The sequence below is a fragment of the Nelumbo nucifera genome, chromosome 5 (assembly GCF_055504915.1).
Source record: "Nelumbo nucifera cultivar China Antique chromosome 5, China Antique-T2T, whole genome shotgun sequence".
NCBI lineage: Eukaryota > Viridiplantae > Streptophyta > Magnoliopsida > Proteales > Nelumbonaceae > Nelumbo > Nelumbo nucifera.
In genome coordinates this window covers 16,516,282-16,804,639 of record NC_142653.1, presented here as the reverse complement: position 1 = coordinate 16,804,639, position 288,358 = coordinate 16,516,282, and the positions used below count along the sequence as shown (strand labels likewise).

At 38.9% G+C, this 288,358-nt stretch overlaps 11 protein-coding genes, 1 long non-coding RNA gene and 1 pseudogene across 28 annotated transcripts; 8 read left to right on the top strand and 5 right to left on the bottom strand.

Moving 5' to 3' along the window:
* Window positions 1-10,968: 10,968 nt before the first annotated feature.
* LOC104595478 (transcription factor bHLH30-like) lies at window positions 10,969-15,125 on the top strand. 2 transcript variants are annotated; one of them, XM_010256203.3, is made up of 3 exons: window positions 10,969-11,335; window positions 14,010-14,250; window positions 14,335-15,125. In XM_010256203.3, the coding sequence occupies exons 2-3, from the start codon at window positions 14,029-14,031 to the stop codon at window positions 14,818-14,820; spliced, it is 708 nt and encodes a 235-aa protein (XP_010254505.1). In that variant the 5' UTR covers window positions 10,969-11,335; window positions 14,010-14,028; the 3' UTR covers window positions 14,821-15,125. The 2 variants fall into 2 exon arrangements, with proteins under 2 accessions (XP_010254505.1, XP_010254503.1); XM_010256201.3 differs by lacking the exon at window positions 10,969-11,335 and adding an exon at window positions 12,930-13,554.
* Window positions 15,126-27,008: 11,883 nt separating this feature from the next.
* LOC104595477 (beta carbonic anhydrase 5, chloroplastic-like) lies at window positions 27,009-30,803 on the top strand. Of its 2 annotated transcripts, none has more exons than XM_010256200.3 (10): window positions 27,009-27,154; window positions 27,277-27,401; window positions 27,494-27,561; window positions 28,191-28,352; window positions 28,437-28,485; window positions 28,685-28,798; window positions 28,955-29,005; window positions 29,272-29,354; window positions 29,470-29,575; window positions 30,328-30,803. In XM_010256200.3, the coding sequence occupies exons 1-10, from the start codon at window positions 27,091-27,093 to the stop codon at window positions 30,529-30,531; spliced, it is 1,026 nt and encodes a 341-aa protein (XP_010254502.1). In that variant the 5' UTR covers window positions 27,009-27,090; the 3' UTR covers window positions 30,532-30,803. The 2 variants fall into 2 exon arrangements, with proteins under 2 accessions (XP_010254502.1, XP_010254501.1); XM_010256199.3 differs by having other exon boundaries at window positions 27,491-27,561.
* Window positions 30,804-33,769: 2,966 nt separating this feature from the next.
* LOC104595476 (AP-4 complex subunit mu) lies at window positions 33,770-59,698 on the top strand. 3 transcript variants are annotated; one of them, XM_088887613.1, is made up of 14 exons: window positions 33,770-33,930; window positions 37,711-37,805; window positions 47,342-47,545; window positions 50,036-50,152; window positions 50,269-50,397; window positions 53,138-53,264; window positions 53,623-53,726; window positions 53,835-53,939; window positions 54,029-54,123; window positions 57,248-57,335; window positions 57,461-57,521; window positions 57,646-57,719; window positions 58,703-58,756; window positions 59,353-59,698. In XM_088887613.1, exons 1-14 carry the CDS (start codon window positions 33,873-33,875, stop codon window positions 59,500-59,502), a joined length of 1,461 nt encoding a protein of 486 aa, XP_088743739.1. In that variant the 5' UTR covers window positions 33,770-33,872; the 3' UTR covers window positions 59,503-59,698. The 3 variants fall into 3 exon arrangements, with proteins under 3 accessions (XP_088743739.1, XP_088743740.1, XP_010254500.1); XM_088887614.1 differs by lacking the exon at window positions 59,353-59,698 and adding an exon at window positions 58,891-58,992; XM_010256198.3 differs by lacking the exon at window positions 59,353-59,698 and having other exon boundaries at window positions 58,703-58,992.
* A 47,311-nt stretch (window positions 59,699-107,009) lies between these two features.
* LOC104595470 (uncharacterized) lies at window positions 107,010-108,761 on the bottom strand. Of its 4 annotated transcripts, none has more exons than XR_734882.3 (4): window positions 108,620-108,761; window positions 108,383-108,532; window positions 108,201-108,281; window positions 107,010-108,064 (listed from the first exon to the last, which is right to left on the bottom strand). It is a non-coding gene; the product is annotated as an uncharacterized LOC104595470 (long non-coding RNA). The 4 variants fall into 4 exon arrangements; XR_734881.3 differs by having other exon boundaries at window positions 108,387-108,532; XR_734883.3 differs by having other exon boundaries at window positions 108,201-108,275; window positions 108,387-108,532.
* A 229-nt stretch (window positions 108,762-108,990) lies between these two features.
* Window positions 108,991-155,389, top strand: LOC104595471 (protein FAR1-RELATED SEQUENCE 4-like). 8 transcript variants are annotated; one of them, XM_088887608.1, is made up of 7 exons: window positions 108,991-109,254; window positions 109,829-112,064; window positions 127,941-128,036; window positions 128,125-128,193; window positions 128,296-128,364; window positions 128,488-128,580; window positions 155,010-155,389. In XM_088887608.1, the coding sequence occupies exons 2-6, from the start codon at window positions 109,878-109,880 to the stop codon at window positions 128,563-128,565; spliced, it is 2,499 nt and encodes an 832-aa protein (XP_088743734.1). In that variant the 5' UTR covers window positions 108,991-109,254; window positions 109,829-109,877; the 3' UTR covers window positions 128,566-128,580; window positions 155,010-155,389. The 8 variants fall into 8 exon arrangements, with proteins under 8 accessions (XP_088743734.1, XP_088743736.1, XP_088743731.1 ...); XM_088887610.1 differs by having other exon boundaries at window positions 155,002-155,389; XM_088887605.1 differs by having other exon boundaries at window positions 128,479-128,580.
* Window positions 155,390-158,110: 2,721 nt separating this feature from the next.
* Window positions 158,111-164,748, bottom strand: LOC104603685 (ribosomal protein S5 domain protein). 2 transcript variants are annotated; one of them, XM_010267769.3, is made up of 6 exons: window positions 164,211-164,748; window positions 164,060-164,101; window positions 163,830-163,945; window positions 162,271-162,376; window positions 162,001-162,054; window positions 158,111-158,737 (listed from the first exon to the last, which is right to left on the bottom strand). In XM_010267769.3, the coding sequence occupies exons 1-6, from the start codon at window positions 164,436-164,438 to the stop codon at window positions 158,579-158,581; spliced, it is 705 nt and encodes a 234-aa protein (XP_010266071.1). In that variant the 5' UTR covers window positions 164,439-164,748; the 3' UTR covers window positions 158,111-158,578. The 2 variants fall into 2 exon arrangements, with proteins under 2 accessions (XP_010266071.1, XP_019054362.1); XM_019198817.2 differs by having other exon boundaries at window positions 158,336-158,731.
* A 6,469-nt stretch (window positions 164,749-171,217) lies between these two features.
* Window positions 171,218-173,265, top strand: LOC104603694 (AT-hook motif nuclear-localized protein 17-like). Its single transcript, XM_010267780.3, has one exon. The coding sequence runs from the start codon at window positions 172,125-172,127 to the stop codon at window positions 173,037-173,039; it is 915 nt and encodes a 304-aa protein (XP_010266082.1). The 5' UTR covers window positions 171,218-172,124; the 3' UTR covers window positions 173,040-173,265.
* Window positions 173,266-191,409: 18,144 nt separating this feature from the next.
* On the bottom strand, window positions 191,410-213,101 carry LOC104603701 (ubiquitin carboxyl-terminal hydrolase 17-like). Of its 2 annotated transcripts, none has more exons than XM_010267792.3 (11): window positions 212,288-213,101; window positions 205,206-206,505; window positions 205,023-205,108; window positions 201,221-201,306; window positions 200,946-201,108; window positions 200,736-200,856; window positions 195,647-195,804; window positions 194,689-194,773; window positions 194,392-194,604; window positions 192,397-192,458; window positions 191,410-192,314 (listed from the first exon to the last, which is right to left on the bottom strand). In XM_010267792.3, exons 1-11 carry the CDS (start codon window positions 212,569-212,571, stop codon window positions 191,531-191,533), a joined length of 3,342 nt encoding a protein of 1,113 aa, XP_010266094.1. In that variant the 5' UTR covers window positions 212,572-213,101; the 3' UTR covers window positions 191,410-191,530. The 2 variants fall into 2 exon arrangements, with proteins under 2 accessions (XP_010266094.1, XP_088743730.1); XM_088887604.1 differs by having other exon boundaries at window positions 212,217-212,916.
* Window positions 213,102-213,908: 807 nt separating this feature from the next.
* On the top strand, window positions 213,909-215,033 carry LOC104603707 (putative pectinesterase/pectinesterase inhibitor 41 pseudogene; annotated as a pseudogene).
* Window positions 215,034-234,180: 19,147 nt separating this feature from the next.
* LOC104603714 (Adenine nucleotide alpha hydrolases-like superfamily protein) lies at window positions 234,181-240,656 on the top strand. Its single transcript, XM_010267814.3, has 5 exons — window positions 234,181-234,613; window positions 234,697-234,800; window positions 234,919-235,037; window positions 238,836-238,927; window positions 240,263-240,656. Exons 1-4 carry the CDS (start codon window positions 234,196-234,198, stop codon window positions 238,912-238,914), a joined length of 720 nt encoding a protein of 239 aa, XP_010266116.1. The 5' UTR covers window positions 234,181-234,195; the 3' UTR covers window positions 238,915-238,927; window positions 240,263-240,656.
* Window positions 240,657-242,511: 1,855 nt separating this feature from the next.
* On the top strand, window positions 242,512-244,093 carry LOC104603725 (aspartyl protease AED3). Its single transcript, XM_010267824.3, has one exon. The coding sequence runs from the start codon at window positions 242,611-242,613 to the stop codon at window positions 243,940-243,942; it is 1,332 nt and encodes a 443-aa protein (XP_010266126.1). The 5' UTR covers window positions 242,512-242,610; the 3' UTR covers window positions 243,943-244,093.
* Window positions 244,094-250,410: 6,317 nt separating this feature from the next.
* Window positions 250,411-251,667, bottom strand: LOC104609205 (uncharacterized). The gene has a single exon (XM_010275463.1). The coding sequence runs from the start codon at window positions 251,665-251,667 to the stop codon at window positions 250,411-250,413; it is 1,257 nt and encodes a 418-aa protein (XP_010273765.1).
* Window positions 251,668-256,357: 4,690 nt separating this feature from the next.
* Window positions 256,358-258,263, bottom strand: LOC104609216 (GDSL esterase/lipase At2g30220-like). The gene is made up of 3 exons (XM_010275473.2): window positions 257,403-258,263; window positions 256,839-257,103; window positions 256,358-256,683 (listed from the first exon to the last, which is right to left on the bottom strand). The coding sequence occupies exons 1-3, from the start codon at window positions 258,015-258,017 to the stop codon at window positions 256,493-256,495; spliced, it is 1,071 nt and encodes a 356-aa protein (XP_010273775.2). The 5' UTR covers window positions 258,018-258,263; the 3' UTR covers window positions 256,358-256,492.
* Window positions 258,264-288,358: the final 30,095 nt, after the last annotated feature.

The window sequence follows — 288,358 nt, the reverse complement described above, 5'->3', positions numbered from 1 at the left end:
TGTTGATAAGCCTCTCAACTACAGCGAACTGTTGGGAAATGTTTGCTGGGTATTATGGTTATGTTTGGGAGTGCTTAAAAATAAGTGTTTATTTTGGCTATTAAACACTTAATGGCAAGGTTTAAAGTATCGGAAACGCAAAATGTATCAGAAATACAATTTATTTTTAAAAAGAAAAATAAAAGTTTTACGAAATGGGCTTGAAATGGTATTTGGGAAATGGGCTTGAAATAAGTGTTTATTTAAAAAATAAAAGTTTATTTTTATGTCCAAATTTTTAGCTTTTTTAAGTGTTTATACAATAATCACTTATTCAATTTTTTCTTCCAACATTATCCCTAGTTGAATTTTAAAATACCACTTATAAAATTATCCTTAGTTAAATTTTATAAAAGTACTTTTACGAAAACACTTTTTACAGTGCTTGTACGAAAGCACTTTTACAAAAGTGCTATCATAAAAGTACTTTCGTAAAAGTACTTTTATAAAAAGTACTTTCATAAAGATGTTTTTAAAAAAGTAATTTAATAAAAGTGCTTTCAAAGGATATATTTTGAAAATTTGAAAGAAAATGAAGGACAAAATAGCCACAAAATGCTTATTTGAGAAAAAGGCTACCAAACACCCAATATAAAATAGCTTTCAAAGGATATATTTTGAAATTTTGAAAGAAAATGAAGGACAAAATAACCACAAAATGATTATTTAAGTGCTTATTTGAGAAAAATGCTACCAAACAACCAATATAAAATAAGTACTTATTTTAAAAAATAAGCACTAATAAAAATTGGATGTCAAATGCAAATAAATACTTATTCGAATAAACACCTGTTTTTGAAGCATTTATTCAATAATCATTTATTTTTAACTTAAAACGCTTCCAAACATGGCCTAAAGCAAAGAATTAACTGTTATAGACATACTGTGTGAGCCTGTGAGGCATTGGTACATTAGCAGTAGCACCTTACGCTCGCACTGGTGTATGTATTAACTCCAACATTGCCACGTTGAACCTTTATCTTTCCTCCTTTTTTGTTTGCTTTCGGGATTGAGATTTTGGTTAGGTTGTTTAGTGGAAGTATTCTGAATAGCTTATGGTCGGTTTGGTTTATGGGAATAGGGGTCTGAAATTGGAATTTGACTGGTTTATTCTGATTTGGTACCATCTGAATCCTATTCCCCTTTCCTGTAGAATGATATTCTCCACTTAAGAGAATGGCTATTTTCTCTTATTTTCTTAAAATGAAAATCCATTCCAACCAATTCTCATTTGGGTTTCATTTCCCGTTTGAACTAAAGTAATTGGAATAAATCGTTCCAATGCCAGGTGTTCTTAGGCCTCAATAGGAGTCCTTGAATCCTGCTAAAGTTGGAACAGTTTCATTTAATGTGGCAGAGGCCAGAGGTAAATCGCCTTACGTGGCTAAAATAATCCAAGACTGGAATGAGGATGAATCGCATTGTAGAATTCTGATCCGATTTAGTCTGCATTTGGCATTCCTTATTTTAGGGATTTATATCATTTTAACAGCAAAAAGGAGACAAGTGCTAGGAATGCCAAATGCAGCCTAATCATACAATTCATCTACGTGGCTAAAATAATGTAGATGGAGTAGAGGGAATCGCCCTTTTTTTAGAATAAGAGGAATCGTCCTTTGACCCAGTTAGAAAACCTTCCTGCCATCTATCATGAATCACATGGTCCAATGTTTCTTAAATATTTGCCACCTGGTAAGTTAGAGAACCCGAAAGCACAACTAGCTGTGCTTTTGTCCCCAGACCCGAGCCCATCCCTACCAGCCTTATGGAGTTGGAGTCGGGAATGGAGGTGTCCTGTTGACATGAGAATGGCAGACAGGCCGTAGCCTCTCTACTGAACCATGACCTCAAAGTGACATTTGCTATTTTGTGACAGTGAGGAATTCCAACGCTGCCGTTGCTCTGTCTCTGTGTTTCTCTTCGATTTCTCCACCTTCCTGTTTCAAGTTTGAACTTTGAACTTCAACTTCTGAGTCTGTGACCTGCGACTGCAAAGCAGTTCTATCTCAATCCTGGCTGGGGCCCATTCTGAGGATCATAGTCTCCTGGGAGAGGGACAACAACGACATAAGAACCTGCTGTCAAAGGAGTCTGTCATTCATCCTTCCTTCCATATTTCTGGAGCACCCCTCAGAAGAGAAAAGAATGGATTTTTTACTTTTTCATTTCTCCTTTCTGGCTCCCTAAGAATGATCAGTAGCTTCTTCTTGAACCTGGCTGGACCCGACTCACTGAATATAATAGAATTATTTGAAACCCCTTTGATTCAAGAAGACTAAGGAACCCTTTAAATGTAGATCCTAGGGTCATTACCATTATTACATTCTTCATGGGGAGAGAACTGAGGAGAGAAAGGATGAAATCAAATCAAATAATAATAAAAGAAGGAGGTACACCCTACGATGGAAGTGGGTGGGGCCCATGAAAGATGCAACTCGATTCAACAAGTCTGGAGATAGCCAGGAATCAGAATGTGTCTCTGTCAAACTCAAAATGTGCAAATTGTAGTTGAATGAAAACGTCATCCTTGGCTCAGAAGTGGGAAGGTTTTTTGGTTCAGCATCGATTGTAGGCTGTAGCCATTGCTGTTAGGGAACCACCAGATGTTTGACATCACTGTCAACAAATGTGGACCCACCCAACATCCTCACATGGGTTCACAGGTTGCTCAGAGCTTGAAGCATCTAGCCTGTCGTCTGTCACCACATCAAGGCAATTTTGCTCTTTTACATATTCCCTCTTCGGATCTACTGACCAAACCCGGTTCATATGGAGTTGAACCGTATCCGGATGGTCCATCAGTGCTCCTTCTGCTCTCTGCTCTTTACATCATTAATATGGGGAAAGTTGAAGCCCTTTGTGTTGAGAAAGGTTGCAAAGTAGAAGATTTTGATGAAGGAGTGGGGAGTGGAGAGAAGGATTCATGGACAAATTCTGTGAAGAAGCATAAGTTTGTCTAGCTCTTGTTTTGCTTCGGCCATGATCGTGAATTACTTCTACTTTTGAGGAGAATGTGTCAGCACTTTAAGGAACATACACACACTGGTGCACTTTGCTGAGAAATGGGATTGACTTTGAATGTACGTCCCGTGGACTATGAGCCGCTTGAATTAATGTAGATGAAGTGTTTGTGAGTTTGTTTGAAATACCGGCCACATGGGCGGGGGCACCGAACTGCAAACAGAGAATGGATCATCATCGTCTCTTTTTGGCACACCAACATAGGCAGGCCATCGAGTGCGTAACGTAAGCAAGCATAGTATTTGGGGTCGGGATGGATGGCCGGAGTGGTGCAACCAAGTACGAGCAACCTGCGCAGACCCGCAGTGGGCTGTTCTAGTCCAGAAGATTCGGTGGGCTTCAGCTTTGATTGAGCTGGTCGCGTTGAAGAAGCCAGTATTCCAGCTTTTCCCTGTGAGGTCCACTTTGCAAAGCACGAGAAGCGGCTGGGTGACAGCCATCTCAAATGACTTGAAGCTAGAGCTGGCATTGATAAGATGATTATATTAATTTTTGAACAAATAAAAATAATTTTTATAAACATCTTTCATTATCAGTATAAAAACTCGTCATATGCAAAATATATACACACTTGCTAATTACTCAGTAAGTGAATAGTGTATAAGAAAGTTGCCTGTATCCTCGATTAGGGCTGTGGATGAATCAGTCAAGCCTTATATCCTCACAGACCTAAACCGGCCCAACCCACCCAAATAGGTAGTGTCATCATGTCAAACCCGATGGTCCCGATTACAGACCCTACAGAGTCTAATTCAAACTGGTTATGCACATGATGACACTACCCTTACGGGACCAGGCCATACCCATTGGCCGCACCATTTTTCAAACCCAACCTTCAATTATCATAACCAGTATTGTAGACATCATGTGCAAATTATTTTTAAGTCATTTTGTTCATATATAATGTACAATATCAAGTTCATTTTTAGTCTATGTTTTTACCTTTTAATCCAAATCTGATTGATAATTCGATTAATGAATCTAATAGAGAGAAAGAGAAAGAAATAAGAAGAATCAAATGGAAACAGCGTCAAACAAAGAGATATGCTTAAGAAGTTGATGCCCAAATACACACTGCATGATTGTGACGGAGAGATTGAGAATTTGAGATAGTGACGGCCAGTTAGTTAATTCTCCCATAACTAAACGTGTCATAACCTTGGGCACATACATGCCAAATGAGTTCAGATGCATGTACGTGGAACGTAGCATGGTCCATGTATCAATGTATTTGTTTGTTTGTTTGACATAATTAATGCACATGATATCTTTCATAATATTCATACACATGTGCCACATTATCACGGGGGTAGTTCTACAGCGGAAGAAACCCGTGCGGCGTCCTGGCCAAGGTAGGCCAGGACAAGCCTTTCTGTGCTTAGAGGCTAGGAGTTGCTCGATGGGATGGCTCCACCAACGTCAGTAGCACTGGATCATGACTTCAAGTCCAATGGCCGGGGCACTTTCCTGGCTCAGACCGGTCCATGGGAGGCGCCGCTTACATGCTAAAGGGGGACAACCATCATGGAAGGCGACCATGCGCCGATGAGGTGACTTGGCACCGATGTGAAGGGTCTCCTGTATGCCGATGATGACAAGCACCTGTGTGCCCTGATGATAGGCAACCGCTTGGGGCGGAGCACACCCGTGCGCTAAGGGCAACGGGATAGCTCAATCAGCTTGGGCAAGTGGCTGGTGAAGTGAAGGGACGTGCTTGAGCCAGGCCGCATGCCAAGCCTCCCTTGAGTAACGGTAGCGCAGTGCCGGTCCAACACTGTCCCCATGAGCAAGTGTGCGCCCATGAGGAACCCTGGTAGCCATGCTAGCCGTTAACCAGGGCCGCCCCACAAGGGGATGAAGGTCTAGGAGTGCCAAGGTTAGGCACCCAAGGAGGTCGACCACCCCTCCTCAAAGAGTACGTTAAGCTTCTGGTGGTCTGCCTGAAGATGACATCAGTTCTCCCAAAAATCTTACAGGCGAAAATGACGGGCATGTCCCTAACGTAAGCCTGCCAAGCGTAGGCAAGGCTAAGCCTGTGCTGAACCGTAACAACATGGCACATGCATGGATGGCGATAGAATCATGGAATCATTTTGTTTGCACACTTATAGCTAGCGCGTCTATAATATTTGGGAATGTAAGCTAATTTTAGCAGAGCAGGAGCACTGGAGCAGTGTGCAGAGAAGATTGCAGCAGGAGAAATACCAGCTACAGTAGCTGCAGGGAGCCAGCCGATGAGCATTATTGCTGACTGCCTAGTGGGTTGGAATGGAATACTCCATGGTGACTGCCTGACTGGTGAGCTCTTATTCCCTTTGGTTTATTATTAGCTTCTCTTCTCTGTTTCCTGAAAGATTATTCAAATCAGGGAAACTCCTTATCCCTACATGGCCGGTCCCACATTTTTTTTTTCTTTTTTACTTTCAACATTTGGAGGACGTAGCTGACCAATCCAGACCGTCTGTTCATCAGTTGGGGTTTTCTTATAATCAGATCCTGTACATCTGTTTATCTGAAATTATGAAAAATCTATGCTGCAGCCAAGCTATTTGTCTGACGCATTCCGTCGGGGGAAATTAGAATCCTTTTCCCACTCTTGGGTGGAATGGCATTCTTTCATTCCCTCCGAATGAAGTTCTATTCCAACTGAATCTAATTCTCATTTTGATTCTTTTCTGAACTAAATATATTATTGGAAAACCATAAGTTATCAGCCTTAGGGGTGTTTGTGATATGAATCGATTTTTGTGGTTTGACTCCCATAAAATTGAGAATGGGTTTTGATTTAAGCAAAAACGGTGGAAAAACTATCACTGTATGAGTGTGGATTGGTTCTGCCTCTCTCTTTTGTTTTTTTGTTTTTTTTTTTTTTGTGAATAGATCCCATACTCCCATATATTATATCAGCAAAATGACAATAAATGTCAGAAGAGAATGATAGTGGTGAGAAAGAGCCTGAAATCCAAATTCAAAAAATGGTTGTAATATTGATTTAAAAATTGGGGGAATATTCTGTTATAGGAATTGAATCAGTCTGCTGCTTCTTACAAACTGATCCAGAAATCGTATACATGTTAGATCACTGATTCTCAGTGAACCATCGTTGTAGTTCAGCCAGCAGTCCTAGAGCTTGGTTGTAACCTGTAAGTATCTATATATATATATATATATTAGAGAGACATGCCTTTAACATTAAATATTTATCATATTAAGCATAAATAAGTGTAAAACTATTAGAGTATGATCTAGAACTATTCATGCCGATAATATTATATATAATAAAACTGTTCAGATCGGGCTTCATGATTTATACAAGGATTGGAATTGGAATTGGTGTTAAACATTTTTCATTAATAAAGAAGCAAAGTTCGGTCTGGCCTATGAATAATTCTAATATAGCCGGTAACCACTTTTGGGTCAGATTTAACCAATTGGTTTATCAGATGATTGACCAAGCCAATATTTTTTATAAATGAATCGTTCAATTATGAAACCAACTTAGATTAGAAACATAAAGCAGTGATAGATGAACCAGTTCAATTTAAACTCTAAAATTAATGGTTTCTTTCTTTTTAAGCCAACTTTCAAGTTTGAAGGAATGTGTTACAATTCAACATTTCTCCGGGAATGAGAATGATTTCCAGACGCATATTGCCATCTGGCATCTGCCCATGTGAGTCCGGCCGAGTCTCGCCCTAAAATTGATAGACAACAAATCCAGCGCCTTGCCACCCTAACATAACAAGGCCAATCGACAAGATTTGTCTTGTTTTTTTGCTGCTGCGTTCAGGAAGCCAAAATGTGTTTTTTATACGTAGGCTGGACGTCTGGGAGAAAACCATTAAACCAGGTACTCTGGTAAGCATGTCTCCTCTGGACGGGTCAGCGTCAGCCTGATGAAATGACGTCACATGGAGAAGATCGAGGTGGGTGTCCAGGATTTGAGGACAATGATGTGGTACAGCCTTGTTAGGTAGGCCATCATACACCGTAGTGGCCGGAGAAGAGCCAGATGTGAATGAGGAGAAACATGCCTTTTGACACGAGTCTTGCGACGTTTGTCGGCTCTTCTGTTCATACCTCGGCACCAAAAAGCTATCGGCGCCGCCGTATTGCGCCGGAGAATGGACTTTCTTGGCGCCTCTCCACACTAATCCCACAGAGGAAGAAAACGATAAATCCTTTTCTTCATTTCTTCTTCCTTCTTATTTGCTCTAGCTACTAGCTAAGTGGATGAGCTGGTCTCCAGCAAGGCAGCAACCACGTGAAATCAGACCCACTACACAAATCTCTATACATATCTCTTGTGACTTGTGAGTAGTCCTACTGAACTGACCCTATCTACGACTTCTTTGTCCATCTTCTTGTCTCCATGTTTCTTCTAACGTGACGTCATATCTGCAACTTCTTTGTCCATCTGCTTGTCTCCATTTTTCTTTGTTTGTTTGGTAATTAAACCGATACAAGTGTATATGTTTATGTTCTTGGGAGAATGACCAATCAGCCCAGATCAGAATCTTATACCCCCAAAATGCATTCGGACCGTGAATTGATGTCAAATTCAGGGGCAGGATGTGATTTATATGGGGAGAGGGCTAGTAGTAGGGTGGGGCTGGAATTTAGAACTCTGCATCGTGTGTATCACTACTTCTCCGTATGTTTTTTGCTATTTGATGTGGGGTGGCCCAGTTCACGAGCGCCAGACCTAGCGACGCCATTCGCCACTGCAGGAATCGCCTTATATACCTCGTACAGAGTTTATCTTGGAGTATGCACGCGTATATGCAGAGCTCGTTGATCACGCGTTTAACTTCACCAACCTCCAAGCGGCTTAAGTAGAAATAGATCTAATCCCACTACAATACTTACATGTATTCACTTGAGGAATTAAGTGTCTACGAGCAACCTCCTCGGAGTCCTCGTCTGAACCTAATTCTCCTCCTCGTATCCTTGTACTAATTTGACCATCGGATTCTGTCTCAGGTTCTCACCCGAGCTCTCTAACATCCTTTGTCTTGTAGCACTTAGCTACCAAACCTCGACTTCTTCGGAGCTCGGCATATGAATAGCCTCAGCTTCCAATCTTTGGCCTCAGCACTTCATCTCCAAGCCCTCAAAGCCTTCGGCCCATCTTCAAAGCCCAAGAGAGAAATTACTTTGTTGCCCTCGACCAATCCGATTAGCAACAATTGGCACCGTCTGTGGGAAACGTCGCTAAGACAATCCCTTAAAATCTAAAAAACAAAAAGAAAAGAACAAACCTCCCCAACTTCTGACATCATGGTGCGGAGAACTAGGAATAATCACAACCTGGTCACCAATGAACAGTTTCAGGCTGTCCTCAATTGTTTGGACCGCCTTACCTCAATTGTTTGGACAGCCTTACTCAACATACGGAAGAAGCCCGCCCCTGAGCAGGAGGTCCCTCTCAAGGCAATCGCCCCATGGGGGTGTTAGAGGATTAGGGCCGACACGAGCATGTCGAGCCACCAGCCCCTAGCCAGGGCAACAATTTGTTGTCCAAGCCATCGGAGTCGGGCAACAACCGTCCCCCCAATTCACCATGGAGGAACATCTATCCTCCTATTCGAAAGGAAAATGTGCCCGCTCAATCTGAAGACAGTCACCAACCTTCGGAGCAACACCACCGCCGCCAGAGGGAGGTTCCCCAAAACGATGACGGGCATATCGGCCACCCTAGAGTTCACTCCCGAGGCGAGAGCCAACGCCATGCCACTCCCCCTCCCATCTCAGATCTCCGAGACGTTTTGAATGACCGCCGTGCCCCCAGAGGAGCACGCAACCCTGTTTCGGAGTACAAGAGAGTTCGAGCCGACACCCACCGAGTCCGTGAAGACAAAAGCAGGGCCCATGCCTATGTTGTCTTTGTAAGAGGGGTTATCTAGTGGAATGTCCGCGAAGGGGCCTAGAAAAATTTACTCTTCCAGTTAAGCACGGAAGAGGGGTTATCTATTGGCTTGGTCCTACGGGGTTGAAGGTAGTACATGTTGTCTTCGGAAGAGTGCTTCCTTGGCATAAACATCGCTCGATTAAACTTCAGCGTTAGTTCCACCCCCTGGAACCGAGCCACCACCAGCATTGCCACTATGGTCCTAACGGCGTTGGGCACCAGCTGACTAAGGGTGATCCCATACGCCCTCAACAGTTCAGGGATCAACGGATGAAGGGGGAACCGAAGACTGAACTGAAGAAAATGTTGGTAAACGTAAATCTCCCCTTCCTTAGGAGGAGTCCACGACTATTCGCCCACCTCAGGCACCCTTACACCATAGGATGAGGGAATGAAATTCTGCCTCACAAGAGCCTTGACCTGATCCCCATCTAGAGAGTTTTCAAATCCCGAAGGCAGGGTCTGGGGTCTCCTCCCCCTCAACTTGGGAGGACCCTTCGGCCTCCCTCGACATCACAGATGCAGCACTCTCGCAGGGATGGTCATTATCTTGACGGCTACCTTCGGCACCCTTGGAGGCTATCCTCTCCCAAAGCACCTCAACCTCTTGCCGAAGGGGGGCAAGGACAGAAGGACTTAAAGCCTTTGGCCCATCTTCAGAGTCTAGAAGAGAAATTACTTTATTACCCTCGGCCAATTCGAATAGCAACAGTATTCTTTTGTTTGGTAATCAAACCGATATATGTGAATATATTTAACGGGTCTCGTAGCAAAGTTTAGTGAATGCATTTAGAAGGCTGTGGAATTAATGATAAGATTTTATGTCAATAATAAAATATATGGAATTCACATTTTTCACAGTAACGTCAATAAATTTATTATTGGCGTAAAATTTCATCACTGATTCTACACCTGCTAAACAATCAAAACGTTCAATTAATCTGAATTCAATTATAAGAGCATCATTAATTCACAACCCGCTGAACAATCAAAGCATTCAACTAACCCGAATGCGAATTCGATTATAAGAGAGCCAAAAACCTAAATTGGGGGAAGGGAGGAATAAATATGAATGGGCCCATTGCGAAGCATTTCTGAACCATAAGAGAGTCCATGATTCCCCTAGGTCCCTCCTGGATAAGCATTATCCATCCGTGGAAAATATTAAAAATCCCCCACCAAAGTCTTTACCAGAGTAAGTTGAGGTATGACTTAACACTGGCACCACAACTTTCTTGGATAACTCTTGTCTGGATAAAGAGTTAGCCGGGTACCGAAAAAACGAACAAGGCAATAAAGAACTTACAACAAAATTATCGGTTACTGGATGAGTGGATGTTAGTATAATTGTAAAAAAAAACTGTAATCAACCCCTTTTTTGTACAAAATCTAATCATATCCTGCTGAAGGTTTGAAACTGAAGGATCAGTACTTTTAGCTTGAATTTTACCAGGGGTTTTCTGAGTTCGGATTTCCCTGCCCACAGAAATACTACCCACATAGCACTACAGCTGTACATTGGGAGCGTCTTCAGTATACAATTGTAGTGTTAATGTGTCATATGGGTAATCGGGAATAGATTCTTGTGGGCAGGAGATAAGGAGTTGTTTTTCCTACTTTTTCTTTCAAACCAAACACAACGACAAGGTAAGGTACCCATATGGGCGATTCTGAAATCTTCGATCTTCATTCTCTTTAATGAACATCAAGCTTTCGCCCAATTTCCTATTGAACCACCCTATGAGACAGTTTCCCAATTAGTAGAAAAACATACAAACTTAGAAAATGGGCTATGACCTGTGTTTTTTTTTCTAAGGAAAAACTGGAATTCATTTAAGAGAAAGTTAACGGTACGTTTGGTTGTCGCGACGGGGATGAAAAAATATGAATATTTGCATAAGATTCCTATTTTCTCTCGTTTATTTTGGTCGAAACAATAGGATGGGTTGAAAGCATACATTTGAAAAGTAGAGATGCGGGGTCTCACCAGATAGGTGCGACCTCGGTGAGAAACGAAAACAATGAGAAGTCGGTGAGAAAAAAATGTCTCCCTTCACATGTCCCTATGATCAAATCTCCAACCACTGTTTTCTTCACCTCTAACGAATCTAAGACTTCCGTTCATCAACTCCATCTCCGTTTCACATCTTTTGGTCATTTTGTATTTTTTCTCTGAAAACTCATTATCGGTTATCTTCCAAGTCGAGGTTCAGACCCTATCGATAGGGTGTTTAATCTCTGGTGAAGACATAGAATCTCCTCTGTTCTTTTTTTCTTCAAAAACCTCATTGTTTTCCTTCCTAGCTAAGCTTCAGAACCCCAAGCGCCAAAGAGTCCAATCACTGTTCATCATCTCCAACGAAGGTAAGACCTATCCATGCTCCGTTTCTCTCTGTAAACTATTTTTTATATATTTTTTTTCTCTAAAACTTCATTGCTTTTCTTCCCATTCGTGATTTCTTAGCCTTTCGACAACCAAATATTGGTAGATCTACTTAAACCTTTGTTCTCATCGTTGCAGGTCTAACAAGTTTGTAACTTTTTTTAATGATATATTGGTTAGATTTCTTAGGCATCCCTGATTTCTTGCCCATCACCATCGTTGCAGATATGCTAAAACCTCTATTGCATATTTGCTATCATTGAACCTCTGCTATTAAGGTAGAACCATTTATTATTGCAAATCTAAACCTTGCTAAACTTTTGTCATCATCATCGATCATGGTTGAAGGGGAATATAGGAGACAACCGTGGGTGTTCATGTTCCACTGTTGTTAAATGGTTGAAGAGGAATGAAATCAAACATCTTGCAAAAATTTCTTAACAATCAAACATCGGAAAACAAATTTTTTAGAATAATTGATCTCAGCAACCAAACATAGCATGCCAAAATGAAAAAATAAAATTTCTTTTCTCATTCCATTATTTCTCCGCAACCAAATGGACGACGATAAGGAACATTTATGGTTTCTCAAAAAAGATGACATGTGTTAGTAGCCAAAGATTCTTCTCCATGAAAAGACTCGTCTAGGTAAAATAAAAACAACTGGCCACATCAGAAAAGTTGAACGTTTTTTCTTATGACATGGCAGTTTGTTTTTGTTTTGAAAAAGAGAACCATTCATATGGATGTACACCCACAAAATAGTCCTTTTCTTGTACTCATTAGGTGAAATGCTCTGTACAAAATAACTACAGGTGTCGGAATTTTATCAGGTGGACGAATGACGTGGCAGATTCAGTCCGTACATCTGATAAACGACCTCAGCATCAATTCATCTATAGTATGCTTTGTCCACACCAACCCCATTGAAAACAACCGTTCTTTAATCAAAATTTGAATTCAAGTTCTTAATAATATTATTATTAAATTTAATATTTTATGTTTATAAGAATTATTAAAATTATGTAAGTTTAAAAAGTAATTATTTTTCGGAAAAGTATGAAATTTCACTGCAGAAACCTTCATTTTATACAACAATGAGCATCAATTCTGAATATTATATTTTACTTTTATTTTAAGCACAATAAATTGGATTTGGAATAAATCCAAATCATTCTAATAAGGCATCCTGTATTTTGGACTGGATTCAAACCCAACATTTTGGTAATCAGGATATAGCTGGATCCAATCCAAAATCACACTGATGATAGCCCTAGAGATGGGGGGCTTACAATTTGGATATTTAGAAGATTGGAGCTTGATCACCATTGGATGGATCGGAAGTTAAGAAAATCTATACACAGTTTTCCTTTCCCTACATTTTTTTTTCAAACCAAACACAGTCTAAAGAAATGAATAATAAGCATGTTCAGATAAACTCGGATGGGCTCCCCACAGGTGCCTCACAGCCATCGCCTCCATGAATTTTGAACATTTTCTATACTTATCATGGGGAGATATTTCCGATTCATCCCTATCTCCAGTCTCTAATGATCAAATGGCTTTAGGACCATTGATTTATGTATCGAGCTTTCAAAGACTAATTGAATTGAATTTTCTTCATAAGCAATATGTAGCTGAGTGACGTGCATATAGAGGGGGGAATAAGGGGATCAATATTATGAGGTCTTAGATTTATTGTCACATTGATTTCGAATGCTTCATTTTACTGTAATTCGATGACTCTTATAATCTTTTATTTTTTTATTCAATTGAGTATTCCGTCCATCATCGACACTTCTAATTAGTACTACTCTTAAGTACTTATTCTCACTTATCAAAAATTAGTACTTGTTCTCATTCCTCGGTAAAACTTTTTCGTTCCCGAGAAATTAACTCTGAGTGGACGAAGAAGAAATTCCTTTTAACCCACAGTAAAAAAAATGAGCTTTCAACCCCTCCCGCCCGCCAGTCCTCCGCTACTACTAGTACTAGTAGCGAGCGACTCCTCTCGTTCCCGAGGAGCAAACAAGAAGAAACGCCTATTGTTTTCGGGTTTTCAGTGAGCTCTGGTTCTTTTCTTCTCCTTCGTCTCAATAACAAGAAGCTTTTCGGATTTTGTAAGAGGAGATTTCGGTGAGTATTGGGATTTCGGATTTTCTGGATCGTTTCGCGTTCCTGGCGACCAAAATCAACGAAGGTCGGATATCTTTCTTGCACTGAAGTATTAATTAATACAATGCAAAGCATCTCCATTTGTTTCTCAGTGAGATATGGGTTGATACGGTTCTTATTTGCTTCCATAAAAGGGAAGATTCTTTTACTTTCTCTCTCTCTCAAAATTTGAGAGAAACATTTGCTACTTGTAGCTGGATGTTTAGTTAATTGAGGTTTTGAACTCAGAAGTCAGAAATATTATATATCTCTCACTTGATTTTCTTTTGCTATCTTGTTTTCTTGTTTCGTATATATATATATATAATATATATATTCACCAGGAAAGAGGTAGCTAGCTGAGCTTACGTACCTACTACGTACCTCCGATTCTTTATACACTTTAACCTTTTTTTTTTTCGTTTCTGGAACTGGTTTTTAGTTCTTTTTTGACTTCTAGGTTTGATTTTTTAGAACCTTTGTTTTTTTTGTTGTTTCTAGATAAAGTGGGAAGAAGAAGATGCTGCCTTTTCCAAGTTACTACGGGTTCGGGAATTGTTCGAGCAGGGATGGTTTTCCGAGCACGATGGAGATGATGGAGGGCGGAGGCTCGAGGTCATCAATGGCGGAGGCTAAAGTGATCGCTGCATGTAAGAGCCACAGTGAAGCAGAGAGGAGACGGAGGCAACGGATCAACGGCCACCTTGCCACCCTTCGGACTCTCCTTCCGAACACAACCAAAGTAAGTCTCGTAGAGAATTGAATTGAATTTGTGATCGTTGAATTCGATTACGAGGGTATTTACGTAATTTGGTGCGGCTGGCAGACGGACAAGGCATCGCTACTGGCCGAGGTGGTCCAGCATGTGAAGGAGCTAAAGAAGCTGGCTGCCGGTGTGGCATCGCATGATGGGGATGGATACAACAGCAATAGCAACAGAAGCAGAGAGTGGGCGTTCCCGGGTGAGACGGACGAGCTGACGTTAGGTTACTGCGACGCGGAATCGAAGATGATAAAGGCGTCTTTGTGCTGCGATGACCGGCCTGACCTGCTGTCGGACCTGACGAAAGCGCTGAGGTCAGCCCGGGGGAGGATAAGGAAGGCGGAGATGGCGACGGTGGGGGGCCGGACGAAAAGCGTGTTGGTGATACAAAGGCGTAACGAAGGAAGCAGTACTGGCGGAGATGAGGATTTGGAGATGCTGCGAAGGGCATTGAAGGCTGTTCTCGATAAGCCCATTTTGCCTGCGTCCGGCCGGATGCTGCCGGGAAACAAGCGGCCTCGTCTTTTCTCGCCAGCACATCGCCATTAGTCTTCTTTTACTTTATTTTATGCATACATGTAGAAATTGAGTTGTTGAGAATTATCAAATGGTTTTCTTCTTTCTTTTACTAAGAAAGCCTTAGAACTAGAATTTCTTTTTCTTTGATGGTGATTGGTTCATGGGTATAGTTTTCCTTTTTTTTTTTCTTCTGAGCATAGATAGGTACAGGTTTGGTTTGGGCCAAATGTGAGTATTTTGTAAGCATCAATGCGCCACATGGTTTGATATTTCAATTTTGGGCTTACATGTGTAACAGCACATTTGAGGGAATGGACCAAATGGCTTGTTTCATATATTTCTTCCCTCTGTCTTTCTTTACCTTTAATTGCCTTCATCTCCAAATAAATTAAAGATAAGTTCAATTTGATCTCATCTCTGCAACTTCATCTAACTTCATGGTTTGTTCTTCAAGTTTTCTTTTTTTTTTTTTTTCAAAAACTTGGAAAGAACATATTTAGAAAGTAAAGTTTCCCTTCTAAAGCAGGGAATAGGAAAATTCGTATTGATTTTTTTATCATCAACTGTATAAAACCAGATGAGGATTTATACTTCAAGAATTAGAATCGCAATGGTCCAATGATGGTCCATGTTGTTTGGTTGTAAGGAATTGGAATCTGATTCCCATTTTTTATAGAAATAGCAATGTCTTACTTGAGGGAATAGCTATTCCGCCCCATGAACAGTTGGACCAATCTAACAAAGCTTCTCTCTCCCCATCTCTGTGGGTGTCTTCCTCCAACAATTGAACTCTGCAAACTCCGGTAGGACAAGTCATCGCCAGTCATTGTGAAAAATGAAAATAATCTCATTTCGATTCTGATTTGAATTATTGACTGGATCAGACAAGTGAAGAAATAGAACATTCTAACTCCGATTGTGACCATGAACCAAACAGATTAACAGACCCTTTTAATGTCTTCTAATTTTTCATGCTATGAATTGAATAGTGGAACTCGGATAGGTTGGATCGGACTTATGGTCAATCCAGGCCCAAGCATTTTTTATAGTCTGAGTCGGCCAGCCCAAGCCCAAATTAGGTAAATCGTATTACAATAAGGGCGGGGTTCCGTTTGTTGGAGTTTCTTGGGCTTGGGCTTGAGTGGATGAGTAGGTTTTGAAGGTTTAACAATACATAATAGCATAGAACGGTAAGGGTATCAGTATTTTTAACACTGGTCATTTGATAAACAATGCTGACCAATAAAGAAATCTTCAGTATGACAAATTGGTTTGGTCCCCAAAATGGCCCTACACAGTACATTTTCTTCTCGATATTCCCTTATTAATGGGACAAATTAAAGCCCTAAAACCCTTACCACGTGGCCAAAATATACCCCTCTTTTTAAATAAGTTTAAATACCAGATTAGAATATTAAATCTTTTTAACGGGCAATATTACTTGTGGAAGATATCAATAAAGGTGGGTCATAGGCTAATGTGGATTGAAACTTGAAAGATTGCATAGGTAACTTATCCCAAGGATGCCCCACTTGGTCGATGGCTCAAAACAGCCATATCGTAGGATGCCCCGTTTGGTTCGCTGGAATAGGGGTTTGGAATCGGAATCGGATGGGTTATTCGGATTCCAATTGTTTGGTCGGGTAGAAATGGAATCGCATTCCCTGATTCCCATTTTTCCTATTTGAAAGAATGGTCATTCTCTTCTCGTTTTTTAGGAATGAAATCCCATTCCTGCTGATTCTAATTACCATTCCAATTTCGACTTTGAAAGATTTCAGGATCTGTTTGATTCACAGTCGGAATTAGAATTGGAATTGGAATCGAAATCGAAATGGTCCATTCCCATAGTCTGTTTGGTTCAGACAGGAATGTGAATAGAAATGGGAGTGAGCAGAAATGGGATTTTATTCCCATGGGAGAGACAAGGAATGGCCATTTCCTCAAATGGAAGAATGCCAATCTAACAGGAATAAAAATGAAATTCCGATTCTATCCAACCTAACAGTTAAAATTGAAATAGCCCATTCTAATTCCGATTCCAGACCCCTATTCCACGAATCAAACGGGGCTTCAATTCTGATTCCAATTCCAACTGTAAACCAAACAGATCATAATCAAATTATTCCTTACTATTTTTTTCAAATTTTCATGTCCATTAGCCAAAGTTCCCGTATATTGTACGTTGACTTCCTTGTGATCAATTTGGGCCCCTATGTCATCAGTTTTACAAAAGTGTATATATGTTTAAGTAAGGCCCATGGTATTGTCCGTCCACTTTTATTCCTAATTAATTTCATATATACACTCCTTTCGCGTACCATGGTGTATCAATATTTTAAACCCCATCCAGTGTTGGTATGAATATCTTATTTTCACTTGAAGGCCTCGTTCATTTACAGGTAAATATGAATGGGGAACTTGGTCAATGGGTAATTTTTTTCTATTAACCAACTTTTCTATGTTCTTTTTGCATTAAGTAATGAGTCCACATTAAATTTATCCTTACTTTCTTGGGTAAATTTTACCCATCTCCCAGGTGGATAAGTAGCTTTCCCACCTGGGAGAAATTTTTACAAAACCTGATGAGACCATTTTACCCATTTTAAGAGTTACTTTTGATGGATAGAAATGCCATTTTGTTATTTACCTGAGGATCCTAAAAATCAAAAGAAAATGGGTAAATGCAGTTAACATTTACCTAGGTAAGTGCTACCCAAGTAAACTGCACTATTACAAACGAACAGGACCGAAGTGTAACCATTGCAATCATGATGTGCAATATCAAAGTTATTTTTAATTTATTTTATCAATAATATGTAAGGCAATTTTTATGACACTAGAAGAGTATGATACCTGAAATCAATGTTCAAAGTATTGGAAACGCTATGCATATTGGAAAGGCAAATTTAAGAAACATATCGGGATACGCCTTGGATACGCATGGATATGGACTAAAAATTAAGATATGCATGGAAACACATGGAAATGCTATAAATACTCTAATAAATCATAAATAAACATCAATATCACTAAATATAAGACATAAATGAGCTATTTATGCATACAAATAACATATTTTAGTTGGTTTTATGAAAAAACATATTATAATAAATAAACGGGAAGTTGGGAATAGAAACATATCATCTAATTATGGACATAATAGATCAAGTAATTATTTTGCATGTTTTATTCTAATTTTCTAAAAACTAAATAATTATTTATTTTTATTCAAATAATTATTTTGCATGTTTTATTCTAAAAATTAAATCAAAATTAAGAAAAGTAAATATGTAACAAAAAATTGAATGGATTAATGGACATAATAGATGAAATAATTAATTTTCATATTTTATTCTAAAAATAAAAAAAAATATCAATGTTTTAAAACACAGAGGCATTCCACTACCTAGAGGCGTGAAGCATAGTTTAAAATGCAAGAGGCGTAAGATTCCTTAAGAGGATGAATGAGGAAGGAGAAAGGAGGGATTTTATTTTTTTTCTTTATCTTTAATAAAAACTTTTATATTAAGAAAAATAAAAATGCATAATAGTTGTTAAAAGTGGACGAAGCCCCCCAGCCGAAGGGGTAGAGGGCAAACCACTTTCTTTCCCCTTATCTTTTCTAACATTGGTTAAAAATGTAAAAGAAATTTGAAAATACATATCTAGTTTCACTCCTTTTTTCACAACCTTGAAAAACTTATTGAATCTTGCAAATTTATAGATGTTTTGGCAAATTTTTACAAGATTTGAGTCTTTAAAAGGTTAAAAAGCTTTTTGAATGGTTTGGGAAAGAAAGAGGGCTTCTGAAATGGGTTTAAAAACCCTCTTTCGAAAGGAGTTTTATTTGCGTTTCCACCACAATAAAATCATATTGTATCAGCCGATATAGTGTCGAAACGCACCGATACTCAACGACATAGGTACGATACGGGCACGATACGGCCTCGATACGACGAATAGATACGACACATTCAATTTGGTACCATGTATCGTGTCGAAAAGTTGCTGGAACGATATGTATCGGCCAATACAGGCCGATACGTGATGAAATTTTGAACCTTGCCTGAAATACTTTAACCAACAAACCAGCGTGAATTTTCAGGAATACTAGTTGATTGGTTACCAATTAGATAATACTAGTTGGTTGGTTGAGCTTTTTTGGTATAATTCCTTTTCAGTGTCAAGGTATAACTATATATATAATAATTTTTAGCATAACTTATTAATGATATTAAATATTTAAATCTAATCCATGACTTATTTAAAATTGATTTATAATATTAATTTGAATTTGAATATTATAATAGTTGCACATTAAGGGGATGTTTGGAAATATGGTCGTTTTTCAAAAAACGGTGCCACATTGGATCTGCATAGGTGTTTCAAAAAATGTCCATGTATCTCATTATTTGGTTCAGCTGATTATTAAAAACTGGGCATGCCTCGAAAATTGGGATCCCACCGATGCATAATTTGACATTTCATGCATCGGTGAATCGTTTTCCCCAACGGTTGATTGATGTGTATCCTATGTGGTGCTTACCTGTTAGCACATATATGAAAAACAGTGATAAAAATCACCTTCCCAAACAGCATAATGTTGCTCACTGCTTACATGGCAGAAGCGTTTTTTTTGTGAAAAATGGGTCTTGGAAGCATGAACGTTTTTTCATGAAAATCGGTCCCAAAAAGTGCCTAAATGTGATTTAGGACAGTGTGGTTTACACTGCTCTGTTCAATGGTGTCAATAGACCGATTTTGGGTTGAACCGTTGGACCCATCCAAATCAAAATCAATTAGACGGACCAACAAGACATATTGAATTGGACTTGATCCATCCATAATGGATTTATATTGGATTTGGTTGGATTAAACCAATATCCAGTCCATTGATATAAGATAAGAATACAGGTGTCGTTGGAGCAGGTATGGATTTTAACCAATCTAAATTAAAACCAATTTGAACATATTGGATGGTCCAAAATGGTCCCAAGTATTCATTGGATTGGATTGGACATGTCACATCTGTAATGGACTAATATTGGACCAGATTGGGTTGAACTTAAGGTTCAAAGTATCGATACATATCGACCTGTACCAGCCAATGCATATTGTGCTTGTGACTTCCCGATACACTCCTAAAGGGGTTGCATCGGGTCAGCCAGTGGTTCAGAGGGTAGTCGGGTCTTAAACCGACCCCTCTAAACTGGTTTCATAAAAAAAGTAGAACATATAAAAAAAGCACCGATATAGGCCAATACGCCTGCCATATCGGCCCATATCGGTATTTAGAACCTTGGTTGAATTAAATCCGGTCAAATTGACACCCCTAACTCCATTGACATCCCTAGTGGTTATCAATAAACTATTAAATAAGATCGCTTATACTGTTTCTCTCTTATTTTCTATCAGACCAAACAGGAAACACAGCCTTAATGTTTTCTTTAATATCCAATCGTTTCCAAGCTTTCTTTAGGGTAGATGAGGATGTTGTTTTCTGTTTATCCAAATTCAATTTCACCAGGCACTGGAGAAAGCTTAGATCCGGGCTTGGGTTCTATTGTTGGCTTATGAATTTTGCGGACCAGCCCAAACATGGCCCATGTGAAACACTAAGGGGGTGTTTGACAGTTTGACTAGTAGCATGGAGATTAGGCATGGCTCTAGATCAAATTGTCTAAGTTTCAGACCGTTAAGTGCCAACTTTAGCAAATAAAAAAACAGTGCAGTTAGATAGGGCTATGAATGAGCATGTGGTAGTTCAATCTCACTTTTCACGCTTTGTAAACCCAAGCCCAACTTGGGGTTTGAATGGATTTGATAGCAGGAAGAAGAAAGCACAACCAAGCGCCGGTGTGGTTAGAGATGTCAATGGACTGGTTTTAGATTGGACTCCGTCCAAACTAAAATTAATTTGGACGAATTGGACAGACTAGCAAGACATAATGAATTGGATCAGTCCAGATTTAAAGGACTAAAACAGTGTTTTCAAAACTAGACCAGACTAGAAGGTCAGGCCAAAAATCCGGAAACCGTTACCTGACTGATGCCATTTCACCCCAAAACCATCTGTTGGCAAAAAATCGTTGATTTGGTCAGCAAAGCACTGACCTGGGCGGTCAAATCGTTGAACCTTCGACTCAAACAACGGTTTTTGAACTTCTTTTGTTTTCTTTTTTAATTTTTTGTCAGAGTGAGCCGTCTGTTCAAACTAGACAACCTGAGAACCGGACCCCAAAATGGCTCCCTGTCTGGTCTGGTTTTAAAAAGCTTGATCCAAAGTATTTAACTTATTGGATTGAACCTGGTCCGTACATAATGAATTTATATTGGATTGGGTTGGATTGAGACAATATCTGGTCAATTGATAGAAGATACGAAAGGTGTCAATAGAACACGTTTGAGTTGAAACCAATCTAAACTAAAACAAATTTAAACATATTAGATGGTCCAGACATTGAAATTGATCGGTCCAAAATGGTCTAAAATATTCATTGGATTGGATTGGGTGCGACCACTTTTGGGCTTGTCATGGGTCTGAGATAAAATAAAAAGTATTTTTTCTTGTTGCCTTATTGAACATTTAATATAAGCACAATTGAGAAATATATTCTTTTTACTTGTTTTTGTCACAGAAAAAACATTATGTTCAATAAAAAAATTTTAATTTCCTAATTTTGTTAAATCTTACTTTGCAATAGATGTACTAAAACCCAATGTTTTTCAAAATCGAACTGGCCAGATGGTCGGACCGAAAAAATTAGGAACCGGTCATCCATTTAACCCCAAAGCCACTTTTGGCCAAAAATTGTTGATTTAGTCAATGAACCATTGATCCAGGCGATCAAGCCATTGAATCGTTCAACCTGACAACGGTTTTGGCCATTTTTTGTGTTTTTTAATTTTTTTTGTTTGAGTGGGCCATTATTTGGACCGAATGGTTGAAACATTCTACCCAAGAACAAGGTTCAAAATATCGATATGCCCGATGCGTCGGTAGGGGCATATCGGGCGTTTCAGTACTTGTTTTTTTACTTTTTTTTATTTTTCTTTTCAAAACTGGTTCAGGGGAGCCGGTCTAGGACCCCTCCATCCCCTGAACCAGTCAGACCCCCGATACACCCACTATAGGGGCGTATCAGAAGGGTCCTAGAACAATACGTATGTATGGGCCGTTACATAACGATACTTTGAACCTTGCCCAAGAATTGGACCTAAAAAGGTTACATGTCTGATTCGATTTTAAAGACCTTGCTAAAACCTACAAAAGAAAAAAAAAAGGAGAGGGGAAAAGAGATAAAAGAAAGAAAAGAAAAAATTGGATAAGATGGTACCCTCCCATATACAAAACTTTAAAAAGTAAATTTTGATGCTATTAGATGTTCAAATGGTCTTTGTTTGGAGGAATTATTATATATTGTTGGGTCGGATCGTTAAAATGTAAACACGATTAATTGAAATCACTTCTATTAATGGCGGAATGCCAGGTAACTCACAAGTAGACCTGTTCATAGGCCGGGTCGGGCCGGGCTTTGACTCTTTATTAACAGAAAAATGTTAGGCCCGAGCCTGAGCCCTGCCCGACCAACGGGCCTACAACTTGGGCCCAAGCCTGGCCCTGATAAAAAGCCCGAAGCCCGACTTAATAAAAGAAATTCGAATTTTTTCCTATTCAAATGGACATTTTCTATTTTAATTTAGATGTTTTTTCCCCTTTTTAAATGAACAATGGGCCTACAAGTGAATCAACAACATTCTCAAATCAAAAAATTTATTCAAATGGACATCTAGGGTTTTTACTTAGGTTTAACTATAGGTTGGGTCGGGTTTACTTTGGTTTAACTATAGGTCGGGCCGGGTTTACTTTGGTTTAACTATAGGTCGGGCCGGGCCGGGCTATTTTGGCAAAGCCCGAGACCGTTTCGAATTTTATGCGGGCCGGGCTTTTTGGCCCGAGGTTAAGCTCGCGGGCCAAAAAGCCTGTTCAAGCCCGTCTGGGGGTCAGGCCGGTTCGTCGGGCCACTCGGCCCATGAACAGGTTTACTCACAAGCTAGTGGTTAAAGGAATGTTTGGAGTGAAGGTGACTCAAAGCTTGTCTTATTCTCGACAGTCTGCTCGGAAAAGACACCACCCCATGTAGATGTTCTACATTTATTCAAATGTGCGAAAGGATCAACTAGGAGAAACAGTTTTACATCGGGTATTCTCATACATAGAGAGAAGGCAATCAAGCAGCTGACTAACCAGCTAATGAAGGTCATTCCAATCATCTTGAAAGGGAGGCAGACTTCCCCTTGGATTGCAGTATATTTATGTAATGGACTTGTAGGGTAGGACTGTCTTGCATTAGGGTTTTTCTTTTTGAGTGTATCAAAAAGAGAAAAAATCCAATGGATTTTTATTCAAACACAGGGCGTTTGGTATTGTTTTCGTAAGTCTTTTTATTTGATAAATGGTACTAGGTCATTGCCATGTGGGTGTTTGTCCCATCATGCTATTTCATATTCTTATTTATTATATAAATGTTTGTCTTGATTTGCGTGTTAATTAATCATTGGAGAAAATTCATTTTAACATTTTTCCCAATACAAAAGTATTTATTTATTGTTCCGCTTATATAGCACCTAGCTGTCAATAAATACCAAAAAAACATTTATCAACCACTTTTTCTCGGTTTTAAAGATAAATTAAGAAAAAATGTTTATTTTATAAATAGAAACCTTTCCAAACATATACTAAATCTCCCTTTCATTATTTTTCTTGATGGAGGTAATAGTTTAAAATTTTAAAATGGGCCATTTACTAAATCACCCTTATAGTTTCAAGGGAAATTTCCCGATTAGTACCCTGTACTTTGGGCCTAGTGTCATTTTGATTCTTGAACTTTAAAATGTGACAATTCAGTACCCGAACTTTCAAAACATGATAGTCCAGTACCTACTTTTAACTAGCTATTAATCAGCGGCAAGTGGCATTTTAAAAAGATATAAATGCCCTTCGAGTGTCATCTAATTTTCTTTATCAACCATCCAAACATTAACAAAAAAATTAACAGTCTCAAATCCTTGCCTCCTCTATTCAAGAAAGTTGAGGTCATCAGAATGCTCACTCAAACGTGACCCCAACCTTCTTGAATGGAGAAGGCAAAGATTTGGGACTATTAATTTTTTGTCAATGTTTAGATAATTGATAAAGAAAATTAAATAATACTTGAAGGGCATCTTTGCCTTTTTAATATGCCAATTAACAACTGATTAGCAGCTAGTTAACGACAAGTACTGGATTGTCATGTTTTAAAAGTTTGGGTACTGAATTGTCACATTTTAAAGTTTGGGGACCAAAGTGGCACTAGGCCTAAAATACATGGTACTAATCGAGAATTTTCCCTTTATTAAAACCGACCTATAGTTTGTGTTTTACTAAAACATCCCCTATAGTTTGTAATCAATTTACTTAATCGACCTTCCATTAGATGAAAGCGAAAAATAACAATTTTAACCTTAACATCCATTCAAATAAATATAATCTTAAGAAGCTAAAAACAATATGCCATTTTTGCCCCTAATAAAACATGAATAACCACTCTGTTTTCTCTATTTTTTTTTCAATTTTATTTTCTATACAAAAAAGTGTTAGCGGTACTTTTGGAATAAACAACCATGGATCATTGGATCCATACCCTTGGACATTTTCCACTTAGTTTAGGTGATCATGTTACTATATTAAGATGGAAAAACAAATAGTTCTTAATGAAAGGTCAATTAAGTAAATAGATTGCAAACTATAAGGGGTGTTTTAATAAAACACAAGCTATAGGCTAAATTTGTGAGACTATAGGGGTGTTCTAGTAAATGACCATTTTAAAATCCAACTTTTGCAGGAGTTTTATTGGAATGAATATTTATATTTAATGTAAATATAATTACATTAGTTATATGAAAATTTATGTTTACATAATTTATATTTATATGAAAGTATAAATGTTTACATTTTTAGGGGTAATTCGATAAATGCTCATTCGAACAACTTTTGTTGTGGGCGAAATTGGGATTTCAAATAATTTAAAGCATTACTTGATCATTTTCCGTCAGAAAAAAAAGTAATAAAAGGGAGGTCTAATGCTCATTCCAATAAATTTTGTCATGAACAAAGGTGGGATTTCAAAAAATTTAAAACATTACATCATTTTCTGTGATAAAAAATAATGGTAGTGAGATCTTTTGCTTATGTCTTTAAAAAGTGAAGGGAAGTTTCTCACCATTGCTGAAATGTCTCCTAAAAGTCTTTGATAATTGCAATAATCTTCCTTGAATTTTATGACATAGCTGTAAGTAGACTTCCTCTATTAAAATCCTCTAATAAGATGCATGAAAATGTTTGAAACCCCCATACAGTTACTATTGAGCAAAGTTTTCAAAACCGGACTGGAAAAACTGAAACCCTAAAGCCGCTTTTGGCCAAAAATCGTTGATTTGGTCAGTGAACTACTAACTTGGGCGATCAAACCATCAAACCATTGGACCCAGGAACAGTTTTGACTCTCTTTTGTGTTTTTACATTTTTTTTTTGTTTGAGTGGGTTGTCTATTTAGACATAATGGTTGGACTGTTCGACTTGGGAACCGAAGCCCATAACGGTTCCTTGTTTGGTCCGATTTTATAACTCTTGCTATTGAGGCTGATTTCTAAAGGAAAAGTTGAAAGTTGTAGTTTGGCCTTTGAGCAATTGATTTGAATGGAAAATTTGAAAATAAACCAATTTTGTAAATGAGATTGGAGAGGCTTAGGGAAGTGAATGATACGAAAAAAAATTGGAAAATAAACAATTTTGGTCAAAAGTAACTGCATGAGTATTTTTGGACATTTTCATGCTTCTTGTTAGAGGATTCTAACTAAGGGGTCTACATACGTTTGTTTTAAAAAGTTTAGAGGAGGTGATTGCAATTACCAAACTTTAGGGAGATTTCAGCAACGACAGAAAACTTCTGCCATTTATATCTTATTTTTTTAGGGTTTCCCTTCTTTATTTTCATTGACGCTTGCACAACCTTCAAATGCCTCTTTATCTTGAAGAGCAATCCGAATACTCCTACACTATACATCTCATACATGGTGGTTTTTGGTGAATTCTATGTGAACAAAGCTTGTACTTGTAGGAGATTTGGGTTATACTGTCATACTCTGTATTAGGAGTGAGAATGGGTCAGTTTGGTTCAATTCAGTGGCAAAATTTGAAACTTATCCTTTAGGGACCAGTTCTAGGTTTTTGGAACCTTAACCTATTTAATGAAAGTCTTTTTTAGGGTCATTTCTGATATTGTCGATTCCAAGGTCTACTCGTGGAACATGCTCTTTCTTTACTATCCCCTTCAAAAGAAGAAAAAATAAAACATGATTTTCAATAATAATAATAATTTATAATTTAAAACTTATATTGTATTTATTGATTAAATTGAGTAATTTAATATATAAATTATTATAATAAATTAATATAGTTCAAAATTTATCATTTTATTTTATTTATTATATACATTTAAATATTAATATAAAAACAACTAATCAAATCACTTAAATAACTTAATGATAAGCTAAGACTATAATTATTATAACCATGAACGCTTAGGTTTAAATCTTCAACATCCTTAAAGATATTCGGAGACTTATTTAAAGGCAAGTTTAATTCGAAAGTCAATTTATTGGGTTTGGTTCAAAGGGTAAACTCTGGAATCGACGACTTACGTAACAGTCGATTCCAAGAATTTATCACTAATCCTACTCTATAATATATTAGGTAGGATTAATTCAATACCGGTCCGAAGTCGGTTTCATTAAATTAAATTTCGAGTAGAACCTACCCATTTACTCACTGAATAACGAATATCTCCCCATGTCGGGAATAATCCGGATCTCCCACTCACAAACTCTTCCCACTCCGCAGATCCGAGTTGGGTAGGTGTGGGGACCAGATCCGGATTTAGCTTGTAGTGGGCTGTGGGCAGGCATTGTCAAGTTGTGTATATCATTTTTAATTGTCGAGTCCAGTACAAGGTGGAGGCGTGGAGGACTCTGAATCCGAAGCGACCTGTCGACTGTCGAGAAAGCCGCATCATGTAGGGGACCCATCTCTTTGCGCTTATCAGAAAAGGAGTGGTCCACGTGCATCCACGTGGTAACCCTTGTTAGTGAAAAGACTTGAGAATAAATGGGTTTAAGGATCCTCCGGCTCCGGAGAGTACGAATCGGTGTTCACAATATATCTCCTGGCAAGTTGGCCCAGTTTTAACTTTAAACCAGATGCGACGGCCATTAAACTACGTTTATTTGCTTCGGTTTCTCCGTCTTTCTTGGAGACAAAATGGTGACCCAACTTCCACCTATCTGTTCCTTCAAATTTACATGCATCCATTCATTCATTTAGCCATGACTGAAAAACCCTAACCACTTTCTGCTTTCCCAACTCGCATTCCCTCTTCCTCGTAGGATCTGCAATGGCAGCTCTTCGACCCTCCACTGCTCCTCAGCCTCAAGACTGCTCCGCTGTGACCTTTCTTCGACCCAGGAATTCTTTCCTGGGTCTTTCTAGAACTTCACTGGGGATTACCAGAGTAAGTTGTTCTTCACTTCCCCTTTTTACTTCCTTAATTCTCTCTAGTTTTTTTCCCTGAATTGTCTTCATTGATACCATTCCCTGCAGCAGATCTATGGTTCCCGAGAAAAGTTGGGGAAATTTGAGGAGGCCCATCTGAGATCCTTGGGTTCAAACAAGTAAGTTTATCTCTTCACCCTATTTTGCTGGAAAAGTTTCAAATTGATGGTCGTTTTGCTTTTCCTCGTCTTTAACTTTTGCCAACTTAGCTGGGATATTGTTTCTCGGTTGAGAATTCTACGGGATTTGCATGATATCTCGGATTATTATTTATGAATTTGAATTTGTGTTGTGATTTTAGAGAATGGGTCTGGAAAAAAATAGTTAGTTTCTATTTGAACTTTCGAACTATGGTTGGTCTGATTGCCTAAAATGGCAATTAATTAGTTAGCAATCTACTGAGAACCGGTATTAATTGTTTGCTCCAACATCGTTCTTTACATAATGGTTGTGACTGGGTATGCATGCAAATATCCGTGCTTATCTAATTGGCTCTCAGCACAAATCCGTTTAATCCATAATTGTCTGAGTTTCTAATGTTATTGTTTGATGATCTATTATAGGAAATCTGTACTTTTAGAATTACAGATTCAATGCAACCTTCGGCACTGACCCAAAAAGATAAGAATGTATTCGTTCTTGTTTGAATCACTTGTGCTCTGTTATTCTATTCCTTGGATTCGTTAAGTATAATCTATTAATCATTATAATTTGTGCTATTTCCATCTTTTGGCTTCTTCATTTGCAGGAGTGATCCAACTTTGAGAGTAGAGGCTTCCAGGGATTCTGCGGGATTGGCCCAAGAAATTACAAACAACAACAAACTAGGTGTAAATAAAATTGAGCAGGGGTTAGATCTGTTTGGGGAGATGAAAAATAGGTTTTTGAGTTTTAAAAGGCACAAATACCTGTAAGTAACGGTAGTCTCCAAACTAAAGTATTATAGCCTGAAGTTGGCCAATGTTTAAACTAACTTAGCCTGCATTTCAAACAGGGAGAACTCAGAACATTTTGAGAAGCTTTCAAAAGCTCAAGCACCAAAGGTGATACAACAAACTAGGCTTATATTTTGGTCTTTGTTCTTTTATCCAGTTTAAAATCTGGCTTCAACATTGTTGGATTGCCTCTTTTTCCCATTTCATGTTATTATTTTCTAAGCCAATTTAGAATGGGATGCTCAGCTTCTGCATTTTTTATCAATAAACTTGGGTCTCGTTCAATAACTAACTAGTTGAAAAACAGTTCATGGTGATTGCCTGTGCAGACTCTAGGGTATGCCCTTCTACCATCCTGGGATTTCAACCTGGAGATGCCTTTATGATACGGAATGTGGCAAATCTGGTACCTCCTGTTGAGGTATTATGGTGTCTTTCTTCTGCCTTTGTTATTCTAATGGTGAAAACCTTGATGCTATAAACTGGGAAGATATGGATGAAATAACCTTGTCCATTTTACTGATAAAAAAAACCTTGTTCATTTTGTAAATCTTAAATTTGAATCTTTCTTTTGCAGAGACCCTCAGAAACTAATGCTGCCCTTGAATTTGCCGTAAATACTCTTGAAGTAAGTTTCCTTGTGGCTTTGTGTATATTATATATGTATATAGTTACTCTACTTGACGATCAGTTATGGACAAAATTATGCTTCTTGAGGTTCTGAGTTGTTGGTTTTCTTCCTATATATTTATCAGCACCTCTTCAGTCTGTGGTTTTTGAAAAATTGTAGGTAGTGGGTACATGCTATTCACAAACACTACAAGATTAAGTGTGCATCTTTTTCTTTCTTTTTTTTTTTGTCACCAGATGATTAAAAATTAGTGTTTCCTACAGGTCGAAAATATATTTGTCATTGGCCACAGCTGTTGTGGAGGTATTCAAGCCCTTATGAGTATGCCAGATGAAATAGACAGAAGGTAAAGCCAGATAATTCCCTTTTTGTTAACATGAATGGCATGTCTTATCGTTTTTCCTTTGTGGAGCAGTGGAATTTATTATTGTTTCTTACACCAATTTATCTGTTTATTTCAGTAGCTTTATTAGAAACTGGGTTGTGGTTGGGAAGAAGGCGAGGTTAAGCACAAAAGCTGTTGCTGCCAACCTCAGCTTTGATCAGCAATGCAGACACTGTGAGAAGGTGTTCTTTTCTTTCTTGCCTCCTATCACATATTTTGATCACCAATCAGTTACCTTGTTTTTGCTAATACTTTATTGCAGATTTGTATCCAAATCAATTTGAAACTTAGGCTCAGTTTGGAAAGAGTACAAATACAAATATGTACAGTACAAATACATACAAAATACAGGGTTTTGCACTCTACATATTTGTATTTGTAGTCCTTCCTTTGGGAAGAGTACAAATACAAACATGTACAGTGGAAAACTTTGTATATCGTATTTCTAAACCTTGTATTTGTACTGTACATATTTATATTTGCACGTTTCCCAAACTGAGCTTTATTGAATTTTTGATTGGTGGATTGAAATGGCCATCATCATCATCATCACCCAAGCCCTTATCCCAACTATATGGGGTTGGCTACATAACCCTGTTCTTCCGTTCCATTCTGTTTAATGCCATATCTTGTTACTATTTCCACCCGTGTCGTTTTTGGTCTACCCCTAGCCCTTCTAGCCCCTTCAACTTGCAATGAAAAAAATGCATGAACAAATACACTATAATTGGTCACAAGTGTAAAAAACAATGGTAGAATTGTAAAGACAATGAAAAAAATGCTTGTGCATACACTATAATTGGTAATGAGTGTAATATGTGAATACATTAAGTTAATCGTCTTTATTGTTGGTAATAAGTGTAATATGTGAATGCATTAAGTTAATCGTCTTTGTTGTCTGCTGCTCGGATGAGTTAATTTCTGCATGTTACAGGAATCAATCAACCAATCAATACTGAACTTGCTAACTTACCCCTGGATTGAAGAAAGAGTGGGTAAAGGAGTACTCTCTATTCATGGTGGTTACTATGACTTCACCAAGTGTACATTTGAGAAATGGACACTCGATTACAAAAGAAGTAATGTAGATAAGGAAGGTAGAAGAGTCTCCATCAAAGACCAAGCATTTTGGTGCTGATAAAACATTTTCATCCATAGCTTCAACAACATCTACTTGGTTTCATTATCCAGAATTAGGTACAATACAATGGTTGCGACCCAGTGCTACCCTGTTGAATTAAGATTTGCATTTGGAATTGTAAGACAAAACCTAAAGTTAAATTAAGGGACTTATCTTGTAAATTTTCTTACCTAGTGCTTGTACTTCTTTTACTTTGTATTTGTGTGGTCTGTGGAGTGGTGTAATAAAAGCATCTATCTGTCTCATTAGTTTGAACAACTTTCTACAAAGTTACTGACTTTGGAATGTGCATCAAGGGAACAAATAAACCCAAGCACCTACTGGGATTTAAAAGGAAACTCAATACTTGATGGAAACTCTTGCATGTAGACAATTTAAACGTCATAACATCCGGAGCCCCTAGTTGCGTGCATTTACATTGGGCTGTTTGCACAATGCACTATCCCACCAATCCACCATATTGAATTTAAGCCTAGCCTCCCAGTATATAGAATTAGCTCGGTTTGGTCTGTTGTAGTGAAGTAATTCATCAGGGCGGTGTTTGATTTGGTACTCTGATGTTGCATTCTCATTTAAGCTTCCGAAGATGCCACATTTGTGTTGCCTGAACTGATTCTTCATTCACAATTAAACAAAAAATCCTTTTAACATCACCATTTGAGGCAAAAAGAAGAAATCACTTATTTTTGGATAGCTAAAAAGAAGAAACCACTGTGCCTTAGATTTTTTGCACGGGGGTGATGGAGAATCATCAAATCTCTTCGGGAGATGATACAGGATGCAGCGTTGGATGAAGCTAATGTGGCACCTGAAACGCCCAGTTAGTAGGTAGCAGGTAACCCTACCAAGCATGTGTTTCTGCATTAAACGTTACGGCAACATCTAAAGCATTGGGTTCACGCTTCAGGTTGAAAATTGAAATACATCGGTACCAAACACTATGTACCTTACATGCTCAACGAGGGGCTACTACTTCAACTTAAGTTTTGTTTGGTACCGTTGGTGTTTCAAACCCTAGCATTTTGGTCAAAGATACCATTTCATCTTGAAACATGCATACCATCATTTATACTTGAGATTTGTTTTGTGGGTAGGGGTGCAACTTGGGTGGGCCCAACCCGAGCCTGGACTGATTAAGTCTGCAATTTTACACTTTCGTTTCTCTTTTCTTTTTTTTTTTTTCAAGTTGGATCCAGGCTTAGGCCTTAAAAGAAAGCCTAAACTTTGAGGTTATAGGGTTAGAAATCATACCAATTTGCAATAATACCCTGTAGGGGGTATCATGATCCAATAGGTTGAAATAGCAAAGCCCAAACCTGACTTGGGTTGATGAATCAAAACCCTAATCTGACCCATTAGCATCCCTATACAAAAATGAAAGAATACTTCTTTTCTTGGAAAGTCTTGAACTAAGACATTGAATAACTGTAGATGAATTATAGAATGTTCAACTGCTTATTAAAACGTTGAACCTTTAATGGTTTCCTTTGAGAATATTTTCATTAGTATTGCAACAACAAGAGTTGAATTGAGCTGTCAAAGCATGGTATCAGACATATGAACAAGGTTTTTCAAGATTGTATCTCTAACAAATCTGTTCTTAATACTGGACCCTAACCATGACACACCACATAAGCATCATAGAGGCCCCAAATGTTCGAATTAGGAGACCAACCCAAAGGCCCACTCCCAATACATTGAAAATAACGTGGGTTTGCAGCCCTAAATTGGAGTTCACGTCTGCGTTCCACAATGCCCCACACCACATCCCCCCACCTTGTATTGTGAACATCTTCCGATAACAAGAATGGGAGATGATGAGACATCATCGGGAGATGTTCCCAATACAAGGTGGGGATGTGGTGTGGGGTGCAGATGTCAACTCCCTAAATTGGTGAAATGTATACAAATCAAGCTTGAATTTACATTGCTTGTCACTTTGCTAAAACCATGGCCTTAATTAAATTGATCCAGTTTCGTTCTTTTACACTGTACAATAAAGATGACCCGTGCTTTTTTTTTTTGTTTTCTTAGAGACTGTAGGTTCATAAATATTACATTTTTCCTCGAAGAATTTTTTGAGCTATTTTTTGGTAAGTGTTATTTTTCTCTCATGTTGATAAATTAGTTTATGATGGAGGGAGAAAGTTGGCCAAATTGTGTGAGACTAAATTGCCTAGAGGTGTAAAGTGAGCTGTGCCATGCTGACATGATATGATTTTGTGGGCTTCTCGTGCTTTAGTGGGCCATGCTTGCTTGGCCCAAAACCCTTCAACGGTCCAGCCCGGCCCGTGGCACGAGCCCAGGCAGGCTTACGCCAGGCTGCGGGCTGGACTATGATAGGCATTTTTTAAAAAAGTTGAAAAAATGAAAATTTTAAAATAAAATAACAAAATAGACAAAAAATTGAAAGAATCTTAAAATTTTATTTTACATGAACTTCGATGTATACAATTTTTTATATATGAAATAATAAAATGAAATTAAAATAGTTACAATACAATTATAATAAAATAATAAAATTGATATAATTGATATATATATATATATATATAGACACACACACACAGAGCCATCAAGCCATGCCATGTCAGGCTGCAGGCCCATGCCAACACGGCCCACTTGTTCATGCCATGGCAGGCATGGCAGTGGCACAACCCATTTTACAGCTCTAAAATTACCTCTGTCAATACACAAAATTTAAGGCTATGTTTGGTTTTAAGGAAAAAGTAGGGGAAGGTAGGGAAACCTTTACAAATCTTGTATAGGTTTCTCTACCTTTTCATTCCTTTCCCTACATTTTCCTTCAAACCAAACATAGCCTAAAGCTCTAAATTTTCTGACCAAAGAAGACGGGTCATTTACCCGGATAAATATATTTCAGACTAAACAGGGATCTAATTCGTAAGTCACTAAAAGTTGCCCTACTTCCCTAGTATGTTGGGCTGGATGCTGTCAATTCAGACATCACTGGCCGACCCATGTGAAAGTTGGGCCTGTAAGTTAAGACCAAGCCCAGGTTAGGAGCTAATTCTCATCTCTCATTGGAAGCCTGGATCTAAAAGCAGGCCAGGTCAAAGCCCATGGGCCTTAGCTGGTCTGGCTCATCTGCGATCATTCTAAAATGGTTCGAACACGAGGGATGTATTTGGCCGAAAAAATTTGCCACGTGGAAGACTGCCAGAATTTGGACTTCAGTGAGTAAACCAACTAGCAGACTTTCGCTTTCCAAGGAACCAAACACAGCCCAATGTAAAATCATAAAATGAACTCAGGAGTGCGAAGATGATCAGACCGGGATCTGAGATCAGTTTGCCATTGCATACCGGGATTTAGCCATGATTTCGCAGTTCTTTGTGCTATCACAGAGGGGCGATAACATCGTTTTCCGTGATTGTAAGTTCTCCTTCTCCTTCTCAACGAGCTTTACATTTGTTGATCCCCGTCGTCGGCGAATTTTGGGGGTTTAAGCCTCTTGCTTCTCGCATTCAATTTCGGATTCTTTTGTCATTTCTTCTCTGCAAATCTCTTCTTTCTTTCTTTTACTTTGGTCGTTGCCTTCCGTGCAAAATGAATTACCTTGTAAAATAATTCCTGAAACAATTAATTATACAATTAGAACTTGCGCGCCTAGGCCCTTGGATGAATACTAATTCTTCATGGAACAACAATCGAAACACATTGCGATTCAATCATTCGAAATCATTTTTTTTCCCGTAATAAACAAATTGTTGAGTCTAATGCTCCGAGTCGCCTCAATTCAAGTAAATTCTATATTTTGTTGATATGGCCAGCATTAACTTTAAATAAGTGCTATATTGACATGTAAATTCCTCCCAAAAGAGATGCATCTCCTTTTCCACGGGGACTCCGAATTAAGGAGATGATTGTCTCAACAGATTATAACCATTTTGTTCTAATATCCGAATCTTACCCCTTCCAATGCAAAATTCATGCACTTGTACAAAATCAGATTTCCTCTAATAATATTGCAGTAGGTGAACTCATGAGTTTAATAACCCAATAGCTTTGTTACTATGTAGCTAAAGCTTTTAGTAATATTCCTATGAGGTCAACAAGATTTATCTTAGTCCAATTGTGTTCGACTTACCTGTGTAACAAAACATTTTTTGTGCTCATATGACACGAGTACATCTTGAAGAACTCTTCTTTTTTCCCCCAGAATTATTTTTAATTAATTGAACGTTCTAAGAAAGTAAAAGTTATATCATTTACTTTAAGGGTGTTCTTTGAATACAGAATCCTAACAAAAAGAACATTATTACAACTTTATGAAAAATTGTGGGCACTCCTCATGGTGGAAAATATGTAATAATTTGCATAATGTGTCAGTGGTCATGCATCTCCAATTGTTGGTTATTGATAGATCTTCAACTGGATTTGGACTGTTTAGGATTTGGGAAAGGCGGGAAGCACTTTCATTCATTATCAGAGATTAGCTGTTGGTCCTCATCATCATCTTATCCTTATTGTACAGAAACTGAATAGGATTAAGCTGCCACATTCCATGGTTCCACCCCCAAAGATATATATAAAAAGTACTGAGTTTCATAAAGCTACTCCAGTAGATGCCTATTGGAAATTCCTATAGGGAGTTTTCCCTTCTCCATCTTCCTCATTTGGTTTGGTATTATAGGTAACTCATTGCAGGGAGCTACTAGGCTTTAGCTTTTTGTTCCTTTGGGCTTTGGTTCAGTGTTGTTGGAGGAATATGCTCAGGTCATTGTTGGAGGGATGGGAGGATCATGTGGTGGTGGTTTTGGAGGTTGAGATAATTATAAAGAGGTAAATCTTTGCCTTTTTGGTCAATCCAAGAAAAGAAAATTTTGATACTATTGAATTCATCAAATCAATTGTGTAAATTCTAATTGCAAATTTACAATAACTATTTATAGATTCAGCATAAGGGATTAGATCTTCCCCTACAGACATCAATTTCAATCTGAAAATTGACTAGAAACAACTCCTAACTGCATTAGCATTTAGCGATTCAGCACTAAGGTAAACCCATCCTTTTTTTTTGGTAAATGAGAGTATCAATATCAGAAATACAAGCAGCCTAGGAAGAGGCACGAGATGTTACCTCCCCCAAGGACTGAATCATAAACACTAAACATGCCCAAACCTTAGATACAAATTACAAAGTAGCCCAAAACAGATCACCCCTTGACACCCCTTGCTTGGCCAGAGAACCAACCATTACATTTCCTGATCTGCTAACCCACTGGAACCCAACAGTCGTGTTTCTTGTCATCCATTTAACTTTCTTTAACAGATCCCTGTAGCCCCAACAAACTGTGTCTGGGCTATTCAGCCAGCCCACTACTACCTTGGAATCTCCTTCTACTAACAAATTGTTCACTCCTAATTGACTAGCCATTTGTATACCTTGTACCGCTGCTAGTAGCTCTGCCCTTACAGAATCACCTTCACCCACTGGTCCTGAGAAAAGAGACAACATATTGCTGTCTTTATCTCTTAGAATCCCTCCAATTCCGGATGGCCCTGGGTTACCATGGCAGCTGCCATCAAAGTTCAATTTTACCACTCCATCCGGTGGGGGTTTCCATTCAACTTGTAATTTGTTCTTAGTGGAGACTGTAGAAGCCACTGCTTCCCAATTTCTCCTTAAAGTCATCAAAGGAGAAATCTGCCAACAATTGTGAAGATTTCAGCCATGAAATTGTTTTTGCCAATATACATTCCTTGACTTCAGCAAGACTCCTTTGATACTTAAATAATGCCTTGGACTCTTAAAATAATTCCAAATACCATCATTAATCCTATTAAAACTAATAAGCAATAAAAAGATAACTTAAAATCCTATCATAGATTTACACCTTAATCCCTATTGCTATAACAGCCACAACTTTCCCAAAACACATTTTCACAAAATCTTGGTCTTTGTGGATGAGTAATTGAGAAGCCTATTTAATGACTCTAAAATCAAGTCAAGTAGATAAGTTTTAACCCCAACAAGTTTGCACCTTTACATTCTAAAAAATTCCTAATAAGTCAGTTTGGATTAATTTGATTCATTATGATTATTGTACATATTGCTACAGTACCAATAAATTATGAACTTAACTCTTAAGAAACTTAAAGTAACCAAAAATAGAGAAATAAAAAGAATTATGAAGATGCCATGTCTAGAGGAGTTTAGAGAAACTTGATTTCTTCTTAGATACTTTATTTCCCCTTTGTCTGTTGCAAAAGGATGAGGGAGATATGGTAGGAACAAATTCCCTTGCATGTATGTAGCTGCTACCATCAGTAATTGGACTTTTCTTTTCCTTAAAAATCCTCTGGTTCCTTTATCTCAAAATGCATGAACAGGTTTGCACATGGAGCCATTGGCCAAAGAAGCCCTCTATTTTTAAGGTAATTCTTTGTAAGGACCATATCAAAAAATAGTGAAAAAAAACAGGAAAGCTTCAACCTTATGAGGGATATATGTACCCCACACAGATGCCCTAGCAACTGTGTGATATAATCAACTGACTCAGATGCCCTAGCAAGAGCCATATAAAAAGAATGGAACAAGAACAGATTGAGGGGCTCAATGATTTCCTTAGTCAATAATAGTCTTCTAAAGATATTATAGGACAAATATTTTCACCACTTGTTCGTATTTTAATATGTCTTGCATATAAAAATATGTGAGATTAAAAGGCAAAAATTTTCTTTATTTATTTTTGTTGCCACTCTAGCTCATAAGTTTCTCTACCGTAGGCAAAGTCTCAAAGTACTTTTCCTTTCAATTTTTTTTTTTTTTGATAATTATGTACTTTTCGTTTCAATTTGTTAACATTTTCTCTGCTAGTTTGTTTTTTGATCAGCAAAACAATTGATTCCATTAACTTAGATTAAAGATATTACAAATTAGTGCTGGTATAAATGAACTCAACCCCCCTTTACAAATTGATAAAAGCTCAATTACAAATCTGCCCAAAAAAGTTGTTTCCTGTACACCCCTTGCTTAGCCAAATAGTCAGCCATTTCCTCTTCTAAGTTGTTAGGTAACTCCTTTTATTTTTGTTTTCTTTCTTCATGTTTTAGATATAAATATAGTAATCTACTTAGAACTCGATGTCCAGTAGTTTTGGAATTGACCATTAAAAAGATATGCATAACATATATGCCTACATGATGCAGACCGTGGCGAAGTATCAAAAGGAAGTGCAGAGATATTTTTTCGTAAAGTAAAGTTCTGGAAGGAGGATGGAGAGGAGGAAGCACCACCTGTCTTTGTAGGTATTTTTGTTTTGATTGGTAACTGAAAATAAAATTTTGTTAAAGCTTTAAAGAAAGGAAGAAGGGATATAGAAGCAATATTAGACATTGTTATATATATATATATATGGTCGGCTAGGAGAGTCTTTTTGACTTCTCTCTTCTTCTTCTTCTCTCTTTCTCTTTTCTATATCTCTGAACCTGGTTCGACTGAGCTATCAAAACATGGTATTAGAGAAATAAACAGGAGAGAAGAAGACTACAACTTCAAGTTCTTGGTGCTACGACCAGTCCTTCTCCCCTTCTTTCTTTTTATTTTTTCTGGGCTGCGCAACCTGGATTAAGGATAAGAGAAGGCTGCGGCAATCTATAGAGGGCTGTGGTAACTTATTCTGGTGCCCCTAGGGTTATTGTGGTCTGGATTACAGGTGAGAGAGGAGTGCGGCAGTCCTAGTAGGTGGTTTCTGGACTGCTATCACCATGCGTGACAGCCTTAGTGGTTGTGTTTGTGGTGGCTTGAACCCTCTACTGAGTAGTTTCAAGAGGGACTTTTTTGTCAGATGGTGGTTGTGGTGTTATTAGAAGTGATTTTTTTTTTTTTTTATGCTAACAGAGGTGGCTGAATGTGTGTTTAGGTAGTACCGTGGTGGTTGGATGAGGAGGTGCTGCAAGGTAGTGAGTGAACTGGTGTAGCATTCAAAGAACAACAGTAGGTGTGTTTGGGCTGATACCTTTTTTTTGGGAAGGGCATAACCAGTTTCATGAATTGAAATCTTGATGGCGTCAATGGGAGATGTTAGTGGTGACCAGAAATCGAGTGTGATGATTTCCTTAGATTTTTTAAATGTGCAGATGACATCCATTAAACTCAACGGTGAAAACTATGTGCCATGGGCTAAGTCGGTGGAAGTGTTTCTTAAGGCTAAGAAGAAAGTAAAACATGCGAGGGAGGAGAAACCTACAATTGAATCTTTGAGTTTTAGTGATTGAGAGCAAGAAGATGCTCAAATCATGACGTGGTTGTGGAACAATATGGAACCCAAAATCAATGCTAACTTTATGTTCTTAGATACAACAGAGGAGATATGGGAGCATGCTAAGAAGCTCTATTCCGGCCAAGACAATACTACGAGAGTTTATTAGCCTTATCAGGAGTATTTTAGTTTGCAGCAGGGAAATCGGACCCTTGAAGATTATTATGCCAGTATGAGAAATTTTCGGAATGAACTTAATGTCTATCATCCTTTAACTCTAGATGTCAAAACTCAGCAATAACAAAGGGAGCAACTTGATGTTACCCGGTTCTTAATGGGGTTGAAATTAGAATATGAACCCTTCCCACTCTAGAGGAAGTGTTTACCCGTCTCTGTAGGATCTCTCTTGGACCCATAGAGGGCATCATGGCTTCTGATAGATTAGCATTTATTGGAGCACAAGGAAGAACTTATTGGAAATAGAGGAGGAGGTTGTGCAGTTCGATGGGGTTGTGGCAACCCCATGTTAGGTCATAGTCATGGTATTGGTGGAGGTCGTGATTCAGGGGGAGGCCGTGGTAGAGGAAGAGGAAGCACTACTAGGAAATGTACACATTGTGGAAAGGACAGACACCCAATTAATTTCTATTATGATCTACATGGGCCACCCTCCACATGGGCTAATCATGCCATTGTTGGTGGTAGTGAAGTCAGTGGTAATCAGTTGGTTGATCCAACACTTTCAACATCTACTTCTGGGAAGAAGATGATGAGTGTCCCAAGAGATGAGTATGAGAGGTTCCTTCAGGCTACTTCATAGCAAAATACTGCCTCCAATCACCATTGCCCATTTAGGTATGGCTTGCCTGACATCGAAACCTTCCCCCTGGATAATTGACTCTAGAGCCTCTAATCACATGATTGGGACTTCATGTGCATTTTCCTCTCTTTCTCAGACCTCCACATCACATAATGTTACCCTAGCCCCAATGGTTCTACTTCCCCCATTTGTGGTGTTGGTAATGTTGACCCTACATCTCTTTCCTTGTCTTCTGTTTTATATGTACCCAAGTTGAAATTCAATCTTATGTCTGTTAGTAAACTAACCAAGTTTCTCAATTGTTCTATCACTTTTTACCCTTCCTCTTGTGTTTTTCAGGATCTCAAGACGGGGAAGAAGATTGGTGGAGGGCATGAAGCTGGTGGATTGTATTATCTTGACGGTGGTAGATCTACGGTTGCACTTCATACTTCTTTGACTCCTCTCCAGTGACATTGCAGACTTGGTCATCCATCTCTTAAAGTTATCAAGCTACTTGTTCCGCCATTGAGTTGTTTGTCTTCTTTGTAGTGTGAGTCGTGTCAGTATGGGAAACACCATCGGATTTCCTTTAGTCCTGAGTTGATAGTCGTATGCTAAGTCCTTTTGCTTTAGTCCATTCAGATGTTTGGGGTCCGATTAAAATTGAGTCTTATAATGGTTACAAATATTTTGTAATTTTTGTTGATGATTGTTCAAGAATGACATGGATTTATTTAATGAAAGAAAGAAGTGAATTATTCTCCATTTTCCAAAAATTTCATGTTGAGATACGTACACAATTTGGTGTTCCAATTAAAATTCTTCGTTCAGACAATGGTAGAGTATTTCTTCACTTCAGTTTAGCAATATTTGGAGCAACATGGCATTATTCATCAGACCTCCTGTGCCATTCTTCTCAGGTCCTGATATGTCTTTCTCTCTCTCCCGTAGATGTCCCTCTTCCTCTACCTCTTCCAGTTGATGATCCCATTCCTATTGTTCCTACTGTGACCAAGTCTCCACCTCCTCCAGTCCAGAATCATATTGAACGACCACCAATCCGCCAAGTGTATACTCACCAACAAAGACCAAGTGTACATGGAGCAACCACTAGGGTTTGTTTCTCAAGGGGAGGATGGTAAGGTGTGTAAGCTCGAGAAGGCAATTTATGGGCTCAAACAGTCTCCTATGCTTGGTTTGGAAAATTTAGTAAGTAGTGAAAGAGTGCGGAATGAGGCAATGCCAAGTTGACCACTCAGTGTTCAACTATGATTCTGAAGCCGAGAAGATCTTGCTAGTGGTTTACATGGATGACATAATCATAACTGGCAGTGATAGACTTGGGATTGATAGATTGAAGGTCTTTCTATAAGATCACTTTCAGACAAAGGATCTTGGGAAGTTGAAGTATTTTTTGGGTATAGAAGTTGCTAGATTGAAGTAAGGTATAAATTTGTGGTAGAGGAAATATGTTTTTGACCTATTGGAAGAAACAAGACTATTAGGTGCTAAACCGGTTAAAACTCCCATGGAACTGAATGTGAAGTTGGGCAGTGATATAGGTGAATTATTTGATGATCCCGAAGGTATAGAAGGTGTTTCAACTTTAATAAAGTAAGAAAATGTGAAGAAAAAGATAGAAGAAAGAAAGAGAAGAAGATAGGAAGAGAAAGGGAAGGGAAGAGAAGAAAAGAGGGAAGACTAGAAAGGAGAAATCTGTTCACTTTTCCTTACTGTCGACCTAGGTTGTATTAACATTCTATTAAGGCTGAAATGACTACAATACCCTTAGGAAAATTACAACATATATAAGAGAGAAAGAATAACATGAAAAAGACAATACTACCCCTGTTAACTACTTCTAACAATTCTGACACTCCCCCTCAAGCTAGAGCATATATATCATAAAGTTCCAGCTTGTTACAAATATAGTCCATCATTGAGCAACCCACACTTTTAGTAAAAATATTAGCTACTTAGTCTTCAGATTTAACATAGGGAGTAACAATCTCTCCACTTGTCACCTTTTCTCTTGTAATCATTCATGGAGAGTGGGGGAGAGAGAGAGAGAGAGAGAGAGAGAGAAAGAGAAGAAAAGGGAGATACGATTGAGAGGGAAAAAGATCCTGCTGGCTGTCGTCAGTTTTCTATTTATATTAACTCAATAAAAAGAATAGAAATTACAAGTATGCCCCTGGCGGCACACCCTAGAACCAAACTAATAAGAAAAAAAAAGGACAAGTAACTAACTGACAGTATCTTAAGGAGTCGGCCTACTAACAGCAACTATAAAGTAACAATTAAATAAGCCTTACAACACTCCTCCTCAAGTTGGGTTGAATATGTCTATCATGCCCAGCTTGTCACATAACTCATTGTGCCGCAAGTATGGAAGCCCCTTTGTGAGGACATCAGCAAGTTGTTCCTTGGAGTTGACATAAGGGATGCAAATTTCCCTTTTTTCCAATTTTTCTCTTATGAAGTGTTTGTCCACCTCAGTGTGCTTGGTCCTCTCATGTAGGACAGGGTTGCTGGCGATGTTTATTGCAGCCTTGTTGTCACAGTAAAGAGACATAGGACTATGAACAACAACTCCAAGCTCCCCTAGAAGATTCTTTAGCCAAAGGACTTCAGCCACCCCATGTGCCATAGCTCTATATTCAGCTTCAGCGCTTGACCTTGCTACCACAGTTTGTTTCTTGCTTTTCTAGGTCACTAGATTTCCTCCCACAAATGTGCAATACCCACTTGTGGACTTTCTGTCATCCACAACTCCTGCCCAATCAGCATCTGTAAAGACTTCCACCTTTAGGTGATTGTGTTTACTGAATAGTAGACCTGTTCCGGGATATTTCTTCAAGTATCTAAGAACTCTCTTTGCTGCCTTCATGTGTGGTTTCTTAGGAGTGCATGAACTGGCTTAGGACCCCAACGGAATAGGCAATGCCTGGATGGGTCATGAACAAATAAATTAGCTTTCCCACTAACCTTTGGAACCGTTTCACATCTTTCAGAGGTTCACCAACACAGTCACCTAACTTGTGGTCAACATCCATGGGAGTATCTGCCGGCCTTGCACCTAATTTGCTTGTATCCTGTAATAGATCAAGGGTGTATTTTCTTTGAGAGATAAAGATACCTTTTTCTGAGCAGGCAACTTCAATCCCAAGGAAATACTTCAGGGGACCTAGATCTTTCACTTCAAATTTAGATGCAAGGAATTGTTTCAATTTTTGTATATCTGAGCTCCAACTTCCTGTAATGATGATATCATCCACATACACTATCAATACAACAGCCTGTTCCTGACATCTCTTCACAAAAAATGTATGATCAGATTGACATTGTTTGAAGCCCATCTATTGAACCGCCATGTGAAACTTACTGAACTAGGCTCTGGGAGACTATTTTAAGCCATAAAGAGACTTTTGCAGCTTGCACACCTTATCTTCACTTCCCTTGGCACAGAATCCAAGGGGTTGAACCATGTATACTTCCTCCTCTAAGTCACCATTCAGAAAAGCATTCTTTATGTCAAGTTGATGCAATTCCCAATCAAGATTAGCAGCTAAGGACAGGAGAACCCTAATTGAGTTCATCTTAGCTACTGGAGCAAAAGTCTCATCATAGTCAACCCCGTATACTTGTGTGTACCCTTTGGCTACTAATCTTGCTTTGTACCTTTCAACTGTTCCGTCAGCCTTGTGCTTAACCGTGAACACCCATTTACACCTCACGGGGTCTTTCCCCTTTAGAAGATCCACCAATTCCCAAGTTTGATTTTTGTGAAGAGCATTAATCTCCTCCTTCATGGCATCTGTCCATTCAGGGCATTTTAAGGCTTCTGCAACATTTCTGGGAACAGGGATGCAATCAATTGTAGATAGGAAGGCTCGGTATGAGGGGGAAATGTGATCATAGGAGACAAAATGGGTAATGGGGTGTTTGGTAGTGCATGACTTGACTCCCTTTCGTTGGGCAATAGGAATGTCAAGGTCATCCACAGTAGGAGTAGGGTTAGGGAGTGGACTTACCTCCTGGGAGTCTAATGGTGTCGGTTGCTCAGTGTTTGGCTACTCCATATCTCTATCACACCGCTGATCTCTATGACGTGTACGTTGGAAGACACAGAAGGGAGCAAGGTCCGGAATAGAAGGAAGAGATACCTGAACCTGCTTCTCCTCTTCCACACTACTACTCTCCCCCTGAGGAGAAGCAGGGAAGAATGGCTCAGACTCAAAGGACACATCCATAGACACAAAAACCTTACGACTAACAGGATCAAAACACCGATACCCTAAAGGAATTTACTTCTAGGATGTGAGGAAGAGAACAAGACACTGCTGAAATAAACTCTGAGATGGTTCAGTCATTAAACCAGCCTGGTAATCAGTTCAACACAACCAAGGCAGACACTACTATTAGTCCGGCTGCAGTTCATACAGTCTAACAATCCAACATCCAAACCAATATATATATAACCAAGGAATAAGCTCTACACACCATCGGCCAAAGAAGACAAAAACAAGAACACACCTGTCTAGCACTTGTACGAAGGTGCTAACCTGAAATCGACTTCGCAGCATCAAACAGAGAAGGAAGGGAGTCTCTATCAGCATCACCCTTCTTTGATTAGGGTTTCCTTGGTATTACGACCAAGGAAAAACCATAGGAAGTGCCGCCAGAAATCTGCTAGGGTTTCCACCAGTAACCTACTAGGGTTTCCCTGTCTTCCACGTGCAAGATTTTTAAAGAAGGAAACCTTGCTCAAAACAGGAGGGATCGTAGGTCTTTTACAGCCTAGAAAACCTGCTCTGATACCATGTAATCATTCATGAAGAGTGGGGGAGAGAGGGAGAGAGAGAGAGAGAGAGAGAGAGAGAGAAAGAGAAGAAAGGGAGATACGATTGAGAGGGAAAAAGATCTTGCTGGCTGCCGCCAGTTTTCTATTTATATTAACTTAATAAAAAGAATAGAAATTACAAGTATGCCTCTGGCGGCACACCCTAGAACCAAACTAATAAGAAAAAAAAAGGACAAGTAACTAACTGACAGTATCTTAAGAAGTCAGCCTACTAACAACAACTATATAATAATTAAATAAGCCTTACAACATCTCTCACGAAATGGCAATCAACTTCAATGTGTTTAGTCCTTTCATGAAACACTGGATTAGAGGCAATATGTATTGTAGCTTGGTTGTCACAAAACAATTTAATGGGTTGGCAAATTGTGATATTCATCTCCCGAAGAAGATGCTTCAACCAGACTAGCTCATAGGTAGCATGGGCCATTGCCTTGTATTCAGCTTTAGTGCTACTCCTAGCAACTATGTTCTGCTTTTTGCTCTTCCAAGTAGACCTGTTCATGGGCCGGGCTGGGCTTTTACTCTTTATTAACAGAAAAATGTTAGGGCCGAGCCCGAGCCCGGCCCGACCAACGGGCCTACAACTTGGGCCCGAGCCCGCCCCTGATAAAAAGCCCGAAGCCCGACCTAATAAAAGAAATTCGAATTTTTCCCTATTCAAATGAACATTATCTATTTTAATTCAGATGTTTTTTTCCCCTATTTAAATGAACAATGGGCCTACAAGTGAATCAACAACCTTGAATCAAAAAAATTATTCAAATGGACATCACATAGGGTTTTTACTTAGGTTTAACTATAGGTCTGGCCGGGTCGGGCTCGGGCCGGGCTATTTTGGCAAAGCCCGAGCCTGGCTCGAATTTTATGCGGGCTGGGCTTTTTGGCCCGAGGTTAAGCCCGTGGGCCAAAATGCCTGTTCAAGCCCGTCCGGGGGCCGGGCCAGCCCGTCGGGCCACCCGGCCCATGAACAGGTCTACTTCCAAGTAATGAAATTTCCGCACAAGAAAGTACAATAACCTGTAGTAGACTTCCTGTTCATCGGAGACCCTGCCCAATCTACATTTGAGTACCCTACTAGAGACATATCTCCCCCTTTCTTATACAAAAGCCCTCAACCAGGAGCACCCTTTAGATACATCTGAGTACCCTACTGAGGACTCCAACACTAAAGGAGATGTGAAGCCTAGTGATGGTAAGGTGGATCAACTTGCCTACTAGTCTCCGATACCTTGTAGGGTCTTCTAATGGCTCCCCCTGACAATCAGTCATCTTCACATTGAAATATAATTGGACTCGAAGAGAAAATCCCTTCGAGTCCAAACACACTGGATCCGGAGTGCAGCTTTTCACAGTAAAAATTTTCAAAAGATTGAAAGCTCCACCTTTTATAGTTTTATGTATGACTCATTACAAATAATCTGGAAAAAGAGACTACTCCCCTGAAAGGTACCCATCAAATTTCAGTTTTACTTCCTGCTTGCATATCCTATACATCTTTTGGATGTTAACAGTAAAGGGGAGAGGGGGTGCACTACTATATTCAGGTATTTGAAACAGAGTTTTTTGTTTTGTTAGAAACTCTTGTATCTTTTGAGGCCAAAGCCTAATAAGAAATCATCAAGTTCACCTCATTGATGATAGGAGGAACTCAGAAAAGAAAAAAATTATCTATCTCTCTGCCCAAATACTCCTCAGAGTCACATAAAAAAATGTAACAAACTTTATTATGTTACTTGGCATTAGCAAGCTCCTCCCTACTGGAATAAAAGATCTAATATATTGTTGAGTATATGTACTTAAATATCAACATGGTTGAGATTTCAGGATATGTTACAACCATCCTCCTTTGTCCATAATAGATGAAGAACTGGATGTTTTGTTTTTTCACCATCTCTTGGACAGTTGGACATATCAAGCAACTATGACACTATGAGGAGAAAGATACTTGTTTTCTCTTCCCTGAATGGCATCAAGAATTCATAAATATTTTTTTTTTTTTGAAAAAAAGGCTTCATAAGTTTTTTTTCAAAGATTTCATAAGTATTGTTTGTATTAAATGTCACCATTTCAGATGAATGCTTTGACTTTAAAGGGGTATTGTTATAGATGGAATAGTCTTGTATGGAGAAGATTTTGATGCACACAATGTATAAGGCTTTGAGAGCATGAGTTTGAAATGCCTGTCTTACTGTAAATAGTTGACAAAATTTAATGTAACTGATTATTGTATTTTTTTTTGAGAAATGTAAAGTTAATTTTATTGCTGAACAGAAACAATCCAATACAGTACAACAAGCACCTGGGCAAACAATTATTATATTTTCAGTTGTTTATAGTTTGCATTTGTTTGTGCTTCTGCATTTTATTTATTCTACGTTCTATCAGTTATTCCATTTCTCTTTAACACAAAAGTGTATCTATGGTTTATGAAACACAATGTTTGAGAATTGAATTATGCCCATGTATTCGGTCTTGCTGAGTTGGAGACCTTATATGATATCTTTGTTGGATTCTGAAAATCTACATCCATGTTACATAGATAAACTAAAAGCTCACTTTATAGTATAGAACTTATTTTTTATTAAGAAAATCAGGACTCTAGCTATTTTTTCCATTTGGCTATGTATTTGATATTTAGAGAGTAGTATTACATGGTGGCTCTCAGTTCTGTATATCACATTACTGTCTGATTATCTGTTACATTAACTCCTTATAATCATTTTCATTCATATTCTTGTTTGGTTCATTTATGATTTATCTATTATTTTGTGTCTTTTCAATTTCACTTATTTTCTGCGTCTGTGATCCTTTATCATCTTCTAGTTAGTAAATCATATAGCATCTTTTTATCTCTTCTTCCTATAAAATGTACTGATACCTTATTCACTTCCTTGTTTTTCTTGTTGATAGAATGTGGATTCTGTGAATTACTTTCATGTGAAGGTTGCTGGCCTATTATTTGTTGCAACCACAAGAGGTAATGTCTCTCCTTCTCTTGTTTTGGAGCTCTTACAAAGAATTGCACGTGTAATCAAAGACTACCTTGGGGTTCTCAATGAAGATTCCTTACGAAAGAATTTCGTCCTTGTGTACGAGTTACTTGATGAAGTAATTGTGAGTTTCTTTTCATTCTGTCCTTTTCTTTTATAAAGGGAGCCTTTTGACGAGTTAAGTCCTGCCACTTATCCCTCTAATTTGCTAATTCTTTCTCTTCAACTTAATTGGTATATTTAGGGTTTCAGACCAATAATGCTCAACCTTCAGTTCCCTGTTTCTTTATCTCTTAACTGTTGAGTCGTTTAGCATGCTAATTATATGTAGCTTTCTCAGTTTCTCTTGTGTAGCCTTGGTTCTTTTCTGCAAGAAAAATACAAGGATCAAGCTAGTCTGGTTGTTTTGATCCTGTTGTTAGAGGTTATACAGTCACTTATCTAACATGATCAATATCATGTGGCTTAGACAAGGATTAAGTGACTAACAACTGATTTTCAGACTGCTGACAGGGTTTTGATGGGTTCTATTTTTTCCTTTGAATCATTTTGATTTTTCGAGTTATAGTATTTTTAAGAATTGTTTTAGTATGTCTTTGTTTTAGAAGTTATTTATTAGAAATTTATGCTAAACTTGCAATAGGTCAAAAAGTCTAATATCTAGAAGGCTTTCACGAGTCATTCATGAATTCCAAAGTTAGTCCAATTTATAATTAGTACCTAATTATATGATTTCCTGGATGTTAAGGAAAGTTTCCTATATATGATGATAGCACTCTTTGTATTTCTTTTTTGGGTAGTTGACACATTTAATTACTAAGATTTGCACGGAGTTTTGTTTTGTTATTTTCTTTGGGTGTGACTGCTAAGGGCCCGCGAATAGGATCTCGTCACGGGTCAGTCCACGGGGAAAACCTCCTGTTTTCCCTTGTTCCTCCCTTTTCTTGAGGAACCTATCTTGGCGCCTTAATGGTGATTTGTTCAAGAGATCACCAACTCTCCTCTACTCTGTCTTGACTGAGAATTTCGATGCCTCTATTGAATATCATTAGCTCCTTTAAATAGGAGATTACAAGAAGATAAGAATCTCATTTTTAGGAGGACTTCCTACTGATCTATACTACTGAATTTAGATAAGAACACTGAACAGATAAGACTCCCTACTAGATAAGATAAGACTTCCTACTAGATAAGATAGAACTGTATCTAGCTAGATAAGACGAGTACACTGAATTAGATAAGATGAGAACACTGAATTAGATAAGATGAGAACACTGAGTTTATCGCCCATTACTGCTGCTGTCCATTAAACTCTGAATTAATCGCCCATTACTGCTGCTGTTAGCGGCTGTAAAAGCATCCACAACAGTGACTCAAGAACCTTTTTCTTTGGTGTGACTCCACTGAGGGCTTCTCACTGAGTTTGATGTGAATCCATACTTAACTCTGGAAGAGAGAAGCTATTTCTCCGTTGAAGCATCTATTTGTTCCTTTTTTTTCTATTATTCTATTTTTCTGCTATTTGTGGGAGTTTTGTTTTGAAAGGTGAAAATGAAATTTTTATTAAGATGGAAAGTAAAAGCTAAGGGAGAGATTCCTCTAATACAAAAGCATCGAGATTAACCACACAAACAGCACAATGAGACAACAGAGAGCAGGTCATAAGACAAAGTTTTCATCCCAAATGATTCTATCCCAGTGGCTGTAGAAGTGACTAAAGTTAAAGCTTCTGAAAAAGACTGTGGATGGTAGTCCAGATGATTCTATCCCAGTGGCTATTTGTGGGAGTTTGAAAATGGTTTTGTGCTATGCCTTCACATCTCCCCCTCCCTTTTTGACCATACAGGAGCCTTTTCTGCCTGATCCTTATTCTCAGCCATCATAACTAATCCTGGTATCCTTTCACTGAGAGAAGACTTTGTCTTATCTTTTCCATCTAGGGTTCCCTATTCATATAGGAAGGTATATGTGGCAGGTATATACTTGTGTTCAGTGGCAAGAAAAGGGTTGGGCACCCATACATCTCCCTTCATGTTTTTGTGCCTAAGGATGACAAGGCCGCTTCACATCCCCTCATCAATTGTGCCATCATTGGATGCCTCTTGCAGTTCTCTGTGGACCTGGACAGGGATGAGCTTTTCCAGGAAGCATCGGAGATCTGTTTAACCAGTGGAAATTGATGAATCTTCTTTTGCAGGGAAAAACCTATTGGAAGGCCATAACTGATGCGGTGATTGTGTTTATGGTTTACGCAGATCCCTTGGCTTTAACAAAAACATATTTTGGCAATATTATTTCTCCTTTTCTAGAGAATCATGTTTGCCACTTCTACACTTAATTTTATTATTTTCTTTGCCTCTCCTAAAAAATATCGCGAAATTTCAAAAGAATTGCTTCTCTTTTCAGTTCGTGGTTCATTTCTGATAAGTTAAATGTGTTTGGAAATTTAATATATCATATTATCATGAGAAATTTTGACAAATTGTATATTTTATTGTACAAGTATATGAGAACTACAATGTAGCTGAAATCATTTGTTGATGTTTCAATGATGGTCCTTTTGTTAATTTTATTGGATAAGTAGATATGACTTCAATTCCCTTTGGTTGTGCAGGATTTTGGATATGTACAAACAACATCTACTGAAGTCTTAAAGTCCTATGTATTTAATGAACCAATTATGGTTGATGCTGCACGTTTGCCATCCCTTGGCGCTGCTGCCATTTTTATGGTATTTTAGGTTATCCGATCAATTGTATTCTAAAATATATAGTACCACAAAAGACTTATTTTTAATGTAGATCTGAGCAAATTTTTGATTGTCTTCCAATCATTGAATGTCTGCAGCAAGGAACAAAAAAAATGCCAGGGACAGCTGTTACAAAATCTGTTGTAGCAAATGAACCTGGGGGTAGGAAGAGGGAGGAAATATTTGTAGACATAATTGAGAAAATAAGTGTCACCTTCAGTTCTAGTGTGAGTATTTTCACTTTCGTCTATGACACATTTCATGAGATTTCTTCTAGTGATGCTACATTTATGAATACTTCTAAGTTTCTTGATACGTTAAAAATATAATGGCTAAAGAGTGTATTATGGACATCCTAAAAATAATGTGGAGCAGAAATACCAACATGTTGGGCAGGTGGCATTTCCATTCAAACTGGGATTCTTTTAAATGCATTATGCAAGTTTTTGGTTCAGTGATGATCAATACTTAAAAGACACTGATCTCAATATGGAGCAAGCACCAAATGGAAATAATTCATGAAATTCGCTTCATTCTCATTGGAGTTTGTTTGATTCACATATGATAAGTTCTCTTCTGTTGACAAGTTGGGAAAAACTTTCCTTTATAGGATTCACTCATATCAGTCATACTGAAGCAATGACTAAACTATGAAGTAACCTAAGAAAACAGAGCCACAATTGCTATCTATTACATTCTTTTTTCTTTGGACTTGTGATTTTTTTTTTTTTTAATTTTTGTAGGAAGTCTGCATGCTTTATTTTCTGTGTCATTGAAATCTCTTAGAGTTTGCTTATTTGATTTTTGTTGTTTTAAGCAAACTCTAAAACAAACATGCTTATTTGTTTTTTTGTTGTTTTTTGTCAAACTGTACAAGGCTTGCTCTGAGAAATAAGCAAACTCTAAGAATTCGGATCTCTGGACACCCCCATTCTAATTGATTTCTTCCCACCTCTGCCCTTGCAAGTGAGTCTGCTAATTCATTGGTACACCTAGGTACCCAGTTGAACGAGTTATTCAAATTGGTGGCCATAGGTTGTGCCTAGGGGTGATCATTTTCAGCTTGGCCCAGGCCCAGACCCAGCCCAGCCTGTACATATTTACATATATATTATTTATACATATTTATATATGCTATTTCATGCTATATTTTATATTATATATAAATATTAAATGTGACTATTGACAAAAAATAATATTATACATGACAGTATGACACCTATATATATTTTATACTATATAATGTATAAAATTAATTTTATACATATTATATGACATATAATATAAATTATTGTATATTTATACATAAAATTCATAGGCCCAGAATCAGGCCCAGGCCCAGCCCATGATCACCCCTAATTGTGCCTATCTCACCATTGGTCTGAATACCTATGGAATTATGTCTTAGAACTCATCCAACAAATTACAGTTTGACAAAATCTCCTTCCACCTCCACTTCTTCCACCCCTTGCATAGCCAACAAATTTAGCCCCTGAAGTGAAGCCTGCAACTCATCTCTTAGAGAATTACTAAAACCAATCGGGCCAGAAAAACTGAGAAGTATCTGTCCATTTTGTTTCCTAATTACACCCCCAATGCCTGACTCTCCTGGATTTCCAAGGCAGCATCTATCAAAATTAAATTTGGTTTTGTCCACTGTTGGTGCAATCCATCCAACCAATGTTTCAGGTTTCCTAATTTGGAAGTCAGTTACAACTTTCCATCCTCTTAAAAGATCATTTATTGTAATTCCCCTGAAGTCTTCACATACCAACGACTAATGAGCAACTCTTATGACAGTGAGCTCAATCAGCTCCTCAGCCCTTCTTTTCCTAATAAAAATTCTAGCATTTTTTTCATTCCACAAACCCCATATGACAGCTTCATGTACACAATGTCATGATTTTTTTTTCTCTTGTCGTACATCTCACCCTATTTGTGCTGAAAAGTTCCCTTCTGTTGGTGCTACCCAAGTACATCCAACCAAAGAAAAGAGATGTTCCCATTACCTGGGAAGCATAGGTGCAATGCAAGAGGAGATGGTAGTGCTTTCCCCACTTCTCAAACAGAGGATGCACACATGAGATGCGAGACACCAGTTTGTCCGCTTCCTCTGTAGTCTATCAGAGGTGTTAATAACATGATTGGCTACTTCCCAGCAAAAAACCTTCACCTTAGGAAGGATAGGACCACCTCATAATTCTTTTACCGAGAAAGGGTTTGTGTCAACTGGTTAGTAGAATCATTGAAAAAAAAGAAGCACAAGCAAAAGTGCCATTGATATTTGGTTCCCACAGTCTCCCATTCACCCCCTCCCCCCAGGACACAGGTTCACCTCTTGAAGTGTATAAGCAAGAAGGTCATCTCACTTATTTCTTGTTCCCTCAAAGCAACTCTCAAACCCAAATTCCAAGCCAACCATGTCCCATCAAAGGACACCATTTCAGAAACAAGTTCATTTTTGGAATTAGAAGGTTTTTTCTGGGGAAGGCTTGAAGAAAAGTAGAGTTTCCCCACCAAATATCTTCCCAAAACTTCATGTTGGAGCCATAAATAACATCATGTCTTATATGTTGCATGAAGGTAGGGAGGATGGTCAAAAATTCATGAAATATGCTCCAACTATACTCTAGGAATTAAGAACTTTATCATTTTGAGACAACAAATTAATATAAAAATAGAACCTTTCTCATGCATACCTCTTTCTATCAGGATTCACCTTTTTTATGTGTTTCTGAGAAATTTTCTGTACATGATACGCATATTTGGTTGATAATGTGTTTTCTTGATAATCTTCCTTTTGATTCCACTTTTTAGAATATGTTTCGATACATCTTGTTCAATAGTTTTAGAATGGTTGTCAAGGTCATTTAGTTTTCTTGGTTAATTCATTTATGTAATTTTCTTTTGGTTCATCCTTTCTTTTGTGTAAACCATGGCTTATGTGGTCTAATATTTGTTAAACAGGGTTATATACTTACTTCTGAAATCGATGGAACTATCCAAATGAAGAGTTATCTTACTGGCAACCCAGAAATCCGTCTAGCTCTTAATGAAGACCTTAGCATAGGAAGAGGAGGGAGGTCCATATATGGTATTTCTCTGGGTTTACCATCTAATAGACTGCAGATATATGTCACTGATAGAATTTGAGAATTGTTTTTCCTTGATACTGATGCTTTTACATTAGTGCCAACATACTTGAATTAAGAAAAATTTTGAGCTTTAATACTCACATGTCATATTTCTTCTAAACTATAAAAAGGTCTAACAGTCTCTTTTTAGGTTTGCTGAGGGAGGAGTATGGTCCATCTTTTTCTTGTTCAAGCATATGTTTTACCATTGGCTATGACTTTGTCCTCTATCTGATGTTCATTTCTTCAATAAATGATTCTAGTGATAGTTTCATATTTTGCATAGAATTTTGTCATTAGTGCTGTTTCATGCAACAGATTATACTAGTTCTGCTGGAGGAGGATCAGTGATGCTAGATGATTGTAATTTCCATGAATCTGTACATCTTGATAGTTTTGACATAGACCGAACTTTGAATTTGGTGAGTAGAATTAAGATACTGTATCTGTAGGTCTGAAATTTGTGTTTTAGATGAAGTGACACTTCCATTTCTGACTCTGATAACTTGTTATATCCTTTTATTTTATAGGTACCTCCTGATGGTGAATTCACTGTGATGAATTACCGTATGACCCAGGAATTTAGGCCCCCTTTTCGAATCAATGCTTTGATTGAAGAAGCAGGTCCCCTTAAGGTGAATATAATCTTTTTTCTTAACAATGTTCTTAATTTGGCTATGTATATCTTCTAATCTGGATCAAGTTTCAACACTTCATCATTTAGGCTGAGGTGATTCTTAAGATACGTGCTGACTTCTCCTCAACTATTACTGCAAACACAGTTTTTGTACAGATGCCAGTGCCAGCATACACTACTAGGTATCCATTTTTTTCTCTTGCTTGCTTATGGTTGAATTTCTTATGGTTATGGTTGTGTATAGCTAGGTTGACTGCAAAGATCAAAGTTTCACCAATTAGGCATATTATGACTCCTTTTATATATTGATGAGTGTGTACAGCTCATTTTATATCCTTATCAATGTATTTTTGAACTAAAAATTATAGCTCTAAATCCCTGCCTTTATGTTTATATCTTGTCAGCTGAGGGTGGTTATTCAAAAATCTTGTCTTTTGTTTTGAGAATCAGGTATAAGTTGTCATTAAATCATTTAATGATTTATTTTGTAATTTAATAATTCATAATTAGCATGTAACCATACACTTACACATTCATATTGTAAAATATGTAAATGGTTATTTATTTGTTTTTCAACTAAGTGATACCTTGTTGTCACCTAGGCATTAACTTGCCTTTCTAGGTCAAAAGACTCAAAAACACATAGGTGTTGCCTAGCTGCCATAATTACACTGGTCGAGACCAAGGTTTTAGACTTTGGTTTTGGTGTAAATTTTTATCTGTGTGAGTGTGGAATTAATTCATCAAAGTCCACAGAAGCTTACAGAAATTTGTAAATTATGAAAACTATGTAAACACTGTTAAATTGTTGGAAATCTATGATAAACATTTAGAAAAGAGAGAATAAATATCTAGGAACATGTAGGACTCATCCTACAACCAAACAACTTTTTTTTTGACAAGTAACTATGAAAATTTTATTAAATATATAGACAGGAACTATACAATCAGTACAATTATCTTTTGTAGATGGCAGCAATTGGTAAAACCAAACTATTTAACCTAGGAAACATAGAATATATAAAGTGATCTATGTGATTGAACATGTATGATATTATTAACAGCAAAATGATACCTAAATAAACCAGTTCATAGCAATGATCATAAGGTAATTCATCTTATATATTAAATAAAACAAGAAACGTTTGTTTATGCTCATCTGAGATTTTCAAATATTTTTATTTTAACCTGTTGTTTTCTTAAGTTTCATATAGAACCTGCCCCTTTTCTATTATTTTGGATGCAAAGACATTTCTTTCTAAATTATGTTTTTTGTCTTTGTTTTTTACAGTTTCAGTTCACATGCTTTCACTTTTCAATTGAAATCATGTATTTTGATGTGGTATACTATTTTCACTAAACGACCAAAAACTTACTGAAATTTGACCAAAATTTGTGGAAAATACTTCGACTAAATAAACTTCTTTGGAAGTTTAAAACCATTCCTCAGGCTAGTTTTTAAACCAAGTTTGACAATACAGTTTACTATGTTTCTTCATTATTTGGATCTTTTTGAGTAAGGGATACTAAGTTGCATAAATTTTTTATCTTTTTAACATTAGTAACCAACTTGCAAGTTTACAGGGTTTGTTACTTGATGAAATTGTAAATTCTTGGGCTGGCAAGTGAGAGGACATGGGTTTGGGTCTGAGGGTGGCCACTTTTTGCATAAAAAGCCAAAGGTTAGGACCATACCCAGTCTACCCCTACCAGGACCCCAGATGGCTGGGACCAACATTGGGTAATAATCTTTTTTAATCAACTTGAAAGTTTATCATGCAGACAGGCATGTATGTAAAACAGTTCTTAAAGCTTAAAGCTTAGTTTATGGAAATGGAAGAACATTAGAAACAAGAACTGATTTTTTTTAAATTTCTTGTTAATGAAATGTTAATTTTAATGAGCATAAAACCCTGGGAATAAAATCAAACTACAAAGATTAGCAAAATACTTAGGTGTGCCCTCATTGCTGCCTAGCTGAGTTCCATATTTAAATACCTAATGGAGTGCACATATGGCAACCCTGCTAGGGCACCTTGTTGCCTAGCTATCCTAGTTTACCTTGGTTAGAGGTTACGGTTATATTTGGGTTCAAGGGGATAGTGTAGAGAGATTCATGGGGACATGGCTGAAGGCATGTAGCACTTGGCTCATTTCATTGAAAGACCTACCTATTATTTGGCACACCCAGGTTGTACATCTTGTTGATATTGGTTTCTAGTTCTGCATGTAGTTGATAACCTTGCTAGGCAAGGTGTTTACCAATCATAGTCTGTGCTGGGATATTCTTTGTTAATTTGATCTTTCTGTTACATTTTCCTCCTTTGTCATTGGTTAAAGATAAACAAATAAAATAGAAGCCTTCTATAATAGGAAAGTTTTTTCCTTGGATGATGAAAATGCTTGTGCAATGTAACCGTGTACTTACCAGTGATGTCATTAACCATTGTCTTTTTAATGACTTGGGAGCTTTGTAAATTTGGTGGTCCCTTGCTGGTACTCCCACCACCTGCTCCACTTTGGTCAAGAAGTGCTTTGTGCGTGAAGTCCTGACTCCTTGTTTCATCCTATTGTCTTTGTATTGTTGGTCCTTCAAATATTCATTTGTTTTCTTATTTTGGTAGATTATAAGAGATTTATAATAAAACTGTATAAAGATGTAAATCATAATGATTGCAAGAAGTAAACAAAAGATGTTTTTAAAAAATACTATAAAACCCCAAATCCCTCTCGTATACATAAAGATGAAGGACTTTGCTTAATGATTGACCATCTCATCCCATTTTCTTCTAATATCAACCTGGCTGTAATGTTCTTGAACTCTTTCAATACCAAATCTAACATCAAAATGCATGAAAATATATACTTTCAGATTTAGTGGCTAGGTCTTTACTGCAATTTAAATGTCCTATTCTTCTTCCATAAACCCCACAAAACATCAAAGGAGGTGTTAGACCATTATACTTGTCCTTTGACATTTGTGTTCTTGGCCACTGCTCAACTATCAAATAGGGGAAAAAGTGGTAGCTGCCATTCCATTTTGAATACAAAAAGGAAGTCCTAGGTATCCTGTGCAATTCGCCATTCCACAATCAATAGATCCAAACATGCAATCATACTGGTTTCATCAGAATAAAGTGCAGAGCATCAACTTACATCTTTTGAATTTGACAAAGGTTGACAGAAGTGATTATTTATTTAAGAGAAAGAAATGCACGAGGTTTTCTGGTTTTGCAAGAAAAATATGTTGAGTTTTGTTTATCTTACTAAACTAATTTGATTCTTTTGTATTAAAAAAATCTGCAGGGTTAGTTTCGAGTTGGAACCTGGAGCAGTTGGAAATACAACTGACTTTAAGGAAGCAAACAAGAGGCTTGAATGGGGCTTAAAAAAGGCAAGTGTGTGTGTGGCCGTTATTTCTTTTCAACAAGTGGTTAGATTATTGAAGGGGATCAATATGAGTTGTAACAAGCTTTGATCTTTCTACTGTTTTAAATATTAAATTCAATATTTTTCCAGATTGTTGGTGGATCAGAGCATACTCTACGTGCAAAGCTCACATTTTCACAGGAATCACATGGTATGACTCGTTTCTGACAACTCCATGTTATTAGTCACAGACTTCGTTTAATAGATACGTTCATAATGTTAATTTGACCTTTTTTTCTTGCAAATTATTGGTCGGCATTTGTTTCTCAACATAGCAAATATCACAAGGGAAGCTGGACCAGTAAGCATGACCTTCACCATACCAATGTACAATGCTTCCAGGCTTCAGGTGAAGTAGTCTCTTGGCTATCGGACTCTAGAATATGCATCTTCACATATGACAACAGTTTTCAGAATGGCCATGTGGCAGTGAAATCCTTTTATTGTGTTTGTCTGATTGGATCTTGCCATAGTCTATTGATGTCATTCATGGTGGCACCATAGGGGCCTGAGCATATGAGAATGAATTTTATGGAGGATGACACTTTTTATTTCAAAAGAAAGAAACAGAGAGTTTTTCTTGGCAAATGTTGTTCATGTGATTTGAACTCCTCTGTATGGGGGCTGTGGGATCATGCAGCCCGGGCCACTATAACTAACCAGCATCTTGTACAACATAGATTCGGGATTTGCCATTAAATGTATTTTAACTTTTTATCTAGTAATTTCAGAATCTTTTACTTGCATGATGTGACTACGAAAATCTGTTTCATAAACACCTTAGCATGTCTATGTGCTTCACACATTGGACGCCATTTCCAGCAAAAGTGGACATCCACGTCTCCAAATGTTTTGCTTTCATATAGATATTTTGAGGTGCTTTTACTATTTACAACTTTATGGAACAGAATATCTGTTTGTCAAAGCATGACCCTAGTTGTAGGGTATGATATAAATACTGGTTCAAATCCTAAGATTAGAGGATCTAGACTTTAATGCTGTTGGAATTATATGCCCATGCACACACCCTTCACTAGTTTTTTTGGATATGTATTTTTTTCGGTGCTATTTGTATGGATGTAATTATAGATTTTTTTATTTCTGGCATTCCTTTGGCAAAATTCATCCATATTGCTGTCCATGATGAGGCAATGGCTTTGCTTTCGCTTGGGGCATGTAGAAGTATTTGTTATTGAAATCATTTGATCCCAATTGATTACCAGAAGAAAGTGTTTCAATTGTGCTGAAGTACCTTATGAATATTTTTTTTTGTACTTATTTTTTCTCTGCACGTGTATTGAAATGCTCACTTTTGTTTCTAAATTTGTGCAGGTAAGATACCTGCAGATAGCAAAGAAATCCAAGACCTACAACCCATATCGATGGGTAAGATATGTGACACAGGCAAATTCATATGTTGCTCGTATATGATTTGTTGATTTTTTTGTTTTTTTTTGTTTTTTGGTGTTTTCCCCCTTCCCTTTTCTGTTGTCTTCTGGCCATTTCTCCCTTCCGCATAGGGCCATTAATTTACATCAGAGTTGGAAAAGTTGACAAAGAGCTGTTCTCTCGGCTACAATTTGAAAGTACATGTACATTAAGCTCAGTTTGTTTTTGGTTAAGCTTTATGGCCCAACTAAAGGCTCCTACTTACTACGTGACACTGCTAACTCTTCCACTTAGATGCATGGTGGCTAGCTGCAGAACCTGCGTTAATATGTGATTCATCTGCTTTCTTAGTTTGGTGCACTACTTCACATTGAGATAACTTGACTTGATTACTAGCCCTTGAGTTGTCATGTGCCGAGTATCCTACAAATACATTTGTAACATTTTCTTGGTGCAAATATAATCCTCTCTTTTTGTTTTTAAAGTCCAAAGGCAAATTCATTCATCATTAAAGATCGCCAAATCAAATTATATTTCCTGAGAGAAATGTCCATAGAAAGTCACTGACCATGTCGTGGCCTTATTATGCTGAGCTGTCACGAGTGACTCCTTCGCCACGCCATCAAGCACCTACCATGAGCCATCAGAGTGCCAACCGTGTGCCTTCAAGGTGTCAGCATGTGTGTCTAGGGTGGGCTACTCATGTATTTTGTAAGGGGGGACCGCCAAGGGCGTTATTGTAAATACATAGTATGATTTTTCATCCTTTTTATGTTTTCTGTTGTTACTCCCCCAAAAGCTTAACGTACTCTTTGAGGGGAGGTAGGTAGTCGAGTGAGTTCATAAGCGTGTAAAGGTTAAGCACGAGATTCCCTCGACACTGTACTGTGTGCTTGTGTTTATCACTTATTAATGCAATACAAGTTACCTTTTGTCTAATCTATGTGCGTTCTTGTTGCCTTTTGTGTGTTGTTGCTTGCATTCGTAGGCTTTCTCGACCCCATCGAGCGCCGCACAGAGCCTCGTCGATTAACCCCGTGACAGTTGGTATCAGAGTAGGTTGCTCCTCAACGCTCGTGACCCTTGCACAGCAACACTAGTGGTGGCACAATGAAGCACAATAAGGAACTCACCGACGAGATTGGGCATGGCCTTGCCCATGCGAGAGAGACCGATGAGGCTCTAGGCGATGAAGTCTCAGTAGAGAAGGCCCCGAGGGGTCGCACATCCAAGACAAGCAAGCTTGACAAGTCAGTTGACACGCTTGCTGCCTTCGACACACGCATCCTTCGCTGTGAAGTGGCTGTTGGGGAGATGCGTGACCGAGTAGAGGAAATCCACCTGAATGTGGAAACAATTGAGAGCTCCGTGGTGGAGCTAGAAGCCCGCTTAAATGGCATTATGAACGAGGTCCAAGACGTCCTGAATAGAACCCTTAAGGAAGTGCTTGGAACAAAATCCCGACAAGAAGGGAGCTCATCTCGATCCGACATCTAAGACTAGGTGGATGAGATGAGAGCTGAATGGATGGCCATGAAAGTAGCCATGGCCTCTCCTTTTGACCTCCAGACTCAAATGGACGAATTAAGAGGAGACATGACACTCTTCAAGAGATTAGTAGCCAGCGCTCCAAGCCCCTCCACAACACTGGCCCCTACTCGTGTGAAGATTCGGGAGCCCACACCTTATGCCGGCTCCCGAGATGCGAAAGAACTTGACAACTTTTTGTGGCAAATGGAACAATATTTCCATGCCGCTGGCATTGATGAGGACCTAATGCAAATTCGTACGGTTATCATGTATTTGACTGATATTGCTATGCTATGGTGGCACAGGCGATGCCAAGACATTGAACGGGGTACGTGCACCATTAAGACATGGGCTGATTTCAAGCAAGAACTAAAGCGGCAATTTCACCCAGAAAACGTGGAGTACCTGGCGCGAAAGAAGTTGAAAGCACTCAAGCATGTGGACTCACTCTATGATTATGTTAAAGAGTTTTCAGCCCTTACCTTGGAGATCATGGACATGTCCGACAAGGATCTACTGTTCAACTTCATGGATGGACTGAAGCCATGGGCCGAACTAGAACTCCAACGCCACAACATACAGGACCTCGCCTCGGCAATGGCAGTGGCGGAGCAACTCAATGAGACCAGCTTGTCAGATGAAGAAGCCCCTAAGCCAGAAAGTCCGCATTCCCCTAATTTGAGTGGGGGAGCAAGTCGCCCACGCCCTTCGTACGACAACTCCAGCTTCAACAAGCCAGCAAGACAAGACTATGGGAAGAAGCCACAAGGAGAGCAAGGCCCTCAGCACCATTACAAGCCCAGAACCGCTGGGTCCCCAATTTCTTGCTTCCTTTGTGGGGGAAATCACTTGGTTCGCAACTGCCCAACCAAGAAGAAGATCAATGCCCTTGTTGCCAAGCTCAATGATGATGAGCAAAGTGATGAGGAAAAGTCTGTGCAGGCGCCAAGAGTGGGCGCCCTTCAACTCTTCAACGCCATGGTGAACAAAGAGGCCAATCATGGAAGGCCAAAGAAAGCCCAAAGGGGGCTGAAGTATGTAGACATCATCATCGGCGGGAAGCCGACTCAAGCCCTTGTTGATACAGGGGCCTCCCACAACTTCATTTCAGTTGTCGAGGCCAAGTGACTCAATTTGAACACTGTGAAAGAGACAGGGTGGCTCAAGGCCGTGAACTCCGGGGCAAAGGCGATTGAAGGCATGGCTCGTGGGGTTGACCTCCAAGTTGGGCCGTAGACAGGCAAGATTAATCTTTCAGTGGTACCCCTGGATGACTTCCGAGTTATCTTGGGAATGGACTTCATGAGACAAGCCGAAGCAGCACTCTTGCCTCATATCAACTCTCTGTGCATCTTGGACGAACGCTCCCCTTGCATGGTACCAGTTGTTGCTTCTACTAGGGTTCATGGGAAGCAAGTTTCTGCACTACAACTTTTTCATGGAGAAGCCTTGGTCAACGCCAACATGAAGGAAGCAGAGAAGTTCCCCACTCCACTAGCTAAAGAAGCCGCCCCTCAAGCCAACAACTACAGCAGCAGCAGGCCATCCAGCCGTCTACACCTCTCCAGCAACAGAGTTCGTGCGCGTCGACAACCATCAAGCAAAGTAGAAGACCCAAGGCCGTGTCCAAGTTTAACATCACCTACTACCACAACCACAGGGGAAAGCGAGTGCCACCCAAGCCGCCTAGGAACCACTTTCGCACCATCCCTCAGACTGAATCACGTAGTAGCCTTGTGAGTCACCCTTGGGGAAAAATTCATGGGAACCAACACCCCAGCAATCCAAAACATCAGTTTGACCCTTACCTAGCCCAAACCTACCCAATAACCAAGATGAATCAGCCATTAACATACCTTGAGGCTGCTAGGAAAGGACTTAGCCATAGGAAACCCCAACATAATAGGCCAACCCAACCATGCTACCAAACTATACACCTCGGCCTTGGACGACAATCGGTTCGGGAGCAGTAGAAGAACCTTCCTTCCGCAACAGTGACTCTAAGGGACCAGCCGAAGCCGATCTCTGAGGACGTAGATCGAATTGAGTGGGGGAGAATGTCACGAGTGACTCCTTCGCCGTGCCATCAAGCACCTACCATGAGCCATCAGAGTGCCAATCGCGTGCCTTCAAGGTGTCAGCATGTGTGTCTAGGGTGGGCTACTCATGTATTTTGTAAGGGGGGACCGCCAAGGGCGTTATTGTAAATACATAGTATGATTTTTCATCCTCTTAATGTTTCCTGTTGTCACTCCCCCAAAAGCTTAATGTACTCTTTGAGGGGAGGTAGGTAGTCGAGTGAATTCATAAGTGTGTAAAGGTTAAGCACGAGATCCCCTCGACACTGTACTGTGTGCTTGTGCTTACCACTTATTAATGCAATACAAATTACCTTTTGTCTAATCTGTGTGCGTTCTTGTTGCCTTTTGTGTATTGTTGCTTGCATTCGTAGGCTTTTTCGACCTCATCGAGCGCCGCACGGGGCTTCATCGATTAACCCCGTGACATAGCGTCATGTGACCATGGCCATGACCTATCATGCCCCTTTGGCACAGTTGACCAATGACCATGACCCTATACATTGTTATTGTTGTAGTTATGGCTTAATGGTGATTGAGATTAGTTCTACTTGAGAGTCATTTGTCATGCCCTAATCAGAGGCTATGCAATATTGTTTTGGGTTTTGATTGATTATCAGTCATTCTCTCATTTTAACTTTCTCTAGGGCTTCATCATATCAGCATTTTTTTTTTCTCTGATGGCACCTCATTCTGTCATTCCTGCATTCACGTCTACTATACTACCTCAACAATTTACTGCAATTCCTCCACGCATGTAATTACGAAGCAACTAGGCATGGTTGACAAAGAAATAGGTAGTGAATTGGTGCTGTAATTTGTGCAGGCTTTGTTAAAATTTTGAAGGGGCACGGCCCTATTTGATCAAAGATTTCTTGTGACTGGTTGCAAGCAACCCTGGTCCCTCAGTGAAATGTGAACATGAAGCTAGTGTTTTAAACCAAACACGAGTTGGTGTGATGTCTCACTGGCGTGTTTGCATTTCATTGGGGGGTCTCCAGATTGTCCTGTGACCATGGTAGTAGGAAATGTGATCTCATCTTATTTTGCAGAGGAAGTTGCAATGAATTCCATCTTTCTAAGTTGTAATGGCATTTCTACAATGTACTGCTACCGAGTTCAAATCTGGGCTACTCAATTCCATACATATAAGTCTCACACACCAGGCTAACATGGTGTATCATCATTGATTCAGTATTATCCAGTTCCAGTAGAAGATTCAAACACATTTCTGCCTCTCAAGGGGTAGGGGGCGAACAAAATAGTACCGCCGTGGTAGAAGCTCAAGCTACACATTGCTGCCTTTTTTTCTTTCTCTACCAGTTAAGATTAGGCAGATTGTGATCGCCATGATATTTATTATCTCGTTGATTAATCCATCAAAAAATTATTAATTAGTTGTAATTTTTAATTAAACTACAAATTCACCTATCATCAGAAATTAAGGTTCTCGCAATAGCTTGTGTATTAATGAGAGCAACAATCCTTGGGGCCTAAGGTAGGGGGATTCAAGACAGATAAGTGCAATTATCTATGCCTTAAGATTAATCTGTTTCTCACGAAGAAGAATCATGGGAAGGAAAGAGAAAATAAGGCAAATGTCAGTGAAGGTGAAGAAAACCTTACGGCCAAGTACGGTACACTATGAGTATTCAAACGATCACCACTGTTAATTTGTTACCAATGGTGGGTCTAGAATGCTGAATGCATGCCTTTAATTACATAAAGCAATATATAAATTTTAAATAAATATCATATGACGGTCACATACATTTTAATCAATTTATAAATGATTTAAGTGCCAATAATTAAACAATAGATATGACATTAAATAGAATATAGAATGACCAAACAGGATTTAAGTTAGTTTAATTTGGACAATGACGACGACGATATCAATCTGATGGCCACATTCAATCTTCCATGGTCACATCAAGAGGCACTAAAGGGGAATATCATTTTGGACCAATCCACATATATACAAATTTCTTTTTTTTTTTTTTTTCAATTTTGGTAGGCAATCCCCCACACCCATTTATATCCCACCTTATATTCTACCTCCCTATCTATGCTTATTAATATATTCCCCCCAATTCATATTTATTAACTTTTGGCCACCCAACAAAAAAATCCTGACTCTGCCCCTTGGATAATAATTATACATTTATACTAAAGGAAGGACTAGCATTGAGTACAAAAATAGGAGTCCAGATCTGCTCCTCACAATGCACACCTCACAGCATGTCCTGGCAACACATTGGAAACATCTTTTGTCCTTGAATTTATTTTTCATGGAAAGATATTCCCATTATAGGGTGGGATGTGACTGTGAGATTGTGTGAGATGCGCAATGTGAGGAGCAGATCCTAATTCCAAAAATCCGTAACCCCAAAATAACATACCTGATCGTACATAAAAATTTACAGGCTTACTTATGTTAATTGATCAAGCAGTCTGGACTTTCGAGTTTCGATATTCATCGAGAATGATAGACCTAATTAAGCCGACCCAAGTTTAATGAACTGTCTCTAAGTTTGGTTCTTTGATTATTAAGGTTTCGTATAAGTACACATGTTAAGACTTTAGACATGAGATGAGATATCCACTTCACAGAAAGAAGTCTCCTTTTCTTAACAACCATACATGCCAATCTCCAGTTTTCAAATAACAAGTACTACCAGCCAAGACTTGAACGTCTGATATCTGTGCGCTAGTGATAGCTAGAGAGGTTCAACCAACAACCCAAATCTTCCCCACCAACCTTACCAAGGTCAATTTTGATCATTCCTAGACGCCACCTCCCTTCCCGTACTTCTGTACTCCTCTATCTATAAAAAGCCAATAACCTCATTCCTGCAACCCACCTCAAAGCCTTAAATCACCAATTGCAGTAGCAATCTTAAGGTGTCTCAAGCTCTTGTTCTGCAGCCATGGCTAATCACCAATACCCACAACTTCTCTTACCGCTGTTACTGATAACTTTGTCATTGAGGAGCAATGAAGTAGCTTTTGCAGCTCGTCAACTTCTTGAGGAGACACCATCGCCGGCGGTGCCAGAACTTCCGAAGCCTGAATTGCCACCTCTACCCACTATCCCCACCATCCCTAAACCTGAATTTCCACCTTTACCAAAGCCTGAGTTGCCCACTCTGCCAAAGCCTGAACTGCCGCCTGTGCCTGAGGTTCCTAGTCTGCCTAAGCCTGAACTTCCACCACTGCCCAAGGCGGAGTTGCCACCTCTTCCACATTTTCCGACGTTGCCAAAACTGCCTGAACTGCCCAAGGACATACCCATCCCTTCCCTCTCCCCACCCTATTCAACATCTAACCCTTAATTGCACTCGTTCCTTCATCCATCCTACATCGTGATCATGTTTCTTCGTGCAGATAGGATGGTTGGCATTACGCATTCATCTATATATCTAGCTAGTACTATGTTAGCGGCGATACTGTGTTGGGATCAAACTGGTTGCATTCTTAGTGGGTGGGATCTTTGTCCTCTCAATACAGCTACTATATATATATATATATATATATATATATATATATATATATATATGCTATTGCTGTAATAGTTGTTGGTCTGACAGTGTGAGATTGGCTGTATTGGAGTGCATTAACTTGTATTTTCATATATAGCTTTTAGAAAGAAAGAACATATATATATATTTTATAACAGTATGACGGGTTTTTTCCTTTGGCTTTTGCTTCCACATATATAAATGCTTAACCATTGCTTGGAATGAGGTGACGAATCATGGAATGCTTATTTCATGAGAACACAAAATAACTAAAATTGGCCGGCCGTCTCATAGTTAATGTGATGAGAAACTCTTCTCAACACTTGGAAGGAATCAGAATATTATAGGACAAACTATGTTGTTCAATGCATGGTTGGATAGGGCAAAACTTTTTATCAATTTTTTTTCTAGAGAAAATGGTTGGATCAATCAAAACGATTTCTATTAATCAAAGGGATCATATAAAATGATCAAAAGGAATGATACAGTTACGGCTTCAAACTAATGGGAACAGACAATGAGACAAATAAAGAGATATATAACAATGAAATACTAGGGTTAAAGTAGTCTAAGATTATTGTAAGTTACTTAATTCATTATCGTTAACTTAAGTGGGCTTTCCAGATTCAAATATGAGTTATTTAATTCAGCTATATCCATTTTCACCCCTTTTACGAAAACTACTTTGGTTTTTGCCCTTTCATCAAAATAAACGCAGCCTAAACGAGAGAAAAAAAAGCAGCCTTAATGAAATCTTTTCATCCCTTGCATTTAATTTTCAACACAAAATCCATAAATTCAGTCTTCAATCGAATCTTTCCCTTTTTTTTCCTTTTTTTGAATGGTGAGGGTTTTGGAAGAATGCAATAAAATGGTGGCGACATCAAACATCCAATATCCACTTTGAATATTTTTAGAGCCCATTTGGTTTGCAGGAATAGGGGCTAACTTTTTGGTTGAGTGGAATCGAAATTCCATTTTCATTCCTACTGGAATGACATTCCTCCATTAGAAGGATTGGCCATTCGAATGAAATCCCATTCTAACTATTCAATTTCCATTCAGATTTCTGTCTGAACCGAACAGACTATGAGAATAGTTCATTCGAATTCAGATTTGAGATTTCTATCTGACCCTTGACCAATTAAAATCTTGCATTTTGAATGTTTTCAAGTACATGATCCTTCTTTTTATCAGTTTTGACTTTGAACCGTAAGCAAAGGTACATATTCTTAGAAAAAGACCCAATTATTCCAATTATTCAAGACTCAATTCTTGAATTGAGACTTTTATTTGTGCAGTTCAAATCTAAGTTTCCTCTTTCTACCAAAAAAAAAAAAAAATCGAAGTTTTAACACCATTATGCATTATGCATTTTAACACCATTAATTAAAGAGATTAGTAAATGAGAATGTGTTTTGTATGTGATAATTTTAGATGATAATAATAAAAATATATTTCCAAAACCTTCAATAATTTTTATATTTTTGTGTTTAAAAATAATTCTTATTTATCATTCTTGTTAATTCTTATATTTTTAGGTCGGTTTTAAACATGGGTTTTATATTAATTGTTAAAAGCATCGGATATAGATGACATACTTTATTTGAAGCAAAGAAAATAACTATAGAATTTATTAATTAAAAAATTAGTTCAAATATAGGATTTAATGCTTTAAATATAAGACTTAAAGAGAGGGAATTGAAAGAGGTAAAGATTAGTTCAAATTACATTTTTTCCCTCACAATTAGAGAGGGACCAAATTAAAAGATAAGGGCGTTTTAGCAAAGGAAAGCATTCAATGAAAGATGATTGGAGTTAATATCTTAAATAAAAGACTTAACGAGGGGAATTAAATAATATGAAAAGTAGTAGTTGAAATTATATTTTTTACCCTCACAGTTAGACAGAGACCAAGTTCAGAAAGAGGGATATTTGAGTTAAACAAAAGTTCCAAACTCTCATTCATATTTTTGATAGTAGTATAGATTAAATCTTTGTACAATATCTAACAATTGAATACTTTCATTGGGAAAATCCAATTGCTAAATCAGTCAAGGTTAGGCCATCCATCTTGATTAGGGGTGGCAACGAGCTGAGCTTTTCACGAGTTACTCAAGCTCGACTCAGCTCGGTTTCAACTGAGCTTCGAGCTGAGCTCGAGCCCAATTCATTGGCTTGATTATGAAACGAGCCGAGCTTGAGCCTACTAGAGCTCGGCTCGTGAGGCTCGCGAGCCGACTCGAATATATATATATATATAATAATAAAATTATAGAAAATGATATATATAATAAAAATATTATAATTCTTAATTTTTAAATATCAAATAAAAAATATTTTTATATATAAATTTTTATTTTTATAAAACATTTTTTCTCAAAAATCGAGCTTGAGTTGAGCCAAGCCGAGCCGAGCTCGAGCTTGTGAATTTTTTACTCGAGTCGAACTTGAGCCATGTAGAATAGTCTCGAGCCGAGCTCGAGCTTATGAATTTTTGACTCGAGCCGAGTACTATTCGGCGCAGCTCGGCCTGAATCCACCCCTAATCTTGATATATGATATATGGACCCATATATTCCATCTTAAAATTCCTCACAACCATTAAGCAAACAAGGTTGAGGTTGGTGACTAGACCTACTCATGGGTTGGGCTGGGCTTTGTATATGTATTAGTAGAATACATTCAGGCTTGAGCTCGAGCCCGAGCCCGAGCCCGAGCCTGGCCAAAAATTTGAAACAGATTTTTTTTTTCTTTTTTTATTCAATAAAAAAGTGTTTTATTTATATTAAAAACCTTCAAAACTCAAAAATAATAAACATCTCACTATTACTTGGAAAAAAAGAGAAGAAGAACAAAGAAAAAAATATTGTATATATATATACTATTAAATAAAATATATTTTTATTATTTAATATATTGTATCAAGTTGGGCTTGGGCTTTTTTGAGAAAGCCCGAGCTCGGCCCGAGCTTGAGACCGCGGGCCTAAAATTATGAACAAGCTTGACTTAATAACAGGTTGGGCCAGGCCAGCCCGTCAGGCTACCCGACCCATGAATAGGTCTATTGTGACAAAACCACTCTAATAGCTCTTTAGGACAAGTACAACACTGCCGCTTGGTAGATTGTAGTATGAACTAATCAATTAAACCATATCATCAATACTTCAATTTCTCTTAGCTTTGACAAGTGTTTGGTTTTGTGGGCGTTTATTGAAAAAACGGTGCCACATCAGCACCACATAAGTGTTGGCGTTTATTGCAGATGAAGCAAAATGAAACAATTGTTTGGTTTCACTATTTATCAAATAAATGGTAAAAAACTGAAATGCTTTGATTTTTGTGTATGCGGCATTTGGAGAAACGTCAAATTCTTGTTTCCTCCAACGCCCCGGCCTTTCTTGAAACGAAATGCTGATGTGACACACTTTAATGGGTATTAATCTTAGGTGGAGAGTAAAAAATGTTTAAAGTAAAGCTCAACCAAACAACAAAAATAAGAAATGTTTAAAGTAAAAAACGTTTAAAGTCAAAAGTATACATAAATATTTAAAGTGAAAAAGTATACATAAACGGCCAATCCATAAACGCCCGGGAAGCAAACACATAAAATAAATTATATCTGATATATACAGATTTTAGAGCAAAAAAAAAGAGAGAGATGTGTACTTGTTATACATTTGCAAAATTTTGATCTACTAACCAAAAAAATAAAAGAAGTGGCATTGAGATTTGATAGGTCGAGGGGATGAGCTACCAAGTAGCAAAGCACAACCCTCTCCAACAACCCCACATCGACCTCTTCGTTCCTTCCCTCAGCCCAGTACTCTTTTCTCCCTCTCTCTCTATAAAAGCCAAATGGCGCTGGCTCATGCATGCAATCCAAAGCTCAAAGCTTCAATCAAACTTGCTTTTGTCTAACTCTCTTAAGCAGCTTTTATCTTCATCGAATAGCCATGGCTTATCTCCGGTGCCCATCCTTTGTTCTACCTCTGTTGCTCGTCACATTGTCATTGCTGAGCAGCCATGTCCTTGCAGATCGCCGACTTCTTGACACAACTTTGCCTACAATTCCTACTGCAGCAGGACTTCCCAAGCCGGAATTCCCACCTCTTCCCACCATCCCAACAGCTTTCCCTAAACCTCAACTGCCTCCACTGCCCCAAGTTCCAACCTTCCCAAAGCCTGAGTTGCCCCAAATCCCAACCTTGCCAAAGCCTGAATTGCCGCCGGTGCCGGAGGTCCCCGGTCTGCCAAAGCCCACATTGCCCACCATCCCTTCCTTTCCAAAAGTCATCCCCATCCCTTCCCTCTCTCCACCTCACTCAACCACTAGCCCATGATTTTCCTCCTTGCTGATCCAACATCAAGCATTGCTAGCTTCTATATATACCAGTGGAGTTGTGGACGGATGTGTGAGACTTGGTACTTTGCAGTATTCCAGTTGTAATTTTTATGTATTTTCCAATTGTAATCTTGCTTCTTGAAATATTTAAACCCCCTTCTGTCAATTTTATTTTAATTAAGAGTTTTTGGTTTTGTAAATTGTTCTACTTCGGCTTTTATTGGCGATTTTAATTTCGGCGGCCTGGTACAACCACAAATGACAGAAAAATTAAATAATTTAAGTTAATTTAATTTAAAGAAAAATTTCCAATAGGTAGAAATTTTAAAATGTGACAATCTAATATTTGAACTTTCATTTTATTTCATTTTATGATGATTTAATATCGGATTTAATTAAAAAGATCTAATTATCCATCAGCTATTTTGAGCAGGGCATGAATTTCAGAACGAAATTACGAAAAATAACCCAACCCAGCTATAATTTCTCTTCTAATAGAAACCACTACCTGATATTCCGAAAACCAGCTCGTCACGGCGGTGATGTCAAGCGAATGCCTCATTGAAAAAGGTTAAATCAGAGAATCTAGTGCCATTGCGGAAGAAGACGACTCTTGTTGCCGTTGCTGGAATATTGTTGCGTTCCTATTTTACTCCATTGTTGCTGGAGAAGACTTGTTGTTGACGACGGAAGAGACAACCAGGGTATGTTTTTTGCTATTGTTTTCTATCATCTTCTTTCTCCAGCCGACGTAGGCCGAAGTTGGAACTCGGAGCGCCGTGAAGAACATCGACTACGATATTTCTCCCCTTCTCTCTGCTGCTACTCGCTCCCTCAATATCTTTTTTATCACCAACAAGACTAGCTTTTGAATTGAAGGCACTGATGAGCTCAACCAAATTTGCCCTAAGAGAATCCCAGTTGAAAGGAAATATTTGCGTTTGCCGGAGGTTGCCGAAGTTGATTGCAGCGAGAAGTTTCGGACCATCTTCGCAAGGCCGGTTACGACTGTGCCATATGCAAGTCCAAGTGGAGGAGCTCTCCAGACATCCCATCAGGTATGCAAGATTCCTACTTCCGTCTCAGAAATTATGGAGCTTGATGATTTTAAGCAGAGTTTGATCAATTGAAGAACTGTGGTTCACTCTATTTTCACCTGGTTGTTGGAGAGCACACCTACCTGGATGTGCTGGAGAAAAGTCCTAAGAAGGGGGAGGTGAGAGTGGTGATTGAATTGAATTTCCGGGCTGAGTTCGAGGTGCCAAGAGCAAAGGATGAATACAACCGGCTTCCCGAAGTTTTCGTTGGAAAGGCTGAAAGGCTAAGAACCCTAATCAAGATCTTGTGTTTTGCTGCTAAGGAATGCATGAAAGAAAACAAGATGCACATGGCCCCTTGGAGGAAGCACAAGTACATGCAAGCCAAGTGGTTCGGGGCATGCGAACGAACCATGCCGGCTCCATTGTTTCCAGTGGGATCTTCTGACCGGACGGCAAAGCCAAGAGCGTCGATGCTAACGTTCGACTTGCTAGAGAAATTGCCAAACCTACATTGTACAGCGGTTGAAGTTGTGTGATTCAGAGATCAAAACTCAGTTTTGTTTCCTTTCTTACTTGTATCACTTTGAAGCTCACAGTATATTCTCCTCTGTAAATTTCAGAGAGAATAAAATATATATATATATATATATATATATATATATATATATATATATATATATATAGAAGGATAAATGAATTAATCACAGAAACAAGTTTTGTTTGTTTGCAGCCTTTTTTTCTTTGTTGTAATACTTGAGTTTTGTTGTGTGAGATTGGTGTTATAATCAAATACAGATGATTTCGGAGGAGAGAGACCTGAAACATTTAATGGTGGTTTTGATCTTGTAGCATATTCTTCTGGTTAAACGTTGTGAATTTATTAGTTGCAGCAGTGAGGCTGCGGGAATTTTCAGAACTTGGCCATTTTATTAATTTGTGTTAAAATTTTAAGATGATTATAGATGAAGATGCGAAGCAGTCGGCGGAAGATCAAGGGTTGCCTTCGATTTGGTAGTTTGTCGACTAAGTTTTCAGATAAGTTTAGAGTTAGTAATGGAGCTGCGGAGCGACCGACAGGGGATCGTTCTGCTCCCCCTCCTCTGTTCAGTGACGGGAATTCACTTGCTCCGGGATCTTCTGGTGCTGGCATCGGAGGCATTGGCGGAGGTGGAGGAATTAAGGGAGTTCGACCGCCGGTGCTCCCTCCACCGCAGACAGTGTTGCTGAAGGTTGAGGATAGTTGGTGAAGGTTGAGGAAGGGGAATAGGGTAAAAACTATAAAAAAAAGAAAGGAAAAGGGTAAAATAATCTGAATATTATCATTAAGGTTTTTTCGGTATTATGAAATTATTTAAACTACACCTGATTTTACATGATAGTCTTGACTGACGTGAATTACGCCGAGTATTAAATTGTCCCAAAAATAAAAATTCAAGTATTAGATTGTGGCAATTTAAAATTCAGGTACTAAATTGATATTCGACTATACCTTATCTATCGGGAATTTTAGATGTAATATTTCTGTTGGGCCATTGTAATAAATATTATGATCCAAAATAGTGATGTTGCTCACCTTTTCAAATTTGGAGGCCCAGCTCCGTGAAAGTTCATCCAAAATTATTAAATTAATGATTTGGACATAGCTTGTGTCAATGGGCTGTACTTATGATGGGCCCAAACTGGGAATACTACTTCCGGAGTCTGGAGGAGCCAGCCCGAAACACTGGATTACGGGTTACAACCATTTGAACTTTGTAGATAGATTTTTTTCTTTTGAAAGATGAAGTGATGATCACGGAAACGTTCAAATCATATGGTTAAAATAATCTGATAACGTCGATTTAGGTACATAGTTAATGCTTTAGGCTCAGTTTGGATGGAGTATAAATATAAATTTGTAGAGTGCAAAATCTTATATTTTGTATGTATTAGTATTGTATATATTTGCATTTACAGTCTTTCCAAACTGAGCCTTAGGGGCTGTTTAGTTTTGTTGTCATTTATCTAATAAATATTTTGTATGACATTTTTCTTGAAAAATGGGAGACATTTATTAGCATTTTTGAACAGCTAGGTGCCATTAGGTGTCACATGTGCCAAATAGTGAAAAGAACATCTTACCATGGAGAACTTCATTCGTCCAAGAGATGATTCTCACATAATCCAAGAAAAATGTTTTCATGATAAACAATTTAGTTAAACAAAATTTCAGGCTCCATCAGCAGAAGAACACCTATTTAAGATCGATTATCTGATAAACGACAATAATACCAAACATCATATAGTGGGTGTAATGCTTAGATCACGGGACATAAGAAAAGATGGAGCGTAGGCCCATCTATAAATCCCATCTAAGACGTTGTTCTATTCTTGTAGTTTTTAGAGAACCTTAGAAATCATGTGTCGTCTCTAAAGTCTGAACTGATGATTTCCTTTATGCAATGCGGGGATGTCAACAGTACGCAATGTTGCAACTTGCAATGAAAAGTGCCCACGAAGCCCTAAAGATCGACTCCAAAGCCTACGCAGCTGTGGAACACCCATGGATAACAGTCCTGCCACTTTTGGGTGGGCCCAATCGACTCCAAATTCCTGTCTTTCAGTCGGATCTTTTCCAGTTTGGTTTGATCAGGGTTTCGAAACCAAGCAATAAAAATGGTGTGGGCTGTGGGGGCATCCGACATTCAATATCACTGATTTATCATTTAGATAGTGAGGGCAATTTCATGAAAAGTATGTATGCATTTCGAAATGTTTTCAAGCATCTATTATAGGTTCAATTTTTATCATTTTTGAACCATTGTTTTCAAAATCGGACCGGACTGGAAAATCGGGCTGATCGGTTCTGTTTTTTTCCAAAACCATTTTTTCTTCTAAAACCATTGATTTTGGTCAGTAAACCGCTGAATCGGCCGATGAACCGTTCAAACCGTTTTCCAATTTTTTAATTTTTTTGTCAAAATGGGTTAACCGTTCGAACCAGTATCCAAACCCCTAACCGGTTCAATCACTGGTTCGTTTTTAAAAACCATGTTTTGAACAGTCAAAAAACAAGAAGGGATACATACAGACACTTGTGTCTTTGGCGTCCAAAGAAACCTCTCAAGTCTCAAATGGTTTTAATGAATTGAAGACTTCAACTATGGTGCACGCACTGATATTGTTTGTACCTAAAATTTAAGGGTCCGTTTGGTTTGTAGTTAGAATTGGAATTGGAATCAGAATCGATATCCTCCGGAATTGGAATCGGAATAGTTCATTCCCATAATTTGTTTAGTTCAAACAGGAATGGGAATGGCAGTATGAATGGGATTTCATTCCCAAGGGAGGGGCAGGGAATGGCATTCCCTCAAATGGGAGAATGCCATTCTAGTAGAAATGGGAATGGGATTCCGATTCCGCCCAACCAAATAGTTGGAATTGGAATAGCCCATTTCGATTCCAATTCCAGACCCCTATTCTCACGAATCAAATGGGGCTTTAGTTTTCATTGATTCACTTGATGAAGGGTGATTTGGCCCGACCTAGTAAAAAGGGGACATGTGGACATGACCTGACCAAGAGGTGACAGCTTAGCCCGACATGCCTAGTTTGCAACAGTCAAGCTCGGACATCCAACTACTTCGACATTAAGTCACCTTGGGACAAAGCTACCTCGGTCCCAAGGCACTTCGGCATTAAGTCTAGTTCGGAACTAAAAAGTATCAGCTTGGGGATACCGACCCAAACCACTACGTGGCAACCCCAAAAATCTCTCCAATAGACCCCAAACACCGCATAACGACAAGCCTTATCTCCTCCCCGCCCGGTTCGGGAGGAATTGATAAGCCTTATTAGTTGGTAACATTATCCTCTAATTAAAGCGGAAACGGATCCCATCGTGACGAAGATCCCAGAACCAAACCGCAAAAACCCGCGAATACTCAGCTATATAAAGGCTCCAACCTCGAGGGCACAAGGTACGTGTGATTTTTCTGCTCTCTAGCTCTCTAGCTCTCTAGCTCTCTACATTCTCAAAGCTATTTCAGCTCGCAAACAACTTACTAACTTAAGCATCGGAGCGACTTTGCCGGGCTAGCCACCCCGAGTTCTCGTCTCATTTTACAGATTTACCTATCTCGTTGTCCGACTGAAAGCCAGATCATCCTCCAGCAGGAAATAGTCAGATCGCGCAACATCACTTTTCACAAAATAAGATGTAATTAGGACCAAATTTCAATTATTAATCTCCATCTTTTACTGCAGAAGTTGCATCATAGATTTTGCCAAAATTGAAACATTTCAAGTATTAAAGAGATTGAACATCCAACAATTGAATACACTAAGTTAATCAAGATTAGGTCATCCATCTTGACTATATGAACCATGAATTAACATCTCCATCCCACAAGAGGGCCGCCCCACAACGTCCCACAGAATATCCCGCTGTATATTGAGAACATCTTTTAATCATAATATCAGAACCGGTAATGTTATCATCGGGAGATATCCCCAATACACAGCAAGGATGTTCTGTAGAACGTTGTGGGGCGGAGATGTGTAATCATGAACTATGGGTAATTGGCTATGTGAACCCTTTGCATTCGCTGTTTATAGCTCGTTAGAACAACACTGCCACGTGGTAGATTGTAGTTTGAGCTAATCAAACTACATCACTGCTTGAACTTCTCTTAGCTTTAATAATTAAATAAAATTGTATCTTTTTTGTTGGGTAAATAAATTAAATTATATCTGATATATATGCAGATTGATCTAGAGCTATAAAAAAATAATGTGCTTAATACATTTGAAAATTTTGGATCTAAAACCAACCAAAGAAAAAATAAAATAAAGAAGTGGTATTGAGATTTGATAGGTCGAGAGGATGAACTACCAAGTAGCAAACAAACCCTCTCCAACAACCCCACTACTATCTTCCCTCAGCCCCCAAGTCTATCCCTTCTCTCCATATAAAAGCCCAATGGGGATGGCTCATGCATGCAATAATCCAAGCTCAAAAGCCTCAATCAGACTTGCTTTTCCACATTACAGAAAGTTGTCTCTCGCTCTCTCAATTGCAGCTCTTGTCATGGCTTATCTCCGCTGCCCATCCTTTCTTCTACCCCTGTTGCTCATCATATTGTCATTGCTGAGTAGCGATGTCCTCGCAGCTCGCCAGCTTCTTGAGGCAACGTTGCCTACAATTAATCCTGCAGTAGGACTTCCAAAGCCTGAATTCCCACCTCTTCCCACCATTCCAGCTTTCCCTAAGCCTCAACTGCCGTCACTGCCCCAACTCCCAACCTTTCCAAAGCCTGAGTTCCCTCAAATCCCAACCTTGCCAAAGCCTGAATTGCCGCCGGTGCCGGAGGTTCCCGGACTGCCAAAGCCCACATTGCCCACCATCCCTTCCCTTCCAAAGGGCATCCCCTTTCCTTCCCTCTCTCCACCTCACTCAACCACCAGCCCTTGATGATTTTCCTCTCTTTCTGGGCTTTTATTGCTGTGCTATAGAAAATAAGTTTTTTTTTTTTTTTCTTTTTATGTTTCCAGTTGTGGATGTGTGAGATTTGGTACTTTATAATTGTTTGTAATTTTCATATATTTTCCATTTGTAATGTTGCTTCTGGATTCTATCAATTTTATTTGAATTAATCTTTTTTTTTTTTTGGTTTTGTTATGCCCAAGAAAGTATTTATTTCAGAAACACAGTTACCGGCCTGAATCCGTATGCAAACTTGTGTGGATGGAACTTGCTCGTATTTTCAATTTTTGAGGCCCATATAAATATCTCTGCCACTCTGTTAACAGATTGTTTGACTTGTGCCAATGGGCTGTACTTATGGGCCCTAAATGGATCTGCTAATAATTTAGTAATGCCTTTGGAGGAGCGATACCAACGGACTGATCCCATTAACCCACTTAGAAGCTAATAGTTATAAGCTGGTTGGGATTTGATTTAACTGCGTATAATCGAATGGTGGATAAAATTTTCTTTAGGCTATGTTTGGTTTGAAGGAAAAGGTAAGGAAAGAAAGGGAAGTCAGGGAAACCAATATAAGGGTTGTAAAGGTTTCCCTACCTTTTTCTTCCTTTCCCTATATTTTCCTTCAAACCAAACATAGCCTAAAAGATGAAACGATGATCACGATAATGTTCAATTCAGATGGTCTGATGCTTGAAACACGAGACACACCGAACATATAGAAGCCCCATCCATCTCCAACCCAAGGCGTTCATTCTCTTCTAGGATGAATTCGACTTTCTTGTTAGAAACCTTCACACAGCACAAGTATTCTCTTCCTAACTGATATGATTTTCTCTTGTCTGGTGATGTTAATTGGAAGAGTACAAATAGAGTGCAAATGCAAAGTTGGTTTAGTTCTACATTGACAAACTTATTTTATTGTCAAACAGTTTTTAGTTGTAACGAACACAAATATGAATCCCGAGATTGAAATATACTTTTTAACATTGATCAACTCTTTTTTTTAAATATTTAACACAACACACTATTAACTTTTTAAGGTAGGTGGAAATAGGTAGCGGGACTCGAATCCACATCTCTGTTGGGACTATTTAACTAATATATCAATTGAGACACCACGAAGTTTGACATTGATCAACTATGAGTGCAAAGTTTTACATCCTTTTTTCAATTAGACTTTGCTCTCATTTTGGATGTAAAGTTGCTTTGAAATTTGTGAAAATTGTCACTTTCAATACATAAATGCATTCTTATGAAGCACCAGTAAAAACTGAACCAAAGTGCATATATACTCTAAACCCGCATTTGCACTCAGTTTAGAAGGAGTACAGATACAAATATGTAGAGCGCAAAACCTTGTTTTTTTTTGTATTATTTTGTATGTATTTACACTGTACATATTTGCATTTGTACTCTTTTTAAATTGAGCCTCAATTTGATAGAAATATAAATATAAATATATACTATGCAAATACATACAAAATAATACAAAATACAAGATTTTGCACTCAACAAATTTGTATTTATACTCCTTCCAAACTGAGCTGTGATTTTACAAAATGAGAGGGTTCACAAAGCCTTAAGACCCTAGATCCATCTATTGGTCCTCTATTCTTAAAAATCGACTCCAAAGCCTAAGTAGTCGTGAATCATAAATCCTTTGGTAAGAGTGCAAGTGTTGAATTGAACCAAATTGATACTCTGCAATTTTGCCTGCATTTGTTAAGAATGCATTCTTGTAACAAAATGATAATAAATTTGCATTTTTTCACGTATTTTTTGCATTTTAAATTAGATCAAAATAGAATTAAACTTTTGCACTTATGGTTGATCAATGTAAAAAAAGGTATATTCCGGTCTTGAATTCTATATTCATATACCCATCACAACCAAACATAATACAAAATTTATTAATACAAAACTGAAGCAAATTTGCATTCTCAAATTTTTATCAAATTGTGTTTACATTGATGCATGCCTTTTGCCAATCGCAGCCTATGAAAAATAATCCTAATATAGACAACCTGAGTCTTGAGTCTCTAGTCTAACACATGAAGCGTGGTTAAGTGGGTAACAAGAATGTTGCCCAATTGGGCCCAATATGCACATAAGACATTGGATTGGGCTAAGCCTACCTCGTGAGACCTTTCTACACTAAGACGGACTGTGGATGATTTTGGGGGATATCTAAACTTCGTATGTTTGTATCTTTTTGGGCTAGTTCTTTATTTGGATTTTGAGAGGGGAGAAAATTGGTTAATGAGATTTTAGTTGCCATCAACCAATATACCCCATATGGAATCAGTAATGTTAAATTTACATTATAGAATCAATAATGTTAAATTTATATTTATTAATATTTAAATAATTATTAAAAATTTAAGAAAAAATTATTTAAAAAAATAGCTTTTCAATAATTATTAGAATATGGATGTTTTTCTTTTGTTATGATACGTAGAGGGTTAATGATTAATTGAGATTGATAGAATGTAGGCAGAAGTGGTTGTGGATAACCATTTTTGCATTTTCTGTATTTTTTAAGAATGGATTGAAAATGGTGGCAGTGGGTTGTGGGTTTTAGCAGCAACTTCTCATAAAATGCCACGTGTCTAGCTTTCCAGAAAAATGAGAAGGCCATGTGTTTGAATGGTGGGGGGCTGTAGAGTGGGTTGTGAGATTTATTAGGAATTTCTCAGGAATTGCCACGTGTCTAGCTTTCTAGAAAATGAGAAGGCCACTTGTTTGAATAGTGATAGTGGGCCGTGGGCTTTAATAACAAATTCTCAAAAAATATCCTGTGTCTAAATTTGAAAAAGCCACGTGTCTGAATGGTGGGGGGTGACAAGAGTCTATGGAAAATTTATTTTCCATGGGTATCACTTGCCTATCCATCTCCCAAGTGGGTAAATAACTTTCCCACTTGAGGGGAAAAGTTGCTTACATTTGGATGGGACAAAATTGTCCCTTTTAATAATGGCTTTTTATAGCTAAAATGGTCATTTTCTTGTTTATCTGAGAAACAAAAGAACATAGGTAAATGCACTTATTCGGGTAAGTAACTTCTTGAGGTAAATGAATATGCCCTCATTATAGAAGTACAATGAGTGCCTAGCAACATTTTGATGTGTCATATAATAAAGTTGTATAAGATATATAAGGATATTAGAGAAAGAAAGTGATGTAACCGTTTTTGGTCACGTACTAATTTTTGTGTTGTATCAATTTTTTTTGGCTAAGTACCTCGTTATTTGACCTGGTGGTGAAGTGCCTTGGTGATGAGCTACTTGGTGGCGAACTCCCTGGTGGAGAACTGCCTGGTGGAGAGCTACATGGTGACGAACTCCCTGGTGGAGAACTACCTGGTGGAGAGCTGCCTGGTGACAAGCTCCCTGTGAGGTGGTGAGCTGCTTGGTGACGAGCTCCCTGTGACGAACTGCCTGGTGGAGAGCTGCCTGGTGACGAGGTCCCTGTGAGGTGGCGAGCTGCCTGGTGACGAGCTCCCTGGTGACGAACTGCCTGGTGGAGAGTTGCCTGATGACGAGCTCCCTGTGAGGTGGCGAGCTGCCTAGTGGCGAGCTACTTGGTGACGAGCTCCCTGGTGACGAACTGCCTGGTGGCGAGCTCCCTACTAGGCGGAAGTGACTCAGAAAGTGGTGGAGTTCCCTGGTGCAGCGCAACCCGACTGCCCTCTGCATGAGGTGATCTTCTTTCCTTGGTAGGCAGTGGGAGCTGAGGGACCTGCGAGAACTCCATCTTTTCCTCCTCTTTGTAGGCGGCGGGAGCTGAGGGACCTACGAGAACTGAATCAGAAGACCCGAGGGTATTTTCCCAGCACGGACTCTCCGACGCTTAAGTTAGCACTCTGATTGTAGAGAGCTTGAAGATGATATGAGAGAGCTAGAGAGCAGGGATTACCTCCATTTTTTTTCCATTCTCCCCCCTCCCCTTTGGGGGGTGAGGTCTTTATATACTGGAGTCCTCGCGGGTTAGGTGGGTGAAAAGCCCTCAAACGGTAAGACTCGTCACATCCCGTCAAAACCGGGATACGGTGGTGAACTCCTCGAGGTTGTCAGGCTGGCGCTTGTGTCAGGCGGCCAGGTTGGTGCCTGGGCCAGGTTGTCAGGTCGGCGGGTCGGTGTCTAGGCCAGGTTGTCAGGTCGGCGCCTGTGTCAGTCGGCGGGTCGGTGTCTAGGCCAGGTTGTCAGGCATGAGATCTTCCTGCGATACGCCAAACTACTCTTCTGTACCGAGCTACCCTACAAGTGGCGAGTTGCCCAGGGGAGCTATGCCGAGCTGCTTGTGGCGAGCTCTGCCGAGCTACCTAGCTCCTTGGCGAGCTCTTTGGTGAGCTACTGAGCTCCTTGGCGAGCTCCTTGGTGAGCTACCGAGCTTGGGCGGCTAGGTCGGCCAAGTCGGACCATGTGCCAGGCTGATCCAGGTCGACCAGGTCGCGCCAAGCCGCGCAGGCCGTGCCAGGCCGCGCAAGGCTGCTCCAGGCCGGCCAGACTGGTGCCCGGGTGGGGCACCAACTTGTTAAGTTGTTGCTTGGGTGTTTGCCTAGTTGTCACGAGGTGCCACGTGTCGCAATTTCACTGGAGGGCCGAATCTGCCCTCATTAGAAAGAATATGTGCTTGATATACATTTGCAAAATTTTGATCTTCCAACCAAAAAAATAAAATAAAGTAAGGAGACTTGGGATCGAATCCTGCTTGCACCTGGGTTGAGGGAAGGGCTACCCCGTTGTGTAACCCTTCAGAAGATATATAAAATAAAATAAAAAAGTAGTATTGGTATTTTTTTTTAAATAAAATAAAAAGTGATATTGAAATTTTTTTAAATAAAATAAAAAAGTGGTATTGAGATTTTTTTTTGGCGTAATGAGATTTGAGTATAGGTCGAGAGGATGAGCTACCAAGTAGCAAAGCAAATAATTAGCAACCTCTCTCCAACAACCCCACTACTGTCATCACATTGACGCTTCGTCCCTTCCCGTCCCCTCTCTCTGTAAAAGCCAACTAAGGCTGGCTCATGCATAAAGCCTCAATCAGATCTACTTGTTTTTCCACATTCTCATATAGCTCTAACATATATCAACCATGGCTTATCTCCGATGCTCATCCATTCCTCTAATTCTGTTGTTCATCGCATTGTCATTGCTAAGCAGCGATGTGCTTGCAGCTCGCCAGCTTCTCGAGACAACGTTGCCTACAATTAATCCTGTAGTAGGACTTCCCAAACCTCATTTCCCACTGATGTAACCGTTTTTGGTCACGTACCATTTTTTGTGATGTATAAATTTTTTGGCTAAGTACCTCGTTGTTTGACCCGGTGGTGACGTGCCTTGGTGATGAGCTACTTGGTGGCGAACTCCCTAGGGGAGAACTGCTTGATGACGAACTGCTTGGTGGCGAACTACCCAGTGACGAGCTCCCTGGTGGAGAGCTACTTGGTGACGAACTGTCGGGTGGTGAACTGCCTGGTGGTGCTCCCTGGTGGCGAACTGCCTGGGGGCGAACTGCCTGGTAGCGAACTCCCTGGTGGCAAACTACCTGGGGGCGAACTGCCTGGTGGCGAAATCCCTGGTGGCGAACTGCCTGGGGGTGAATTGCCTAGTGGCAAACTGCCTGATGGCGAACTGCCTAGTGGTGCTCCCTGGTGGCGAACTGCCTGGTGGCGAACTCCCTGGTGGCAAACTGCCTGGGGGCGAACTGCCTGGGGGAAAACTGCCTGGGGGCGAACTGCCTGGTGGCGAACTGCCTGGTGGCGAGCTGCCTGGTGGCGAACTGCTTGGTGGTGAACTCCCTGGTGGCGAACTGCCTGATGACGAACTCGTCACTTGACTTGCTCCTAGGCGGTCTGCAACTCGGAGGATGGTGGAGCTCCCTGGTGCAGCGCAACCCGACTACCCTCCGCGTGAGGTGATTTTCTCTCCTTTGTAGACGGCGGGAGCTGAGGGACTTGCGAGAACTGAATCAAAGGACCCGGGGGTATTTTCCCGGCGGGGACTCTCCGATGCCTAAGTTAGCATTCTGATTACAGAGGGCTTGGAGAGAAATGAGAGAGCTAGAGAGCGGGGGTTACCATCCTTTTTCCTCCCCTTTGGCTTTGGGGGTCGGAGTCCTTATATAGTGGTGCCCTCGCGGGTTAGGTGGGTGAAAAGCCATCAAACGGTAAGACGTCATATCCCGTCAAAACTGGGGTACGGTGATGAACTCCTCGAGGTTGTTAGGCTGGCGCTTGTGCCAGGCGGCCAGGTCGGTGCCTGGGCCAGGTTGTCAGGTCGGCGGGTCGGTGTCCGGGCCAGGTTGCCAGGCCGGCGCCTGTGTCTATCGGCGGGTCGGTGTCCGGGCCAGGTTTCTAGGTCGGCGCCTGTGTCCGGGCCAGGTTGTCAGGTCGGTGCCTGTGTCAGTCGGCGGGTCGGTGTCCGGGCCAGGTTGCCAGGCCGGCGCCTGTGTCCGGGCCAGGTTGTCAGGTCGGCGCCTGTGTCCGGGACAGATTGCCAGGTCGGCGCTTGTGTCTGGGCCAGGTTGCCAGGTCGGCGTCTGTGGCAGGCTGATCCGGCCAGGTCGCGCACAGGCCGCTCGTAGGCCGTGTGCAGGTCACGCCAAGCCAACCAGACCGGTGCCTGGGGGGGGACACCAACTTGGTAAGTTGTTGCCTGGGTGCTTGCCTAGTTGTCACGAGGTGCCACGTGTCGTAATTTCACTGGAGGGCCAAATCTGCCATCATCACCCACCTCTTATTCCCACCATCCCAGCTGCTTTCCCTAAAGCTCAACTGCCGCCACTGCCCCACGTTCCAACCTTCCCAAAGCCTGAGCTGCCGCCATTCCCTCAAATCCCAACCTTACCAAATCCTGAATTGCCCCAAGTGCCGGAGGCCCCCGGACTCCCAAAGCCCACATTGCCCACCATCCCTTCCCTTCCGAAGGGCATCCCCATCTCTTCACTCTCTCCACCTCACTCATCCACCAGCCCTTGATTTTCCTTGCTGATCAACCATCCTGCATTTCTTTGGATATCATCCCATCAAGCAATGCTTCTCAACCTAGTGGACCGTCCCACTGCATTCTCCTTCTTCAATTTTATTGGCGTGGTATAGAAAATAAGTTTTTTGATTTTTTAATTTTTCAGCTGTGGATGTGTGAGATTTGGTACTTTGCAATTCCTTTGTAATTTTCATATATTTTTCAATTGTAATGTTGCTTCTGCTTGATTTCAAGCCCCTTCTATCTATTTCATTTTACTTAAAGCTTGTCTGGTTTTCCAATTGTTCTATTGCTGTATTTTTAAAAGTCGACTCCAAAGCCTACGTAGTTTTGAACCATAACTCCTTTAGTATATAAGAGCGCAAGTGTTGAATCAAAGCAAACTTATACTCCATTTTTGTAGGTGTTTGTTATGAATACAATTTTGTAGCAATATAATAATAAATTTGCATTTTTTTTCATGTTTTTGAATTTAAAATTGGAGCGAGATGGAAGCAATTTTATGCACGTATAGTTGGTGAATATAATTCCGATATTGAAATTTGTATTTATACATCCATCACAACCAAACATGATACAAAATTTATTAATACAAAACTGAATCAAATTTGCATTCTCAGTTTTTTATCAAATTATGTTTATCGCATTCTATGAAAAATATCTTAGTATAAAGCCTGAGTCTTGAATCTCTAACTTAACTGGGTAACAGCCTAACAGGAACGTTGCCCAATTGGGCCCAATATGCACATTAGACATTGGATAGGGCTAAGCCTATCTCGTGAGACCTTGCTAGTTGCTACAATCGAGACAGATTGTGGATGACTTTGGGGGATGTCTACAGTTCGTCTGTTGTAGCTTTTTGCAAGGTTTTTAAAATCAAATCGGACAATGAACCGTTTAGGGGTCTGGTTGTTGGGTTGAATGGTTTGAACGTTCAAACTGAATAGATGGCCCGTTCTAACAAAAAATAAAAAAAAATTTAAAAACTTAAAAATAAAAAATAGCCAAAAATCATTCAATGGTTCGAACGCAAATCAATGATTTACTGACTAAATCAATAATTTTAATTTTACCAAAATACGGTTCTGGGGTAAAATGAAACCAGTCACTTAACCGGGTTTTTCCAGTCCAACCATCCAATCCAGTCCGATTTTAAAAACATTGACCTTTTGAGTTACAATGAGTATGCCGTTATTATATAGGTACAATCAAGATTCAAAGCATTGCCATGATACACTTGTTATAGAAGATATTGTTTTAAGTATCTAAAGACATGAGCACGTGACATGCATGGGTGGAATGGCATAAAGCCGTTGAGGATCTATGCTTAGTCATGACTACTAATAAAAATTATAGTGGCGGTCATAAATGTCCCCTAGATTTTGTTATACCTATGGATTTTGCCCAAAAAATTAGAAAAACCTGAAAATATACAAAATAATTTTATTATATATGATTTCCATTGAAGGAAAGAACTATAAAACAGATCTGTCAATGATCTATTCGACTCATTGACCTAAGAATATTTTATGTTATAGATGAATTTTTTTTTTCTCAAGACTTAGTTTGGAATGAGTATAAATACATATATGTATATTGCAAAACCTTGTATTTGTATATGTACAAATACAAGGCTCAGTTTGGAAAGAGTACAATATATAAATATGTACAGTATAAATACATACAAAATATAAAGTTTGCACTCTACATATTTGCATTTGTATTCCTTCCAAACTATGTTTCAGGCTGTGGAACAATCTTGATGCCCCATGCCATGGCCCACAAGTTATGGCTGGCATGGGGAGTTATGATTGGTCCCACAGCGGGAAAAACAACTATTAAGGAGTTCAGATCTGTGCCCCACAACACATCACATCCTGGTCTTGTATTGGGAACATCTTTTGATGACAAGTATAGGAGATGATGAGACATCATTGAAAGATGTTCTTAATACAAGGTTGAGATGTGCTGTGAGGCATTGTGGGGTGCAGATGTGAACTCATCTGTTGCGGATCCCATCATAGCTAGAAGCCCCTTCTCTTTGAGATGCCCTTTATTTTCCTCTTCTACCAATCCCATTTTCATTTTCATCTACCATGGCAGTAAGGTTCAAAATATCGATATGCCCGATACGCCGGTAGGGGCGTATTGAATGTTTCAATACTCGTTTCTTTACTTTTTTTTTATTTTTTTTCAAAACTAGTTCAGGGGAGCCGGTCTAGGACCCCTCCATCCCTTGATCCGGGCAGACCCCCGATACACCCATTGTAGGGGCGTATTGGAAGGGTCCCAGAATGATACGTATCAGCCGATAGGGCCGATACATAACGATACTTTGAACCTTACATGGCAACATAGATTTGGTCATTTTCATAAACATCAATGACGATACAGGTTTCAGACTGGTTTTGATTCGTTGTTTTTTGAGCTTACAAACAGTAGTGATTGCAAAGAAAACCCTAAAAATTTCTGTCTATTGGAGAAGACAAGAAGGAAAGAAGAGTGTACCGATCGGAATATAAAGAGGCTAAAAGGGATATCCATTGGATATCCATGACCCTATCCACCCAAACCATTAAGCCTCTCCCTTGTCGGCTTACCCAACGTCCCAACCCACCAGATCCGAGACTAAATGGATACAACCCAACCCATCAGTTAATGGTCGAGTTGAAAAATTGCTACCTCTATTTATCAATGATCCATCAAACTCATTGATGAAGCAACAATTTAATGTCTTATAATAAATTTTTAGTATATTGAAAGCTCAAAAATGTTTAATGTATTATTAATAAAATTATTGTATGATATCTACATGTTCTAAACTCATCTTCCAGTGTCACTGATTGTAATATATCTCTTCATATAAATTATTAAGATGTACATTTTCTATATATTTATATCTTATTCATAATTATTATAACTTTAGATTTAGTATTATTGATACATATTTGTTGAGTTTTCTGTTTTTCTGATATATCAAATTATATCCACATCTTTCCACTATATGTATGCATATCCAAAGTGTATTCCATATGAATATGTGATAGGATATTAATTTTGAACCTTTGGTACAATGAATTAGTGAGACCCACCAACTTTCAAGGTACATAGAATTTCAATTTGAATCCATCCAGTTAGAGATGATCAGAAGTTGATTTATTTATAATTAGAACAAAATCTATGTCCACCCTTTGTCTAATCGAATATGATTAAATCTAATAATTAATACTTGTGGATGACGATGACCAGTTTTGTCCGTTGAACCGCAGGCTCTGGATAGTATTCGCCAATAAAGTTGGTTTGAATTTTGTTTGCTTATTAGAGATGAGTTTAACGCTCATAGTCATATATAGAAAGTTATTTTCAGTTCATCTATACACTATGAAAATCGTATCTTTGTTCAACCAACAACCAAAATCTTCCCCAACAACCTTAGCAAGGTCAATTTGATCATTCCCAGACGCCACGTCCCTCACCGTACTCCTGCACCCTTCTCTCTATAAAAGCCAAGCAATAACCTCCATTAATTCCTGCAACCCACTTCAAAGCATCAAAGCCCCGATTGCAGTAGCAGTATTCTACTTATATACGGTGTCTCAGGCTGTTTTCCGGCCGGCCATGGCTAATCACCAATATCAACAGTTTCTCTTACTGCTGTTACTGATAACTTTGTCATCGATGAGCAATGATGTAGCTTTTGCAGCTCGTCAACTTGTTGAGGAGACACCCTCGCCGGCGGTGCCAGAACTTCCAAAGCCTGAATTCCCACCTATACCCACTATCCCCACCAATATCCCTAAACCTGAATTCCCACCTTTCCCAACTTTCCCAAAGCCTGAATTGCCGCCTGTGCCTGAGCTTCCTAGTCTGCCTAAGCCTGAACTTCCACCACTTCCCAAGGCCGAGTTGCCACCTCTTCCACATTTTCCGACGTTGCCAAAACTACCTGAACTGCCCAAGGACATACCCATCCCTTCCCTCTCCCCACCCTCCTATTCAACCACTAGCCCTTAATTGACTGCAGGTTCCTTCATCCGTCCTACATTGTGATCTTCGTGCAGGAAGGATGGTCGGCATTAGACACTCATCTATGATCTATCTAACTAGTACTTTATTGGCGTCGATACACTGTGTTGAGATCAGACTGGTTGCATTCTTAGTGTGGATGGGGTCTTTGTCTTCTCAATACAAACTACGTACTATCTAGGTCTATCTATTGTTATAATAGTTGTTTGTCTCACATATGATACTGGCTGTATTGGAATGCATTATCTTGTATTTTCATATATAGCTTTTAGAAAGAAAGAAAGAAAGAATATATAATTTATATCAGTAAGATGGGCTTTTCTTTTTTCCATAAATCGCTTGGGACTTGGGAGCCTTAATTAACTGTTTCTTAATTAATTATATTACGAAGGATTAATTGGAATTTATTTGGTTAACTGTTGCTTGGCATGAGGTGATGAATCACGAGAACAGAGCAAATTAGAACTAAAACTGGCCGGCCGGCCGGTCGTCTCATAGTTAATGTGATGACAAACTCTCTCGACAGTTGAATTTAAGGAATCAAAATATTCAATTGGTGAGGCAACGCTTTTAGTTTCTTTCTTTACCCTTAATTACGCTCTGCTTTTGCCACGGTAAAATTAATAATGGGCTTTTCATCAAAATAACATGATTTTTTTTTTTGCCCATTCATCAAAATAAACGCAGCTTAACGATAGAATTAGAAGCTTTTGCATCCTTTATACTTTCAAAACAATATTCTTAAATTTGTGTCTTCAGTCAGATCTTTTGATTGGTCAGGGTATTGAAGCAATTAATGCAATAAAATGGTGAAGATGACATCTAGACATCCAATATCCAATATCGATCTTGAATATTTTAATTTTAGTTAATTAAAGTTTGCATAGGAAATATTTTCAAGTGGAGGATCAAATTTTTTTAAGCTGTTTTGGACCGTTAGGTAAAGGTATAGATTCTTGGAAAAAAGAACCTATTTATTTAAGCCTTTAAGGGTTAGCTGCTGGTTAGGGGCGTAAGCATGGTTCTCAAAGATTTACCGTGGATATGACAAGGCTACGCCTCTTTTTATTTCTGAAAAATTTTGTACTTTTGAATGAGGTGGCTTTAAGTTTTAACATCCATCATCAATCTGACTGTCTCCTCTCCTCTTTAGTCTTTAATAACAGGAGTGAAAGTCAGCTTGAAGTTGATGGCTGGGGGCTGCATAACAAATAGTTGGGAACATGGTCTTCAAAACCGGTTCGGACCGGACGGTCAAATGAGAAAATTTGGAAATCGGTTCCATTTTACCCCAAAATTGCTTTCTGGTCAAAATTTATTGATTTGGTCAGTAACCTGCTGATTCAGGCGGTCAAACCGTTGGCTCAGACAACAGATTTTAGCCATTTTTTATTTTTTTAAAGTCAAAATAAGTTGTTTGTTCGAACCGGGCAATCAGACTGTTCGACCCGAAAACCGGTCTTCAGAACGGTTCCCTGTCTGATCCAGTTTTAAAAACCTTGATAACACCCCATGTCAAACATGCATATATGAAATGATCTATTGAGTGGTTATGGGACATAGACCAATGTTTTTGAACCATTGTTGACCTTGACAATTTGGACCTTTTGCACCGGAAACCCTCCAAGCAACCGGTTCTGTTTTATGCCAAACTCAGTCCCTGGCCAAAAAACTGTTGAATTGGTCAACGAACAGTTGGTCTGGATGGTTTGACCGCTGAATCGTTCAACCTGGACAACGATTCACAGTTTATTACTTATGAAAAAACAAGAATGAAAAGAGTTCAGAACTTCAACCTCTCAGATCTGAGATCTAATAAAGAGAGATTTGAGAGATCTCGGGTTTAGATATTTGGGAGAGCAATCTAGACGAGAGATCTGAGAAAAATCTTAGATCTACTTTCATCGCCGCCATTGCTGCTATAGTTTGTTGCTGCAGTTGCCACTATAGTTTGTTGTCGCCATCGCCGCTATAGGTCGCTGTCATTGTCGTTGTCACTACAAGTGACCTCCTCCTCTCTCAATCTTCTTTCTCTTCTAAACTCTCTGAGCCGATAGCTTCTCAAATCTCACCCTCATTCTCATGATATTTATATTCATCGTACCCTACTATTCCAATCTAATGGGTAAGATTGCATATTACCTGTTAAAATGTTTAAACCATTTGACCCGGACAGCCAAACCACTGACCTAAAAATCAATGGCCAAAACGATTCCATTTCGAGATCGGTTTTTAAAACCTTCACATAAAAATTATGTGGGGCATTACATATATACAACGTCTAACACAGCCATCAAGTTTAGCTAATCGGGATTCAAAATGAAGCTAGCATCTCATCTAATATATTTGTCTTAATTAAATTGAGTCTTTCATTTGTGCAGTTCAGGTCAAATAGATTTTTGATCACAAGTTTTGTCAAATTAATCAACTGGGGTACCCCTATACTCTTACTAGTATAGATGCACACACAACCAGATAATGCTCCTCTTGAATTGAAACATTTTAACTATTAAAGAGATGGAACGTTTGTACATCCAACAATGGAGTACTTTGATAAAGAAAAACCAATATTACCAGGTTAATCGAGATTAGGTCATAAAGAAAAGCCAATATTGCCAGGTTAATCGAGATTAGGTCATCCAGATCTTGAAATATAAACAAAGAAGTGGTATTGAGATTTGACTGGTCGAGAGGATGAGCAACCAATTAGCAACTCTCTCCAACAACCCCAATACTGTCACATTGACCTCTCCTAGCTAGACGCTTCGTCCCTTCCCCCAACCCACTACTCTTTCTCTTCTCTCTCTATAAAAGCCTAATAGGGAGGGTTCATTCATGCATTCCAAGCTCAAAGCTTCAATCAGATCTACTTGTCTTTCCACATTACAGAAATTAAGCTGTCTCACTCTATAGTTCTCGTCCTCAACAATATATCAACCATGGCTTATCTCCGCTGCCCATCCTTTCTTCTACCTCTGTTGCTCACCGCATCGTCATTGCTGATGAGCAGCGATGTGCTTGAAGCTCGCCAGCTTCTCGAGACAACTTTGCCTACAATTAATCCTGCAGCAGGACTTCCCAAACCTGAATTCCCACCTCTTCCCACCATCCCAGCTGCTTTCCTTAAAGCTCAACTGCCGCCACTGCCCCAAGTTCCAACCTTCCCAAAGCCTGAGCTTCCGCCATTCTCTCAAATCCCAACCTTACCAAAGCCTGAATTTCCGCCGGTGCCGGAGGTCACCGGACTGCCAAAGCCCACATTGCCCACCATCCCTTCCCTCTCTCCACCTCACTCAACCACCAGCCCTTGATTTTCCTTGCTGATCGAACATCAAGCAATGCTTCTATTCCAGTGAACCGGACCACTGCATTCTCCTCCTCCTTGAATTTTATTGGCGTGCTATAGGAAATAAGTTTTTTTTTTTTTTTTATTCAGTTGTAGATGTGTGAGATTTGGTACTTTGCAGTATCCCTTGTAATGCTCATATATTTTCCAATTGTAATGTTGCTTCTGCTTGATTTTAAGCCCCTTCTATCAATTTTATTTTTAATTAAAATTTTCTGGTTTTGCTCTGCTTTAATTTTTACTTGCGACCTGCTACAATTAGATTTACCCAATTAAATAATTTAAGCTAATTCAATGCTGTTATGTCTTTGTTGGAATATTCCAATCAGAGGGTCTAATATGGCCCAAGAAAAAACAAAAAAAGTTACATTAGAACAACGTTAAGTTGAATGTATATGCAAACTTGTGTCGATACTCGATAGCTCTCTTGCTCGTATCTTCAATTTTGGAGGCCCATATAAATATTTCGGTGAAAATTGTTCTAAAATAATAATAATAATAATAATTATTATTATTAAAAATAAAAAGATCCATTAGTAGAAGAAATAAGAAAATAAAAAACTTGGGACATTACATTTAGAATAATAAGAAAAATCTCACTTGATTTATTCAAAAAAAAAAAAGAAATTGATTAGTCTTTTCTGTATTGAACTCTCTTAAAACACTAAGAAAAATTAATAGAATTTGATTTGTCTTATTGTTTTTTCTTTTTTATTTTTATTTGGCTTATAATTATTGAAGTATTTTTTTCTATATGTTTTAAATTATAAAAAAAATATATTCTTTTGCATTAAATCACCAAATAATCATTAATATTTGAGTATTGAGGTTTACGCCTCATTATGACAAAGGCTTAAGCCTCACATCAAAGTTGAGAGGCTTAAGCCTTGAGGCAAAATTTGTGTGCCTTGCCTCAAGGCTTATGCCTTTTAAAACAATGGCTGAAACTCCCTTGAAGTTTGGTAATTGCAATCACCTCCCCTGAACTTTTTGGCAAAGTTGCAAATAGGCCCCCTTTGACAGAATCCTCTAAAAAGAGACATGAAAATGTCCAAAATTTTCATGACCAAAATGTTTATTTTCTAAATTTTCTATTCATATGAATCACTAGACCAAATCCTTCCAATCTCTTTTCTGAAATTGATTTATTTTTCAAATTTGCCCTTCATATCAATTGCTCAAAGGTAAAGTTGCAACTTTAAATTCTCTATTTTTTGTTGTTTATAAAGTTTATATTGTTTTTTTTTCTATAGAAACCAGCCTAAATAGTAATTTTATTTTATTGGTATTTTGGACATTTTTGTACCTCTTGATAGAAGATTCTAATAGAAGGGATTTACTTGCAACTATATCAGAAAGTTCAAAGGAGACAATTACAAAGGGCCACAAAGGGCCAAAGGCTTAAGAGGCCCTAGAGTGCTTGTCCATTGGTCCAGTTTCTAATATGGTATGGGCCATTGATCTATTGGATTTAACCCAATTGAAAACCCAGTCTGATCTAGTTCCAAAAATTCAATAAATTTGACCGACATGAACTGAAAATTTAAAATTCGCCATACTAGACCAGACCAAACCAAATTGCCAATCTCAGTTTGGTTCAATCCTATAATGAACGCTTGTACCTAGAACCAACCCAATTATTAATCAGGATAATTGGGTCTGATCCAAGTAGACTTAGATAATAACATCACAGCTTTATTTTTTATAATAACAGTAAATATTAAACTGTTTATGTGTTATGAGTTTAACCAAAATTATATTATACACTCACTATATATCCTTTTAGACAGAAATTATATATATATATATATATATATATATATATATATAATTACATGGTTTTTAAAATCGAATTAGACAGATGGTTGGACCGAAAAAATCAGGAATTGGTCAGGTAATCGATTCTGTTTTATCTCAGAATCGTTATTTCGCTAAAAACCATTGATTTGGTCAGCAAAGCACTGATCCCGGTGAATGAATGGTTCAAAACGTTTGAACCATCCAACAGTTTTGGTTATTTTTTAATTTTTTAATTTTTTTATCAGAATAAGCCATCCATTCAATTCAAACAGTCAGATCATTCAACTCGGGAACCAAACCCCTGACAGGTTCGTTGTCCGATTCGATTTTAAAAACCTTGATTAATTATAAAACCGTTTTTAACTTTGGAGCAGCTAAGCATATGCACTTACATCCACAAAAGTTTAATAAAGTTGGTTTGAATTTCTTGTATTTGTTAGTCATTGATAATTGAAGGCTCATAGTCATACAAGATCATTCATATCTTAAGTTCATTTTGTTCAACCAACAACCCAAATCTTCCCCACCAACCTTAGGAAGGTCAATTTTGATCATTCCTACACGCTACATCCCTTCCCGTACTCCTGAACTCCTCTATCTATAAAAGCCAATCAATAACCTCCATCGATCCAAAGCATCAAAGCTCCAATTGCACGCAGTAGCAATCTACTTCTACTCGGGCGCCTCTTGTTCTCTGCACTCCGGCCATGGCTAATCACCAATTCCCAGAGCTTTTCTTGCCGCTGTTACTGATAACTTTGTCATTGATGAGCAATGAAGTAGCTTTTGCAGCTCGTCAACTTCTTGAGGAGACACCCTCGCCGGCAGTTCCAGAGCTTCCAAAGCCTGAATTGCCACCTCTACCCACTATCCCCACAATCCCTAAACCTGAATTTCCACCTTTACCCAAGCCTGAGTTGCCCACTCTGCCAAAGCCTGAATTGCCGCCTGTGCCTGAGGTTCCTAGTCTTCCAAAGCCTGAACTTCCACCACTGCCCAAGGCCGAGTTGCCACCTCTTCCACATTTTCCGACGTTACCAAAACTACCTCAACTGCCCAAGGACATACCCATCCCTTCCCTCTCCCCACCCTCCTATTCAACCACTAGCCCTTGATCAGTTCCTTCATCCATCCGTGCTGAGAAGCCTACATTGTGATCATGTTTCTTCGTGCAGCTGGTAGGATATATGGTCGGCATTAGGCTGGCATTCAACTATCGGACTAGTACTCATTCGCCATTGACACTGTGTTGGGATGCGATATTTCTATCTATCTAATGGTTTACATATGAGATTAGCTGTGTTAGAGTTCATGAATTTGTATTTTCATATATTTCCTATATTACTAAAGATTAATTGGAATTTTATTTGATTATCTGTTGCTTGGTATGAGGTGATGAATCATGGAATGTTCTAAGTTTCATGATCTAGAATGGTTGGTCGGCCGTCGCATACTCTTCTCAACTGTTACAAAGAATATGAAGATTCGCCACATATATAGGTCGGGTTTAGCAAAACTTTCTACCTGATTTTCTTAGTGAAAGTTGGATCAATTAAAACGATTTGGGGTATTAAATAGGATCATGTCTAAAACGAAAATGAACGATACGTTAATAGATATAAATTGATGGAAACAACCAAACAAATTTACAACAATTCAATATTAGGGTTGAAGTAGTGTAAAGTTAATTTATATTATTTTGTTGACGTGGCAGTTATTTTTGTTTTAAAAAATAAAACCATGTTGAGCACCCCTTCATTGGTTGAGTTTATTTCTTAACCTCTAACTTGGGCTTGTTTCACTGTGAAATGGGATTTTTAAATTAAAAGATTTGATATTAATTAGGGAAAATCTATGATACTGCAAAGATATGGTACTGGAAGAGTTTTGATCGATCACAATCTATCCATGAATTTTGATAAATTCCACCTGATTAATTAAACATATTTATGATACCGGTCATTGGTCACAAATTTTTTGGATATCATGTCTTTCCGGTATTAATTCAGCTATATTTTCACCCCTTTTTTACGGAAACAATACTTGGTTTTTGGCCCATTATTTGAAATGATTAAAATGAGAGAGGAAACTTATCCCTTGCATTTTCAACACAAAATCCATAAATTCCAGTGATCTTCAATCGCATCTTTACCACTTTTGATTGGTTAGGGTTTTATAACAATGCAAAAAAATAGTGAAGACTTCAAATTAACATCCAATGCCAATAATCGTCGAAGAGGGGGCACAGAGTAGAATAGTAGATGAATTTGATGGTTGTGTCCCTATTTGGGAGGGCTTTCACACATTAGCTTCTGGCGTTACTAGGTAAGCTCCACATGGAAAGCTGTGAACTGAAACTATGATAGCTATGTTTCAGGCTGTGGGACGAATCAATATGCCCCATGCCATGGCCCACAAGTTATGGCTGGTGTGGGGTGTTATGATTGGTCCCACAGCAGGAAAAACAGCTATTAAGGAGTTGATTAGATCTGCACCCCACAAGTGGGTGCCTCACAATGCCCTACAGTACATCCCAATCTTGTATTGGGAACATCTCTCGATGATAAGTACAGGAGATAATGTAAGATGCTCCTAATACAAGGTTGGGATGTCCTGTGGGGTACAGATGTGAACTCGCTATTAAGTTAAGACATCCACTCTCTTTAAAGTTATATTTGGTAAAAAGTCCAGAAAGCTAAAAAATGCTTACATTGAGTCCAGAATTTGACCTTCCAGTAAGGCTAGTTCTGATAACTTCTTCAAAATCTCTCAATCAAGTCCAAATCACCTACTAATAAAATATGTTCTAACCCTCTACCAATATGATCTCACACCACACATCTCACCATGAGACTGAGGCCAACATAAATCAACACATTTCAATTGTATTAGGTGTTATCTAGCCAATAATAATGCTACATCAGCCATGTATGTGAAGCCAATGATTGAATGGTTCTTGGGGATAAATACTATTTATGCAGGCGGATCTGCAGCTCGCACTGCTATGTATAGGCCGCTATATAATCAATCATGAGTGAGCACGGCAGCGTTCCTTATGCATGGGACAGATATGGGCTCCACTTTATGGCTGACGTGGGGCATTATTATTGGTTGCACAGCCCTAAAAACAGTCATCAAGTTCAGTTAATCAAGAATGAATGAAGTTAACATCTTATCTAGTATATTTGTCTTAAATTGAGCCTTTTGGATCAAATAGATTTTTTATCAAGTTATCTAAAATTAATGAACTGGTACCCCATAACATTTTAATTATATTAATTAAAAGATAAAATCTTTGTACATCCATACTTCAATAACAATTGAGTATTTTAATTGAGAAAGGCCAATATTAGACCTGGCAATTGGGTTGGGTGGGTCGGGTTCGGGTCGAGTTGAATTTCGGGTTGGGTTGTCAAATGCTAGACCCTAACCCTAAATGTTCGGGTTAGGGTTGACCCATGGGTCAATTCAGGTCATCCCAAAAAATAATTGAAATTTTAAAAAGTAAAGAAAAAATACATGAAAAATGTCAAAATTAAAAGAATTAACCTTAAAATTTCAAATATAAAATAAAAAAACTTAAAACATTTAACAATTTACAGAGTAAACAATAAAAAGTAAAGACTAAAAAGAAAAAATTAAAGAATAAAAACTTCTAACAATGCATAAATAATCCCAATTAAACTTGACAATCGGGTCAACGGGTTGACCCATGATCCAACCTAACCCAATCCAGTTTTTTTCAGTTTGGGTCGGATCATTTTCACATTCGGGTAGCTAAGTATGAGACCCTAACCCTATTTTTTTGGGTTGGGTTGGGTCGGGTTCACAAGTTAGGTCAACTTTTTGCCAGGTCTAGCCAATATTGCTAAGTTTATCAAGATTAGGTCATCCATCTTGATAATATATATGAACTATGGGTAATTGGGTGTATGGACCCTTGCTGGTTTCTGTCTTAAAGTTTCTCATGGGGCATTAACCAAACAAGGCTGAAGTTGGTTAATAGAGACCACCTCGTTAGAATAACACTACCACTTGTGGTTTGTGGTAGATAGATTGTAGATTGTAATTTGAACTAATCAAACCATACAGCTTGTCTTAGCTTTGATAAATAAAATTGTATCTCACATATAGATTTTAGAGCAAAAAATATTGTGTTTCATTTGCAAAATTTTGATCAACCAACCAAAACATAAAATAAAATAAGGAAGTGGTATTGATGATTGATAGGTCGAGAGGATGAGCTACCAAGTAGCAAAGCAACTCTCCAACAACAACCCCACTACTATCACTTTGGCCTTCCCTCAGCCCAGTACTCTTTTCTCCCTCTCTCTCTATAAAAGCCAAATGGCGCTGGCTCATGCATGCAATCCAAAGCTCAAAGCTTCAATCAAACTTGCTTTTGTCTAACTCTCTTAAGCAGCTTTTATCTTCATCGAATGGCCATGGCTTATCTCCGGTGCCCATCCTTTGTTCTACCTCTGTTGCTCGTCACATTGTCATTGCTGAGCAGCCATGTCCTTGCAGATCGCCGACTTCTTGACACAACTTTGCCTACAATTCCTATTGCAGCAGGACTTCCCAAGCCGGAATTCCCACCTCTTCCCACCATCCCAACAGCTTTCCCTAAACCTCAACTGCCTCCACTGCCCCAAGTTCCAACCTTCCCAAAGCCTGAGCTGCCCCAAATCCCAACCTTGCCAAAGCCTGAATTGCCGCCGGTGCCGGAGGTCCCCGGTCTGCCAAAGTCCACATTGCCCACCATCCCTTCCTTTCCAAAGGACATCCCCATCCCTTCCCTCTCTCCACCTCACTCAGCCACTAGCCCATGATTTTCCTCCTTGCTGATCCAACATCAAGCAATGTTAGCTTCTATACCAGTGGACCGGGCCACTGCATTTGCCTTCTTGAATTTAATTTTTCAGTTGTGGATGTGTGAGATTTGGTACTTTGCAGTACTCCCTTGTAATCTTCATATGTTTTCCAATTGTAATGTTGCTTCTGCTTGATTTCAAAGCCCCTTCTATCAATTTTATTTTAATTAAAATTTTCTGGCTCTGTTCTACTTTAGTTTTTTTTTTTTCGACCTCCAACAATTAGATTTATCCCAATTAAACAATTTAAACTAATCTAGTGACATTATGTCTCTGTTGGGCTATTCCAATCAGAGGGTCTAATATGGCCCAAGGAAAAAGTTACATCAAAACAACAATAACTTGAATGCATATACAAATTAACTTGTGTCATTGTGTTATCTTGCTCATAATTTCAATTTTGAAGGACCATATAAATATCTATGTGAAACTTGTTCCAAAATAAATTGTTTGACTTAGCTTTTGTCAGTGGGCTATACTTATGGCCCCAAATGAACCTGAAATAAAATCAAGGCTCCGTTTGATGTGCAGGAATAGGGGTTTGGAATTGGAATCGGAATGAATTATTCCAGTTCCAACTGTTTGATTGGGCAGAATAAGAATTCCATTTCCATTCTTACTAGAATGGCATTCTCCCATTTGTGGGAATGGCCATTCCCTGCCCCTCCCTTGGAAATGAAATATCATTTTTACTGATTTCAATTCTCATTCCCATTCCTGTCTGAACCAAACAGATTATGAGAATAGATCGTTTTAATTCTGATTTCGACTGTAAACCAAACGGACCCTAATATTATGTTTGAAGGAGGTACACCAATGTACTGATTTACCTAAAAGGTTAGCTGTGCCAGAATTAGACCTGTTCATGGGCCGGGCGGGGCTGGCCCGAGCCCGGCCCGACCATCAGGCCTACAACTTGGGCCCAAGCCGGCCCTCATAAAAAGCCCGAAGCCCGGGCCTGGGCCCGAGCCCGAAATTTAGCCCATACTGTTACTACTGCTGAAGCGGCCGAATATATATATATATATATATAGAGAGAGAGAGAGAGAGAGAGATTGTAAAGAAAAGAATAAAAAATGTATATATTAAATTATAAATATATATTTTAATAAATATTATATTATTTATATATTTTATATAACATATAAAATATATATTATATATTTTATAAAATATATAATACTAAGTCGGACCGGGCCGAGCTCGAGCCGGGCTTTTTTGACAAATCCCGAATTTGGCACGAAACACAGTCGAATTTACTGTGTTAGGCCCGATGTCAGGTCCGCGGGCCTAATTACATGACCAAGCCCGACCGGGGTGCAGGCCGGGCCACTGGACTACCCGGCCCATGCACCAGAACCAACCCGCAACAGTGGATTACGATTTTTATTTTTTTTAAGCCAATGGATTGCGATTTTACTGCATTTAGTCGATTGGTGGATACATTTTTCTTTAAAAGATGATCACGATAATGTTCAAATGAGATGGTTAAACAAATAATCTGACAAGGTTGATTTGACATAGCTAATGCTTTAGTAAGACCCATCAACTGGTGTGTCTGATGCTTGAAACACGGGACACAGGAAATCATATGAGGCCTATGCCCATCAAGAAGTCCCATTCCCACAGGCCTAAGATGTTCTGGGATAAATCTGACATTCTTGTTAGAAATGGGTACATAGTAGGTATATAGGGATGGAAATGGGTATCCATATGTCCAAATCAATTCGAATCCAAATTCAATCTAATTAGAGATTATTGGAATTAGATCCGTATATTAATCCACCCCTGTCCACTCCAATACGATTCAATCTGATAATATTTAAATAGATGTTCTTTATCTACAAAAATTTATATTGTATTCATTAACTAAAGTTGGTTTGAATTTTTTGTATTCATTAGTCATGAGTTGAAGGCCCATCCGCTCATAGTTGTACATTCATTTGAATGCAAATATTAACAAATCAAATTTGGATAAAATATTAATCAGACTCAATTTGAACAATGATATTACATTAAATATAACAAAATGATGAAATAGGATTCTTATAGTAGACTCCATGTAATTGGGATAAGACTTGAATGATAATGATGATAACTAATAAATCAAATTTGGATATAGGTACAGGTGTTGGGTGTACTGATTGAATTCAATTCCATCTGTTTTCATGCAGCCTTTAAGAAACAGCATTTTATTGGTTGTAGTTCTCCCTTACAATATTTACAACTAACCATGAATAGTGTTGAGTTTCCTTGAACTCATAAACAAGGTTGAAAATAATGGATCTTATTGTTGAGTTTTGTTGAACCTATAAATAAGGTTGAAAATAATTAATGGCTCTTTTGCCATACTGCAAAAAAGGTTCTGTGAGGAGCAGATTCGGACTCGCAAACATCTCCATGTATCTCAAAGCATGGCTGAAATGTCTTGTGGGTAGGCGTGAGTAGAGTTCTTGTGAGTTAGAGATTCAGTGTTTTAAAATCCAACTCAAAGCGGTTCAACCACTCTTCATTCTAGGTCAATGGGTGAGCAGTTCAACATATTGGTCAATCTCTGAAATCATCATTATAAAAATTTTCAAAAATTAAGATTCACAAAAAAATTAAAAATTCATTAAACAGGTCAGATGGGTCAATAATTCAATTACTTAATATAGTCAATGTTCAAAATATTGATACATTGCAACATATCAGAAAGGATGGATTGATACTTTGAACCGGACTTTTTATTTTCTTTTTAGTTTTTTTTTTTCAAATTTCACATGGGTTATTTTTATGTTATTTAATCATTAAAAAATAATTTCTAAAAATACCTTGAAATATGCATACGAATCAACACTAGTGGGCTCATACCAAAAAAAGAGTAGTGGGCTACAAGTTAAACCAAGCCAGGATGATGACCAAAATAACTGATCCGTCCAATCGGGTCAACAACGGGTTGAGAACACAGATTTTATCTGACATGGATCATCAGTGAATCACACGTTTGTTTGTATTTTCTTGCAAGTGACGCTTAATATTAAGAGTACTTGTAGGATTAAGATTAAAGGCCAACTACCTTGTATTATATACATTATCATGGATTGATTAAATGTATGTATTGCACCCAAAGAAAGAAAGAAAGAAAGAAGAATCAAGTGTAAGAATATCCCTAGAGATGAAAGTGATTGTTACTTATAAATGTTATAAAATGCCAGATTTCTATAATGTTATCAGTTACTAGATGGGGCTATATTAGCTAAATGAAAAGCCAACTTTTTCTAATTTTAAAAGTTTTCTAATAAAACATGGATTAGATGATCAGCAATTAATTCCCATCTAGATTATCATGGTGAGATCCATATATCTACAATAACTGTAATTAATTAGCAAGAGTAGCTTCAACTGTGTTTGGTATTATTGTTGTTTTTACCTGAAATGTTCTGAGCTAATCAATACAAATTCGAGAAAATATATGTTCTCAGTTGTTAGATCACATATGAGAGTCATTTCAACTAGCAAAATGTATGTGCAGGATTGATCATTGATGTTTATAATTGAATTGTCAAATTTATGTTGAAACAGCAATTTGTATTGATCATCCTAAAATATTTCAAATAGATAATCTAAGTATCTAACAAATTTGTAGCTATCAACTCAAAACATTTTAAGATACGCAGAAACAACAATGATATCAAACACAACCTTTGTTAAATCAATTAATGTTGTTGTTATTGGTAGTGGTGGTGGTTATTAAGCATGAAGGAAGAGTTATAGGAGATAATGATACAAAAGTATGGAACTGCAATAATAATAATATTAAAGTAAAACTCAAAGTTCTTTCATTTGTTTGTACTCTTATGTACTTTTAACAGATTAAGACAAAGATTAATTTTTGAGAGAATAACTGTTCAGTCCATCTTAGAATTCTTAACCCTACCGTACAGATGCGATAAATCTGACCATGGATTGATGCTAAATCCACAGACATGATGCGATTTATGGGGGGACTGCTATGACTATGGGGAACTGTAATTTTAAAATTCTGCAGAATACTTTTTTATTTTTTCAGGTTTTAACATTTGAGGTAAGTACAATTGATCAAAACAAGGATTTGACAATGAAATCTAGACTTGGAAGAAATTAAATTGATTATCTAACAAGCAACTCTGCCCAACAACTATAATTTAATTTGGGTAAACGATACTAGTAGAATCCACAGACCCAAGGTTTAGGCTCACAACTCAAAATCTACCGATGAATAGGACTTTTGTTATAGTACGGATCAGAGTCATCCAGCTTCATGATCATGGCATTACAGTCAACAACCACATTAAGTTCTGTAAGCAATATCTGTTCAGCTAACACCATGACATTTTTGGAAGCATGGAAGAAAAATCATCGATCATTGGATGGTGAACTAACATCAGAAATCACCAACCTCTCCAAAGACCAATCGCTCACTACTCATACAAACCTTTAAACAAACACGCAAAGGACAACTCATAAGCTTTATATTATTATAATTACTCTCTAAAGAAGCCTAGCTCCCTCCCACATTTCGCCCTATAAAAGCCAAGAACTGGTGCAAGAGCTTCACAACCCCTAGTGACTTGAGTAATCACCGGAAGTGCTTTCAACTTCAAGACCTTGCTATCAACTAATCATGGCGTCTCCCTCTGGCTCCCAAAGCCTTCAGTTCGTTCTGCTGTTCATCAGTTTGTCACTCATGGCCGGGGATGTAGTCCTCGCGGCTCGCCATCTTCTAGAGGCTACTGTCCCAACACTGCCTAAGCCTGAACTACCACCACCTTTGCCTAAGCCCGAATTGCCCCATCCTCCTACTTTGCCCAAACCTGAAGTGCCTACCTTGCCAAAGCCTGAATTGCCACCACTGCCCCATGTGCCGGCCTTGCCCAAACCAGAGGTGCCAACTTTGCCCAAGCCCGAGTTGCCACCTGTGCCCCATGTCCCGACCTTGCCCAAGCCGGAGTTGCCACCTGTACCCCATGTTCCAACCTTGCCCAAGCCTGAGTTGCCACCTGTACCACATGTTCCCACTTTGCCCAAACCAGAAGTGCCAACTCTGCCTAAGCCTGAGTTGCCACCTGTACCACATGTTCCCACTTTGCCCAAACCAGAAGTGCCAGCTCTGCCTAAGCCTGAGTTGCCACCTGTACCACATGTTCCCATTTTGCCCAAACCAGAAGTGCCAGCTCTGCCTAAGCCTGAGTCGCCACCTGTACCACATGTTCCCACTTTGCCCAAACCAGAAGTGCCAACTCTGCCTAAGCCCGAGTTGCCACCTGTTCCACATGTCCCGACCTTGCCAAAACCCGAAATCCCAACTTTGCCTAAGCCCGAGGTGCCAAAACTGCCAGAATTGCCCAAGCCCACATTGCCCACCATTCCTACCCCTCCTCACCCGTGAGTCCGTGACCCGTCCCTCCCCACCCCCATCCCACCTTTGGCCCTTAAAGTTTGCATGTTAGCTAGCATTCATTGTAGTCATGATCCTTAGAATATGGTAATAAGGAGGCATTCCTTCTCTGTGACTTTGCCTCCTGTACGTGTATGCCATTGCTGACTTTCTGTAGCTGCTTTTATGAAATCTCTTGTCTAAGTTTGGAGTGATTCTGTTTGGGACGTTCTGTCTTCTTTGTTAATAGAAGTTGATGTACTTCTGGGTTCTGGCCTTTGCTTGGCTACAAGTCCAGTGTTGTATTACAATTTGAGCTCATATTTGGTTTGTATTGATCAGTGTAACTTCGTTTTCATAGATAAAGAGTTATGTTTTTACAAAATATCATTTGTGCACCGTTTTAAATTTATTATGCCGAAGTATGTGAAGTGTTTATTTATTTTTGAAGCCGGTGAAGTGTATGGTTGTCATTATTTAAGCCCCGTTTGGGACTGTTTATTGGATAAATAAGTGCTTATAGGATTTATTTATCCAATAAATACTCTCAAACGGGGGCTTAAATAAGTGCTTATAAGGTGCCAACTGAGGGGTGGCTCAGCATGTATGTTTACTGGTTCGTTCTAGCGAAGATGGGGATTCGGATCCTGCTGCTTTCATCAAATACTAAGGCTTAGTTTGGAAAGAGTACAAATACAAATAAGTACAGTGCAAATATATAGAAAATAATACAAAATATAAGGTTTTGCACTACATATTTGCGTTTGTATTCCTTCCAAATTAAGCCTAAAGAAAAAATGCTTATAGGATAAGTGTATGTTTATCCTAATAAGCACTTATGAGTGTGTGATAAAAAAACACTTTTTTTAACAGGGATAGTATAGGTATTTTGAAAATTACATGGTGGGTCAAGACAGGCCATAAATGAAATAAACACTTTTTCAAAAAGTGTTTGAAAAAAGTCAAAATTTTGAACGTATTCAAAACGGGCATGTTTTCTATAAAAGCACTTATTTGGATTTATTTCCTTAATGCATGCAAGTGCTTATTGGTGTGGTCCTGGCCTAAAATAAGTACTTTTTCCAACAAGTGCCTAAAAATAAGTACTCCCAAATGGGGAATAAGTTCACAGCCCCAGTTTTGGTCAATTTTTAACTGTTACATTGCACAAAAAATTACTGACACGGTTAAAGATTCATCAATGCAAATGGTTGAATCATCAACCAATTTGACCCATTCATGGACAGTGGAATTTCTGACCCATTGACCTGAAGTAAAAAGTGGTTCAGCCCCAAGGCCAGGTTTTAAAATACTGGATTGAGCCGTTGAACCAAGGTTTAAAATTTCGTCATGTATCAGCCCATATTTGCCGATATGTATTGTATCGGGGCCTTCCTGATACTCCCCTACAGGGGGGTGTTTCGGATTGGCGAGTGGTTCATGAGGTAGACTGACATTAAACCAGCCCCTTGGAATCAGATTCAAAAAAAAAAAAAACAAAAAAGTACCGATATGCCCTACCGGCATATCGCCCTGTATCAATATTTTAAACCTTGAATTGAAATGAAATGACTTATTGCTTTGTCTTTTAGTGAATAAAATTTGAAGTGCATATTAATCAACCCAACTTCAGTTATGGTCATTAAAGATTTCAAAACCTACTTAACAACTTATTCACTAGAAGACATAATTTAAAATTATTCAGTTCAGCTACTTCAGCTGTTATCAAGGCTGTTTTTTTCTTTTCTTTTCTTTTTTTTTTAGGTAAACAGCCCCTAGGTTATTTGAGTAAAATTATTCCATGTTCTCTATAAACACTGACGAAAAAACGTAATCCGACAAAATGCATACCAAGGAAAACAATGTCGTAAGAAAAGTAAGAAACAACTTTTAACACTAGAAAGAACACATTCAGGGCCCATTTGATATTGGAAGGGCTGAAGCTTTGGTCGACAGTAAATTAGAACTTTCTGTTTTTCTTTTCTTTCACACACACAAAAAAAAAGAAAATGCTTATAAGCCGTCAGGGTGGGGCCCACCTTGTATAGTCAAGAGCTGCCATGGGAAAGCATTCCCAAAAGGTTGATTGAGCTGCTTTGGAGAGCCCTACTTCTGGCTGAAAACAGCTATTTTGGGCTTTATTTCCGGAGTTTTCACCAAACACGGCTGGCAAGGTGGGGATCACCTCATTCACCGCTTGGGAGTTTTGTGAGGGTAAAGGGTAATTTCGTTTTGTAAACATGTTTTGGGGTGCCATCACCACTCAAACCATGGGCCATGGGTTAACGTTACGTTACCTTTCTTCCACTCTTACGATTGAATGCATGTGCATTTTCATTAATCTATTTCCGGATTCATCTTGAATTGAAATCTGCTCCTCACACCGACCTCACAACCACATCCCACCATGTATTGAGAATATCTCTCCATAAAAATTAAATACAAGTACAAGATCTGTTCCTCAGCACTTTTCACATCGACCTCACAACCACATCCCACCATGTATTGGGAATATCTCCCCATGAATATTAAATACAGGTACAGAAGATGTTCCCGATGACCAACACATGCTATGAGGTCGGTGTGAGGAGCCGACCCGGACTTGTTGATCTTGTGAAGATTTTATTAAGTTCTGTCCTTTCTCACATAGCATATTTGGTACTCACTACTCATTAAAATTCAAAACTATGATCTCTCTCTCTCTCATATCCACAACTTCTTTGAACCTAAAATCCTATATGGAGATGCACTGCTCCATATGTGTTGGGAGGGGGAATTAAGTGCGAAAAAAGGGTGCTTCTTCCTAGGCTTCATATGCTAAAGCGCCAAGAGCTACAAAGTCTGGTGGTACTGCCTCATTCCATCCTATATCAGTCACCCAGTACTAAATGTCCCAATCCAACAGCTTGAGCCTGATCAAGAGTATTCAAGACTCTGGTAAAACAATTTCAGACGACCCACAAGGGAAGATGTTTCTTGTATCTCATGCCGTGCTAAAGGAAATAAAACCTCCAACAATTCAAATTATAAATTTAACAATTACATACTCGAAAAACAAGCAGCAGTATCTATAGCTGCATTCATGCATTCTTCCAACTAGTTTGATCATCTCCAATGTGGTACTAAGTGAGACTTTGGGTAATATCATCATCAATAAAAAAAAAGTGCAGCCAAGTGTAATCAAGTTGACTTCCTGAGACATCCAACTCAATTACACAATCTGAGGCTTTGGAAAAAATTACTAGCTTCTAGTGAACCTCCATTTGCTTCTCTGAAGCTTCAGACAAGTTTGGAGAAGCAACAATAGTTATATGTTCCCAGACCCTAGCATTTTCAAAAATTCTTCTTGGAATACATTTTTCAGCAAACAAATTTCACTAGTTCAAGTTCATTCTGACTACCTTTCTCGAGCCATTGAAGTCTACCTTGTTGAGCTGATGAAGTGAACAAACTAAAAGCATTTTGCTCAGCATTCTTGATCCTTGGATTCATGCAGCCAATGGTGATATGGACTGGTTATAACTAGGAACTTCATGGAGTGCTTAACCATGTAAAGTTAGTGCCTCAGAAAAACCAAAAAAGTACCCAAGTGTCAAGAACTTTGATTACATCATATATTTTTAGCTCATTATATATTACTAGAAGATGGTCTTTGTTACCACCTGCAGTCAGCTTCAGATATTATAAATTTAAGCAAATGACCAAATAGATTCTGCACTAGGGAGAGAATCTGTGTGGAAAATGGTAGCATCAAAGGTCTCCCAAAAAAAGTATAGAAGCCAAATATAAGAAATACCAGAAAACTTTCTCAACAAATGGCTGCCAAGAGAATAGATGAAACGGAAAGACATTTTTTGCATTACAAAGCCCTCAAAGAAACTTACAGGCACAAAACATATTTGTTCTCGTGTCTTTTTTTTTTTTTTTTGATAAGTAATAGAAGGCTTATTAAATAATCAATAAGCAGAAAAGTATACAATGAAGGCTTCCCAAGGAGAGGCGTGAGATGCAACCTCAATTACATAATCGAAATTACAATTCAGCTCAATATAGTTTGTTGTTGTTGTTGTTGTGCCTTCTCAAATCATGATAACAAGTTTGCAAGCCAATGTATGCATCAACCAGAGACAGAGAGGACATAATCTTTAATGAATGGTCTAAATGAATATTTGGGAAGAAAGTTTCATACAACACCAATATAAATTGGTATTACCACCTCAAGCTCTTTAGGCTAGGAGAAGAAACATCAAAGAACTCAAACAACTTCTCATGAACAACTTTAAATGCTTTGGACGGTAGGAAAAGAATTGATGGGTCAATAACTCATCCGAAAACAGAAGATGCATCGAGATTCATTATCTTGAGACTATGAAGACAAATTCAACTTGGGAGGATAAGAATAAAGAAAACTAACTTGTGTTCTAAAACCGTTAGAGATCAGCAAGCAAAAGTGAAAAGCAGTTTTTGTCACATCCTTGTGTCCTACCAAGTATGCTCCAAGGGGCAGCATCTCAAGTCTCAATATGGAAAAGCTAGTCAATTTGCATTTTCAAGCTAGAATTTTATGATTATCTCTTTGTGGATACAATCTGTCTGCAACGTCGTGGCTGTTGCACATCAAACTGTAGCATGTAGATCCTTGTTCGGTCATGCTTTTGAACCAGAACTTCTTGACTCAACAGGATCAAGTTCTGTGGCTGCCTAGCCATTTTCTCAAGTATATAAACTCCAAATTACTATCTCTTCGAACGGTAACAACGGGATTAGACAATGCCTAATCAAGGAGAATGCCTCCTTTAGCCACCGACAATCATCTTCTATTTTGTCGTGATTTTAACTATAGTCCCAGTAGCTTCATCCATGTTCTCAGAAGCTGGCACCATCATCGTCTCTGGTCACAGTGTGTGATCGACTGATTAGTGGTGGGACATGGGGATACATCTTCACACTTATTGGGGTATGCAGATGAAACTTTTTCAAAGAAAATAATTAAAATGTAAATATAACATTAATTAAACAACTCCTACCTGCAAATGTTGCTTGTTGCTATATTAAGAAAATTGGAACTTGGGAGAGCTACCAGAGGCATCAAGATGATCTCTCTGTAACTTCAAATTTAAACCCAAATAATAGAATAAACGCAAATACAGTAAACTAAAATGGCAATACTAATAATACTAGAAAGAAAAACAGAAAAAGAAAGACATACCCACCAGCTTCCAGAGCTTCTAGAGCTTTGGTTGACCACGCACACTGCTTTTGTGACATTTCAAATTGATAACCAAGATGGGTCTGAATTCTGAAAATTAATCACGTCTAGGCTCAACCGGTCAAGTGCCCTTCAGACGTCGAAGTGGGTCTGCGAGAGAGGATTCATGAAGAGCGAGAAAGAGAAAAGGGATAAAGAGAAAAAAGAAAAATAAAAGAAATGTTAAACTGGCTGTACCTGTTGCCCACTTTATTTATTTGTTTATTTAATGTCACTCACATGTTTCAGCGAAGATGAACTCTCTGAGTCTCAGCCATTAACTACCCTCACACACCGGCCACCGGAAGGAGCCCAGAGAGAGAGAGAGAGAGGGTCGAGACCACCGTCGACGGCCTTAAAATGCAACAACCATTTAAAAGAGTTTATGAGAAATGCTAGCCATACGGTTTGTCTACGGTAACCCTAATCACAAAACAACAAAGCTGGTTTGGGCTGTTTAAGCTTTGTCTTTTGGCGTCTTATTTAAGGCTACCGTACCATACGGGAACCGTATGGCTAGCAGTGCTCGGAGCTGTTAGATTAAAGACAGCTGAAAAAGGAAACAAATTAGCGCCTTTTTTTTTTCTTTCATTACCTGCCTCGTTTCCCCTGCTCAACGTCTTCTTCCTTCATTCTTTCCCTCTGTGCTTTACTCAAATTGAATAGCTGTGGACGTTAGCTCAAGTTATTGAGTTGAAATAAATGATCTGTTTCTGGTGATTCGCTGGCCTGGATCTAAAACTTTTCTGTAATCTTGCCCTTTCTTCTTACGATTTGGCTAGCGGACTCGGGATAAATCTTAATTCATTTTCTGGTTGTTGATCTTCGTGATAGTAAGTTTCCATTTTTCCTACTTGTTCTTTATCCCTACTTCTATTCCCATTTAAAATTTGTATGTATTAAGTTCATCGTTTATGTCCTTAAGAGTTGGTGTTGAGAGGTTGATTATGACTCAGTAAAATCAGTTACTTGTTCTTTAGAGCTTAAAACTTAGATATATTTGGCGTCTTGATTGATTAATTTCTTCTTAGATCTAGTTGTGCTATAGATATCGTTATGCACCTCTTTTTGATGTTGAAAGGTCTTTGTATTAGATGTTGTAATAGGGAAAAGTTGAAGCTTTATTCTGGTTTTTCTTCTTTAATTGTTAAGAATTTGAGTATAACTTTTTGCATAAGAGTGTGTGCGTGTGTGTTGCCTACTTTGTTTAAACTTGAGATTATGTAGGTTGCTTATTTAATTTCAGTTTGGTAATTCAAAAACCCCTCTCCGTGGGCGTTGACTTGGGTTTGCTTCAAATTGCTAGTTTCTTAATAAGTTCTAATTTTTTTACATTGAAATGCATTTCGTTTTTAACCGTTGGCATAACTTATATTTTTAATTTCACATTCTTTTCCATGAAAAAAGTAAGTTGCAGGTAAACAGACAAAAGAAGGGGAAATTTGAGATTCTCATAATGGAAGTAGATCCTGATGCAGATGTTGACGAACATGGAACTGAAGACATTGGGCAGTATGTGGGAGAAAGCATGACAAATGATGGGGAGGTTCACACAACTGAAACTGTTGGGCAAAATCTGGGCGAAGTCACGACAAATGATGAAGAAGTTCATGCAAGTAAAGATGGGCAGAATGTGGGTGAAAGTATGATAAATGATGGAGAAGTTCATGCATTTGAAGATGTTGGGCAGGATGTGGGTGAAAGTATGACAAATGATGAAAAGGTTCATGGTGAAGATGAAAGGAGTGCAGATGTTCCAAAAGGGATTATGCACTTCAAGCCATCTAAAGGAATGGAATTTGAATCACTTGAGGAAGCATATTCCTTTTATAGAGAATATGCTAGGATTGCAGGATTTAACACCATAAAGAAAAACAGCTCACGTTCAAAATCAAGTGGGGAATTCACCCATGCCACTTTTGCATGCTCTAGACAAGGGATAAAGCGAAACTCAGCTGGTGTCAGTAAACCACGCCCTTGTTATAAGATAGGTTGTGAGGCATGCATGCATGTAACCAAGAGGAAACATGGAAAATGGGTAATAAATAAATTCAACGATGAGCATAACCATGAGCTTTTGCTAACCCAATTGCGTTTTTTTGAAAACTTCAGGAGTATAAGTCCAATTAACAAGAGCAATGTAGAAAAGGACATGAGAAGTAGTTTTGATAAGGAAGGACATCTGGCTATAGACACAGAGGATACACAAGCTATGCTCAATTACTTCATTCATATGCAAAATGAGAATCCAAACTTCTTCTATGCAATTGATTTGAATGATGAACAGCATCTAAGAAATGCATTCTGGGTTGATGCTAAAGGTCGACAAGATTATGTTCATTTTGGTGATGTAGTATCATTTGATACAACATATCTCACCAATGGATATAAAATACCATTTGTACCTATTATTGGAGTAAATCATCATTTCCAGTGCACGGTGCTTGGATGTGCTTTGCTCGCAGATATGACTACACAAACATTTGTTTGGTTAATGCAGACATGGCTTAGGGCAATGGGTGGAATAGCTCCAAAAACAATAGTTACTGACCAAAATGAAGCTATAAAAGCAGCTATTGCACAGGTTTTTTCTAATGTCCGTCATCGATTTTGTTTGTGGCATATTTTAAACAAGATACCTGAGAAGCTTGGTCATGCAACTAAAAAGCATGGAAACTTTATGGTGGAATTTGACAAATGCATTTATAGGTCATGGACAGAGGAAGAATTTGAAGACCAATGGTCCAAAATGGTCCACATTTTTGAACTTAGTGGAGATGAATGGCTTAAATCATTATATGAAGACCGAAAACAATGGGTGCCAACTTTCATGAGAGATAATTTTTTTGCTGGGATTTCCACTACTCAGCGATCTGAAAGCATAATCTCTTATTTCGACAAGTTCATGTACAAGGAAACAAGCTTGATAGAGTTCGTTGAACAATGCAGAGTTGCCCTCCGTGATAGATATGAGAAAGAATCCAAAGCAGAATCTGATTCATGGCATGGGACACCAGCATTGAAGTCTTATTCACCTTATGAGAAACAAATGTCAACAATCTACACTCATGAAATATTCAAGAAATTTCAAGTTGAAGTTTTGGGAATAGTTTCATGCCAAGTAAGAAAAGACAAAGAAGATGGGACTACTACAGTGTTTAGGGTTGAAGATTTTGGAGTGCAGCAGGACTTCATTGTGGCATGGGATGAGACAAAATCAGAGATTTCATGCTTATGCCATTGTTTTGAATATAATGGCTTTCTTTGCAGACATATGATGGTTGTTCTCCACACTTCAGCTGTTTCTGAAATCCCATCCCACTATATATTGAAGCGATGGACAAAGGATGCAAAAAATTGGCAAGTTATGAATCAAAGATCAGGGGAGGTGCAATATACAGAGCAACGGTACAATGACATATGCCAACGGGCTCTCAAATTGGGTGAATATGGATCAATATCTCTAGAGAGCTACAATCTTATAGTTCTTAGAGTTGAAGAACTTCTGAGGCAATGTGAAAACATGCATAACTCTGTTAATGCTGCAGCACCCACTATGCCTGTAGTGGAAAAGCAAGGAAAGAGGAGAAATACAAATAACAAAAAGCCAGCTGCAACAAAGCAACCCCCCAAAAAAAGAAAGGTTAGTTGAATTTTAATTATAGAAAGTTGACACAATCTGGCTTTTATGTTTTTCAATCCATGCATATAATCTAGTTATTTATAGTTGTTTTTGTAATCTAGTTTTTTTTATGAGTAACAGTTCTGAATTTTATTAATATGGTAATGAAAAAGGTGTTACAGGATGCTTTCGTGCATCAATAGCTAGTTCCTCAGAGGTGGTAACCTCGGTTAATCATCTTGTATAGGATCCTTGGTAAACCATTTATAACTCTCCCCTAGTCCCCGTGTAAACCTTTTACAACCCTTCATACTCCTTCCAGCACAGCCCAAAATTTTGTGCTAGTATATGTATAAATATATATCGAGAAAGAAGGTAAAGTATTGTACTACTGAAAAAGCAATCCAAGTTCTGCACAACAACGAGCTGTGCAGTGCCCAATTCAGATCTGCACAACTTTGACTCTGTGTATTCTGTGTGCATAGATATAAAAAGAGAGCCAGATTAAAAAAAAAAGAACTATTTGGCCTATTCCTGAAAATACAATGCTAGTATATACCCTACCTTATCCGGTTATCCCTTAATACCCCCCTACACCAGATTGGCCTGGATTAACCATGGTTGTATGCATCAAAATTCATCTTGGTGGTTTGTCCCATTGTGCCGCTGTAATAGTTTTCATGGTTGAAGATTCAGCCACCATTCTCCAAATGTCAAGGAGGGGGAATTAAGGTCTCCCCTTGGGAGCCAACTCTAAAACTGTTAGTTTTTGGACTTCAGTGGTTGAGAAAATAGAGAAAAGATTGGCGATGTGGAAAAGCAATTCTATCTCACTTGGGGGAAGGATAACATTGGTTAAATCCACCTTAGCTAATCTTCATGTTTATTACTTCTTTGTGTTTAAGATGCCTCAAACAGTTGCTAGAGAGGCATTTCCTATAGGAATCTAGGGAAGGAAAGGAGTATCATTAGGCTAGATGGAAGTCAGTGAGTGAAATGAAGGTGGATGGGACACTGAGGATAGGTAATATTACTAAGAAGAATTTAGCTCTTCTTAGGAAATGGTTTTGGAGGGTTTATAGGGGAGTTTGAAAAGCTTTGGCATAAAGTCGTGGTGAGCATCCGTGGACTCTTAGAGCTACCCTTCTCCCTGGAAGCCAATCCACGGTAGTGTTCCCTTGTTTCTTAATCACATCAGGTATGACCTTCCCTCTGGAAACAAGATCAAATTCCTGGAAGATCTCTGGCTTGAGGAGTCCCCATTAAAAGATGTGTTTCCCTCTCTTTCTCTCTCTCTATGCCATCTCTAATCTTAAAAATAAACCAATCTCTAAGTTCTACCTTGTTCATCCCTTGGTTTTGATTAGAATTTAGGTTTTAGGAGAAATCTGAGAGAGTTTCAACTAGTCCCTTTTTCTAGTTTTCTTGAATTTGTTGGATAAACAAACTTAGGTTCCTAATTTTCAGGGCAGGTTTTCTTGTGGTTCCTTTTTTAATATGTTGGTTAGGGTCAGTCTGCCCTATAGGTCCTTTCCTATGAAGGAAGTCTGGTGTGCACTTATTCCCCCAAAAGTTAGTGCTTTTTGTTGGGAAATTTTCCATGGAAGTATCAACACCTATGACATGTTAAAAAAAAAGGGAGACCTAGCTGGCCTTTATCTCCTAACTAGTTTATCATGTGCAAATTGAATTTTGAGACTACATACCACCTATTAATATTCTCTCCATTGGCTTGTTGTATTTGGAATTGGTTTTTTGCACTTTTTGGTTGTAGATGGGATCATTTTGTTAGCTTGGATAGATTGTTTGACTCCTCTGTGGTCAGATGCTCAAAGAAAAGGGGTAGAATGATGTGGAAGTGTATAAGAGCTGCAATTGTATGGATGTTGTGGAAAGAAAGAAATGCAAGAATATTTGAAGAAAAAGAAAAGAGTAGGGAGGTTTTGATTGAAGCCATCACACTAAGAGTCCCTCATTGGGTGAAGATTTTGGAACTGTTTTCTCTCTCTCTCTCTCTCTTTCTCTCTTGTTCTTGCTCTCTCTTTCTCTCTCTCTCTCTCTCTCTTTGATAACATGGGAATGAGAGGACAAATTGCACAATACAGGGGGTAACTCTTCCCCACGAATCTTAAAGACAAATAAACTAAAACAAGTTATTATCAAGAAACAAATTGGCCGCTCTGCATGAATGCCCAAACCTTGCTAACCAGTCCACGGCCCAATTTGCTTCTTTGAACATGTGCTCATAACAAATAGTTAAGCTATAACTTCAACAAGCCTCATAACATTCACTAAGAATAGGTTTGATATTCTCATATTCAATAGAGGTTCTTCCCAGTCTTTTTTTTGAGAAAAGTTAACAATTTTATTGATGAAAGGAGAGGTACACAAGAGTGTGTACAAATACAAAAGAGGGGCTAGACCCCTGAGAATTACACAGGAGGACAGGAATCACAGTACAGAGTCTCTAGAATAACTCCTAATTTTGCTAGACCATCTGCCATTACATTTAGTTCCCTTGGGATCCAGGTTAGAGAAACATTCAAAGGAGCCAGGAGGAAGGTCCCTTGCCTCTGATAGGAAGTGACTAAGTCTCCAAGGTCCAGTTTCCTGTTGTTCCAACCATCTTATAGTATTGGCTGAGTCACCTTCAATTGAGAAGCTTTGGATACCCAGTTTGCTGACTAGGCGAATCCCTGTTAGAGCTGCTAACACTTCTGCTTTTGTTGAGTCAGCTATCCCAATCGGACCACTATAAACCCAGCATGTGTGGCCATTCTCATCTCTTAGAATTCCTCCAATGCCAGCAGCTCTGGGGTTACCATAAGCACTTCCATCAAAGCTGAGAGTCCAGATTCCTTCCCTTCTAACTAAAGGAGCTCTGGTAGAGAGTGGGGTAGGAGGGGAAGAAACCGGGAATTTATATATGTTTCTGCTGAGATCATTGATACTAACTCCTGTGAACTCCTCTGAACTAGAGGCCCACAAGTTGCAGTAGTGGTTGATCAGTTCACCTTTAGATTTGGACATATTTTCAAACAGCCGGTTGTTTCTTTCCTCCCAAATTCCCCAAAGAACAGTGTGCAGTATTATCAGCCAATAGGTCTTACCTCTCTTGCTCAGACCTATTCCTTGCCACTGAGAAATCAGATCCTGCAGATGCTTAGGAGCCACCCAACTGAAGCCGACTAACTGAAGAAAGAAGTTCCAGATGCTGCTAGCTACCTGGCAGTGTATGAAGAGGTGGTCTGTTGTCTCTCCTTCACATAAGCATAGGGTACAGGCGTGAGGGGAGATGTAAAGTCTTCCAAGATTTTTCTTCTGCAGTAACTCACAGGTGTTCACTCGCTGCAGACAAGCCTCCCAAAGAAAGAAACTCACTCTTGAGGGTATAACCTTGCACCAGATCTTCTTGTGAGGGAAATCACTGTCTCGAGTATCTGCAACCAGAGCTTCGAAGAAAGACTTGAACGAGAACTCACCTCCAGGGTGGGGTTTCCAGACTCGGGAATCTTGGGAATTTGGGGAGATGCAGGCTTCACTAAGAGAAAGGAGTTCAGTTAGCTCACTGATCTCCAGATCCCTTAAGGGTCTTTTGAGGTTCAGGTTTAGGTTTCTTTCATTGCTGGATATGGGAAGGCACTGGGAGATGGTTGCACCCTTATTTATAGTAAGGTTGTAGAGCCTGGGATACAGATCTGCTAATGTGGAGTTGCTCCACCACAAATCTGTCCAGAATTTTGTTCTATTACTGTTACCCACCTTGTATCTAATGAAAGAAAGAAAGAGGTTGTGAATAGCAGAAATACCTTTCCAGGGATTAGAGAGAGCTGATCGGTTTGATCGGAGATTGCAGTCCCAACCATTTGCATTTAATCCATACTTGCTGGTGATGATAGTTGCTCAGAGAGAATTTGATTCCATGGGGAATCTCCACAGCCATTTTCCGAGAAGGGCATTGTTTTTCTCTTTTAAATGCCTGATTCCTAATCCTCCAGCCTCTTTTGGTTTACAGACCTAATTCCAATTAACTAGATGCCCTTTCTTGACACCTCCACCTTCCCAAAGGAAATCTCTTTGGATTTTCTCGACCTGTGATTTGATTCTTGCAGGGATCTGAAATACTGATAGGAAATAGACAGGCATGTTCGCAAGGGAGGCCTTAATAAGAGTGATTCTACCCCCTTTTGGTAGGTAGTAGTTTTTCCAAGTAGCTAACTTCTTTTCACACTTTTCCACCACAGGTTCCCAAAAGCTTGAATTTTTTGGGTTACCTCCTAGTGGCATGCCCAAATAAGAAAGGGGGAGATTTTCCACTCGACAATTCACCTTGAAACTTTCCATCAGGTACCCTTCAATTTGGTTTATTGCTGCTAGGCTGCTCTTAGAGTAATTTACCTTCAGCCCTGATACTAGTTCAAAACACTGGAGCACTCTTTTCACATTTGAGATGTTCTCCAAATTGGCTTCTAGGAATAAGATGACATCATCGGCAAAGAGGAGGTGGGAAACATTTATGGCATCTCTTCCGACCTCAAAACCTTTGATCAAATTGAGGTTTTTAGCTTTCTCCATAAGCTGGCTGGAAACATCCATTACCATTGTAAAGAGGAACGGGGAGAGGGGACATCTCTGCCGTAGACCCCTGCTGGCCTTAAAATAACCTTTAGGCTCTCCATTGATCATGATTGAGAACCAGGTATAACTAATACTGCCTTTCATCCACTGCAGCCATTTTGAACCAAAACCCTTCAAGTTTAGAATCTGGAGCAGGCAATCCCAATCAACCTTATCATAAGCTTTTTCAAGGTCTAGTTTCACTAGAAGGCCCTTCCTTCCACTCTTCCTTCTCTCTTCTACGACTTCATTTGCAATTAGGATGCTATCTACAATCTGTCTTCCTTTCACAAAAGCAAACTGGGTTTGAAAAAACAACCCTTTTAGGACTTCTCTGAGTCATTTTTCCAACACCTTTGCCATTATTTTGTACACACTCCCTACTAAACTTATTGGCCTGTAGTCTTTTACTTTCAAGATACCATTTTTCTTTGGAATGAGGCATATGAAAGTGGAGTTAATTCCTTTATTGACCACCCCCGTGGAGTGGAATTCTTTAAAGACCTCCAGAAGGTCCTCTCTTACTACTTCCCAACAGATCTGAAAGAAGAAGATCGGGAACCCAATGGGCCCAGGTGCTCTATCTCCATCCATATCAAAGACTGCTTCTCTAATTTCTTGCTCTTCAAATTCCCTTTCAAGCCAAATTCTCTTGTCTTCTATTAGAGTCGGCCCTTCCCAGTTTCTTAAGTTAAAGCACCTAGCCCTTTCCTTGGAGTAAAGAGATTTTAAGTGGTTTAGAAAAGTCTCAGTGATCTCCTCTACATCTTCCACTTCCCTCTGCTCCACCTTAATTTTTGAGATGAGATTCTTTCTACGCCTACCCGATGCATAGCTGTGGAAGAATTTTGTGTTGTTGTCTCCTTCCTGTAACCATCTGACCCTTGACCCTTGCCTCCAAAAAATTTCTTCTTTTCGGATTACCTTTTCCCACGAACTCCTTAGAGCATCTCTCCTGCTTCTTCCTTCTCCATCCAGGTCTCCTGATTGCTCTTTTTTGTCTAACTCTTCCAGCTCCGTGAGGATGGCATTTTTTTCTTCTGTGAATGATTTGAATTCTTCTTTCACTGAGTACTTTAGTTTTCTTTTCAAGAATTTCAGCTTTTGCAGCAATCTGTACCCTTCCCAGCCTTCGGCTTTACATTCCTTCCACCATAAAGCTACATTTTTTAGGAAATCTTTGTGATGAGTCCACATCTTCTCCAATCTGAATGGGTGTTTTCCTTTCAAAGCCAGATCTGTTCTCAACACTAGAGGCCAGTGGTTTGAGGTACAGCGAGGTCTGATTTCTTGGAGGAGATTTGGAAATTTCTTTGCCCAGTCCGAGGAAACCAGAAACCTATCTAGTCTGCAGCTTATTGGATTCTCTTGAAGGTTTGACCAAGTGAACTGTCCATTGTGGAGAGGAAGGTCATAGAGGTTGTACCTCGATATAAAACTGGAGAATCCTCTCATGATTCTAGTTGTAGTTTTCTTGAGGGAACCTTGTTATGTTAAAATCACCTCCTAGAACCCAAGGGATTCCGTCAAACTCGTGGAGAGCATCCAATTCCTCCCAAAAACTTTACCTGTCTGAAGGTGCATTAGGCCCATACACTCCTGTCAGAATCCAACTAAATCCATCAGACTTATTGGTGAAAATGACAGAGATTGAGTACTCTCCTCTGTCTATTTCAGTACCGGAAACCCCTCTTCACTCCATGCTAGGATAATTCCCCCTGAGGCACCTAAAGCTAGAAGAAAGACCCATTTCTTGCCACGGATTCCCCAAATGCTCTCAGAAGCTTCATCCACTTCTTTTTTTTTTTTGTTTCTTGAAGGATGACTATATCTGGTTTTTCTCTTCTCAGGGTTTCCTTTGCCAGACTTCTTTTTAGTTGGCCTCCCAACCCTCTGACATTCCAGCTTAATAATTTCATTGAGCTCCTATCGCTGATTTTCCCTTAACTGCCCTAGGCCTTGTTATTTTTTGATCTAACATTCTCTATTGAAGTCTGCTTAACTCCCTTTTTGAGGTCCTTTTGCCGATGGTCACAAATTCAGCCTTCTGATATGCTTCTTCCCCCTTTTTTGAGTCCTGTCCCTTTTCTTTGCTTATCCCCAATTTCCTGGCCATTTCGGTAACTTCTCTTCCCGGATTGTTGTCCCGTCTGTGTCTATCAGAACTGCACTGCCTTTCCTCTGACTTTTTGTGGGTTCTTGGGTTAATGCACGGTTGGGAGAGGTCTCCGTTCAAACCTGAAACACAAAGGGAAGAAGTAAAATGAGAACCCAGATTTGGAGAAGGCAAAGAATGAAAGATAGGCGAGGTATGGGAGGGAGAAAAAGAAACTCTGGTTCGAAGGCTAGATTCTCATCTTCCATCTCTCTCTAGGCTTGCTGGTTCACAATTTGTTCCATATTCAGGGTGAACGAGGAGTGTCTGTTCGAGGATATCCACGCTGCCCCATGTTTCCTTTCCAGAAAACAGAGCTTTGGCCCTTGAGAACGCCACCTCCCTGGGGTCTGGTTCAGTCTCTGTTTCGTAGGGACTTGCCTCTTCTTCAGATTCGGATTCGTCTGCCTCGAGTGGAGAGGATGAGCTTGGCTCTTCTTCTGGAGTTGGAGGCCTAAAAACCTCCATGTTATGTTTTCCTGAACTTGGGGGAGTTTCAGGCATCAGCTCGGTGAGAGAAGATGGGGTCTCAGGTGGGCTTGGACCTGGAAGAACTTCTTTTGATCTTAACAGGTGGGCTTTGGGGGAGGTTCGGCCCAGCACTTGCTTCTGATATGGGTCCATTAAATGAAGCTTGTTTGGGGGCTGGCCCAGATTCTGGTTCAAAATTGAATTTTGAAAATTCAAGTCGAGAGGGGGTTGGCCCACCTTGCTTTTTTGGCTCCTTTTTTTATAGAGCCTAGAAGAAGCTTTCTTAGGTAACTCTTTGGGTTTCTCCAAAAGGGCTTTTTCTGCTGGTTTCCTTCCTTCTAGCTTACGAAAGAGCCCCGGAAAGGTTTTTGTTCCTGCAGAGTCTTCAGCTCCTATTTTGGGAAGGGGGAGGTGAGTTGACTCGGCGGGTTGGGAAGGAGACTCGGTTGTCTTCTCCACTTCGACTGAGAGGTAGAACCAGACTCCGCGCTCTAACAGAGGAATGGAGCGGGGAATCACATGAACTCCGTGGCTTCTAACCTTTATATGCGCAAAACTCAAGGCTGAAAGATCTTTAGTTTTCCTGTCGATTTCCTCTAAGCCGCCGCACAAGCTTCTGATTAGGATGAAGAGCTCCTCAGTCCAGAGGTGGTAGGCCAGCCCGTGGATTTTTAGCCAGCCGTTAAAGACTAAGGAGTCTGGAGAGGCGCTGCTGATAGGAACCCACAGTTCCAGAGCTATCGGTTTTCCATACAACTGAAGTTTCTTTAGCTAACCTACTTTAGTACTAGCTCCTCAGATGGAGCAAAGCCCACCGCTCTATCAGCATCGATGGGGTGGAGATTTACTATCAGCATTGTCTTCTTCACTTCCCAGTCTTTTAATCCATTGATAACTATCCTAGAATCTCCTTTGATGATAATCCTATGATTATGAAATTTCCTTGCTACTTGTTGCACTTCTAACATTGTTCAAGCCTCTGCCATGTTGATGGAGCAGACTCTTATATCCCTACTGAACACAAAACAAGTCTTACCTTGATAGTCTGTAGAAACCACACCAATCGCACATCGACCGTCCCTTCTTCTCAAGGCATTGAAGTTAATTTTGGAACTGCTCTCTGAGTTTAAACTTGATGATATCCACAAATATTGGGAGGTAGTGGTGTCATTCTCTTCGAAAAAGGCAAAAATAGCAAAGGAGTGGCCTCCCCATTAGAGGGTAACTAAACTTTGATAGTAGTAGTATAGGTGACCCCGGGCCATTTCGTACTAGAGGAGTAATAAGGGATGAAAATGGAAGGATCTTGGCAATGTACTCAGGTCCAATGGGGAAAGGGGACTCAGTAAGGGCTGAAATGATGGCAGCAACCCTAGGGGTACAGAAGGCTAAGGAATTGGGAGCTGAAAGGTTGATTGTTGAAGGCGATTCCAAAGTGGTTATTAGTTGGTTGTAGTATGGGTGACCCTGGGCCATTTGGTACTAGAGGAGTAATAAGGGATGAAAATGGAAGGGTCCTGGCAATGTACTCAGGTCCAATGGGGAAAGGGGACTCAGTAAGGGCTGAAATGATGGCAGCAACCCTAGGGGTACAGAAGGCTAAGGAATTGGGAGCTGAAAGGTTGATTGTTGAAGGTGATTCCAAAGTGGTTATTAGTTGGTTGTTAAAGGAGGCAGATGTTGCTTGGTGCTTTAGGAATGATATAAGGTGATTCAAATGATTCTCAAAGGATATGCTGATTGAAATTAAATGGGTTCAAAGATCAGCTAATGGCTTGGCTGATTGCCTGCTAAGCAAGGAGTTAATGGATAGCAACTTTTTTGGGCTTTGATGTAAAATGTATGGGTGGGTGGGAAAGTTCAGGCTGTAACTATTTCTCGTTGTTTGTACTCACCTCTTTTTGTACCTAATTAAATTACTAAATGAAAATTTTCATTGTGTTGCTGATAAAAAAAATAAAAAATAAAAATCTTAAAATATCATCATCTGTGAGAGATCTACACTCCTACATGATGTAGCCCAACATGCCACCTTGATTGATTTGTTTTCAATGATCTCCTCTACACCCCTAGCCATATCTTTGAATATTCTTGCATTTATTTCCTCTCGAATAAACTACAATATTGTAGCTCTCATGCATCTCCACAAAATATTACCTCTTTTCTTCTAAGGAGAGAAAAAAGAGGGTCTGAACAAACTTTTAGATCAGTTGGAGTCCAGCTGCACCCAGAAAGAGGAGAAAAGAATTCCCAAATAACATATAAAAAGTTGAAGGAGATTATTAGGTGGAAAGTATTTTCACCATTTGTTTTGCACAAGAGGCACACATGGGGGGAAATACACCAAGGTCTCCTCTGCTGAAGATTCTCACAAGTGTTAATTTTATTATGGTAAAATAGGGCACACAAAAGCAAGATTAGTGTCTCTAGCAAGGATATAAAAACAAGGCACAAGAAAAGAGTCTTGATAAAGTAAGATTCTAAATCCTACACACAAGAAAAGAGTCTTGTAAATTGGTCTTTCCTTCTTGAAGTTATGGAGAAGTTTGGGTTGGGAGAAAGGTGGAGAAAGTGGATTAAGAGATGTGTGGGCTCAGTGCATTATTCAATTTTGATTAACGGGTCTCCTTGAGATTTCTTCCCAACTAAAAGAGGATTGTGATAGGAGGACCCTTTATCCCCTTTCCATTTCACCTTGATTACAGAGGTTCTAAGCAGAATGGTTAGTAAGGCTGATTTGGATAATTCAATAAGGAGCTGGATGGTGGGAAGGGATGAGGTTGTGGTTACCCACTTGCAATTTGCAAATGACTTAATACTTTTTTGTGATGACTATAGCCCCGAGGCCCTTAGGAACTTGAAACTTCTTGTTAGCTCCTTTGAGAAATTATCCAATTTAAAGGTCAATTTGGGGAAAAGTTGTCTTATGGGCCTGGATTTACAAGAGGAAATCCTTAGAATAGCAGAGTTCTTGGGCTGTAAAGTAAAAAACTGACCCCTAGAGTACTTAGGGCTCCCCCTAGGTGGAAATCCATGATCTGAGAGTTTTTGGAAGCCTGTGGTAAAGAGATTTACTGAAAAATTGGCACTTTGGAAGAGGAATTACATTTCTTTGGGAGGAAGGATAACCTTGATCAAAGCCACCTTGGATAACCTTCCCATTTACTTCTTATCCACTTTTCATAGTCCTGCCAAAATTGCTGGGCAATTGGAAAAATTATTGAGGGATTTTCTCTAGGAACCTGGAGTCGATAAGAGAGACCATTTGGTGAACTGGGAACAAGTTAGTAGGCCTAAAGAGAAGGGTGGGCTTGGGCTAGGAATTTTTTTTTTATCAATAACTGTGAAATGTATTAATTAATATTAAGAAAATTACAAAGCAAGGGGGCTAAACAATCTTAGCTCCCTAGAACAATCAAAGAGCACCAAATACAATTACAATTAAGGCCCAAAATAAAGAGTTTCTGTTCACCCCTTGCCTACCTAAACCATCTGCCAGTGATTTTGCACTTCTCTTTACCCATTTGTACTAAATTTCAATATCCTTAGTCAGCCACTTAAATTTTCTTTTTTCATTGCTGTAATTCCATATCCTTGAGTTATCCTCTTTTAACCAGTTCGCCACAACTTCAGAGTCTCCTTCAATGATCAGCTCACTAATTGGCAGCTCCTTGACTCTTCGTACCCCTTCAAGAGCTGCAAGTATCTCAGCCCTCAAAGAATCTCCTTCCCCAATTGGTCCTGAAAACATAGCTAATAGATTCCCATGTTCATCTCTTATTGCTCCCCTATTCCAGATGGTCCTGGATTACCCATACTGCTGCCATCAAAATTCAGTTTAATAAAGCCGTTAGGTGGACTCCACCATGAATTTGATGCCTTCTTAGCTGAAGCTAATTCTGCAGTTTCCTTCCAGTTTTTTAACATCTCATCTACTGAGAAATCTGCAAACAATGCCAAAGTTTTCAGCCAATGTATCACCCTAATATGGATTACCTCCAAAATTACTTCCAAGCTTCTCTCCTTTTTTGAGAAAATCCGTGAGTTCCTCTCCTCCCAAACAGCCCAACAAACTGCAGCCCTCGTACATCTCCATATAATCTTGTCCCTTTTTGTTGGCCCACTCGGCATGTAACTGAATAAGCTTTGCACATTCAAAGGGGGGGTCCATCTGCACCCAAACAAAGAAGTACACCACTCCCAAATGACTTTAGTAAATCGATAGGAAATCAGTAAATGGTATTCAGACTCACCATCAACTTTACAGAGAGCACACCAACGAGGACACAAATAACTGTTGGGTCTTTTTCTTTGATGTAAATCACTTGTATTAACTCTTTCCAGAAAGGCTTCCCAAAAGAAACTCCCAACCTTAGGGGGTATAGGAAGACATTGCACCTCTTTAACAAGGAATGACAGACCCAAAGAAGGAGGTTGTGTTAGAGCTTTGAAGAAAGAAGCACATGTGAAAGAACTAGAGGGGGTAAGAGTCCAAATTCTACTGTCTGCCTTTGTTGGCTCTAAAAAGACCCCTTTAAGAATGGATAACAAGGATAAGATACAATCAAGCTCTGTGTCCCTGATTTCCTTTCTAAAGCCCAAGTTCTAGCTGAACCCAGAAGTTGAGTTAGAAGGAACAAGGAGGAAACTGGTTCATTTTTAAAAGTGGAAAGAGTAAAAAGACTTAGGAATTGGTCTTTTAAGGGAGAATCCCCAATCTAGATATGTTCCCAAAAATTGATGAGATTACCTGAGTGCAAGTCATACCTAATCCATGGAGAGAACAATGGCAAAATTGTAGCTTTCCATGGTGCTGCTCTTGTAGTCCTTGCCAGAATCCCAGAATCCCATCCATTGTTTGCTTCCCCATGAATACTGCCTACTATCTTCACCCACAACTTATCCTTCTCCAAAGAAAATCTCCATAGCCATTTCCCTAATAGTGCCAAACCTCCCTCCCTTATGCTCCTACAAACCGTTTCCCACCTAACCCTATGGTCCTTCTCCTCCCTTGGCTCCCAAAGAAAATCTCTCATTTGTTTTTCTAACCTGTTAGCCACCTTCGCTGGAATCTTAAAGATTGATAAAAAGTAGACAGGAAGGTTTGCTAATGTAGATCTAATTAAAGTGATTCTCCCACCAAGAGACAAGTAATTCTTCTTCCAAGTTGCAAGTCTCTTTTCAAACCTCTCCACAACCGGAACCCAAAACTCATCTTTCTGAGGGTTGTCTCCCAATGGCAAACTGAGGTAATTTAAAGGTCAATTAGAAATTGCGCACTCCAAAATGTCTGCACACTTCGATGTCTCCTCCTCCCCCATATTGACCCCCACTAGACAGCTCTTCTCAAAATTCACCTTAAGGTTTGACATTTGCTCAAAGAGTTGTATAGTGAGCTTCGGGTTTCTTATCCTATTAAGGTCCCCTCCTTCACAAAAGAGTACTTTGTCATTTGCAAATTGCAAATGTGTGAGTCTGCTCTAGAAATTAATCTCCAACCTCTTATTAAGTCCCTAGAGTCTGCTCTAGAAATTAATCTCCCCAAAACTTCTGCAACCATCGTGAATAAGAAAGGGGAAAGAGGATCTCCTTGTCTTATTCCTCTCAAAGCTGGAAAGAAATCTACCACTGTCCCATTTATCAATATGGAGTAATGGCATTTCCTAATACATCCCATCACCCACTTACACCACCTGTCTCTGAACCCAAAATTGACCATCACCTCCAGCAGGAAAGACCAATCCACCATGTCATAAGCCTTTTCCAAATCCAATTTGCATACCACCCCTTTTTTCTTGGGTCTCTCGAACTCCTCCAAACTCTCATTTTCTATAAGTATTTGATCTGTTATCTGCCTCCCTTTCACAAAAGCTCCTTGGTTGTCTGCTAGGAAAGTGGTTATGGAGATTTCCCTTAGAAAGTGGTTATGGAGATTTCCCTTAGAAAGAGATAGGCTATGGCACAAGGTCACTGCTAGCATACATGGTCTTTTAGACAATGGCTGGGGCGCAAAGGTGGCCCCCTCCTTAAATTCAACCTCTCCTTGGAAAGCTATTTATGAGGTCTATCTGTTTTTCCTTAACCCTTATTTGATATGATGTGGGAAATGGACTAAGAGTCTTGTTCTGGGAGGACCTTTGGATAGGTAAACTTCCATTAAAGGTCTAATTTCCTTTGCTTTATGCACTTTCAAATTACAAATCTGAACCCATATCTAAATTTGTGAGTTTCTCTGCCTCGGGTTTAAATTGGGTCTTTGGGTTCAGAAGGAGTCTTAGGGAATGTGAGTCTCTCATCTCTCTTTTGGCCAGACTCTGTTTTTTTGGATCAAAATGTAGAGGATACCAAGGTGTGGTCAATCTCCCCAAATGGCTTTTTTACTTGTGCTTCTTTCTGTAACTTCTTAATTCAGCCATCTACCTATGGGGTAAATTTCCTGGTGAAAGAAATTTGGAGTAAGTCAACCCCTCCTAAGATTCAGGCCTTTTGTTGGGAAGTCTTCCTTGGAAAGATCAACGCCTGTGATGTGCTGCAGAAAAGAAGGCCAAATAGGTGCCTTTCCTCTCACTTGTGCATCCTATGGAAACACAATGGTGAAACCGTTTCCCATGTCTTTCTATTCTGCCCTTTTGTGCTTTGTATTTGGGAGTATCTTTGTTCTCTTTTTGGCTGCAGATGGACTCCTCCATAGGAGGTGGTGGGCCTCTTTGATCCTAGCTTCATGGGGCAACCAAAGCAAAGAGGAAGATTGTTATGGAAAACAGCTAGGGCCGCCATGTTATGGACTATTTGGGAAGAAAGAAATGGAATGATCTTCAATGAAAAAGCAGATCAGAGGTGGAAATCTTAGAAAGAGTAAAGTTAAAAGCTGCTTATTGGGTCAAAACTTTGGAAGACTTCCAAGTATTCTCATTGAATGACATTTTGAGAACTTGGAAGGAAGTGGCTTTATCAGCCCAAAGAAAGGAAAAATCTTTATGGAGTGGAGACCCCCAACAACCAACTTTGTGAAGCTTAATTTTGATGGAAGTTTCCTTGGTAACCAGGATGTTGTTAGGAGGTGTCTTCAGAGACTCGGGAGGAAAGGTGTTAGCTATGCATTCAGGGCCTCTAGAAAATGGTGATGCACTGACAGCTGAACTATTTGGACTTCTACATGGACTAAAATTTGCCAAGCATTTTGGGTTCCTTAATTTGGAAGTGGAAGGGGACTCTCAAGTGGTCATCTTTTGGACAAGATGTAGCACCCAAATTCCTTGGATCTATAGGCATACATAGGGAGATTGAAAGATGTTAATTTCAAATGGGTGAGAAGAACAACAAATGGGATGGTGGATACTCTAGCTACTAAACAAGGGGCCATGAGACATCAAATGTTTTGGGCAAAGCTGTAAAAGTCTATTTTGGGGGAAGAACCTTCTCACCCTGTTGTAACTTTCTTATTTGGCTCTAATAAAATATTATCTTATTGATAAAAAAAAAGAATCCAAATCCTACAGTTCTCCTTTGGTGGGTCAAGAAAAAAAACCTCCAAGAAGCCAGTTTTTGTTTGGAAACAGCCTCTCTGTGTATCTGCAGGGGCAAGGCTGCATACATCTGTCCCTCCCCAGATCCTGCATTGGCGGGAGCCTTGTACACTGGACTGGACTGCCCAAGAAGCCAGTTTGTGTAATCTAGTTTAAATAATGTTTTGTTACTACCACTTTTTTTGAAGAGAAAATAAAAAGAATAGTACAATCTGAATAGGTGTCAAGGTGACACCCTAGAAAATTACTCTACACAGGATTGATCAATAATACAACTTGAAGCTTCAAAACATCCCAAAAAACTGTTCCCTACGGCTACTCAAATGACCTGAGCAAAAACTAGTCCCCCTGACACCCTTAGCTTTAAGAACAAGCCATTCTTTACTGTTCACACCCCAGAATCTTCCTTCATTGTTAGTACCACTTAAAAGGTGTCTTCTTAGACAGACAGACACACACACACACATGGTCGGGTGAAAAATTTATTAGTAAGACCAGGAAATCAAAGCCAGCATCTTAGAGAGACCCAAATATCAAGATAAGCCCCCACTTCACAGGGGCAGAAGCAAAAAAAAAAAAAAAAAGACATACAATAGCACCTCCCATGGTGGTAAAAATGTATCCTAGAGGAAAGTGCAAAGCAGGTTTCCTAACATCCTCCTTGGCTAGCTCGTGAGCAACCAAGTCAGTTTCTTTCAATTGGAGATACAGTTAAATAGGTAATAGATATAGGAACAGTATAACTCCTCTTCTGAACAAACAATGCACACACAATAGCAAGATAAGCCCCCACTTCACAGGGGCAGAAGCAAAAAAAAAAAAAAGACATACAATAGCACCTCCCATGGTGGTAAAAAAGTATCCTAGAGGAAAGTGCAAAGCAGGTTTCCTAACATCCTCCTTGGCTAGCTCGTGAGCAACCAAATCAGTTTCTTTCAATTGGAGATACAGTTAAATAGGTAATAGATATAGGAACAGTATAACTCCTCTTCTGAACAAACAATGCACACACAATAGAAGAAGGAAAAAAATAAACAGCTTAGGAATATTTTGATTATAAGGACAAACACATCTAATAATAGTATACTTCAAGCAAGATGTTTCCTAACTTGAAGTATGCACTTGCAGGAGCAATCTATTCTAAGCCTTGATGGTTACCATAATGGCACTGAGCAGAACATGCAAGGCTACTATGATGGCACTCAACAAAGAATGCAGGAGCTGGTACAACATGCTATGATATCACTAATTTAGAAAGAATTGAGATCATATCTACTTAAAGTGAAAGAATTGGTGTTCTTACTTGTTGTAGGGACAAATAAGTTCAGTGCCTTTAAGCCTTGATAGTTACTATGATGATCAAGGGAGCATGCAAGCAACAGTATGGCTAATTATTCTACTCAATTACAGTATGATAGCATGCAAGAAACATTATGTTTTCCATTATTTTATTCTTTTTTGTGCCTTTTTTTTCTTATTACAGGGAGAAATAAACTCAAGGGGGCTAATTTGTGATGATTCTTTTGCCACTGAACAAAATACAGAGACACTAGTAAGGCATATCATATGACTATTTGGTTCAAATCACTTGTAAGAAAATATTGATATAATATCAAAAACAATATCTGAAAGAAACTGGAGCATAACTTACAAAAGGTTTTCATAGCTTTTGCAGGCAGGCTCCAGGTTAGGATCAAGGCCATTAGATGACATGATGTCAGCACATTTGCATGAAAAGGATCTCTTTCTTTAACAGCACTCTGTCAAGGTGATTTCATGTCTCTTAAATTCTTAATGCTTTTAGTGGAGGAAAGAGCAAGATATCCTACTTGTTGACTAATATGAAAGATCAAAAACAACATTCTGTCAAGGAAAAAAAATCATAATAAACATATTCTGTTGTATCTATATTTTGATCAAGTTATTTATTTATTTTTTGATAATTGAAATAATTTTATTAATCAGCAATAGACAATAGTACAAAGTCCCCAAGGAAAGGCACGAGTTGCAACCTCTCCGGGCTAGTTAAGTACAGATTTCCAAATTAATAACTACTTACAAAGAAGCACAAAAAAGATCTTCCCTAGAAACCCCTTGTTTGGCTAAAGCATCAGCCAAAGAATTAGTAGACCTACTAACCCATTTTACCTCAACTCTCATATTGTTGGTTAACCACTTTACTTTTTTGATGAGATCTTTGTAGCCCCAAATGGTGGTATCCAAGTTTAGGAGCCACCTTGTTACCACCTGAGAGTCCCCTTCAACTAGGAGATGCTCCACCCCAAGCTGGTTGGCGATCTGAATTCCTTGTACTGCAGCAAGGATTTCTGCCCTTATGGAATCCCCCACTCCCACCGGTCCTGAGAATAGGGAAATTATGTTGCTGTCCTTATTTCTCAGGATACCCCCTATACCTGAAGGCCTGGGGTTGCCTTGGCTGCTTCCATCAAAGTTCAGCTTGATGACACCTTCCAAAGGCAGAACCCATTCTGACAGAATTCTATTCTTCTTTGTTGAAGTGTTAGCTATTACTAGCCAATTCCTCTACAAGTCATCAAAGATATCCACAGTTTTAGGCCAATGGATTGCTCTTGTTAGGATACAATCCTTCATTTCATCTAACCCTCTTTCCTTCTCTAAGAAAATTCTTGCATTCATTTCCTCCCAAAGAGTCCACAGAGTGGCTGCCCTAACACATTTTCACATGACCTTACCTCTTCTAGTGTGCCAAACAAAGATAGATGGGTTGAATAACAAGCTTAAATCAGAAGGCATAGACCACCTACCTCCAAATAAACAAAGACTCCACCTCCATATAGCTGTAGCAAAGGAACAGGAGATCAGCAAATGGAAACAGTCCTCATTCTCAGCCTTACACAAGGAACACCAATTTGGGGAAAGACAAAGAGAGGGTCTCTTTTTCTGTAAGTTTTCCAAAGTATTGATTTTCCCATAGAAGACTTCCTAGCAGAATACAACAATTTTTGGGGGAATAGGTCGCGTCCAGACTTCTTTGATAGGGAATCCTTGGGAAATGGGGTTAGAACTGAGGGATTTTAGAAAATAAGAGCAAGTAAAAGTACATTTTGGAAGAGGAGTCCAAACCCTTTGATTAGAAGAAGTGGGGTCCAAGTAAACGGATTCTAGTTGTTATGATTCGGCCTGCCTTAGAACTCTATCTGTCTGAGATCGGTTAGGTAGAAAGAGGTAGAAAGGTGGAAGAAAGAGAGAAAGAGAGAAGGGGAAATTCTGGTTCGAATTGGAAGTCTCAACATAACCTTCTCCCAGTCGGCCAGACAAAACTTATATTATTAAAACTGATTGAAAAGACACATGTGCCCTTATTTAAGTTAGGAGCACTGGCTCCAACACAACATTACAGATCATTAACATTAATCTAGGTATAAAGACAGAATTACCCCTACGCTAACACTACCCCTCAAGCTGGTGAGTATACTTGTTACATATGTAGTCCACTCTTCTCCGACTCAAGCCTTTTGTAAATAAGTCAGCCCACTGATTTCCTGTATTAACATGTGTAGTGTCTAGTTCTCCATTCAACACCTTCTCCCTCACAAAGTGGCAGTCAACTTCAATGTGCTTGGTTCTTTCATGAAACACCGGATTAGAGGAAATATGAACTATAGCCTGATTATCACAATAGAGCTCCATTGGAGTGTTGATGTTGTACCCTACTTCCTGTAGAAGGTTCCTTAGCCACACTAATTCACAAGCGGTGTGCGCCATAGCCCTATATTCTGCTTCTGCACTGCTTCTTGCCACAACCGTCTGCTTCTTACTTTTCCATGTCATCAGACATAGAACCGGCCCAGTCAGCATCAGAATACCCTTCTATTTCAAGTTTTCCGCCACTCTTGTATATTAGAGCGCAACCCGGAGTCCCTTTTAGATACTTCACAATTCTCAGAACTACATTCCAATGAGGAATCAGAGGTTTTTGCATGAACTGGCTTACCACACTAACCGCAAATGAGATGTCTGGTCTAGTAATGGTTAGGTAGTTCAGTTTGCCCACAAGTCGTTAGTATCTGCCACCCCTTTTAGATACTTCACAATTCTCAGAACTGCATTCCAATGAGGAATCAGAGGTTTTGCATGAACTGGCTTACCACACTAACCGCAAATGAGATGTCTGGTGTAGTAATGGTTAGGTAGTTCAGTTTGCCCACAAGTTGTCGGTATCTGCCAGGGTCTTCAAACACTTCACCCATATCACTGCTTAGCTTGGTTTTGTGTCCATGGGTGTTTCAACTGGTTTGGCACCCAACAAACCTGTTTCTTCCGGCAAATCAAGCACATATTTTCTCTGGCACAGATTAATACCATACTTGGATCTTGCTACCTCTATCCCCAAGAAGTATTTCAGCTTACCAAGATCCTTTGTCTGAAAATGATCCTGCATATAAGTCTTCAGCCTGTCAATACCCATGTTATCATTTCCAGTAATAACAATATCATCTACATACACCACCAACAGTATTTTTCCTCCCGGAGAGTCATGACTAGATACAGAATGGTCAACTTTGCATTGTTTCATACCAAACTTCTTTACCACCTCACTGAACCTACCAAACCATGCTCGAGGAGACTATTTAAGCCCATATATAGCCTTCCTTAGTCTGCACACCTTACCATCCTCCCCCTGAGCAACAAACCCTGGAGGTTGCTCCATGTAGACCTCCTCGAGTAAGTCACCATGCAAAAAGGCATTCTTGATATCAAGCTGATATAGTGGCCACTCATACATGGCTGCAAGAGAGATCAGAACACGAATTGACCCTATCTTAGCAACCGGTGAGAAGGTCTCTGTGTAGTCAATACCATAGGTTTGGGAGTACCCTTTTGCAACCAATCGCGCTTTCAGGCGTTCAACACTACCATCAGGTAGATACTTAACCGTATAAACCCATTTACAACCGACAGCTTGCGTCCCAGGAGGAAGAGCAGTGAGGTCCCAAGTATGATTATGATGAAGCGGAAAGGTGAGTAAGTGAAACATTATTAGAAATAGGATGAAGGGTGCAAGTGCGTTTACCTTTCTGCAAAGCAATGGGGAGGTCAAGCACAGATGCTGAGTGCAGGTCTGGTGCCGGATCCGTCAACGGAGATGTAACCGGAGGAGTAGTAGTTGGTACGCGTGGGTGATGTGTATACACATGACGGATAGGTGGGTGTTCAACAGGTGGTGGCACCAGAGGCAAGGGTTTGGTCACGGCTGGAACCAAGGGAAGAGGGTCGACAACGGGAAATGGAAGAGGAAGAAGCATCACCAGACCCCAAAAAGAACGGAGTAGACTCAAAGAAGGTGACATCAGCACACACAAAGGACCGTCAAGAACTAGGATGGTAACACCTATACCCTTTCTGGGTCCGAGAATAGCCAAGGAAGATGCACTTAAGAGAACGGGCATTGAACTTGTCATTCCTGGGACCCAGATTATGGATGAAGTAGACACACCCAAATACCCTCGGCGTAAGAGGAAACGGAGACAAAGCGGGAAACAAGACCTGAAACGGAGAATGACCATCAAGGATGAACGTGGGCATCCGATTAATCAGAAAGCACGAGGTAAGCACTACATCACTCCAAAAGGGTTTGGGAACATGCATGTGATGCATGAGGGATCTTGTTGTTTCCAGGAGATGGCAATTCTTTCTCTCAGCCACCCCATTTTGTTGTGGGGTGTAGGTACATGAGGTCTGATGTATAATGCCGTGTTGGTCCAGGTATTCCTGAAATGATGAGGACAAATATTCGCGGCCATTATCAGAACGAAAAGCTTTGATGTGGGTACCAAATTGGTTACGAATCTCAGCATAAAATTTCTGAAAAATGGTAAACAATTCACTTCTTTCTTTCATTAGATAGAGCCACGTCATCCTTGAAAAATCATCTACAAAAATGATAAAATATCTGTATCCATTATATGACATCACTTTGTAAGGACCCCAAACATCTGAATGAATTAAAGAAAAAGGACTCGACACACGGTTATCAACCCTAGAACTAAAGGGAACACGATGGTGTTTCCCAAACTGACACGACTCACAATCCAAAACAGAAAGCTGACTCAAGGATGAAACCAAAGACTTCAAGACTTTTAGCGACGAATGACCAAATCGGCAATGCCACTGGAGAGGAGAAAGGGATGACTGGAGAGTTGTTGAAGTTCTACCACCACCACCATCAAGATAATATAGTCCACCAGCTTCATGCCCTCCACCAATCTTCATCCCCGTCTTGAGATCCTGAAAAACACACATAGAAGGATAAAAGGTAATGGAGCAGTTAAGTGATTTGGTCAGCTTACTGACAGACATAAGATTAAAAGGCAATTTAGGAACATACAAAACTGAGGAGAGGGATACAGGATCTAGGTCAACATTACCAATACCACAAATTGAGGATGTGGAACCATTAGCAAGGGTGACAGATTGTGATGTTGAGCAATGAGATAAGGAAGAAAACACACCTGGAGTTCCAGTTATGTGATCGGAGGCTCCAGAGTCAATGATCCAGGGATTGGGTGTGGATGCCAGACAAGCCATACCTGAATGAGCAAAAGTCGCCGTGTTCTGCTGTGATTGGATAAACATCTCATATTCATCACGGGGAACACTCACCATCTCCTTCACGGGACCATCTGTGGGTGTAGGAGGTATCTGATCAGATGAATGATTCTCCTGTCTAAAGCTGGAGCTTGAGTCACCGGTCGCGGCATGATTGGCCTAGGTTGAGGGTGGACCATGTAGATCATAACAATAGTTAATGGTATGTCCATCCATACCACAATGAGTGCACTTCCTCGGGCCTGAGCCACGTCCTCTACCACGGGCTCCCCCTGAATCTCTGCCCCAATACGACCGCCACCACGATTATAAGTAGGCCCACCATTGCTACTTCTGCCATACACAGAACCACTACCACCACCACGACTAGACTGAGCTCCCCTAGCTCCACCTCGAGTACCACAGCCTCTCGATACAGCAAAGGCAAATCTATCTGAGATATTAGAGTTCTCAGTAGATCCGATAGAAATCCTCTGGAGTTGAGCAAATACCTCTTCTAAGGAGGGAAGAGCTGATCCTCCTAATATCTGAGCCCGTACTGGTTCATATTCAGACTTCAGTCCCACCAAAAATCTAGTCACATCAAGTTGTTCTCTCTGTTGCTGCTGAATCTTGACATCAGAAGTGAGAGGGCGATAGACATTCAACTCATTACGTATGTTTCTCATGTTGGCATAGTACTCCTCAAGACTTTGATTGCCCTGTTGTAGGTTAAAGTACTCTTAATACAGCTGATACACTCTGGTTGTATTGTCTTGACCCGAATACAATTTCTTCGCATGGTACCACACATCTTTGGCAGTGTCAAGAAACATGAAGTTTACACTAATATTGGGTTCCATACTATTCCACAACCATGTGATGATCTGAGCATCTTCATGCTCCCAGTCTTCATACTCGTGAGAGTCAGTGGAGGGTTTCTCCTCTCTTATGTGTTTTACCCTCTTCTTTGCCTTCAAAAAGACTTTGACGGATTTAGCCCAAGGCACATTATTCTCTCCATTTAGTTTAATGGAGGTCATCTGAACATTCAGGTAGTCTGTAGGCACCATCACACTAGGTTTACAATCACTGTTATCTCCCATTATGTTATCACCGATTCTGCACACTTGCTGAATTCTATTACCACTGAATTCTGCACACTGCACACAACTAGATCACACCTGTCACACTGGCTTCAGCACTTGTTGTTGTTGAAAAGTGTGCTCTTTACACCACAAACCCTACTCCTATGACTACCTGAAATCTCACCACTATATGATTATAACTCTTCCTTCGAAATACACAAAAACCAGCATAAACCCTAGCACATTACTGTCTGAAACCCTAGCATATGGTCTAAAACACACTTCCTATTTGATCCATAACAAATATCATGCACTGAGATCTCTTACCTTATCACTGAAGTAACAACCACAGGAGCAGGAAATCAGTCCACACACGGCAGCCACTGCACCACACAGATCGGCCCTCTATTCTTCATTGATTAGGGGAGGGCAATCTTAGAAACCACAGCAACCGACCACACACGACCTGACTAGAGGCATAAAAACCTCCAAGGGAAGAGGGCAATCACTCCTTTTCAGCCCTTTCCCTTATCTCCAGTCGAATGCAGAAAAAAAGGAGAAACCCTAGATAGGGTGCGCAGAGAATAGAAATCTAGGTAGACAGAAATCTAGGCAGATTCAATCAGCTCTGATACCATTTTATGATTCGGCCTGCCTTAGAATTCTATCTGTCTGAGATCGGTTAGGTAGAAAGAGGTAGAAAGGTGGAAGAAAGAGAGAAAGAGAGAAGGAGAAATTCTGGTTCGAACTGGAAGTCTCAACATAACCTTCTCCCAATCGGCCAAACAAAACTTATATTATTAAAATTGATTGAAAAGACATATGTGCCCTTATTTAAGTTAGGAGCACTGGTTCCAACACAACATTACAGATTAGCAACATTAATCTAGGTATAAAGACAGAAATACCCCTACGCTAACACTAGTAAATGAATTAGCTCAATAACACAACTCGGCTCACCATCCCTTAACCCTCTATGAAACCCAAAGTCCTAGTTTAAAGATAAGGGGTTTAACGGGCTCGGGAGAAAAGTTGCAATTGGCTCATGTTTGTGAAGGGAAAGGGAATAGAGCGAGGGGAAACAATCTTTGAGGGGTTGAGTACCCACCCAAATATCCTCCCATGACAGAATAACATTACCAGAACAAGCATCATACCTGATGAATCTGAGGAAGCAAGGGAGAATACCATGTAGAGCCTTCCAAGGTGTAGTAAGGGTAGCTCGGCGAGATATCTCGGAATCCCAACCATTTCCTACACAACCATGAATGCTTGCCACCACCTCATGCCATAACCTCTCTCACTCTCTCGGGGTCATCTCCATAGTCACTTCCTTAGAAGGGCTACATTCTTCAGCACTATGTTCCCTATCCCTAAACCCCCTTCTTCTTTTTGTTTGTTAACTATCTCCTATCTGATCAAGTGGTCCTTTTTCACCTCTCTTGGTTCCCATAGAAAGTCCTTCATTCTCATCTCCAGTTTCTTAGCCTCCCTTGGAGGAATCCTGAACACTGAAAGGAAGTAAGTTGGAAGGTTGGCAAGTGTAGCATTAATTAAGTCAGCCTACCCCCTATTGAAATGTAATTTTTTTTCCAAGCCGCCAAGCACTTATCAAATTTCTCCACAATAGGGGCCCAGAAACTACTTTCTTTAGGGTTGGCTCCTAAGGGTAGCCTTAAGTATGTCAAAGGCCAAGAAGAAATATTGCAACCTAAGCATTCTGCAATGGATTCAATCTCCCTATTCTCCAAGTTCACTCCAGCCACACAACTTTTATCAAAATTTACCTTCAAGTTGGAGACCCTCTCAAAAGTACTTATTAAAATCTTAAGGTTCTCCACTTTGCTCAACTCATTCCCTTCACAGAAAATAACAATATTTGGCCCTCCTCATCTGCTTTGGAGATCATCCTACTAAAGACATCGACAACAAGTGTAAAGAGGAAAGGGGAGAGTGGATCCCCTTGTCTTAAGCCTCTATTGGCTGGAAAAAAGTCCTTAACCACCCCATTCACCAACATTGAATAACGACAAGAGTTTAAGCATCCTCTTATCCAATTACACCATTTATCCCCAAATCCACGTCTTTTTGACATCTCCAGCAGGAAACTCCAATCCACTAAGTCATAGGCTTTCTCCAAGTCCAGTTTGCAAACAAATCCTTTCCTGCCCGATCTCCTTTTCTCTTCCACACTCTCGTTTGCAATAAGGATCTGATCTGTAATTTGTCTATCATGTATCCAGTTTGCAAACAAATCCTTTCCTGCCCGATCTCCTTATCTCTTCCACACTTTTGTTTGTAATAAGGATCTGATCTATAATTTGTCTATCATGTATAAAGGCTCCTTGTGCTTGGCTAACGAGAGAGGGGAGAATTGCTTTGATCCTCCTAGAGAGCACTTTTGCCATAATTTTATAGATGCTTGTCACCAGGCTAATTGGCCGAAAATCTTTGGGGTGTCTGGCATCATTCTTTTTGGGAATTAAGGCTATAAATGTGGCATTGATTCTAGGACTCACAAAATGTTTATCCTCAAATTCTCTATATACTCCAATTAAGTCTTCTTTGACTATGTCCCAACAGTCCTGATAAAATGCCATTGTGAATCCGTCAGGACCCAGTGCCTTTGCCCTATCCATTAGAAAAAACAGCTTGTTTAATTTCCTCTTCCTCAATCATTCTTTCCAACCATCCCTTATCTGTTTGGTTCAAAGTTGACCAATTCTCCTCCCCTACTATTAACTGATTCTCTAAGGGTCTTTGAGAGATGGATTTGAAGTGATCCACAATCCTACTAGCAATCTCCTCTTGAGAGGTTATCTCCACACCATCAACCTCAAGCTTTAGTATCAAAATTTTCCTCCTCCCATTAGCCAAAGCATGAAAGAATTTGGTATTCCCATCCCCTTCCTTGATCCACTTATGTTTGGATTTTTGTCTCCAAGAGATCTCCTCCCTCAACAAAGTCTCCTCTAACTCCTTTTTCAGTTTCCTCCTCATTTCTCTATCTTGCTCATCCATCATCCCTTGGGATTCTTTTGCATCTAACTCCTCAATCTGAACCAATAATCTAGCTTTTACCTCCTTCACTCTTCCAAATTGATCCTTATTCCATTCTTTTATTTTGCCTGTCAACCTTTTTATTTTTTTGTGGAATCTAACCCCATCCCATTTCACTTCTTTCATCTCTTCACTCCACCATTCCTTAACCGTAGGCAAGAAGTTCGGGTGTGTCAGCCACATATTTTCAAACTTGAATGGTCTAAGTCCATTACCAAGAGGTTCTTGTCCTACTTCTATAGGGTAGTGATCAGAGGTTATCTTAGGTAGGGCCTTAGCCACCAAACCTCTCCAGTGGCTCTCCCAACCCTCATTAAATAGGAATCTATCAAGCTTTGAGCAGGTTGGGTTTTCTTGGAAGTTGGACCAAGTGTAGGTAGCCTGTAGTAAAGGAAGCTCCCATAACTCATAGGAATTTATGAAGTCATTGAACTTCCTCATACTAGTTGTAATGGCCTGCCTAGGATTATTTGACTCTTATTGCATTAAACCCCCCCCCCCCCCAACACCAAGGACCTTCCTACAAACCTTGAATTCCATGAAACTCCTCCCATAACTCATTTCTCTCTCTGTGATTATTTGGACCATACACATTTGTTAGCACCCAAATAAATCCATCTTCCACCATTCTGAATTTTAGGGATACAGTGAAATTTCCTATTAGCTCCTCTACTGGATATACGAAGTCCTCTCTCCACAAAGTTACTATTTCCCCCGAGGCTCCCCACGACGGAGCTGAGCACCATCTTACCCCTCTTATTTTCCAAATCTCCTTGACCCACCTTCTATCCAGTTCAGCTAATTTTGTCTCCTGCAACATCACAACATCAGGTCTTTCTCTCCTAAGTAGCTCCTTAATCGATCTCCTTTTTCTGGCACTACCCAAACCCCTTACATTCCAGCTTATTATCTTCATTACCTTTCAAGAATTTAGCCCTCCAATATAGTGTTCCTTCATTTAGAACCCTTTTTCTTTCCCCTCTGCCACTGAACTCAATATCCCCTTCAATGTCCATTATTAGTCTCTCTACTTCAGACTTTTTTTTCTTTTTCCTACCCTTATTTCCCACTGACTTCCTATTCTGCCCTTTATTTCCTAATTCCTGCCCCAATCTATTGGTTCTTGCATCTGATTCAGGGTTTTTTGGAGCCACCTCTATCATTTCCTCCTTTTGTTTATATTCCTCCAGCAGGGCACAAATCTGCTCCCAAATCCATTCTAACTCCTCTTGTTTCCTTTCTAACAACCCAACTCCCTTCTCTGATTGGACTCCATCATTATCAATCGCCACTTCCCTTCTACCAGTTGGTTGGTCTGGTTGGGATTCCAGGACATCTGTTACAAGCAGAGAACCCAAGTTAGTATCTAAAACCAAATGGACAGGCTTACCTGGAATTAGCATAGATGGTTCAATGTGGACCGGCTGTTGGGTATCAATTCTTGGAGTCAGGACTAGGCCCTTCCCCTTTTCCGGACTCGGCCGTGGAAGCAGACTAGGTACAACCAATACTTCCTCACCCTCTACAGTCATAGAAACTTCACTTCTCTTTCCCTCTGCGTGAATCCTTAGGTAAGGCTCCAAGTCTGATTCCTGTCTCTCTGGCCTAATGTCCTGACTAGGCTGCACATATGGAATGGACTCGTTTATTGGACGGGATGCACTCTGCCTTACCTCTTTAAGTGTTCCCAACTCCACCTGTCTTTTGTATAGCATACCCAGTTTGGGAAAGATCTGTTCGCCGCTGCTAAGGTTCACTCTTCTTTGTGTTTTGATATTACCAGAATCTTGCGAATCTGTCTCCTCCTCTAGGAATAACAGTTCAGTGTTTAGGCTACCCTCTTCCAGTATATCTCTTGGTTTTTGGAGGTCGATACTTCCCAAGCTAATGGTTTCTTCCAAATCGGAATCGGAATCAGAAAGTTCTTCATCGTCTGTCAATCTTTCCGAATCAGAGTCGAAAACCTCACTGCTCTTCACACTCCTGGGGTTACAGCATTCCTGTTCCTTATGCGGCATCTTCTTCGAGGGTCTCCACTGTAACAAGCTGGAGACCTTCGCTGAACTGTTCGAACGAGAGAAAGGGCTTGAGGAAGACGATGGTATATGGATTTTACTGTCTACCTGAGGAGCCAACCTTGTCACGTGCTCCTTTAAGTTGTCACGCACCCCCCTCACTCTTGGGTCTTTTAAGCATAGCCCACTTTACTTTTCGGGCCTACTGGGCCCAGAATTACAATTTAGAGATGGGCCTGCTGGTTGGACCCCCGTGCATATTCCTGAGGCTACCAATACCCCTGCCCGACCCGATGAATCACCTCCCTCCTCCTGTATTGCACTCGGACCATTCCACTGGAGTAAATTGCTTAGGTCCACAAGCAATTGCCTGAGCAAAAGAAACTTTGGTTTTCCCACCGTTGCCTTGTGTAACACGTCTAACACTTCTAATGGTTTCCTGATCTGAGTCTTTTGGCCTGCCTAAAGGCTGTGCTTCCATTCTTGTGAAAACTCCTTGTTTCTTTTTTACAGCCACTTTCAGACTGCCACGTAGCTGCAGCTCCTCCACCACTTCGTCTTCCTCCTGCCTTGCTTCTCTCCACAGGGTAGCTTCAATGGAGGATGTTAGTGGTGTTAGTGAAGGGGTATTTCAGTCTTTGTACTTGTTGAGAATGCTGATGTGTACTGTTATGTTAGTTCGAGTGCCTCTTACTTAAAGAAGGGCACTCAAGTCTTTTTCAATAAGTCAATAATATAATAATAGGTCTGGCCGAATCAAGGGATTAACTTTTTTCCCTAATTCGAACCAGCCTTTCTCTCTTTTCTCTCTTCTCTCTTTTCTTCTTTCCTCTCCTACTTCTTGCTGTCTACTTTACTCTACAGTCAACGAACAAGACAGAATTCTATGGCAGGTCAAACTTCAACATGGTATCAGAGCTAGGTTCACCAAATCAGACTTGCTAGAATTCTGCCTTCTGCGCATTCGAATTAGGGTTTCACTTGGGGTTCTCAGTTGTGAGTTGGAGACTGGGAAAAGGGCTGAAAAGGAGTGATCGCCCTCTTCCCTAGGAGGTCTCTATGCCTCCGATTGTGTCGTTGGTGATTGGTTGCTGTGGTTTCTAAGCCCTAGTTAGGGCTGGTACGTGTGGTGCAGTGGTGTCTCAGCCCTTCGTATGGTTGGCCTTCAGGCGATGAGGTAAAGTTTTTTTTTTTATATATTTTTTTTTTTTGTTATGGAATACATGAGAGGTGTAGTACAGTTCGCATGATGGGTTCTCAGATTGCAGTATGCTAGGGTTTATGCTAGGGTTTATTCTGGTTTGTGTGTGATTCGAATGGCAATAGTGTCTACTTAATGGTGAAGCTTCCTATAGTTGTGGATTAATGTTGGTGGTGTTACAAGTGTGGTTTTCAGCTTTTGATATCGCTGAAATCAGTGTGTAGACCTCGGTGAGTAGGGGTTGTGGTGTTGTAGTTTTCAACATTTAATACTGCTGAAATCAGTGTACAGACTTCGGTGAGTAGGGTTTGTGGTGTTGCAGTTCTCAGCTGTTGAAATCAGTGTGCAGATTTCGATGAAGTGTCTGTGTGTAGTGTGCAGTGTGTAGTGCTCCTAATTCAGTGCTCAGAATTAAGGGAGTTCGGCAATGGCAGATAACAGTGATAGTAAACCTAGTGTCATGATATCTACTGACTACCTGAATGTCCAAATGACCTCCATTAAACTGAATGGAGAGAATTATGTCCCTTGGGCCAAGTCTGTAGAGGTTTTTCTGAAGGCGAAGAAGAAAGTGAAGCATATAAGAGAGGAGAAACCCCCCGCTAATTCTCAAGAGTATGAAGACTGGGAACAGGAAGATGCACAGATCATTACATGGTTGTGGAACAGTATGGAACCCAAAATCAGTGTGAACTTCATGTTTCTTGACACAGCCAAAGAGGTGTGGGATCATGCCAAGAAACTGTATTCAGGTCAGGATAATACCACTAGGGTATATCAACTGTATCAGGAATACTTCAATCTGCAACAGGGAAATCAGAGCCTTGAGGAGTACTATGCCAATGTGAGGAATATCCGTAATGAGTTAAATGTCTATCATCCTCTCACTTCAGATGTCAAAGTTCAACAGCAACAGCGAGAGCAGCTTGATGTAACACGGTTTCTGGTGGGGCTGAAGTCTGAGTATGAACCAGTACGAGCCCAGATACTAGGGGGATCTGCTCTTCCATCTTTAGAGGAGGTGTTTGCTCGTCTTCGGAGGGCTTCCATTGGATCTATGGACTCTAATGTCTCCGATAAATCAGCATTTGCAGTGTCAAGAGGCCGAGGTGGCAGAAGTGGGACTCGAGGAACCCAGCCTGGCAGGAGTGGTAGTGGTGGATCTACACATATCCGTGGTGGTGGTCGTACTGGAGGCAGAGATTCAGGGGGAGCTCGTGGTAGAGGACGTGGCTCGGGTCCACGGAAGTGTACTCACTGTGGTTTGGATGGACATACCATTAACTACTGCTATGACTTACATGGTCCTCCCTCGACGTGGGCCAACCATGCCATGACTAGTGACACCAGTTTCAGCCCTACACAGGAGAAACGGTCAGCTGACCCGATGCCTTCTACTCCCTCAGATGGTCCAGGCAAGGAGATGGTGAGTGTTCCTCGTGATGAGTATGAGAGGTTTGTTCAATCCAAGTCGCAGCAGAACACAGCTTCCTTTGCACACTCAGGTATGGCTTGTTTGGCATCCACACCCAACCCCTGGATTATTGACTCTGGAGCCTCCGATCACATGACGGGAACTCCAGGTGTGTTTTCATCTCTCACTCATTGCTCAACATCACAATCTGTTACCCTTGCTAATGGCTCCACGTCATCTATCTGTGGTGTTGGTAATGTTGACCTAGACCCTGTATCCCTATCCTCTGTTTTATATGTACCTAAGCTTCCATTTAATCTTATGTCTGTTAGTAAGCTGACCAAGTCACTTAAGTGCTCCATCACTTTTTACCCTTCTATGTGTGTTTTTCAGGATCTCAAGACGGGGATGAAGATTGGTGGAGGGCATGAAGCCGGTGGACTGTATTATCTTGATGGTGGTGGACGAACGTCAACGGCTCTTCAGTCATCCATTTCTCCTCTCCAGTGGCACTGTAGATTTGGTCATCCTTCGCTGAAAGTGTTGCAGTCCTTAGTCCCTTCATTGAGTCAACTTTCTGTTTTAGATTGTGAGTCTTGTCAATTTGGGAAACACCATCGTGTTCCCTTTCGTTCTAGGGTCGATAACCGTGTGTCGAGTCTTTTTTCTTTAATTCATTCAGATGTTTGGGGTCCTTATAAAGTGATGTCATATAATGGATACCGATATTTTGTTATTTTTGTTGATGACTGTTCAAGAATGACGTGGCTCTATTTAATGAAAGAAAGAAGTGAATTATTTTCCATCTTCCAGAAATTTTATGCTGAGATCCGCAATCAATTTGGTGTTCACATCAAAATTTTCCGTTCTGATAATGGTCGTGAATACTTGTCTTCATCTTTTCGAGAATACTTGGACCAACATGGCATTATACACCAAACTTCATGTACCTATACTCCGCAACAAAATGGGGTTGCTGAGAGAAAGAACCGCCATCTTGTAGAAACGGCACGCTCCCTCATGCACCACATGAATGTTCCCAAAACTTTTTGGAGCGATGCAATGCTCACCTCTTGTTTCTTAATTAATCGGATGCCCACGTCTATCATTGATGGTCGTTCTCCTTTTAGTGTCTTATTCCCCAACATGTCTCCGTTTCCGCTTTCTCCTCGGGTATTTGGGTGTGTCTGCTTCGTTCATAATCTGAGTCCCGGGACTGACAAGTTAGATGCACGTTCCATGAAGTGTATCTTCCTTGGTTATTCCCGAACTCAGAAAGGGTACAAGTGTTATCATCCTAGTTCTCGTCGTTCCTTGGTATGTGCTGATGTTACATTCTTTGAGTCTACTCCGTTCTTCGTGGGGTCCGGTGCTGCTGCTTCCCCCACATCACCACCTCCTCTTCCTCTTCCTGTGGCTGATCCACCTCCTTTGGTTCCAGTCATGCCTACGTCCTTGCCTCCGGTGCCACCATTGGTTGACCGTCCACCCATCCGTCACGTGTATACACATCGCCCACGTGTACCGGCTGCAGCTCCTCCAGCTTCATCACCGTCGACAGATCCAGCTCCAGCTTCGACACCAGCCTCCGACCTAGATCTTCCTATTGCCTTACGGAAAGGTAAGCGTACTTGCACCCTTCACCCTATTTCCAATTTTGTTTCACTTACCCACCTCTCCGCTTCCCATCGCCAGTTCATATCTTTGTTATCCTCCGTGGTTGTTCCTAAGGATGTCCAGGAAGCCCTTACCTCTCCAGAGTGGTGCCGTGCTATGGAAGAAGAGCTCTCTGCTTTGCATCATAATCACACTTGGGATCTCACCGCTCTTCCTCCTGGGAAGCAGGCTGTCGGTTGTAAGTGGGTGTATAGTGTTAAGTACTTGCCAGATGGTCGTGTTGAGCGCCTGAAGGCGCGGCTGGTTGCCAAAGGGTACTCCCAAACCTATGGCATTGACTACACGGAGACGTTCTCCCCGGTTGCTAAGATAGGGTCAGTTCGTGTCGTCATCTCTCTTGCAGCTATGTCTGGTTGGCCTCTCCATCAGCTCGATATCAAAAATGCCTTTTTGCATGGGGATTTGCTCGAGGAGGTCTACATGGAGCAACCACCTGGGTTTGTTGCTCAGGGGGAGGATGGTAAGGTATGTAGACTTAAGAAGGCTATTTATGGACTTAAACAGTCCCCTCGAGCATGGTTTGGTAGGTTCAGTGAGGTGGTCAAGAAGTTTGGTCTGAAACAGTGCCAAGTTGATCACTCTGTCTTCAGTCTTGACTCTTCGGCAGGTAAAATAATATTGGTGGTGTATGTGGATGATATCGTTGTGACTGGGAATGATAAAATGGGCATTGACAGATTGAAGGCATTCCTACAGGAACACTTTCAGACAAAGGACCTTGGCAAGTTGAAATACTTTTTGGGCATAGAGGTAGCAAGATCTAAGCATGGCATTAATTTGTGCCAGAGGAAATATGTGCTTGATTTACTGGAAGAAACAGGATTGTTGGGTACTAAACCGGCTGAGACACCTATGGAAACAAATACGAGGCTGAGCAGTGATATAGGTGAAGTGTTTGAAGAGCCTGGCAGATACCGACGACTTGTAGGCAAACTAAACTATCTAACCATTACTCGGCCAGATATTTCATTTGCGGTTAGTGTGGTGAGTCAGTTCATGCAGAAACCTTTGGTCCCACATTGGAATGCAGTGCTAAGGATTGTGAGGTATCTGAAAGGAGCTCCTGGTCGTGGTTTGCTGTACAGAAGTGGTGGAAAACTGGTAGTAGAAGGATACACCGGTGCTGATTGGGCAGGTTCTATGTCTGATAGACGATCTACCACAGGCTATTGCACCTTTCTGGGGGGTAACCTGGTAACATGGAAAAGTAAGAAGCAAACAGTTGTGGCAAGAAGCAGTGCAGAAGCGGAATATAGGGCCATGGCACATACTGCTTGTGAACTAGTGTGGCTGAGGAACCTTCTACAGGAGATAGGATATGACATCAGTACTCCAATGAAGCTCTACTGTGACAATCAGGCAGCGGTTCATATCTCTTCCAATCCAGTGTTTCATGAAAGAACCAAGCACATCGAAGTTGACTGTCATTTTGTGAGAGAGAAGGTGCTGAATGGGGTGATAGAAACTGCATATGTTAGTACGGGAAACCAGTGGGCAGACTTGTTTACAAAAGGCTTGAGTCGGGGGAGAGTGGACTACATATGTAACAAGCTGGGATTATATGATATATACTCACCAGCTTGAGGGGGAGTGTTAGTGGTGTTAGTGAAGGGGTATTTCAGTCTTTGTACTTGTTGAGAATGCTGATGTGTACTGTTATGTTAGTTCGAGTGCCTCTTACTTAAAGAAGGGCACTCAAGTCTTTTTCAATAAGTCAATAATATAATAATAGGTCTGGCCGAATCAAGGGATTAACTTTTTTCCCTAATTCGAACCAGCCTTTCTCTCTTTTCTCTCTTCTCTCTTTTCTTCTTTCCTCTCCTACTTCTTGCTGTCTACTTTACTCTACAGTCAACGAACAAGACAGAATTCTATGGCAGGTCAAACTTCAACAGAGGACAGTAACCACACTGGGAAGAACAAACCCTCCACAGCTACATTCACCTTCCTCGGTATATCTTCTGGTTTTACACCACCTAGTAGAATGGCTGCACTTCGCAGGTCTCCCCAAAAAACACCATCAAGGCGAGCTCCACACAAGAAAGCAATTGAGTTTGCTGTTTTTTGATTCCAGAGATGGAATGGCAACCCAAGCACTCGAACAATTACATTATCTTCCACTGAGAACACTTTTGAATTTGATGAAAACGACCATTTAAAAACCAAGAAGGTTCCCGGATCATCTTGGATACTTAGGGCTCTAACATTTACCTTGTTTTCAAGAGGGTCCAACACTGCCTTAGCAGGATCGAACGGGGTCACAATAAAGGTGCTTCTTAGCTCCATCTTGCTCTTCAACATTTCTGCAACTTTCCACCAGTCTGTCACCACCCCTCCAGCTTCAACCACTAGCATTCTATCCCATTTTCCTTTTGTCCCCTCTGCTACCAATGAAGGGTCCCTCCTACTATTTGCCATGGCCACAAACTTTTTGTTTGTATCCTCTTTTTTACACAAAAACTGGCTTCTGGTCTCTGGTCGTTGTCCCCTTTCATCAACTTTCATATTCTCTTTATTCTCCATTCTCCTTCTATTTAGAAAATTTGTTAGTGTCCCAGCAATCCTTTTCCACCCTTGATCATTCTTCCCTTGAGGAAGGCAAATCATTTGTTTCCTTCCTTTAGAGAAATATTCAGTTAAAGAAATAAATGCACCTTTTGCATTCCTCTTGTTCTCCAGCACATACCTCCTACCCAATCCTGAGAAATTTTCTTTCCGATATTTCTGCTTCCCTTTAGCAGCTGCATCAGAGACAAACTCTTTCATCCACTCAATCATTTCTGAGCCTTCCACAAGGATCGTGGCTCTCTTCTGTTCTCTTACTTTCAAACCCATTCTTCCTTTGATCCGTATCTCTTCGAAGAGAAACTCTTTGGCCTCTATCCTCAGAGCTGACCTCCATTTTACTTTCTCCACGAAACCTCCCTCCACTTTCTCCACGAAGCCTCCCATCCAATTTAGCAATCCTATTTCAAGTTATTTATTGGGATACTTCTATTATATAAATCATTCTGTATCTGGAATTTATTTTCCTGGTTCCACCAAAACCAAGATTTTTGAAAGGTGGATTTGACTATATGACCTATGATTGAGTTAATAGTGTTTTTTTTTGTGGTAATGCAAATAGAGATACAACCAAAGTTGCAATGAGAACAATTGGAATAATCGTTAATTATGTTCAGTTAGTTGAATAATCCACAAGTTGAATATTCATGCAAAGCGTGTAGCCTTGCATATGAGAACCAAAGTTGCAACCATACTTTTCTTTTAGCTCAAATACTTTTGAGGTTTTTTATGAAGAGTTACATATCATGCAAAACTATTTGAATAAATGAGATTTACATGGCTTTTGTAAATTCAGGATATCGATGCATGTTTCCTTTCTCCTTGTACGTTAAGAAACTTAGGATAAAGTCTTCCCCCCCACAAAGCGTGTAGCCTTCCTCCTTTTTGGGTAAACAATCAGTATTTAATTAATAAAGTCAGAAATAATAGAAAAAGTACAAATTGGTTAAAAACAGAAAGTCTAGTACACAAAGAGAGCTAGCCCACTTCTACCCTCCCCAAACATACAATCTTCTCAAGAAAGATGAACTAACCTGGGTAGCACATACTCTCAATACAAAAACTTCCTATTGACTCTTTCTGGCAAGAGCATCATTAAGTGCTAATCTAGAGACCCATTTGAAGCTTGATTTTAAGCTAGCAGTCATTGCACTAGCCCCCTTGATGTGATGTCTTAAATGTCATGGACCTAGAGCTCCATTTCTAAACCAGTTGATAATTGTTTGCAAGTCCTCCTTCCACTTTAAGTTGCAATATCCCAATTGCAGAATAAAAAGTAGCTTTGTTTGAGTAACATACCTGAGTACACTACCAGCTTCTTCCCACTATTTGTTCTAATGGACTCACAATTATCAGTTGATAATTGTTTGCCAATGCAAAGCTAGGCCACAGGGGGGCACCTTATCGCCTAGGCAATGAGATTTTTATAATAGAAAAAAATACAAATCTGGGGTAATTTTCTAGGTCTCATAGTAATCAGTAGTAATCTTTAACTAATAATTACCACAGAGTCTGGGGAGGGACAGATGTACACAGCCTTACCCCTGCATATACAGAGAGGCTGTTTAGAACCAGGTCACAATGGAGCAACCCAACCGTTGCTCCAAGGCCCACCACCCTCTTAAAGTATGCAATTAGTTTGATAGAGGTCAAAGTTCAATTTTAAAGACTTATGGACCAATGAGCAATTATGTAACTTCATATGACTAAAGTTGTGAAAATTAGCATATGTAAATGGAATATATTAGGCTTTATTCTGTTCAACTAGTTAAAGTGGGAACCAACATCAATTCCACCCAAAAGAAGACACAACAAATAGGTATGCAAATTTTTTTTAGGATAAATCACAGACAGCCACCCTGTACTTGGGAGGGGGCAACACTTAGCCCCCCCAAACTTTGTTATGTAACAAAAACCTCCCTGAATTTTTAGATTTAACACTTCCCCCCTGACCTGCTAACACTTAACAAGGTTGATGGTCAATATAAAATTACTAGTATGTCTGTTCGTGATTCCAGGGATGATAGCCATGATAGACAAATATCAAAATGGTGGAAATAACCATTCTAAAGCACATATTGTTCTCAATGCGTTGTTGAACTAATCATTCTCAAGGTGTTTTTAATTATGAACTTTGCTCGAAGAAAGTTGAGAGAAACATGTGAGAGTTAAGATTTTAGAAAAGATAAGTTAAATGGTCAAAATGGTCTCCTGAAACAAGGGTAGTTTGTGGTTTTAAAAATGCTTAACAGAATACTCTATGAAATTAATTGACAGTATGCTAACAGTGGGGGAAAAGTGCTGAAATCCAAAAGTTCAGGGCAGGGGGATCTTTGTTGCAAAACAAAGTTCGGGGGCTAAGTGTCGTTACCCCTAACAGGGTGGTTGTACATAATTTAGCCTTTATTTTATTTTATTTTATTTCTCTCTCGATGTTTCAAGGTTGAAGCATATTTGAGGCATATACATCTATGCTTAATATACATTTTAAGTTTCAACCCATGAAGCTAACTCAAGAGAATTGGAGCACTTCGGCTATGCATTGCTCTGAGGTGTGCCTTAAAGCTCTAAAAATACTGGTCAAACATAGCTTACCTGCATGATTGGTAATCAAATGTTTATCCAATGTACAGTGTGTCCACAATTTTAGTATTGATTGACCATTTACTTTTAGCCCAGTCCCTGGCTCCCTGCATCTCAATATTTTGAGGTCAAACAGATCCTAAAAACTACTCATGCTTTACACCCTCGCCCAAACCCATTTAACATACCATGGATCTATGGGTATGAACCTTTAGGCCTATGGTCCAAACATCATTATTCACCCATTTACCCTACATGGATTTCCCAAATCATTACTGTCTTCTAACGATATCACCTACAAAGAGATAAGAAAAGAACCCTGATTTACTCCTTGAAACTGGCATTCTGATTTTTAATATTTTACTTGTTCCCATGGATGGATGAAGATGACATTAACTGGATCAATGTCTAGCATCTTTGTGGATCTAAACAACCATATTTTTGAGATAAATGGAGAACATAGATGTCCAAGGTGCTCTTCTATTTTGAGGACCAGTCTTACCTGCATGAATGGTTAATCTATAAATGGTAAACCGCAAAGATATAATTTGAAATTATTAGAAGTCTATGCAATTTACCATTCTTATCCTCTCTGATAGTATGGGAGAAGAGTAAGAATCATACCTAAAAGTTAAATCTGAAGCATATAACATCAAGTTCGTTTTGGAGGCATACTCCACTCTAGCATGTAAGCATCCATTTCTAAGGTTATTGTTCATTGGCTTGCTTGAGTTATTCTAAAGAATTGCAGGTTCAGTATGGTTCCATGCCTAACTAGATAAAAAGCAATTGATTAAAAAATAGATAAAAGAAGTGCAAGTACACCTAATCTGGTAGCAACAGAAGATATTTTTATTCTCAGAATCAGTGACTGTAAAAGGTACAGTTCACTCATTTGTGCATTGTTATTGCAGCAAGGATTCTAAGCCAATGCCATGGACAACCCAAGTGTTGAGGCAGATGTTACCATCCCACTTATGGATTATCCATAGTCGGGAGTTTTCGTTCATCTATTTATGATGATCAATTGTGAGTTTGTATTATTATCTGATTTATGCTTCATGGGCATAACTGGAGGTTGGCTGGCACAATGTAACTTAAAAAGGTTGGTGCAGGGAAACCTGCACTCTGGTTTAAAAAGTTGAGATGGATGGATCTATATTTTTGAACCAAAAAGATACACCTTGTTAACATGTATAGCAACAATTTTTGGCATAGTTATTAGTAAACTCAAGGTTGTGTCAAACACCTTTTAATGAAGGAACCAAAATCCTGAGTTTCCAGCCTTGTAGTCATGTTCATCAAGCTCACCAGTCCCCCCCCCCCCCCACCAACTCGGCTGAATGCTTCAAGCTAAAGTGTGACATTGGTGCTCCCTTGGGTTCCGGCACCATTGAATTTGGGTATTTCTTGTCACAAAATGCAGAAGGTATCCACACTTCTGTAACTAGGTTTAATCAAAGAGTTCAAATATCAAGGAAGCAGGAACTTAGTTGAAGCTATAAACATAAATAAGGCCATAAACTTACAGTCACTTATTTTCCCATCGTAATGGATATCAAGGCACTCAGCAGATCATGGAAGTCCAAGTTCACTCTCTTTAGGCAAGCAAACCAAGATGCCCATGTGATAAAAAGCCTTAGGTCTCAATTTCATATCCCATAGATCTGTTTCCCCTTCATGGATATGATAGCTTCCAGAAGATGTGATGTGTTTCTCATTTCAGCTCCTAATGCCACTTCAATCTTGTCAGACTGATTGTAGTGTCAAATCTTGACCAGGTGTAAAATTTGTACCAGGTTCAGATTTACCTTTGTTTATTTGTAATTATGATCTGTATTCCTTTTTTTTTTTTTGATCAATAACACTTTCATTAATTCATCAGTAGAAAATTTACAAGTGGAAGACAAACACACTTATCTTCCAAGAGTCACAAAGAACTTCAAGAAAGGAAAGAAGAAAATACAAAGATACAAGGACACTAACATTACAACTTAGCCCAAAACAAGGAATCTCTTTCTGCCCCTTGTTTTGCTAAACCGTCAACTAGGGAATTAGCTGATCTCTTAATCCAACATGTCTTAATTTCCATCTCCCGCACCAGCCATTTGAATTTCCTCTTCTCATTGTTATACTTCCAAAAATCATTTTGTTCTTTGGTCAGCCACCCTATCACCACCTTTGAATCCCCTTCAATTATAAGTTTCTTGATGTTCAATTCCTTAGCTTTCTGGGCTCCTTCCATAACTACACATATCTCAGCTCTAAGGGAGTCACCCACTCCAATTGGGCCTGAGAATATAGCAGAGATGACCCCATTTTCATCTCTAAAAACACCCCCGATCCCTGATTGTCCCGGGTTTCCCCTACTGCATCCATCAAAGTTTAATTTCAAGAATCCACTAGGTGGGGGGGGTCCAAGCCACACTCATTACTGACTTGGTCTGCGTGCAACTTGCAATTTCACCCCACTTCCTCAACATGTCATCCACAGTGTAATCTGTGAATATTTCCAGAGATTTCAGCCACTGTACCGCCCTAAACTGTATGATAGCCCTCAAATCTGCTGTCCCTCTCTGAGTTTCTGAGAATATCCTGGAGTTCCTTTCTTCCCACAGTGTCCAACATACTTCAGCCCTTAGTCCTCTCCACATTGTCCTTCCCCTTTTTAATCGCCACCTAAAGAAGGAGGGGGCGAAAAGGCCCTGCATGTTTGATGGGGGATTCCAGCTGCATCCAAATAAGGAGAAAGCCCAATCCCACAATGACCTCGCGAAGTGGCACGACACCATTAGGTGAAAACCAGTCTCCCCATCTGCTTTACACAGAACACACCACTGAGGTGACAAGCAAGCATCGGGTCTCTTCTTTTGGAGTAGATCACCAGTGTTGATTCTTTCCAGATAGGCTTCCCAAAAAAAACTGCCAACCCTAGGAGGTATAGCTCTGCACCAAACCTCACCAACAGGAAAAGGGGACAGGGTAGGACTGGTGGACTGACTTAAGACTTTGAAGAACGAAGCACAAGAGAAAATGCCATTGGGGTTAGGTGTCCAAATTCTAGAATCCACCTTAGTGGGGTCTAAGACAACGTTATCAAGAAGTGCAAGAAGGCTCGAAATACAGTCGAAGTCTGAATCCCTCAAATCCCTTCTTAGACCCAAGTTCCACCCAATCCCAGAAGTGGAAGAGGACAGGGTGGTGAAAGACGAGATCGGCTCATTTTTCAAATCAGAAAGAGCGTACAAAGACGGAAACTGATCCTTTAGAGGGGCGCTCCCCACCCAGGTTTGTTCCCAAAATTTTATGGAGTTACCGGAATTCAAGTCATACCTGATATTAGGAATGAAAACTGGAAGCAGGTCATGAATGGCTTTCCAAGGAGAGTTGCTTGTGATCCTAGCTCTGATTCCAGCGTCCCATCCGTTGTGCTCCAGCCCATGAATACTTGCCACTATTCTAGCCCATAGCTTCTCCTTCTCCATAGGAAACCTCCATAGCCACTTCCCCAGTAGAGTCATATTCCTTCTCCTAATACTCCCAAGCCCCAAGCCACCACACGACTTACTCCTACACACTATTTCCCAGCTAACTCTATGATCCATCTTCTCTTCTCCCGGCTCCCACAGGAAATCTCTCATTAACTTCTCTAATCTGTTAGCAATCTTCACTGGGATTTTAAACACCGACATGAAGAAGATGGGTAAGTTAGCAAGTGTGGCCTTAATTAATGTAATTCTCCCGCCAAGAGAGAGGTAATTCTTTTTCCATGATACCAATCTTTTTTCAAACCTTTCCATCACTAGGTTCCAGAAGCTCTCTCTCTTGGGATTATCACCTAATGGTAATCCTAAATAGTTCAGAGGCCACCCCGTGACTTCACACCCCAGCACTTCAGCACTCTCCCTGATCTCTCCCTCCTCCAAATTCACCCCCACTACACAGCTTTTCCCAAGGTTAACCTTCAAATTGGACAGTTGCCCAAACAGTTGTATCACTGATTTTAAATTCCTGATAAACCTCACATTACCACTTTCACAAAACAAAATTGTGTCATCAGCAAACTGTAAATGTGTGAGGGGGGTTTCCATCCTCCCAACCCTCCAGCCTCTAATGAGCCCCCTAGAATCGGCTTTGTGAATCAATTTCCCCAAAACCTCCGCAATTAAAATGAACAAGAAAGGAGAAAGGGGGTCTCCTTGTCTTATACCCCTATTGGCTGGAAAGAAATCTACCACTGTCCCGTTCACTAGCACTGGATAATGACAATTCCGGACACAGCCCATGATCCACTTACACCATCTAGCCCCAAACCCGAATTTGGTTAAAACTTTCCTCAAGAACTCCCAGTCCACCAAGTCATAAGCCTTTTCCAAGTCCAGCTTACAGACCACTCCCTTCTTCTTATCCCTCTTAAAGTTCTCCACACTCTCATTAGCAGTTAAAATCTGGTCTGTAATTTGTCTTCCACTCACAAAAGCTCCTTGATAGTGTTCAATGATATCCGGCATTACCTTCTTCAGCCTCAAAGACAACACTTTTGCAATGATCTTGTACAAGCTATTCACCAAGCTTATTGGCCTAAAATCCTTCGGGTGGGATGCATCTTTCTTTTTGGGAATTAAGGCTATAAATGTAGAGTTCACACCCGGATTGACAATTCCTCTCCTGAAAAACTCCTCAAACACCCGCAAGAGATCATCTTTCAAAATATTCCAACAATCCTGATAAAAAGCCATTGTAAACCCATCCGGCCCTGGAGCTTTTGTTCTATCCATAGAAAACACAGCCTCATTGATCTCTTCTATATTAAAGCTTCTTTCCATCCTTCTCCTATTCTCCACCCCTACATCTGGCCAATCCAAACCTTTTACCCACACCCTTCTACTCACAGGCCTTCTTAGAATAGATTTGAAATGCTCCACACAGGCCCTGGCAATCTCCTCTTGCTGTACTAACTCAACTCCATCTACTACCAATTTGGAGATGAAGTTCTTCCTTCTCCTGTCATCTGCTAGAGAGTGGAAATACCTAGTGTTTCTATCTCCCTCTTGTAGCCATTTACACCGAGATTTTTGCCTCCAGCTAATTTCCTCCTTGTGCAGGCAATCCTCTAACTGTCTTTTCAATTCTCTCCTGAGGTCATCGTCTTCCTCTCCAAATTCTCCCCTTTCCTCTTTAAAGTCAAGGCTTTCAATCTTCTTCATCAAGTCTCCCTTTCTTTCTTCTGTCCTCCCGAACTCCATCAAGTTCCACTCCTTAATTCTTGCTTTCAAGAATTGTAGTTTCTTATGGAATTTTATCCCCTCCCACTCCACCGACGGGTTACACTCATGCCACCATTCCCTCACTTTGTTAGTAAACTCTGGATGCAGTAACCACATATTTTCAAATCTAAAGGGGGTAGGACCTCCACACCTTCTTTCCTCCTTGCATAACACTATGGACCGGTGATCCGAGGTCACCCTTGGGAGAGCTCTAGCATCGAAGGTTCCCCAATGTTCTTCCCAATCCAAAGAGAACAGGAATCTATCCAACTTAGAGCAAATGGGTCTAGATTGGAGATTTGACCATGTAAATGCCTTATGCGCTAGGGGTTATGATCTGTATTCCTACCTGATGCAAAATTTGTACTTTCTCTCATGCATTCACTAGCAGTGCAAATTTTACATCCCAAAAACTGATACAAAATTTGTACCACCTTCCTCCTACCTCAATCAATTCATTTTCATGATCTTTCTTATATGAACTGGGAACTACATCTTGCATCCTACTTCTAGACAGAACCCTCTGTATTTCACTTCTCACAAACAAATAACAAATCTGAAGCAAAAGTAAACCAGAATTTACACCCAGCCCTATTGTACTCCCATGCATTTATGCCAGTGCAAATGAAATTTGTACTGTAACCAAGCACACCCTTAGCATGGCTTCCTCATATAAGCATGGATTGATCATCCCAAATTTCAGCATCTAACTTGCATCTTGCTGGCGTTACAATGAAACTGATTTGAAGTGCAACAGAGGCAACGAGAACAAAACCAAGAAGTGCAGTTGGACCTCTCTAGCTCTGCTCTAAGGAACCAGGTTGGAGGGTTGAGCTGCTTTCACTGAGCCACACTGAAGAAGCTTCACTAGAAAGCCAATTTTTTGGTTAAATGACAACGTATTTGGGCTTTCTGGCTTTTCACTAAACATATAGGCTGTCTGTTTGGGGCCCACCTCGCAAAGCCAGAATCCACTGCATGAGAGCCTTCCCAAATGGGCGTTAATAAGCAGAAGAGCAGCTTAAGCAAGATCCAAGAGCAGAATGGAAACTTTTTTTTTTCATGTAATACACTAATACTGTATATTCATCACAACAGCTACGGTTTCAGAAGTTAGATAAACATGCTAATTTGCTATGGCGTTATTTGGGTCACTTGGGCTGTGTTTGGTTGCAGTAAATTTATTTGCATTAATACAAATGCACGGGAGTGCAAATGTAAAAAATGCAAATTTGTTTAATTTTGTTTTGTATTTTACTTTATTCTGCTTCATGTCTTAATTTACTTCATTTATACTGCAATCAAACAAAATAAGTTAAAATTTGAAACAAAAATAGGTCAGGATTTATACTCAAATCATTTGCACTACCATCATTTTGCATCAGGGCAAATTTATTTGCATTGCAACCAAACACAGCCTTATAAACTAATAAGGTCTGGTGCTTAGAGAGCGGTTCGGATAAACCTTTGGACTTGGGCCAAGGTTTTGTATCCAGGATAGTTATTAATAAATGAATAAATACATATATAAATACAACATGTTATGTTATATATAACATTACATATCAGTGAAGTTGGTTTGAAATTTTGATGTTGTGTTTTCACTAAAGAGTCATTAGCTAAAGTTTCATAAAATTTATTTTCAATTTATGTTGTTCGTGATATATAATATCAATGTCATTTTTAGTTTTTCTGTTCAAAGTATTTTTAATTCATTTTATTAATAATATATAACATTTTGATCATGTTTGATTTAATTTATTGATGCTATTTAATATTTGATTGCTATCCAACTTTGAATTACAGATGCAAGCCGAGCTAGGTTAGGTCGGTTCAGGTCAATCTTAGCAACCCAAGGTTTTGAACCCCTAACCCTAACCCAATCCAACCTTCAACCCTAATACTAACCCAACCCAACCCAGTTGGTTTGGGGTGGTTAAAATCTCCTAATATCTCTCAAATTGTTGTATACTTTGACAAACAAACCTAAACTCAATTTTTATGGCCATATTTTTTATTAGTATTTCCTTGTTTGATAAATTTATTGGTTCTTTTAGCACAAATTAAATATGAAAAAGGGAGGATTTCAAATTATTAATTTATTATGAATTATGATAGATCTCCTATCGAAAATCTAAAATCCTGAAATTGGCAATAATAAAAAATAAAATCATGGAATGAAAATCACTAATAACAACTTGTCATTAGAGTTGGGATTTGAGAATTGAGACAAATGGAGTATGATAGTATGTAGTGAGACTTTGGTACATGTGTCCAATGGCAAATAGAGTTGGGTTTAGGTTGGGCTGGGTTGCCCAAGGGATCAACCCTAATCACGTTAGGAAAAGACATCCGTAACCCCAAGTCTCTAACCTAATTCTCAATCTAACCCAATTTGGGTTAGGTTAGGGTTGGGTTCGGGCTAATCCAGTCCAAGTTGCAGCCCTAATTCTTTTTCTAGATTGCAGCCCTAAATCAGGCAATTAAGATTCGATTCGAATACAAAAGAACTAAATTTTGGATCTACTTATTATCCGATTCAATTCGAACCCGATAAATAGTCGTTAGACAGTTTCTTGGACTCATAAGTCTTTTTTAAACCTCCCCTGAGGTTTCTGATAAACATAATAAAAAACCTGCAGTTACCTCCCTTTTATTATTTTCCCGGATGGAAAAGGTTGGCCTAATGTTTTAGTTTTTCAAAAATATCCATTTTACTCTTATATCTATCAATCCGGAAGAAAATTTAATAATATACCTCGAAAAGAACTTTTAACTCTTAATTGGAAAAATCCATTGAAAAGAGTAAAGTAATTTTACTCTATAAAATCATTATGTCTAGGGAAGTTTAGAAGGGAAAATCTAGCTTTTTGAATTATATTGATAGATGTGAAAATAAGTTGTAAGGGCAATTTGGTAACTTTCAAGCCTCCATTACTGGAGGCATTGATTAGGGATGCAAATGGATCGGATCATGATGATTCAATCTTATTTGGTTGAATTCAAATCACCCCCTATCTGATCTGAGAAGATCCGATCCAATATATTATTTAAATTGTATTTTTATAAAATTGCTATATTATTTATTTTTTTATAAAAAACATGTATATGTATGATGAAATTAATTAAAAGATACTTGTATTTTTGTTTTTTTTTTATTTAAATTGATATACTTTATTTATTTTTTAATAATTTATTGATTTTTAAATAAAACAAATCAGATCAGATCTGAATATCCGACTTCCCAATTTGATTCAAATTCAGATCCATATCTATCAGATCCGATTGGATCTTTGAATCGGATCAGATCTACAAAATAATAGTATCAGATCATATTCGAATATACCTTGATTCAAATCCGATCCGATCCATGAGATCAGGTAACAAAAGCCAGTGTCACAGGTAATCGTAGTTGGATTGCTTGGTCGACAAAAATTCGGTTGCACCAACCTGATGGGTGGTAGTACAGGTGTTAATCAGGTAATTACTGATTGAATGGCTTGATCTAATTGGACGAACGAACAGACTAGCCAACTGCTCAACTCAACGTAGATCAGCAGCTCAATCCCAACTCAACAGATTAACCTAAAATTCTAATTAATATTGATTTCCCTTCGTTTAATAACTAAAAAGTGCACGTTGGATTATTCGAAAGTTTGGATGGTTCGATTTTGTAAGTGAAACAGGCTGAATCTAATCTTGGTGGGTGTAAAATTCGAGATGAGATCAACAAAAAGATACGTTTCAGAAATTCTAATTGTATCGCCAAAGAACATGGAATATCAAAATCAAACCATCAAGTGCTTAAACATAAAAACTAGAAACTCTAGAAGAGAATGGGTGCTAATGCATCAAGAGTTTAGAATATCATATTGGTTCCCTAATATGTGTTTTATATGGAGTAGCATACATCCAAGAAGTGGCTCACGAACTGAATGATCCATAATTGTTACAGAACACTTATCATTATCGGACAAACTTGCAAATAATCGGTTAAATACATACATATCAACGAGTGTATGTACAATATTCACCATAAGTACCAAGTTTTGGGTGAATATTTAGCTGTAACAGAGGCCAAGCTTCAAAGTTCAATCCTCAACTTGTAATTGATTGAAGCCTCATCATACAACCCAGCAAGCAAAGAAACCAACAAGGCAACAACAAAATTAGTCCCATTAGGTTAGGTAGTACGAGAGATCTGGGAAAAAGAGAACAGAACCAACCCTAACATGATTCCTTCTTTTTAAAAACTGTTTAACCACTTCCACAACCCAATAAAGGGAAGACTATAAACCACTGAAGATGAACAAATTTAAATATGCTTTAGTGTTTGAAAAATTCGATTTGTCTACTGCAATTGGATTTGACTGCATTTTCCAAGTTCTCGAGCTTGTCATAATCAACTCTGAAAGTTACAACCGTGATACCTTCTTTACCAGTGTCATAGTCCTGACTGATATCCTCAACTTGAAAAGACTGTAGCTGTTGGCAACCGTGCAATATTTCAGAATACACATTAAATGGATCCGATAAAATCCCAAGATAATATTGTCAGAAATTGCTAAGTCATTAAAGTAGATATAACTTGCACAAACGATTAAAAGAGAAGTAGCAAAGGTAAAAAAAAAAAAAAATCAGATTCTGAAAATAGTAGTAAGTGGAAAATTGATGTTAAAGTTGGCTAGGTAAAATTTCTAGAGATTTGAAAAGTAAAATGTATGAATCTAAATTGAAACCATGAATTCCCTTGAACTCGTAGTATTTGAAGGCATAAAACGAGAGATGTACATCAATGCAGCAAGAAAAAAAGATCATGGAATAATTGTTTTCAAATTCATCAAAAGTCTGATTGAAAGTTGGGTATGCGAAGTTGGCCCATTCAGTTTTTCAAGCAACCTAAATCACTCAGATCAGAATCCATTAATTGAATTAATCAAAAGCTGAAGTGGCACTATACAAAGGGAGTTTAAATTCAGATAGCCATAAAATGATTATTTTTCTTTCTTTTCTTTTCTTTTTTTTTGAGGGGGGAGGGGGTTGTTCACTGTGATAAGCCTTTGTATAGTTAGTTAGCATCTTAGACTGCCTTGGTAATTTACTTTATATTGACAGACTTCATCATGATATTCTTCAGAAGATGTCTCTTCTAACCAACTTCTCTACACAAAGCAAAGAATAATCTGTCTCTATAAAATAGCAGGGACTTTGTATCTTTATTTCATTCCCCTTTCACAAGTGTAGAGAGACTGGGCCGAATGGGCCCTAATATTTGTTTTATGTTTAAGTAGTGTTCTATCTGTTTTATGAGTTCACGGGCCTTTTCTTAATGGGCCTGTTAATCTCTTTTTAATTTCTTTTAAGTTCTTGCTTTGCTGGCCGCCCACTTAAAGGGCAGACTTGTAATTAGCATAATTTATTAAGATTAATAAAAGATTAGTGAAGGGAGAGAGAAATCCATCGAACTCTCTTCTCCTTTCTCTTCTTCTCCATCTTCTTCTATTCTACTGTAACCTTCTTTTCTCTCTCACTTTTCTTATTTTTTATCAATTTTATATCAGATTTGAAGGACAGATTCACATCAACTGTCTTTCTTACAGGGATCAGAGTAAAGGGCTCTACCTCATCATTTTCTTATTTTACAATTAATATTCATGTACTCTCTTGCCTCTGTACTTCTGTCGCATTAAACATCCCTTTTGTTTATTTCTTTTTCTTTTTTTCTGATCTTTGATCTATATTACGCACATATACTCTTTGTATCTTTCTCTTCATCGACAAATAGGGCTCCACCTATCTTTCCATACATGGTTTTGTTCTACTTCTAAGGGTTGATTCTTCATGTTAGACCATTGTCAATGTTTCCTAGTTGCTACTTCAACCAAGGAATAAGCTAACTCATAGAAAGCTAGGGAAACAACATAAAATTAACCAGGTTTGGTGACACCAGGGTGGGTGCCTAGTAGCCTTGACAAGTTCAACCTAAAACAGGGAAAGGATAAGAAGAAACAATAAAAACTTAGCAATACATAAAGTGGGGGCTGGGGCATGAGAGAGACTGGCAACAACAGATGCTGCATACTTATTATTTTCCAATAAAGATGAGAAGAACAGAGGAATTGAAGAATATCAGCCCAACTCATATTCCTTCCAGTGAAGCTTCCCAGCAACAATGACTTCTCCATTTATTTGTGTGTTTTTGTTGATTAAAGAATGATGTTTTTCCCAATTCTTACTAGCCAACAGGGGGATGGATATAAGAGTATTAGTTTATGCTTTACAATGTAAAAAGGAGATTTAGTGTTTTAGTCTTCTGGTTTTTTCTCGTGGATGTCTCTATTAGGAGATCTTATCTCGTAATTTACCTTATTAGAATCCCTATTTCACCCCTACTAATTGTTGTACCATAGAAGATGAGCTGTTTTCCTTTCATAGAACTATTAATTATTGTATCATATTAAAATTTACCTATTAGAGATTTCTAATCAAATCCCAAGTCATTCCTAATCTATTGCAATTATGCTTCCTATGCAATGTGCAGTTTTTCATCACATTCTGTCATACAAAGAAAAAAAAAAAAAAAACTATACTAACAATGATCTTTTTATATTTCAAATATTGACATATTAGCCATAAGAAATGGAATTTTGCTACATTTATTTATTCTAATCTATATACGTGGATGTTCAAGAAAGGATATTGTAACTTGTATAAGTCTCCAAATCCAATTTTTTAGTTTGCCAAATCAAACTCCCATATATGCATGTGGCTCCAACTGCCATGTTCATACTTACAACCATAACTTGAAGAAACATAGAAATGGCACCTTCAGGTGATTGAACAAAAAGAGTTTGCTAAACATGATTTGGCCATGTGAAACGGAGACCAACTAGTGCTCTAGAGAGCAAATTGGTCAAGTTAAAGGATCTAAAAGGAAAAGGAAAAATGGAAACGAGAATGGTTCAAGTAGTTGGAAAAGATGTTGAAGTCAATCATTTAACAGAATATATGGTCTAAATAGAGCAGAATAAAGAAATATAATGTGGTATGTAAAGACTTCCAACCAAAATTGGATTTTAGGTTTCAAACCAAGATGGGACTATAAGTTCTATTATGCAAGTTAAATGAATAATTGTCTCAAAATTACTAGTTTTACATTATCTAAAAGAAACCCATTGAAAGGTGAATCTTGGAATTAAAATTGAATAAAGTAATAGCATCTTCAGAGAAATAGAATGAAATAAATGATACTAGTAGTAGTTATTGAAAATAAAATATGGCAGGAATAACTAGATTTTTGTCTTCCAGGTACATTATATTTATCATAGCATGGCCTTTTTCTATGATAGCATCATGGCAATATCAAACATGGGTTTAAAGGTAAGTAGGGGATAACAACAACATCATCTAAGCCTCATCCCAACCATATGGAGTTGGCTACATGAATCCTATTTAACCATTCTATTCTGTTTAATAGGGGATAGCAACATGACAATGCTAAATTCCCAGGAAAAAAAATTCTTAATAAGAGCAAGGTAAGTTCTGGCTAATAAGCTAAACAACATCCATGAATGCTACGTGTGCCTTCAAAGTACACTCAATCTTTGAATACCAAAAGGCAAATAATATCCAAGCATTTGCATGTTGTTTTTTCATCAATAATTTGCATTTTATGATACAATGAATTTTCATATTAAACCCAAAGTAACATGAAAGTTGAAACCTTTATAAATTGAAATAGCCCTCACCTGATGGTATACAACCCCCAACAGTTCAAAAGGCACCTCTAGACCAATTAAAACCTGCAAAAGTAATTTTGCTCATAAAACATCCAAAAACAAATTTATACACAAATTGACAAGGCATCCTCTATAAAAGTATGTACTGTTCTTTCTTTTAAATGTAAAGATGAAAAAAAGCTTTTCTACCAGTTAAATGAAATAAGTAATTTTGCAACAAGAAATAAAGATAAGGAAAACAAATCTAGAAATTAATAGCTCAAGCATACAGTTCATTACTTTAGGTTTCACTAGACATGTTGCAGCATTTTTTAAGCATTCTGCGGTGACACCTCCATAAGCCCTGACCAATCCTCCAGTTCCTAACTTGATACCTCCAAAATGCCTGAAAATGAGACAAAGAAATTGGAATTTTCAGGATAACTAATATCCACTGAATATAAGGATAAATGGCAATTTTCTTTATCTTTAATTTCTTAGAAAGGCATGGCAACAGCTACACTAATCAGGAAGTGGCCCAACCCCAGAAATCCTCAGAAATAATACATCCTAGTCCTCTACACAAATCTTAATCAACTTGGTTAACCCTCCTCACTTCCAGACGTCAGTTGGCAATTATGCCACCAAATGGTCTTTTCCTTGATACTTGTGAGTGGCTCTAACCTGAAACTCTGCATCACAAGTTTTGTCTTCCATGTGTATGCAAAAATTGAGTCTATTATCCATGGAGGTGTTATGTTGGTTATATATTGAATTTAATAAGTGATAGGAATAGTAGAAATTATGCATATATTAGAATAAAAGGTTTCTCTTATTTTCTATATGAAGTGTATGTTGTATGGTGCCTGGGAAATGATTTGTTTAGGGCATCTGGAATTTGTTATTTCTTCTCTTTAATTTAGCTAAAGTTTTGAGTCACATATTCAGGATGATTTTAAAATGAAGACAAATTACATAGAGATATGTTGGTTTGAAAATAATTCATTTAGGTCCTCTGGGCTCTGGCAGTAGAAAAAATCAGGGACAATAATATGTAAATATCAATGGTTTGAGCAAGCACTAATTGAGCACACCAGGCAGTTAGCATTCGTTTTAGAATGTTGTAATTTCATCTATGCATCACGTGTAAAGAACAAACTAGCACATAATATAGCTAAGTTGACCAGACACTATAAATATACAAGGAAGGTCTGGTTAAAACCACATGCATCCAAGATCAATTGCCATTGTGATGTGGTGCTCTTTGTTTTGGTTTATTTTCTACTAATTAATATCCTTTTGCTCAAAAAAAAAAAAGTTATTTCTTAGCTGCACTTTTGGTGTTTATTTAATCAGAATGATTTTAGAATAAAAAGAATTTAAATAGAGATATGTTGGTTTGGAAAATATTCATTCAGGTCATCTGGAAATTGATTTTCTTCTTCTCCTTAATTTAGATGCAATTTTGATGTTTATTTATTCAGAACGGGTTTAGGATGAAGACAAATTAAATAGAGTTAATTGTTAATAAAGATAGAAGTAAGAAAAGGGGGAAATTAACATTAACTTGGAGGCAATTTATTTATATTAGCTGTCAATTTAGTTTAAGTTTTGCATTCATCTATTTCTCTCTTTAGTAACTTCTGTCTGTGTACATGCGCATGTACGCGTATTGGCTTTCTAGAGATTGTTCCTCCTCAAAATTTATTGAAGTGATAGAAATTTCTCTATTTTCCAGGTACATTTTTTTATCATATTGCTACGGTAAAACAGTGTCAATCTGCCTCAAAATCAATGGCATATCACCACACTGTGTCAGAAGAGCATGCCAAAAGAAAATTTTCAAAAATATAATTCACCTGATGACAACTACCATCACCCTATCAATCCCTGAGGAAACAATTGCAGAATATATCGGTTTACCAGCCGTACCCGATGGTTCACCGTCATCATTACACCGATATTGATCTCCAAGCTATAAAACAAACAGATGCGTTTTTATGTTAAAGCGGGTTTATGAGCGGGGGGATGAAAAGTCTTACCCACTACTGTGGGATCAAAAAGCAAACGCATGGTGTGCGGCATGTACCTTATAAGCCCAACAATTGTGAGTCGCTCGGGGATCTCGGACCTATTGAATTAAGGCAGTAAACTGAGACTCTTGATCAAATACCCAAGTAATAAAACCCTAAAAAAAATTGCAGAGAAAGGAAGAATAACGAGTAAGTGTGAGGAAAGACCTCAGCGAGAAAAGAATGGGCGGATTGCTCGTCGGAGATGGGGCCTGCGATGGCAATAAATTTGCTCTTTTTTATCTCCCGTTCTAAGGTGAACCTCTCCCGGATAGCTGTGTAAGAATCTGGGGCTTTGCTGGTGCTGACCATTGCCTTCTTCCCTCCCGCAATTACAAAGAGTGAAGCAGGGATTCGAGGGTTCAGTTTCAGGTAGGACGTTAGGCTGGTGGTCATTTGGTTGAGAGTGCGTGGGGCGGTTCTTCGATCGAATTGGTAACTGACACAACTGAGGGCCCGCCTTCGAGATGGCTGAGGTTGTCAATGCATCACGACTGGATGTTGAATGGGAATTGGGGTTGGAGGTGCACCCTCAAGTGCAGCTCCCTCGGGGCTGGGCCGTGCCTGTGTTGCCAGCTTCTTCGGCCTTCAGCAATGGCTGATGCTTCACCGATGGATGACCGACACCAGCTGCTCAGCCAGTCAGCCCTCACAACTCAACTCATCAAAAGCTTAGATTGGATTTGGGTGGCTAAAGGAAACTCCAGACTCCAAACCATTCTAATTTCAATGGGTCTGCTTAGCAGTATGCAAGCTCAATGGATCGAATCTTGTCTTGGGCTCTCATGGACTGTGTTTGGGTTGGGCTTAGAGCCTCAGGGGAAACCTCAGCCCATATAAATCCCAATTGAGAAGATGGGCCTACTGGAGCCTTAAAATGACTCCTCTTGGTAAAATACTACACTTGCAAGCCTATTATCAAATCAGCGGGATTCTCTGTCTGAATAATAGACATAAAATCCTTACAAGCTAAAACACACTAATAACTCTTCCTCCTCTGATTTAGGCCCTGTTTGATTTCGATAAGTACTTTTTTTATAAGTATTTAATAAAAGTGTCAGGACTACACATTAAGTGAAAAATAAGCACTTGTGGATATTTGGTAAAAAAGTATCGAAAAGTACTTATTTGATAAAGAAATACTTATTAAAAAAGTAACTCATTTTAAGCACTTGCTAAATAAGTGGACATTCAAAAATTTTGGGACGACTAGGTCCTTGTTTAATTTTTTAAATGACCAGAATACCCCTATAGCTCCTTAAACCCTCTTCTTCCTCATTCAAGTAGGGTCGAGCATACCAGCGGTGGCAATTGTTTTAGGAGTGACCGACGACCACCAAACGAGCTAGAAACTTGCCGGCGACCAGGTTGGTTTCACATTTGGACCGATGTTGCACATGTTTTCATGAATATTTTTGGTTTTAAACAATTGAAACCCTCTTCGTATTGTTCATTACCATATTTGGTTTTTTGGAGGGATTTCACGCATTCTCACTATACAATCACCGACGACACTCAGGTCAGTCATCCTCCTCCTTCATCTTTGTTTTATAATTATTTTTAGTGCAATATTTTGCTTAAAACCGACTTTTTATTTTCAGAGATAAAAACGGCAATGTTGTGATTTTTTTTATGTGTATGTGGTTGTGTTAATTATTATATGTTGATTATTTTTCTCAAAACCAAATTTCTTTTTTTATTATTTTCCAAAGATAAAAATGACAATGTTGTGATCTATTGAAGTGTATGTGGTTTGTTAGTTATTTTATGTTGGTTATCTTGCAATATTTTGCTCAAACCTGATTTTTTTTTTGAATTTTTGAGATAAAAATGATATTGTTGTGATTCTTTGGTTGTGTTAATTATTTTATGTTGATTAATATGCATAATCTGAATAATGGTTGATGGAATTTTGTGTTTCATTATATTGTATTAATATTTTATGGAGTTTTGTGTTTATTGATTATATTGTATTAATATTTGTTAAATTCACATTGCATTTTTTGTTGTTTGTTAAATAAATGGTGATGCTTTTATTGGGAATAAACCGATTTTTGGTGATGTATGTGATTGTGATGCTTGTATTAATAATTTTCATTGCTATTTTGGTGATGTTTTTTATTTATTATTTTTTTGAATAAACCAAATTTTCATGTATCGCTCATTTTGTCCTATTTTATTTTATTTTCAATTCTCATTGATATTTTGGTGATGTTTTTTATATTCTTTTGAATAAACCAAATTTTCATGTATTGCTCATTTTATCCTATTTTATTTTACTTTTAATTCCCATTGCTATTTTGGTGATGTTTTTTATATATATTTTTTGAATAAACCAAATTTTCATGTATTGCTCATTTTATCCTACTTTATTTTATTTCCAAATCTCATTGATATTATGGTGATTTTTTTTGAATAAATCAAACCAACATGTATTACTCATTTTATCATATTTTATTTTTTTGAAAACTACTCATTGAAAGTGTTTTCTATAAGTATTTTGTGAAAAGTGCTCCTTAAAAGTGCTTTCTAAAAGTATTTTGTGAAATATGTTTCTTGAAAGTAATTTCTATAAGTATTTTTGTGAAAATTGCTACTTGAAAGTGCTTTCTGGAAGTATTTTGTAAAAAGTACGTCTTAAAAGTACTTTTTGGAAGTATTTTATGAAATTTGTGCCTTAAAAGTGCTTTCTGAAAGTATTTTGTGAAAACTGATCTATGAAAGTACTTTCTAGAAGTATTTTGTGAAGAATGCACCTTAAAAGTACTTCTTGGAAATACTATTCCATATTTTGTTAAATTATTATTATTATTATTATTTATGCTATTTTTATTATTATTTATCAATAATGTTTATTATTTGTTATTATTATTATTGATTGGGTCCACATGACACTCCACTTGTGGGCCCACGTGTGCTCTCAGGTGTCATAGTGTGGCGATTTTTCATTGAAATGTGTAGTATAACATGTGAAAAGCATTGTTTATATGTATAAGTGAAGTAAGGGCTAAAATTGTCATTTATGTCAATATAAGCACTTGTGGTAAAAGTGGCTCACCAAACAACCCCACCCTAATTAGTGCTTAAAAAACAAAATAAGTGATTTGGCAAGTGTATCACCAAACAACCTTAAGTGGTTGTTAAAATAAGTACTTACAATAAGCACTTGTGAAAGAAGTACTTATTTTAACAACCACTTATTCACCAAACACAGTCTTAATAAATATAGTAGTAATGGATTATATACTAATATCCTCTCATAATTCTTAATTTCTTCTATAAACTTTCTGTTATGATTGTAGATCAAACTCTCTGGTGGAGTTTGGCTTCGGTCAGTGTAAGCCCGTGTTCATACCATTCTAACAGCCTCTTACAATCTTGTATTAGGAATATCTCATGAAATAAAATACACAAGTACAAAAATATTCCTAATGCAAGGCTGTAAAAGTTGTTCAAATGGGCATTGCACTGATCAAAGCTGAACTTTCTCTGGTAGTGTTTGGTTCCATTGCCATTTTCTGAGAAAATGGTCCCATGCATGTTGAAACCCCATCATTGATCATGTCTTGCAACGTTTAGAGAAAGAAAATAAATATTAAAAAAGGTATTTCCCAAAGTGGCCCAGTTTTTGAAAATTGATGTATTTTTTTATGATTCCATTTTTTGTCATATTGTAAAAAAACAACCAACCAAATGGTAGAATTGACTATGGGGATGTTTGATTCTATTGGCGTCTATTGAAAAAACGCCACCACATCAGCGCCACATAGGCGTTGGCGTTTATTGTAAATGAAGCAAAATGAAACAATTGTTTGATTTCACGGTTTATCAAATAAATGGTAGAAAACTGAAATGCTTTGATTTTTATGCACAGGACATTTGGGAAAATGTTAAGTTCTTGTTTCCCCTAATACTCCAAATGCTGATGTTACACACTTTTATGGGTATTAATCTGAAATAAAGAGTAAAATACATTTAAAGTAAACTACAATCAAATAACAAAAACAGAAAATATTTAAAAGAAACAAATATAAATAAACATGAGAAAACGGGATGGAACTAAACAGTAAAGACCACCACTATGTAAACGAGGTAGGTGCCCTTATCTTAATGTTGGCCTTTTCCCATCCAAAATCAAATGCAGGTTGAATAACTGGTCATGATCATCTAATCACACTTGTTATGCTAGATCAATTAATTAAGTGGACCCATCATGGATAAATCCAATCTTCTGCATTCCTGCAGCCATTATCTCATCCCATATGCAGTAAAAGACATTTTCTAGGGTACCTCTAGGGTCGACGTAGACCGTACTCTCATCTGCACCTCCATACTCCATACTCTGCAATACAGGCGTCACGAGCTTGTGTAAAATTATTGATGACGACGAGTCCTTAGTCCTTGCTACTACAGATTTCCATTTGCATTCATGTAAATGAATAGGAGTGTAAATTTTGCTTTAATTTTGATCTTGTCTTATTTGCTTTTAAGTAAAATATAATGACCTCCAAAGTGGTGCAAATTGTGTATCGACTTTTGAGATGCAAAATTTGTACTATCAATAAATATAAAATGAAAATATTTCAAATAGGAAGCAAATCACAGTTACAAACACAAGAAGCCTTAGGATTCAACGCTTATTGCTCATAGCTCTTATAAACTTTTTTTTTTCTGAAATTTATCAACACTGATATTTAGTATTTCATTTCAGAAAGTTGGAGGTAAACTACCAACTACAAAACAATATATAATAAAAGAGTGTGAGAGATGATGACAGGTCACTAATAGCCAGTAATAGGTGGTTTCTAATATTTGTCTTTGCTAATTAAACTATTTGGTTTTTTAGATTAGCCATTGAAATGATGGCCAAGAAATTTTCACAAAGGTGGGAATTGGGAAAGGGGGTTTTCAGTTTGCCACGTGTGAAGAGCCGTGTGTTGCCACTTGGCCTGTTCAATATATAGCTGACGTCTTAACTGCCGCATGCAGATGAAAGAAATGTTTCCAACTGTCGTATTCACGCCTCTCCATTCTCCAATGCTTAACTCTTATAACTTAGAACCTTCTCTCTTATATATCACTAAAAAGCAAAATGTCGTAGTAACATGATTGAGAAGAATGAAGTGTTAAACCAGTTCCAGTAGAGTAGAGGCTGCATATATGTGGTATGTTTAGCTATAGAAATTCTCTGAAATAGTAATTTTCTGTTGAGAGATATAAAACTATTGGAGAAAGAAAAGGGTCCGTTTGGCTTCTGGTAGGTTGGGTCTTTCTTGTCAAATAGGCTTCACAAATATAGGAACAAAAAGAAGAGTTTGAAACCAAGAACAGCGTCAGCTGCAGTTGGGCATCTGCTTGGCCTAATAAGCCCAGAGAACAACCCAATATGGGCAGCTGCTTACTGCTTATGTCGGCACCTTTAGAACAAATCACTGTTTGTTCTGGTTTTCTTTTTTCAGTTTTGAGTATCGACCGTCTCAACTTACACACTGTCGGCAAGGTAGATTGGCCGACATGCTAGCTCTTCATGGCCGGTGATAGGTCAGAAATTCCGGTTTGAATGCTTAATGACCATGATCAAGAGCAAAGCAACAAATCAACTGCGACGAACTACAAAGGTTAGGTCCGTACGTGATGCAATGTGCAGCTTGTTATATTAACACTTTCGACAGGCCAAGTGGCAAGATTATTGCATGAGAAACCAAGTGGACGGTATGACTCAAATGAGGCTCAATGAGGCTGATTTTGTCCCCTCTCTCTCTCTCTATATATATATATGTCGTTGGGATCAGACCGGATAGTCGGTTTAGACTCAAAATCGGATTTTTGCAAAAAAAAATGTTGATATAAACCGTGTTTTATTTTTTTTGTTAGAACAGGCTATCCATTCGATTTAAACGATTAGACCATTCGACCCAAAAATCAGATTCCTAACTGATTCATTGTCCGGGTTGATTTTAAAAACCTTGGTTGAAATTAAATAGATTAATATAATTCGAGCTTAAATTAGGGCCCGTAATTGATTATAGGTGTTTAAATCATTTTTTAATTTATTACTTTCACTTAAGTCTAAGTCTGGAAAAAGGTTTGGTTAAAATTGGAGCTAGGAATTAATGTCAACGGATCAGGTTCTATAGGGCCAAGCCTGGAGGAGGGGTATTGAATCCGATCCGACAGTCCCCCTGGTATGATACACCTATATTCAGCAAGCCAATGTGTGCAAATATCTGAATGGAGCCACCTCAACCCAACAACCGATATACGGGTTTACCACTTAATCCGACCCAGGCGAAAACATCTACTGGGTTGGGCTTTAAAGGCCAACCAAAGTCCAAGTTGCAACTCTAGCAGCTGCATCGAGGATAGAACAAGAGATGCACATTAATATCAATTTCGGAAAAGTAAAATGCACCCACACAAACTCATGAACATTCAAGGAAGGAAACGAACAGTGCTACGCAGAATGCATCACACGAAGTTTGATGTGACAAATCAAACGGAATGGTGCATGGAAACGAGTTCACATCTTCTATGGCTGTAAATAGTTTCTCTTACGAGTTACGCCTTATAGCTTTCAGAGTATATAAGTCTCAGTAGAACTTGCACCCTTCAAGTTTCAACCTTACAAGAAATCGAAGAGTCGTCTGAGTTAGCTAGAATTTGGTTTATAGATGCAACTCTAGCCTCACAACAGTTCGAGGAGATGGCAACTTCAAATTTCCTTACTTGATTTGAATATTGCATTGAATATGTTCGATGTTGTTTTTAAGTGGAATTCATAACAAAAATAAAACTTACTTCATTCCTTGGATTGAGACAAACTACCCAAGTTATTGATTTTTGAGAGAACTTGAGTTCATTAATTGGGTAGTGTTGATGTATATCCGTTGAAGGTTTTGAAACACAGAGAGGCGTCAATTGGGTAGAGAGAGAGAGAGAGATGAGAGTCAATTTGATATTATCAGCTCAGCTCTTTCTAAGGTACACGCAAAGCAAGATACCATGATTGACTACTTCTCCCCAGGCCCACTGTCAAATTCTTATTGTTGATCAAAACCGTCCAATCAAGACAGCTTGGATAAATTAATTGACAATTCTCTTGTATTTTTGGACAGAATTAATACATTGAATTAGACACATAATTAAAGCTAGCTGAGAGAGAGAAAGCCTGAGACATTCACAACTTCTCTGAGTTGTCGATAAGAGCATGCATCAACAAGCAACAAAATATAGAGAAAGAAAGAGATGTGTGAGTGATGAACCACCAACGACATCAATGGTGAAACGTTGTCTCATGCTTATGCAAACCCTATATTTTAGAATGAAGACGGTGGTAGATAGCCATCTTTTCTTGTAAGCAACATCTATTATTCATCCACTCTCTGTGAAAAAAAGCAGGGACACAGGTTGAAAATCAAACTCCCATCTACCCATGCCATGAGTCTGCTTTCCCTTCGTCAAAGGATGTGGGCTGCGAGCTTTGATTTTTATCTTTTTCTGCTAATTAATCGACAGGAGGAAGAAAAGGTGGAAACATCGAAGTCTGAACTATGAAATGGGTCATTGTCAATGGGCTTAGTTGGGCTACGCTTACACAGAGTTTATCAGCTGAGAGTCCCCTCCATTGTTCGGCTTCCCGCTGTGTAAGCTCTAAGCTCGATGGAAAGAAATTAAAGGCGGTGAGCGAAGGCTGAGTTGAGTGGCTCTGGGCCTCTGGCTTGGCTAGGCTAAAGTTAAAAAATTAGACAGAGAGAGAGAGAGAGAGTGGAAATTTCTCCATCCTTCTGTCTTATATGTGGACCCCGCACCACCTCCAACCAGCGGCGCCGTTACTCTTTACTTGGTTTCCAAGCTCAACCACTACCCCCATCTCTCTCTCTCACTCTTTTTTTATCTCTCTCCGTAGATGAGTAGATCCTCTCTTATGTACCTGGGTTATTTACATCGTCAACCATAAACAAATCAAAATTCTATCTTGAGTCTTGACTGCTCTCTCTGTCACTCCTTTGTTCGTTTTTAATTCTAGATATTAGTAGTATTATTATAAAGAATTAATATATATATATATAATAATTTGAAGAGATGAAAGGTGAACATGAAGAAGGAAAGAGTAGAAGCGGTGGAAGCAATATGTTCGCAAAGCTACACCACCCACAGCACCAACAGCAGAAGCTGCAGCAGCTGCACCACGTTGTGAGTCGGGAAGGCCAGACTTCCGAAGAAGAGGAGAGCCGAAGCAGCGGTGGAGGAGGCGGTGGACCTGGTTGCGGTAGCGCTGATGGATCTATTGCCAAGAAGATGAAGAAAGCTGATGGCAACGGCGCTGGAGATGGTGCTACTATTGAAGTAGTCAGGCGCCCCAGAGGCCGCCCGCCTGGTTCCAAGAACAAGCCCAAGCCACCCGTCATCATCACTCGTGACGCCGAGTGCGCAATGCGCCCCCAAGTTCTCGAGGTCCCCGGAGGTCTCGATGTCGTGGATGCCATATCTCGCTTCGTTCGTCGACGAAATATTGGTGTCTGTGTTCTTACCGGGTCCGGCACCGTGGCTAACGTTATCCTCCGTCAACCTTCCACCAACCCGGGTGCTACCGTCACCTTTCATGGCCGGTTTGACATACTCTCCATCTCAGCTACCTTCCTACCTCCGTCAGCCACGTCTCTTCCGTCTTCTGTGAATGGGTTTGCGATTTCGCTTGCTGGGCCGCAGGGTCAGATCCTCGGAGGCTCCGTCGTAGGTCCTCTTCTCGCCGCAGGTACCGTCTTTGTTGTTGCTGCGACATTTAGCAACCCGTCTTATCACCGTTTGCCCATCGAAGACGAAATACCCAATTCGGTTACCGGTAACGCCGGCCACTCTCCACCTGCTCCCGGCGGTGGAGAGGGAAGCCACCCTCCTTCGGCGGAGTCATGTGGTATGTCCATCTACAGCTGCCACCTACCTTCGGATGTCATCTGGGCGCCTACCGCCAGACAACCCGCACCGCCACCGTTCTGACCTCTGAGTTTGGATTGCTTTTCCTTTTTCTTCTCTTTTTCCCGGTTAGCTTGTGAATTAAGAATTCATTTTCTGTACTTTCTTTTAATCACTCTTTTTAATCTTAATATTATTCTCTTTTTTTAGTTTTAGAATTTGAAGAACAGAAGCGAGATGAAAGATGGAGAAAGAAACAGTGTAATTTTTAGCAAAATTTAGTCAAATTTTTCATGCTTGTGAGAAGAAAGTTCATCTCTTTTCTTTCAACGCGGTCCAACGTAAAAAATCAATTCTTCTCTCTGTGTTCTGTGATTTTCTCTCTGGGGACATGTGAAATGGGGGATTGCTTTGAACTTTGAGACTGATGAGTGAAAACCACATCAGCTGTTTCTGCAGCAATTGCTGCTGCACTACCGGCGTAGGTAATGGCGTTTCAGATTTCCTTTCTTAGCTTCTTTTGGTTTCGGATAAAAAAGTGAGTGTGTGAACATGGGTTCGATTGTATTTGCCGGTTCTTCCAGCGCATCAGTGAATCGAGAGAGAGAAGAGAGAGAAAGTGAGATATAGCTGGTCACGCGAGGTCTACTTTTATTAATGGAAGACTAGACTCTAGAGAGAAGTTGCGATAACGTCGGTGTTTGGATGGTTTTGCTTTATCAGATAATTCAGATACAACTTTCTTCTTTCTTTTCCTCTTTTGCAGTTTTTGGATCAGCAGTGTACATTGAATTGAAAGCAATCTCTCTCTCTCCCTCTCTGGGAGGGAAGTACTTGTTGTCGAACTCATTCTGTCATTTCATAAGTTGGTTTCTCTCCTCTGATAAAAGAAAGGAAAGGGAAGTAAAGAAGAGCATTCTCCAACGCTCTTTGCTGTAATTATGCATCAATGCAAATGCAGTAAAAGCCCTAAGCTTTAATCCTTTTGTCCAATGGCTATTTGAGTTCATTCATGCAAAGAGATGCAGCTTCTGTGTGAGCTTCAGCCTTCAGCTCAGCGTTTGCAATGGCCAACTCATCACCTGAAAGGCAACCCATTGGACGGCTCACAACTCTCATCAAGTAGTGCTACTGCTACTATGGTATTGGTATGTATGAGACTTAGAGATGGCAATCAAGAATCATCCTTCCTTTACTCCATCTTTTAAATTTAATCTAGTGTATGGATTTTCATCGTTTGATAGATTTAGATGGAAAGGGGTTGGACCCCACTGGCTTTACCAAAATGGGTTAAAAGAGAAAGCAACCTTTGAAAGCCAAACAGGACAACCCTTGTTTAGGAACTAAAATCAAAGCACCAGATTCAGCTCGAATCAGGTTTTTTCTTTTTTTTACAAAATCTGGAATATGAATGCCTTGTCTATGAAGACTTGCCATGTTTTGGGCTTTGGAGGAGCTTCTTTAGAACACACCTGCATGGCCTCAGAAAGTAAAGTAATCAACTAACAATTTAGACTCTAGATTCATTTTCCTTGGATTTGATCATGGACCCGAATCAGCAAAAACCAAATTATTTGATAGACCGTGTCATGTCATGTATACCAACCATTGGGGGAAGATTCATTTTCGCTGATGTGCTGCTTAATGATGCCAAACTATTAATAAACGGTTTAACAAGTTTTTTTTTAAGACAAATTAAATACAAATATATATTTAATAAACAGAAGCTATACCAAATACATACTTAAACTCCATTACTGTGGCTGATTGTTGTCTGGTTTGGTCCCATCATTTAATCAAATCATATTTCATTTTACCAATGTGGTTTTTTGGGTTGACCCACTTATTCTGGATGGCCTGAAGATGAGCATGACTGTTGCTCCCTGTACAGAAATTTGAATTGTATTAGAGTTGCACTTGTTTTGGAAATGAAATTATCCTCCTAATCAATAGGATAAGCAAGGATTAAAACAAAAGCTGTTTTTCTCACAAAATGGGCATAATTTTTTTTTCCAATTCCTTCTAATATGTTTTGATGTACTACTTTGTTTCATTCATGGTTGGTTTCATATTTCATATGGTTTTGGAAAACAAAATGACAATTTTGCTTCAGGGAATCAGGGGACATAGGTTATAAGTTTGGGACCTACAAATTTCACTGTTCTTCTTTATCAAATTCTATTTGGTAAATGCTACAGATTCTAGTGTTCCACCAACTATCTATACTACAGTTGTGTGATATTAGAGAACATTTTGACCAGTAAAATATTCATAAGGAAAAATATTTATTTATAAAATATTGTTTTTTATAAATTTCTAATGTTCCAGTATAATTAGGAAAGAAAATTGAGAATGGGATTATGGGCTGGACTACTTATATTTTGGGCTTACACCGAAGAAAGAGAGATTAAATATTCATGAAATCAAAAGCTTCATTGGATTATTTGGATAAGGGTGATTTAATGTAAGGAGACTACCATACATGAATACATTTGATATTATGTTTGTCTGTTGGTTATGAGCAACCAAGCACTAAAAAAACTAGTTTTCATTGGATTATTTTTAACCAACAAGGGACAAGATGTCAAGAACCTAGTTTTCATTGTAAAATAGACAAAAATAAAATAAAATAAAATTCAAATATTTCATGCTAAAATTTCTTTATCCATTTTATGTGAAAAAAAAATGGCTATACCTCAATTAACAACCTGGGCTGTCACCCTTTGAACCTAATTCAGTGTTTGGTTGCAAAACCATGACAGTGCAAATAATTTGAGTGTAAATTCTGACCTATTTCTGTTTCAAAATTTAGCTTATTTTGTTTGATTTTAATACAAATAAAATAAATTAAGACATGAAGCAGAATATAGTAAAACCCAAAACAAAATGCATTTGTATTAATACAAATAAAATTGCACTACAAATCTGCAACCAAACGCAGCCTAAAAGACTCTATGACATAGGGAACCTCCCAAACCGATTGCATTTGAAAGCAATGCTAGCGCCATGCACGTCAACAACCAAAAGGAAAATTCGCAGATATAAACCACCATAATCCAGTAATTAATATTTTATAAAATACACGTGAGTTATCATGTGGGAATGGGACTGAGTATGTGTAGAAAAGAAGAAAAAAAAAATGAAAAGGAGAAACGAAATGATTCTGGCCTTCTGGGCGTGCTTGGTGGTTTTGTGAATGCATGGATTAATTGACAATCTACTTTTTGGTAGAGTTGGGCATCAATGGCTAAAGAGGTGCGCCTTGTCAAAATTATGGGCGCCCATACCCCTAGCCAAGTGATCAAAATATTAAAATAATATTGGGACTCCATTAATATTTCCTTGAGGTTATTTGACAAGATAAGCCAACAACCTCAAGTTCTGAATATCTTTGGTTGGTCCAGGGAATAGGAGAGGACCCCAGCAGGATTTTCTCGATTTTAATTCTTAGTTTTTTTTTTAATAGTAAAGACACTTTTTTTTTGTAAAACTATCTGAAAAAAATGCAAGAAAATTAAATTCAAGTTGTGATTGAAAATAGATGAATGGAAAAATAATAATATGTCTAAAAAATGAGCGTTACATAAATGTGTATAACGAGATGGATGAGCGAAAAAACTAGAAAGGATGAAACACCTATAAGAAATGTGTATAAAACCTTTGATAACATCTATAAGAAAGTGATCTATTGCAAGTTTGAGCATGGACAGACCAGAAATGACACGAGCTCAAATAGTAAGATATGATTTAAGCGCTAATAATTTGATAATGAAAATAACTTTAAATAGAATAAAATGTCAAAAATGGATTCATATAACCGATCCGTATAATTGGTATAGTCAGGATAAGGCTTGGATGATGATGATGATTGAAGTTAGATGAATAGGGTTGATCACTAACTGCTGCATTTTTAATATTTTATGTGCTTTTTCTTGTCAAGAAAATGGCTTTAACAAAAATAAATTTCTTCTTTGTTTTATCTTCTTTCTCTCTCTCTTTTTTTTTTATTGGTTTCTCATTATTGTCAACAGAGAGGTGGAAGTGAAAAGTCATGGTTAATGGACGCAATGACAATGGTAGCACACAGAGGAACAGGAAACCCAAAGCGGATACTGGAGAGACAAATCTCAGTACTAGTTTTTCTCACCTACCTTCTACCCACTAGATTCCTGCTCACAAATTTCTCTTTCCATCTCATATTAAGCAGTGGAACTTGGAAGAATAAGGCTTCTCACACGGTAATAATATGTGGGACAGACTACAGAGTTAGGGTCAGCCTGGCTGAATCCAGATTTTTTCATCGCGGAGCACGCCTCACACCAACTTTACAATGTTTGGAACTGTACATTTAAACATCTTTATACTTATAAGTTATCATTTATAGAGAAATAGTCCCAATGCACGGCTGCAATATGTTATAAGATGCCTTTTGTGAGGAGCAAATCCGAATTCTAACCGGCAGGTCAGATGGGCTCCTGACCTGCCTCCGCCCCATATAGCTCGCATGGCCCACCAGAGTTGTGTTACACCAATCTAATCCTCACCTAAATCTGATGTGGCATCCACCACCATATTGATTGACTGGTTAGACAATTTTTTTTCACCCTTTCTTCTTAGGTGGTGCCTGGAAGCTTCTTTACATGTGTTGAGAGTTGAGACCGATTGATGTAGATCCACTTTATTGTTAGAGGGTGGGGAATGCAACTGGCCAACTGCAAGCAAAGGCTCCAAGTCCTCTGCTGGCCCTCCATGGCCTATCTCAGGTTTCCAATTCTCTGCATCTATATCGCAAAGGTCAAGTCATTGATACGAATATAATAATATATATGTATATATGTATATATGTACGAATGACGGTGTACACCTGTGAATAAACCAAAATATTGCTTAATCATAAAAGCAACATCAGCACAACTACCTCCTTATCACATGGAACTTTTGTTTTAAGCAGAAGTGAAGATGACAATTCTTGACCTGAGCGGGAGGTTGCATCTGCACTTTCGGGTATTACTTGACTTATCCCAACCAGATTGCTGACCCAGTCAGGTTCAGATTGTTCAGGGCCTTCAGGGTGGTACAAATTCATCCAAAGCTGATGATTTTATTACTACCAGCCAGAACCCACTTAATTAATGGAGATGGAGAAGCGTGTGGGTCTCCCGTTTTTCTTTTGGCTCTGGTCGGCCTACATAGAACGAATCCGAATTTCATCCTTGCAAAAATGTCCTCACAGCACTTCACAACGGTGCATTAGGAACATTTTCCTACGAATAAAAACATACAAATACGGAGATGTTTCCAAATGCAGGGCTGTAAATGTTAGGAGGACGATGTAAAGACTAAATCCAATCTCATATACATCTAATACGAGTTTTTATCCCCTACCCCACACACACAAAAACAATAATTTACAGATGCGGGTCTCAAGAAAATTCCACATTTTCCCCCTTCTGATTATCTCCAATTGGATCATTAATTTAGGCTCCATTTGGAAAGGGTGCAAGTACAAGGATTAGAAATATAATTATGAACCAGCCGATACAAGGTTTTGTATTGAATATATTTGTATTTATACTCTTCCCAAACAGAACCTTAAGAATTATTCCTTCCCCTTTCCTCATAAAGTTGGGGGCATTTGACAACAAAACCAACCATGTTGTTGAACATCCCTTTGAGTGCTCATAATTTAACAATGGATATGGTAATGGAGTCAAGATGGACTACAAACAAAATTCTGCACAGTGGACTATGGGACCTCTCAGGAGTGAAACGGAGTCCGTACATGTAAAGTGTGGCCACACGCACATGGAACACGAGCATGTTCATTTTTTATCGGTCCCATGCGTAGCCTAATGCACATAACTTTATGCATAGCTCATCCCATTCCGTAGAATGGAAAAGAACATAATGGTGAAACAAGATTCATGTAGCCAACTCCATGTAGATGAGACAAGGCTTTAGATGATGGCAACTTTCCTCTTAAAATGCAGCATCGATGAGCTACGTTCTTCCCCCTCTCAATTTATCTCAGCTGAGGTCTCATTACCCTTTCCAATACCCCTTAAAACACAAGCTAACACATCCACCCTTTCATTCTTAATTCTTATAAATGCAATTTCGTTTAAATTTCTTCTAGTTTAGGCAGTAGCTATATATATATATATATATATATATATATATATATATACATATGAACTATTTCTCTAGTTTGTCTCTATCAAAAGAAAAGAAAAACAGAAAAAAAAAAAAGAAAAACTGGTTCAGTTTGCTTTATTAATTTTATATCTGATATTTTCTGTTACTTTTATTCGTTTTATTTATACCTCCTATTACCTAATTTTGATTTAACTCGATTCCAATTATCTTTCTTTCTTTCTTTTTTTTTTAATTCAATTTCAGCCAAGTGGGCAAGATCAATTTCTGCTACGGAAGTTGCCATTTAAGCCACTTCATGTTGATCACCTTATATGTGTTTGATTCCGTTTACGTTTATTGAGTAAACGCTGCTATATAGGCGCCCCATCAGTAAAGGCCTCATTAGTTACATCCGTACATATCAATTTCTATGCATCTCTCCCGTTTCAGGAAGCTTCATTTTAGAATTTCCTGAAACGGATAGACATTTATTGACACTATGCTGATGTGATTCCTAATGGCACTGATATCATGAACCCCTCATTAATTACTTTTCTCGATTTTACAACCACACAAATATAAAACGTTTACTCAATAAATATAAATGGAACCAAACACCCTCTTGTCGTTCTTGTAACTAGAGCTCGAGTTATGAAAGACCTGATCATAATATCTCAAGGCCATGCACCCAAAGACAGAAAAACAGTGGAGTTCTATAAATGTTCCATCTTCCATGTCTGTAAGAGTCAAACTGGGTTGATGTCATTGAATGCCAAATAGAAGCGGGCACCTGCTATGCTATGTGGTGTGTAAATAAAGGATAAACATACAAGTTAATATTATATAATAAAAATTCGAGATAAGTATCTACTTCGTATACATATCGTAGTGATGCACTCTTCATTTGCTAAAAACTTCAAGATATGGGAAAGTGGAATTGATAACAAAAGTTATGGTATTTGAATTGAAATTTGTTGTGTTTACTTAGAGTCTGGTATAGAGACTCCACATCTTTTAGATGGTTGATTACAGAAGTTATGTATCTAATGCCGTATAGAATTTGATGAATTCAGATTTCCTACCCACGTAACACCATAAGTGTACATTGGGAATATCTCTCCATAAATGATAACATGCAAGTAAGAAAGATGTTATCAATGCACAGCTGTAATGCGGGCGTGGATGTGGATAAGATTTTTGGGTACTGGGTAGGAGATCCCAACTCATAGATTTTGATGAATCGCCCATTTAGTTTGGCATTCCATTTAAAGTTTAAACCCACATTTGCCCTACACGAAATTAGAGATGGATTTGTGGTTGCTACTTGCTAATGGTAAGAAGGAAATGAGGGCATTTCTTGCAATCCTATATGGATTTGTAACTGGGAATGGATCCATTGTGAAGCTAGTGCTCTAAAACCTGAATAAATACCACATGCATCATGGAATCATTTCATTTATGAGTGGTGTATGATAACAGGCTTGGCTTGGTTGTCTGTTCAGAGGAATAGTGATGAAGATTAAAGACTTACAACCTCCATGTCCGAATAAGAAAATTGATTTCTATCTTCAAATGTGCCTGATCTATCAAACAATTAGTGGATCTTGAAACCTAGCAATGTACTTTGACTTCTGTTGATGAACGAATCGGCCTAAGGGTATTTTCTTTAAAAAAAAAAAAAACAGAAAAGAAATTGATTTCTATGCTCCAAAGCAATAGTTATCCACCATGGTTTTCAAAATCAGATTGGACCGGACGGTCGGACCGGAAAAACTAGGAATCGGTTAGTGACTGGTTCCGTTTTTTCCCAAAACCGAATTCTTGCTAAAAACCATTGATTTTGGTTAGTAAATTGTTTTAATGGTTTTGACCGTTCTTTTTTTTTTTTTGTCAGAACAGGCCGATCATTCAATTCGAATGGTCGGACCGTTCGACCAAGGAACCAGACCCCTGACTTGTTCTCCGGATCAGTTTTAAAAACCTTATTATCCACCACCATTGATACCTACAAATTTTACTGTTTTTAAGGAGTATTCACACACTTGTATGTGTGTCAATTTTGTCTTTGGAAGATCAGGGAGGAAAAGGATGATTTGAATTAAATAGTTACAGGCTGAAGCTTTGATTGAGCTGATTTTACTGAATGTGCCCATTTGGCAGCGCTGAAGCTTTGATTGAGTTGATTTCACTGAGTGTGCCCATTTGGGAGGGCTTCTATGCAGCAGCTTCTGGCTTTGCAAGGTGGACTCTACATGGAAAGTATAAAAGCTATATTTGGTGAAAACTCGGAAAGCTTAAATACACTTCTGTCCAGTCAAGAAATTGATTTTTCTGTCGAGCTGGTTTTAGTAGCATCTTTAAAGCAGCTCAATCATAACTAAAACCCTCTAAAAGGGATTCAAAGAAAAGAAACTAATAAAACAAGCTTCACCAAAAAGCCAATTTTTTGGCTGAATGACAAATTGACAACTATTTGTGCTTTCTGGGTTTTTATCAAACATAGCTTATAGAATGCTTTACTCTTGGTCATCACTAAATTAAACCTCAAAATTACAATCTTTCAAGGCAGCAAACTGAACAGCATACTATTAATGGCCATTTGGAGGGCTGAGCTGAAGGTTCAACTGAGTTGCTTCAGCTGCTTATAGACTGACCGTACACGGCCCACTCGCAAAGTTAAAAGCTGGCAGCCGCCGAGCTTCAGCCCTCTCAAAATGGGCACTAAGTGTTTGTGAAAATAATAAAATGAACAAAACAACTAGAATGCCGTTGGATTGGCCTTCCAGGTGCTCTCCTTACGGCTCCAACTTCCAAGTTAATGCTCTGGCAGAAAAAGCTAGAGGGCCCTAGGACTGCTCTACGTTGCAAGCATCCAAAATCTATCATCAGTGGCGCTAACAGTAACCTATTACTTCTAGGTGAACTATTGACAGACCTGCTTGCACATGTCAAAAGCATTCAAATAATTTATTTTGGGCCAACCAAAACTAACAGCAACAGGGGACCAAGGATTTATCAATTGAAAGGAAAATGCTAACAAGCAGGCTTGTCAATATACTTAATTAGAGAGAGATCATCAATTCACCTCCTTTTAGAACGACAATTTGCTGATTCTTCCGCCTAAAATGCGCAAAATGATATAGGTTGGGTCCTACATGCTCACATAATGCAGGCCAAGGAGCAAAGAGCCAAAGACCTGCATCTATCCTCTTGACCCAATTTTGCAACGCCCTCCAAGCCAACCCATATAAGCTTGCCACAGTTTAAACCAACCCCGTTGACCCAACTTTCTTCTTCTTCTTCTTCTTCTTCTTCTTCTTCACATGACATGTCCTCATGTTTCTTCTGAGCTGAGTAGGACAAATTATCATACAGTTATCTATAAATGTCCCTACAGAAGCATTGGGAAGCCGAGTTTGGTTGAAGCCTTGCGTCGAGCAAGTAGAAGACTCATTTCCCTATACAGTCCAGGTGGTGAAATACTGAAACTCCCCCATTAGATCTGCTCCAGCCTACAGCCTAGAACTCTTGGGTCTTTAGAGAGAGAAGAGACAAGGCGCGTCGCATACCCACGCAAGCAATAAGCAATAGTAGCTGCTGGCATCTTTGGAAAAGGAAGGAGCGAGAGAAAGGATAGAAGAGTAGGTAGATCACATGGGTTAATACAAGTTAGACCCCAACCAAAGTAATTGGTAGAGCATATCAACTGGATAATTACAAAGCAAAAGGGGAAAAAAAAAAAAGTTGGAATAGGCATGGGTTGTACACTTTTGTTTTGGAATGTGAATTGTGGACCTCTCTTTTGTCTCGTTGATAGGCATGGGTTGCCTTAGGCTTGCTATTGCTAGGCCACATTAAAGAAGTGGTTCACCAATGATAAGATATAGGACATGGACACACATTGGTTGGATGCCATGACTACATAAGACTATCAGTATCATGCAACTTATGATGGTAACAATGTAACATGTATGTATGTATATATATGGCCATATTATTTCTAGTACCCATTTCATTTCTTCTTTCCCCTTCAATTATATTGCACAAATTGAAGCTTTACATGGCTCAACAAAGTCCAATATAGTGGTGGGGTATGTGATTTAATTTGAAGTTTGAGAGAGAAGACTGATGAGGACTGAAAGAGGCTTTTGAGTTGTAATGAAAATTACTTGTACCCCACATGAGGCAGTAGTCATAATAGGATTTGAGGGTGGAATAGGACCAAATCAACCCAATAACCAAGCATTAATTTGGACTGATGAGTGACGAGACACTCAAACCTTGAACCCTAAAACAAACCGGTTAGACTAGTTGGTGGTGGTGTTGGCCTTGTTTTATATTTTTCTTTTCCATGAACAGGAGGCAGGAGGTGTATCATAAGAATTCGGATTTCATCCTTACAAAATTGTTTCATACTATTCTCATGACCTGACTTTTTACAGTCATACATTGGGAACATCTCTATACTTCTATGTTTTTATTCATGGGGAGATACTCTTAATGTAGGCATAAATGGGCTTAACATCTATGTACAACCCTTAACAACCAATGCTGACTCAATGCCAAATACGTCCATATAAGCAAAATAGATAGGCCATAATTGGTCATATAATTGCCAGTGGAGAAAATGACAGAACAGCAAGTGTTTGGGTTTACAAAAGCATCCTTATCATCATGCAATTCCAATTCCTCTTCTGTGTACTGTTTGTGTATGTATTAACTAATGGGAGGGCGTATGTAGGTGTTGTGATCATTCCAAGCATTTCCTGTTTATGCGCGGCAGCGTGGCTTCCATTTCCTCTTTTTCCACATGAGCACTAAACACAGCCGGGAAGAAACTAGGGCTGAGAGGCGAAGATGGGCATCTAGCCGGTAGCTGCATACATCGACGAGGGTCCGGTCCAAGTCCTAACTGCATGCGTGGAGCCAAAATGTATTGGGCTTTGAGATTATCCATCAAAAACCTAGACTGACAAGTGTGAGAATGTGGGTTCAAGCCTGAAATGGTCAATTTGGCTCCGGTATGCTTCTCCCCTGATTTCAAATAACTGGGACCAACATTAAATAATGGCCTTTTATCATCAATCAATCAATCAAATGTTAAGCTGCACTTGATAGCTTTATTGGGGGCTTTTTCAACCAATAATAATGCCCCACACCACACCAGCCATCAAGTGTATATGCTCCACAACCACTCAATCCACACCTGATGATTGATATAGGGCATTATTATTGATAAAGCAACCCTCAACACAGCCATCAGTACAGTCTCATCCCACCTCAATGTTTTAACAAAGAAAGGCTGAACTGAAGGTGAAAATTAGTAGGAAGATGAAGAAGAGAAAGAAATATATATATATATTGAAAGCAAGTTGGAAGGATCAAAAACCAACAAATATTCAACAACCCACTCAGTTACCAGTAAGGTAAGGAGACAGAGAAATGCTGTTCATTCTTGTCTTTGACTCCCTTATCTCTCCATCAAGTAAAATGGTTCAAACCACCGTAATTTCGCTCTAAATTGGATGAATCACCAATCAGGCAGATATGGCTGCAAATAGATAGAATTGAATTCAGATGGGTATAATTCAGAGAAATCCGAATTGGATTTCCAACAGATACATAAAACATGGATTCAAATTCCATTTATTCTTTAAGTATCCAAGTTTAAGATTCTATTGATTATTATTTGATTTAAAACTTAATAAATTTATATAAATCTATACAATTATTATTTGATTTAACTTAGATTATGGCTAAGTTGATATTGAAAATTTGGAATTGAACTTAAACGAATCATGTTCAAATTTGAATCAGATTAAAGTCCAATTCAACCACTCATTTATTTGCTAGGATAGGGGTAAATGAATCCTGAATTGACCCAACCTTGCCGCCCTAGATTTGAACAAGCAAACCCAACCCAAACCGAAACATTTAGGCTGCATTTGGAAATGGTGTAAATAAGTGTGAATGCAAATATGTAGTGTAAAACTGCTCTTATAAATTACAAAGTTGGGTTAATTTTGCATTGACAAATTTACCTTCTTACCAAACAAATTTTTAGCTGCAATGGATGCAAATACAAATTCCAATAAAGTATATTTTTTTTATCAAAAGCCCACTTGAATGTTCATTGATGTACTTTTACATCTTATTATCAATGTAAATATGCATTGGTCTGTCATTTGTCAATGCATAAATATAATATTATCAAAAACAGGCAAAAGTGAACCAAAATGCAAATTTACCCTAAACCGAAATTTACACTCCATTTGCATCGTTTCCAAACGCAGCCTTAATGTGTTGATCAAAATTTGAAATGAACTTACTTAGGTCCATTTTGAGAGGGCTGAGATTAAGATTTAGCTAAGCCGGTTCAGTTGTTTTGAAGTGCCAACATAAGGTATTCAATAAGTCGGCCAGCAATGAAAACAAATTGCGTACACCAAAGGAATTACATAAAGGAGAGGAAAGAAGAGAATTACCAAAAGAGAGAGGAGGAGGAGGGATGGAAGGTGGGTCATGGGGCCATGAGAGGTGTGAATGAAGCTGACCATGTCAATAATTGGAAAAATTGAATACAGAAGAAAAGAGACAGAAGGGAACAGCATGGGAAGGACCGGACCGTCATAACTTTTTGGTTCAAGTGCATGCACCGGGGCGAGACGCGTTATTAAAGAGAGAAACGACCAAAGTCTGAAAACTGCGTTAGCCGTAAAGGAGTGGTGGGGGAGAGTGGGAGCAGAGACGAACACAGCCAAATATCGATTTGATGAGTTGTGTTCACTCGGATTCGACTCTTTGGAATGTGTCTCTTCTTTGCACAACACCTGGACAAAAGCCGGTGCGCCCCACCGCACCTTTCTTTCTTAGGCTTAGCTTCCTCCTCTTCTTTAATTTCTTTAATTTGTTCCTTAGCCTTGAGAATTGAGAGTGTAGCATGGTACGACTCTACGCGCTGTTCCCTCTCACCTAACACTAAAAGGAGAGGATCTATCTAAAAAGTAAGTAACCCCTCCACTCTTGATGCATTGTGCCTTGTGCGTATATTAAGCATGTGAACTCTTCTTTCTTCTTTTAGCTGCGCTTGTTTGAGGTGTAAATAGAGAAGTAGAATAAATTTTACGCTCTGATTCGATTTTGTTAGTGAGTGTAAAACTCCATCTCATAACTTGATGGAAATTTGTATTTACACTTGTACACCGTGATGACTACTAAACAATAATAGTGTAAAGCTCAAAAAATCAACGGTTCCCTTTTACATCATTCAGCTAATCAATGGTGTAAATATGCCTCAAACAAATATAACCTTACTATCCTTTCGGATTTGGATTGGACAAAATTTTCATGTAGTCCAAGTTTGTTAAGTGGGTCTTACCTAATTGCTTAATTAATTATATTTGTTAGGGTTTAAGTGTCTAAGACCGAATTTAGGAGTGCTTATTTGAAAAATAAGTGTTTATTCTAATAAGCGCTCATGAGGTGTATATGGAATTGAGGGTTTATTTGCTAGGATCCATTTGCTTTGCAGTCAAAATTGAAATTGAAATCTTTTGAAATAGGAATCAGAATGGTTTATTCCCATAGTCTGTTTGGTTCAGATAGAAATGTGAATAAAAATTGGATTCAGCAAGAATGAGATTTCATTCCCAAGGGAGGGGTAGGGAATGTTCATTCCCTCAAATGGGGTTTTATTTCAAACAGGGGTAGTATATGTATTTTCAAACTGATGTGGTAGGCCAAAATAGACCATAAAGGAAATAAGTACTTATTAAATAAGCACTTAAAAATAAGCTCAAATTTTAGACTTCTCAAATAAGTGCTTATTCTAAGTAGTAAGCACTTATTCGAACTTATTTCCTAAACACAAATAAGTACTTATTGGTGTAGTCCCAACCCAAAATAAGTATTTATTTGAATAAGCACTCCCAAACTTAGCTTAAGATCTAGCTGAGATAAGCTCTTTTTAAGTATTCATTTTGATTACTGGATGATTAATCATGGGGTGTTCTATGATGTGAATTTTTTTTTCACTTGTTTATAAATTGCCACATCAGCAAAATAAAGAAGCATGTTCTCTTTGTTTTTGTTTGGAAAAGTGAAAGTAAGATGGTTTTGTTTTCAAAAACAAGTTATATTTTTAAGACCATCAAATTTATGTTTTCTAAAACAAAAACAAATATTCACTCTTTAAATATTTGAAAACAAAAAATCCATACACAACCAAGAAAATGTTTTTATTTTTTGTTTTGAAAACAATTTATTTTCATACCAAATGGTTTTGATTTGATTTTGGAACTGGCAACAAGGAAAACAATTTAGATTGGTGAACACCAGCTACATATAATGAAAAATGTGTACTTAATGTTTATGTTTGTGTAGTCATTGGATATTGGAAGTTAGTTAATTTGCTCATTTAATTTAATCTCTAGGATGTAAGAAATCAGCTAAAACCATGTAGACCATTGAGAAGGATGGATGAAAAAAAGGAGAGGGCATATTTAATGAAATTAAGGGTTTGATTTGTACTACTAAGTTATTTGATTCTTACTAATGAAGAGTCATTTAATAATAGTATGTGTAAAGGCTAGTGAAGGCACCCTTGTGGCAAAATCAAAAGCTTTAAATAATGGGAAAACATGTAGGCTGATATATTTACTCCCATAATCCCATGTTGAAACTACTTTGAAAAAAAAATCGAGAAAATTTAGGTGGCAATTGTTTTGTTTTGAAAAAAAAATATGCATATCGACAATAAACACCTTATTAAGAGTTAAATAACCTTTTAGCAATTTACAATTTTTAAAAATATAATTTATACAATTGGTTAAAAAAGCTCATAATTTATATTATAGATGTGTCCAAATATTTTGAATAAAATTTATTTATTTTTTATATTTTAATTATTTTTATAATTTTTATTTAATTATGATATCATGGATTAACCCATTTGATTTAAATGATTGAACCACTAACCTGTTACCTAGATAGGAAAAATAGTTGTATTCATATTCATATCCAAGTTCCATTGAGTGATGGGGTTGTTTATGATACCATGGTTTACAAAACCGGACACCTGATCAGTTTCGTTTTCTCCAAAAACTGGATTTCCCCCCAATACTGTTGATTTTGGTCAACAAACTGCTAAATCGGGCAATTAATCGTTCGAACGATTTTGATCGTTTTTTGTTTTTATTTTATTTTTCTGTCAGAATGGGCCGAGCGTTCAGTTCGAACAGTCGGACCGTTCGACCCGGTAACCAAACCCCTGACTGGTTCGGTTTTAAAAACCATGTATGATACAGCTGTTCTATTAAATACAATATAACCCTACTGTGCTACTTATTGAACACGAAGAAGAAGAAAAATACAGAAAAAAAAAAAAAAAAAAAAAAACAGGGCAATGGCTCATGAACCTATCTCTGTTGTTACACTGTAAGGCTATGTTGGATTTGACAGAAAATAAGAGAGAAAAAGAGAGTTAGGAGAAAGTGTTTATTTCTATGATATCCTATCAAACCAAACTTTTAGCCAAAGAGAAGAAATATTAGTGCTCATCAATCAATCAAACAAACAAAGGTAGAGAAAATAATGTGACCTCCTGCTAATGTTGAGAGGTGAGGCAACTTTGACACCAATTGATGTGGGCCCCTCTGGGACCAATTAAATTGCCACGTAGGACAATCTCAGGGTCGTTTGGGGAAGCCCACGTAGGACAAATGGACAACCTCAGTTCTCAGGTCGTTCCTTTAAAAATTGTATTCTTTCAGGCAATTGTACTCAGTGGGGGTGTACAAATTGGGGATCCCGACGCAAAACATCTTAGATGGAACATTGGGACTACAGAGATATCATACATAGATCATTGTGCAAAGCAATTGCATAATGGTCACGGCTCTGATTGCTGTACAAATTCCTATTAATGTAGTGTTTCACACTTTTGCTGGCCTCACGGCTCACGTGCGTGTACAAGTAATAAGTAATAATAAAGCGGGGGAAAGACGATTGTGCCCTTTTTTGTACAAGTACTAATAATAACACAGAGGAAGGTCAAAAAGTGGTGGAATGACGATTGTGCCCTTTTATCCTAACACTCCAATTAGGTTAACATCACTGTTGGTCGGACGGCTGATGCCCATCGAAGCTCACTGACTATTAAAAAAAAAAAAAAAAAAACCGTTGGCTTTAGAATAACTTTGTTTCAGTGCCCAGTCCCCCATATATTTTGTAAATAATGTTGGTGAAATAGATGAAGTGCAGCAGCAGCATCAAACACCATGATTGGGCTGGACCGGGCTGGCTGCAGCCTGCAGAAAATGATAAAGGGCTCAAATCTCAATGACGCAAATTGGGCCCACCTGTTTCCTTGCACTAACAACTTGATGTGGTCCCGGTCAAATCTTGGATGGGGTACATGACTTTTGGTGGGTAGGCGGTAGGCCAATCGTTCATCAGATGAGATTATTGGCGTTCTGATTTTCTATGCTTTGTCGCATCCGATAGAGTAGTCGTGATTGCTAAAGTAATTATGATGAACGGTACATAAACATCCTGGACGATCAGCTTCATCAATACCGTTGACTTTTGATTTAAGCAACCCGCGAGAGAGAGAGAGAGAGAGGTGAAGGTGGTGGAGGCGGGCGTGATGAGGACGGATTTCTCGTTATATAGAGATTTAGAGATGAGAGATGTAGATGTGTAGAGATAGATGTAGAGAGAAGTAGGTGGTTGCTTGTCGGCGACAGGAAGATGGGCCCACGAAACAAATGATGTTGGGTGAACAATCCAGGTCCAGGTCCAGATCCAGGTCCAGGTCCATCTGGTGGAGTGCGCTTGCAATTTGCATGTGGTTGACGTCGTAGGCATCATAATAGTTGAACACGTGGTTGCTGATTGATTGAAGTCTTGATTGGAGTTTGACTGTCATATGGGGGGCCTACCCCACCCATACCGTCATATCGGGCCTACTCAACTCAACGCGTGTGTGTGAGTTGGTTCTTATACGGGTCTTAAATTAAATAAGAAGAAAAAAGATTAAAGAAAGAGGATGGGGTATCGTTAATATTTTGTAAACGAGTAAAAATTGTATGATTCATCATCTCTTGAGTGGGAAGTTGGTGCCGTAGCATAAGTCTTGCCACGTGGAATCTCTTGTCTTTTCTGATCCCTGATTTCAATCTTTTTTACTTTCTGACAGCTGCTGAATGCTGATCAGTGATGAGCCGACCGACGGGTCAAAATTGACCTGCTCGTTTCAAATTTCAAAATGCCGAGCATACAGATTCTTTCACTTCACTTGTATGACTTTACAATTACGAATCCATCTTAAACAGTTTAACACCACTCATCCTGATTCTGTGGGGGGGACAAGGGACAACTGAAATTCCATTCTTGTGGTGCAGGGTACATTTATAAGCTCTTCACGAAAATATAAATTTGTATTTGTAGATGCTTGGCATAGTGATTGATAGAGCTAAAGCCGGAATGCATCTGGACTTCTGGCCCTGATCATTGTGACTGTGATGTGTGGAGTGTCTGGTCACAGGCACAAGTCTATCCTATCCTGATTAGATTCCACCCTCTTGTGGATTGATTGTCTGCAGATCCATTTCAATTGAGGGGTGGCAATTGAATTGGCAAAGAGCACAACCAAATCATTTGCAGAAATTTGGTGGAGCGCTCAAGTCAATTTCATAAAGAATCAAATTTACGGTAAAGTCACTTTCATCTTTCTTATGCTTTCTTCAGAGAACTTCTCTGTTGCGGATTGCACAAGGCTAAATGAAAATGCTACCTACACAGGTTTTGTGAGAAAAAGCTGCTATGGTGAACCTGGTGTGATTCATTTACACAACCAATATTGTTATCATCCAAATAAAATTAAGACTTAAAATCCAGAAGCGAGAAAGTTGACCAAGAAATATTCATATTCGTTGGCCAGAGACAATGACCAAGACAAATTCCAAGCCCAGCCCAGTAACTCTAGCTTTCCGTTTCTTTGTTTTCTGCACTTTCAACAACCATAACGTCACCCACGGGATGACCTAGAGATCAAGGAGTGTTCCTTCTGAAATGACTCAAAAATACTGCAAGCATTGTTGATTTGTTGGAACTTGGAAAAGTAGAAGGGTACACTGAAGACGTGCTATCAACCTTTCATCTATAATTTTCTATACAATACAAATCTAAGAAATTCAGTACCTGAAAATGGGGCCATTAGATCCATTATCTAATATGAAGAGTAAAAATGAAATGAAGGCGCTCTTTATTGTCCCGCGGGAGGGGGGGAGGGTCATTAGTCAATAATTAGATTCAGAGATAATGTAATGTAGTCAGATATATTTGATGAGCAAAACGACTGCTGATTTCTTTCCATTAAACCAGCAAAATGTATACATTACATACAGCTTAAAACTCTTATTTTCCCCTCAACTCAAACCTTAATAAAATGTTTGAGTTGTTCTTTCCCTAGTGGATCTTCTTAATGATATACCATATTTTGAACCGAAGGGGTTAGCCAACCCAAATCGCTTCCGGTCAGTCTCCCTACAACTACAACTATCAAGATTATTGCTACTATTACTACGGGTTGTTGACTTTCTACAGGGTTTAGTTGTAATAGAATTCTGCAGGGGAGGATTCTCCGCTGTGCTGCTTTCTTCAGATTGCCTTATACGTGCTTCATCTGCATCTAGCACTGAACCTGTGTTACAAGTTCTATATTCACTTGTCTCGGGGGAATTCAATGAATGCCTCTTTGAGACCGATAGTGGTGAAAATCTTGAGCAGAGAGGGGAGGAAGAACCATCGGAATCCGACGAAACTCTCAAAGGACTGCTCCATTCGCGACATGCATCTCCAAAAAAGTAATCAGAGAAATCCTCTGTACTAGTAGAGTCTCTGGTGCTCTCAGTGCTGCAGGAAGCTTCATCTGAACAGCTGAAAAGGGACGAGTTATCACTGGATAAATGGTGAAACCTCCCATCATCTGAATCAAAAGATTCATAGTTCACAGAACCATTTAAGGTTATCCGATAGGGATAGTCTTCAGGCTTCCAATGTGCCCCAGACGGGCTGCCATTTGGAGCCACGTTGGGCCTGGAATTGCACGTAGCACTCCTTCCACCATGGTTGGAAGAAATAGCTTCCGAAAATCTGCTTCTCCTGATTTTGCCATCATGGGACATTGAGTTCCTTACCCAACTTGGGGCCCGTGGTGAGCACCTGGACATTAGACAATTAAACATGTTTACATCACAGGAATCAGAAGCAAACCAGCATATGGAGCGAGAATCTGTCTTGTTACCTTGCATAAAGGAGCATATATGCCCCTTTCGATAATACCTTCTCAAGCTCAACAGGTTCTACCTAACATCCATGACCCACCACCATTGTCAAAAACAATACATTCAAAACTATTACAGTTTTAAGAACAATGCATATTAATCACAGGAAAAGTGCTTCTTAGAATTTAGAGTATGGACTATGGACATTGTCACATACTGGTATCCCAGTTGGACCATAGTCACTTGCAACATATCTGATTTTCAAACTAGTTCCGTTCAAACCACTTTTGCAGAACTGTTTACAATAATTTGGCCAGCCAATGGAAAGAACAGAGCCTAATAATAGGGATTCCAACTTATTGAGACATCTAAAAAATATACCTAATAATATGTTAGCGATTTTAAACAAACCTAATAACTTAATATTTACACAATAATTGTACATTTTTATCAGAAAGAAAGATATTGAATAAGAAATGAATCTATAACAATAAATGTTGTATTTTGGGAACTGAATTTTTTTTACTGAGTTTAACTAAAACCTACAAAAGAATGCCTTCTATTACCTGCATATACTTATCCCTACTTGCAAATCGTCTACCATGTAACACATATCTACAATACTTATAAATCATACACGTAAAAAACATCTCCCAAGAACTCTATGCATAAGCCATTAGCAAACCAATGAACATCCTACCCCTAGAAAACACAGTTCATTCAAGGATTTATAAAATTCTAACCAACAACATAGCCTATGAATCATTTATCAAAAAAAAAAAAAAAACATAGCCTATGAATCAGGTAATTATGAGTCGGATATTGCACACAGAAGAATGAAGGAGCCAGCATCCAACATGTCCCACCTTTCAGCCTAAAGGTAGATGGTTCAAAGTATATTGAACACAGTAGAAATGAGAGAACCAGCATAAGACCAGGTCCCATCCCTCAGACCTAAAAGCAGATAATCAATCTTTTTTTTTTTTTGTGGGGGGGTAAAGAGAAAACCCATTAAAAGGAGTAAAGGAGCAAACAAACAAGAAACCAACCACCTGAAGATTCAGAAGGACTCCAAATCCATGACCTCCCTCAACCAACTATGACAAACCTCTAGATGCCAAAGAATGAGCTATTTCTAGATGCACTACAAGGAATCTGAATTGCAAATCAGCTAAATATGGAAAATTAATAATTGAAGGAGATTCTAAGGTGGTGATAGGGAAGGGTGGCTGCAAGACCCAGACTGTCATATGGTGCTAAAGGGATAAAATCAATAAATTTAAATGGTATACAAGAAGCACGAATATAAGAGTACAGTGGGTCAGGAGATTAGCATATACTATGGCTGATTGGTTAGCCAAACAAGGGACAAATGGGGATATGTTACACTGGGCTCAGTTGTAATCGGCTTCCTTGTTTAGTTTGTTTTTACCATTGTTATGGAAGAGGTTGCAAATCACACCTCTCCAAGAGTTGCTTGTACTGATTTTATTCTTCTGACATATTTAATGCATTAATCATTTGTCAAAAATAAAGTATGAGCTACCATATAGCCAGACCTATGGATATGTCTAAAGCAGATAATCAATCACTACCAATATTTGAACCATCTGGTCTCTATGCTTTCTCCTAGAGGGTTCAGCACATTTTCTTCTAAAGAAAGTCAATACACCAGATGGTCAGAACTGTCCAACAGGATTTATTTTCATGCAAGGATGATCTCCATATTGGATGCATCCTCTATATTTATTAACACCTTGAAGACTACATGCAAATTGGTTTTTAAGGTCCATTAAACTGGTGCATGACATTTCACAGTAGATGATCCGAGACCACAAGGGGAATGCAGAACCCAAAATGAAGCATGTCTTATAGTTTCTTTTCTTTTATTAGTGGATCAGCAATAACAATCAAGGAGAGCATCATTAATTTGTCAGAAAATGGGAATCCACACAAGCTGCTTAAATGCAAAACATGTTGTGAGGATATAGATTAATGGTAAATAGGGAACATACTGTGCTGTCATCAATCTTGTACCACTTTTCCTGAAAATTCTTAATGTAGCACACATAATGACCAGAGAATGCAGCATTCATAACATCCAAGTGAACCACCACTGCATAAAGTGTGTATACAGGAGATTTGTCGTTTGTTGTACTCATATATGGAGCCAGATCAAGGACCCTTGGGAACCGTACCACCTTATTGAGCTTCCCAAATTTACCAGACTGTAAAGCAGAGATTGAAGCAAGTGTTAAGAAGCCAAAAATAACAACCAGAACAGAGAACCATTTTGCACTTTTAAGGATTACCTGAAAACGTTTCAAGGCAATTGTAAGGACATTAGGAGCTTCCGACACTGTCAATTTCTTTTTAGCCTTCTCATACGATTTGCATCTGATTAGAGAAAAAGAGCATTTAAAAAGTAGTCTCAAAAGAGCAGCTACTAACCGCAAAACTGCAATAAGTACAGCTGTATTGACTAGGTCATTATATAAATATATAGACAATTGCAGCAGCTTGCTAAAATTCCTAAAGATGGACAGATGAAAATCAAGCATCACCTTGTAAACTCTGACTTCAATGGTTGTACCACATTAATTTGATTTCTTTTTAATAAGAAAACAGTAAATTGAGATTTTTCAAGAGAATTTAGGTACCAGGGTAGAAAGATATAGCACTGTGCTGACTACTCTCATTTTCCTCAATAAATTGTTCTATTCCCTTCTGACTCCATTTCTTGCTAAAATCAACCAAGCACATAAAGTGCTTCTTGCCCTAAAATCAACCAGTTTATGGACCACTTGGTAGTTTCCTTTAACTTGTAATCCTATCCAGATAGTTGCTAAGGTAAGTTTTAAACCTTGCAGTAGAGCTAACAGCCCCACTTTGAGTGAATTAACACATTATTTTATGGCTATTCCAGATTGCAATAACAATAAATTTGGCTACAATTTGTAGCTTAAGCAGTTGATATATATCATCGTAGTCATGTTACAATTCCCAAAGAGAAGCAGGGATATAACAAATGCAGTACTGGTAACAGCTTCACTTTGAGTGAATTACCACATTAGTTTATGGCTGTACCAGATGGTAATAGAAATTGGCTACAATTTATAGCTTAAGCAGTTGTTACATGTCTTTTCAGTCATGCTAGACTTCCCAAAGGGGAGCAAGGATATAACAAACTAAGACTACAACCTTACTGAAAACAAATAATGCCAAATTTTTCAGTCAAGAGAATTAAAGCAAAATAGCAAATAAACCTACCTCTCACATTGGTATTTGTTTTCTCCATCCAAGATCTCAGTAGCTGTAAATTTTTTAAGTGCCTCTTCCAGGGTTCCAATGTCACCATCTATCTCAACAGTGAGATCCATCATGCGTTCATTACGTTCAGATTTTCCTTGACACTTCATGCACTTTATCTGCATATCCCAATCTTGACTGGTGAACTTATACAATGTTTTGCCCACAGACACAAAAGAAGTACCAGGACTACCCCTCTCCCTCCTAGAGAGAGAGAGAGAGAGAGAGAGAATCATGGACATTCATCATTTGTTAGTTGAATGGTTGCATGCCATTAAATAATTCAAGGGCATTAACTGGCAGCATTCCCTTTGTGAGGGATTCATCTTATCCTTTCTATAATTTCCAACACCTCATTAATATATGATGAATGTTGCTTGAGCAATGCTAGCAATACAAGTTTTTCTTTCTTGTGTAGGATATTAGTGTGTACATACATCACACATCGAAAACATAGTGTCAATCTAATTGAGCCGCAGTTGCAGGTACCATGCATGACTAACACAATGCTCCAAATGTATTATGCATGATGCATGTTGAGTGGGCCGACGTGTGTTTAGTTTATTTCCTTTTAAATTAAGATGTTGTTGGGCCTTGGGCCCATTAGTCTTTATTTCTTAAAGAGTTGTAATTACTTAGGTTGAGTTGCCGCCCTACTTAGGGCATCTTTGTAATATCTCATACTTAAGTTAATTATAAATAGAATGAGGGGCTGGCGGCTAGGGTGATGATAATCTATCCTAGTCGACCTTCTTCTCTTTTCTCCCCTTTCCTTGTCTCTTGCTGAAATCCCCAACTTTCTACTCTTCCTTTCACAAGAAGCTTGGCCGAAATCAGCACATAAGGTTTTCTACTTGGTATCAGAGCAGGTTGAAGGTTCTTGAAGAGATTTGTTCCTACAGCCCTAAATCGGCCGACTGCATGGAGATTTAAGAGGCTGATCGAAGCTTTCAGGTAAGCCCAGTTTTTGGATTTTCTTGGTGGATCTGTATGCCCTATAGCTGGTCTAGGGTTTCTCATCAGAATCAGGAAAAACTGAAGAAAGGGGAAGAGTCCTGATTTTGTTGGACTCTTCAATTTTGACCTAGGTAGTGGCGCCCTATTTTTTAGGGTTCCTCTGGGTTTTTTGTAAGGGGCAATTCAAGTTCCATGTGGTTTGGAGGCCTCTAGAGAGGGCGGTTGCTTCTTCTCTCTCTTCTCCCCATCCCACCAAAAAGGAATCCTTCATGGGAAGAAAGTCCAAGACACCAAAGGAGTGTCGTTGGTTCCAGAAGGTATTCTGTTTATTCTTGTTGCATTTTTTAACTGTTTTCTGTACCTCTTTGAGACACATGGAGGGACACAGAGTTGAATATAAGCCCGGGAATGAAATGGGACCAGTGGGAGGAGGTGCTGGAGACCCCTTCGGAGCCGGAAACATTACTACAGTTAGGTTGGATGGTACAAATTACTTGGAATGGTCCCAATCTGCAAAGATGGCCATTAGGGCTCGTGGAAAATTGGGGTATATTACTGGTGAAGAGGTAAAACCCGAAACTAGCAACTCCCGGTGGGTGCAAGAAAATTATATGGTAATGACATGGTTGTGTAATTCTATGTTGCCACATATAAGTAAAAACTTTTTATGGGCAAACACTGCTAAGGAGATATGGGATGGGGTGGCAGAGACCTATTCACAGAAGGAGAATGTTGCTAGGGCTTATCAACTAAGAAATCAGATTATTGCTATTAGGCAGGGAGATAGATCTGTTGCAGCTTATTTTTCAGTCCTTAAGACCCCATGGCAGGAGATTGATCATCTAGAGACCTTTGCTTGGGAAACCACCAAAGATGCAGCTACCTATCAAAGACACTTAGAGAAGTATAGGGTGTTCGAATTCCTTGCTGGCCTTAACCATGAGTATGACATTGCACGACAACATCTTCTTTCCAGGGACAGTATCACTATCTCCCAAGCATATGCATTCGTGTCAGGGGAGGAGTGCAAGAGGGATGTAATGATGAAGAATCTCATGACTGATCAGTCTGTTATGGTAAGTGCTGTGAAAACTAAACAGAATGGCAATGAGAACAAGAAGGAAGACAAAAGAGACTTAGTTTGTGACTACTGTAAGAAACCGAAGCATACAAGAGATACTTTCTGGAAGCTTCACCCACATCTTGTGCCAACCAGATTGAAGAATAAGAAAGGAAATGCACATATGGCAGTTACTGGTGACACTCCGGCCCCTCCTACTACAGCTGCCTTGGAGTCTGTTGCAGCTACTGCAGTAAGGGTCGAGCTTGAGAGGTTTGGGTTACTTCTGAATCAGAGGGATACAGCTAGTTCCAATTCAGCCACAACCGAACAACAAGGTACAGGTAACACAGGTGGAACTCACTCTACCTCCCTTGCCCACACAGGTGTGTCTGCTTTGCACATATTCTTGGTCCTTACTGTTCGAAGCTTGATCCCAAGGCAAAGAAATGTGTCTTCCTTGGATATGCAGAGAATCAGAAAGGGTACCGCTGCTACGATCCAGTCTCTGGAAACCGGTTTGTTACTATGGACATCACTTTTTTCGAATTTACATACTTCTTCTCAAGGAATCCTTCTCAGGGGGAGTGTTTTGGGGAAGTAATTCAGCAATCTATCCCTCTCCCAGTTCCAGTTCCTGTGCCTACTACTGTGCTTGACAACCATTCGATGTCACCTACCTTGCCCCCCCCTTTGCGTTCCGTCTCACAGTATTACTCACGGCAGAGACTTCATAAGGAGGTTGATTCCACTACAGCAGAACTCACACCACTTCTTGTCGATCCCTTGGAGACTCCAGATTCGGCTGACACAGATCCAGGTATTCCTCTTAATCCCTCTACTATTTCAGTTCCCATTGGTCCCACTAACACTGTTACAGATAACCTTGATCTCCCTATTGCTCTTAGAAAAGGGAAGAGGAAGTGCACTGCTCATTGCATATCACAATACTTATCCTACAGTGGACTTTCTCCTTCCTACCGTGCTTTTCTCTCTTCTCTTGATTCTGTGTCTATACCCAAGGGTGTTAGTGAGGCTCTCTCCAAACCTGAGTGGAAGGCAGCTATGCAAGAAGAGATGGAGGCTTTGATTAAGAATCAGACATGGGAGATTGTGGACCTACCAGAAAGCAAGGAGACAGTTGGATGCATATGGGTTTACACAGTAAAGTATAAGGCAGATGGAAACATAGAGAGGTACAAGGCAAGACTTGTTGCAAAAGGATACACACAGACCTATGGCATTGATTATCTAGAGACTTTTGCACCAGTTGCAAAGATGACCTCTGTTCGGATACTCCTTTCTCTTGCTGCCTCATACTCTTGGCCCTTGTTTCAACTGGATGTGAAGAATGCTTTCCTAAATGGGGATCTGCAAGAAGAGGTGTATATGGATCTTCCAGCTGGTTTTTATGATAATGCTAAAGAAGGAAAGGTATGCAAGCTGAAGAAGTCACTATATGGCTTGAAACAATCCCCTAGAGCATGGTTCAACAGATTCAGAAAGGCCCTGATTGTTTTTGGCTACACTCAAACTCAATCTGATCACACTTTGTTTGTGAAGCGCAGGGGATCCTTGGTGTCAATCCTAATTGTTTATGTGGATGATATTGTTGTCATTGGGAATGATCTGAGTGAGATTGATAGTCTGAAGAGGAACCTGCATAAGGAATTTGAGATTAAAGACCTTGGAGAACTGAGATACTTCCTAGGCATTGAAGTTGCAAGATCGAAACATGGAATTTTTATCTCTCAAAGGAAGTATGTCTTGGACCTTCTCCAAGAAACAGGGAAACTTGGAACAAAGGCAGCTAGCACCCCCATTGATTAGAACCACATAATCAATGCATCAGAAGGTGAACCAGTAAAGGACCTCGGGAGGTACCAAAGACTTGTGGGTCGGCTACTATACTTGTGCATGACAAGACCGGACATCTCCTATGCAGTAAGTGTAGTGAGCCAATACATGCATGCTCCACGAGACCAGCACTGGAAGGCAGTTGACAGGATCCTTGCTTATCTGAAAGGACATCCAAGCAGAGGCATATTGTTTACTGATCATGGACAGCTCAAGCTAGAGACCTATACAGATGCGGACTGGGCAGGATGCCTCGATGACAGAAGATCAACTTCAGGAGTGTGCACCCTAGTTGGGGGCAACCTAGTCTCATGGAAGAGTAAAAAACAAACAGTTGTGGCAAGATCAAGTGCAGAAGCCGAATATAGGGCCATGGCACATAGAGTTTCAGAACTTCTCTGGATCCGTTCTCTATTGGAAGAAATCGATGTTCAGGCAAAAGAACCTATGATGCTATACTGCGATAACCAGGCAGCAATTAATATTGCTCATAATCTAGTCCAGCATGACCGAACTAAGCACATTGAAGTAGATAGACATTTTATCAGAGAAAGGGTAACTTCTGGAGAAGTTTGTCTTCCATACATTTCTTCTGATCTGCAGCTTGCTGATGTCCTCACAAAAGGCGTTGCAAAGAATAAGCTGGAGCATGATCTACGCAAGTTGGGGATGTATGACATCTACTCCCAACTTGAGGGGGAGTGTTGAGTGGGCCGACTTGTGTTTAGTTTATTTCCTTTTAAATTAAGATGTTGTTGGGCCTTGGGCCCATTAGTCTTTATTTCTTAAAGAGTTGTAATTACTTAGGTTGAGTTGCCGCCCTACTTAGGGCATCTTTGTAATATCTCATACTTAAGTTAATTATAAATAGAATGAGGGGCTGGCGGCTAGGGTGATGATAATCTATCCTAGTCGACCTTCTTCTCTTTTCTCCCCTTTCCTTGTCTCTTGCTGAAATCCCCAACTTTCTACTCTTCCTTTCACAAGAAGCTTGGCCGAAATCAGCACATAAGGTTTTCTACTATGCATTTATGCCCACTACGATAATAAAAACTTGCATCACTAGCACTGCTCATGTTTTCTGTTACAGAAATCAGAATATGTCAAACATATAAAAAGGAAAGTTATTAGTTTCATAATATATCAATATACTATCTCCCAGAGGCCACAAGGTACCTTAGACCGAAGATAACCCCCAAATATCAGGCTCATGAGAGTTGTTTCTTCTGCATAAGGGCCCTCCACATTTGAACCAGCTTCCTTTAGGAAAACAGATTGCATTGCATCAATGGAATACCTGCCAAAGTAGTTCTTATATACATTTAAGAGAAGACATAAAACCATAATCATGTAAACTCAAATAATCAAACACTGAAACACACTCACCTTAAAAATTCATGGGCATCTTCTTCTCTCCCTTGACCAAGATGACTACCAATATTTTGTAGTTGGGAAAGAATACGGATTGGAGACAATTGAGACTTCCGTTCCCTTGCTTTCATAATTAGATCTTCAAATTCACAAGTGAAACACCACTCTTTCTTTGGGCCTGATAGAGCACAAAAAGGAATGTCACAAAATCACAAAGTTGTAAGACAAAGAATCCTAGGAAACAAAATAAGATACAGATCCAAGGACATGAAGAGCAGGAAGGAACGTGCATGTTTTGGAATGGAGTCCTTGAAGAAGATAAGATGTAAGAGGCCGAGTAAAAGCCAGGCACTGAAGCACAGCATTTGCATAGCAGCTGCAGAAGGTTAAAAAAATAAAGAGATCAAAAAATTGAAAAACAGGCTTCCAACTAAAGAGAAAAATGAATGTTCTTTTTTTTATAAGAGAAAATTTAGTACTTCTGCTGATGATATCATAGCATTATAAAAAACAAATAAACTTCAGCAATGAGCATTGCAAATACATTTGTAAAACCTGCAGTATCTCCTTTTTAAGGTGTTGGGAGGCCAAAAAAGAGATGATGTAAATACCCACATATTTACAAAGCATTTTAAGGGACATCTAGTAATAATAGAGATTAAATACCTTCCACTAACGCAAATCCACATATAGGTGTTAGTTTAGAATGGATATTTGATAATAAAAGTATCAAGGAATAATGTACCATAAGAAGCATTTGATAGCAAGTAAATAGATGAGGTATATCAGAAAATCCCAGGTGAATACTTCTATGTGATGTAAATAAATACCCAAAACATCATGGATTGAATCAATAACAAATTAGAAATGTAACATCATAACAAGGGCCAGTGGCATCACTCAAGAGATCTGTGTTGAGGAAGGATCCCCATTGTTGGTGGCTCCTATTGTGATTGTGATGCCAGTTGATGCACAGTCACAAGCATCTGCTGACTCCACTAGCCCCTGTCTAAAATGAGTTGCTGATGGTAGAAAGTGTTACTCGGGCTAGTGGAGAATAGTAGTCAGGCTGAGGTGGCTTTTGGATCAGTGCCAGCAACAGCGAAGGAGATTCAATTTGTGAGTTACCGCTGTTCATCATGCTTGGCCATGATGAGGATCTAAATGTTGGGCTGTCATCAACAGCCTTGATGGGAGGTGTTTAAAGGTTGGAAGTGGAGTACAAAGGTACAGAGGAAGTGGATTGGAAGGAACGAAGGATGCAGGGAAGGAGATTGTGAGGTTGATGAAGACGTTGATGAATGAAGTTCACCAGGTTGGTAAGTCATTTCTATTGAAAAAGGTAGTTAAGCATGAGGTGAGTGCAACGTTGCTTGGGTTACCCTCTTTTCAGTGGTGGGAAAGAGAGTGAGCTGGAAAGCGCGGGAGTGGATTTAAAAGAGGGGAGTGAGGTGGAGGTGGACACTGAGGGGGAAATTCCAAAGGAAGTAGAGGAGAGAAGAGGGTGGAGACTGAGAAGCTGGTGGAGAAACAGGTGGAAGTGGGCAAGTCACTTGGCCTGTTCATTTTGGGAGGGGAGAGGGTGGTTAGGAAAGTAATAGAACAGTTTGAAAGAAACAGAAGGGAAGAAAAAATAAGAAAAAAACAATTAGGGAGGGAAGAGAGGAGTTGGAGGGAGGAGAAGAGAGAAAATAATTGAGTTGTAGAAGAGTGAAAGGGTTGGTGGAAGAAAGTTACAGGGGATAATAAAAGGGGAAGACAAAAATGAAGCTGATTTCCTGGTCTGTTAGGAGTTTTCGAGATTGTAGAAGAAGGATGCTAGTAAGGAATCGAGGAATCTATGAAGACAAGGAATGGATGCTGGACAACTAGGTCGGCAGTGAGCAAATCTACTATAGTTTTGGCCGTGATATTGGCTGAGGCATCTCATCTGCTGGGAGATGTTCTAGGAGATAGATTTTGGAGGTGGTGGGGTTACAAATCCATGAGATGGCGATTTGGAATTATATTTCTTTTTGTTCTATTTCTGTTATCAGGTGTTGCCTCAACACCTATCATGGATGTACTACTTTTTGTTATTAATGAATTTTCTTTTTTACTTATCAAATAAAAATGATTTTGTTGAGGCCACTCTAAAAAGTTGAGAGAAGAGGAAGTCCATTGTTTACGTAAGGATACCAACAAGTCATTTATTAATTAAAAAAAGATATCGGCAAGACATTTGTGCTGACAGATCCAGGGGATGTGCTTGAGGAAGTTCAGAATCTTCTTCATAGACCCTAGAAGAAATTGAGAACATGAGCTGATTTCTGTCATTCAAACTCCCACCAAACTAAGTCCCAAGAATGATTTTGGTTTCAGTGCTTTTCAGGAATAAAAAACCATGAGTGACATTCTTCAACATGGACGGATTCTCAGTTTGTCAAATGGATCTTACACATGGCATCAGCTAACAAGTGATCTTGGACTCATAGACTGAAACCAGCTGCCCAAGTCAAAAAATTGCATCTCAAAAGAGGAAGAATATTCCATTTTAAAAATCAAGATGATTTCAAATTCGATTTCACAATCATATATTAGAGAATGGGTTTTCAGTGGTTATGAATAACTATGAGGTGAGAAACCACTGAAATCAAATTCATTCATGTATAAACCCAGTGATAATTGTGAAAGATCAGTCAAAGAACCAAGGTGTACTAGTGGTGGTACTGAAAAGAGTTGGCTTGAAAAGAATCAATGCATAGCAGTAGTGGTGCAAAAAGTCTGCTTAGGAGTTGTTTTGATAAAGTGATAGTGGTGGATTTTCTGCAGTCCAGTGTTTAACTCTTGTGTCGTGCAACTCCCAGGTTCTGTCTGTTCATTGATTCTGAGTTTTAATAACCAGGGAGGTGAGAAAGGGATCAGTAATCAATGTTAATGAAGCTTTCCAAAATGATGGAAATAGAGGGAAGTAGGTAGTTAAGGGATTTGATGATATGGAAGAGCAAAGATATTTTTTTTTATCAATAACAGAATGCTTTATTAGATTATAAAAATTGTGAAACTTTGAGTACAAGAGAGGGGAGGTAAAATATCTTAACTCCCCCACAACAGAGAACAAGAAAGAAAACTAAAAAGTGGCCCAAAACAAAGAAATTGGAAGAGCAAAGATATTCATAAATGGGACTGCTGAATTAATGAGATTGTGACTGTATAGGTTGGTGAGACTGGTTTTTCTTTTAAGCAAGATCAACATTTTTGGTTTTTGCTGTGGTTGTTGCCCTTTTAGTAAGAGGGAGTTGACCAAGGAAAAGAGTTAGAAGACTCTTAAAAATTGAAATCTGTACAAGGGCAAGGATGCAGTTTAAATTTAATGAAATCAAGGAAATCTTATCTTACGTGTCTTGTCATTCTAGATGGATTCCTAGAGAGCTGAATAGAGTGGCCAATGATTTGGCTAAATCTGGGGTGGGTAGGGTTTTTTTGCATAGTGACTCCTCAATGCCTCTGTAAATCCTAGGAGGTTTTCTTTTTTGGCTTTCAGTTTGGCTGGGCTTACATGGACATCTCATCATCTACATCCTATCTCTTTTTTTTCAATGAAAAATATCCTTTTTCTCAAAAACAAATGCAGCTTAAATTTAAAGTTGATGTCATCTCTTGTTTGGTTCATTTTCTGGGTGGCTTTCTTTGAAGATGTTTATTGGGGGTGGTACTGAAATTGATCTTTGTAGATTTAGGGTTGTTTGCTGAGTGTCCCCTGAATACTCCGTAATTGTGTTCTGCATTGATTCCTTTTCCTTCTAATGAATTTTCTTTTTCTATTATCAAAAGAAAATGTTTGATGCTTTAAATAAACAGAGTTGCCAATTTGTACTTCATGACAGCAATGGGAAAGCTTATTTTCCTGATTTCTTTTTTTTATCAATAACTTCTAAAATCATATATAGTAATGCATGGTATGTACAGCTTATCTTTTGAGTATTTATCCAGCATTGAAATAACAATACATGTATAATGTAAAACATGATGGTATCACTCTCAAGAACTGCATAATGTAATTTAACGGATATTTTGCTCCCATTGCCATGAACAAGAATGAAACTAACTCACCTGTTCCCACAGTTTTTGAGGCCAAAAGGCTGCAGTTCCATCTTGTCATGATAGAGTTTGACAAATTGTTCATATGGAAAGATCATCTGTAAGAACAGAGATAAACAAACAAAGAATGTTACTAAGTCATTAGGAAACAAATACTTATGCAATAAAATAATACAGCATGAGTCAATTGAATACCTTGCAGTTGTACTTTCCACCTTTCTCGGTTCCCAATGGGTTGGATATCAAAATCTTAGATGCCCTAAATTGCTGAACAACTTTCTGAACAGATGTTTTCAAGCCATTATTAGCATTTGATGATCGTGAAACCTCAGATAAAGCAGTGCGTGCTGTGTGAATGCCATCAACCTTTGTGGATTTCATAGAAAGCCCTCCCGTTTTAGAATATGGAAGATAAGATCCATTGTCTACAGACTTCAATACCTGTGAATCCTTGCCTCTGGCATTAACCATGGATTCTGATCTTTCATGTATCAGGGTTTTTGGGATACTATTCCCAGATACATCTGTGACTATCTTCTCTGCAAGAGAATCTCCACAGGCAGGAATTCCATTCCCCAAGCCCGTCTGAGAAGCAACACCATCCTTGGGCTTGGAAAATTGTGAGAGTGAAGAAGGAATGGTATGCCTAAGGTTCTTAACTGAGAATTTTAAAGGATAATCAGAACCAGACGAGATGCTATCCCCACCTTCAGTGTCACGTGAATGAGCAGAATTATCACAGACATCATAGCTAGATCCACTTGACTCCACAGTTCCTTCCCAGAAATCAGAAGAGGCTGTAGAAGACTCAGAAGTTGTACTCTCATCAGAGCCATTGATGCTTGAACCTGAAGAATCAGTTGAGCTTGGGCCCGAAGGACAAGTTGATGTACTGTGAACCTCACCATCACTACAACTCGGTTCCCTCTGCTTTAATTTACTTGAACAAGAAAAACTATTTAGAGAATCAACCAAATTATTGAACTCTGAAGATCGTGATTCAATTAGCTTCCTGTCATTAACATCAGTGGTTGTCTCAGCAGCAGTGGTATCATCAGGTTGAAGTACTTCTGATCTGTCAGGAGAAATTGAATTAGGGATCTTGCCAGCAGAAACATCAACTGATGATTTATCCACGCCAGTGGATGCAGAAAATCCATCCAACAATGAGGTAGAAGATTCAGAAATGGCATCCATTCTTTTGGTATTAACCAGTGGCTCAACTTTATCATCATGCTTCTCACACCGGACTTCTGAAAAGGAACCAAATTTGGATGATGTAGGTTTCTCAGGTGACATTTTAACTGGTTGAGCATTGCATATGCCTTCTTTCCCAGTATCATCATGGCAAATTTCATGCTGTTCTCCTTGCAATACTACCTTCTGACCAGAGTCAGAGTCACCTCCCTTGTCACTGAACTGGTGAGTAGCATACAGAAGTTGGCATTCATCCTTGTGACCTTGTCTCCAGTGGATGATTTGACACTTACCAGAACTGCAAGAATGTACATCAAAGATCAAACCTGAATGAATAGACTCAAAGAATCTAAAGAGAGGCCAGAATAAACAGCTATTTGATTGTATTTATGGGGTTCTTTAACAATAAGTTGCATGCTAGTATTTTTATTGAAAAAAACAAAACTCCAAAAACTAATAGAGATATCAACTTGACCAAGTAGAATGCATCCAAAACAATCTCTACTAACCGCTGCATAACTATCTTCATAATGGAAAGGGATCCAAAGAGTTCTCTAAAATTTAGTTCTTAAATGTTATGTGCCAAGACAATAACAACTAACTTCACTAGTGCTCCGGGAGTACCTACCATGTTGATATGCAACATTAATTTATTAATTTTCTTTTGTAAGAGAGACGAAGTTTTGTTTCTTGTACCATTTATACACTCTTTTTTCTTCAACAAAAAAAGAAATTGATTTGTTTCTGACAAGGGAAAAACACAGAGAGAGACAAAGCTTTGTTAAAAATCTTCACCTACTAGTATCATTTGGCTCTGACTTATTAAAGAAGACCACAGTTTTCAAGGCACCAAGGCGAGGCTAGGCGACAGGGGGAGCACCTTGTCACCTAGTCGCCTAGCCGCCTAGGCGATGGATTTTTTTATGTAAAAAACACAGATCCTAGGGTAGTTCCCTAGGTACCATAACCATATTTAAGAAGAAGTAGAAGAAGAAGATTAGACAAAATTTTAAGTTCTTTTAAGTTCTTCCTTACTTATTGGTTCAGGTTTTGAAGTCTTTGAGGGTTCAATACAGCATTTTGCAATGTTTGTTATTAAACCCTAACAAATAAGAAAATAATAAAAAGAAATTAGTATATAAACACACAAAATGAAATTTTAGTTTAATAATGTCTATTTTATAGTTATAATCTCAAAAAATAAAGAGACAGATGCATCTATTTTTAATTATAAACATTGCTAAAGCAGTACAGAACTGCTTGGTGATTAGGCGAGGGCCTTGTCGCCTAGGCGCCCGACTAGGTGTCACCTTGACAACTATGGAAGAGACAAATGCATCTATTTTTAACGAAGTCAGCAACTTCAACCCAAATGAAGCATTTTTTTAAGGAAGTTAATAGGTATAGAATACTTGGATGTAAGGACCAGCTCAATCCCAGTCCTTCCATAAAAAATTATGGCTCTTGATGACTGCAATGGCTTCTTGAAAGAATAAGGAAGAAAATAGAGAGAGAAAGAAGAGAGAATACCCGGCCCGAGGTACCTAGAATCTCTCTAGGGTATGGGAATCACTCGCCATAATTAGTATAAGCTCAAAAAAACCCAATAAATTTCATTGATCTTTGTGTAAAATGTCAATACATATTTATAAATTGTAGACTCTTAAGAATCCTCATAGGACTCAAAACAAAACTGTAAGACTCATAAGAATCCTAGTAGCACTCAAACTGAATTGCCACTATCCTATTTCAATTCAAAGAAGACCAATAAATCTTATATACTTATTCAATGACTCTAAAACATTAAAAATAAACAAACTATAACAAGATAAATTAGACCATATCATTGGAACCCACCAAAATTGTGAAATGACAAAAATAACCCTACTCCTACTGTGCTAAACTACCCTTGGTTCTTCAATAAACTCTAGGATTTCTTATGTTGTTGATGTTGGTGGAAATGGAACTTCTGCCATGTTGGCTTGTAATTCTTGAATTGGTTCCAGTTGAACTTGTAACTTGTAAGGTAAAGTCATGACTTACTTCCTTACTAAGATTTACTACAACCAGCATATTTGTATCTTGCACCTGAATTTCTTCAACTTGCTCCACCTCTATCTCTTCTTAATCATTAACCTCAAGCTGATCACGGGTGTTGGAAACTCCTTCAACAATTTCTATCTCTTCTTGTCCCGCACCCTCTTGATCTTCAATGTCTATAGCTTCTATAGGTTAAAATTCTGGTTCTTTATCTTCATTCTCAACTTTAGCTCTAGAATAGGCACAAACATGTAAGGAATCATTTGCTTTATCTTAAACTTTATAGCTTCTTCCCATTTGCTTCAAATTCCTTGTTGTAACTTGTTGCTTCTTCTCTACCTTAAGAACCCATTCAAAAGCATGATCTAGGTCATAAATTTGAACTGTAGACAATTACTTATTGATCAGCCTCCTATTAAATTAACTTTTTTGAATGACCCTCTACACCTTTTAGATTTGAAAATATGTTGTTAATCCATCACGATTTTGTGCATTAAGTGGAGTGGTGAAATGAAGAAATTTGAGGGGTGAAGTGGAAGGGAGTGAAAATTCATTACAATTGAAGAGGGTGACGTTAAAAACAAAGGAGTGTGAATAGGGATAACTTTGGGAGAGCAGAGGAACAGAAGATTAATTTGATGTCTCAAATTGAGAAATAGGATGAAAAGGAAAAGCAAGGGAACAAGTAAATAGAGGGTTAAGATTGAGACTTAAGAAGGAGCTAGAAGAAGTTGTACTTAGGGAAGAGATTTTCTAGAGACAGAAATCAAGATACAAATAAATTAAGGGAATGGGAATTCTTTCATGCCTTGGCTAATGATAGAATGTGCAAAATCTTTGTGGCTAAATTGGATGTTCATGGGATTGTGATATTGAATTAAGAAGAGATAGCCCCTTTGTGGATCACTTCAAATAAACCCCTAAATGCAAGGGAGAGAGTGGAAGACCTTGGTTGACCAACCTTGGGTAATGAGGAAATGAGATGGTTGGAAAGGAATTTTGAAGAATAAGAAGATTTTTATCACCATTTAAGACTTTAACATAGCTTTTTATCAGGATTGTTGGGATTTTTTTTTTTTGATAAATGATTGTTCAGATGTGTTGAAAGATGATTTATAGGAGATTTTAAATGAATTTGCTGATAAGCATTTCATCATCCTAGGGATTAATGCCACATTTTATCTTTGATCCTGAACAACCCTAATTCTAGTCATCCTTAGGATTTTAGGCCCATTAGTTTGACTAGTATATACAAAATAATTGCCAAGGTCATGTTGCTGAGGATTAAGGTACTATTCCCATACATTATCAATCAAGGTGTAAATGTTTTGCGTGCAAGTTGGAAAGATGTAGTTTCGGGGAAAGATGGTGCAACTAGCTAAGCGGATGTTTAAAATCTTGTCATTATCCCATTTTGGTCAATGAGGTGGTGAAGGATTCTTTTCCAACTTGCAAGAGCTTAGGCAAGAGGACCTACTATCACCCTTTCTACTTACCTTAGTAACTGATGCTTTTTGCAAGCTTATCTCCAAGGCTGATGAGGATGAGATTAGGGGTTTGAGAGTAGGTACAAATGACATTCTAGTTACCTTTTTTTTCTTTTTTTGAGAGAAGATAACTGAATTCATTAAGTAAATTCTAGTTACCTTCAATTTGCAAGTGATATAATTTATCTTTTGTGAAGAGAGAGATACTAGGATGGTATGGAATTTAAAAGGTTTGGTATAAGTTTGAAAATGTTTCAAATTTGAACATCAAATATGATAAGAGTTACAAACAAGAATTAACTTGGAGGATAGGGAATTATAATCTACAGTGGCCTGTCAAGAATGCTCAACAACCATTTGGCCAATGACATATTTGGGTCTTCCTTTAGGTGCAAGCCTCAAGGAAAGCATGTTTTGGAATCCGATTTTAGAGAGGTATGCTAAGAGACTAGCTTTGTAGAAGAGGTACTACATTTCACCAAGAGGTAGGATTACACTGATAAAATCTGCACTTGGTAACCTGTCAATATACTATCTCTTAATATTCTGGATTCCCCAAAGGGGGGCTGAGAAGATATAGAACGTCATGAGGGATTTCTTATGGGAGCCGGGAGAAGGGAACAAAGATCATCTAGTCAACTACGTATCGGTAATATTGAAAAGAAGAATATAGCTCTATTAAGGAAATGGCTTTGAAGGTGACATGAGGTTGTGGCAAGCGTTCATGGTTGGTTGGGTGGTGGATGGGATGCAAGTGTATCACATCGGGCTACTTGGCTTCACCCTGGAAGGTTATTCATGGTATTCTTCTACACTTTCTCAATTTTATCAGGTATGATGTGCATTCTAGACTTCTAGTGACTCTGCCCAATTTTGGGAGGATGTTTGGGTTGGCAATTCTACTCTTAAGGATCTTTTCCCCTCTTTGTACTCTGTTCACCTGCAATCAAAGCCTTGAGAAAAGACTTAGAAGAGAAGTTGCCATTTGGGTGAAGGGTCCAGATTCTTGAGTCAGGGGAGTAGGGTGAGATGTAAACCTCCTTAAGAGCTTGAAGAAAGCCTGCTACATCAATTACCTCTAAGGCTCTTAAAAGGTCTTCTAAGGCTTAAGTTTATGGTATTCTCAAATGGAGAGGAAGGAAGACAAGAAGAAATGGTTGCTTATTGGTCTAAGGTTAGGTTATAGAGTGTAGGAAAAGAAGCAGCTAGGGTAGAATTGCCCCACCAAAGGTCTTTCCAAAACTTAACCTTGCAACCATTACTTCTACTGCAAGTAGAAGTAATACCTTTCCAAGGGTTCATTGATTTTACCCAGTTCAAATGGAGATTGATATCCCAACCTGTAGCACTTGACCCATACTTTCTGGTGTTGATGTTAGTTGCCCACAAAAAAAAAATTAGATTCTTTAGGAAATCTCCAAAGCCATTTTCCCAGCGGTGATAGAGGATATATTGGCCAAGCAAGGGGTTTATAGGGGTCAATTATTTTGGGCTGAATTGTAAATTGTACTGTGTTTTCATGGGAGAGGTGGTAGCTCATGCCTCTCCAAGGGATACCTGTAATACCTTTTTCTTCTGATCAATAGAATTCTACTTATCAAAAAAAAAAAAGAGTTAAGAAACTGTAGAGCGAGGAAGCTATGATTCTTATGAATAGCTTTTATTAGGTCTTCATTATTAATGAGGGCAGGGGCAGGGGCAGGGGCAGTCAGTCATATATGGACCCTTGATCCTAATGGAATTTTCTCCCCTTCATGATTCAACCTTTTGCCTTTTGCAAGGTTTTACACTAGGAATAGCAAGCCTTTGTCCTTTACCCATGAGGAACTTTAGAGGCTCTTGCTCCATCATATATACATGTTTTTATCTGGGGAGTAACTCATTGAGAAATTACGATTTGTGAGATACTACAAAAAAAAAAGGATACTTCGTGGTTGCCCATGGAGAGAGAATGAACTGAACTACTTTTTATTCATGGTAGTTTTGAATCTTAAATAAATTGTTTGGTCCCAAAATTCTGTTCATCAAGAAGTTCCTTAAGTTTTGGGTGGTAGCTTGTGAAGCTCAAGCTTGGCTCTAGAGATCTCTCAAAATACTGAACAGTTTTCCTTTGTATAAGTCTCAGTAGGTTGATCCTGCAAATCTGCAAACCTAAAGCTTGGCAGTGATAATTGAGGTTTCAAGCCAGATAATAAGTTTATGAATTATGATATCAGTTAAATTTCCCTTGTTACTTGTTTTTCCCGTTTTGGTTTTCCACTACCCAATAAAAAGAGTTAGCATCACTGCCCTTGCCCTAAAGGACCATCTGCAACAGCCGCCCAATTTATTTTTGCCAAAATTATCTATGCAGTCAGTCTCTAATCAAATTCTAGTCGATGAACCGCAATTACACTAATAAAAATGTACGAAATGTAAACAAGCACATAATTTCAACAATTCTACGAGCAGAATTTGGAGAACAAAGGGTTTATAACGATACCAGCCCAAATGAAAACCCTAAAACCATGGCTACATATTCCAATTGGGATAGAAGATGTAGAATCAACACACCAGTACCGAACGGCCTTGCATTGAGCACAGCGCGTAGTGGTCGGACAATAACAAACAGCACACAGTGATTGACGAGCAGAAACAGAGATGGCGCCGTATTCAACAGCTGCCTCGAGCGCGGCCCTTTCTTCCTGTTCGGAAGCCAACTCCATGAGTCTCCTGATCTCCTCCTGCCTGGCCACCGCAATCCTCCATTTCCGACGGATTACGAAGCCGAAAATCGGAGTGAAGAAAAAGAAGAGCAGGACCAGGTACGAAAACCCTAGATCCCCGGGAACAAGCATTTATCCGGCACCCGATATGCATCCAGAACGCTCAACCGTAATTCTCCGGTTCTTACCACACCACATAAAGATTCGGTGGCGATGGCGGTGGCTCTTCTTCTGCGTGCAAATGATGATCAGAAGATCAGTGGTGTCTCACGATGTGAGCCATCGATGATTGACGGTGACGCATCATGATTCGGTAATGATGTTGGTGGTTTTAGGAAAGATCGAGGATGGTGAGGTGAGAGCAGAGCGTCCGTTTTGGAGAGATAGAGAGAGAAGGAACAACAGTATTGAGAGTTTGTCTGTAGTACACAAGTACCGGCGATGGAGGTCGTGACACAGCAAAATCTGCACATCCGTAGTTCGTTCCTCTGCCTCAATTTTTTAGATAATGAGAGAGAGAGAGAGAGAGAGAGGAACCGCCCACGGATGAAGACAGAGACTGATTTGTTTTTTTTTGTTTCATTTTCAGTATTTTTATATTTATTTCTTATTAAAAAATAAAAAATGAGAGTGGCGATTGGAGGAAAGGAATTTTGAGGTGTGGGAGAAGCGTGAATTCTTCGCTCACCAAATATTCGGCCTTTTGGTCGCACGGACCACTCAACCAACGTTTGGTCGAACCGGCCGACCAAGTGAATAGGGAATAGGAAGGAAGTTGCGTTACATTTTCGAGACGACCATTGCCCTGATGTCCCTATTTGTCTCTGCTCAGGAAAATGCTGGCTGTAGTTCAGTGTTGACGGTTGACGCGAGTCTTACACGCAAAGGGCTGAAATTGGTGAGCCTAAAATGCCACGTGGTAAAAGGTTTTACACCAGAAGACGTGTAATGTAAGTAGCAAAAGTTAGCCGAAAGATCCATGCATTGTATTTTACTCTTCGCTTAGAAGATAATTGGAAGACGAACCGATTAATCGTAGGGTTGCAGTGCTTTCTTGGCTGCCAACCCAACTACTACTCTGATGGAGATGTATTACTCACCAATCACCATACGCTGCTGCAGCCTCTCTTGTCCTGAACCATGAATTAAGTAATGACCCTAATGACTGATGGCCGGTCGAGTTGGCGGTGATGTGTTGCCGGCCGAGAAGACGAGAAACCTGAAGCCCGCGCAATTGAATGAACCATGGATTGGATTTTTTTTGGGGGGAAATTTTCTAAAATCCACCATCGGTTTTTCCAAATTCTCTTAAATCCACCGTAACTTTCTGAAATATAAAAATTCACCATGTCAATGAGATTTTATTTTCTAAAACTTATTATCCGTTACACCACCGTTAAAGCTGAATGACCTAAATTGTCCACGTCAACCTAAATGAATATTTTATGACTAAACTGCCCCTAAGTGGTGACTCACCCTGTTAAACAATATTTTTTTACCGAAATGACCTTAGGCGCCCAAAATGGCACAGCAAGCCGAATGAGCAGAGTGTCGAGACTGGAGAGTGTACTCTGAGCAAGAGAGAGAGAAAGAGAGAGGAGAAATCATGTCTGGTTCTCTTTCCTTCCTTCACAGTGCGTTCGCTTCTTCACAACAACTCACTCTTGGACCCAAATTCGTAGCAGCGAAAGCAAGTCCATCCCTGGTTATTGAAGCAAAGGCCACAGCGAAAGCAGCTGTAGTTGGACAGGGGTTCGTCGCTATAAATATAAAGGTTCGCAACACTGCAGGAGCAATCAAGCACCAGGCAGTGGCGGTTCGGAATGGAGCAGACATGTCGACCTTCTACAGTTGCAGTTTCGAAGGCTACCAGGATACCTTATACACCCATTCCCTCAGGCAGTTCTACAGGGAATGTGATATATATGGAACTGTGGACTTCATATTCGGAAATGCTGCCGCTGTTTTCCAAGACTGCAACATATATGCTCGGCTGCCGATGCAAGGCCAGTTCAATGTTCTCACGGCCCAAGGCAGAACAGACCCAAATCTGAACACCGGAATTCCCATTCACAACTGTTAAATTATGGCAGCTCCAGGCTTGGCTTCTAGCAATGGCACCACAAGATCTTATCTGGGGCGGCCATGGAAAGAATACTCCAGGGCTGTGTATATGCAATCTTTCATTGATAGTTTTATAGATCCCACTGGTTGGAGAGAATGGTCAGGTGACTTTGCACTGAGCACGCTCTACTACGCAGAATACAGCAATACAGGACCCAGATCAGTGACAATAGACAGAGTTGCTTGGGCCGGTTACCATGAGATAGATGACACAGACGCAGCCGATTTCACTGTCTCTAATTTTGTAGTAGGTGACTATTGGTTACCTCCCACAGGAGTTCTTCAATCTCAAACAAAAGGGAAGCAGCGGCTGAAGGAGGAAGAAAGCAGCGGCTAATGTTTGGGTTTCGGGTTGAATAACGACGGGGGTAATTTTGGTATTGCAAAATGGACTGAAAAAATAAAGGGTAAAATGGTAAATTAATGATATCCGTTAGTGAAGTTACTATTATCTTACTAAGATGAGTTTTTTACGTTTTGGAAAGTTGTGATGGGTTTTAAGAGATTTCGGAGAAACTGATGGTGGGTTTTGGACAATTTTTCTTTCTTTTTTTTTTTTTTTTTGCCAAAAAAAACAATAGGGAGCAAGAGCAATCAATCGTTTGCAGCACTTGCGTAGAAAAAAAAAATTCCAATGCGAAAATTTTCGCGTCAGGCAGCAATATTGGATATTAGTCGCCTATGGAAACTTGTTATCAGTTATCACGCATCTGATTCAGGTCCGGCAGGCCGAAAGGTGTTTTGCTGTTTGCAAGAGTCAGGCGTAGTTTTAGACAGAATATTGCACGTTATTATCTCCCGATTCGCTATCATTTACTTGAGTTAGTTGTTGATTTCCACGCACTTGGAGAAAACTTTGCACCCAAAATGGTTTTTCTTCAAGCTGTTTGTTTTTTGTTCTCTGAGAACATATTTTATATTTTTATCGGAAAAGAATGAGGAAACAAAAAAAAAAGTGGCTTTTGATTGATAGTTTGAAAAATGGGTATGGGAGAAGAATCATCAATTGGGGAGGAAAAAAGTTGATGACTGACTGACTGTTGAGGTATAACTTACAGACAAGAGTTTGGCGAGCACTTTAAGAAAGGCAAGTAAAGTTGAAAAGGGAACAGACAGATGAGAAAATAAATGAGATTTCCCACATTTGGTTCGTAGAAGAGAATTAGGTCATCCAAAAGCTCTGTTTTTTTCTCAAGTTTAGTCGATGAAAATCCTGTAAACACGTCATTACCATGTGAATACAATGTGAATGACGCGAAAATGCACGAGCGGTAGAGGGGGAATTTGGCTTGCAAGTTGCAACAATTTCGGGTAAAATACACCTCGGCCCCATGTATTTGTTCCCTTAGTCTATTTTAAAATGAGTTCACATCTCCGCCCCACAACGCCCTATATTGGAAATATTTTTCGATGATGATATCATCAAAATTGGTACTATCATCGTCAGGAGATGTTCTCGATACATGGCGGGAATGTGTTGTGGGGCGGAGATGTGAATTCCTTTAAATTAACCGTTTTTTATATTATGACCATTGAACTAAGTCATGCCCACCCAAACACAGCTTTAAGTGCCTGTTTGGGAAGGCTTTAAGGATGTGGTTTCTGATGGTGGTAAAAATTGGGAAAGCCGATAAGACCACTTGAGCCCTGTTTGGCAATATTTTTATTTGTTTTTGTTCATTTAGAAATTCCTATGTTAGAATAAGAATTTTATTTCTTGCTCTGCAGGAATACTATAGGCATTTGACAAATTGTTCTTCAAGAAGAGATTTTTGTTCTACTGAAATAAAAGCGATGTTTGAATATAAAAACTATTTCTTAAGGAATCCCCAATTTTTAGCCTATCTTCCTCTTAGATAAGGGAAAATTATGTCACTACAACAAATCAATGCAACACAAACAATGGCAACATATTTTTATACATTTTTACAAAGAAATAAACATGGTTCTAAAAAAAATTAGACAAGAAAGACATGGTTCGGGAATACTGAAAAAGGTCGCCCATAAACACATTTCTACATAGAAATAAACATGAAATTTACAACCTCCAACTCCAAGCTCAACCGAATGAAGTTTGGGACTAGAGCTTGGAGTTGGGAGGTTGTAAATTTCATGCGAAATAACAACATTGCCGCTTTTCTCATGTGAGAGCACTGTGCACGTGTTTGTAAATCCTTTACGATGTTGTGGGAACCGGGCGTTCCCTGAAAATGTGTTCTTTGAGAGTGTCAATTTCTCCCTCTCAAAGAATACTTTTTCTTTTTCTTTCTTTCCCTTTTTTTTGCTAATGTTCTCACTTGGGAATGACTTATTTCTTGCATTTTTTTTTGTCAAACATGTTTCTGTAAAACAAAAACATCAGGAATGAAAGAAACACTCTCACAAAACATTGCCAAACAGGGCCCTGACTTCTTTAAAACACTGGTGCTCAAACACCGTGGCTGAATCAATGCACGTGCACCTTACTTCCAACGCAGAAACCCTCTCAAATAGGTCAGAATGCAGCTTTTGACATTCCGAGCTGGGTCTCAAATGGAACTCACACAAACTGTAAAATGTATTTGGTGAAAATCCAAAAAGTCAATATTGGTCTTCAAGTAATTTGTTCAGAACACGAATACTCAACGACCACAACTCAATCAAAGCAATTCACCTCTAACATATAAGCGTCCCAAACGGGCTCTAAATTTAGGCTGAAAGATAAAGGATGAACCAAGCTAGGTCAGCTCATTTACCGCCCTGTCTTCTGTGAATATTTGTTTGTCAAAATATTTTCCAGCCGTGTGTTGTTGAATGTTGAATTAAAGTTTGTAGAGTCAAGGTTTCAAGTAGCTAGACGAATTAATTGAATATGCACTTTGACCGTTCATTGGCAGTTACATATATAGTCAAAACCACGATCGCATCCACAAATGTTTTCCTTGATTTGGGAGCCGGGAGGGGTGCAAACCTCAAAAGACTAGCTTAGGCCAGCCATACTAAGCCCAGGCCCAACTTGTTTAATTAATGGGCCTTATAGCTGCATGCATATCCGACGGTGACCCATGGGCCGTCAAGTGAAGGATTGAGAAATAATTCCTTATCAAGGGGAGAATTTGCACTATATCAACAGCTATATATTTTTTGGGTGAATTACAATGAGGCACGCATTTTTCGTAAGATTTTGTCATAGCTTGGTAAGACCCATTTCTTTTGTTTTGCCTTTTTTGCCAAACAAAATAAAAAATCTGAAATAAATGAGAGCTTCTTTTTAGTAGAAATAAACTAAAGGTGGCTTTCCTTTATTATCTTAAAATAGATAAAGTAGGACTAGATTTCGTTCAATCCAATCCAGTCCAATATGAGTCCATTACAAATGGATCAGGTCCAATTCAATTCAATGTCTGAATTATCCAATCTGTTCAAATTGATTTTAATTTAGATTAGTTCCAATCCAAACTTGGTCCATTGACACCTGTATTCTTATTTTATGTTAATGGATCGGATATCAGTTCAACCTAACCCAATATCCAATATAAATCTATTATAAATGAATCAAGAATCCAATATATACTTTGTGCCATTATGTCTGGAGTGCTCCAATTCAATAATACATATGTATTATTGGTAATTTGTCCAAATTAATTTTGATTTGGATGGATCCAACCCAAAACAATTCTACTGGCATCCCTAATATTACACCATAGGCCAGTGGATTGATCCATCAGCTGGACTACCGAGGGGAGTTAATTGGTTGGGCTGGGTGCAATTGAAGATCAAACTACCAACCACCCAAACCCATTATGGCCCACGTATGTATACAATTGTAGAACTAGAGATCGAACCTACCCCCCCCCCCCCCCACGGGCCCCACCTTCCTAATAAAAAAATTAAAAATCCATTTAAGCTTTATACAAGGTTTTACACTGAACGTATCCATTTAAGGTTTTACACTGTACGTATCCATTTAGTGTAGGGGTGGCAATTTCTTAACCATTGCAATCCATCCAATTCATTCATTTACAACTTATCCATTTAATGTATGGATGGAACATGGGTGGAGCAACCCAATGAGCCAATTACAAATGGATGAGTTCGGTTGGATTATGGTTGTCCATTTAGGCGGGGATGCGGAGATCTCCCACTTGTACTATGCAAATACAAGGTTTAAAATTTTCATATAAGGTTATGTATTTACACTCTTTTCAAACTGAGCCTAGGTTGAAATATTCAAATGGGTCAATATATGTGGATTAGGTAGGGGAACAATTTGGGTTAGCCCAATTGGCATTCTACACTGCTCAGAGTTTGGGCCTTTGGATTGGTTCTATTCAAATTTTGACAAAATTTCAACCCAAGCCCACCTAAGTTGTACACCTTTTTTTTTATTTTTTTTTATAAATAGTTGCACACCTAGGATTAGGTTTGTATTTGTACTCTTTCCAACCCCTATATTGGGAAAGAGCACAAATACAGATATGTACAGTACAAATGTATACAAAATATAAGGTTTTGCACTTGCATATTTGTATTTGTACTCCTTCCAAACTGAGTATAAGGCTCAGTTTAGGAGTACAAGAGTGCAAAACCTTGTATTTTGTATTATTTTCTATGTATTTTGCACAGTACATATTTATATTTGTACTTTTTTCAAACTAAGCCTCAAGAGTACAGATGCAAATATGTACTGTATAAATACATATAAAATAATACAAAATATAAAATTTTGCACTCTACATAATTGCATTTGTACTCTTCAGTACATATTTGTATTTATACTCCTTCCAAACTGAGCCTAAGAGTACAGATGCAAATATATACTGTACAAATACATATAAAATAATATAAAATATAAAATTTTGCATTCTACATATTTGCATTTATACTCCTTCCAAATTGAGCCTAAGGCTTAATTTGAAAAGAGTACAAATACAAATATGTACAGTACAAATACATATAAAACAATATAAAATATAAGGTTTTGCACCCTACATATTTCTATTTGTACTCCTTCCAAATTAAGCCTAAGTGACAGGTGAATTAGTCCATTTGAGTTGAACACGTCAGATCGTACGTTCAAGATATCTGACCCCTTAGATCCGAATAACATGGCAAAGAGAAATAGAGAGAATAAGAAGATTAAAAAAAGAAAAAAAATAAGGAACAATGGAGGAAGAAGAGATAACTCTCAACCACTATTCTTGGATATTCCTATCATCCCTACTGAACACGGACATGCATCCTCTGCGGTCATCCAAAATTGTCTTACTAGAGGACATTTAATAAAAATATGATATGATTTCATCCTCCATTGGTTCAATACAGCTCGAACAATGACGCATAATATTCGAGTCCTCTATTATGTAGGAATTTTTTACTGGTTACCTACCATTAATAAGAAGTCAAAGGAAAATTCTTATTTTTTGATATTATTAAATTTTTCAAAAAATCTTTCCTTAGGCTTTGATATTATCCTCTTCGTGAGAGTGATTTAAGTCTCAATATATGCAGATTTGATTGTACATTTATAAAACATTAATAAAATACTAAGATAATGATTATTATATAATGATAAAATAATAATAATTTATTGGTAAAATATTAATTTAAAAAATAATAAAGTAAAAATAAATTAATAAATTAATTCAAAATCAGAAATTTTTGGTTGATTCTGATTCCTCCAAATGAACCAAACAGTAATGATTTCTTGTCTAAAACCAAACAGCTATTGGTAATAGGCAATTCCAATCCTAACAGCGAACCAAACAGATCCTTAGAATTTAATTGAAAATTGATATGTTTGTTTAAATTCATGTATTTTAATTTTAATAGAGAGTGTGCAATTTTACTGGATCCACACCTACATACTACAGCAATGTATGCTACACGAGAAGCCCTTTTCTTCCCCATTGCCCCCTCTAAATTTTCTACTTTTTTATTTTTTTCCATTTTCTCAGAGAATATTCACACATTCCTAATTTCTCATCATAATCACTTCACTTCCACTCCACTTTAATTTGTTCTAAAAAGTCTACCCTTAAGGCCCGTTTTCTTTTGGGTAAGTTACTTACCCGGGTAAGTGCATCTACCCATGTTTTTTTTATTTCCCATGTAAATAAGGCAATGATCATTTTATCCATAAAAATCCATTATTAAAAGGGGCATTTTTGTCTCATTAAGTAATGACAACTTCCCCCAGGTGAAAAAGTTATTTATCCACCTAGGAGATGTATCACTTACCCGGGGTAAATACCCAAGAAAATAAACCCATTGACCAACTTTCCCCCTCTCAAAATCCAAAAAAACAATGCCCCCTAAATCTATTTGCCCCCTCCTACATCCCTATTCTTTGACCAATTGATTTTTGTATCTTTTAAAGTATCCATTAATTAAGTATCCATCTAGCTTTGAACGGGAATGAAAAAAAAAGGTTTTATTAAGAAAAAGAAAAAAGTTTGTAGTGCTTGGACTTATTTATTTAACTTAATAACCTAATTAAATGTAATTGAATAGTAACTTAATAAATTAATCAATTAATTAAAACATTAACTTAATCAAAATATAATAAAAATTAATATAAAATTTAAAATCAATTTAAAATAATAGAGATTAATAAATATATTATAAATTTTTATTAATTTAAAATAACTTAGAAATAGTGGAAATAATAAAATCTAATTAAAAGTAATAAAATAAGTATAAATAAAAAAATTATTTTATGGTTACTACTAAAAATTATTTATAGAAAATTAAAATTTGTCCAGTTCCATTTAAAAATAATTAAAACTAATACAAATTAATACAAATTCACTTAACTACATATAACCAAAAATTAATTCTTGGGAATGTCATAAGGCTCATCTTGCTTCAGTTTCACTGAGTATTATATGATTAATAAAAACTATAAGCCTATATTAGTAGAAGATTATTATATAATAATTAGTTATTAATATAGACTCAATATACTAAAACTATGATCAATACAAATATAGAATTTATACTAATATACTAATAAGAACAAGGTATTAGTATAGGATAATCAATAAAACATGATTAATAATATATGAATGATAATAATAAAGCAATATTGAGGGGTTCAACTATGATATGGAAAAGATATGATATCGGAAAACAATTGACCAATAAACTGAAATCATAAACGTGGTATCAAATAAGGTGTTATTTATCAAAATTCATGGGTGGGTTTTGGTTGATCAAAACTCTTTCCATATCATATTATTTCTACATCATAGATTTTCCCAATATTGAGTCATGATTAATAACAATGTAGGATTATTAATATAAGATCATTCATAATAAATTAATCAATGGTGCAAACACCCCCATCAACTTTTAATCAAATAGTTGTGTTAATTTTACTAATTTTAAGTAAAGTTGAAAAATTATTATAATATAACAAATTAATGTAAGCCAACAAAATATAAACATTACACCAACTGATTGAAATATTAATTAACGTAAATAAAGAAGATGAAATTAAAATTAATATTTGATTATATGCATCTCTCAAAACAAATTAATTCTTTCAAGAAAAAGGTATTTTTATAAAAATAAAATGTATACATGTATATATTTGTCTGGATTACGTTGGACAGACTTGGGCTACCTGAGGCCTCAACCAACGTTTAGGAAAAACTTGAGATTTTTGGTCTAGGCCAAGCCCATAGCCCAAAAGCTCAAGTCCAAACTATGCAAAAAAATTGGGTTGGTTGAAGTTGGATATGGCCCACCCAAGTTGTAGCCCTACTTAGGAACATTAGAAGGTTTCCCCTATTTTAATTTCACTTAACAAAGCTTATGTATTGATTGGGCCCAACTACAATTCCGTTTTCAAATATAAATATCAGTGAATCCATGTTCAAATTAATAATGTTTTTGTAATTAAAATTTATAAATTTCCATAATATAATAGTTATATACAATTCTTCTCTATTTCTTATTGTTGTGTGTAAATTCTAAACCTAATTAAATTTACATTTTGTCAATAAGTCTACAAATTGCAAAACATTATTTTCTATTAATGTATTAAAATCCTAAAAACATCAAAGAATTCCTTCTGGTCAAATTTCACATGATAAACCCCACATATTACATGGAGATTTTTTTAACCCCCAAGGCCCCAACCATGATAAAGGCGACTTTACTTCAATTTCACTTAACAAGCACATGCAGTGCTTGAGCCCTGACTTTTGTCTCATACTGATTTTCCCTAGGATTGCGTTTGGTTGCAATGCAAATAAATCTGCATTGATGCAAAACTATGGTGGTGCAAATGATTCAAGTGTAAATTCTGGCCTATTTTTGTTTCAAATCTTTGCTTATTTTGTTTGATTGCAGTACAAATAAAGTAAATTAAGAAATGAAACAGAATAAAATAAAACCCAAAATAAAATTAAATGAGGATTTACATTTCTTTCATTTACACTCCCATGCATTTGTGCTAGTACAAATAAAATTGTGCACTACAGCCAAACATAGCCTAAAGCTTAATTTGGGCAAGAGTATAAATAATACTAACATACAAGGTTTTGCACTCTACATATTTATATTTGTATTCTTTCCAAACTGATCCTAATTGTAATTATAATAAAATGTTCAGTTTGAAAAGAATAAAAATACAAATTTATAAAGTATAAAACATTGTGTTTTATATTATTTTGTATGTATTTATACTGTGCATATTTGCTTTTGTACTCCTTCCAAAATAAGCCAAACCTTCAATTTTACTTAACCACGTGAATGAACAAGTCGCCACTAGTTATTACAAAATTACAATCAAAATATCTTAATTTTGGAGATTTATATAACAAATCCCATTTTTCTTACATCAATCCAATGGTTCAGATTTCAATGAATCCCTTTCATGGTGTTTGGAAGCATGGGCGCTTTTTGGAACCGATTTTCAAGAAAAAATGTTCATGCTTCCAAGACCATTTTTTCACAAAAAAAACACTTCTACCACGTAGACAGTGAGCAATACTCTGCTGTTTGGTAAGGTGATTTTCATCACCGTTTTTCATGTATGTGCTGACAGGTAAGCACCACATAGGATACACATCAATCAACCGTTGAGGGAAATGATTCACCGATGCATAAAACACCAAATTTGACATTTCATATATTGGTGGGGTCCTGATTTTTGAGACATGCCCGATTGTTTAATAATCGGCTAAACCAAACAATGAGAAACATGGGCATTTATTGAAATGCCTATGTAGATCTGACGTGACACCATTTTTTTTTTTTTTTTAAACGGCCACAGTTCCAAACATCCCAAAATGTGAAGGTCTCCTTTGTGCACCTTGGATGATTAACTGATTGACTAAGCACAACGCAACCAAACTATTCCAATAGAAAATAGTTGCAGTGGGAATCACCATCTGCGTCTGCGGCCCCATCATTTTCTTTGTTCCTTTAAATATGAAGTTTCTTTTTTTTTTTCTGGTGAGATGGATATAATTGATAGATCCCAATCGTTTGATAGGCGGACCTTTTTCATCAGCTACAATATAATAATCAAGTGCAGGAGATCTTTTAGATGATTAAAAAGGTTTGGCTTAAATGAAAAAAAGAAAAGAGAAACGTTTGATTAGTTATATCTATTCCACGTGGGATCAGTTTTATTAAATCTATAATAATCAGGGGTGGATTCGAGCTATTCGAGCTTGATTTGAAAAAAAATATTTTATAAAAATAAAAAAATTATATATAAAAATATTTTTTATTTGATATTTAAAAAATTAAGAATTATAATAATTAGTTATTATTAATATAAAAATAAAAATATTATATATAATATTTTTATTATATATATTATCTTATATAATAATAATAATAATAATAATAATAATAATATATTATTATTATTATTATTGTTATTATTATGTAATATTCGAATCGGCTCTTGAGCCTTACAAGTCGAATTTTATTATGGTCAAAACTCGAAACCGAGCCGAATCAATCCAATGATAATAATCATTTGCCTTGGACATCATTACTGATCATTGACTATCATTAGATAATGAAAGACAAGACAAGAATTATCATCATCATCTTCTTGTATCATTCATATAGATGTAATTGAAATGCCATGCTAGACTAGTAGAAAAACGTCTTAAACTATTGGAATTATGTCTAATACTAGTTAACCAATCCGCTGCAAAATTAACTTCTCTAAGCACATGAGAATATTGAACCGTCAAGCCATGCAACGAATAGAGAAATAAGCAATCTTCAACAGTAGACTTCACGCTTGAAGGGAAAGGGAAATCATAAGCTTCGAGTCTCCGTCAATGAAACACAATCTTATGAGCTTCAGCTGTCTATGTGCTGAATTGATTGAACAACTTCCTATATCTTTGCTCGAGAGAATAAAACTTCACCCCTGCTATTTCTCATTACTACGTATGGCGCAAGTTTCTTCTCGGTTACAGTTTTTTTGGGTGGGGGTGGGTGCACTCGACGAGTGCACTCGTGAATGGCAAAATGACATGTCGATCAGGCCAACGTTAACGCGCGTTTGAGCATTAATGTGGTCTGGTTGGTTCAATCGAGCAGTTCACACGGTCATGAACCGGTTTGTGTCCATGCGAACCGGTCTGGAACACAGATAAAAGGCCATGTTTCTTCGATTTCTTTCCACCGAACCCTGCCCATACACCAAACCCTTCCTCCATCAGCGGCGATAGAACGCCGACGAGTCATTGATGGCGACAGAGCTCCGGCGACGACGTATTCTTCATCTCCTCTCCATTCTTCTTCTTCTCGACAAAGTTCCAACGTGTTCTCCTCTGCGAAGCGGCGAATGTAGATGGAAAAGAAACCCATGAAGAATAGAGCCGTCAGGAGCACCACCACCGTCAAAGCCATGGAGGAATCGAAGGTCGACATGGGTTGCAGGGGTTTTCTAGCTGTTGCTGCCCAGGTGATTGCAGGTAGACCTGTTCATGGGCCGGGTGGCCCGACGGGCCGGCCCGGCCCAGCCCCCGGACGGGCTTGAACGTGGTTATAGGCCCGCGGGCTTAAATTCGGGCCAAAAAGCCCGACCCGCAATAAAATCGAGCCGGGCTCGGGTTTTGTCAAAATAGCCCGGCCCGACCTAATATTAGACTTAAAGTGAGTAATGTGATTATGTCAATTTGAATAGATTTTTTGATTTAAGAATGTAAAACTGTGTTTTAAAATATAAAAGAAAGGGGAAAAAACCATCTTATAGGCCCATTGTTCATTTAAAAGAGAAAAAAAACTATATGAATTTTTAATTCTAATTTGAATAGGGAAAATTGTTTTTTTTTTTTTAGGTCGGGCTTCGGGCTCGGGCTCGGGCCTAGCATATTTCCCTTAATGACAAGTGAAAGCCCGGCCCGGCCCATGAACAGGTCTAATGGCAGGGGTTAGTGGCGGAACCGGGTAGTAATCTTGGGGAAGAGACGGAGACTCGTCGGGGTCGGGGGCATCTATATCGAGGAGTTTCTAGGTGTAGGGTTTCTTCATTGATAATGGATGATTTGCTTTTGGCTTTCCCAGCACTAGAGAGCTCTGCGTAGAGTCCTGCAAAGAACTCTGCTTCAACATGTGCAACACTGCAAAGAACTCTGCAAAGAGCTCTACTTCAACATGTGCATTCCATCTCTCTCTCTTTTCTTCTTCCCCTCCTTTCTTCTCATTGGAGTTCCTGTCATCTGATGAAAGCAAGGGGATGGTGGATTTTTTCTCGCTGCAGGTGGCTTACCCGTTCATGACACTGGTGTGCACTAAGTTGCCATGAATGTTTGATTCAATGGAGGAGAGTCAACAATAGCTGGTACAACCAGCCAAATTATTAATAATGGAGAAAACTTTTGTTAATTCGTGGTTAACACGTGTTCGCCTCTCATTCGCGGGTGCACTCGTCCAATGCACCCATAGGCGCACAAAATGTGTTGTGTACTAGGTCTAAGTTTTCTTATTACCTTATCCAAGTTCCAAAGAGGAATACTATGGGAACTATTGATGGCCAGAATGGGCTGAGGGCAACACTGTAATTTCGCATTCGAGCCGAGGGCTGATTGAAGTGACCAAGGTCCGCGGTAGCCGAGAACTAGTAGGTTAGACCTAAGAAAAGAGAAAGAATGTTAGAGGCCCCTAGTGGAGACTTGAGGGAGGGACTCCGACGGTCAAGTTAGTAAGGGCACAACACCAAGTGGACAAGGCTTGAGGTGAGGACGCTTAGACGAGGCCACAAAGGAAACTGAAGAGTTCTTAGAAGTGTTGAGTTTAGATTCTAGCCATTTACCTAGAAAGGGTTGTCCCTTATTTATACTTGAGGCCGCCTAGGTGGGCTCGGACAGTTAGGATGCAGTCCGACCCTGAGCAGCGCAACCATCTGAGGTCGCCGCATGCGGCTGCGTCATTGGTTCCAAGTAAGGAGCCAACCTCTGTTTGGTGCACGCCCTCATAGGGTCCGCCCTAAGCGTCGCTACCTGCCATGTGTATGCGCGCTATTGGGTCAGACCATGTGCGCCTACATCAGGGACCATCATACAAACCATCGAGTGCCTATTTTTTATTTATTTATTTTTATTGAAACAATAATGCCAAAAACTTCATTCATAGTTGAAGCCCTCCCAAATGAGACCGGATCTGCTCCTCACACCTGGCACCTCACACGCACATTGTACCATGCATTGGGAACATCTCCCGTGAATATTAGTTATTATTCACGGGATATGTTCCCAATACACTGTGGATGTGCATGTGAGGCGCCTATTTGTGAGGAGCAGATCCCATCTCCTCCCAAATGGGGATGTAAGGAGTTGAGCAATATTTTAAAAATAACCCAGAATTGGAACCATTATGGCCACTGGTTTTTGGGTTGACAGTTCAACTGTCCAGTCCGAATGGATGGCCTATTCTAACAAAAAATAAAAAATAATTAAAATAAAAATGTCAAAACTGTTGAACAGGTCGAATGAGTTAATGGTTTGACTACCTGGGTCAACGGATTGTTGACCAATTCAATGGTTTTTGGCTAAGAACTGGGTTTGGGGTAAAATGAAACCGATTGTCTGAACGGTTTCCAGGTCGAACGGTCCAACCATCCAAAGATAGGCTCTAACACAAAGCTCACCCATATATACAATGTTCAAAGTATCGACACGTATCGGCCCGTATAGACTAATACGTATTGTTTCGGCACCCTACTAATACACCCCTACAGTGGGTGTATCAGTGGTTTGATCGATTCAAGGTGTTGCAAAGACCTAAACCGGATCCCCTGAACTAGTTGGCAAAAAAAGAAAAAATCACCAAAATGAGTATTGATTCGCTCTATACGACGTATTGGGCATATTGATATTTTGAACCTTGCATATATGTGCCCCATATATACATCCCCTCGTGAGGATGTTTGTGAGTGTGGGGTGCACTCTACGGAGAGCCATGCGAATTTGTAGGTGAAGCCCATATTGAGCAAATAGTCAAGAATCAAGATCTTGGAGTGCGTGTGGACCTAACACATTGATAACAGTGAATAAGAAAAAAGGGTTATCAAACATTTCTCTTAAACTTTAATTTCCTTGACTTTATGATAAGTACGTGGTAACTCTAAAGACCCCCTCATCAGACATTAATTGCTAAAAAGCTAAAGGCGTTTTAAAATTACAATCATGGTTTTCAAAACTGGACCGGACCGGACGGCTGGATTGGAAAAACTAGGAATCGATTAGGTGATCGGTTTCGGTTTTTTTCAAAACCAGAAATTTGCCCAAAACTATTGATTTTGGTCAACAAACCACTGACCCGAATAATTAACTGTTTAAATGATTTTGACCATTTATTATTTTTTTGTCAGAACCGGCTGATCATTCGACCCAGTGACCGGACCCCTGATCAGTTCGTTCTCCAGATCGTTTTTAAAAACCATGATTACAATAGAGCCTTATATATTCAACTTCATCCTTCAAACCAAAATTTCAAAATTAAGCCTATCCATCCATTCAGATTGAACTATTGGTCTGAATAAAATTGTTGGTGGGTTGTCCAGTTGTGGAAGAGGAAATAAAACCTCACTCACGCATCCTTCAATTTTGATTTTTTTTTCTTGTATGTTGGATGAAGCAGTTTTGACATCCACTGCAAAAATGCACAAGTAAACCTCGTTGTTATATGAGTGAACATGAAATGGGCAATGAAATAGTTTTGTTATTAAAAGAATGAGACATGTGGCCACTTATTTTAGGGTCACTAACGTTAACTTGACCAAAATATGTATAATACAAATAAGGGTCTAAGGAGACGGGTGCAAGTCTAGGATCGGGTCAAGTCAGGGTGAGTTCTTATAACTTATTTCATAGATTTAAGGGCGTTAATTCAATTCTAGAATTATTAAAAGATAATGGTTATCATGTTTTAGGAGAAAATTTTCCTTTAGATGTAAAGTTTTAACACACAATATACATACGTACATAAAATAAATAGATAGGAACATACATAGTTTATAGATGCGTAGTTGCTTATACATACATACATGGGTATACATACACACATATAAACTCTTTAATGGGCTTGCATTTGGTTTAGCTCTTGCCCAAACTTGGAATAGTGTAAAGCTAAATCCGAATATATAGCCCCAAACTTTACTCTAAGCGAAGGGAATGATATGAAAGCCAAAAAGAGGGAAAAAATGACATGGAGGGAGGAAATTGCCCATAAATCTGGCAAAAAGTTGACCTAACTTGTGAATTCGATCCAACCTAACATGAAAAAACAAGGTTAGGGTCTCATATTTAACTACTTAAATGTGTGAATGACCCAATCCAACCCAACTTAGAAAAACTGGGTTGGGTTATGGGTCAACCCGCTAACCTGATTAACAGGTCTAATTGGGACTATTTATGTATTGTTATAAGTTTCTACTCTTTAATTTTTACTCTTTGAATTGTTGAATGTTCAAATTTTTTATTTTATGTTTGGAAATTTAAGGTTAAATCCTTTAATTTTGGTATTTTTCATGTATTTTTTATTTTTTAAAATTATAATTACTTTTTAAGGATAACTTGAATTGACCCATGGGTCAATCCTAACCAAAAATTTAGGGTTATGATATAACATTTGCCAACCCAATTTGAAATTCGAACCAACCTGAAATCAACCCTAAATGTCTTGGCCCAATTCGAACCTGACCCACCTAACCCATTATTAGGTATAATTACCCACTGAGTGAGAGAGAGAGATTTTAAGCTATAAGTAAAAATATTTCTATAAGCTATAAGTGATAAGGAAAAATTAACGTATGAAGACCAAACAAGAAGTCCCGAGAACCTGTGAGACCTTTGCAATATGACACAAACTCATGAAATGCCAACAAAGGAGTATTAGACCTTCAATAAAGACAAAACACTTCAAGAGGTTCCCCTAACAAACATTGGGTTAGAGAGCAAATTGAGTGCCAAGGCGAACCCCATCCCAAGGCAATCAAAAATCCCAAATGTCACATCTGGGGTGAAAGGAGAAGACATTATCCCTCCCCTCTAAAATTGGAATTAGCAGCCAACAATCAACAAAGGAAAATTTTCCAATAATAATCTCATCCACAAACGATGACAAGGCATCCCATAAAACGAAACCTTCCAAAAAAGAGTGAAGCGAACCACAACTACCAAATTAATCCCGTCCCATGAGGTCGAAAAGTTCAAAGTGTTGAAATAATAATGCTTGCTTCCGTATTGTTAGTGGATACAAAAAGCTAAATCCACATCCAGACCGTTAAAATTAAGGAAAAATTCCTGATTAGTATTTTGGCTCGAATAAAAATTTGTTTCCCCAAACTTTAAAGTGCGATAATTTAATATCTGAACCATGGTTTTTAAAATCGATTCGGTGATCGAATCGCTTAGGGGTCCGGTTATCGGTTCGAACGATTGGCCCGTTCTAATAAAAAAAATAAAAAAATAAAAAATTGAAAAACGGTCAAAACGGTTCAAACAGTTAATCGGCCGATTCAGTGGTTTGCTGACCAAAATCAACGGTTTTGGAGAAAAAAGGAACTGATCAGGCGACCGGTTCCTAGTTTTTCCAGTACAGTCTGGTTTTGAAAACCATGATCTGAATTTTTGAAACTTGACAACCTAGTACTTGCCATTAATGGATCGTCAGTTATGTTATCTCATGTATGATATAAAACTTTAAAAAATATTAAAATTACCCTTAAAAATAAAGCATACTGTTCATCATCTTCTTCCTCAAAAAGTGAAACAGAGCTCAAGCTCTCTGTCATCGAGAGAGAGAAAAAATACTAGTAGAAAACTAAATTGTGAGAAAACTTTGGGGGCATCAGTCTTGAAAGCCCAGTCTTGGACCAAATTGTCACCGGAGCCAAAAAATCTGCCTTCTGAGTTCTCCACTTGTATTACTATTACCTCAAAGCAACTTCTGCGAGCATGGCTGCATGGGGCATCAGTCCTGGAAGCCAAGATATCAGAAAGCTTCCTAGCTAGTTCCCTCACCCTGATTGTTGATGGGCAATAGCTTCAATGTGCGTACCGACTGCCAGCCTCATGTGGAGGAGACGGGATCTACTCCTCACAAATGGGCGCCTCACATGTACATCCACCGTACATTAAGAACATTTCCCATGAATAATAATTAATAAGTACTAAAGATATTCCTCCACGTGAAGTCCCATCCATTCACGAAAGGTTTAAGCGATCAGTACGTCATATACGTCATATGCAACATTTGCTACTGCCCCAAATATTCTCTCCTCCTTTGCACTGTTCAGCTGCAGCAAGAAATAAGCAACTGTGCTTAATTTCTTTACAGCTCCCCTCAATTACTCTGTTCTGTTCTAAAATGCAAAACCATATTTTTATGAATTCAACCATCTCAACTGGGTTTCATCAGGTGACTTTTTTTTTTTTTATAATTTCACTGGATGAATTCCAAACTTAAAACTAGGGAAGAGTAGTTCATCTCTAATTCTAATGATGGAGAGAACTGTATAATAAAGAAGCCATTATCTTTTCTCTCCGCAGTTTTTATAGTTTAAAATCAGCATGCACATGGCCTTTCGTTTCTTCTGATAAGAAAAGATTAATTTTTATAAAAAGTTGTACAGTGCAAGATATGATCGGACTTTGTACAGTCTACTTGAAAGTTGAAACCCTTCAAACCCTTCGAGTTCTCCATTTTTGCTTTTGTTTCCTTCTGCAACATGACACATTGATTGGGTGGTTGTTGTCATTGCAGTTATCCGCTTCTTCTTCCGTTTCCATTAACTTTAAATTTTGAGCTTCAATCTTGTTTAATTTTCTATTTGGTTGATTATCTTTTAGAGGGAAAAATTAAAAAGGATAAAAAATTTGACATTTGGTTTTGATTTTAGTGGATGATTGATAAAGAAAATTAAATGATACTTGAAGGGTATTTATGTCTTTTTACATGTCACTTAACAGCTGGTTAACGACAGGTACTAGATTGTTGTGCTTCGAAAGTTCGAATAATGGATTGTTACATTTTTTAAAGTTCTAGAATCAAATTGTCACTCGAACCAAAATACATGGTATTGATAGGGAATTTTCCCTAGAATTAATAGCGAAAAATTTGCCACCAATTTTGCCCCCATTTATTGTTTCACAAAACACATCACCAGGCTGATCATGGATGTTGAAAAATCTAGCAGATCGAAAGTCGTTGGAATTAAAAATGCCAAATAGGACATACATGTAGATGGAAAAACTTAAGCTTTTGGGGGCCAATAGCCTTATCCTGTTGAGAACATTCTTGAGAATGCCATGTAACCATGAGAGGGGTAAAATAGTAATTGTCCCATATTTTATTTTGACCAAAAGATAGGCATGGGCATGAATGGATTCACCCGTTCAGCCCAAAAATACTCTCAACAGCATAAGCTCTTGGCTCCCAACAACTAAACTTATCTCTATATAGATATAGATAGATCCATAACACCGGTATTATTGGAGATGATCTTCACTGTTAGGTGTGCTCACGGTTTGGTTAACCGATAAACTATGGGCCTATTTTTAAATCGAACCAGTACTATCGTTTTTTGGAAAACTAGTAACTGAAATCAAACAAAAGTCGATTGGTTAACCAACTGACCGGTTCGATTAACTGTTGGTTTTCGGTTTTTGATATTTACAATATATATTATAAAAAATATATAAATATATAATAAAAACTAGAAATATATAAAATATTTATATTTTAAATAATGAATAATATATATATATACTATATATATATATATAATGCATATTTATTGATTTATAAATAAATAAAAATTATAAAATATATAATATACATAAAATATATAAAAATACATATTTACAGATCGATTTAGTTAACCACCAGTTTTGATTCGATTCAATTTTTCGGTTTTTCTTATTCACCCCTATTCGTTACAGCAAAACCCTCAAATAAAAGGCACAGCTAAGAGTTACAAAAGGTTAAAGACGCCATACAGGGGTTCACCTGAAAAATCATCATGTGCAACAAGGGAATGGCTTCACTCGATTGAGCCCAGATTTCCTGGGCACTTTTCTTACCACTCTCTACCCGCTGTGAATTTAGAAATCCCAAGTGCAGTCGATTGGTCCCACGAGAAGGTAGCACATATCTACAACATAATCAGTCCAGAGATGAGACATAGAAACCGGGTTTCATCTTCGGTCCTATAAAAGACATGCATCGAAGAGTCAGACGTTGACGGAATCACGGAAAAGTACCATCTTCTTCATCACAAAAGTCATGACAACCACTCTTCCCGTCTTCCGTCTTTGTTACAAAAACTAAACAATGCTAACAGGCCATAGAACCTAAAGAATTTTCCTTGAAAGAACCTTATCGTGGCCATTATGTAACATAGTGGAAAGCCACTCTACACACCATCATCAATCATAGAGATCCCGATGCACCATTTTCAGCACTGGTGGGAAAACAGAAGAAAAGAAAAACGAGAGTAGAGAAAAAAGAGAACCGAGGAAAAAGGTTGGAAAACTTGCACAAAAGGCAAAGGCAAGATGAAACCTCGCTCAACACAGGGTGAGAGGAAAACTGCAATGGGATAGAGGGATTGATCGATAGATAAATAATATTTTTTTAACATTTATACATATACATATATAATGTTAAATCGGGTTCATATTTTTAACCCTAACCCTATCTCGATCTTCAACCCAACCCAACCCAACCCGTTTTTTTGGGCTGGGTGGGTTCGGGTTGAATTTTGGTGAACCCGGCCCAAGAATAAAAAAATCAGCGGAGCTCTGACGGTTTGATTGGAATTTTTAATTGATTTGATGCAGAAGTTCTACGAATTTCGATGTGGCCGATCTATCAACCGAAAGAAATCCCAATCTAACAGTTCTGGCCTTGGAAGAAGTCTGCGACACTGGCACAGTGACACTGCCAAAAGAAAACAAAAAAAAAGTTATCCACACCCACACGGCTCAAAAAGAAAACCCATTTAACGATTCGCGGAAATCGGCTTCAGTCAGTGCAAGTCCGTGCTGACACCGTTTCAACGTCTCTTGTAACCTTAGATTGAGAATATGTCGCCATGAAATAAAACATAAAAATACGAAGATATTCCCGAACTCCAATTCGCGCGCCGTGTATAAAAGACATCTCCCGATGATGGCTCATCATTTCATGTACTATCATTGGGAGATGTTCCGAACACACGTCTGGGATGTGGTGTGGGACGCAGTGGGTCGCCTACTTGTAGGAGCTGATTTGAACTCGAAGGAGCCAGTCCAACTACTGAACTACCCAACAAAACCATCAAAGCCTGCACAGACCGAGATCTGCGATTCGCACATCCCTCTCTTACTCACTGTTATCGCCATGGCTGGGAAGCTAGACTGTGTTGTTGTAGCAGTCGACGGAAGCGAAGAGAGCATGAACGCCTTGAAATGGGCGCTCGATAATCTGACGCTCCGAACCCAGGGAGAAGGCTCCGAAGCCGGTACTTTCGTCATCCTCCACGTCCAATCTCCGCCATCCATCGCCGTCGGTCTTAACCCCGGTTCTATCCCGTTTGGTGGTCCTTGTAAGTAACTCCTATTCAGTTTTACCTTCCACTTTGTTGTTACTCTTTCAATTCCCTGACCTGAATTTTGAATTTCAAACAAGCTGACTTGGAGGTGCCTGCGTTTACCGCGGCGATTGAGGCGCACCAGAGGCGCATCACTAATGCGATCTTGAATCACGCGTTGAAGATTTGCTCTGAAAAGCATGTGAGCGTTTACTTAATGGTTCATTGTTTCAGTACTTCCCATCGCAAATTCGATTTTTTTTTGAAAATAAAAAAAAAGAGCATTGAGATATTGGTAGGTTATTTGGTCAATTTGTTAGGCTATTGTCAAAACGCAAGTAGTTGTTGGCGATCCAAAAGAGATGATTTGCGATTTCACAGAAAACTTGAAAGCCGATCTTCTTGTGATGGGATCCCACGCTTATGGTCCTATCAAAAGGTAATTTGAATATTCATTTTTGTCATTCCTACAAGTTTTGATATCACATTGTTACCAACTTGTCTGTGAATACTTTGCGTTGTCGCACATCTGCTTAACATTTGGGACGCTTTATTGATCAGATTGCCTAGGTTGAATTTGCCTGCAGGTGAAGTTGATCAAGATTGTGATGTCCATGCTCTTTAATTCTACCGAGTCTCATGTTATTTTTGTTTTTCTGCACGAGCGATCATCTGGTTCCTGTAATCCAATTATCATGACCACTTTCCTATATCTAACACGACATTTCTGTCCTATGCAGACAAGGGTGTAGCCGTCTTTCAAATTCATAGTATCACAACTAATTTTCCTAAATTTTCTTTCTTTCTTTTTTTAATTATCTTTTTCTTTATAATGTTAGTTATTCACTTGAGCATGACTATTGCTTTAACTTTACTCTTTTTCTTAGTTTGGGGGGGGGAGCATTTTAATGGGTTCAAAATTTTCCATCTTGAGTTTTGAACATACAGTATCCCATTTTTTGTTGTTTTTCTGAGTGCAGTCTCCTCTTCATTGGCTAGTGGCTTAATTGTCTTAATTTTCTTACCTTGTCAATTTTTAATCATCAAAATACTTTTTCAGGAAGAAGTAAATGTGTAATTAATGGGTCATTGTGCAGAGAGATATTGGAATCAACTTTTTCCATAATTTGGATGAGTTGAATGAATTATCATATTTTGTTTTCACACTCAGAATGGCAAAGGACTAGAAAAATACAGTGGTGAGGATAGCAAAGGATTAGAAAGGATGCATGGAGGATATGAATTTGGATATGTAAAATTGGATATGATCCTTGAGTTGGCACAGGTGAATGATCTTGCTCTATAAAAATACAGTGCTTCATACATAAAGATGAATATCTAGTGTCTTCTAAAGTGGAAAGAGTGTTTGTCAAGTGGGGATGTTTTCCTTATGAGGGTAAACCAGTCAATATGTGCAAGGGTTGCGAGCTTATCCTTTGTAGAGTTTGTACACACAAAAAAGGCCTGTATGTCATGGGTGTTTGCATCAAGAGATGGGCAGAATGAAGTGAAACTAGTAGATTTACCATAGTCAAGTTGTGAAATTTTAAGGGAGGGGAAAAGTAATGGTGAAGTTTATGGAACTGGCTGAAAAAAGAATTATAATTTAGAGGAAAGAATTATGCCACGTGGCATAATATAACTGAAAAGTATAAAGAGAACTACTAATTTTTTTGGAAACCTTCGGAAAAACAAACCAAAAAGGAGGAAAAATAAAAGAGAAAATGAAAAGGGTAAAGACATCGTGCAAGGAAACTTGGTAGTGGAAAAAGGAGATTCGAAATGTTGTTAATGAAAAGGGTTTCTTTCAAGTTTTAGGCTTCTAGCAAATGGTAAGAATATGAAAAGGGTTTATTTCAACTTTCAAGCCATTGTGCAAGGAAACTTGGTAGCGGAATTAGGAGATTTGAAGTATTGTTAATGAAAAGGGTTTATTTCAAGTTCTATCAAATAGAAAGAATATGAAACTATAGAAAATGTAAAAGGTGCCGTGAAGACAGGAAAAGAAAAGGTAATAAATGTCAATCTTGTGGGGATTTACATTACCATCTATTGTGTGGGTATTTAGGAAGAGAGTACTCTAGGCTCTTCTCTAACATACCATATAGCGTGATAGGTATCACTATGAGAGTGGCTCATTGGAATATGAGGGAATTCAAATGCATGTTTGTGGGCTCTGACACCAGAGGTTGCAAATTTCGAGTTCAATGGTTCACTGGTGAATACTCAGGTAGCCATGCAATTGTTCTCCCCTCCATTAGACTGCTGTCAAGCATTACTTTGATGGTTACTTGTAGTGAATTATTGTCTTTCTAGAGTTCTTGGAGTCTACAGAGATTAAAGGGCAGGGGCATAGCCTGTTATATTTGATGACTACATTGGAGCTAACTCACTAGCACTGTTTTAGAAGCTCAAACTTGTATATCTGTTGGGACTTGAATGCTTTGAGGGGGGAGGGGGGTTGACTTTCAGGTGATCCATTGGTCTAGATGAGAGATGGTTTTGATGATTCTAGAACTTTAGGGACCATATCAAGGAGGTGGAATATTTAGCATCCTGATTGAAAATTTTATTTAGATGAATCCTCAACCTGAGGTCCATTGATTTGATAGCTGATAGTTTTGCTAGAAATGGAGTAGCCCTTTTCAGAAGACGAGGTAAAGAAGGATTTAGATGAATTGGAAGGGGAAAAGGCTCCAGGCCCCGATGGTTTCACTTTATTATTCTTCAAGAAGCTTTGGGAGCTTCTTAAGATTGATATTTTAAAAGCTCTTGAGGAATTTCATGATTCTGCAGCCTTGGAAAGAAGCTTGAATGCAACGCTTATTTCCTTAGTTCCAAAGAAGAAAGGAATCTCTGGTTTGAAGGATTTTAGACCAATAAATTTGGTAAGAAATATGTACAAATCTTGGCCAAGATTCTAGCCACTCGGTTAAGAAAGGTGATACATTCCTTGATATCCAAATAAAGGAGCTTTTGTTCACAACAAGCATATTCATGATGCAGTTCTCATAGCAAATGAGCTAGTTGATTCAAGGAGGAGGAATGGAAGAGCATGTATTCAGTTAATGTTTTTCTTAAGCAGTTGATACTTGATAGAGAATTGTTAGGGAGAAGATAAAAATTCACTAGATGATCTTATTTATTTAAAAAAAGAACATACAATAAATTTCATGGAGAGATTATTTCTTGGATTGAGGGGTTTAAAGTAGATATTGTATTCAAAGAGCTTTGGTCTTCAAGATGACACCCAAAATTCTAGTTTGTTTAGTCTGACTTTTAAACTGATATTCTTTTAAAACATCTGGGAGTTCCCTGGGCCTTACCAAGAAAGCACATTCAAGCAATTTCTGGTTGACTCCTTTAAGCAAAAGAGTTATTCATGTTGGGTGATCGTCTAGTTCAAGACAACACGGGTTAGCAAAATTGGTAAATTTGTGTATTGTACATGTATAATATGCTCATAATTTAACAATGGATGTGGAACTAAACAGAACAGAATAGTAAAACAGGATTCATGTGGCTGATCCCATATGGTTGAGACAAGGCTTAGATGATGAAAAATATGCTTATTTATGTAAGCATGTTGGGAAAATACATGTACACAATATCTTAGCATGATTCTCTCACTTGGCTTTGTTTGAACTTAAACTGCTCCAGGAACAAGCTGATGAAAAAAAATGCTCCAGGAACAATTTTCTCCCATATGTGGAAAGTGGCATCCTTATCTCATAGCCATCTTTAGGTAGTGACCTATATATTTAAGAGGTTGACAAGAGGAATTGTCTATTTCTTGATTTGAATATATTATATTTGCACATGCAACTGATAGGAAGAGTGAGAACAGTACACATTTTCAAAAAAGAAAAGGTTGAATTCTCTTCATGTAGTTTTTATAATGTATGAAAGATCATTCCTTAGTTGTGTTTTCTTTCAGATGTACGTCTTGGGATTCTGTTGGATGGTAAACCAGAGGTTTTACTTTTTAATATTAGCGGAAATCTTAGTTGTTTCTTTGCAGTCTTTGGCATGTTAGATAGTTTGGTTTTCTAGAGTCATGTATTGACTTCTTTCCTTTTTTAATTAAATGCTTGCTTATATTCTTATTAACATATATGCCATTGCATGAACCAACTTCTATTCATTTTATCTCTTATAAACACTTATTTTGCAACCTTTATTCCTGCACAATTATTTCTATTTATTGCTATCCTAAAAAATGTGTATATGATAACAGGATGTTTTTGGGTAGTGTAAGCAACTATTGCACCAACCATGTACAATGTCCAGTGATTGTAGTAAAGGGTGATTCATGATGAAGTGCCTTAGGTATGTTTCTTCCTGGTCTCTTTTGCTAGCAGTTGTGTGGATTCTGCAATATCCATTCTAGTTTATGTTACTTTAACAACACAAGGTGTTAGTGTTACAATACTGCAGTTGCTTTGATAAATCTTGTTCCATGCCTTGTGCATTTGATATTAATCAGATAGTGCATTCAAGGAGTCTAACCTAGGTCGTATATATTGGGTGGCAGGACACCATGAAAGCATTGCTTAAATTAAATTCATACAAAACATTGACAAATATTAATATATGAAAGACTAATATATACAACTGAACCTTGATATGTATGTTCCAGCCCAACCTGGACTTGGCCGCACTCAAGCTGGTCCATTGTATAAAAACCTAGGCCCAGTCTACTACTAAATCTAGGCTAGTTCAGATGAATTGGCTGCCCAAGTCCAGTTGCCACTAATATTCTTACCTCTCCAAAGGCCAATCTCATTTTCTTTCTTTCTTTTTTTGTTGGTACAACCTCTCTTTCTCTCTCTCTCTCTCCCCCCCCCCTTCCCCATCCATGCATGTTTGCTTTTGCTTACTATCTCATATACCAATGCCTACTTTCCTTATTTTTGAAATTTAAAATATTTAATTGTAAGGTATATCTGAAGCTTGTTGGATTGGAGAGAACAGGGTGCATAGAAAGAAGGATTTTCTTTTTCTTAATTATCCACAAACTAGTGGGATATGAGTTAGTCTTACTCTCTATTGCACATGGTTGAATGCAATTGGAGGGGTGTAGCCTGTGTTACCCAGAGATGGTAGGGACACAACTACAAAAGGTGTCTGATATGCAATTTACACCCAAAACTGAAGTGTCTGACATGATACAGCACCCTTGTACATGTATCTGGGTTATCATAGGATCTGGCCATCCTCCTGGATCTGGTCAACATTACCTTATAATGATTACTGTTATTGTAGTTATATCTTGTCATAATTTTGTTTCATGAAATCTAGTCTAGTTCCCATGGATCTAATGATCTTGAAAGCAATTTTTAGAGAATATTTCCAAATATTGGAATTTCTAACTACTACTCAAATGAATTTTTCCTAAGCCATTTATTTTTGGCATTATGCAGGCACTTATTTGTTTTTATATAATTTGTTTGTTGATCTTACTTCATTGTTTCCAACTGTACACATTATTTTTGTACTGTCTTTGAGATGATGGCAATAACTGGAAATAATCTGGAACCGGGGTTATGTCATTAGTCATTACATTTTGATTGTTGTCATGCTATCTTATTTAAGGGTCTTCATTCCCATTACCTTTTTTCACCTGTATACTTGATTGACCATAGTGCATTTTTACCATCACAGAATACTTTTTTCTTGGGAAGTTTGAACAACTACAGTTTCCATTATTTTCCGGTTTATTGCCAGCGTGCTTGATTATGCTTTTTCGTCAGCTGTATCAGTGTGATCTTTCCCATCTTGCTATTTCTTGCTTGTGGTTATTATGTCACTACCAGGTTGTAACATCTTTCCCGTTTGTTCCATTGTGGCATAGCAACTGTTGTATTTGTAAATTTCTCCTATTCTTATGAAATCTGAAAGATTGTGGGAGTTTGGCTCTCTATAGTAGATGTAAAAAACGGAAAAAAAGGTGGAGTTATTAAAGCTCCCAGTTGTTCTTTTTGGTGTCCTGTGTGCCTGTAAGCTTGTGAAACAACTAATATTCAATATTTATTATGGATTGGCTCATTGTTTACAATTTTTCTTTTGAATGTTTAAATCTAATTTTCTGAACCATATTGCCTAACCAATATCCATGGAGAAAATAGTTGTTTTTTTTTTGAAAGGCCATGGTGAAAATAATTGAACTCGGTCTCTAGCTCAATATTGAAGAATAATGTTGTCACATCCTATAGATGGGGATCATCGCCAATGTTTATAGCAGCCACTTGTATGCAATAAACTTACAGCATTCACTGAGGCTTAGTTTGGAAAGAGTACAAATACATACAAAATAATATAAAAGATAAGCTTTTGCACTCTACAAATTTGCATTTGTACTCTTTCCAAACTGAGCCCGAGGAACTTTCGCCAATGTTCTCAGATTGGCAATTTATGTTATTGATTTCTTCGACCATGAATTTACTTCTCAAAATGAAACTGAGCTTGACTTGTGGAAGTGAGAGTTGCTGTCAAAGGGCCTGCCCTAGTGGCTACAGGCTTGCTGATCCCGACATGTTGGCCCTCCTTAGTTATTGTTTCACTAATGCTAATTGCCTAATCAACACAATGTACTACTGCTTGTATAATGTACAAGCTAGAGCTGAATCAGCTAAAGGAGAACCAATTATCAACTTCTTTTTTCTTTTTCTTTTTTGATTCAATTATTGAGAGTGTAAGTCCAAATGTTTCTTATAATTTGATCTGGGTATTGAATAAATGATGGAATAGGAAGTAGGAATCTGCAGACTTGTGTTCCATTGTGGGATCCAAGCATGTGAAGTCTTATTATGAGCCCGTGACAGACCACATTATTTCCTGTTCTTAGTTGTAATATAAAGGGACAAAAGAGCCAACGAATGACAACGCGTCACACACTCAGATGATGGTTCACGAGACAATAATACATTGGCGATGCCGCGATGGCCAATGGTCATTCATCCTTGTCAGAAATGCCTTCATTTGTTTTCCAAACGTAGCATTTCCTTATCTAAGAACTTGATTTTGATTCAGATTGCTTTGTACTTCGTACTTTGTACTTGGAAAATGGAATTGGAGTTGGACCCGAAGCTGAAACTGAAAGTCCTCGCCTTTCAAGGCTTGGTTTGGGGTTATTCTGTGTTTGGTTTTGGTGATTACTGATTCCCTCTGCTTTTCCTCCATCCTGATTCCCGAAACATTCATCAAAGTCAAATGACCATCAACAACTTACCCATGTCATTTTCTCACGCTAACCGAATCAGATACTTCCGAGTTCCGATCCACAAACTGGCGTTTTCGTTGTTTTCTGCAAAAGCACGGGTGTAGTATGTTATGTGGATGTTTGATTTAGGAATCTTACACTTACAGTGAACGAGACATTTTCTGCTCAGACAAAACTTGGAACTATCGAATTGGGATCTGCTGGAGTGCTCTTCACACCGACCTCACAGTCACATCCTACCCCTGTATTGAGATAATAAATAGTCACATCCTACCCTGTATTGGGAATATCCCTGAGTAATAAATAGCACGGGAGATGTTCTCATGCAAACAGCCTAGCATTATTCTCAATGCAAGGCTATATTGTATATTTGTACCGTAAAATTCACATATGCGCCCCACAGAACGCGCCCTAGCGTGTATTGAGAACATCTCATGTGTTTGTACCATGTTGCTTTATCCCCATCGCAAGTTGAGATTTATTTATTATATATCGCGAGACACGGTGGCCATTTCCCGATCAATATCAAGTGCATTAACCACGTGCCACGTTCTTGCTGGACCCCAGACTCACTGTTACGGACTGAAATCGATTATTTCAAGGAAAACAGGGAGAACTCGTTAACTTGCGGGTAAAATTAATTGAGGGCGCTTTTCGTAAATTCGCCCTTACTAGGCTTATATAATAACCTTTGCATGGGCCTCTCTCCCTTAGAGAGTTGAGATCCCAATCCAATACTCTAAACTTCAAACTCGGGCCGTGGGCTGTGGCCCAGTCACACCTCCGAGTCATGGCATTATCCATTTCTACCGCGTTCGTCTTCTTCTCCCTCTTCGTCTTAACAACAGTCAACGCCGCTTTCGACACCTGTTCTTCTTCCTCTTCCCCGTCGGCCGACTCGGAGCTTTCTGTTTTCCACATCTACGGCAAGTGCTCGCCTTTCTCCTCACCCAAGCGCGAGTCATGGATCGACACGGTCATCAACATGGCTTCCAAGGACCCGGAGCGCGTCGCCTACCTGTCCAGTCTGGTGGCGCAGAGGGCGACATCGGTTCCCGTTGCTTCGGGCCAGCAAATGTTCAACATTGGAAACTACGTCGTCCGAGCCAAGATCGGCACCCCGGGTCAGCTCATGTTCATGGTCATGGACACCAGCAATGATGCCGCATGGGTCCCATGTTCCGGCTGCACCGGCTGCTCCTCCTCCACCGTCTTCACTCCCAACACATCTTCCACGTATGGATCCATGGACTGCAAGCTGCCGCAATGTGCTCAGGTCCGAGGCCTCTCTTGTCCGACCGCCGTTGCCAGCCCATGCCTCTTTAACCAGTCCTACGGCGGGGACTCCTCCTTCTCGGCTACTCTCTCGCAAGACTCGGTTAGGTTAGCGCTCGACGTTTTGCCCAATTACGCATTCGGATGCATCAACGCCGTCTCCGGCGGGTCAGTCCCACCTCAAGGGTTACTTGGCCTGGGGCGTGGGTCAATGTCTTTGCTCTCGCAAGCCGGCTCACTGTACTCGGGCGTCTTCTCCTACTGTTTACCGAGTTTCAAGTCTTACTATTTCACCGGTTCGTTGAAACTCGGACCAGTGGGTCAGCCCAGGAGCATCAGGACCACGCCTCTCCTACGTAACCCGCACAGGCCGTCTCTATACTATGTCAACCTCACCGGTATCAGCGTGGGTAGGGTTCTGGTCCCGGTGGCACCGGAACTACTAGCGTTCGATCCAAACACCGGGGCTGGAACCGTAATCGACTCGGGTACGGTCATAACTCGGTTCGTTCAGCCCGTCTATACAGCAGTTCGGGATGAGTTCCGTAAACAAATAAACGCGCCCATATCCTCGTTGGGAGCTTTCGATACTTGTTTTACGACGACATACGTAGCTCAAACGCCGGCCGTGACGTTCCATTTCACGGAGATGGACTTGACACTGCCGACGGAGAACACATTAATACACAGCAGCGTCGGGTCGCTGGCGTGTCTGGCCATGGCAGCAGCACCCAGCAATGTGAACTCAGTGTTGAACGTCATAGCAAACCTGCAGCAACAGAACCTTAGAATCCTGTTCGATATCCCCAATTCTCGGTTGGGAATTGCTCGTGAGCTCTGTAACTAGTCTTCTCTTCTGTTTCTTTTTCTTCGTTTCAAGGGGTTGTGCTTGTTTAGTTTTTATCTTTTCTATCTTATTTCTGGTATCTCCTATGAGGATTGAGGAAAGAGATATTTCCATTTTGGTTAAAAAAAATTAAAAGTATATATATAATATACAGGGGTGGTGTCAAAGTGGAATCATAAACTTGGTAGCATAAGGGGTTTTATTAATGGATGGGTTTTGATTGGTCAAAATTCTTTTCATACCATATCTTTCTCCCATCACGGATTTATCCGTAGGTAAATGAGTAAATGCATACCTTTAGATGAGCTGACTACGTTGACTGGCTCACAAAACGTGTCTGAGATATTGGACACTTGTTTCACGATGCCTCGAACACATCTGATGTACATGGTTCTTTTCTAGGCCCCATTCTAGTTTTTTCCCTTTTCTTTAAAGCCACACAGCCACAACATTGCTACGTGGTGTTTCTGTGGCTGCCATTTGTTCTTCTCACCCTAATGCTCTCTCTGCCAAGCTGTCATGTCTGATAGAGAGACTAGGAGGGTGTTTTGAAATGTGGGTGTTTATTCAATAAACTCTGTTATATATGTGTCACTTCAGCAGTTTTCCTCTCATGTTCTTCTATGCATATTTGAGAATATCAAAAGGTGATTTTTTAAAGTTTCCTCAAATGATAATGGTTAAACATTTTTTTTACTGTTATGCTGATGTGATGCCTAATGACACCTAATTGTCATAAATAGCTGTGATTAGTATCTTTCTCAGGTAAATAGAACCAAATACATACTAGATGATCTGGTCACCATACGTGGATGAGATGTTTCATTAGCGGACCGCATTAGTAGGCGCAATATAATAATCACTTCAAATGAGCATTCTACAAATATTCTGGCAACTATCTAAAGTGGTTTCTAATCTTTTTGAATTTCAATTTATTTTCTACAAAACCCCGAAGCATTTCTAATTTCATTATTTTCAAAGCCACATTTGCTGAAATGGTTTCTGTCAGAGACCAATTGTCTCTCTCTTTTTTGGCGTATCAACAATATTTTTTGCTATTTGTAGTGGTTTCTCAAGCCATTCTCTTAAGATACTTACTCATGATTGCTTCATTTTGCTCAACAAGTTCATCAGCCTATTTCTCCAGTTGTATTTTCACTTTTCCTACTCATTGTAATTTGATCGAGCATTTTATGAATGAATTTCGCCTATCTGATCAAGCTAGATTTTGGTATATATAGGCTTTTATTAGGTGGTGCAACTCAACATAAATGAATATCAGATAAATGGGAAGTTAGAATTAGACTGTAATCAGCGGTCCTATGCTCCCAGATGATCCGAGCCAACTGAATTCCACTAAAATAAGATACCATTTAGGTTGCATTTGTCGAAATCTCTCCCGAGTCCCAAATGGGCTCTAAATATATAAAATGCACTTGATCCATCATGGGCTTGAGCCAAGCTGAACAAAACAAATCAAAGCGGGCCTAGCTCAATGCTCAATTTGCAATCTTATTTCTGCCTTCTATCTTTTGTCAAGCCCATCAAGTTGCAGATCCAGTCCATGTATCAAATAGGATGCTTCTGGATTGGCCAATCGGCGATTATTTGGTCAATATTACCAATAACCCCTATACCCTTTATTCCACAAGTATATTTGATTTCGTTCTTTCATTCTCCAGCCATTGACAACGCTATACCCTCTTTTTTTTTTTAATTTCAGCTTTCATTAAATGATAGATATTAGCTGTCGATGGCTTTTACCTCTTTTTTCTATAAATTAATATCTACAAATAAGTAGGACTAAATTTGATTTATTTATATTCAAATTCAAATTTAGTCGTGTTTATTGGATATTTACTGGATTTGAATTGAATTCGGATATTAAATTGTATAAATGAATTAATTAGACTAAAGATAATCAAAGTATTATATTTTATTTATAAAATATACTAAAATGATTTTAATATTATATTTTATGATACAATAAATTAAAAATTACTTGTATGAAACTCCAACCTATGACAATTTAATGAAAATACAACATCCAAACCAACTTTATTAGTTATAATAGAAGCTTTAAGGATATATAAGCATATATGTTTTAATTGAATCGAATTGGATTTTATTTGATTGAATAGGGCTGGATCCATATTTGATCCAATTATAAATGAATTGAATTCAGATCACCCTTTGAATCTGAATTCAAATTTGGATAATCGGATACCATTTAGAGCCCTATAAAGAAGGATTTCTGTTGATCATGGAGCCAGAGATTTTGGGCTGAAACTCGTGCCATAACCAAAAAGGGCATGTTTGATACCATTGAAGCCTTCTCTGACAGTGTTTGTATCAAATTTGCCTTCAAAAAAGGGAAATTAAATGGGTGGTGTTGTGAACATAATCCAATATATATATATATATATTCTTTAAAACTATTAGGGGCATTGATGTAAAAAGTGGTTTCATGGGCCCGATAGCCTAATTCATTTTTTTATCAATCTAGACAAGGTTTTAGGTGTATGGATTTAAGCTCGGACTTTCTCAAATAAACCTTATCTAAAATGGGTTTGGGCTTGAATAATAAATAAACAAAGCCTGGCCCGGCCTACGGACAGGTCTGATCTCCGTTACAAGGAATTCTCCATGGGCCATGGCGTTGAACTGGCGCTGGCGGCCATTTTATGATAAAGGGCAAAGCTACCAACACTTCAACCATGACGCCAAGTTGAAGATTTCTGCTTAAGTGGTTCGCATAAAATTTCTCCCGTAGGTCGTCTTATCTGACTACACAAGCTGTTTCTTTGAAAATTGTTCCATGTAAGATTTCTGCCTGCATCCATTAATGGATCTGATGATGAGTAGTATGTTGGAAAGTGTACATGTTAGGTGGGCCGTGGAGCCATTTCTATGCCATTTTTGATTCACTCTTTTGGTCCTCATTTTTTTAATTCTTGCTTATTTTGGGCAAGAATGAATAACATTAGCATTTGGTTATAAAATTTTTGTCATGTACCACATTCTTTTTAGAATAAAAAAATTAGCTTGTAATACAAAAATTGAGGTAGCCTGCATCATGAAAAATAATCATGCCCTATCTTGCTCATTTTCATTCTTTGAGGAAACTCTACCTACAAAACTATTGTCATAGATGTTTACTAATGAACCACTGTGGAAGTACTTTTACAAAAGCATTTTTACACAAAAGTACTTTAATAAATGCACTTTTACAAAATCACTTTTATAAAAGTACTTTTGTGAAAGCATTTTTTGTAAAAACACTTATACGGAAGTACTTTTATAAAAGCATTTTTATGAAAATACTTTTACAAAAGTACTTCTACATAGGACACTTGTCAATCTGAAAAGAATTTCTTTTTAGGAAAAAAGTGTTTGGTTCATAGCAATATTTTCTCATTTTACCTATTTTTACCCATTCTTGTCTATTTTAGAATTTCATCTTGGGTAAGAACGAGAAAGAATGATAATTGAACCAAACATGGCTTAAATTTCCCATTTTCTGTTGAAGCTTAAGCCCAATTGCTAATCTCCAAAGGCCAGAAGCAGGAACCAGATGATGTATTTGGCTTTCCAAGTCGGGCCCTACACAAACAGCTTAGCTTGTAAGTTATGTTTGAACCTCTTTAGATAGTTTATTTGTAATGCTTCAGAGCAACTGAATCAGCTTGGCTGAATGTTGAGCAGTTCGGCTCAGCCCTCCCGAATGGGCATTAAGTGATAGGGTTACAATTGGATCCAGTTGAATGTAGATCCAAATTTGATTGGATTATATTTGAATTCAAATTGGATAACATCCATAAGGTTTATAATGGATATGAATCAAATCCAAATTGCAATTAGATATTGAATATTATAAGTAGATCGCTGAAAATATCATATTATTAATAAAATGAACTAAACATATAGTATTTCATGATCACAATGAATTGAAAGTTATTTATTTGAAACTTCAACCTCAGACAATTTAGTAAAGACAACATTTAAACTAACTTTACTATATTTAAATTAAATTGAGTCGGATTATATAAAATCTATAAGGTTGCTTCCATCATTCCATATATGATCCAATTATAAATAAAATGAGTTAAGATTACCCTTAATGGGATTGATCGAATTCAGATAATTTGATTTTTTTTTTGGTAGAAGATAATTTGATTGCAGCCTTAAGTGAATAAGGGCTTTAATATTAAAAAAAAAATCAATATATACAATAATGGGATAGTTGGATCTCTCAAATTCTCTAAACAACTGCTACTTCTTTCTTTGTATGACTACCAATAGCCCTTGTTTTTGTAAACGGCATGAGACATCATCCCAAATTTGAGTTAACTTTGGCTATTTGGGGCCAAAAGCCTATGCTGTTGAGAGCATTTTTGGGCTGAACACGTTTACCAATTCCCCAAATTCCCAATGAACTTATAACAAACAACTAATAGTTTCCATGTCAAACTAGGGAGATTTTTAATACAAGTGGCATTCTATTTTTATTTATTTTTAAATAGCATATAAGAAGTGGATTACTCCCATTCTCAAATTGAATCCTTTTTCTTCGTACATGTCTTTACCTATTTTCAGAAAAAAAAAATGAAAGTAATTTTTAGGACATGTGAAAGCTAATTATAAAAAAATTAAGTAGATGTTGAACTCATATTAATAGGTTACATTCGAATTTAAATAATAGATTCATCATAAAACTCTCAATGGTGTGGGTTCTATTCTTTTATATGAAATATGTTGTAAGTTATAAATTAAACATGATTTAAATTTTTTTAAATAAGAAACTAGAATTAAATATATCATATAAATAGTAAACCTCAAAACACAAAATGATATATAAGTGTAAGTGAGCACGAATCATGTGGACCCTTCAGTTCACAGGAAGCGTGCACCTACCAATGAAAAATGAACACGTCGTCTTAGTAAGTTAATAGGAGTTTAACGGGACTGCTCGGTTAATAATGGTCTAACTGGTTGAACCAGCCACTAAAAGACAAAAAACAATAAAACCCAATAATACTTCCCTCATTCGAACTCCCCTCCCACTGTCTCTCAGTCTCAAGATACTGTAACTAGACCATTGGCCACCACAACAATCGATGTTTAGCGTGAGGCATCAACCAACGACCAGAGACTCACGATAAATTCTTCTTCGCTTTTTCCTCCACCTTCTTCTTCTTCTTCCCCTTTCTTATTCTTTTTCTCATTTTTATCTACAACAATCCTCTGAAATCTAAAGGCCGTGTCCCAAAACCCTAACACCCTCTGTCTGATCCGACAACAAGGAATCAACCGTTACCAGTTATTGTCGGAGTAAAGTAAGCCTAACCTTCAAAATTAAGATCATTAAAGTAGACTGAGCTCTGACATTTGAGGGGGAGAAAAGGAAAGCATGAATAAAGCCGAATTGCTATTTGAGGTATTAGGAGAGAAAATCCATCCATGGACAGTTAAAAAAAAATCAGTTGTTCGTAATTACCTTCATTTCTTGCTTTCTTCTATTCCCTGAATAGAAAAAAGAAAAAAAAAAAGGACAATCAAAACTACACGGTTAGGCCTCATTTCTAGTAGCTTTAAAGAATTCCCCAATCCTCGCTAAGGATATGTAGATTTTCCAAGAGCATTTAAACACTTGAAATTATGGACAGAATAATCCAAGAAGCAATTGGCTATAGCACAGTTACATGAAGTTTGGATTACAGTCGATCTGATCCCAACACACAAAAGTTGGTAGCAAAAGATTACCTGAAAGTCTGAATACTAGAGCAGAAAACATTGATCTCACGATGCATGAAATCAGCTAATATATCGGTGGCAATGCAAAAATGAGTGTTCTGATTGATTTTGGCCGTCTTCTTCATTGTTTTCTGAACTTTCTTTTTCTACCTACATATCCTGCACTTTCATTCCGTCTGTGACAACTGACAAGAAGAGAAGAAGATGATGATTTTACCGCCTGTCACTGATCATTGGTCTCTCAACTTGGTTGCTGTGATTTGATGCTGAAAGACAATGAAAGGGGAATTCGAATGGAGGAAGTTATCGTTTTTCACTTTTTTGTCTTTTAGTGGCTGGTTGGACCAGCCTTTTCCGTTAAATTCCTAATAACTTAATAAGGTGACCGCTCATTTTTCATTTGCAGGTGCACGATTCCCGTGAACCTGAGGGTCCACAGAATGCGAGCTCAGTGCAAGTCATTCTCTAGTTACCAAACAATAAGAAAACATAGTTAACAGGAGATGGAACCTAACCTAACATCACGAAAGAAAGAACCCTGCTAATCACTCTCTTTGTCTCGGGATACTTTATATACTAACAGCACCATTCTTGCATTAACTTGCACAAAGTAATCACAGACACACACATAAACAACATAAAATAAATTTTCCTGTCAACTACCCTTCTCTCTTTCACCCTCTCTCGCCCACGATTGATGAACAGCAACTCCTGTCAGCCCCACCATTGATGCACGGCAACTCCTTCATCCCTGAGCTTTCCATAGAGAGCCAAGCATTCCCAGTAGACCCTCTTGCTCTTGTTCTTCCTCCCGCCTAGTCCTCGGTGTTTGCACTCCAAGAACAGTTCATCCACCAAACACATGGCTTTATTCTTCACCAACTCCTCTACCACTTCTGCTTCTGCCTTCATCACCACGTACTCTTCTTCCTTCACATTCTTCCTCAACCAATCTGACATCTCCAGTTGGGGCACAGCAGTGTCAGTTGACAGTTCATCCGTGGCCACTGTCTCTATCTTGTAAATTTCGAAATCCCAATTTCTTGTTGGGTAATTCCTCTCAAACCAATCAGGGCTGCCGCCGTTTCTCTCCGGCAAGCCAACATTGATGAAGACGCGACGTGGGTACCCTTCGAGCGAGTCCCCAGTTAAGTCCGGCAGGAATTTGGTCCTCTTCAAGTACTTGTCCGATTCCACATGAGCTTTTCGCGGTGGTTCCAGGAGCACATCCTCGAGTCCATCCAATGCCGCCTTCTTGGCTTCTGAAGGGAACGCGCAGAGGCGCCTCTTATTTGGCCAATTCCCGGATGGTAGTTCGGACGGGCCAGTTTTCTTCATTGCTACAATTGTGGATGCATATCGCCGGATGTAGACAATCTTGTAATTTGAGGGCTTCCAGAAAGCATCCGAAGGGTCGTTGCTCAATTGGATAGCTGCAATGCCGCCGGTCTTGAGCGTGCGGTCGAGATATTTACCAGAGCCAAAGCTGGAAGCGAATGTGAAATCGAATGTTGCATCCGGAACTGAGCTCTGGCGTTCGGAATCGAATTCAGAGATGAGATATATCTTGTTATCATTATAGAACCGAGGATTGTGAACGATCACCTCTCCGGCGCTGCCGTGGCTTACAAAGAGTACTTTGCCTTCGGATTTAAGAACACCTTCGTTGGTTAAATCCCGAAACAACATGGTCAATAACTCAGCATTGATGAGTTCAGGGCCAAAATTGGCCTCAGAATCGGTCATATAGGAATTAAATTGGGGAAGTCCGTCAATGACCAACTTTCCAAGCCAGGGAAACGTGATGATAACCAAGGCTAAAAGCAAGGATCGAGCAATAACCCTGAAAACCCTCGGATCGGGGAGCTTAATCACGAGCTGGTTGTCGGCAGTCGGGCTGATCCCACCTTCTCCGTGAAGGTGTTTGCTCCTGGTTTGGTTTTTGGCTGGAAATCCACAATCCAATTCCATTTCTGTCTCAAGTTTCTTGGATAATTACTTTGCCCTTTGATAAGAAGGACAGCTGCTGGTAGGTTGGGTTTTTGGTAAGTTGGTTGTGTGGTTGAGTAAGCACTAAGCAGAGAGGAAATGCAAGCGAGAGGAGAGTGAAGGGAAACTTAGCGAGTGCAAAACCTGGCAGCGGTATGGTTTCCACCCACGAGAGCCACACGGGTAGTTCGCATTCCAGACCAAAGCAGCATCAACTGCTTCAACCGCTGCACCTCCATTTCTTTAACCCACCCAGATCCACAGAATTGATTGTTGCTCAGGTACCCAGTACCCCAGTTTGATTATTTCTTCGCATGCGGGATCATCGTCTCCGTCAACCGGAGAAGTAAAGAAGGGGCCTGGAAGTAAAGTGAGAGAGAGAGACAGAGAGAGAGGATTTATGGATCCATTGAGAGGGAAAAGGAAGAGGAGGAGAGGAATTAAGGTGGGAGAAGGAAAAAGTCGGTGGGAGATTGGGTAGAGGACGAGTGAAGTATAAAGAGCTATTGATTAGCGGCCCCACAAGAAACGAGTTCTACCGTTGCAGTTTCTATGTGAAAAAGAAGCCAGTCGTTTCAGAATAACAAGGGCCCGTGCAAGGTTTTAAAAAGCGGACCGGACACGGAACCGTTCTAGGACCGGTTCCTGAGTTGAACAGTTTGTTTTTCGGTTTAAACGGATGGTCCGTTTTAATTTAAAAATAAAAATAATCAAAAACCATTATCTGAATTGATGGTTCGACTGTCTGAATCAATGAATTATTAACTAAATTAATAATTTTTTATCAAAAAACAGTTTTAGGGTAAAATGGAACTAGTTACCTATCGTTATAAATTCGGCTTCAATCATGGCAAAGCCCGTTCAAGCAAATTTTACTGCCTTTCATTCAGAATATCTTGTACTTGTGTGATTTATTTCATCGGAAATGTTCCTCTTAAAACAGTGTGGGCACACATTTTGCCTCGATAGAAGTCGATCTCTGTCGTTACTTGCTGTTTATAGGATAATTTATCGTCGTAAATAGGAGTCATTCATACATAGCTGGGGACACTTGTACGTTTAACACACGTGAGAGTCACGTGGGGCTAACTGAAAAGTCGGTATCAACAAAGCTGGCTGTCAATGGAATGGATCTGATCCTGTCCCAATTCAATTATTATATCCACATTATAAGGATATCAATAATAAAATTCTAGCAGGTGAGGTGACTTGTCATGGACGGGGTACCAACTGAAATACATGAAACAATATATATTTTTTTCTTATTCCAAAGGCTGATTATAGCCAAGTTTGTATGAATGTATCTATGTCCTTGAAAAATTATGTCTAAAGTTTTTAACAATTGACATTCTTTTTTTTTCTTGAATTATATTTTTCAGATGATGAAACCACATATACATATATCAAAATAAATATTAGAGTTCAACTATGGTCATTGCACTTTAAATCCAGTCTTAACTAATTATGCTAAAGTTTTTATGTTTAACAAAATGTATTTATTATCACGTTAATCAGTCATGTCTTTTGTTATACGGTAAATAAATACATTATTGATTTTGTTTAAAGCTCAGTTTGGAAGGAGTATAAATACAAATATATAGAATGTAAATATAAAGTAGCCCAATTGGTAATTTGGTATGATAGTGTTAATGTTATGCTTTGTAATTAAAAATATTAAACATTGTCACGCTAATCAAGTTCTTTGAGAACGTATCCTGTCTTCTTCATCCACATTGGTTAACGACCCTTTCGTAAACTGAAATCTCTTTTCAACATTTTGTTTTCTAATTTACCTTTTTTTCCAACAAGCCAAACATGAAAATAGAAACCCATTTACTTCACCAGGACAATCCTTGTTCCTTTCGTCACATGGAGAGATATAAATGAGATAATGCGAGGTCAGTTGGAAGGAAAGTGGCACGAGGAGGAGTCATCGTCTTGGTCACGTGGGCCTAAGTACGAATTGTATCATTGCCGAAGTGGAGGGTTGCAATTGCATAATTGACCACTAGGAAATGAAATGAGCTTGTTATGGGCCTTATGGCACCATAAATTGAGGTCGTAGGCCTGGGCCCTTGGAACCCGGCACTTCATGTATCTTTATTTGGACATGATAGTCACTGTCCGATCTGTTGGTTTATCAAAATCAGAAAGAAAAAAAAAATGAATATGATATTTCTATATATACAAGGTTTTAAAACTGTAAACTTTAAAGGCCTAATTCCTGGTTCAAAAAGGTGAGGCATAAAGCCTCAAGGTATTGTGAGTAGACCGGTTCATGGGCCGGGTGGCTCGACGGGCCGGATGGGCTTGAATAGGATTTTTGGCCCGCAGGTTTAACCTCGGGTCAAAAAGCCCGACCCGCATAAAATTCGAGCCGGGCTCGGGCTTTGCAAAAATAGCCCGGCTCGAGCCCGGCCTGGCCCGACCTATAGTTAAACCTAAGTAAAAACCCTATGTGATGTCTATTTGAATAAATTTTTTGATTTGAGGTCATTGATTCACTTGTAGACCCATTGTTCATTTAAATAGGGGAAAAAAACATTTAAATCAAAATAGAAAATGTCGGAAAATTTTGAATTTCTTTTATTAGGTCGGGCTTCGGGCTCGGGCTCGAGCTTCGGACTTTTTATTAGGGCCGGGCTCGGGCTCGGGCTCGGGCCTAACAATTTTCTGTTAATAAAGAGTCAAAGCCCGGCTCGAGCCCGGCCCGGCCCGGCCCATGAACATGTCTAATTGTGAGGTGTAAGTCTCAAAAGTTAAGAAAAAAATAATTAAAGTTTATAAATAATAAAAATAATATATAATATACCAAGTTAGAATGATATAAAATACAAATATTCATATGTAGAATTTTATAAAAAATAAATTATAGCTTTTAAGTATTAAATAAAATAATGACGAATCATCTAATAATTATAAACGATTTACACTTTCATTTTTCAAAATGTAAAGTTCTCAAATTCTTCAAATGGCCAACTTAGAAGATAGGAAACAATTTAATTGATTCGATCTATGCAAAACAAATCAATAAAAAGAAAACAAATTCATTAGTTAAAGAAATGAGAAAAATAATAAACTTGGGATGATAGATTTAGAACAACTAGGGAAAAACCCCACTTGAGTTTTCCTCTTCTTGCATTGAACTCTCTTAAACACTATGAAAAACTGATAGAACTTGATTTGCCATATTAATTTTTCAATTTTACTTTTTTTATTTGGCCCATAATTATTAAAATATTTGTTCATATGTTTTAAACTATGAAAATACATAATATATCAATAAATAATTATTGATACTTGAATCTTACACCTTTTTCACCTCTTCACCTCATTCTAACAAGGGCTTAAGCCTCATATAAATTTGCGAGGCTCAAGCTTTTACTTCAAATAAATATTTATATATCAAATGTTAATGTATGTTGCATTCCATCGAGGTGGGCCTAGACTCAATGGAACAATTTCAAAATTCAACCATGATTTTAGCCCAGGGCCTTACCAAGATTTCTAAATCAGTATCGTTATGGGCAATAACATGGGCTTGGTCAATTAAGGCTCAAACCAACTTGGCCCAAGTAAGACACTTACCTAAAGACAATTTATGAGATCCAAACCAGGGCTGCACCCTTTAGGCGGTGTTTGGTTTGATATAAAACAAAAGAGAAACAAAGTTAAGGGAAGGTTCGTGAGGAATTTCACTCAACTTTCTGTTTCCTCTTATTTTATATGAAAGTCAAACCAATCATTAATTCGGATTTGCTTCCCATGAACGATAACTTACAATTAACGAGACATTTCAGGGTCCGTTTGGTTTACAGTTAGAATCGGAATCAAAATCAGAATCAAAATAATTCGGAATTGAAATCAGAGTGGTCTATTCCCATAATCTTTTTAGTTCAGATAGGAATGGAAATGGAAATTGAAATCAGCAGGAATGAGATTTTATTCCCAAGGGAGGGTTAGGGAGACAGGGAATGGCCATTCCCTCAAATGAGGAAAATAATTCCAATTCCATCCAACCAAACAGTTGAAATTGGAATAGCCCATTCCGATCCGATTCCAGACCCCTGTTCACATGAACCAAACAGGGCCTCAGATGTACAACTCCAAGTTATGTGTGGAGTGCTCTCTGTGAGGAATAGATCCAAACTCAACATGAGTTCAGATTTTTTTCCTATAAAGCATGCCTCACACCAACCTCACAGCATGTTATACACAAACAATCTCCCCATATATGATAATTGATAACTAACAAGAATGGAGAAGTTTCAAATGTGAGGTTCCAAGTTATGTGAGGTCGGTGTGAGTAGCACTTTGTGACAAGGTTTTTAAAACTAAACTAGACATGGAACCGTTCTAGGGTCCAGTTCCCAGGTCAAATGGTCTAACTGTTCAAATCGAATAAAGGCTCCATTCTCACAAAAAAAATAATAAAATGGTTAAAAACTGTTGTCCGAGTTGACTGATCGACAGTTTGACCGCTTGGGTCAATGATTCACTGACCAAATCAATGATTTTTGGCCAAAAAACGGTTCTAAGCTAAAACGGAACCAATCAAATAACCAGTTTTTTATTTTCCGGTCCGGATTTAAAAACATTGCTTTGTGATAAGCAAATCCGAACTCTAAAATCGCACCCTCGATGAATACTTCTATCTATCATTTAAAGCAAAAAAATCAAAAGAGCAAAAAAACAGTGTTATTATTTTTAAGCTACACTACTACTGTAGCATAGTGTAATAATAGCAATAAAACATAAATTAATGTGCAGAGAGTCCAATCTAATCAAATAAGGACATACAGCCCTTCTACAGCAGCTTGGGGAGGATATATTTTAGGATGTAGTGAGTGATATATGCGCTTGCTACCTCCCCTGGATGAACGGCATCCCAGAACAGGTACTGGCTAGCGTTTTCACATGGTTGAGTGAGCGCGTTACAAAGTGGTCCCATTTCTAAAAAACCCGTTCCGCAGCACCCCCTTTTCGTTTCCACAAAACCTGCAACGTCCACCCACAACACTTTGCTTCATCACATTATTCATTGAAATTGAATATTACGTAGTCGAAATAAATATGAACTACTCCAGAGTCCAGTCCAGTCCAACTCTAAAGAGTTTAATTACTTTTACTTTTACAATTTTATTTGGACCTACCGTATTTTCGTGGATTGCTAACAAGATCCATCAGTGGCTCATATATGTCAGCCATGACCACTTTGCTGCCCTGAAGCGATGACTGTAATTCTTGACTCAATTTCTCCAGCTTGGAATTGTAAACACGAGAGTCCCAATTCTGGTCATCCACGCATCTCCTCGCAATCGGGTCTGTACTGAATCTGGACGTTATCTGGAGTGGTATGCAACCTATTGGAGGAAGGCTACCTATGAGGAATTTGCGACACCCCAGATCGTACAGCTCCTACGCAGTCACATGGCAACGAATCCCAATCAAAAGGAAGATCAATTAGTACTTGTAATGGCGCAAACATGGGCTGAGGGCTCTAACTGCATTGTTTAGATTTCTTATCGTTTAGATTTTGCAGTGCAAAATATGATTTCTTATCGTTTCAGCTTCTCCCTATTTTGTTTGTTTGCATTCTTCGATCTCATTTGCACCATCACGCATTTTTACTATTGCAAATCAATGAAACTGATGAACTTCAAACGAATAGAGGTACTGAACACGTAAAGAAGAGAGGGAGAGAGAAAGAGAGAGACCTTAACCAAGGCTTGTAGCTTTTGTTGCAGAAAATCTTGGTAGCCAGTAGTGTTAAACTGAAGCTTCCTGGTGGGTAAATCATAGAAGTTTAAAATGAAATCGTTGGTTCCTGCACTAATGAGAACCAACGCTTCACCAACGATTTTCATCGATTCTTGCTCCCCTACAACTGTTTTGAGCCTCTTGATGTACTCCTTGAAGTATTTTGGTTGCTTCGACACCGGAATGACCTCCGATTCTGCTGCGGTAAGATCATCATATCCTGATCCAGCGGATGCAAACGAAACACCCGTAAGGAGTTCACTGTCTGGTAGACGTGGGTCCAGGAAAGCAGGAAGAAACTCCTTGATTCCCAGCGCAGAGTCTAGTAAATCTGGGACCAGTCTTCCATCAGAAAACCTCCCAGTGGATACCTGATCAGGGAATTCTCGGCCGTAGGGATAGTGATTACTCTTAACCAACGTTTTGATGAAGTTGTTATTGCCTGTGTCCACTGTCGAATCACCAAATGCAAGAAGCGCAGGGAATTTGAACTGGGTCGAGGCATTGCAGAAAGCACAGAAGATAAAGATGACGAGGAAGAAGAAGAATGGAACGGTGGACGCCATGGTCATGGTTTAAGATGAATTACTGAATATTGCTGAGTTATGATGGGGGTGTAATGGGTGAAGCAGCTTGCTTTTCCACTTATCTTTCTTAACTTGAAAGGCAGGTTTTTTCTTAGCTACTACTAATGGAACAAGCTAGCTAGAATGGAAAGATTGTTTCTTAGAAAGATTGAAGACCGTCCTTCCTTATCAATGTTCTTCTTGGGTTTAGGGTTTTGTAGCCTATGAATTGTAAGTTACCTTTACGTGGTGTTTAATTTCTTCTATGGCTGGAAATGTCGAATTTTGGTTTCTTCCTTTTCAATTCAATAATCTATGCTTATATCTATTAATTTTAGTTTACCAAAGTAGCCTTATTTTTTAATTTGGTCCATTTTTAATGGAGGGCAAAAAATATAAAATTTCATTAAATTTACCATCATTAAGTCTTACATTTAAGTTATTAACTCTTTTTATCTTTCATTGAATCCTATTTTTAACTATTATACCCCTATATTTGAATCTAGTTCTTATCTAATTGTGAGTGCAAAAAATTTGAACTACTACTTTCCACATTCAATTCCTCTCTCATTAAGTTTTATATTTATGGTATTAGCTCTTGAGTCTTATATTTAAACTATTTTTCTCACCGATAAGTTCTACTTAGTTCTATATTCAATACTTTTAGCAATATAAAACCCATATTTTTTTTTACAAACAAATTGTTATCTCTGTGGTAGATAAGCAAATCAACAATCCAGTTCAAGTGGGTGAACTTATGATGTCATAATTAAATAATAAAACTTAAAAATATATACAAAAGATAAAAAAAAAATTATAGAAAAAAATGGGTACATCTCTAATATTTTATTTTTAACCATATTAAAGAAAAATAAGTGTTATAAGCAATGACTATTTTTATTGATGATGGAAATGAAATACAAAATTTAAAGCCAAATAAAAAATGAAATTCTTTTCCTATTTGATGACAAGTCAACAGTTCAACCTTTTGAGCCAAATGTACCAACCCTTAATGTCAAAATTTAATAAATAAAAATTAAAAAAAGATAAAAACATACAAAAATCACTAATATTCTTTGATAAGAAAAAATAGTAGAAAAATAATTTTATATTAATCATATTAAAAAAAATAAATGTGATAAACAAGAATTGTTTTTATTGGTGATAGAAATGAAATGTAGAATTTAAAATTGACCAAAAAATGAAATTATTTTCCTATTTGGTGATGATTAATAGTTTAACTTATTGGGTGAAACGTGTCAACCCTTGATGTCATAATTACATAATAAAATTTAAAAAATAAAAATATAAATAAAATTATGAAAAAATATAGATATTTTATAGAAAACATCTAAGCACATCTCTAATATTTTTTAGTCATATTAAAAAAAATAAGTGTGATTAACAAGAATTATTTTTTTATAATGAAAATGGAGTACAAAATTTAAAATTAACCTAAAAGTGAAATTGTTTTCCTGTTTGGTGGTAGGTCAAGAGTTCAACCTTTCAGATAAAAAATAAGTATGATTAACATAGAGCGTCCCATACAATATGGCCGGTCCAAACTGGCCATATTATTTCTAAAACATGTGAAATAAAACAAGTTGTTTGGATGACCATATAAAAATCATTTTCATGGTTCGGATTGTCATAGTAGAAATTTAATAGAGAGATATATGTGACCCAACACCTAAATATTTCATACAATGACAACACAATTGGCATCCACAAAAACTACACATAGGGGAAAGGTTTAGTCTCTTCCATCTGCCAAACTTTCCTTGTTAGTTCAAAGTACCCCATAAGAATGGTCCATCATTTAGCTCCAGTATCACACATCAACCTCGACAATGTATGGGATCCATTATCAAACTGAGATGGATGCTTAGATATGAATTTCATATTCAACCATGTTGTTGATTTGATTGAGAGCATTTGAACTAGAATAGCTCCCCTATCAGTCTATAACTTTTGCTCCTTGTGAAAGTCAAAGTGATTGTTTATATTTCACGGGCAAAGAAGATCAGGCCATTTGATCAAAAGAGTACCCTGCTCTCTTTTAACTTTTATGGTAGGGCTAGAGCATATTAATCAACCCCAACCCACTTATAATTTGTCTGGTTAATTTATAGGGCGTTTGGTAATGTTTAGAATAAGTCAATACACGAAAGATATTGTACCTCAAATTTCAAAATCTTTAATTTCTCCCTCTCTCTACCGTACGAAATAGTATGTACGGTTATAGATCATGTTGGTACAGATCTGCTCTCGGATTGGGGAGGGTTTTGTGTTTGGGAGATGGGATATCCCTGTCTGTTGGCTAGATGTAGGGCAATAGATAGAAGGAGAAGCAATATAGTAATTTGAGGCGTTAACAATTGGCTTCTTATTTTGATTTTTTTTTTCTTTTCCTTTTTACACTAATCCTGGAGTGGAGGCACTGAGGCAACAGCCAACAAGTCATACACCATGTAGAGTAAGAGTAGGGTTGATAATGGGCTGGGCTCCGACTAGTATTTTATAGTGTAGTAACAGCAATTAGGCTTCCCGGGCCCAGGGGCCTGACAGAAACGATCAACCTGTAGAATCATTTTGGCTGTCTGCCTGAAATTCGGATTTGGTCCTCACAGCCCCTTCTAGCTGTATATTGGGAATATCTCGATATTTTATCTAGAATTTGGATTTGATCCTCACAAAATTATCCTCACAGTCCCTTACAGCTGTACATTTGGAATATCTCTCTATAAATAAAAACATATAAATATGAAGATATCCCTTCATTAAATTTGTGCTTAATCCCCTCACGACACATTAAACATAATTTGTTTGGTCTACTAATCGAGATTGTATTTCCTGCGACTGCATCCGGAGATCCCTCAATAAAATGTAAATACACCAGTGTTTGAAAGAAAATAAAAAAAACAAAACATCACACCAACTTGTTGCCTTTCTTTGCTTTGTTTTGAACACTTTCAGATAGGCATGCTAAATGAATACTTTCAAAATTGTTTGACACCTGTCCATTGAAATACTCCCAACTTACCCTTAAAAAAGATTAAAGACAACTTTTAATAGTTGTTAAAATATTTATAAATTGCTCACTGAATGTGATTTCTATGTTGTGCCTAATGGATCCGATCCCTTACTCAATGGAATTGAGCGACCCAGGCCTGATCGATTAACCCCATGACAAACTGGTGTTTGATTTAAAACATTTCATCGGGGTCGCATGGGAAATTATTTCTGCCGCTAATGCGACCATCATTTTGTTAGAACTAATACCTCCATGACACTTTTAATGTATAATGAAATAACTCATAGAATGTATACTATATATAGAGAAGTAGCAGTACAATGATAGAAATAAAAAATTAACAGCCAAACGTATCGTAAGAAAAACACACCACACTGAGAAAAGCAGTCACAGAAGGTGCCGATACAATAAAAACTAATGGATGGATGAGCTCCGGGATCCTCCATGATCAGGCAGCAGCAAGCAAAAACCAAAATGCATGAACCGAATCCAGCTATATCACCCTCTATACAAATGTTTAAATGCCCAAAAGTATGACTGAGAGTATATATGAATCATAGTAGCATCTCATGGGCTAGTGGTTGAAGGTGGTGGGGAGAGGGCAGGGATTGTTGGGATGGTGGTCGGAATGGTGGGAAGTAGAGTTGCTGGCAATGGTGGCAACGTGACCTTTGGAACGGTGGGGATTGTAGGCATGGATGGGAGTGGTGGCAATGTAGGCTTTGGCAAAGAAGGAATTTGGGTATTTGGCAAGGTTGGGACTGTTGGCAGAGGAGGCAACTGGGTGGTGGGCATTGGTGGCAATGTGGGCTTAGGCAGAGGAGGCAATTGGGTAATCGGCAGTGGTGGCAATGTGGGCTTGGGCAATGTTGGCAATGGAGGTAATGTGGGCTTAGGCAGAGATGGAATAGTGGGAACTGTGGGCCTGGGTGGTGGGGTTGTATCCAACAGTTGACGAGCTGCATCGCTCAAATTGACGCTCGACATTGCCAACGCAATGATCAGAGATAGAGCGAACCAATTCTTAGAAGCAGCCATGAGAACTGTAGGGAGATAGGAATTAAAGGAGAGTTGATGAAGAGCAGATAACCTCGAATAGATATATAGAAGATGAAGAAGCTTTATGGGATGAGGAACCACAAACCAGAAATTGCTATTTATAGTTTCAGGGGGAACAGAAAGTTGAAAATGTTGGTGGAGTTGGAAGAACCAAAAGAGAATTTGATGATGAGATGTAGTTGAGGGAAGTTGTTGTCAGTTTACCTTCTCTTGTTCATAGACGTTGCCATTGTCAAAAGCGAAACTCAACGTTGGAAAGAAGTTCTAGAGGAGAGATTTCAGTGCAGGGAGCGGATTAGCTGGAGACAAAAGTCTCTTAAGATAATTCAAATGAATGGTGGGTCCGAACTTCTGTTGCATGCGATGGGAGCCACGTGTGCTCTATCAAGATACGTGTAGAGATGGGAATAAGGGATTGTTTACTTTAATCACTTGATCAGGTCAATCTTTGACCCATGAGATCTTAATATCTCATTGGTGAGAACGTTAATTGAATGAGACTTCTGGGATTTCCCATATCCAGTTTCTTTTCCAACCGCAACCAGCTTATGCATGTAATAAAATTCGGTGCATTGTTGTTGAATTCAACCCGGTTGTTGAACTAGAAAAGGCACCACCAAGGTCAGGTCGATCCACCAGTTCGACTGGTGGTTGAACAATTCTGATTAATCTTAGTCTCATCCTAAGTATATAACCGGCGTCCAATAAACCAAAGAAAAAAAAGGAGGGTTATCATTTCTTTTAGGGGAAATTTCCAATTAGTACCCTATATTTTGGGTTATTGTTATTTTGGTCTCGAAACTTTAAAATGTAATAATTCAGTACTCAAATTTTCAAAACGTGTCAATCCAGTATTTATCGTTAACCAGCCATTAAGTGACATTTGAAAAGATACAAATATCCTTTTGAGTGTCATCTAATTTTTTTATTAATCTTCCAAACGTTGACAAAAAATGAACAGTCCCAAATTTTTTTCTCTTCTATTTAAGAAAGTTGGGATTACGTTTCAGTGGACATTCTGGTGATCCAAACTTTTTTGAATAGAAAAGGCAAGGATTTGAGACTGTTTATTTTTTTGTGTACATTTAGATGGTTTATAAAGAAAATTAGATGGCACTCGAAAGATATTTATGTTTTTTTCAAATGCGACTTAACAGCTGGTTAATGGTAAATACTAAATTGACACATTTTGAAATCTTAGATATTAAATTATATATCATGTTTTAAAGTTTGGAGGCCAAAGTGACACTAGGCCAAAGTACAGGGTATTAATAAAAATTTTCCCTTTCTTTTATTCAGTTTTTTGTGACTGATCAACCATGTAAAATCGAAAGTGAATGGAAGTTTTGCCAATTAATGCTCCATTTTCCTTCACCGGGAACACTTGCAAACATCTGGGCAACATAATTTGATTTGATAGAAGATTTACGAGAGGAAAGAAATAGGAAACTTGGAATCAAGCGTAGCTAAATTAGGTTGTTTTCATTCATTTTTCAACTTCAGAAATTTGGCAGACTAGGAACCACAAATTCAAAAGTCTGGACAAAGTACGTAGATATGGATATAAGTTGCTAATTGCTTAGAGGGATAATGCTTATCTGTGAAGACAAAAAAGAATGAAAAGAAATAGGAGAATGGGCTCCCACAAATTTAAGAAGCGACCAGCACCACATGAGCCAGAGAAAGCCCACACACTTGCTCTCTGCTTCCATTGTCCATATAAATCACTTAACTACTAACCAAATGGATACATTGTCCACATAAATCACTGGTGATAGTTCTTCAGAGGTCACACCCTATTTATCTTCCTGATGCAATGAATGACACGTGGCGGCCTCGTCTAGTGGTGCTAGGATCTACTTAGGGACCGCTTGAATCTGTTCATGGGACCTGCCATAATTAAGTAGACCCTCTGCTTATCCATTCTTGTTCATGATATTTTACATGAAAGTGAAATATACTTGCTCCTTTTTTTTTTCTTTTTTTTTTTTAATTTGAAATTTTAGTTTGAGTCAAGGTTTTTAAAATCAGACCGGACAGGGAATTGTTTTGGATCCAGTTTTTGGGTCGAACGGTCTGACTTTTCAGTCCGAATGGATGGCCTGCTCTGACAGAAAAATAAAACAAAAAACAGCCAAAAACATTGTCTAGATCAACGGTTTGACCGCCTGAGTCAGTGATTTGCTGACTAAATCAATATTTTTCGGCTAAAAAACGGTTTTGAGATAAAACGGAACCGATCAGGTGACCAATTCCTGATTTTTTTAGTCTGACCATCCAGTCCGGTCTGATTTTGAAAATCATGGTTTGAGCGAGCCATAAAATATAGCCCTGTATAGGTAGATTTGGAAAGGTTGTGAACTTGTTTTTCTCAAATTCAATTGAGGATTTTTGTTTCAGATTAATCTGTAATTCTGCAATGGCTACATGACAAAGTGGAAATTGTTTGGGAGTAGAGACACAATTGCCTGTTAGAAGCAGAATAAGTTCTGGGTTTCTGAATGCCTTGCACTAATCTACATCTTATATACTTAATTAGGTCTGAATTATTTGGTTTTTTATCCAATCCAATTGGATGACTTAGGATTAAGGCTTACTGGATTGGATGGATCGAGATTCAGATTGTACTTATTGGGTCGTTGGTGGATTGGGTTGTGTGCAAGGTTTAAAATATAGATACGTATATCAGGCCGTTTATGTATCGTATCGGGGACTTTTTAATGCATCCCTACAGGAGGTGTTTCGGGGTTTCGACTGTTTCAGAGGGTGAGCGGACTTTAAACTGGCCTTTCTGAATTAGATTCGAAAAAAACTAAAAAAAAGTTATCGATACTGCCCGATATGCTTCTACCAGCGTACCGGGTATATCGATATTTTTAACCTTAATTGTGTGTGAGTTGAAGACTAACCCATCAACCAACCACTAATACCCATCATAACCCATATTTCTAACTTGTGCATGGATTTCAACCCAACCAAATTCATCTATTTTGACTTATGTTTTTTGTGCTATTTCATGCCATTTACCTAAAAGCCCGGATTTCATGCCCACATCTACCTACATAATATTGCAGTTACACATGAAAAACATCTCATCCTCTTACATAATATTATGCACGGAAAGATATTCTCAATTCACAGAGGTAGTGTATTATTGATAGAATTTTTGTGGGTAGAAGATCCGGAATCTTTACCTAAACCCTAAGCCAATTTAAGATGTAATTTTTAATTTGGGTAGGTGTGGGTAGGAAATCCGGATTTCTCTTTTAGTTCCTAAAAAAATTGACCGAGTTATTAAACATCAGTAATCTCTGATTACAATACCAAATCTTTTCAGGTATGTTAGAGGTTTCAATTTCTGAATACAATAGATGTTCCATTGAAATCAAGCTCTATGTTAGCAGTGTGAAATCCCATTTATTCTTTTAATTGCACCTGGCATATCTACCTTGTTAGTAAGCATTACATATTACTGAAATGTTAAGGTAATTTAAATATTTAATCACTTAAAATAGTACATTTTTAGTTTATGGATGGAAATAAGCTGTTGGAGAGATAGATGTTTTATTAATACTGAAAGGAGGTGCTTCATAAGTAATACATTGGAACACTGGTCATTCTTGATGGGTTTCCTTAACTGTAACGAAGGTTCTGTTTGAATAAACTTTTGCTTTTAAGTAGTGGGTTGTGTAAAACAAACTTGAGCCAAAAGGTGTTTTTTAACATTTGGTAAGAATCACTTTTGAAAACATTATATTTTCAAAACAAAACACTAGCTGAAAACAGTTGGGCTATTTTTTTACAAACAGCCAAAGATTTTCCTGATTTATGGCGATGGAAGTGGCCAGATGGGATTGATGGCTAGGTTGTTTAATAGGGAAACAAATGAATAGATTGTTTGTTTCCAAGTGTAATAAGCAAATCCTACCTCTAGTCTACGCAAACAATGTATTCATTTGTTTTCCAGGGATGCAAATAAATCAGATCGGATTTAAATCAGGGTATGTTTGAATGTAATCCAAAGATCCGATTGGATTTCATAAATATTTATTTGAATTCAAATCCGATCAGGACGTTGGATATCCGAATCTGACTTGAACCAATTTTATTTAAAAAATTTAATAAATTATTAAAAAGAAAAGAAAATATAACAGTTTAAATAAAGAAAAACAAAAAATACAAATATTTTTTCAGCTATTTTTATCATATATGTACATGTTTTTTATAAAAAAATAAATAATATAAAAAATTTATATATATATATATATATTAGACTGATCCATTCAAATGGGATGGAGGCGGTCTGAATCTGATCCAATTATCCAAAAATCCAAAATAGAGATATCTGAATCCAACAAGATGATCCGATCTATTTGCACCCCTATGTTTCCCTATTCATTTGTCAACTATGGATATATAATCAAATAATATGTCATCAATTACTATCATGATCTAGACTAACTTCCTTCTCATTTTCCTAATTAATAGAGATGGCAGAATTTGTTACTTGAAGGGGAAAGGACTATTGGGGTCCCCTCCAACTTCATGGAGAACACTTTTAATAGCTCATCTCAACTATACGTTTAGAAAATTAAATAAGTGGTTCACTGTTCTTATCCAAGTAGTTTAGGAGAATTGCTAGTGCTACGTGAATAGAGGCCATGGATCCCTTTCTTGCAAACAAAGGGACGATAAGCTTTGGTGCCCGTTTGGGATGGTTTTCGTGCAGGGCTGCTGCCTGCTGGTAGTGCAAGGTGTAGGCCCCATATTGAAAGCATAAAGCCATGCTTGGTGAAAAATTTAGAAAGCCAATAATAGGCTTCTACGATCTGAAAAATCAACTGAAGCTGGTTGTTTCTCAGAAGCCGTCTGTCAATGCAGCTCAATCAAAGCCCTCCCAATAGGGGTGTTCATGGGTCAGTCCGATTTGGTTATAGGGGGTTTGGCCAATCGAATTGACCTATTTAGGTTGGGAGTTGGTCATCCAAAACAAATCGACCATTGATGAAAACCAGTCAACTTGGATTGTCAGAGGCAGAGGCAAGAAATTGTTATAAGGGGGGCTAAAACATAAATGAAGTATGGATGGGCTCATAGAGGGGCCAACCATTGTGATGGAGAGTTGGGGGAGGGGAAAATTTACATGCAAAGCTGTATTATAGTGGGGATTTTCTGAACCAGGGGGGGGGGGGCATGGCTCCCCTAGGTCCCTCTAGCTCCTCCCCTATGGATTGTATTGGTTTTCAGTTTAGTTGATCGGTTCAAAAGATTTAAGCTTAAAAAGAAATTACTATATATATATATACTTTAAAAATTACGAATAGCCTCAACAATATTTCTGGAATTTTTTGAGAACAAAATTTATCCCTCGATATTTAAATTTAGGCTCAGTTTGGAAGGAGTACAAATACAAATATGTACAATACAAATCTATACAAAATAATACAAAAATATAAAGGTTTTGTGCTCTACATATTTGTATTTGTACTCCTTCCAAGTTGAGCCTTATTGATAAAAAAGAGAGCAAATAGGGTAATTGGTTATTGATATTAAATGACTTGAAAATAGGTAATTTTAAGATATTCAATGCATTCAACTCCCTCTCATTAAATCCAACATTAAGGTATTAACTTGCATTCACTTTCATTGAATCATATATTTAGGGCATTTTTGTTTCTTCTTATCATTAAATTCTATTTACTAAATCCATATATAATAAATTAATAATTTCAATAATATGAAAACTTATACATTTAAAATATACCTTGAAAAAAGTGTTCTCATCTAGGTGGTGGTAAGAAATTAAATCATTTTGGGTCAAATGGGACAATCCATGTTATTACAATTAAATAATAAAATTCAAAAATAGATAAAATGTAATATATATATATATATATATAAATTAAAAAACGGGAATTAACATCATATATTTGGCATATTAAATAAGAATAAGTATGATAAATAAAAAATGATTTTATTAATGATGGAAATGGAATTTAAAATTTAAAACTAATTGGAAATAAAACTATTTTCCTAGTTTCACTCATTAAATCTCATATATAAGGTATATTCTCTCATTAAATCCTATATTTAAGATATTTTTTCTCATCATTAAATTCTACTAACTAAATCCATAACATTAATTTTAATAAAGTATAAAAATAAATATTTAAAAAAAAAGGAATTTAAAAACAAAACCATTTTCTTTCCTCCCGGTGGTGGGTAAACAATTCTACTATATGGGGTCAAATGGGTCAATAAATAATATCATAATTAAATAATAAAATACATTAAATATATAATACAAATACAAATAAAAAGAATTAGTCATATCTCTAATATTGTATATTCATTATAATAAACAAAAATAAGTATTAAATGTAAGAAGTATTCTTATTAATGTTGAAAATGGAATGCCAAATTTAAAATCAAACTAGAAATGAAATGATGTCATAGTCAAATACTAAAATTTTTAAAAATAAAAAATACAAAGAATCACAAAAATAAAAAATAAAGAAATATTTGGACACATATCTAAATGCTATATATTTAATAAAAATAAAATATTGGGTACAAATCTAATATTATACATTCATTATATTGAACAAAAATAAGTATTATACATAGGGAATGATTTTATCAATGATGAAAATTTAATACAAAATTTAATGTCAACATAGAAATCAAACTATTTTTCTCTTTAGATAGTGGGTTAGTGATTTTGATCAAATCGATAAGTCAATGATATGATAGTTAAATAGTAAATCTTTAAAAAATAAAAGTACAAGTAATCAAAAGAATATATAAAAAATTATATATTAATTATGTCAAACAAAAATTAAGTATGATAAGTAGAAATTATTTATAAAATGTAGATGAAATATATTACTTAAAACTAATCTGAAGGCAAAGCTATTTTCTTATTTAAATGGTGGGTCAATGATCCAACTTTTCAAAGAAACTCTTGATGCCATTATTGAATAATGACATATTGCCATCATTGAATAATGACATATTGCCATCGTTGATTTGATGAAGAACCCTGCCTCCCAAATGGACCCTTAATCAAGAAGAGTGTAATACCTGCTTTAAATGCACATATTGCCATCATTCTCCCTTCAGAAAAGGTCATTTTTTTCTCTCTTCTTTTGCCCGGTGTAAAAGTCGATGAACAGATTCTTTGCGCATTACGCTGCCCGTGTGGAAAGATTTTCAGCTTTCTGCTTTTGGCTTTGCAAGCTGGGGCATACCCTGGAAGGCCAACAAACAATGTGTGGTTGAGAAAAAATCCAACAATTGTTAATCCACTTCATGGCTCTAAAAGGTTCAGGAGAACCTATACTGACCTTTGTTTATATGGCTCTCGGTTAAAGCTTCTTTAGTAGCTTATTCAATCAAAGGAGTTCAAGTGCCTGTTTGGGAGTGTTTAATGCTGTGGCTTTTGGCCTCGCAAGGTGGGCCTCACACAAAAAGCCTTGAAGCTTTGTTTGGTGAAAAGTACAGAAAGCCTAGACACAGTAAATACGCTTTCATTCAGCCGAGAAATTACTTTCTGGTAAGGCTGGTTTTAGTAGTTTCTTCAAAACAGTTCAGTAAACGCACCTCACTCAAAGCTGAAGCCCACTCAAACGGGCCTTGAAGCAACTGAACTAAAGCTTAAAATATCCCAAATAGGGCTTTTGAAGATAAAGTTGGCTCAACTAACCTAAACTCCAACAGAAGCCCAAGTTCAAGATTTTTCAAGTTAGACAACCCGATTTTCAAATTGTCCATAAAATAAATGTGTCTAACCTAAGGTTTTTAAAACTGGATCAGACAGGAAACCATTTTACAGACTGGTTTTCAGGTCGAATGGTTTGACCGTCTGATTTAAATGAACGGTCTATTCTGATTTAAAAATAAAAAACAATTAAAAACTATTATCCGAATCAACAATTCAATCGCTCAGATCAATAAATCACTAACCGAATCAAGGATTTTTGGCCAAAAACGTAACTTATATAAACTGGGATAGACATATCACATAATTGTTACTTGTTAGGCTAATCCAAATGGTTTAGGTCCTCTCGTCCTCTTTGAAATAAACAAGCTTACCTAACCACATGTTGAAAAAGATCCCTATCCCAATTTCTTCGAAGCAGTGTGGCCCACCGGTTGAAAGAGTCCAGCTTAACGAGTCGAATAGGCCAAGAATACCGGCCCAACTTCTTGGACTCATTAAAGATGCTGCCATGGTTTGAAAAGACATTGGGAATCACATCCCTTGTATGTTTGTGGAGATTCTAGTAAAGTAAGTCCCTCCCCCAAATCCCACCTCCGTGAGTTCATATCTCTATATACTGTTAAGATGTTGAGGCCTGTTTGATAACGGTTAAAATTGCTGGATTGAATGATCTTTCAGTGAATAAAATAATTAAATAATTCAATAATTGAGGTTCAAAAATACTGATACAAGGTTTTGCACTATTTCTACTTAAGATTTTCTCAAACCGAGTCTTAAGGTTCAGTTTAGAAAGAGTATAAATACAAATATGTATACATATAAAATAATACAAAATATAAAGTTTTACACTCCTTCCAAACTGAGCCTAAGGTGATAAGAATTCCAACAGTGCAAATATAAGGTTTAGAAATATATGTAAGGTTTTGTACTAAATATATTTGTATTTGCATTTTTCCCAAACTGAGTTTGGCTGTGTTTGGTTGCAATGCAAATAAGTTTGCACTAATGCAAAACCATGGCAGTGCAAATGATTTGAGTGTAAATTCTGACTATTTTTATTTCATATTTTAGCTTATTTTGTTTGATTAAGGTACAAATGAAGTAAATTAAATAATGAAGCAGAATAAAGTAAAATCCAAAACAAAATTTAACAAGAATTTGCATTTTTTTTACATTTGTACTCCCATGCATTTGTACTAGTGCAAATAAATTTGCATTGCAACCAAACACAACCTAAGGTTTCATTTGCTTGTACTATAAATTCATTTGCACTAGCACAAATTCATGAAAATATAAATCAGGAAAATGCAATTCTGGTCTATTTTTGCTTTGAATTTACTTATGACTTCAGGTTTTATTCTACTTCATATACAATGCAAACAAACAAAACAAGGCAAAATCTGAAAGAAGATGAACTAGAGTCTGCACTGAAATCATTTACGCTTCCATAGTTTTGCACCAGTGAAAATGAAATTGCATTTCAAACAAATGATGCCCAAGGAATTTACAAGTTACAATCTCTTGAATAATTCACTAAGGCTGAGTTTGGAAAGAGTGCAAATATAAATATGTACAATATAAATACATACAAAATAGTATAAAATACAAGAGTTTATACTCTACATATTTGTATTTATACTCCTTCCAAACTGAACCTAGAAGATAAAGTAATAAGTCATCCGCCATCAATTCATTCAGCCACTTCAGTTATTATCAAACATCTGCTTCAGATATAGTTTAAATTTTTAAACATGTAGGTTGTTTTGGGCTATCTGTTTGGAATGAACAAATTGATCTAATTCACAATTCTTTCCCCAATCGGAATGTCGACAAAAGCAACCTCACCTGAAGCTAGAGGTGTAAAGTGGACCATGCCGAGCTGGTACGACACAGCTCGTGGGCAGCCCGCCCTAAAGGTGGGTCGTGCCATGCTGGTCTGCGGGCCGCCACAGGCCGTGCCGTCCTCCCCAGTGGAAATTTTGGGGTCATCCCGGCACGGCCCACGGCCCAGGCCCAAGCGGGCCCGTGCCATGCCAGCACCCGGGTCGGGCTGTAAGCCGTACCATGGGCTTGGACCATGCTGGGCTGGGCCATAGGGCGGGCCTTGGGCCTAGGCCGAACCGGGCTGGATTGTTTTTTTTTTTATTATTTATTATTTTATTTTTTTAAATTTTGATTTCTTTTCTAAGTAAAATTGTAAAACTAAAATATTTAACTTTCCTATGAACTTTGGGAATTAGGAACTATTTAAAAAATTAAGAAATGAGAAATCTAAGTTATTTAATACATAAATGAAAAAAAAATATTTAACCAAATTGAAATAAGAATGATGAAATAACAAATTGGAAGAAAAATAGGAATTTTATTTTCTTTAAATTTGAATGGTATAAATTAGTGAATTACAAATACAATGATTGGATCATTGCATACTTGGATGAATGAAATATAAAAATGGAATAAATTAATAAAATATAAAAAATACAATATGGTTACAAATTGAAAATACAAAATTACATTGTTAAAAAATTAAAAAATATATCAAATAAATTAAATAAAATTTAAAAAATTTGCAATAATTTGAAAAAATGAAAAATTCTACAAGTAGTCAAATTCATGAATCATCATTCATGACTTTCATCATCCGCTTTGGGTGAAATGTCCGGTGTTGTATCATGCCCTCCCTTGTCTTGTAATCTATCTTTTGCATTTAGCCAATCCTTGAAGCAGATGCACATCTCTATGCTCTCATTGTTCATGCAGTTTCTTTTGTCATCCAACACCCTGGTATTTGCACTAAAACAAGACTCCGATGGAATTGTAGACACCGGAGGGGTTAGTAGATCACGTGCCATGGCGGCGAGAACTGGATAATTTTTCGAGTGTTCACTCCACCAGGCTAAAATATCAAAATTGTTTTATACTTCTCCTAAATTAGAAAAATTTACTTGCAAATAAAAATTAAGTTCAGTAAATGAACTCGTTGTAGAACTAGCAGATTTCTACCTTCTACTTATTAAATAAAAAAGCTTTTATCTTCTACTACTGGGCTCAAGGTCAGAAGGAGAAGAAGAAGAAGATGAACAATCCTACCACTTCAGATTCATACAAACTGTACATTTCAAATAATAAATTATTAATTTCTTCTTTTTTATTTCCTATATCAATATTCATATTTTCATAATATGTTTCAAGTAAAATATCTAAACCATCTTTCCTAATCCTAGGGTCTAATATTGTAGCTAAACAATAAAGGAGAGAAATGTTCTCCCAATATTTTTTAAATTTATTTTCCATAATTTCAACAATACATTAAAATTGTGGATTATTTCTATATTTGACAAAACAATCACTAATTACCATTAATTGATACGATAAATCACAACTAGTTGGATAATAAATTCTAGATAATTCATTTGTTGCATCATAAAAATGTTATAAAAAATATCTTATACAGATTGCTATTTCCCAGTTTTCCTCAAATATCATATCAATAGGCATTTTTAAATTATAAAAATCAGAAAGAATTTGTTTATGAGATATACAACTTTCTAACATAGCATAGGTAGAATTCCACCTTTGCTTTATATCTAATATAAAATGTTTATATTTTAAACCATAATTTTGGCATAAATATTTAAATTCTTGTTTTCTTGCCCCTGAACTTTTTATATATATAATACGATTTCTAATTTTTGAAATAATATTCAAAACATCTTGAATACATAAATTTAAGATGTGACATGCACATCTAATATGAAATAATTTACCATTTAAGCATGGTTTTAATTGAGATTTAAAATATTTATTGCAAAATCATTATTGCTAGCATTATCAAAACTAATAGAAAACAATTTGTTTTCTATCCCATAAGCATACAAAGTATTTAAAATACTTGCAGCAATAGTTGGGCCACTATGTGGCCATTCAAGCATAGTAAAACTTAAAATTCTTTTATTCAAAGCCAATTTTCATCAATGAAATGGTTGGTAGCACAAATATAACTAATATTAAATTTGGATGTCCAAACATCCGAAGTAATTGTAACTTTAGAGTTAAGATTTGCTAACAAAGAAATTAAGTTTTGTTTATATGAAGAAAAAATTTTTAAAACATAAGTTCTTATAGTATTCCTAGAAACTTTTTATATTGTGGGTTTACAGAATTATGCAACCATTTTTCTAGCTTTGGATCTTCAGCTAACATAAATGGTTGTTCTACATGTACAATATACTTAGCAAGTTCTTGTCTCATTTTTTCTTGTGAATATCTAAAAGTACCAAAACTAGTCCCCCTCCCTATCTGTGTTTGGGTTGTTTCTCTCCCTTCATCTTCCTCTCGCTCATGTGTGAGCAGATGTCTGCTCAAATGACCCATACCACCCTTGCTTCAATAACTAAAGTCTTTCCTACATTTTTGGCAAACGACCATTTTCCCCCTCCCCTCAATATCCTCTACTTTGAAAACTTTCCAAACTGGGCTACTCAGCTTAGAAGCCCTCCTTTTTCCCCTAGTATCACTACTACCGGGGGTGAAAGTTCCACTTCCATTGACATCAAACACATCGACATCAGTGTTAACACTAATACTATCGTGATGTGATTGAATGTCATCCATGGTGAATATGTTGGGGAATCGGTTTTGAGAAGGGCCGGCCATTTTTTTAATTCTAAAAAGATAAAAATTAATCTACTTTGACTTACCCAGATTGCCGATTCAAAATCCCAACTTGATTTCAATGGTTGAAGCCTTTCAACGTCCAAGCCTCCCGAATTGAGATACTTGAGCTGGTTGAGCAAGCCTTCTTCTTGTTGAAAGTCGAAACTTCGATAAAGTCGAGACTTGAGAATTGGAGAATGCAGAATCAGACAATCAGCTAATTAGAATTTCTCAGATTGTATATAATTGAGAATGTATGAGTATGAGAGAGAGAGAGAGAGAATTAAGGGAATTGTTGAATTGGTGTGATGAGAATGGTGGATGATAGGGCTATTTATAGGAATTGAACATAATTCAATTGCCCAAAATACCCAAAAAACTATCTGTTATTTAGTTGTTGGGAGGGGTATTTTGGTCATTGTAAAGTTACTTATAACTTTACCCAAAATGCCCCCTAAACTAGTTGTTATATAGCTGTTGGGGGGCATTTATGTAATTTTTTCAACCCCCATAAGCAAAATACATAAATACCCCCCCTAATATGGCTATTCATAGTTATCGGGGGGGGTATTTCTGTAAACCCCCCAAAAGCTGAAACTAGCCGTTGGGCCCCTTTGGGAGGGGGGCCCAATGGATATATTCCTGGGTGGGCTGAGCGTGACCCGTTACGGGCCTGGTGGGCTGTGTCGTGTCAACTCATGGCGGGCCGTGCTTCGTGCCATGCCAACACGCAGGCCGCGGGCGGCACGACATATTCTGTCATGCGACAAATGTTGTGTCATGCCGGACCATGGGCCTCGAACCCCTGGCCCAGCATGGCACGGACCTCCGTGTCAGGCCTGACACAGCCCGTTAGCCATCGTGCCATACTGGGCCGGACCGGTCCAAAATCAAGTGGCCCAGCCCGATTTACACCTCTACTTGAGGCTTGGCTCAAGCAACTCACAAATTTTTATTAAGGCTCGATTTGGAAGGAGTACAAATATAAATATCTAAGAGTGGAAAAGCTTGTATTTTATATTACGTTGTGTGAATTTGCACAGTAGGCATTTGTATTTTTACTCTTTCCATAATGAGCCTAATAGAATGTAATTAACATTTAACAATACCGAACATCCTATACAAAGTGACACATGGATCTGATCCTAATTCAGGTGAGGTGACAGACATCTAAATTTGGTTTGACTCGTTAGTATATTGGGGTTTAAGACATTTGACTATATTTGATAGTCAATACCCTTAATAGACATGTTCCGATTCAAAGTTTGACACTTGCAACATTTTGCATCCACGAGTATCGCCACTCTGAAAAGAGCGGTATCGGAATGGCATATTGAGCTACTTTGCATCAAAAGAGGTACCCCACCATTCTCCCATTTATTCTATGCGGGCGACTGCATTATTTTTGTTAGACTAGATCTCCAAAATGTGAATATGATCCGATTGATCCTTCAACAATTTTGTAATGTTTTGGGGCAACTAATAAATTACAATAAGTCGGAAATTTTCTTCAGCCGGAACACTCCAAGAAAGTTTCGCAGGATGATCTGCAAGATGCTAAGAATAAAAGAACAAAATCTGAACTCCAAATATTTGGGGCTGCCTACTCTTATTGGGCAATAACAAAAAGAAAGTTTTTAGAGAGATGGATTGTAAATCTTCTCAACGGATAAGTGAGTGGAAACAAAAGCTTCTTACCCAAGCCGGTAGGGAAATTCTTATCAAAATTGTTGACACGGCTTCGCCTATCTATTACATGAGCCACTTTAGAATACCAGCAACTGTCTGTGATGACATCAACCGGAAATTCTCAAGTTTCTTCTAAGGTCAAAAAAACAAATGAGAGGATATTACATTGGCTAAATTGGAATAAGCTCTGCCTAATCAAATCCAAAGGAGGTATGGGCTTTCGAAACCTAAAAGCTTTTCAATTGAGCCCTCATTGGGAAAATGGCGTGGAGGCTACTAAATAATCAGGATTCCTTGTGGGGAAAACTTCTTATATTTCTGTATTTAGTTAGATCACCACTATTAACTTCAAATTGCCCACCTTGTTCCTCTTGGCTTTGGCAAAGTGTCACTTATGGTATAGAACTTCTTAAAAACGGTCTCTATTGGTGAATCGGTTTTGGGGCCAACATACTTATTTGGGAAGACCCTTGGCTGCCTTCCTCTGAGGATTTTAAAATTCATTCCCCCAAACCCCAGAGATGTGAGGTCTCGAAAGTAAAGGATTTGATTTTATGCAACCCACGTCGTTGGAATCAGACAATGTTGACCAGTTTGTTCTCAGCATCAGAGGTTGCATGTATCTTGCCTATACCGCTGAGTATGGAAGAGGAGGAAGATAAACTCATTTGGGCTTACTCAAAGGATGGTCAGTACTCGGTGAAATTTAGTTGCCAAATTGCTTGTAAGTTAAATGAAGAAACAAGAAGGGCAACCAATAACCACATCGTAACACAAGCACCTCCATCTCTATGGAAGAAAGTTTGGCAGCTGAAAATTCCTCCTAAAATTAAAATTTTCATTTGGCAGGTGTGCTAGCAGGCCATTGGTGTTGGTAAGGAGTTGAAACATAGGCGAATTAAGGTTGATGGGATATGCCCAAGGTGTGGGTAGGAGGAGGATGTGAAACACCTCCTTATAAGTTGTTCATTTGCAAAGGCAATCTGGTTCCAATCCCCATTAGGCTTTATTTCTGAGAGTGGGGAATCCAGGAGCATAGGTATTTGGATCATGTCTTGGTTTCAAAAGACCAACTACCCTGATGAAGACCTAGATACTTGGGCATCTCTGCAAGCAATCCTGTACTGGCATATTTGGAAGGCCAGGAATGATCTCATGTTTAAGGGAGAAAGCCAAGACCCGCCAAACCAATGGATGAAGGTGAATTGTCTTTCTGATATCAAAATCGAACACTAATACGTGGAAGGAACTCTTACAACTTACAGAACATTTGGAGCCAGAAACCAAAGCAAACAATAGATGGCACCCCCCTCCAAACCAATGGATGAAGGTGAATTGTGATGCTAGCTTTGACGCATCCTCTGGGTGGGCGGGAATCGCCTGTGTCATAAGAAATCAGGAAGGGAAAGTCGTTGGTGCTCGAAGAGATTGAGTTCGTTGCCAATCAATTGTTGATGCTGAATGAAGAGCCATTCGGTTGGGCTGCTGGGAAGCTCTAAAAGAAGGGCTACATAGAATTTTGGTGGAATCTGATTCTCTAGAAGCTATTTTAGCTGTCAACTCCAATAAACAATCTGACTTTAACCGCCTAAAAAATGTATGGTCAGATATTTGTAGCCTCTCAAGGCATTTTACCCAATTTAAATTCCTCCACTATGGTAGGAAGACAAATAGGGTAGCTCACCATTTAGCTCGTGCAGCAGCCCTTTCCCTCGGTTTTAATCTTTTGATGGCAAACCACTACTCTATTTGGTTTGGCCCATTTGAGTTCCTCTGTTTTGAAGATTTGTACCCCCTTAATGTTATTTTAATAAAAAAATTTCAATATTTATTATAAAAAATAAAGTATCACCACTTTGAAATGCATGATACATAATTCCTTTTTAGGGTTCAATTTTGATATCAGAAAGACATAATATAGAAAAAATTACAGTCAAATTCATCAAAATTCAAGGGATGCTTTGATTGGTAAAATTTCTTTCATGTCTTTCCAGTATAATAAAATTTCCCTTGAAACATGGTTAGATCCAAACCGAAAGGGTAATTAGGGATTGAGTTTGAAGCAGATGGCAACCTTCAGAAGTTGATGAAGTTTAGATTTATAATTTGGTTAAACATATTTTAATTGATATGTTTTAAAACCATATCTTTTATTTGTCTGTGAATTCCTTCTTATGGGTGTTAAAAAGTTAGGTGCATAATTGAATTTAATTTAAAACCAATTATAAACTTTAAAATTTCAAATAATCTAAGATCAAAATTAAACATTTTAAAAATTTAGAGAAATTTTAAAGATATTTTAGAAATGTTCAATCTACCAACTTCGTGAATTATATTCAAAACCCATTCCGCTGTGTCTCCGATTCGGGGCAAAGGTATTTCCCCCAATCCGCTAAATTCGGGGCGGGAACGGGGGGAGTTGCCAATTTGCCATCGCTATTTCATTTCATCCCAATTTCCACAAACTTTGAAGAAAAAAAAAATCTTCCAAAAACTTTGGTACTGCTGCTGGGTCATGTTCTTCGTTGACTGCTGAAATATCATGTTTCGCCGCGGTTGATGGCTGATGGTGCGCAATCTGGCCGGTCCTAGCTGTTAACGACCTTGCCTCTGACTGGAGTAACAGGGGGCCTGAAACGGAGAAGGTGGGGAATTTTCGGGGAGGAACCCAGTGAGATTGCTACGAAACTCATGTTAGTATTCTCTCAAAGGCAAGATAAAACCAGATGGCGCAAAGTTCACATACTTCGTTCTTAGGGGGTAGGGAGCCTTTTATAACCACATCGCGCACTTACTCCTAAGCTTCTGTCAGGTCGGGTATGATTATCCCTGCGCTCCTGCCAGTTCGGGTGTCATCACCTCTGCTGGGACAGAACCGCCACTGCTCTCTTTGTCGGAGCCGTCTCTGCAACTGGAGATGGCGGTAGCAGGTGGTCGTTGGAGTGCGGCTTTCAAGCGTCAGATCCCAAGTCAGTCAGGTGTACTGCCCCTAGGTACTGACTTCCTCGGTGTCAGGTGTGGTACGGTTTGTTCAGTTTGGCGTCCTGGAGGCGAAGTGCTAGAGTGGTGAGCGAGGTGAAGTCTTGAGTTCGGATAGAGGTGTGTCCTGAACTGCCATGGGGCAGGCCAGTTCGGGTCGTTGCCCTTTGTGCTTGCAAGGCTCGGGGCTCAAGGGAGAGATCGAGCTCCTTACGGGGAGTTCGGGCTCCTTGTAGGGAGTTCGGACCGCTGGTTCCTTGTTTCGGAGCTCGTGTCTTGGGTGTGTTGTCGTGCCGAGCTGTTGCCTTCGCCACGTGTCGAGTGATTACGAGGTCGGGCCAAATCTTCCTCCATCAATTGGCCCCCACTCCTCGTGTTTAAGGGACTTGCTTTGGCACGGGGAATTCGCGAGGTGGAAGGTGGATTTGTCCCGTACTTCAAACTGGTTTTGACTGATAGCGTGAGGTGTTCATCCGGATTTTCCAGGTTTCTCGAGCGCCAAAGAGACGGGAAGCGCGCCAATCTATCTAAAAATGCTGACAGATGTGGCGGCGCGCGCTTATTTCAAATTTCAAAAAAGCGCGCCGCTGGGAGACGTGACAGTGGGTCTTCAATTTTGAAAAAACGCGCCGCTGCCGCCTTTAATGTGAGGAGACGTGCACTGGCGTTTTGTCAGTTTCAGAAAGACGTGCGCCGGCGTTCTGTCAGTTTCAGAAAGACATGCGCTAATCACGTCTCAGTCTCAGGGGATGTGTGGTCAGCGCGACTGCGGGCCGTCGGATTGGCTTTGATCTGTGCTGTTGGTTCTCGGTCACTGTGGGTATAAATAGTGGGGGACCCCAGTCGCTTTGTCACTTCTGCGCTTTGCTTCTTGAGCTCGCGTCCAAGTTTCAGCTCGCGTCCAGGCTTTTAGTTCGTATTCAAGGTTTTTGCTCGTTCAAGTTCCCGTAGTCCGTTCAAGCCTTTTTCCGAGTGAGTATCTTCCTGGAATCCATCTTCTCTCCTCGATGTCTAGCTCTGATAGCTTAGACGGTTCTTCAAGTGGGTGAGATGCAGGTTCTACGAACCGAGTTGCATCCCCTGATGGTTCTAGCGAGCGGAGGTAGAGCTCGAGGAAGAGTTCGAACCCGTAGGCCGAGTCGCCTTGGGTAGTTTGGCGTCCACCTCTCGTCAGGGTCGGACGTTAGACAAGTTTGGCCCCTCGACCATGACGCCTGAGGGGCTCCAATCCCTTATTACCTATTACAACTTGCCTGGGGAGTATGCCTATTTCATACCTTCGGGTAGCTTTCCTTGGGAATACGGTCCTGAAGAGATCGTAATATTCCGGGAGTAGCTCGTTGTGGGGCTGCGACTGCCTTTCCACCCCTCCTTGTCGAGGTCTTGAACCACTTCGGCGTTATGGTCGGCCAGCTTCACCCGAACTCCATTCGTAACTTGGTGGGGGCAATCTCCCTATTTTGCGAACAGGGCTTTCCTTTAGACTCGGAGATTTTCTCTTCCATTTTAATGCTTAAGAAACAAGCGGGTCCCCTTCCCGGGCGTAGGCAGGCGTATTACCTGTCTCTCCGCCCAGGTTTTAAGCTTTTACATGAACTTCCCAACAAGGTCCCGGCGTGGAAGCGAGACTACTTCGGGGTGCGAAGTGTATTGGGGTGGCCGTTTCAGATCGGGTGGGGGATGGCCGCCCCTGACTCCAGTGTTACGCTTGATAAAGAGACGGTGAAGGGCCTCCGGCAATGGGCACAGCTTGGGCTAAAATGCCATCAGTATCTGACGGAGGCCAAACTCATTGCGGCCGGCCTGAGCTCGGGTAGGTTCCTTACAAAGAGGTTTTTTGTTTTGCTCTGTTGTTTTGTTTTTTCTGATGCCGAACTCTTTTTGCAAATGTGATGGACTCTGAAGGGACTCGTGGTTGGCGCCTGTTTCACGGCATGAAGAGGAGGAAGCAAGTCGTCAAGCGAACTTGTGTCGAGCTGCCCCGAAATGCGGAGCCTGAGGTACCAGACTACTCGTCAGAGGATCCGCCCAGGGAGCCCGAGATGGCTCCTCCAATGCAAGAAGCGGCAGGGGCCCCTTATGCCGAGACTACTTACAACGGGGGCTCCCACTTACTCTGGGTTTGCTTATACGCGAGCTGGGCCCTCGGGCTCGGGAGCCCAAGGGGAATTCAGGAGCGTGTTGTCGTCGAACCACGCTCTTCAGAAGAGTAGGGAGGCCATTTTCCCGGAGGAGGTCGCGGCGTGGACCGATCTTCCTTTGAACCAGGTGGCTTGTCGTGTTGTCACTCATGCCATGGTGGTAAGTCAGATTTCTTGTCGGGTTCTTTGCTTTTATCCCTCTTGCTGTCGTTCTTTTGTTTACTTGTTCTTTCCTTTTGGTAGGTGAATTCTTCAATCCATGCCTTGGTGCCCCAGGTGGAAAGGAGCTCGAGGCAGGCGCGAGCTGTCGAAGAGGCTTTCTGTGCTGTAGAGGCGGCTTCCCGAGCTGCTGAGGTGGCTACTTGCACTGTTGAGGCGGCTGCTCGCGCTGCTGAGGCGGCTGCTCGCGTTGCATAGACCAGGCAGGCGAGGTCTTAGAGAGATGCCGAGGCCATGGGAGTCATAGTGAAGCACATGGCGGACTTGAGGCTGGATTTGCAGCATCAGGTCGAGTACCTTCAGGAGGACATTAGGGAGAGGACGCAGATCTTTTCTCAAGGCATTGAAGATGCCAAGAAGAAGGTCGTCGATGAGTACATCGCCTCGCCGAGCTTTGACGACCTGATGGTGGACTCGTACAGAAGGGGTTTTAAACTAAGCCGGTGGATGATCCAGAATACGTACCCTGAGCTCGACATCAGTGCCATATCAACTTCGCGCATAACTCAGGAGATGGTCAATGCTGCTGATGGTGAGCCAAATTCCGAGGGCGAGGCGGGACCTTCGGGTATCGTTGAAGTGCCTTTTGATAATGAAGAAGTAGCTCCGGGCCTGTGAAATTTTTTTTTGTTCGAAATGTACACTCTTATTTTGAAATGGAATGACTTTTCTTTTGGTTAAGTGTTGGTTGTTCTTTCTCCCGAACTGACCATATGCCCGATCTGTTTCTTGATCGGTTACTGTACTCGCACGGCCTGTTTTGGTGTTAATACTTAGTCTCTGAGATGCCGATGTCCCTATTAGTACTTAGTCTCTGGTAGCGATTTTGTCCACTTCGCTTGGTGGTCTATAGGTAGTATCGCCTTAAGTTGATGATGTTCCATGCTCGGGGTACTTGTTTGCCTTCTAAGGTTTCGAGCTCATATGCCCCCCCGAGCGCTCTCTTTACTCTATAGGGCCCTTCTCAATTTGGTCCAAGTTTGCCCATGCCGGGTTCAGGTACCATGATCTTACGAAGAACTAGGTCGCCGACGCGGAAGCTCCGCTTTTTTACTCTGGCATTGTAGTACCGAGCTACTTTTTGTTGGTAGGCCGCTGCCCGGATGTGCGTGAGGTCTCTTACCTCATCCAGTAGGTCGAGGTTGGTACGTAACTCGTCTCCGTTTGTCTGATCGTCATATGCTTCTAGTCGTAGTGTAGGTATTTCGTTTTCCGCCGGGATTACCGCTTCAGTGCCGTAGGTGAGGTTAAAGGGGGTCTCTCCCGTGGTGATTTTTTCCGTAGTTCGGTGGGCCCATAGAACATTTGGTAGCTCATCCGCCCACAACCCTTTAGCTCGGTCTAGTCGTGCTTTCAGTCCACGGAGGATGGCTCTGTTCATTACTTCTGTCTGACCGTTTGCCTGCGGGTGTACGACCAACGTGAAGTTCTGACGAATTCTCATATTTTGACACCATTCTTGGAACTTGATATCCTCAAACTGCTTTCCGTTGTCGGAGATCAGTACCCGAGGTAGCCCGAAGCGACATACTATGTTCTTCCAAAAGAAGTTCTGTATGTTTCGGGCTGTAACTGTTGGTAGAGGTTCAACTTCTATCCACTTTGTGAAGTAATCTACTGCCACCACTAGGAACTTTCTCCCACCTGTTGCTGGCGGGAATGGCCCCAAGAGGTCGATGCCCCATTGTGCAAAGGGCCATGGACTGGTGAGGTACTTGAGGTCGGCAACAGGCTGATAGTGGATATTGGCATGCTTCTAACACTTGTCGCATTTTCTGACGAGCTCGACAACTTTTGCCTTCATCGTTGGCCAATAGTATCCTTGTCGAAGTGCCTTTTGGGCGAGGGCTCTACCTCCTAGGTGTCCGCCGCATAGACCTTCATGAGTGTCGCGGAGTACGAGCTCGGCTTCGGCAGGTCGCAAGCAACGCAGGTAGGGGACCGTGTAGGACCGTCGGTACAACTGTTCGTCTATTATGACGTATTTGGCTGCCTGGCGCTGCACCCTCTTGGCTGCATTGTGGTCCGCAGGGAGGGTTCCATCTAGCAAGAAGCTCGCGAGTGGGTCAATCCAGCTCGGCTCTGCTTCAAGGACAGGAGCGACCTCCTCTGCCCCACCGAGAATGCTAGGCCGAGGTAAGTCTTCTATGTACACAGTTCTCATGGTGTTGTGACTCATGCTGGCTAACCGAGACAGGGCGTCGGCCTCAGTGTTCTCCGACCTTGGGATTTGCCTGATGAAGTGTGACTGGAAGTTGAGCAGAGCTTCCTTTACTTTTGCCAAGTATGCAATCATAGTGAGCTCGCGTGCTTCGTATTCGCCCGTAACCTGGTTAACCACGAGCTGGGAATCACTGCAGATAACTACGTGCTTTGCTCTTACCTTGTGCGCTAGGTTCAACCCGGCTATCAGTGCCTCGTACTCCGCTTCGTTGTTGGATGCCACGAACTCAAAGCGTAGTGCGTATTCCAATTTCGTGCCACCCGGGCCGCGTAGCACTATTCCGGCCCCGCTGCCCTGCTGGTTCGAGGAATCATCTACGTGAAGGATTCAGGGCTCCTCATCCCAGTTCGCGTTTGGCCTAACCAGGAGAGATGCCACACTGGCTGCTACTTCACGGGGTTCAGACTCTATTGGCTTGGGAGCTCCGGGCTCACCCGAACTGGGGATCTCGGGCTTGACCGGCCCAGGGACTTCGAGGCTAGACATGCACTCGGCGATAAAATCTGCTAAGGCTTGGGCCTTAATAGAAGTTCGTGGCTTATACTGAAGGTCGTACTCATTGAGCTCGATGGCCCTCTTCGTTAGCCGACCGGAAACCTCGGGCTTGAGTAAGACTTGCCTCAAAGGTTTGTCGGTCAAGACCATGACAGTGTGAGCCTGGAAATATGGGCGGAGTTTCCGAGCTGCGATTACCAGTGCATATGCTAGTTTTTCTATCTGCGGGTATCTCGTCTCTGCTCCCTGCAGAATTTTACTAACATAATAGACAGGCCGTTGGACCCGATCTACTTCTTTTATTAGTACCAAACTGACCACCTCGTCGCTTGCCGAGAGGTACAGTTCTAAGACCTTGCCTTCCTCGGGCCTGGCTAAGGTTGGCACAGTAGCGAGGTAGCTCTTTAGCTCGTCGAATGCGAGTTGGCAGTCTCGGGTCCATTCGAACCCTTTGCCTTTGATTGCCATAAAGAAAGGCAGGCAATAGTTTGCCGATTTGGACATGAAGCGGCTCAGAGCGGCTATGTGGCCATTTAGCCTCTGAACCTCTTTTACTTTTCGGGGTGGTCTCATATCTAGGATGGCCTTTATCTTGTCCGGGTTGGCCTCAATACCGCGCCGGTTGACAATGTACCCTAGGAACTTACCCGTGGTGACACCGAAGACACATTTGTTTGGGTTCAGTTTCATGCTAAATTGACGCAGAATTTGGAAGACAGAATCTAAGTCTTTTATTAATTCCTGTGAAAACTGCGTCTTGACGACCATGTCGTCTACATAACATTCTATTTTCGTGCCAATTAAGGGCCGAAACAGCTTATTTACAAGTCTCTGGAAGGTCGCCCTAGCATTCTTCAGTCCAAAGGGCATGACCTTGTAGCAGTACAGGCCAAACTCGATTATGAAGCTGGTTTTTTCCTCATCGGACTGGTCCATGCTGATTTGGTTGTAGCCTGAGTAGGCGTCCAAGAAGCTTAGCAACTCATGTCCCGAGGTCGCGTCCACTAGGCAGTCAATTATGGGGAGGGGGAAACAGTCTTTTGGGCAAGCTCAGTTCAGGTCGGTGTAGTCGACGCACATGCACCACTTGCCGTTTGCCTTTTTTACCAGTACTGGGTTGGCTACCTAGCTCGGGTAATGAACTTCCCTTATGAAGTCTGTTGTGAGGAGCTTTTCGACCTCCTCGTCAACCGCTCTCCAGCGCTTCGGGGCTAAGTTGCATTTCTTCTGTCTAATGGGTCTGACTACAGGGTCAGTATTAAGTTTGTGAGTTATAAGGCTATGATCAATACCGGGCATATCGGCCGCGGACCATGCGAAAATATCTAAATTTTCAAGTAAGAAACTCACCAATTCGGTCCGTAGAGGCTCCTTGATGGAAGCACCGATCTGTAGCGTTCGAGCCGGATCCGTAGCCGAGGTCGGGATTACGTCTGTTTCTTCTGTGGGCGAAGCTTGTTCCTCGCCCTGCTCCATAGGCCGCTCCAGCTCGAGGTCGTCGGTCGCCTTGGTTTTTCCTTTCAGGGCGGCAACATAGCACTTGCGGGACTCAACCTGGTCGCCCCGCGCTACCCCCACACCGAAGTCCGTAGGGAACTTCATTGCCAGATAGTAGGTGGAGACCACTGCCCGCAGAATATGCGTGATTGGCTGCCCTATTATGGCATTGTATGGGGAGGGAGTCGCGACCACCAGGAAATCGTGGTTGAGTCTGACCGCACAAGGCCATGTGCCGACTTCCACAGGTACTATTATCTTCCCGAGGGGCCTGACTTCCTCTCCGCTGAAGCCCACTAGAGGAGTGTTTGCGGGCTTCAGCTCGCTTCTCTGCAACTATAGCTGGTCAAATGCTGACTTGAAGGGGATGTCCGCCGAACTACCTGAATCCACAAGTATGTGCCTGACTTCGTAGTCGCTGATCCTTAGTTTTATGACAAGCGTGTCATCGTGGGGGTAGTGGACACCTCACGCATCGTCTTCCGTGAAGAAGATCGCTTCTTCTGTCTTCGCCCTCTTTGGAGGGTTCTGTTCTTCTCGGGCTACCTCGCGAACTGACGTCCGGGCTGCTGCCGAAGTACACCCTGCTACCACCGAACCTCCCACTATCACATGGATGGTTCCCCGAACTAGCCTCTCTTCCGGAGGCTGTCGTTGCAACGCTTCGGCTGGTCTGCTACTAGATTCGGGGGCATGCTTTCCGTGCTCCCCTTGCCGACCTGCCTTTTTATTATTATTATGCTGTACAAAATTTCTCAAGTACCCGCAACGGATGAGTCCCTCTATCTCGTCCCGGAGATTATTACACTGTTCGGTACTATGACCGTGATCTCTATGAAAACTACAATACAGATTTTTATTTCTCTCGTTTGGATTCCCCTTTAGGCAAGGTGGCCACTTTACGTATGGGGCGTCTTTGATCGTCATCAAGATCTCGGTTCGCCTCGTGTTTAACGGAGTGTAATCTGTCCGAACTGCTAAGGGAGTTCGGGACGGCTGGCTTGGCTTCGCCTCCCAGGCCGGGTTTCTTCTGTCACCTGGGTTGGAGGGCTCACCTTCTCTTTTTCTTTTCTCGACCCCACCTTCGGTCCTTTGGTTGATCTCTTCCTCTGTTCTCATGAACTTGTTCGTGAGCTTGAGGAATTCGGCCACGATCGCAGGTTGGCTGGCTACCATGTGCCTTTTGAACTCCTTATGCGTTACTCCTCTCTTGGCTGCCGCGAGCTGTACCGCAGGGTCTAATCGCGGTATCTGCAAGCACGCTTCATTGAACCGCTTGATGTAGCCCCAGATGGATTCTCCTTCTCTCTAGACTACTCCGAAGATGCTTTCCTCGGTTTTGGGGCACCGTTTGCTAGTAACGAAGTGTGCGGTGAAGACCTGCACGAACTGGGTCCAACTTCTTATTGACCCGGGGGCTAGGTTCCTGTACCAGGTGCGGGCCACCCACTGAAGGTGGTGGTGAAGGCCACACACATGCATGATTCACTAGCCCTAGCGAGGTGCATTTGGGACTGGAAAGCATCGACGTGGTCGTTGGGGTCAAAGGACCCATCATACTTGTCCAAAGGTGGGAGCTTGAAGTCTCTGGGCATGGGGACTGGCAGGAGTTCTGATGCGAGGGGGGATGGAACTGAGAGAATTGGGGCAGTTTTTACCTCGTCCGAGCTCGTCTCTTCCTTACCTCTGAGCTCGGGCAAGACACGGGTGGCAGTTCGGCGACTTCGCCGGCGCCTTCTTTGTTGAGTGGGCCTGGTACTGGCATTGCTGGCATCTGTGTTGCCGAGCTCGATGGGCCCGGAATGTTGGTAGTCTGCTGCTAGGGTGCTGAATCGGTTCTCTATGAGCGGGAACTCAGGCTTGGAGCGCCGAGGTGCTGACTTTGCGGGCAAGGTTCTCGACCCGCCTGCGAGCAGCGAGGCGGGGGTGATTTTCCTTTCCCTTCGGCCCGGGGATGAGGCCTGGCTGTTAGGGGGGTTTTGGAGTTGGGAGGCTTCTCCTCGGTGAGGGCGTCCACCCTAAGGGGAGGCCTTAACCGGCTTCGGAGCAGGGTGCCGAGGTGGAAGCAGTGACTGGTTCAGGGGTAGTTGGGGGAACTGCTGCTGATAGTGATGTTGAGAGAGGTGGTGTAGTACTTGGTGCTGCTGGAGTTGATGTTGCTGGAATTGTTGCATTTGGGCTTGCATTGCCCGCATGCATTGCATCAGGTAGTCAAATTGGTTCTAGCGGGTCGCTAGGGGGACAACAGTTGGTTCAACAAAAGTTGTTTCGATAGGGAGTGCAAGAGGGATGTTCATGGCAGCAAGGTTTACGGGCGCCACTGTTTGTGGCGCACTCAAGATGGTGAACTGTCCAATGCACACCACGGGGACTTGGAGTTGTTCCCCGGTGGTGTTCGTCTCTGTGCCACATCCGACATTGCTGGAAGAAGCCATGAGTGTTGGGGTTTTTGGAAGAAGAGGAGGTTATGAGAGTTTTAGAGGGAGGCTTTTAGAAGCTGGTTCCCACAGACGGCGCCAATTGATGGTGCGCAATCTGGCTGGTCCTAGCTGTCAACGACCTTGCCTCTGACTGGTGTAACAGGGGGCCTGAAATGGAGAAGGTGGGGAATCTTCGGGGAGGAACCCGGTG

What these genes read in the sequence shown, in the direction of transcription:
- LOC104595478 (XM_010256203.3), top strand. Translation starts at nt 14,029, where the DNA reads ATGCTGCCTTTTCCAAGTTACTACGGGTTCGGGAATTGTTCGAGCAGG. An exon ending in TCCTTCCGAACACAACCAAA is followed by an intron (nt 14,251 to 14,334) that starts GTAAGTCTCGTA and finishes TGCGGCTGGCAG; the next exon opens with ACGGACAAGGCATCGCTACT.
- LOC104595477 (XM_010256199.3), top strand. Translation starts at nt 27,091, where the DNA reads ATGCGACGGCCATTAAACTACGTTTATTTGCTTCGGTTTCTCCGTCTT. An exon ending in AGATCCTTGGGTTCAAACAA is followed by an intron (nt 27,562 to 28,190) that starts GTAAGTTTATCT and finishes CTTCATTTGCAG; the next exon opens with GAGTGATCCAACTTTGAGAG. An exon ending in CAAAAGCTCAAGCACCAAAG is followed by an intron (nt 28,486 to 28,684) that starts GTGATACAACAA and finishes GTTGAAAAACAG; the next exon opens with TTCATGGTGATTGCCTGTGC.
- LOC104595476 (XM_088887613.1), top strand. Translation starts at nt 33,873, where the DNA reads ATGATTTCGCAGTTCTTTGTGCTATCACAGAGGGGCGATAACATCGTT. An exon ending in ATTTTCACAGGAATCACATG is followed by an intron (nt 57,522 to 57,645) that starts GTATGACTCGTT and finishes TTCTCAACATAG; the next exon opens with CAAATATCACAAGGGAAGCT. An exon ending in ACAATGCTTCCAGGCTTCAG is followed by an intron (nt 57,720 to 58,702) that starts GTGAAGTAGTCT and finishes AAATTTGTGCAG; the next exon opens with GTAAGATACCTGCAGATAGC.
- LOC104595471 (XM_088887605.1), top strand. Translation starts at nt 109,878, where the DNA reads ATGGAAGTAGATCCTGATGCAGATGTTGACGAACATGGAACTGAAGAC. An exon ending in AAGGGAGCATGCAAGCAACA is followed by an intron (nt 128,194 to 128,295) that starts GTATGGCTAATT and finishes TTCTTATTACAG; the next exon opens with GGAGAAATAAACTCAAGGGG. An exon ending in AACAAAATACAGAGACACTA is followed by an intron (nt 128,365 to 128,478) that starts GTAAGGCATATC and finishes AGGTTTTCATAG; the next exon opens with CTTTTGCAGGCAGGCTCCAG.
- LOC104603685 (XM_010267769.3), bottom strand. Translation starts at nt 164,438, where the DNA reads ATGACCACCAGCCTAACGTCCTACCTGAAACTGAACCCTCGAATCCCT. An exon ending in CATGTCTAGTGAAACCTAAA is followed by an intron (nt 162,055 to 162,270) that starts GTAATGAACTGT and finishes TTACTTTTGCAG; the next exon opens with GTTTTAATTGGTCTAGAGGT. An exon ending in TGGGGGTTGTATACCATCAG is followed by an intron (nt 158,738 to 162,000) that starts GTGAGGGCTATT and finishes GGTTGCCAACAG; the next exon opens with CTACAGTCTTTTCAAGTTGA.
- LOC104603694 (XM_010267780.3), top strand. Translation starts at nt 172,125, where the DNA reads ATGAAAGGTGAACATGAAGAAGGAAAGAGTAGAAGCGGTGGAAGCAAT.
- LOC104603701 (XM_010267792.3), bottom strand. Translation starts at nt 212,571, where the DNA reads ATGCTTGTTCCCGGGGATCTAGGGTTTTCGTACCTGGTCCTGCTCTTC. An exon ending in GTGGAAAGTACAACTGCAAG is followed by an intron (nt 205,109 to 205,205) that starts GTATTCAATTGA and finishes CTGTTCTTACAG; the next exon opens with ATGATCTTTCCATATGAACA. An exon ending in AACAAATACCAATGTGAGAG is followed by an intron (nt 194,774 to 195,646) that starts GTAGGTTTATTT and finishes TTCTCTAATCAG; the next exon opens with ATGCAAATCGTATGAGAAGG.
- LOC104603714 (XM_010267814.3), top strand. Translation starts at nt 234,196, where the DNA reads ATGATGGCTCATCATTTCATGTACTATCATTGGGAGATGTTCCGAACA. An exon ending in TATCCCGTTTGGTGGTCCTT is followed by an intron (nt 234,614 to 234,696) that starts GTAAGTAACTCC and finishes ATTTCAAACAAG; the next exon opens with CTGACTTGGAGGTGCCTGCG. An exon ending in GCTTATGGTCCTATCAAAAG is followed by an intron (nt 235,038 to 238,835) that starts GTAATTTGAATA and finishes ATATGATAACAG; the next exon opens with GATGTTTTTGGGTAGTGTAA.
- LOC104603725 (XM_010267824.3), top strand. Translation starts at nt 242,611, where the DNA reads ATGGCATTATCCATTTCTACCGCGTTCGTCTTCTTCTCCCTCTTCGTC.
- LOC104609205 (XM_010275463.1), bottom strand. Translation starts at nt 251,667, where the DNA reads ATGGAATTGGATTGTGGATTTCCAGCCAAAAACCAAACCAGGAGCAAA.
- LOC104609216 (XM_010275473.2), bottom strand. Translation starts at nt 258,017, where the DNA reads ATGACCATGGCGTCCACCGTTCCATTCTTCTTCTTCCTCGTCATCTTT. An exon ending in AGCTACAAGCCTTGGTTAAG is followed by an intron (nt 257,104 to 257,402) that starts GTCTCTCTCTTT and finishes GTGACTGCGTAG; the next exon opens with GAGCTGTACGATCTGGGGTG. An exon ending in TAGCAATCCACGAAAATACG is followed by an intron (nt 256,684 to 256,838) that starts GTAGGTCCAAAT and finishes TGGACGTTGCAG; the next exon opens with GTTTTGTGGAAACGAAAAGG.